Genomic DNA, 212,500 nt, shown 5'->3' with positions numbered 1-212,500 from the left:
GAAAGGAGAGGGGAGAGAGAAACATCAATGATGAGAGGGACTCCTTGATTGGCTGCCCCCTGCACACCCTCTACTACGGATTGAGCCCGCAACCCTGCATATGTCCTGACCAGGAAATGAACTCTGACTTCTTGGTTCATAGGTAAATACTGAGCCATACCAGCTGGGTGGTTCCATGTGTGTTTTTTTTTTTTTTTGTTTTTTGTTTTTGTTTTGTTTTGTTTTTAATTTCTTTGAGATTTCCACTTTGATCCTGGATTGTTTAGAAGTGTGTTCTTCAGTTTCCAAATGTTGAGAGATTTTTATGTTACCTTCCTGTTATTTATTTCTGGTTTGATCCCTGTGGTCAGAGATCACACTCCGTAAGATTTCAGTTCTTTTAGAATCATTGAGATTTGCTTTCTGGCTCAGGAGATGGCCTCTTTGGGTAGACGGTCTGTGCGCACTTGAAAATAATATGTATTCTGCTGTTGTTGAGTACAGCCTGCTATGAATGTTGATTTCATCTTGTCGAGTAGCTGGAGAGGAGGGCAGGTTTTGCCTGTGGATTATCTGGCTTGCTAAGCTTCTTTCCCGCACTTGGCTGGAGAGAGCAGGCTTCTGAGGGGATTTTTTTCTTCTTTTTTTTTGTTTATGTCTAGTGGTGTTTTTGTGTTGCCAGCAGTTTTAGCTCTAAGACTGGCATCCTTAAGACAAAGAGACACCCCAGGGAACTCACCACTAGGTTGCTCCCCAGTTCCAAGCTCCCTATTTCGCCGGCCTTCTTCCCCCCACCCTTCAGAATCTTACGTTTTACTTTGTGTCTCATATCTAGGATTCTGGTTGTATTTAGCAGGAGGAATAGGAAAAAGCACATATACTCTGTCTTCCTGGATAAGGAAGTTCTGAGATGATGCTGTTAAGTGCACAAATGAAAACACATTTACAGAGGACACTGGTTATACATATATATATTTTTAAAAATATATATTTTATTGATTTTTTACAGAGAAGAAGGGAGAGAGATAGAGAGCTAGAAACGTCCATGAGAGAGAAACATCGACCAGCTGCCTCTTGCACATCCCCCACTGGGGATGTGCCCACAACCAATGTACATGCCCTTGACCGGAATTGAACCTGGGACCTTTCAGTCTGCAGTCCGACGCTCTACCACTGAGCCAAACCAGTTTCGGCGACACTGGTTATATTAAAACGTAGTTGCCAGATATTAAAAACCCACATGTGGGATACATCAGCATGTACATTTCTCTATGAATGCTTTAAAATACCCCATGGTAGGTTGATGGCCACCGTAGTAATGCTGAGGTAGCCATTTGTATGAGCCGTATTTTGAGAACCTGACACTGTGGTGATGTAATGTCAGGTGACCCTCGATTTCCCCTGGTGACAGTATCTCTCACCCGACTCTGTGCCTTTCTGCCTGCGTTCACACTTGAAGGAAATGCCAAATTTTATTGTAGGCGAGTCACCAATAAAAGTCAGTGACTTCGGATCCCACGCAAAAGACTCACTGAATTTTCAACCCTGTTGAACAGCCCCTGCTTCCAAGGACAAAACTGAGTACATTCTGAACCCTCAGCCCAGAACAACAACAGTAAAGCCTGCAGAGACCAAATAATAATAATGACGATCATTTGAGACCGGAAGGCCACAGTGGTCCATGAGTAAGAGGGCCAGGCCCAGGCAGCCAGGAGCACAGCTGGGTATGATTAGGGGACGGCAAGAAGCCGAGGTTCTGGGCCAGAGATCCTTCCTGCCCTGAGCCACGGCACCCCACCATGGATGCCTCTGGGCTCAGCGAAGCCTGGTCATTGCTGGTCACCAGGGAGACACCGTCTGAGAAGAGGGGGAGCCTGGCAGCTGGACTGGGCAGAGTTTAGAAAGAGGAGGCCTGCCCCGCCCTCTGCCAGCCGGCCAATTTCCCGCTCGGTGCCCGTCCCCGCCGCACAGAAGTGATTTTTCTCCGGGGACATTGTGTTCTAAGCTGGGGCACTCGGGCCCGGCTCCCACACAATGGCCCGCAGCCCGGAGGGGCGTGCGTGCACTCCGCGTGTCCATCACAGGCAGGCCTGCTTTGTGCAGCCTCGAGGGGCACGGGAGCTGCGTCTCCAGGAAATTGAAATAAGCACCCCACTTTTCAAGCTGCCAATTTGATCCCCTTTGTCCGGGGCAGGCCTGATGCTGTGGGAAGGGCGGTTGAGTTTCTCTGGCTTCCCTTTTGGCTTTTCATTAAAGTTACAAGTGACTGAGCCTCGCCTGTTAATGAGAGGGAGCGGTGTGAACAGCCAGCGGCGCCGGGAGGAGATCTGGAGCAATGGCGCAGTTGCTAAGGAGCGGGGCTGGGCCAGCTGATTTTGTGGACATAACATGGTCTGGCTCTCTCATCTCCCGGAGCGTTTGTTTCCTCTGTCACGAGCCGCTAATTGCAACACCGAGGTGGAGAGCAGACCTTTGCAAACCTTGTGGAAGTTTCCCCGGTCAGAGTGGGGCCGAGAGCTTTGCTTTTACTGTTGGAGAGAAACGTCTTCTGCTGCGGGGAGAAAGCTGGCCAGGCCTCCCCCTCAGCTTCTGCCAGACCAGTGGTCGGCAAACTCCTTAGTCCACGGAGCCAAATATCAACAGCATGATGATTGACGTTTCTTCTGAGAGCCAAATTTTTTAAGCTTAAACTTCTTCTAACGCCATTTCTTCAAAATAGATTCGCCCAGGCCGTGGTATTTTGTGGAGGAGCCACACTCAAGGGGCCAAAGAGCCGCATGTGGCTCTCGAGCCGCAGTTTGGTCTCGAGCCAGACCAAACTCTTGCACATGCCGGCCCTGGCTCTGTCACCCGGGTGCCTTTTAATAAAGACCAGCGTCTGGGCCCCGTCGCCGAGGGCTCTGATGTAAGTGGTCTGCGTAGGGCCAGGCATGAGATGTTTAAAAAAAGCTTCTTCCAAGTGATTCAAATGGGCTGCCCAGGCTAGAGCTACCTTTCTGCCACTGTGCCTCACACTCAAAGCCTGAGAGCTTCCTGGATTATTTTTTATAATCTCCTAATCACTTTCCCCCATCCATATAAAAGAACTATCATAACGAGCTTTAAATGAGCACTCTTTGTTTTACCTGCACGATCTCTTGGATTCCTTGCAACCATCTGGTGAAGTCTATATTTTTGTCGGCCCACTTTTACAGATCAGAGAGGCTAAGTGCCCCGCTGGCAAGTGACAGATCTGCATTTGGACGTGGGTCTTGCTGCAAAGCTCAGCTCCTCCTGCCCGTGGTTTCTGTCCCCACCCGAGGACATGGGCCCCCAGTTACAGGCTCCGCTTCCGCTTAGGACCGCTCTAGCCCCAGTCGGGGGTCGTAAGAGCCCGAATCGGGATGGAGGGTCAGGTGACTCAATAGCTGGTCAGCCACATTCCTTAGCTTGGATCTAGGGGCTCAGCCCTGAGGAGACACATGTGGGCTTCAGGCCTGGATTCAAATCCTCCTCATCAGCCAATGTCTTCGTTTCCTTAAGACCCAGTGTCCCCACCTGTTGGTGAAGGTGACGAATGTACCTATAGCATAGAATTGTGGGATCAATAATATCGCGTGAAGCAGTTAGAATAGGGTGCAGCACGCGTTACTCACGGAAGGTTGGTTTCTTCCCTGCAGCTTTATTGAGATAGAATTGACATATAATACTGTGTGAAGTTAAGGTGTGTAGTGTGCTGCTGATTTTTATACACTGCAAAATGATTGCCACCATAGCTTACCTCCATCACGGCACACAATTACTATCTGTTGCTTTTTTTGTGTGTGTGGTGAGAACATTTAAGATCTACTCTCAGCTGAAACCGGTTTGGCTCAGTGGATAGAGTGTCGGCCTGTGGACTGAAAGGTCCCAGGTTCGATTCTGGTCAAGGGCATGTACGTTGGTTGCGGGCACATCCCCAGCTGATCGATGTCTCTAACTCTATCCCCCTCTCTTCCTCTCTGTAAAAAAATCAATAAAATACATTTAAAAAAAGATCTACTCTCAGTAACTTTCCAGTATCTAATACAGTCACCATGCTGTGCATTAGAGTGCCAGACTTACTCACCTAGAACTGGAAGTTGGTATCCTTGGACCACCATCCCTCCATTGCCCCTAGCCCCAGTCCCTGGGGCCATTGTTCTGTTTCTGTGTGTCCAGCTTTTGACGATTCCCATATAAGAGATCCTATTACATTGGTCTCTGTCCGGCTGACTGACTTCGCTTAGCATACACGATACCCTCCAGGTTGCTCCCTGTTGTTGAAAATGGCAGGATTTTGTTCTTTCTCATGGCTGAATAGTATTCGTGTGTGTTTGTCTCTCTCAGTGATTCTCATCCTTTCCCATGCAGGTGACTGCTGCCGTAGAGCCTAAGACCATTGGAAAACACAGTTATGAAGTAGCAACGAAAATAATTTTATGGTTGGGGGTCACCACAACATGAGGAGCTGTATTGAAGGGTCGCGGCGTTATAAAGGTTGAGAACCACTGGCCTAGATATTTTCTTTATCCACTCATTCGCTGACGGTCACGTGGGCTGTTTCCATGTCTTGGCTAGAGTGAGTAGTGCTGCAGTGAACATGGGTGTGCAGCTAACTCTTCCACCTCATTTTTGTCTGAAAGGTTAGATGTTATCATCATAGTCATTACCACGGACGTAGCACTCAGAGGCTGCCTTACTCCCCATCTCTGGTCCAGAGACGGCCAGCGCCCAGCACAGTGTCTGGGTTCCAGGGGCTGGCCGCTTTGAGTCTGTGTCTGGGCTCCCTGGTTCAAGCACAAACAGCTGACCCCGGAGACCAAACGCCTCCCTCTGCCTTCGGTCTGTTAAACCTTCTCAGGGAATGAGGACCTTTTCCTAAATGTATTGGTTTGAACTCCTACCTAGTCACGCTGGCTTTTCCCTGAAAAGGAATGTATTGGCTGACGGTGGTGGATGCACCTGAAAAGCTCAGGCCCAGCTTTGTGTGTGTGGTGAGAACATTTAAGATCTACTCTCAGCTGAAACTGGTTTGGCTCAGTGGATAGAGTGTCGGCCTGTGGACTGAAAGGTCCCGGGTTCGATTCTGGTCAAGGGCATGTATGTTGGTTGCGGGCACATCCCCAGCTGATCGATGTCTCTAACTCTATCCCCCTCTCTTCCTCTCTGTAAAAAAATCAATAAAATACATTTTAAAAAATGTATTTTTTTTGGGTCCGGGGGCTCGGAGGGGGTCCCCAGGCTTCTGTGTGTCTCTCTGCAGCTCTGAGCACCCCTTCCTCGGGGCCGTCTTCAAGCACAGGCGGGTCGTCGGAAGTCCAGGCTTACCATTTTGCAGCTAGCAGTCCCCCTGTACAGGGACTGCTTACCCCCATTAATTCCAGTAAAAGTCACGCTCAGACCCACTTGTTTTCCGCTGGCAAGGCCACAGTGTTGAGTCAGAATGGAGGAATCAGCAGATCAACTGCACACTTCATAGCCGGCTGGAAAGTGAGCTCAGCCTGGTGCCCAGACACCTCAGAAGTCCATCTGATGGCTTGTTTACACAAACGAGAGTCTGGGTCAGAAGAAAAAATTAATATGCTAGCCTGATATTTTAAAAAAAAGAAAAGAAAAAAAAAAAAAAAGATTGGAGGTATTTGATGATTTCTAAGAGCACTGAGGTCTGTGTCCAAAACTGTGTTGAACCTAGAGCGCCATCTTGTGATCCATAGTGGTATTTTCTTAGGATGAACTTTTCTCCTAGGCCAGTGGTACAACGATAGAAATTTCTTAGGAGAGCCACATTTTTTAAGTGTAAACTTCTTCTAACGCCACTTCTTCAAAATAGACTCGCTCAGGCCGTGGTATTTTGTGGAAGAGCCACACTCAAGGGGCCAAAGAACCGCATGTGGCTCGCGAGCCGTAGTTTGCCGACTCCTGGACTAAGTGGATGTAGGATGGTTGCCGCAGCCCCAAGCTCCCCCATTTCCCCCAAAGAGCCGCATGTGGCTTGCAAGCTGCAGTTTGCCAACCACTGTCCCAGGCTAAGCTTCAGGCACCTCCCATCCTCAGAGAGCACCGAGCCGTGCGGGCTCTATGCTGGGGACACAGAAACGACAGTCCCCACCATGAGAAGCCCAGCCCAGTTAATAAATACCACGTGGAAGTATCCTACGGGGTCCTGGAGGGGGAGGATTCATCTCCCCCCAGACACCCGAGGGCCCGTCTGGAGCCGCACATCAGACATGCCTGAGGGGCGAACAGGTAGCAGTTCCTCTCAGGTTCCCCATCACTGCTGTGTGTGTGTGTGTGTGTGTGTGTGTGTGTGTGTGTGTTTTCTTTTAAAATATTTTTAATTGATTTTTTTACAGAGAGGAAGGGACAGGGATAGAGAGTTAGAAACATCGATGAGAGAGAAACATCGATCAGCTGCCTCCTGGGGATGTGCCCGCAGCCAAGGTACATGCCCTTGACGGGAATCAAACCTGGGACCCTTCAGTCCACAGGTCAACGCTCTATCCACCGAGCCAAACCGGTTTCAGCTGCTCTGTTTTTCTTATGGACACAATCCCAGGGCCAACAGTCTCTGGCATAGAGTCCGTTTTCTCAATACAGACCTTTCTCTCAGGGCTGGCCTACCATCTCTCTCCTTATCCAGGATTTTAGGATCGATAGTCCCCTTGGCGTCCGACCCTCAGTCAATGAGAGGATCATTATAGATCTAAGTCTCTGCAGAGCCTGAAGGCAGAGGAGGCACAGCTAAAAACAGCACACCCTGCACCGCAATCTGTGCCTCATCTTCTGTGCACACAGCTCGAGGGCGCCGTGGGCCCGGCGGAGCCAGGGTATGGAGAGCCCGGGAAAGTGCACAGACCCAGAGAAGGTCCTGGCATCTCTTCCTACAGAGCGTATCCCAAGTTTATCCCCCCCACCCGTCACCTCTGCTCCTGATGAGGTCCCAGCTTCCTTATGGCTCTCCTGGGCCAGGGCCCTAACTCTTCCACTCGCCACCGCCTCCTCCCTCTGGCCCTCTCCTGTCATTGACCAAAGCGATCCCTTTAAAATACTGCCATTTGCAACAACGTGGATGGACTTTGAGGGTGTTCTGTTAAGTCAGACGAGGAAGACAAATGCCGTATGATCTCACTTATATGTGGGATCTAAAGATCAAAATAAATGCACCAACAAAGCAGAAACAGGTCTGGCCAGGTGGCTTAATTGTTTGGAGCTGTGTACCATACACCAAAGGGTTGTGGGTTTGATTCCTGGTCAGGGCACATACCTAGATTGTGAGTTTGAGCCCCAGTTGGGGCGCATAAGAAGGGCAACTGATTCGTGTTTCTCACATTGATGTTTCTTTCTCTCTCTCAAATCAATAAACATATCCTTGGGTGAGGATTAAAAAAAAGATATTTATAAAAAGCAAGTCAGATCAAGTATTGAACCATCCTTGTATTATAAGTCATACCTGCATACAGTATTATTATTATTATTATTATTATTATTATATGAAAATTTGCCTATTTGATTTGCAATTTAAATTTATATCTACTTCATAAGAGAGTTTCATTTATTGTCTTTTTAATGGTATGTTATCAAGGTTATGCTAAACGGAATGAACTGAATTGGTAAGCTTACAGTTTTCATAGACTTATAGAACTACTCATATAAGATGGAAGTGATAGGCCCTTGAAAATTAAAGGTAAATGAATAGCCTATAAAACCATTTGGGCCTCGGATCCTTCTAAACTACTTTTTCAGTTCTTAGCCTATTCGTCTAAATTTTTGCAGGGCTAATCACCTGCTTAAATCCCTTATGTGTTTCATAAGATAGTTTTGAAAATTTAAATGTTCTTAGAAAACTTTAATTTTTATCAAGTTTTTAAAATTCAGTATCAGAATTATGACCTGCTTCCCCATGATTTAAAATATCTTCTACATCTTTATTTGTATCTCTTTACTTATTTTGAATTCTCAACATGGTTTCTCTCCCTTTTTTTAATTACGCTATCTAGAGATTGTTTATTTTACAATATTCTCTTTTCCCCCCTTGTTTTCTGATCAGTGTCCCCCTTTTATATTTATTAATAAGATTCTGCTGTTCTTAGGTTTGCTGTTTTGCAAGGAACGTTTTCCCCTTCTGTTATAAGGCCGAAGTCAGAAAACCAATCTTTTTTCCCTAGAAAAATTCCATGACATCTTATTAACAAGATTCTCAACACCCAGGAGCTCCCATGATCCTCTGTCAATTAATTCATTTACACAATCAGGAAAGCAAATTTATATTTTCAAAAGGGTGTGCCCCTGAATGCTTACCTTAAACATCTTCAGAGATGACTGGGTAGTTCTAGAAGATCCGTTCATAATTCTTATAAAGCGTGGGAGGTAGTAGGCTCAGCTCCCTGTCACCATCTGAACTGTACACACACACACACACACACACACGTGTAGGAACTGTCTTCACGTACCTCCCTGAGCGGTGAAAAGCTCTGTTTAGCTCAATGCTTCCCGTAAGATCTCGTGTCTCACTGCACTCGTTCAGAATAACGACAGCTCAGGGTGTAGGGCCGCGGAGGCCCAGTTTTACATGGAAATGTCACCAATAGGGAAAAGGCCCGCAGAACAACCAGCGTCTACTCAGCAGCCACGTGCCCAGCCCTCGGCGGGAGCTGTGCCCTCGAGGGCGGACAGCTTCCTGCGCGCGGAGCTCACGTTTGTCCCCCGCACACGGGGGCGCGCAGCCGCTGTGCCCGTGCGTGGGGATGGCCCTTAGAGCAGCGTCTCACCAGGGAGAAGCACGAGACGTCTTACTGTCTCCATGTTGCCAACAAGCTGCCTTGCGTGGGGAAAGTTAACCCACTTACCTCTGGATGCACACCCAGGCAGCCGTCGGGTGGGTGTTGAGCCCAGGTCTTGGTGGAGAAGGACGTGCCCTCCCTTAGAGGGCGGGGAGCATGAGGCACCTGAGCGCCGGTAGGGTGAGGAGGGGGGCCCGGCAGGGGGTGTCAGAGCCCGGCAGGGTGAGGGTGGCGCCCATGCAGAGAGAGCCCGGTGGTGTCAGAGCCCCGTGGATTGAGGGGTGTGCACAGGCAGGGGCAGCATTCGGGCTCCTTTCAGCTGCTGAGGGTCCCGGGACCAGCCCTCCTTCTGCTCGCCTCGTGTTTGCCTTGCTGGTTCAGTCCCCTTGGACCTGGGCGCCACCCCAGTGTCTTCCCAGTACCCCTCCTCCCACCCTTGGCCACTGGAGCGGGTTGGAGTTGGGCAGGAGCCTCTCATGGCCAGAGGGCACAGAGACCACACACGCTCTAAGAGCAGCTAAGGCAGGCCCGCCTGGACCCGGGCAGGAGAGCCGGGCGGCGTGTCCTGGCGCGGTGGCACCGGGTGCCGTGGGGCCAGGGCGGTCGCCGAGCTTGGTTTCACCCGAGGGGATGGGAAGCAGCAGGAAGTCACACTCAGACTTCTAGATGCTTCTGCCGGGTGTACCCGCCATCTGCTCCTCCGTGTATAATTACATGTGTTATTAATGAGTTCGTGGTGGCGGCTGTGAGGAAGCACATTAGGTAGTCAGACTGCCTTTGATGGGATAGTTCATGCTAACGTGAGGATGATGTGCGAACATTTAAATATGTGACACTCATTATCAAAGGCTGACCGCACACCAGTGTTGTGTGTTTTTCCCCCCACATTCTTTCATGTTCTTTGTCTCTGTGTGTTCTTACTCGTTCTAGGGGCTGGCACGTGTCTAGTCCATCCTTTCATGAAGGACCCGGTTGGCATTCTGCTAGCTGGGGACAGCCAGTCGTCCTCCGTACTGTCCTAGAGTCCCTGGGACCAAAGCCGCCTTTCTAGGAAAGGAAAGAAAAGGAAAGGAAAGAAAAGGAAAGGAAAGGAAAGGAAAGGAAAGGAAAGGAAAGGAAAGGAAAGGAAACTTTAGGTTTCAATGAAGATTTTCATCTCCCACCAGCTCCCTCTCCCCCTCACATGGCAGAATTTGAGGACTCCCTCTCCCTCCCTGGCCCCTCTACAAGCCGGAACTGGTCTTTTGCATCTGAAATCACCCACATCAAGTCCTTCCCAGGTTTGCTAGGCAGTGTCTCACCCTCTTCCGCTTAGAAACCCTGACCTCCAGGGGGCGGCAGACATGTCCTGTGCGTGGAAACTGTCTTTCAAGTCTGCTGTGTTGTCTTTAAAAATGGTAAGAGTTTTGCATGCTCCTAGAGAATACATGTGCATTTGTTTTAATTTAAAATTATTTTAAAACTCTTACAAAATTTTCTCTGTTCCTTTGAGTGGAATAGACCCCCCAGAAAATGTGCTGTGTTTCTCTGGGGGCTTCAGAGCCCTAGCTCTCCGCTGGGCACACTTTGGGGCACACCGGCCGACTGGTGTCCAAATTGTTGGTTTGTCACTCAAGGCCTTTCTCAGATGGCCTTGATCTACGTTTCCAACCTTTTCCCCAGGGGACCCCAGTTGGTACGTTCCCTCATTTTCCAGACAGCCCGGGAGGAAGGGAGCTTGTCCACTGTCCACCTCCAGAGTCTACACAGCACTTTGTACAGAGTTAGGTATCCCCTGGACGGTCTGACCTCCGGGGTACCATACTCGGAGTGGCCAGCAGATGGCACCAAGATTTCTGCCAGAGCGGCCTGGCTGGTTTGTCGTTTGGCTCGGGTTTGGTGAAGGAGGAAGAATGCAGTTTCCCCCAGGAGTCTCCTGGGGTCACACCCACCGCCCACACTCTCAGCCCGGCCCCTCCAGGCTGCCATCCAGCCTTCAGGGAGGAGGCCGGGGGAGTGAAGAAAGCCAGGTGGGGATAATCTTTTCATGATTTGGATGCTGGCTGGTTCAAATTTCCAGAAAAACCTCCGGATTCCCTTTCTGTCTCAGAGAGGCTCCAGGGAGTGAAGAGAAGCTGATTCAGCATCAGGCAACGGGACAACTTTTTCTGTTGAGCAATAGGGTGTTTATCAGAGGAAAATGGCCCTGAGGTTAAGAAATGACACTATATTGAAATACTATCATCATGGCCACCACTACCACCATCAGCAGCACCACTACCAGCTATATCACCATTACCTCCCCTACTACTAGGACAATCACACTATCCTTCACCACTGTCATCACTGCCATTGTCACTATCACCACCATCATCACCATCATCATCATCATCACCACCATCACTGCTATCATCATCATCATTATCTCCCCTACTACTAGCACTACCATATCATCCTTATCCCTACTGTCATCACTGCCGCCATCAGCACCACCATCATCATCATCATCATCATCATCACCATCACCACAATTAATTCTACCACTATCACAATTACCTTGTGTCTTGAGCTGTGCAGATTTAAAAAAAATATATATTTTATTGATTTTTTACAGAGAGGAAGGAAGAGGGATAGAGAACTAGAAACATCGATGAGAGAGAAACATCGGTCAGCTGCCTCCTCCACACCCCCTACTGGGGATGTGCTCGCAACCAATGTACATACCCTTGACTGGAATCGAACCTGGGATCCTTCAGTCCGCAGACCGATGCTCTATCCACTGGGCCAAACCGGTTTCAGCAGAGCTTTGCAGATTTAAGTATACTTTACATGTGTTACATACTTCTTACCACTTGATCCTTGCCAGAGATGCTTCACAGCGTGTGGTAACTAACATCCAGGAGCTTGAAGAGTGACGATAGTTTGGTAGGAGACCTGGTTTCTGTCTACACAGCACGCTTATCCCTGTGAGTGGCTTATGGTTTCTTTGGGGGATCCCCAGCAAAGCAGAAAAGAGTGACAGTGTGGGTGCCCCGCTGTGAGGGAAAAGCCATCACTGTGCTTTAGAAGGAGCAGGGAGAGCAGCTGCACAGGGGAGAGAGACCACACCTGCCCCGGAGGGCTCCGTATGGGCGGCAGCAGGTGACTTGAGCTTAAAGAACGAATGGCTTTCCTCCCTCTGGATGCCGTGTGCGTGAGTGACCACTGGCAGGAGCTGGGACGTGTGCTCACCGGTTCTGTATTGGATGTTTATGGCAGGATCATGGGCCCATACGAAGCCCTAAAACACAGGGCCCCTCAGATGCTCAGGGTGGTAGCAAAGGGCACTGAAGAGGGTCATTATAGATTCTCCCAGGACAACAAGCCAGGCCTGGTGCAGCCAGGCTTCCAAGAGAATCCCAGGCAAGGAAGGTTTGATCAGAACACTGGTAGGAAATGAATGCCAAGGCTCAAGAGACTCGAACAGGCCGCGCCTGCCCTCAGGCCTCTGAACATTCCAATGGGGGAGCGGCCCAGGTCCCAGGCTCAGCAGGGACGTTCTGCATTCTTTGTTGGTAAGGGCATGGCTCTCTGGGGAAACTTGGGGAAAGGAGAGCTTTTTTCACACCTCCTGCTGGTGTGGCTGGATAGAGGCCAGTCTTTATTTGCTGTCATGTATGTATGTCAATGTGAGCACAGCTAGCCTAGGGATGGATTCATTAGGATGCCGCCGTGAATGTGCCCACAGGAGAGGAACGTTCGAGAAGGAAGAAAGATAATATATGTTTATCAGTCCAGTTTTAGGTGTCTAACATCACAGGCAAATATAAACGCCTGGAGAGGATCAAGCCAAAGGATGAGCTCACTGGGAGAAGGATTTGCACAGACGGCCTGTGAATCAGTAACCAGCTCTTCCTTGGGCACACAGCACAGGCTCATGTGTGTTTGTGTTGCTTTTTAAATCATCTTGTCGAAGAAAATTTATTGCCCAACAACTGCTCGATGGCAGTTTTTAAGACGCACTGTGATATTTTCAGGAACCACATGCTTGATTTTATGTTAGCTTCATGCCACTGAACAGGAAGACGCTGGTCTTCCCGATGATGGAATGACACGGATCGTGCAGTGAAAGGAGACGGCATGTGCGCCGTTGGAAGTGGCAGCCGTTTCCCATAAGTGTGTCGGAGCCTGGCTCCCTTGGATAATTAAGGAAGACATCACTCCCTCCAGCCCAGGCCAGGGCACGATCCACTTTCCCTGCTCCCCTGCAGCCTAGAACTTCCTTTCTGGGTCTAAAAGAAGGCTTCCCCCACCCTAGCCGGTTTGGCTCAGTGGATAGAGTGTCGGCCTATGGACTGATGGGTCCCCAGTTCGATTCTGGTCAAGAGCACAATTCTCAGGTTGCAGGTTCGATCCCTATTGGGGGGGGGGGGGGCGTGTAGGCAGCAGCCAATAAATGATTCTCTCTCATCATTGATGTTTTTTTTTTCTCTCTCTCTCTCTCTCCTTTCCTGTCTGAAATCAATAAAAATATATTAAAAAAAATGAATAAATAAGAGAAGGCTTCCCCGGAACCAGAGCCTCATGCTAGGGTGTGTTCCCCAGCTGTGCTGGCTTGGCTGCCGTGGTGGGAACAGCTTGCAAAGGAAGGAAAAGGAAAACGTTAACCCAAAATCAATGGGTTGCACATGGTGCCCGTTGGAAAGAATAAACAGGCAGAAGATGAAGGGCTGAGCTTGCACATGCGGACCTGTCTGTGCCCTGGCATCCGGAGGGGGGGGGGGGCGTGGCTGCTCTCTCTTCCTGTGGCCACGTCTCAGCCCGCGCCCGTGTGAGCGTCTGGGGTGTCAGGAGGTGGGGGAGGGGGGAAGGGGACAAGAAGGGAGCCTTGACGGTTTACATGGCCTAGTCCTCATCGTCTCTGCAGGCCCTCGAAATAGGAGACTGCCTTGGCCAGGATACTGCCCATCAGGGAAGAGGGAACCTACGTCTTCATGACATCTGCAAAGACCCTGTCTCCAAAATAGGTCACGTTCATTGGTATCAGGGCGAGACACAGACATATCGTTCTGGGAGACACCATTCAACCCACAACCCTCAAATATACTCAGGTTCCCCTCCTCCCACCCCCCTCAGGGTTCAAGTTCCATTGTATGCACAGAATTACTTAACATTTTATTGTTTCAGAATAACCAGCTGAAGAAAGCCAACCCAACATGATTGGTTTGCTGTGTTTCTTCTCTCTACGCATCCAGGATAAGTGTACTCATTGACATGTTGGCGATCTTTGAAACCATTCCCTCCAACACGGTCCCTCCCGCCTTCCTGGTGGATTCGAAGAAGGAGCTTGGGCCTGAGGACTGCAAAGAGCGTTCCTCACCACAAGGGGGCAGATGGCAGACAGGGCTGTGAGCATGTTTTCCAGCATCTGATTTGGGTCATGGGGCTTGCAGCTCCTTTCTGGGCCAGGCCAAGGAAACCCCTGCTGCTGTTTTTATCTGGGAAACGTGTGCAGAGGAGAGTCGAGGGCTTTTCCCCTCCACTGCGTGAATCTGTCTCGGAGAGAGCAGCAGGGCTGTAGGTCTGAACTACAAAATGTATCTCACAACCATTGACTTCTCCGGATCGCACTGGCCCTGAGGGCCACACCCAGCGATATGACTCTTCCCCCAACAGCCAGAGGATCTCTCAGAAGCCTCGGTCACCTTATGTCTCTTCTTGTTTAAACTTTGTGTGGCTCTCTGCCCCTCTCCTTGCGTTTAGAATGAAATCCGTGAGGCCTGGTCTGCACTCCTCTTTTCTGCAGCTGCCTGGACTTGTTGGCATTGAGTTGATTCTTTGGCCTGGCTTGGGTGACAGGCCTATCCCTAAGTCAACCCACTGAGCACTGGGTGTGTGGGAGCAGAAGATACATGGGTTGGCATTCCGTTTCCTGCTCCCAGATTCTTTCTCCACCCCTCCTTGCTCGCTCTGTGCCCCGAAGGGGTGTCCTTTCCAGGTGGCATCACCGGGGCACCCTTCCTGGCTGCCTTCCCTTAGGGCCTGGCCAATGGGATGTTCCAGCAGGAAACCGGGAGGGAAGTGGAAGGGGTTGAGGGTTGACCTCCTCTGCTTTGGGGCCCTGTCTCTAGGAATGGCAGGCCAGACCTCAGCAGCAAGCTAATCTACAGGTCAGAGCCCCACCACCCTCATGGCAGACAGTGGACAAGCAGAGGGAGTGTGAGCCCTGGGTGGTGAGGTTTGGGTTCTAGTCCTGACCTGCCACTTGCTGAGGGGCTGGATGATCAATAACATGTTTGGGTGTTGGTGTCATCTCTACAGAAGGAAGGACCAAGTGACATTGTGTCAATCCCACTGTGTGGCCCTTAGTAGCCCTTAGTAAATGAGGGTTCTTTTTACGGATGCATATATTCTTTCCTGGTTACCGTATTTACTGTATATACTGTGTCCATCTGGAACCCCACAGAAAACTCATCCGCCTATAGGATGGGGCCAGCCAAGAACTGGATTCTCAGTGAGCAGTCACTTCCAAAGGGCCATGTTGATACCACGTCACCTCCTCCAGGACAGCCAGCTGGAGGTGCTAATGGACGGGCTAATAGATCATCTTTCTCATCGCCAAACTCGCGGCCTCCCCAGGCCTTTTTAAGTTTCCCAAAATGCTCGTTGAAACGAAAAATCCACTTTCCCAATGGCCCTTACCTTGCATTCGTTTGGCGGCAGTGTAACGGAATTGCCACCATCCCGTTCAGAGATGGACCCCACGGTCCTGCAGCAGACGGAAGCTGACAGCTCCATGCTCCCCGGAAGGGGCAGGTGCTCCCGGCGGCACCGCCTGTGAGATTAATATCACATGCATCTGTCGGGAGGTCACCTGCAGTTTGTAGGTCAGCAAGTGACGCCTGCCTGCCCAGAAGCCATGTGAGCTCTCTGGAGGGGGGTGGTGGGCCCTGGTCTGGGCACGTGCTGGGGCAGGAGAGGGACACAGGCATTCCCAGGTCCTTGTGAGGTTATCCTGGAGCCAGGAATCAGGGGGTGCCCCATGGAGGGCTTCGCTTTATTTTCACTTTTATGAAAATGGTGGCACTCTGTCCTGGTCAGGGGACATGCTCTTTCCATTGTGCCGACAAGGTTCTCAGAGGCTGCCAGGCTTCCGCTGTCCGGTAGAGACGCAGCGCAAGGCACGTTCAGCGATCTGTGGTCTTGGCCCCTGGACTCGGTTTAATCAGGTGTCAAATGTTGAACTTGGGAACAGGAGCACGACCTCCGCCTATTGGAGCAGAGAGCGCTTCACACATCCCGGGAGCTTGGTAGCGGAGTGGGGGCTGCTGCGTTTTGTTGTTGTTGTTGTTGTTGCTGTTGTTTTCAATGGCACACGGCTAAGAAGCGTCAGAAGTAAGAAGCACATTCCTTCCGACAGACAGTACATCCTGTGTCTCTATTCCCATTTCCAGCTCTGCAGTTTATGTCGGTGTACTTGGCCGTGGCGCGCGCTGGTGGACTGTGCACACACAGAGAGGGAGTTAGGTGACCTTCCAGAGCTCCCTCTCCGACAGAGGGAGGCTGACAAGGAGGTCAGTCCTTTGGCTCCAAGGCACACACACATCCAAACAGCAGGATAATCCATTCTCCCTCCTCTCCCCCCAGACGCCCCTCCAGGGGATATACAGTAGTCAGCATTACCCTTGGAGCTTCTTCTTAGTCAACAAAAGTCAATTGTTCTCTCCAGCCAGGCCCGGAGCCCCCCTGCGGATCTGATGAAGGTCTCCTCCTGCTATTTAAATGCCCGGGCAGAGATGCAGCATTTACCAAAAATAAATGTTGCGGGGAAGACTTGACATTTATTTTTAAAATGAGAGGCCATCTTCCCATCACAGCCTCCGGATTGTTAGATATCCTTTTCATTACACCAAATGATTCATGTTAGCAAATAAATCAGCGTGGTCGGCCAGCAGGCTGGCCCCGTCTCTGCTCGCTAGGGTTTTGTTGAGCAGGTGGGTTCTGGTGTTTCAGGGCAGATGCAGGCTTGCTCAGTGATGGACTGTCAGAATACAGCAAGGCCGCAGCCTGGTAGACCTGATGCATAGAATCCCCCAAATCTGTTTTCAGCCTTAGCCTGTACAACTCGAGGTAGGATGATACCCAAGGAAGGCAGCAGGAAGTGGAAGGGAGCACTTTGGTGATGGACTCAAATCCAGGTCATGACTGGAAGCTCCTTCCCCCAAATAGCTCATCACAGTTCGCTGGTGGAGTTGTAGAAACCAGGTGGGTTAGTATGAGGCCAGACCAGGGCTTTGTCTGGCGAGTTTAGCAACTGAGCGGCATTCTGGTTCTGTTTTTATTAAAAAAAAAAAAAAAAATTAAAAAAATTGATTTTTAGAGGAAGGAAGAGGGATAGAGAGATAGAAACGTCAATGAAATAGAAACATTGATTGGCTCTCCCCTGCATATCCCCTACCAAGGGTCGAGCCCACAATGCAGGCATGCACCCCGACTGCGAATTGAATTAATGGGCCAGTGTTCAACCACTGAGCAACACTGGCCAGGCCTGGTTCTGCTTTTATTTTTATTTTTTAAAATATATTTTATTGATTTTTTACAGAGAGAAAGAGAGGGATAGAGAGCTAGAAGCATCGATGAGAGAGAAACATCGATCAGCTGCCTCTTGCACACCCCCTACTGGGGATGTGCCTGCAACCAAGGTACATGCCCTTGCCCGGAATCGAACCTGGGACCCTTCAGTCCGAGGCCGACGCTCTATCCACTGAGCCAAATCGGTTTCGGCTGGTTCTGCTTTTAATGGCTGTGCTTCTGCTAGACCATTTCTTTGTGGTTTCACAAGGCCAAAATGAGACATTTTTGGGAAGCTAGCAATCTGAATCTGTGCCAGTAACCTAATGCACATTCTTGTTAGTCTATAGTCTAGTCACTGCCCCTTTAGTAATCTGGTCCTGCAAGACCCGTTTACCTAAGTACTACCCCCATTTTAGAGAGGTCGTAAACCATGAACAACCTCCAGACAGAGTTAGCAGCGCTGGCGCCAGGCCAGGTCTCACAGCCCCCACCCCAACACACGGGGCTTTTTGCAAAGCCCGTGAAAGGTCTGGAAGTCCCATCCTATATTTGGGGGACAAAGAAACTAAAGGGTGTAACGGGAAAGCTTGCTCAGCATTTGGAGAGAAACAGTCTCCCCTGAGGCCTGTACTAGTCCATGGGAAACATCTGAAAATAAGTGGGTTTTTCCTGTGCCTTCTGTGTATGTTTGGGTCGCCTGGTAAATTCTGTAACGTAAGCATCTAGCTTCTCACCTCTCCTAGCAGCGTTTGGTCTACTTACCCCTTTTCTCCTTTACTTCCACTTAATGGAACAGATGGGGCATGACCAGGATCAAGGGTCCAGGGCCACTCCGGCAGAGGTTAACTGTTGAGCCATCAACCTCAAGGAATACCTTTGGGGCAAGATTGGCTACATATTTTGTGGGGTCAAGTGAAAGATGACAATTCAGAGCCTTAATTAAAAAATCATTGAGGCTTTAAAGATGGTCCCAGCAGGATCCAGCACAGGGCCCTTCTGGACACAGGGCACAGGCTGCATGCTCATGAAACTGGCCTTGCCATTGGGGTAGCGGGGATGGGATCAGGGTGGAAGAAGTCATGGCAGTTTCAGTTTTGACTTCTCTTCATGAGAAATGAGAGGGGAGCACCTCTCAGAGTTGGAGGTGAGCCTCCCATCCTCCCTGCCATGGGAAGGGAAGGGACACGGCTCTGCTGGAGTGGACATGTGCTCCAGAAAGGGGCATCTCACCAGAGGGTGGCCCATTGAGCTTCTAGAGAGCACCAGGTTTAGAAAGTGGTCCCTGTGTGTGGTTACAACAGACTGTTCAGGGACAAAGAGGAAAGTCACTCAAGGACAAAGTTCTCTGCTGGGACTGCACCAGCCCTGAGCTCCTGCCTGCTCCATTATCCTCTTTTAATGCTCACAGATGATGAAAGCTGAAATGTTCCACGAACCAGCATCAGCTGTCTACCTGCGACAATTCTAATACTACTCAGGGAACCAGTGTGGAGAACCCAGGAATATATATCACCCCACCCCTGCTTGTTTGAGACAAATCATAGGCTTGAGGAGAACTGCCTCAAAACAGGAAACCACAAGGGATTCATAAAAAGCTTCTGTGTCATAAGAGGTGATGCGTGGCAGTCAAAGGATAATGAATATATATTTGAAGAAATAAATTTTGGATATGTAATCCTGATAAGACTAGGAAAAGTACTAATGTGCAATCTTGAAAAACAAAAATGACAATTAGTAGAAAAACCATTAATGGAAACAATGGCCAAATAGAACTTAAAATGATATTCTGATCACTTAAGAGCGTACTTGACACTGTTGAAAATTCATATCACATGTGGAAATCAGGCTTGGGAAAACTCTCACAGAATGCCAAGGAAAAGGGCAAAGTGGAGAACTTAATCAGAAAGATAATAATGGTTACATAGCTCTATGTGTCTAAGTGGGGTTGCTGAAGAAAAGAAAAATATTCAAAGATATAATAGAAGAAAACATTCTGAACTGAAGAAAGAGCTGAATTCATAAATTGAAAGAAGGCTGCATGTATAGGTAAAATGAACTAAAAATTGCCAAACCCTAGACAAACATCCGTATCTTGACTCTTTGAATTTTAAAAGCATTTCTGGTTACCTAGAATGGGGTGTGTGTGTGTGTGTGTGGAAAGTCAGGTTGGCTACGGAATTTTCTGCAGTGTTAGATTCCATGAGACAACGGAACGACATCATGAAGGTTTGTGAGTAAAAAGGGCTTCCATGTAAGAGTTCTGTGGTCAGCTGTAGCACATGCTTTTTTTTTTTTTTTTTTTTTTTTGCAGCTGGCATCATGCTTTCTCCAGCCACGGGTGATTTCAGCTGCCTCTGGTAGCAGTTCCCAGACATCTTTCCCAATTCACACTATTTGGGCACTCTTCCAAAGCTGCAGAAGCCAGGAGTAATAGAGAACTTTGGCCAATCAGAGACAGAAGTTTGTGGATGAATGCCCCAGCTTCTTTGTGGAACAACTTTGAGACCCATTCTACACGGTTTCCCCGGGGCCCCCTGTTGCATCGGGCCCTAGTTGCTCACAGCGGTAATCAGCTCAAGCATATACCCATTATTGGTTTTTCCATCTTTTCTGTCTCCCCCTATTCCCTTACTGCTGCTACCTGGGAACAGCTCCAAGATCCTCATCTCAGGCTGTTTTGGGCAGAACCTAAACTAAGACTCCTACCCATTTCTTATTTTTGTATGAAAGTAACAGAAAGGAATTCTCACATATTTAAGGACTCAGAAAATATTCACCTATCCAATTTTTGTGATGAAATTACACGAACATATACAATAGCCACATGAGAGATGAGCAAAGTTAAGACCTCATGAATGAGGAAAAATGTGTGATGAAAAATTTTAAAAGGACCCACAGTGAGCATAGAAACCAATTAAGCATGGAATTATCTTAATGACTGTGGTAAATGTGGTGTTAAAGCAACATACATATTATAACCCTTGAAATGGCCGTGAGAAACAACAACATAATAAACACAAAGATATATTATTTCTTGATGTTGATTAGTTGAGGTGCATAGCATAAAATATAAATTTTAATGTCTAACAGCTACATCACCAAGATGAAAAGCAGGCTTCTCCCTTCTACCCCTGATCCCGAGTCATCTAGTTCCCTTCCCTATAGACAACCACCTTTGCATGTATTTTGCATCTTGCTTAAATATTCAGTGCATATTCTAGCAATTCCATATATACCTCTCCCCCCTTTTTGGTACAAATAACATGGGAAAGAAGCTTGCTGTTTTTACTGAGTGAATGTTGCAATAACAGCTTTGGAAATCATTCCTTCTTTTCTACAGCTGTGGAATATTCCTTCGTAAGGGTGGACCCCAACTTATTTTGCCAATCCCCCACGATGGGCTTCCAGGTTGTTGCTAATTTATTGCAATCACAACAGGGATTCAATGAATAACCTTAGCACGAGTATCAGATTACTTGTCTCTTTTCCCCTGGAAACTCTTTCCGCCCTTGAGTTTCAGGACACTGTGCTTTCCTAGTTGTCCAGAGACTTCTCTGGCTGGATCTGCTTAGTCTCCTTTGCTAGTGCCTCTTCTTCCACCTTGTTCTCGGAATGTCAGACACTTGAGGATTGCTCCTGGGTTCTCTCTCCTCTCTCGGTACTTCCTCCCTGGATATTCTCATTCATTCTAGGCCTTCACAACCATCTCAATGCTAACGATTACCCACATTTTATATCCAACAAACCTCACTTCTAAACTCCAGAGCCTTCGTGATAGTCTCACTCATATATCCCATAGACACTGCAGTCTTAACATACCCCCAAACAGGAAATCTTGAGACTTCCCTTCTCTATGCTTCATTTCCCATTCTTCCTTAAATCGGGTAACAATAGTATCATTTCTCTCATGATTCAAGCAAATCTTGAACACAATTGTTCCTCTAAAATATAGCTCAATCCTTCTACCTTTTTTTTTTCTTCCTTTTTTCCCTTCTCTCCAGTGCTACCACCATTATATAAACCACCATTATCTTCCTCAAGGACCATGGTAATGCCTTGGGTGGTCTCTCTGTCTCCACTCTTGTCTCCAACCATCTACTCTCCACTCAGCAGACAGAAGGACGTTGTAAATCAGGCTTTTGCTTCTGTGTCAGGGCAGTTATGATGCTGTAATATAAGGACTTGCTTTTCCATTTGACCCCCTGCAGAATTGGGGGGTCTCCTTGAGATATGACTTGTCACTGACTTTCCAGCTCCTAGAAGACTGCGTGCACCTACTGAAGAAGGAAGTTGACATGAAACTGAGCTTCCAAATTACAAATGAGATCAAGAGGACAACTAGGTCAAGTTAAGAAGATATTTTCTAAATCATATTAAAATTTTGGGGTCCATTAAAGCAAACGTTGAATATCCTGATCCATCTCTGGGCTCAATGTTCTTTCCTCTTCTGTCGTTCTTTGACCTTTAGATCAGCAGTCGCCAACCTTTTGGACCTCACAGACCACCACGGTCCATGGACCACTGCATCTTTCCTTTGTGCACGTGGACCATGGACCACTGGTTGGCGACCTCGGCTTTAGGTGACTTGAAAGAGGGCTTTGTGAGAAGTAGAGATCTCCGTGGGCCACCATATCTGAATCTTTGGGACGATTCTTTGTGCAGGGACCTCTAACAAGAAATGATAGTGCTAATAAACTTTCAAGATTCCTTGTTGTTATTCTATTTGCGAACAATAATGATTATTATGATCTTTTCCTCTGTATAGACATTTTAAAGACTGGTTAAAGCAGCTCAGAATTAATTTATTGGTAATGAACACTTTTAGCTTCATTAGACACTCAGAAGCCTACTACATTATCATTATCTGGATGCTAAATTTTAATTGCATGCAGCCTGGTCCCTCAATAATTAACACATTGCATATCCCACCTAATTCACAAACTAATTGTCATTTCTTAGATCTTAATATTACTTGCTAATTTTGCCAAGGATAAAAAAAAAATTTTGACTGTCAAAACTCCAGAGAAAATGACATTATGCAGGCACAATAGTGACAAAACAAGTTAATTTATTGCAAAGTCACCCAGAGAAGGAGTTTTTAATTGCATATTTGTTACCTTCATAAAAGACGTAAATGGCTTTTAGTTACATATTTGCTTATTTCTTACATATTAAAAAAAAGTGTTAACAAGCCCAATTAAAATTAATTGCAAGGTTCCAAGATCCAAGTGGAGAACCGAGCGTTAGCAAACTCCTAATTGAAGCTGAAAGAGGAAGAACAAAAGGCGATGCTGGTGGAATGGGAACCAGAACAGATGTTTGACCGTGGAGATGGAAAATGGTTGAACGACCCAATATGAAGAAGAGAATCTGAAGAGAAAATCAAGCTTGATAATAAATGGGGAGAATTTTATCCTAATCACATGAACAGTTGCCTAACTGTGATCTACTTCCAGAGGCTCAAGATGGAACAATCACGAAGGCTCATAGACAACGTTCAATGCAGCACACTGCTGGTGTAGTATAGAAAGTTATACTAATGAAATTGCCTCTCATGGCACAAAATCCCTGGGTAACTTTCCAGGTCAGTGTTGATGCCCTCTGTATGTGGCAAGCCCTACATGCGCTTCTTTCTGTGGGTGACTCTTGGCATCTTCAATGAGCCGGGGCTGCCGTACCATTGAGAGGGACTGGCAGATGGGAAATCCTTTAACCCGCTGTTTTCATGATGGGCTGATTCTGACAAGAAAGAATTCCACTTCCTGATAGGACCTTACCCTAGCACTGCCAGCGTCCACGTGGCCTTCAGCCTAGCGGGTATGTGCCCAAAGGGAAGATGCCTTTGTATACTCCATTAAAAGTCTCCAAAAATGGGAAGTAGTTTTCCTAATCACAAACAACAGAACATGCCGTCTAACACAGGGCTTTCCCAGGGAAGGGATGTTACATCGGGAGGAAAAGGGCCACTTGTAAATCTCCAAAAGAAGAAGTAGAAAATGCCCATAGATCTCACCAATCACCTAAATCATTTATGTTCAGTGTGTTTTCATGGCAGATTGGAGCCAACATGTTTCAGCAACAAATGAAAGGAGGACCCATTCCATTTATTATGCTGTGTTTCTACCAGGCTATCCATGGATTGGAAATCTTACCTGATAAATTAAAACTGATGATCAGCCAGTTAACTGAAAAAAGTTGGTTAAAGCAGAGAATTACAAAAGGTGACATATGAGAATTTTGTTCAAAATAGTTTGTTTTTACCCATTCTTGGCATTTGGGAAATCTGCCTTCGCGGAGGGAAGTGTAGGACCCATCCCACTTCCTTTAACCCCAGAGAGAGAACGTGTAGTTTGTAGATGAACTGGGCAGCATTTCTGCAGCATCACATTTTGGAATAAAAGATTAGGGGAACTCCTGGCTATTTGGAAGTCCCTGTTTTGGTTGGGAAATGTCATTAGACCGGTGTGCATCTGAGCATCCCCTCAGAATCTCTCCTAGGGTTGGGAAGTGCTGGGAAAAAGGTGCTCTCATGGACTTCTGGGAAATTGTGAACTGATAACCTTTTCTGGAATAAAGGTTGGTCACGTGTTTCAAAAGCTCTAAAATGTTTACTTGTTTGGACTCCATAATTCAACTCTAGTTATTCCCACAAGTGATATCAACAAGATAGACCCTATGAAAATAATCAGGAGGGGATGGAAAGACTTAAGTACATGAATGTTTACTGCAGAGCTATGTACATCAATGGAAAATGGGGGGTAGGCTAGTGGCCAACCACAGAGGGTTCAGTTAAGTAAGTGATACATCCACAAATGAACGCTATTCACTTATTAGTAATTAAGCTTCAGGAGAACACTTAATAACACGGGAGAAGCTCAGAATATAATCAGCTATAAAATATGCAATGACCCAAGTTTGGAAAAGGAAAAAAGTATGTAAGTCTATAGAAAAAGGTTGGAGGTATACCCCAATGTTAATAGTCTAACTTTTGATGTGATTATGAATAATTTCTTAAAGATAAGTCAAGTTAACCTAAAAAAATAACATTTTAACCTAATAAAAGGTTAACATTCCTGCCTCTCCTTCCCACTCGCCAACTGTCAGCTCCCTTCCCCAGATGCAACCGTTACCAGTTTGCGCTTCCTTCTGGAGACATTCTGTACAAAATAGGTGGATTTTCATTTCCTTCATAATACGTTTCTGTATTTTCTAAATGAAAAATAAAATATTTCAAAAGTATGTTCCACTTTACCTGTTGAAAATCTCCATCACTAGTTTCCACTAGGTCTTGAATTATCATTGTATCACATAAATGAAAAGATAGCACGGAAGTTATTCAGCTTTTCACTCAATTTCCATTTATATTGTGGAATGAAAAAACAGCTCCTTGTAATTGTACTTGAATAACCAATTTTGATACTGTTTTTATTAGTCTTCTCATGGCATGAAGGCCCAGAAATCAAATTGTTCCACTTCTTTATCCATAATTAGGTGCAATTAAAATGGCTACAGACCCTAAACTTTTCTTCCAAGCTCCAGACCTTTCAACTGTCATTCTTTATTATCTTGAAGCCCAACACTTCTTAGTAACACTTTGTGTATACCCCGTTAAGTGAAAGAGGAAGTATTGTATTTAACTGATATGGCTGTTCTTTAATTAATCTGCATTAGCTTTTTTGATATGGGTACTAATTGTTTTCTTTGAAAAAGAAATCACCATGGATGTGTGATTCTTCTATGCCTGTTGCTCTTCAAGAAAAGAGTTAATTGCAGAAAACAGGAATGTTACCTCTTTGAAAGTAAATCACCAGTTTCCCATGTCGCTCCTAATCCAACTTTCTGACTTTCATTCACAGGAAACGTGAAAGTGTTGGTGATCAGCAGAGATTCCTCGGAGTTTTGGCATTCTCTTTCCATTTATTCATAAGGTAGGAGGAATAATTACAACATGAGGTTGGAATAATAATAAGGGGTTCTTTTGTTTATTTTTAACAACTTCTAACCGCTATGCATTGAGATATTGAAACCTCTCAAGGAGGGATCAAGGTAGGAAATAAATCCCCACCTGGAACTATAGTCACCCCTAAAGGAAATGATCATTTCCCCTCCTCCCAAGATGACTTGATTCAGTTTATTATAAAAATGTAAATAGCTTATACGAAATAGATGGATTTAACTACAATTACCGCACTCCACCCTCATTAAGACACGCTTTCCGATACCTCAGTGTTTGGAGCGTTTATAAAGAAGTGTTACCCTAACAAGAGCGATAATGAGTTAAGTGTATGAATGAGGGTGTCCAGATGAAGCAGAATAACTGAACTTGAAAGAGATCATTAAGCCAATATCCTCCTTTTTAAAATGGATTCACAGTATTTTTAGACCATGTTTTCATGAATGTAGAACCTAATGCCGAATTCTGCCAAAAGAAACAATGATTGAAACTCGGTAATGTGTCCCACTCTCTGTTTACGTGGTATTTTTTCCATTAGGAAACAGGATGACATCCTTGTGCCGCGTCAGTGGTGGCACGTGCCAGTGTATGAGCTGAATAGTTTTCATCCAAGTGAGCCGGGCTCTGGGTAGAACAAACAGCCATATGGGACCCCGGTGAATTATGCATGCTTTTCCCTAAACAGCTCATGTGTTTTCCTCGTTAGAGCCCAAAATAGTGCCTTGTGCTTGACTTCATCGCTCTGGACTCTGGCTTGTGCCTCTCCCGCAGGCTCCGGAGTTGCTAGTTCACACATGGCGAGCAGAGGCAAAGCGCTCTGGGAGCGAAATGGCCCTGAGCGGAAGTGATAGAAGCTTGCCGTAAGCCATTCCCACTAGAAACGCAGAAATGTTTTTCCAAACACTCAGGGTAGGAGCACATGAACGTTAGCCCTAACTCTTTGAGCATCGCTGGCCTGTTTCCTCACCCGCGGAACCGAATCTTTGAGTCCCACCGATGAGGCCTGCAGGACTCGTAGCCCAGGGTTGGAGGGATGACTGACAGACGCTGAGCTGGAGCAGCTCAGGCTCTGTCTTGGGCTGTGAGCCACGCCAGCCAGATGCCACTGGGAGTAGCCACGGGGGAGCAGAGGTTGGCCAAAGCATCAGTGGAAGCTGCAGAGGTGACCTGAACGGAGCCGTGGAGCGTGGAGAGGCCTCTAAGGGTGGGCAGGAGCAGGAAGGGCCCCGAAGGCGAGGGATCAGCAAGGAATGTCTAGGAATGGGGTACCAGCTGGACCCCACAGCCACTGTTCCAGATGTGGAGATTGTGGGGATGTCATTACCAAAGGCTGGTGGAAGCTAGGTCTTTGGGGTTGATTTTATTTTATTAAAAAAATTATACATATTATATTGATTTTTTATTTTATTTTTATATTTATTATTTATTTATTTATTTATTTATTTATTTATTTATATTTAACAGAGAGGAAGGGAGAGGGATAGAGAGTTAGAAACATCGAGGAGAGAGAAACATTGATCAGCTGCTTCCTGCACACCCCCTACTGGGATATGCCAGCAACCAAGGTATATTCCCTTGACCGGAATCGAACCTGGGATCTTTCAGTCTGTAGGTCTGAGCCAAACCAGTTAGGGCCTTTGGTGTTTATTTTATTTTATTTATTTTATTATTAAAATAAATTTTATTTTTTTTATTGTTTGAAGCATTACAAATAGTAGTACATATGTCTCCTTTTCCCCCCCCTTGACCTCCCCCCAGCCTCTCCTACTCCCTAGTACATGACTTCACCTGCGCCCCCCCCCTCACGCCCCCCCCCCTGTTTTGTATCCATTGGTTATGCTTATATGCATGCATACAAGTCCTTCGGTTGATCTCTTACAGCCCCCCCCGCCCCAACCTCCCCTGCCTTCCCGCCGTAGTTTGACAGTCTGTTCAATGGTTCTCTATTTCTATAACTATTTTTTCCTTCGGGGCTGATTTTAAATAGAGCTGGTGGACTTGGCCTGTCAGCTCACGGTCTGTTCACTGAGCGCTAGGTGGGGCCAAGCACTGTGTGGGCACCAGCCTTGGGGTGGCACAGCGCTCTCATTGTAACCTCGGGGGAGAAAGAGGGGAGGCTCAGAGAGGGGAAGCAACTTGGTCAGGGTCACCCAGTGAGAAAGGGCCTGGACTGAGGTCTTTTTTGTTTCAATCTCACCCCCACCACCGGGCCAGGTAGGCATCCGATTGAGACAGACCCTCGGGAACGGGCGTGCTAATGATTTGAACAGAGAACTCCATCGGAGCTTTAAAAACCGCTTCTGCATTTTTCACGTCTCATTGTAAGCGGCGAGAACACAGCCCACATCCTAAAAGACCCGCACAGCATTGGTAAAAACGTGTTCATTTGTCGTTCATGGCTGGTTTTATTTTTAGATTAATGAAGATCCAAATTAAACCATTGGAGTGCAATCATCCCGATAGTTCTTATCACATTTTGCTCATTATCACTTCATTTATATTTATGATGAGGAACAGATGGTACCGATGTCATATTTCCATGTGTAGCGGATCCAGCGAGGAGGAAACATCTCATATTAGCTGCACTTATCAAAATATTTGTACTTAGCCACCACGGAAATCTGAGCTTATGTACTATCTTGTCACCATGTCATAGCTACCACTTAGAAGAGACCATTTAAATTAGATATGTGAGGGGGGAATGCATCATTCATTATTCCTGAATGAATGCACTGAACTCTGAACAGTAATTATGGGTGGGCGGTAAGGAGAGAGTCATTAGGCTCGGATGAAAAACAGCAATTAGAGTCTGTTGTCTTGGTGGCACGCTCAGAATTTTTTTTTTTCTTTCTTTCAAGCTGTTTGCAGAGAACACAGAGAGGCAAAGGGAACAGTTGGTGACAGTGGCACCAGAGGAGCTGGTGACAGACAGACAGACAGTGGGCGTGGTCACCAGACTCATGAGCCCGCCTCCTCTCCTGAGTGGTAGCTGGAAGGAGAAGGCCGAGGAAAACCGGCTCTCAGATTTTAAATTCTGAGATTATAAATTCTTTTTTAAAGAAAACCAATGTATTTGTATTGATTCCAGAGAGGAAGGGAGAGGGAGAGAGAGAAACTTCAATAATGAGAGAGAATCATGGATCGGCTGCCTCCTACACACCCCCTTTCGAATTTCTGCAAGGTGAAGCGTGCAACAGCATGTTATTTTAAAAGGCTTTATAATTCACCTGGCCGGTGTGGCTCGGTGGTTGAGCATTGACCTATGAGCCAGGAGGTCACAGTTCGATTCCCGTCAGGGCACATGCCCTCTGTTGCACGATTCATGCTGCAGAAACTCGAAAGGGGCAAAGAAATGGCAGAGTCCTGTGTTCCCCCAGGTAACAGGACCATGTTTGTTTGTGATCCCTTTCTTCAAACACGTGGTCAACCCACAGGTATTGAGCATCTGTTCCTCCCAGGCACGTGAGAGATACAGAGGCCTATAACATGCTTCTTGACCTTGACACGTGTACAATCTCATCTGCAAGCCAGACGTGATAGAAAAGGACTCCGGGACCAAAGAAAGGGAAGTGTGTGCACTTCAGTCATTGGAGCTTTGCCCGAGGGGAAGAGGGTCTTGGAAGCGGGAGCCCGCTGAGCCCCTTGAAGAAGGGGAGCTTGGGGGAGCCATGGGCCTGGCATTGAGCCCCAAGGAGCCACAGCCAAGTGGCCCTCGAATCCCAGTCATGTCTGGGCTCCTTGTTGAATGACAAGTGTCCCCCAAAGGGACTGAGGGTGGGTGGACAAGCTCTGCCTGTAGAACCAGCAAGAACTTTGCAGAAATATGGTTTGAGAAACTGTATTTAATGTGAGAGACAAACTGGACACAAAGATGCAGGAGAAAGGGTGGCCGTGACCTGGTCTTCGGTTGGGGTGCTGTGACGGGAGCCGGCGTGCGGGTGGCTGTCACGTGCTGTGACAGGGAGGCAGCAGTGCCATCCCGGAGTGAACGGCAGGGTGCTGTCTCGGGCTGGCTCCGCTCATGGCCGTTTGGTGAACGAGCTCTCTCTTCTTTGCTTTGCTCCTTTCCTGAGCCCTCTGCCTGAACTCAGCACGAGTTTCTGGGGGTTTGGAGGGGGGAGGAGGAAGGAGGGAGAGGGGAGCGGAGGGCCCATGTCTCAGGGCTGTGCTCAGACTTCCCTCCCCTCCTGGCCACGCTGTGCGCACTCTCTGTCCCTCAGGGCGAGGCCTTTCCCAGTAAACCCGGGCCTGTCTGCTCACAGGCCTGACGCGATGCAGGGACATGCCCGCGTCCCACAGAGAGCCGGCTCAGGCCTCCCAGGCGGGGCTCCCACTCCCCGGTGGCCCCGAACGCTCCAGAAATAATAACCTGACACGGTGGGGGGCATGTGCAGAGCGCAGAGGTGGTGAAGCCTCAGAGACTCCTGTGCCAAGCATGCCACTGCAGGCTCCCAGCCAGCGGATGCTTTCTGCAGGCTTTTAACGTCGCTTGCGGCCTTGCAGCCACAAGGGGCCAGCAGCTCAGCCACGCCCGGGACCAAATAGGTTGTCAGCTCAAATGTCCCCTGTGGAGGCCTAGGCACCTCAGCTGCACACTCAGGTGAGCCAACTCTGTTCAAGGACAGCCTCTGACCGTGGTCCATCCAGGCCAAGGGGTCCTGAGCGAGGTCATGACCTCAGGCCCTGGGGTCAGACCAAGGGGTGTGGACACTCATTTGATGACTTAGTTGTGTGAGCGGGGGCAATGTACTTACCTCTGTCTCAGGGTTCAGGTGTGGGGGAGGGATGAGACAATAGGACTTTTCAGGGTTTCCTGGATGATGGTGTGAGACGCTGAGGGCAAAGGGCCTGGCCCGAGGTCTCCACGGGGAGGCCCCGGGGACCTGAGCTGTGGCTGTGGCTGGACGACTGGGGAGAAGAGGCTGCGCTCGGCTCTGCACCCGCCGGCAGGCGGAGGTGGGGGGACCGGCTGGGGGAGAGGCAAAGGGAGGAAGAGCATTTCTGATGAGGGACCAGCAACGCAAAGGCGCGGACAGATCTGAAGCGTGGGGGGCGAGGTAGATGGTGTTCAGGGAATGTTCTGGATCCCAGGCAGGGTCCAGCGTCTGAACAGCCCCTGGTGGGACCCAGGCCCAGCTGGACGGGCAAGAGCCAGGCCGACTGGAGACGGGGAGCCTCGTGCCTTGCCTGCAGGGCCACTCGGCTGCCTACCTCATGCCATCACTGTGGTGTCACTGGTCCCGCGCTGAGTTTGATCTCTGCGTATTCTTTTCCTGGCAGATCCCCAGCCATGCTGAAAAGTCATGCCAGGCTGAAATGCAACTCGGGTCACATTAGCAAGGATTTATTTAGCATCTACTACGTGCTTAGGGGACCGTGCCTTAGACAACAGTGGGTAGACAGTTAATCCGAGCCTCAGTGTACACACCTATTAAATCAAGCTTGGACTCAATGGCAGCTGAGGGTTTCCCCTCCCCCCAGTTCTGAGCTTAGAGGAAATCCTAAAAGAGCTTTGAGTTTTGCTGGGAGGATAGTTTTCCTTTCACTGCGAGAAGATTGTGTAAAACAAAGTATAGCCAAGTGCACACAATCAGCTTCATTCTGAGTTCCACAGAACAGCCACTAAGCATAGGTCAGCAAGTCTGGTCATGGTCCATGCCTGAGTACCTAGCATGGCCCCTCGGGTTTGGGCAGAGAGAAGGCAGCCCCGGATGGGATCACACTCAGCTGGAGTCCTGAGCTGCCGCTGGGGGGATGAGGGGGGAAGAGGGAGGCGCAGATGCCTGGCGCCCCCCGAGAGGCTGTGAGTCCGGCATTGACGCTGAGCGACCCGAGAGCTGAGAGGCGAGGTGTGTCTCAGGTCTGGTGGGAAGGCTCTATGTTTGGTGACTGTGATCGCAGATGGGTTGAGACGGCCCGCTCCCATTCGCTGCTTACGAACAAGCACAATTAGAAGCTGACGGCAAACACGCCTCACGAAAATTATCACATTTAGTGTGATTCCCATAATAAAAGCAGAGGCCAGCACAGGAGTCTTTTCAATTTACACAGAGAGCCCTGGGGTCTCTCCACAGTCGCCGCCGAGCCAATGTTTCTGAGTAAACTTTATTAAGAAAGCAGATTGAAAACTCCCGAGGCTCCATTCCATCTTGGTTTACTCTCTCTCTCTCTCTGTAACACACACACACACACACACACACACACACACACACACACACATATACACACACACACACACCCCTTATTATTTTTTTTCTTTAGCCAAAGTGTTCATATAAATGCTACACAGTTATTAAAGGACAGAAGAGGCATGGTGGTCCTATTGCCACCACATTCTCCGTGCCCAGCGAGAGCCAAGTCTCCGAGGGGCTGCCTAGACCTAGGCTTCCAATTCCATTGTTATCGGCAACACCCATTTGTGTCCTATTGACTTTAAGAGGCCTTTTTCCTGAGAGATACAGATGAAATGTTTGTTTTTTCATATGTTGGTTTAGGGAAAACAGATGTTCGGAGGGGAGAAATGAACTTATTCAGAATCGCTCTGCTATTCAGTGCTGGGGCACGCTCTGACTCTGGGGTGAACCTTCCCTCAGTTTCCTGCCCTTGTCTCTGTAGGCCCCAGCGAGGCAAGAACTGGACATGCAAAGGACTGGTTCATTCTAAAAGTGTTTATTTATTAGTATTATTTAAAATAAATTTTATTGATTTTTTACAGAGAGGAAGGGAGAGGGATAGAGAGTTAGAAACATCGATGAGAGAGAAACATCGATCAGCTGCCTCCTGCACACCTCCTACTGGGGATGTGCCCGCAACCAAGGTACATGCCCTTGACTGGAATCGAACCTGGGACCCTTCAGTCCACAGGCTGATGCTCTATCCACTGAGTCAAACTGGCTAGGGCCAAAACTCATGCTCTTTAGTTTCGAGGGTATGTTGCCAGCAAAGAGGGGAGCCACGTTCCGGATGGGAGGTGCAATCCAGAACTGTTCCATAAGAGGAACAAAAGGGGGCATCTTGGGGGAGGGGGTACTGGGGCTTACGTCAAGGCTGTTAATATCTTAGTGTCTGGCTGTTGACACAAAACATTTGTCGACTCCTGGCACATGCCTGGCACTGGGACCCAGAGGGCACAGGCCCCGCTCCCGCCCACAGCTCTCCGCCCTCGCCATCTGGAGATAACGCAGACAATTGAACACACGTGCGGCCCTGGGCTGACTGTACGTCTCACTTCCCATTGCTCCTTACGCAGCCCTGCCCTCCCCGTCTCCCTCCTCTTCATCACGCCTTATTTCTCATTTCTTACGTCTGATTCCTCTACCGACTGGAGCTAAGTTGGAAATGGAGCCTTTAGTGGCGGACAATTAGACAGTAAATCCCCTCGGCTTACGTGCCACCCGATCCATCACCTGCCCTGCTGCTTTCCGTGAGTTACTACGTGTGAACTACATATGAGCTGGACGTGCAAATCCGGCCCCATCAAATGCAGGCCTTCCCCGGCTCCCGCCCCTCGCCCCTTCCCTCCACGGCTCTTATCCATGGCCGGTCCTCCCCGCGCCCCGCGCCCCGCGCCCCGCCCCCCGCCGGGTCCGACAAGAGCAGATCCTTCAAAAGCGTCCTTCGGGGACTGTCCATTTCATTTCGAACTTGACACGGAATTACTGCTTTTGACAGTTGAACTTTTCAGCATGCTTGATACAAATATTTCAATATCCTGTTACCTGAGCTGAGGGGAAGATAAAGTTCTACACCAGACACCTACAGCGGCCGGGGAATAGGTTTCCTGGTGACTGATTTAAAGGTACAGTAATAGCCAGCTGGTTAATGAGCTAACCAGGCTTTGGGAGGGCAAAGGTCAGCAGGGAAAGTAAACCCAGTAACTCAGCCAGCGCGAGGGGGGACCCACACGGGGGTTGAAATGCTGCCTGTCAGGCGGTGCCACAGTTCCACTCCCAAGTTCATTCCCAAGGGGACAGAAGGAGGAAAAAAAATCAGTGAACATCTAGAATGTCTTCCGACGTACCCCAAGGGAGGGAGGGCAGGTGGGGAGGAGTAGACTCGGTGACAAGACAGGGAGCCTCGTGAGTGCTGGTGTGCCGGACATGACGGGAGGGTGACTGACCCTGAGGAAGTGTTGTGTGGTAGGTCATGGGGTAGAAGAATAGATGTCAAAATAATGGACATGCTAGTATTTCAAGTGCACATGCCCCCCAGCCGGGAAGAAGCTGGAGGGTCAGGTGTGGGAAGGCAGAAACTCTCAGAAATTAGAACGGACCCACGGAGCCCCAGGAACTCTGGGGCAACACTGGCCAATAGAACTTTCCGGAATGATGGAGATGCTCTCTTCTACACTCATTTCGTGGCTTTTAGCCACCCATGCTTGCTGAGCACTTGGAATGTGATATTTCTGAGAAACTGAGTTTCAAATTTAATTTGGTTAATTTAATCGCCACACGTGGTAGTGGTTGCCATATTGGCAGCTACCCATCCCTCATGGAACGTGGCTCCCCACGTCTCACCCCTTTCTCTCTGCCAGCTGCTGCCTGTGCTCTCTGTGCTTCGAGGGCCTTTTCTGCTGACGCCTGGTTTCTGCCTCCCTGTGATTCTGACGAGGGTGGATCATCTTCTTTCTCTAGCAACAGTATTCATTCCCCATTGCTGCATAACAATAGCACCAAAAGTCGTAATGGCTTAAAATAACCCACATTGGTCATCTTGTGACTTCCATGGGTCAGAGGTCCCCGTGTCTCTGCTTCAGGGCCTCACAGAGCTGCCGCCGAGGTGCCCGCCGTGGCTGCTGTCTCGTCCCCGGTGCGCCTGGGGAAAGGTCTGCTCTCAAACCTCTGTGCGCTGGAGGGCGTTCGTTCCTGGCGGGTTATCGGGCTGAGAACCTGTCTTTCTGGCTGTTGGCTAGAGTTTGCCTTAGGCTCTGGGCCACCTGGGCCTCCTCGAAGCCAGCAAGTGCCCAGCTGGTGTAGCTCAGCGGTGGAGCATCTACCCAGGAATCAAGAGGTCATCGGTTTGATTCCCAGTCAGGGCACATGCCTGGGTTGTGAGCTCGATCCCAGTAGGGGGCGTGCAGGAGGCAGCCGATCAGTGATTCTCTCTCATCATTGATGTTTCTACCTCTCTCCCCCTCTCCCTTCCTCTCTGAAATCAATAAAAATAGAATAAAAACAAATAAACAAAAAAGCCAGCAAGAGAGACGTCCCTTCCCAAGGTGGACAGCACACATGCCATCATGGAACCCCGTTCACACAATCACACACATCCTGCCGTCTCTGCTGTGCTCTATGGATTAGAAGCAAGTCACAGGTGTCACCCATCCTCCAGAGGGGGGCTACCCCCGGGCCTGAACACCAGGAGGTGGGTCACGGGGCCACCCTACAGTCAGTCCTCTACACCGACGTTTCCAGCCGAATCTCTCACTGCATCTGGCCCACCCATGTCCTCGGCATTTCTGTTGTTCAAGTTCCAGAGAACGGAATTAATCAGCCCAGCCTTTGCACCTGGCTGTATGCACCCAGCCTCGAGTTGGGCGGCCAGGGGTGAGGTCACAAGGTCAGTCAGCCTCGTCCAGGTCCTGGGTCAGCAATGACTGGGTCCCTTGTACCCAGAGTCCACTGGGGCCACGCCCAGCAACCTGGGTCTGCGGTCAGGTCCCGGCCTGCCCACCTAACAGGCATAGGAAATTCGACTCCCAGAGCCTGGAAGAGGCAGCGTGGTTTTTATTCTCCTCCTGTGGCTCTCGGCCTTTATTTGAGGTGCAGAGAGGAGAGGAGGGCCGGAGGCAAGGAACTCTTTGAAACTGGATCCAGTTACACGTTAGACAAATTAAAGGAAATGTTACTTTACAGAGTAGAAAGTAACCCCGCGGAATTCGCTTCGTTCCAAAAGCAGAGAGGGCTGGGAATATAAATGGATTAAAAAATATAAGTGACACAGCCATAAATTATGTCGATGAAAATAATCCAAATGATTAGCAATATGGGAACGGTTAAACAAATTACGGTAAATGAACATTGTGGAATGTTAGGCAGCTCTTAAGAATAATGATATGAAAACAAAAACAGTGTATTTTAGAAAAGCATCTCCGATCCAAAGCCGTAAGAAGAAACTCAGAAGACCAGAATTTAAATCTGAAAAGGTTACAGCGTCGGAAAATTCTATACGCATGGAAGGCAGCACGGAAAGTGTTTGACTAGAAGAGTCTGAGTGATTTTTCCATCAAATATCTCTTATTGTTATCATAAATCTTATTATGCAAAAAAAAAAAAGTTTGGAAATAGATGACGAAGAATAATAGCTAATGTTCTTTGACCTGACCCTGTGCTAAATACTTTCCATGCCTTCTGCAGGGTGGTCGCGGCTGTTATCCTTAATTTGCAAACGAGGAAACTGAGGCTCTCAGAGGTCAATTAACCTGCTCACCCAGATAGAGGGACTTGAACCCAGGCTGTTGGGCTGTAGGCTCTCTGGGCAAAGCACCCCAAACCTGTAAGCTCTTCAAAGACTTGCGGCAAATTTGAAACGTGAAACAAAACAGTGCGTTCAGTCCAAATTCAAGCTCACACTTGATAAATGTAGGATGACATGCCCATGGAATGTGACATTATGTTCACTTTATTGGAAAGTTTAGGATTCACAGCAATGAGAGCTTCTCAGTTTGCAGGAATTCCCGATGACCCGTGGTGATTGTTACCAAATTACAGGCAATTATAGTTGCGTTGCTTTTGGCCAAATGATTTCACCAATAACACTGGAAAAACCATTCAAAAACATCTTTGCAGTTAGCATAGGCGGTGGGTGCAATTCAAAATATTTGATATGGCCCTAGTTGGTTTGACTCAGTAGATAGAGCGTCGGATATCGGACTGAAGAGTTTTGGGTTTGATTCTGGTCAAGGGCACCTATCTCCATTGCAGGCTACATCCCTGGCCCTGGTCAGGGCTGGTGCAGGAGACAGCCAGTCAGTGTGTCTCTCTCACATTGATGTCTGTCTGTCTGTCTGTCTCTCTCTCTCTCTCCCTCTCTCCTTCACTCCCTCTCTGTCTCCCTCTCTCCCTCTCTCTGTGTCTCCCCCTCCCTTGCACTCTTTCTAAATATCAATGGAAAAATATGCTCTGGTGAGGATTAACAACAACAAATATTTGACATGGTGTGGCATCTAAAGCCTATCACTAGCCCGGTCCGGAGCCCCAGCTTAGAACAGCCCGTCGACTGGAGAACAGCTGTGGTCTGTTCTCTCTTGCCTACGGATCGAGGTCGTGCGGTACCTCAGCAGGCCCAGACCTTAGGGGTAATGGGGAGAAGGAACACAACGGAGCAGAGGGGTGGGAGGAGTCATGGGTAGGGGAGGAGGGGCAGCTTCTAGCCACTGACAGTGGGCTCCATGCATCCCAGGGTTGAGGCTGTATGATGTTAATAACTGGACTCTTATTCTAAAAATATTTGTATTAATTTCAGAGAGGGAGGGAGAGATAGAAACATCAATGATGAGAGAGAATCATGGATCGGCTGCCTCTGCATACCCCACCCTGGGGATCGAGCCTGCAACCCAGGCATGTTCCCTGACCTGGCATCAAACTGTGACCTCCTGGTTCATAGGTCGACACTTAACCACTGAGCCATGCCAGCAGGGCCCGAGGTCTTATTCTTATGCTCTCATAAGGGTGCCCACTGTGTGTGTGTATGTGTGTGTATGCATATAAGTGGGTTGTCTGGGGGGCATGTCATGGTCGTAACACTCAACACTCCAAGTAGGGTGCCTCTGCTTTTCTTTGCAATTACAACTTTATGGGTCCACATTTCCCCAACAGGCTGCCAACGCAAACTATAGCAATCCCCAGAACCAACCGCATGCTTTGGGAAACGAGCTGTGGACAGACTTTCAATAACGAGGTGGCAGTTGTTAGTCACCCCACTCAGCTGTCCGAGAGCGAGTGCCTGACAAGCTCCCGGCGTTGGCTTTATCGTTTGCAGCTTATCCCACTCCTGCATAAGCAAGTTTATCCCAGAATTTGCTGTCTATGGAGGTCACCTGCAGGGGGTTTTAAGGGCCCATCCCACCAGCACCTTCAGTTTTGAAGGCATCACCCAGGCAACGATGCTCTTTCCGGAAGCGATGAGCCAGCATGCTTTGAATGTGGAGTTGCTGGAGATTTCATTCATAGGTCTTCCCTCCTCTCCCTCCATCATGCCCCTGAGCCCGCTTCCCTACCAAAATACCTTTCTCCACTGACAGGTGGCTTTTACATGTAACTTTTCATTAAGTTACCGGAGGGGGCCTCTGTGCACCCCCTGGGAGGCACTTATGAGACAGGGGGCGAGATAGCATCTCGGGCCCGGGCCTCTTGTGTTTCTAGCCTTGCACACTCATTTTTGATGACACCCTCTAAATAACGTTCATGGCCATTTTCCCCCCCTTCTCATTCCGACCATGCACTGGGATCTCATTGTGGTAAGTCCGGCCGCATGTCACTTGATCGGGGTAATGCAGAATAATTATGGCCCATTGCACTTCATTACACCGCGGTAATGGGTGGCGGCCCGGGCTTCAGCTACAGCTGCTCGGAAAACTGAGCTGACATGGATACTGTGGCAGGAACGACGGGACGGGGCCCCCATGCAAATGGCAGGCATTAGCATCCTGGGGTTCTGAAATGCAATCTGCACTCAGCTCAGGACACCTGCTTTGGGTCTCTCGTTTTTTTCTCCTGGACACAATATGATGATCCTGGAATAAATGAATCCATCAACTCGTGTTCGGCCTCATGAAAGGTCATTGAAATGCCAGAGAAATGCTAAATGCCACGGACACGTGAGGAGAGTGATATTCCATAATGCATGGTTTAATTGTTTCTAATGGTTCGCTTTACTGGCACCGTGGACACCCTGCTGCAGGCTGAACCCAGTCTGTGGATGCCTGTTTAGCACCGGCCAATTACAAAACAATGAAAAATGGTGCAACGCTGTAATAGGGCTGTAGGGTGACCCTATACTATAATCTTCTGGAATAGGACACTTCAGATAGTAAAATGAGTCAATATTAATCGTTACCCTGGGACAAGGGACAGAAACCGGGACCATTCCAAGAAAAACAAGGCATAGGAAGCCGCTATGATCTTTGTTCTCTATCCTTACCCTTACAGCCAAAGCTAGCTTCATCCGGAGAGGACAAAGGTCATGAATTTGGCCCTCCTTCCCCTAGCAATGGCCTTTTTAGTCCAGCAAGGAGATGCTAACGTAGACTGGGAGCATCTGAGAGAAATCGAGGTTAAATGTAGAGATCAGGGAGTCATCTCTGCTTGGGTATACATGTATACATTTATGGGAAAGCCCCAGGTTGGGAAATACCATTATGGAAGCAATGGACAGAAGAGGAGAGGGTAGTTGGGAGAAGGAAGAGCTTAGAGAAAGGAGGAGGACCAAGAGCCGCAGCATCGTGGGAAGTGAGAGAAGCATTGGCAGATAATCATTGGGTCTGACAATCAGGAAGGTCTGACAGCCAGCCCACAGAGGTCCTGCCTCCAGGTGTTCGTGTCCTGTGTGGTCACGCTCACATCCATCAGGATGTCCCGTGTATCTCCGGAGGGGATTGCTGAAAGGATAGAGTGTGGCTTTTGAATCGAAGGTATAAGGTACACTGTGGCTTCCACAATGCTCCCCCTTTGAGTGATCAAAGGGAAGACAGCAGCCATGTCATGAAGGTGCTCAAACGGTCCCGAGGAGAGGGCCTCCCGCCAAGAACTGTGAGTGAGCCGTCTTGGAAATAGTTTAGTTACAAAGAATACATGCTTTTTTTTAGGCTTCCCACAAGCAATGCTCACTAGCTCCTTTTCAAGGCAAAGGATCCTATAAGATTTGATGAAAAATATGATTCAAGACACTGTGAGCAAAAATCTGCCTTATTACTTATTATTTTCCAGGGGGAAAGTTGGTTGTCTTTTAACTTCTCGTCCCCCTGCACTTCCCTGTAGATAAAGTTTTATGGCCAGGATCACCCACATAAATGGGTCCATCATCATCATCCTAAGTGGGTCAACTTAGAGCACAGGCCACCTGGGATTACCGGATGATGTCCAAATGGCATCGGCATTTATTTTCTGAAGGACAACGGCAGTGTCAGTGTGTGATCCGAATCTGTTTGAAATAAAAGAAGACGATGGTGGCGTGGCCACAGGGCCCTGTTGGGGTTTACTGACATCCACGTCCTTTGTAAATGCGACCGGGATGTGGCATTTGCAGGGAGAGCTGAGTTTTCTCTATTAACTTCCTCCGGACCCAGACCCTCCCTTTGCCCTGCGTCTCCTTAGCTAAATCACATCCCCAATCCACTCTGAGTCATGAATTAGTAAAGAACCATGAGATGCCCTATCTGGACCAGCCTGTTTAATCTTTCATGGCGGGCTCCGGGAAGGATGCCCTTTGAATGGCCATTTCTTTCCTTTTTTCCCCAGACCCCGCAAGAGTTGGCCAAAACAAATGCTGCCTTGTGTCCTCCATGCTCCCTCCAGGAATTTTTTATTTTTATTTTTATAAATGGCTCAGAATGAGAAAGGAAGGAAGGAAAGCTGGCACCCAGGGTGCTGAGTGCAGCTGCACTCTTCAAGGTGTGCAGCAGAGTGGAGTGCTGCTGAAAGCCGGGGCACACTGCCCCTGGCCACTTGTGGAGGTCCCCCGACGGCCATGCCCACTGAGGGGAGGGGTGGGGCAGAGGTCCCGTCCCCGCAAACACTGATCCCACCAACCTTGTTCTTTCCTCCTCCTCCTCCTCCTCTTTGTCTTCTCTTCTCTCTCACCTCATCCAAAAACCTACATGAAGTCCCCTGTAATTTGTTTTTCTCCCCAAGGAAAGGTTAGTTCTTGTAGCTGTAATTCATTCACAGGAAATTAGACACAGGAGCAGGTGGATGCCTGAGGTCATCTGAAAAGCATGTCGAAGCGCTTTTCCTCAGGTTTGTCCAAGGCCCTCTCCCCGTCCTGAATTCCTGACGGGCCTCAAGCATCGCCCAAGGGGGCTGGCTCCTGGTGGCCACACTGGAATCTAAGGAGGTGGGATGTGTGGGGCTGACCAGACTGGAGCGGCGTTAGACCTGACTGTGATTCTTTCTAGAATCCCCTGCTCTTCTTGTGCTCAGACATTTCCTTCTGGGGATTTTCATCAAGTTTTTAAGTGTTTGGTGTCAGTCCAACATGGTAGGTCTTGGTTGATATCCATACAAACTCTCTACTTCCGGTTTACCTGTCATTAACAGGGCCAGCAGACTGATGAAGGAACGTTTTCATCTTCTCCTTCTGAGCTTTGAGCCAGAGCAGGCACAGGCCTGGAAATGGCAGATTTGAGTTTTATCCTGGCTCCTGTCCGACTTCCGGCATGGCTGGCTCCAGGCACTTATTTAGAAAGGTTGCTGTATTTTATGGTCTTCATGACACTGTCTTTTCTTCTGTTAAGGACAACATCATTACCCTGCCTGCGTGGCTCAGTGGTTGAGCATTGACCTATGAACCAGGAGGTCATGGTTTGATTCCTGGTCAGGGCACATGCCCGGGCTACAGGCTCGATCCTCGGGGGGGGGGGGGGGGGATAGGTGGGGGGAGAGGGTGCGTGTGCAGGAGTCAGCCAATCAATGATTCTCATTTCTATCTTTCCCTCTCCCTCTCTGGGGGAAAAAAAAAAAAAAAAAAAAAAAGACAGCATTATGTAGAATGGTCTGGAGTTAACTCCTTATTCTAATTTTCCCAGTGGGCTTGGCTATGACCGGGCGCTGGGAAGAGGCAGTGTCAGAATGGGAACCCGGCTCTGCCTCACTCCTAAGCTTAACTCCATCTCCCCGGTCCATCACCGAGCAGAAATGCAAACCCTAGACCCAGTGCGATGTTGCTGTATTCCATCGGTCTAGCCAGCACCCTTCTCCTCCCCCAGTTTCTCTGTTGTGACCAGAGCTACTCTGAGCACGGGAATTACCTTCATGAAATACGTATTGTCTTGTACAACGTGGTGTAATAGCAATGATGGATTACTCTAGTCCATAAAGTTGATCGTATCTAAGGTTATGCTGGCTTCCAACATGCCTTGTGGGTTAGCCCTCTTAGTGATCATCTCTTTTCTAAACTGGCCGGTGGGGAAAGAACTCTGAAAAGTGCTCACGGGTGTGCAGAGAATGGAATAGTTTTCAGTGCTAAAAACGTGTAAGCTACCAAGCCATGAAGATAGCACAACAGTATGACATTCTGGAAAAAAGCAAAACAATGGAGACAATGAAAAGATCAGTGGTTGTCAGGGGTGATATGGGAGGGAGGGGGGAGGAATGAATAGGCAGAGTGCAGAGGATTTCGTATGACGTCGTAAGGATGGATATATGTGATTATACTTTGTCCAAACCCATAGAAGGTACAATACCAAGAGTGAACTTGAGGTAAACTATGGACTTTGGGTGATCATGATGTGTTGACATAGGTTCATGCGTGGTAATAATAAGGCACCACTCTGGTGGGGAGGTTGATATTGGGGAGACTATGCATGTGTGGGCCAGGGGGTATATAAGAAATCTCAGTGCCTTCCTCTCAATGTTATTGTAAACCTAAAAGTGCTAAAATAAATTTCATAAAAAAATGTGTTCAAAGGACTATAGCGAAGGGACATCTACACTATGACTCGGCAGGGCACACAGGCTGTGTGACAACAGGAACGAGTGCTCATGTTCATTAAAAGACATGTCTAAGCCCTGGCTGGTTTGGCTCAGTGGACAGGGCATCAGCCTGTGGACGGAAGGGTCCCGGGTTCGATTCCGGTCAAGGGCACATGCCTGGGTTGTAGGCTCAAATCCCAGTAGGGGGCATGCAGGAAGCAGCTGATTAATGATTCTCTCATCATTGATGTTTCTATCTCTCTCTCCCTCTCCTTTTCTCTCTGATCTCTATCTATCTATCTATCTATCTATCTATCTATCGACACATCCAAGAGTGTTTGCCAGAAGCTTTAGTGATAAGAGCCCAAAGCTGGAGACAACCCAGAAGACCACTGGCAATGCTAAATTGCGCTCGAGTTATAAAATGCAGCCCCGGACGGCATGTAGTGAGAGTGAGCGCATGGGAGCTGCGTGCATCAATGCGGAAGTGCCTCGCAGAGAGACTGCTGAGCAAAGAAAAACAGACACTAAAGAGTATGTGCCCTATGGGTCCCCTTACAGAACTGAGGTGCGATGTATGGGGGTTGTCAACTTGGAAGAGGAACAAGGAAACTCATCGGGCACTGGGGATATTCTGCATACTGACCCGGTGGGGGTTACATGAGTGTGCACATACGTACAAACCTGCCCCTTAAGATGTACGCACTTCACATGTACCTCCACGTTTAAAATGAAATTGAAAACACTCAAGAACACAGAGCTGTTGGGAGTTGGTGTTGGCTCCTGCCAGTTGACCCACGGTCTCTAAGGTTACCCCTTGCAAAACCTCCCGCTCTGTTGTTCTGAGGTCACGTCTGGCCCAGTGGGCAGCCTGGATCGGGCAGGAATGCCTGGCATCAGTCCCTCCGGGCGTCCAGTGTGTGGGTGCCTGTGGCTCATCCTTGGCATCTTCGTGCCCAGTGACTCCTCACCATGCTGCTCACGCCATGTTTTCTCAGGGGCAGGCTCCCAGTGGCTGGTAGCTTTGCCTTGAACCCACTGCTTGGGGCACCGATGCCACACCTTTCTCTTACCAGCATCTCCCCCCACCACCTCCTACAGTCATGGGGTATCGAATGGACTGATCTTGAACCATGTCATGTGACCTGCGTTTGAGGACCCCCACTTTCTGGAGCCTCTTGTCATGCCCACTGCCTGGTGGACCCTCCTGATTGCTGACGGGCCTCTCTGATCACATACAGGACCTCTGGACCTCTGAGGAGCAGTCCTAAGGTGAGTCCCTTCACCTACCCCTTGGGCCCAGCTTCCTGTCACAGCCCAGCTTCCTGTCACTGTCCAACCACGCGGCACTCCCCCCCCCCCCACCCCTTCAGCTGCTGGGCATCTGATACGCCCATATCAGACAGAATACTAAAGAAAACAAACGTTTCTTTAAATGCCAGGAGACCTAGAGCGTGCAGTGAGACACACATTAACGCTTCCTTTTGAGCTCTGGCTGTGGCATTTCTTCGGAGAGGTAAAGCTCTATTGCAGCTGCCCATCAGCTGCTCATGTCTGAGGCACAGCGGGAAGAAGGAGAAAGGGGAAAGATAAAGGGATAATGCCCGGGAGACAGTCAACCCAAAAGGCTCAGCACCACGTGAATGGTTTTGAGCGCGTACGATCTGTTTCTATCATTGTGTTATTCACAAGCCACAAAGGCAGGGAGAGAGCAAAGTAAACACGGCCACTTAGGAGATGGACGGAACACAAAGAGAGACTAAGCCACAAACGACGGCAAAGGAGCAGAGCATTAGAGGCGGGAAAATTACATCTGGATTATTCTACTTACAGAGCAGGAAGAGACATCACACCGAGGGCCGCACCGCAATGTGCAGTGGTGTGATAATGAGCAGATCACCCCGGGCTGCCCTCTCTCCTCCTCCCGCGGGCGCCGGCAAGGTCCCCGTTCTCCTGTTCAGGCCTGCCCAGTCCTGCCCAGCCAGCCCCACCCATGAGGTCTTGCCCCGCACTGAACTTTCTACGCCGTCACCAACCCTGTTCTGCCCTTGCCACGGTCTTCCTACTCCTCCACTGGCTATCTTGGAATGTGCCTTTGTCTTAGCTTCTGATGCCTTGGAAGGCCCTGGTCTCTGTCCCTTTCTTTGGTGTCTTAGGCCCATGGTCGGCAACCTGTGGCTCATGAGTCACATGCAGCTCTTTGGCCCCTTGAGTGTGGCTCTTCCACAGAATACCACGTGCGGGCGCGCGCGTACGTTGTGATTGAAACTTCGTAGCCCATGTGCAGAAGTCGGTTTTGGGCTCTCAAAAGAAATTTCAATCGTTGTACTGTTGCTATTTGGCTCTGTTGACGAATGAGTTTGCAGACCACGATAATCTGTATAATGGTTAGCCTTATTTTAATGACTGACACGTGGCACGCACTACGTAAGTTAGAAATAAAAGTAAGGACATTTAATTCTTACAGCAGAGCTTTGTGATTGGTGCTTTCCAAAGCCTTTCTACCCCAAATAGTTAAATTCTAGTTGATTCATTTGTCTTCCGTCCTTAGATTTGCAAACAGTGGATGTCACCACGCAATTTTATGACCCTCGGTTGCAGTTATTTGTACAGCCTAGCAGTCTCAACTTTGTTTTGAATAAACAAACATAATTATATCTGGGAGAGGCAAAGCTCTTTCGCAACTGCCCCTTAGCAAGTTCCCTAACGAACATGTTCCCAGCACCGAGAGTGGAAAGGTACACTGCCATCCTCTGTGGAACCGACCGAGTCAGCTTCACACTTGGCAAAGGGGAAGCTTACCAGACCGGGACAATGCCTTAAAATATTAGTTATGTATTGCTGAGTTTCATAAATCTTTCAAATTTTCTGAAAGGTGCTAATAACAAGAACATGCAATGACTCAAGGGAAACAATGACACATTTGCATTTTATTATTAAAATCAGCGCAGTAATACGCCAGTTATCTGTCATCTGATTGTCACTGAAATAGGCTCTTTTGTGTAATGGAATAGCAATGGAATCTTTATCCTTCGGTTGCAAAAACTGGTCATTTTAACTTAAAAAAATAATGCAGACATATAATCGCCCACCTTTTGTTATTCAGGCCATACCAGAAAATACAGTGTTTAGTTAGCAATGCTGACGTGGTAAGGCTTAGTCGTTGCTCTGGGATGCTTGGCCAGTGTATCTTCTCGTGTCATACAGTTGTCTGTGGTTTTTCCCAGGACTTACAACTGATCATGCTAATTCAGGAGCCACAGACGTTTCTGGTGACCCCCTATGGAGTGTCCTGTGCCCTGTACTGACTGCAGCCATCTCTTTGGGAGAAACATACGTATAGGGAAGTTGATATTAACACTCATTTTTATTGGTATTGTGACTCTTATGATGATTATGCTTTCTTTTCATATTTGGTCTAATAACTTCCCCAAAGCCCTCCGTAAGCAATAATCTCTCAGCTTGGGCTGGAATCAGCCCAACTCTCCCATCCCTTCAAGGACAAGAAGGCAGGATATTATCATAAGAGAAGATTTTGCTAAATCTATTCCAGGCATTTGCTTCTGCGACCATATCAGAGCTTCATGACAGAGAAACTTTGCCAGGTATTGAAACCCAATCAACTCTTATAATAATGCTAATAGCTAACATGTGTGAGCATCTGTGTGGTAGCGGGCACTGCCCTGAGAGGTGGCTGTGCATGAATTCATTGCATTCTCCCACAATCCCTAGCGTGGGACTCAGGGCCAGCCAGCAGCTTGCTGGGGGCCACCGAGCGAGTGGTGGCAGGGCCTTGGGCCTCTGGCTGTGAGGTGATTCTGTCTCTTCATCTTGTCTGTTAGGAGGTGACTTGGTGTAAATTGTATTTTTTTCTTAAGTGGCTAATCCCTAGATTCTTTATTAACAGTCCTAGCTTTCTTGCTTGATCTGAAATTCTACCCTTATTATATATAAAAATTTTTTTTTATGCTTGGGTCCGCTTCTGAATTTTCCAGCATATTTAATTACTATGTCTCTTTTGGAGTCAGTTTTGATGATCAGAATTTTAATATATTGTAATAATTGGAAAGGCAATTCTCACACCACAGCCTACAAATAAACTTGAGTCAAGTTTGAAAAGAAGTATTAGAATTTTGACTTGCATTACATTAAGTTCGTAGCGTTGACTGTCAGTATCAATATCTTGAAATAGCACATCTTTCCATTGTGAAACATGGCATGTTTTCTACAATTATTCAGACAGACTTTCGTAGCCCTGAGTAGAGTTTTATGATTCTTCTTATGTAGATTTTAGTCACTTTTTAAAATAAGTTCATCTCTAGGCATTCCATTTTCACGGCTGTTAGGAAACACATTTCCTAAGTGGTTACAGACCCATTATTGATTTCTGTAAACTAACTTTATAGCTCATCGCAGCCTCTTCTTAGTTCTGCTCTTTCCTCTGGGTTTCCAGGTGGACAGCGATGACGATTCTTGTCTGCACCTTCCGGCGGTTGTTCCTGTTGTTTCATGTTATTTTTCTGTTGTAGTAGTGGACACTTCTAGAACAGGGGTGGGGAAGGTCCAGCCCTCAGGCCGGAAAAGCTCCTCAAAATCATTTGGTCTGGCCCTGCCAAGGCAACCATAGGTGGAACTCAAAATTCAATAAATCTAGGAGATTTCTTCATAGCAACATAAATTTATATTAAGTGAATTATGTTATGTTATGTTATGTTATGCTATATTATGTTATGTTATGTTATCTTATATTATGTTACGCTATGTTATATTTAAGTGAATGATGTTAGAAATATCCAAGTGGTCCTTGGGAGGTTCCTCACCCCTGTTCTAGAACAATGCTAAGCGGTCAGAATGAGTGGGAGTTTTGTTTTGTTCCTGTCTTTTAATGGCAGTGTCTTCCATTGCACAGTTAGTCATGATGCTGGATCTTAGTTTGAAAAGACATATTATACACACATACACACACACAAATATATACATATATACACATCTATTTATCCATCATGTATTTTAATAGCTTACACTGTTGGTTTACTAGGAGTGCTTTTTTGTTTTGTTTTGTTTTGTTTTAACCAAGACATTACATTTTATCAGATGTCCTTTCAGGCTCTCTAGCAATGATAACATGGTTTTCTTTCATGGCCCTAGTGAACAATTACTTTTCATTCAACATTTGTTGAATATCTGCTATGTTACTACCCACTTTACTGAAAAAACAAAACAAAACAAAACACAAAACCACACAAAAAATAGAGACAAAACCAAACTGGAATAGCCATGTTATTTGATTTCCCAGCTTTTAGCAAATTAGCAGCCACCACAGAGAGAGAGGATGGCTGGACAGAGGCAGGGGCCGTCATTCAGCTGTGGCCAGGAAAATCCAAAGGACTCACACAGACACGTGTCTCTGTGGTTCACATTGCCACTCACTGGGATCACTCAAAGAATCTCTTACAAAACAAAATAAACAAAGAAAACTATGTGGGCGCCTATTAGAGCGTGTGTGTGTGTGTGTGTGTGTGTTTGTGTTGGGGTTTGTGGGGGAATGGAAGTCAGGCCTCTAGGTTGATGAGCATGGGGCGGAAATGATGGTGCAATTGAACTAACCAATGTCCTCTGCTTTTCCTGCAGTCATGTTGTTAGCTGGTTATTTTACAAAAGTGGGGTGGCTAAGTTTGCTATTATATTACAACTAGAGGCCCAGTACACGACATTTGTGCACTTGGCCTGGGTGGGTGTGGGGGTCCCTCAGCCTGACGTGCACCCTCTCGCAGGTCAGGAGCCTTGGGGGATATCCTACTGATGGCTGTCGGACATCCTTAGCATTACTGTGGAGGCAGGAGAGGCTCCTGCCACCACTGCTGCTGCTCTCGCCAGTCCTGAGCCCGGTTTCTGGATGAGGTGCACTCCCACTGTGGGAACGCACTGACCACCAGCGACAGCTCCTGCATTGAGTGTCTGCCCCTGGTGATCAGTGAACGTTATAGCAATGGATATTTTGCCATTTGGTTAATTTGCATATTAGCCTTTTATTATATAAGACTAGTGGCCCAGTGCATGGAGTCATGCACATTGAAAGGAAATTAATTAGAAGAAATATTTTAATATCGCTTTTCACCCCTTCTCTGTAATAGAAGTGTCAGAGATGAAGTGTCAGAGATATGTTGTGCCCATAGTTGGTCTTCAGACATATTCTGCTGCTGCTGCTTTCTTTCAGCTTTAGAATGTCAAGAAAAACAACCAAATTCACGATAGACAATGATAGATCGAAACACACACATGCGATTGGCACCAGTGAGCGCTTTATACATATTGCTTATGCACGAATCAATGTTTATTTTTAAATTGTCAGTGTGTGTCATATGTACTGGTCAGATGGTCAGATGTAAGTACAGTGGGTCACTTAGCCTGTTATATATATAGATTATTATATTGGTTGGGTTGATTCACATGAAATTGCCATTTTTGTAGGTCAAATATGGTCAAATATCAGCAATGTCATATGATCCAACTCAACATTAGTAATAATGACCATTTCTCATCTATTCTATCCCAGCAGCTGTGTTGGTGTTTCCTGCAGGTCATATAATTTTATTGCCACGATAACTCCATGAAGTGGGAACCCTCCTTCCAGTCCACAGATGAGAAAACCAGCTCAGAGAAGTCACTTAAAGTCACACAGCGAATACGTGGTAGAACCAGGAGGCAGATTCAGGTTCGTCTGATTCCAAATCGTAGGCTTTTTCTTGACAACAGGACAGTCTTGGGTCCCGTGGTCAAGAAAATAGGACTGACTATATTGGACACGGGGTGTGGAGCCATCTCTGTGTTAAGAAGCCCTCCTGAGGGGTTCGCCTTTGACAGCCAGGTCCTCAGCCAAATAAGGGTGATGACCGCCCACTAGTGCCCACACTCACTCTGCACCAGATCGGAACCTTTCCCCCGGGGGCCGTACAGGCCGGCGTGGATAATCCTCTTAATTCAGATTCGCACAGAGCACTGCTGGAACCTGAAGGAGGGGGTATGGATTGCCTGAGGCTCATCAGGGAGCTGACAGCAGAGTCTGGGTTTGAACCCGGCTCTGGAGCTGAGGGCCCTAGACACCGGGCTGGTCTGTCCTCCCCTCTGCATGTGGAGATCCTTGGTGTCTATTCTCTATGAGTGCCTCCCCCGAGGGAGGGATGGGGAGAAGATGCTGATGTGAGTGCCTCCCCGGAGGGAGGGATGGGAGGAGATGATGCTGATGTGAGTGCCTCCCCGGAGGGAGGGATGGGAGGAGATGATGCTGATGTGAGTGCCTCCCCGGAGGGAGGGATGGGAGGAGAGGATGCTGAACCAGGTCCAGGGCTTAGGGGAGATGGAGCTCATCCCCACGGATGGAGGAGACAGGGAGGCCCGGGTTTGGTCCTAAGGTGACCAGACGTCCCGCTTTTGGCGGGACAGTCCCGATTTTTAACAATTTGTCCCGCGTTGGGACACTTTTAAAACGCCTCGGGACGTGGGACAAATTGTTAAAGATCGGGACATTTGGTCACCTTAGGAAGTTCCTGTAGAGAAGCCGGCCCGTTCCGGATAAGACGCCTTGTTCTCTGCCCCACGGCCAGAGGCCTTCTCCAGGCCCTCCGCACCCCCTCTGCAGGGCGCCCGTGTGTGCGGGGCTCTGTGCGCCCAGGGGCTGCCCGGGGATTGCCGGGCGGCGGGAAGAACGGGGACATTGTTGGCAGGGCCTCGCGGGGAGAAGCAGGCCCGGGCGGAGGATTTATTTTTCCGCCGTGAGGCTGACGGGGGGCCCTTCCCAAGTTCATGGCCGCGGCGCTTGGTCTCCGCGTGGAAACACTCCCGGATGACACGGGCAGGTTCCCAGCTCATGCCGTGCCCGCCCCTCTCTCGCCCGGCATCCAATTCCCAGGGAGCTCTGCAATACGGCGGCGGTAATGGAAAGCAAAATGATCTCTAAATAATGGTTTGAGATGGCTCCTTGATAGAGGGCACCGCAATAATTATGATCAATGGAGCATGGATTCAATATATATTGCCCATTTAGATGCACCAGATTAGCTTAACAGCTTTCTTTAATGTTCTGAGTATTTTGCGTGTGTGTGTGTGTGTGTGTGTGTGTGTGTATAGAGAGAGAGAGAGGGAGAGAGAGAGAGAGGGAGGAAGGAGAGGGAGAAGAGAGGAGCAGCGCGGGAGAGCAGGGCAGCCTGCAAGCTGCTCCGAGCACCGCTGGCCTCACGTTGATCAATGGGGCCGAGGTGACAGGGGCCGGGGAGAGGAAATTGAGACGCGGGCTCCGTGTGATCCATTACCGAGGCAGAGCGCTCACGTGTCCCCCGTTTCAGACGGGGCCTTTGTGGAGGGCGGTGGGAGCAGGGGCCGGGGAGGAGGCGAGAGAGACCTGATATGAGTTTAGTCATTTCGCAGAGGGCACCTTCTGGACGGCGATGGGGGGCAATCACGGAATTAGGCGTGCGGGCAGCCGGCCAGAGTTATCCTCCGTGGCCCCGGCGCCCGCCTCGGGCTAAGTGGGCCGGACAGGCCTCGTTTGGGAAAGCTGGGCCGGCAGAGAAATGTGTGTTTTCCCGGACGGGGCGGGCAGCGGGATGATTTACTTGACATTGGTCCTAATCCCCCCCCAGGAAGGAAATTTTCCGTGACAGCCCGTCTGGAAATCTGGGTCCGTTCCCTACCTTTTATGTTCCCGGGCTGATCCCAGGTAACACACAGGGCCTGTGATCAGCGTGTAATGATGAGGGCGGCGTGCCATATGGGCTGGAATTCCTGGGGATAATGAGGATAAAATGATTGCAGTCTTCGTCCCGACTCGCTTTGATTTGTCAGTTAAAATAAAGGGCCCGTCTCCACCCTCTCATGAAAGGACATCAGCAGGAAGTGTCACTGCTCTCGGGAGGAGGAGCCGGGGCCAGGGCCCGGGCGTCCCCGCTGATTGGAGTGGGGGGGGGGGGGGGCTCCCTGACCCGGGGGCTGTTCGGCCCCGCGCGGCAGCTGGAGTTCAGATGACACGGAGGGCAGCCAGCGTTCAGTGAGGATTTACTATGTGCCGGGCGCCGTGGAGCAGGGCCTTCCACACTTTGATGTGTGTGTGCTCGGGGCACCGGGGCTGGGGAGGCGGGCTCTGACCCCAGGGGCCTGAGTGGGGGGCCCTGAGGGTCCTCACAACCAGGAGGACCCCGGGGGTGCCAACGCGACTGGCCAGCAGACCACACTTTGAGGGGCCACGGTCCTGGGCCGAACTTCACTTTGTTCTCACGTGGATCCTATGAGGCGGGTGCCCGATCACCCCCACTTCACAGGAAGAGACAGGAGCGGCCCCTACAAGAGGCCCAGGTCCTGCAGGTGGCTTCCCAGCGGTCGGAGGACAGATCCGGAAGGAGGCGCTCCGTCCTTCCGCCCTCCTGCCCCCTCAGCAGCAGCCACGGGGAGAGGTGGCGGGGGCGTGGCAGAGTGGGGACCCGGGAGCCGCCGGGGGGACCCTGAGTGACGGGAGGAGGGTCGCCTTGCAGAGCCATTCAATGCCAAGGGCGCGAGCGGAAAGGCACTCAGGTTCATAAAGCCCCTGCGGTCCCGGGACTGTGGGGGCCCCCCCCCCCGGGTTTGGTGTCCTGACCAGCGCCAGGATAGACTCTTAGGCGCTCCCTGCGCTCTTCGCAATCCCCACGTGCCTCTGGTCACCAGGCATCCAGATTCGTCTGGACCAGGGGTCAGCCGGCTGCGGCTCTAGAGCCATTTGGGGCTCGTGAGCTGCGGTTTGCCGCTCTGTTGACTAGTGAGTTTGCCGACCACTGGACTAGACTAAATGCTCCCGTGTCGTTGGAAGCGGTGAGGATGAGGCAGTTGTGGCATATTGTGTGCAAAGAGGTAAAGGGCAGTATATGACGGTGGTCGGCAAACTCTTTCGTCAACAGAGAGGCAAACCGTGGATCACGAGCCACATGTGGCTCTCGAGCTGTGGTTTGCTGACCATTGGTCTGGACCATCACGTTGTCCAGAGGGGGCGAGGGACAAAGAGGATGGAAGGGAGGCCTCCCCTGAGGGGTGGGGTGGGAGGGGGAAGTGGGGAGGGGGAGGGGGGGAAAGCAGGGGATGCCCTGAGACTTGGGAGCCTTCGGGAGTGGGAGCGCCAGGCCTTGGGGTGTCACTCAGCGCTCATCAACACCTCGGGCCGATTTTAAAAACGCTCCAGGCCTGATGAAGCCCCCGCCCGTGTGCCAAGGGCGCCCTCCGCACCTTAATTGTTTAGATTGTGCAGAATCTGAGTGAAATGCAACCCAGATGTTCCTGATCCGCCTAAATCACCAGGAAAGGCTCGTAGGCTGCCATTTGATGTGGAAGAGGGTTTTCAGGCATTTCCCCCTTCGTAACAGGAGAGGTCACATGTGGGGAGGGGGAAAGGCAGTCCCGGGCACCTCGAGGCTTCATCTGATTTTGATGTGAAAACCCGTTTTTGTGTGAAATCTGAGTCAGGACTCAGGTTTACGTTGACCTCGTTGTCCAATCCAGGAGCATCTCGAAGAGTGACTGGCATGCAGTTGGCATCAGAGATTCACGTTTGTAAAAATACCTTCAGACCTGGCCTTCTGCAGCCTCCTGACCTGACAGGAGCCGGCGATCGGCCACGCCCCCTTCGACCACAGGGGCCGCCATCTGGGCCAGGGGAGCGTGAGGGCTTCCCTCGATTTTGCTGCCCCGGCCCTTGCGAAGCTGAAGTCAGTCAGCCCAGCCCCACGTGTCCGGGAGCTGATAAATGAGCTGGAAGGTGAGGGATGCGCAGCCTCAGGCAGCATCGGCGGCACCTGGGAACCTGCTGGAAATGGGGCTCTAGTGGAACCCCAAAGCGGGGGTCGGGCGGTGCTCGGATGCACCCTGACATGGGAGCATCGTGTCTAGGCCCTCAGCTAGGACTTGCTGTCTTCCTCAGAGGAAGGACCTTGGATCCATGAGTAACACTGTCACATGACTCAACACCCATGTGACCTTTTTCATGGAGTTGGAGCCAAGTATTTTGCCTGCTTTCTTGTTTGTTTGCACAGTGCCTTTGTGGGATGGTGGTTTAGGGGGCAGTGTTGATACAGCCAAATACTTGTGTTTTTTTTCTTCTTTTTAACAGCAGCGCCATGGAGTGAACATTCTAGGAGCCATGGACAGTTTCTGGAGCTGGAAATGCAGTCCCTCCAGGCCCCGGCTTTTCTGATGTGCCCTGAGGGGCGTCCCTGCAGTTGGCGGGTTATTACGAGGGACCCTCTCCCCTCCCTGAGCTCATTCCTCCAGCCGGGCGTTTGCCAGTCCTTAACGAAGCTCCTGCTTCAGGCGGGGGCTGTCCTGGTGGTGGGGGGGCCCCCTCGGGGATGCCCTCCAGAGACCAAGCTCTTAACCACTGCGCTGCACTGAGATGCTCCCGGGCTAGAGGCCAGAGTAGGTGAACAAATGGTTAGCGAAATCTCCTTCTACGTGGAGCATTTCCCAGCAGTGCGCCGGGAGGGAGCCCTCGGCGGGGGGAGGGCTCTGGGTGAGGGCTTCCCGGAGCAGGTGCTGCTGGGTCGTGGGTAAAGATGTCCTGGTCGGTTGGCGTGGCCCATGGAGGGGCCTGGAGCCAGGAGTGAGGACTCGGAGTGCCTGCGGCTCAGGCAGCCTGGGGGCAGAGATGATGCCGGAGACGGTGGGGCCAGTTGGCAAAGTGTCTGCTTGGGATCAGAAACCCGTCGTTCAAAGAGCATTCCGTGGTGCCTGGGCCCCTGTCAGTCATTCCCCTGCAGCCCGCCCAGCCCTGCTGGTTGGTGGACAGGCAGTGAGGGGTGCTAGGACGTGCCTGGTTCCTCTCCCAGCCTGAGGGGCGGGCCCTTCACGCAGACGCCAATGCAGGTGCAGGCCCGAGGGAGCTAAGGAGCACGTGGGCGGCCCCTGAGGGCGGTGCGCCTGCGGCAGCCTTAGCAGGAGGGACACACACGCTCACAGGTGGAATGGACACAATCCCGGGGCCGCAGTGACGTACTAACCGGGGGCTGGCCGGACTTCATTTTGCATGGCAGAGAGGGGTGTGTTGAAAGTGTAGGCATAGCTGAAACCGGTTTGGCTCAGTGGATAGAGCGTCGGTCTGCAGACTGAGAGGTCCTGGGTTCGATTTCGGTCAAAGGGCATGTACCTTGGTTGCGGGCACATCCCCGGTTGGGGGTGTGCAGGAGGCAGCTGATTGATGTTTCTTTCTCAACGATGTTTCTAACTCTCTATCCCTTTCTCTCCCTTCTTCTCTGAAAAAAAATCAATAAAAAATATATTTAAAAAAAAGTATAGGTATATACATGGTGTCCCTCCAAATTATTCCAGTGTGTGTGTACGTTTTGGGGGCACAGCCTATGTTTCCCGAACATAAAGCTGGTCCAGGGACTCCTTGCTTAAAAACTTGAATTCTCCAGCCTGGCCCAGTGGTTGAGCATCGACCTATGAACCAAGAGGTCACAGTTCGATTCCTGGTCAGGACCCACATCCGGGTTGTGGGCTCCTTCCCCAGTGTGGGCATGCAGGAAGTAGCCAATCAGTGATTCTCTCTGATGTTCTCTCTCTCTCTCTCATTCTCTCGCTCTCACTTCTCTCTCTCTCTCTCTCTCTCTCTCGCTCTCGCTCTCGCTCTCGCTCTCTCGCTCTCTCGCTCTCTCGCTCTCACTTCTCTGAAATCAAGAAAAATTTATTAAAAAAACACACAAAACAACAAAGACCTTGAATGCTCCACATTCCTCCCGGATAAAGTGTACACTCCCTCTTGTGGCTTCCAGCCCAGGCCTGTCCACCTTCTGACTCCCCTTGGCCCTTGTGGTCCAGGCTCCTGCCTCACTCCAGGGCTCCTGGGGCCTCAAAAGGACGTCTTCTCTCCACCCTGCACCTTCAGCAAGACCCTACCCTCTGGCCTCAGCTGCCGGCTGTCGGGGTGCAGGCGTTGAGCATCCCCGGGGCCTGCCGTCGGAGTCCGGTGCCCTCTGACGTGGTCCTGGACGCGCCCACGTCCTCTCCCTCTGATTGCACCTGCCCTTGTTTCCCCAGGATGGCCTGCTCGCCGGGAGAGCGGCCATTTCTAATTCCTGACGTATAACCTGGAGGCTCTCGATTTTTGGTGCCACACATGAGCAAACGGATGAATTCTGTGCCAGGAAGGCAGAGAGGGGGCAGAGGGTCACAGGCCAGAGCAGCATCGTTAGGCACCGCTCGTCAGCCAGGCAGTTCCTGCTGAGACCTCAGGGGCTTGGGGGGCTCCAGGGCTGGGAGCCCCATTTGAACTGGAGACAGAAACATCTTTCACCGAGGGGGCCCTCAAAGCCTCTTCAATGACACATGATGATGCCTCTATGGTAAGGGGACCAGACATCCCGCTTTTGGCGGGACAGTCCCGATTTTTAACAATTTGTCCCGCATCCCGCGGCATTTTAAAAATATCACAGTACTATTTTTGCGTTCTATGAAAATTTTTGTTGCTCCATATAGACCAAATTTTTAATCAAGAACACCCCCCACCCCCTCGGTCAATGGTGTCCCACTTTACCAATGTTAAAGTCTGGTCACCTCACTCTACGGACAGATCCTAGTATTCTTGCTCCTGAAAGCCCGTGGGACAGTGTCACCTCCCACAGCGCGGGGGGATGTGTGTGCTGCGGTGAAACTTCCGCCGTTTGCCAGGACGGAGTTGTGTTGCCGGCTGCATGCTCCCCAGCCGGCTCCGGGGTCCCTGGAGCCCACAGAGCGGCCCCGACGGAACTGAGGAAGCAATGCTGAAGGGGCAACAAAGCATCCCACGCTTAGGGCCTGCACGGGAAGGTGAAGAACTGCAGTAAAGAAGGAGGGTCACAGTCATTATTATTATTATTATTATTATTATTATTATTATTTTAAATATATTTTTATTGATTTCAGAGAGGAAGGGAGAGTGAGGGAGAGAGAGAGAGAGAATCATTGACCGGCTGCCTCGTACATGGCCCACACTGAGGATGGCACCCACCACGTGGGCATATGTCCTGACCGGGAATTAAAATACAACCTCCTGGTTTGTAGGTCGATGTTCAACTACTGGACCAAGCCAGCCCGGTGCCATGATCGCTATTTCTCCCCAAGTGGCTCTACACTGTCCTGGCCACATGGCCTCCGAATGCTCAACGCCACCGAAAGAGAGGGATTTCCCTCGTTGTGAATGTTTGCGAAAGCACCTGGAGACAAAAATCCCATGGAATTTGCTTCCCAATCACCTGCCGGACCAGTTGTTTTGAGATGATAGAGCGGGTGATGGACACATACCTTGGGTGACACAGAACCAGTTCACTGGTTCGGTAGGCGACAAAACTCTTATTTGCCTGAAAGAGCAATAAAACCAACTAGAGGAGCCGAAACCGGTTTGGCTCAGTGGATAGAGCGTGGGCCTGCGGACTGAAAGGTCCCAGGTTTGATTCCGGTCAAGGGCATGTACCTTGGTTGCGGGCACATCTGTAGTAGGGGGTGTGCAAGAGGCAGCTGATCAATGCTTCTCTCTCATCGATGTTTCTAACTCTCTATCCTTCTCTCTTACTCTCTGTAAAAAAAAAAAAAAATCAATAAAATATATTAAAAAAACAAACACCAAAACAAACAAACTAGAGGAAGAACCGCCCCTCGGAAGCTGCTTTCATTCATGGTGTTGCCGCGCCCCGGCCTCTGTCCGCTGGAGCCACGGCGCCGACTCTGTGTCCACATAATTACTCAAGTCTTATCCCTCCAGTGTTTGCACATCATTTCCGTTTTTTTGGGATAGTTAAACTCCATTTTACTTTTTAATAACATTTTAGAAATCATTGTGATGCAGGTAAACAGAATGTGATTGCTTTGATGGATTGAAAATGGTTAGCTCAGCCCGAGCTTATTTGATTTGTTCCTTCAGGGATTACAAAGAATGGGATTTTATCTGCCAGCTGACAAAAGAGACCGACTCTGCAGTTTTGCCTCCGCTCCTCCGCGGGGCCAGTGCCTTCGGATTCTCGTTTGCGGTCGGGGTTTTCCTTCCCTCGGTCCGTCCTACGCCGGCGCACTTTGTTCCGGTTACACGGAGCAAGCATTTTGGTGAGAGCAAACCTGGGTCGTGGTGTAGCACGGAACACCACAGACCCCGGGAGATGATCTGGCAAAGCCACGCCCGTTTTTCTTGGTCATTGTCACCGTAGGCACCAGCCCATCTGCTCATGGAAGAGGTTTCAAGAGGCCACGTGCTGATTTTCTTTCTTTTTAAAAAAAATACATTTTATTGATTTTTACAGAGAGCAAGGGAGAGGGATAGAGAGTTAGAAACATCGATCAGCTGCCTCCTGCACACCCCCTACTGGGAATGTGCCCGCAACCATGGTGCATGCCCTTGACCGGAATCGAACCTGGGACCCTTCAGTCCGCAGGCCAATGCTCTATCCACTGAGCCAAACCGGTTTCGGCATGTGTATGCTGATTTTCTTACCAGGGTTCCCCCTGGAGACGTCCCTGTCGCTTCCTGAAAGCTCTGATCCCAGACCCAGGTGATTCTGATGCCACTCGCTCTAAGTCTGCCCCAGCACAGCCTTATGTTTGCACGGATCGGCGAGCAATGCAGAGAGAAGACACACGTGCTGCAGACGCCCTGTCTCAACACAGCCCTCTGCTTCCTGGCTCTTCAGGAGAGCACCGTCCTCGTTCTCTCCCAAAGCCTTTAGACCCCTCCAAACCCCGAATGGGCAGGAACACGGAGGGAGGGAAAGGAGGAGGGCTTAGAGTAAGGTCACCAGATGGCCCGCTTTTGGCGGGACAGTCCCAATTTTTAACAGTTTGTCCCTCGTCTTTCCAGAAATTGGGACTTTTTTTTTTTTAATAACGCTGCAGGATGCGGGACAAATTGTTAAAAATCGGGACTGTCCCGCCAAAAGCGGGACGTCTGGTCACCTTAGTTTAGTGAGAGCACCTGAACCAGATTTCTGCCTGGTCCCATCACCTGTGTGCCCTCGGACAAAAGCCTGAACCTCGCTCAGCTCACCTCTGTCCCCGGAGCAGCGGGGCATCCGTCCACACGATGTGAAATGAACATTCCCAGGCGCCCAAGGAGGGCGTGGGCACAGGCCTGACGTGCTTATCGGGGGCGAGAAGGCCGTACACAGACGAAGGACAAGCATTGGACACACAGCGGCACCTTTCTGTCCTTAAGGGTTCTGACGGGGGGGTCTCGTTTTAACAGAAGCCAGATAGGATTACAGGAAACCTTGTTACATCCTGATGGGGTCTTTTGATTGGGACTGAAACCCACCGATTTCACAGAGGGTCTCTGCGGGGAGCAGTGGCAGGGCCTCCGCACACAGCCACATGCGAACAGCCGGCGGGTCAGGTCTCATTACCGCCAGGCCCGCTTCCGAAACGCGAAGCACCGCCCCCTCACGCGTCCCGGACGGCGCGAACACGTCCCCTCGCCTCTCGGCCGGTTTAATTGATTTATGATAAGAAAGGCACCGATGCAATAGACATAATCGCCGGGGCGATGCTTTGAAACGTTAGACAACGCCATTTGGTTTCAATCTGAACCCAGCACCGGGAATGCGCAGAGTAGACGCATAATCAGAATTAGGAGATCTAATCAGGCAGAGGTGATTTTTTAAATTTTTTTTAATTTTTTTTTCAGACGAGGAGGGAAAATGGGGCTAGGAACATTGTCTCTGCATAAAGGCTGGCCAGGGGTAAAGGGAATGGACTCCAAGAGATGGAGTGAGCCGAAGCAGGTTTGGCTCAGTGGATAGAGCCTCGGCCTGCGGACTGAAAGGTCCCGGGTTCGATTCCGGTCAAGGGCATGCACATTGGTTGCGGGCACATCCCCAGTAGCGGTTGTGCAGGAGGCACCTGGTCAATGTTTCTCTCTCATAGATGTTTTTAGCTCTCTATCCCTCTCCTTTCCTCTCTGCAAAAAAAATCAAGAAAATATATTGAGAGAGAGAGAGAGAGAGAGAGAGAGAGAGAGAGAGAGAGAGAGAGAGAGAGAGATGGGAATGAGGTGCTGGGCTGAGAAATGAGCACAATGTTGGAGGCAGAGCAAGATTTACTGAGGACTCCAGGCACTCCGATGAGTTTTTGGGGCTTGAAAAGCTCCAGAGAGACCACAGGCCCCTGGACTCTCCCGGATAAAATGGTTTCTTTCAGCGTCACTTGCGAGGAGTTGAAACTGTCGGGCAGCTGTTGGCACCTAGAACCCGATTCTCTTGCTCTCACGTTTGAGCCCAGGGGTTGCAGCCACGCATGGGGGTGAATCCAGGTTGGCATGGAAGCAGTGAGACCCTCTTCCGGTCCCCTTTCTTCCCTGGGAGAGCTTCGGGAATCCCAGCAAGCCACTGGACCCGTGGTGCAGGCAGGACTGCTCAGGGCTGAGGGTCCAGGCGGGGTTGGGGGGTGAGAGTCGGGGTGGGGATGGACCGACCACAGAGCTTCCCGGATCCTTGGCCACAAGGGTGTTCCAGGTGACAGTCTGTGCCTCTGCACCCGCAGTCAAGAGCGTCTGTGGACACAGACCAGAGACAGGCTGAGCCCTGGCAGGCAGCGTGGTGAGGGCCAGGCCAGAGGGGTCCGCAGTGCAGATGGCCCCTGTAACAGACACGGAGACATGGCACCAGGCCCTGGGAAGGACGACTTGCAGCTGCCCAGCTGGGGGAGTGGGCCAGCAGACAGCGCCAATGGGGAGCTCCTCCAGGGCCCCCCAGCCTGGGCAGCCACCTTGCCCAAGGCCATGCCTTTCCCTGGGGAAGCCCGCAGCTAGCGACTGCATCGTCCAGGCAGGGTCCAGGCAGGAGGCCAAAGGCAGAGACCTTTAACCTAAGGTGACCAGACTTCCCGCTTTCGGCAGGACAGCCCTGATTTTTAACAATTTGTCCCGCGTTGGGACTTTTTAAAAACGCCTCAGGACAAGTTGTTGCTGAAACCGGTTTGGCTCAGTGGTAGAGCGTCGGTCTGCGGACTGAAAGGTCCCAGGTTTGATTTCGGTCAAGGGCATGTACATTGGTTGCGGGCACAACCCCAGTAGGGGGTGTGCAAGAGGCAGCTGGTCGATGTTTCTCTCTCATCGACGTTTCTAGCTCTCTATCTCTCTCCCTTCCTCTCTGTAAAAAATCAATAAAATATATTAAAATAAATAAATAAATAAATAAAAACGCCTCAGGACAAATTGTTAAAAATCGGGACTGTCCCGCCAAAAGCGGGACGTCTGGTCACCTTACTTTAACCTCAACTCAGGACAGCTCTCCCAGGCAACCTCCCTCCTGAGCCCCGGGGCGTTTGTCAGGCCTGAGTGACGGACTCTCTGCCCGATGCCCACTCCTCCCCCGTCCTTGATCCCCCGCAAACATCTTGCAGCCCAAACGCTGTTACACCTCGGCCTGGAAAACCCAACCCCCAGCGGTGGGGACGGACTGGGAGGGAACATGCCAAGGACAGCAAGAGGGCTTTGCTGACAACAGGTGCTCACGGTTTTGTACATCAGCATTAAGGAGCCCACAGGCAGCTGCTGGGCGGGCAGAATTCTGGGGAGCCAGGAAGACAGGAGCGGGCACGTAACCACACGGGTGAATAGCCTGATGCCACGCACAGTAGGTGCTCTTTATGTGTGCTCTGGGGCAGGATGCCATGTCCAGGTGTGGGCAGCCTGGAGCCAGCAGGAGCCAGAGCAGGGGAGTCATGTCACGTGGCTAGGAAGAGGACGAGCGGAGAGAGGGACGTGCTGGAGGTAAGTCCTGGTGATGCTTTGAGACTCTCCTTCCTTCTTAAGCCCAAGCATCTCCTGGCAGATGCGTCCCTGTGTTTGCATGTAGTAGGCGCTTAGTGAACGACGGACGTATGAAGACGTGAACACACCGGTGTGGAAGGGCGCCGCAGCCTGACCAGGGAGCCGTGGAGGTTGGCACAGCCCAGCTCTCAGAGGCTGGCGGGCACGCTGGTTGTTGTCGGGGAGTGAATTTGTTTGGCTGCGCCCAGTCTTGTCTACGGCTCCGACTGCCTTTCGGCGTTCAGCGTCTGGTGCAGAAGTGATGGCAGACCGGCACGTGTCTAGCCAGGTTACACACATGTGCGATGATCTGACCAGATGCTGGCTTCTTTGCTTGTGAAACAGCCCCCTGGTGCAGTTGGCGGGCCCTGTGAAATCCCTCGTCAATCTACGCCTCCGGCGGCCCCGCAGGTGCGGTTCAGAGACGAGGACCGGAATACAAAAGGGTGTCTTCCTTCCAGGGAGATCCCTGTCTGAATCTTCCTGGGACGGAAAATATAAAGGATGTCTCAATGACGTCCCCCTCAAGGCCAACGCGATGGCATTTATAGGTCTTAGCGCCCAAGGCGGCCTCAGCAGGGGGTCAACGCCCCCAGGGAAGCTAAACGTAGAGCTGTTTTACTCCACGTTCCGTTTCTGATTTCCTTACGCATTCGTGCACTGTAACGGGATCGTGAGCGTTCGGGAGACCTGGGGAAGGTGTCTCATGTAAACTATCATTAGGGTTGATTTATGCCCTAGAGCAGTGTTTCCCAAACTTTTGACACATGTGTACCCTTCTATAATTTTTGTAACACTGAGTGCCCCTCGTTCTCATGAGAACGTAGAATTAGGCGCAGCTAAGCACGGTGCAGGGCATATCCCCACCAAACTCCGGTGCAACACCTACCCCCACCAAACTCTTCCCGTACCCCTGGGGGTGCGTGTGCCACACTTTGGGAAACACTGTCCTAGATGAAACGTTTCCAGTTAAGGAAAGTTTAATTTGCAACTATATTGGTGACTTCTGGAGAGAAATTCTTTATAGAGTGTATAGTTCACTATCCTATTTCTATGTGGCTCTCAAATTTTGAGAGGCCTTTGAGCTCTGACCTTTGAGAGAAAAGGCGTTTTGCTCTGTTTTCGATACAGATCAGGCGAACTGATTCCCGGAGAGCCTCAGCTCCCAGGAAGGGACCTAGAGAGGTGTGGGTGCTGGGCCCCAGCTTCTCATCTGGGGAGTCTGGGCAGCTGGGACGCCTCATGTTCCATGATGAACAGTCCTTTCTGGCTTCAGTCTGATTCCTTTTCCTCTTGCCTGGGGTCCTGCAGACCCAGTCCTGGGGGAATGCCAGACCTTCCTCCGAGTCTTTCCTTTGAGCAGAACAAGGATTGAGCCTTGGTGTGTGTACCTTATTGACGATCAGAAACCAGGCCCGCCAATGAGTGAGGAGGTACCGTGTCTCCTGGGCTCCAGGGCCAGTGGGAGGGGCCATAGTGGCTCCAGGAGGATGAGCTCGTGGGGTTGATGAGATTCTTTGGTTTGTAATCTACTAGGTCCGAGGTCAGCAAACTGCGGCTCACGAGCCACATGCATCTCTTCGACCCCATTGAGTGTGGTTCTTCCACAAAATACCACGGCCCGGGCAAGTCTATGTTGAAGAAGTGGCATTAGAAGAAGCTTAAGTTTAAAAAATTTGGCTTTCAAAAGAAATGACAACCGTTGTACTGTTGATATTTGGTTCTGTGGACTAATGAGTTTGCCGACCACTGTAACTAGGTGGTAAAGTTGTTCATGAAGCCCTGGCTGTTTTCCTACTGGAACATTCTGACTGCTGCTCTTACTGTCCTAAGAATATATTATTATTCAGTGGTCTTTCTTGATATCTACCTTCCTAGTCATAAAAGATAGTTCCTCTTTAGTCATCAATGATTATTAATCCCCGGAGCAGTTAATCATAATGATCATGAAAATAATACTAGCCATTTATTGAGCAGCAGCTGTATTCCAGGCTCTGTGCAAAAATACTTTATAGACCTGTCATTTAATTTGCCCAATAATGGAAGGATAAGACATTGCTGTGCCCACTGACAAATGAGGAAACGGAGGCCTGGAGAGATTATGAAGTTGCCAGAGGTCACCCAGCTACAAAGTGTAAGAACCCCGGTTCTGCGGTACCCAAAGCCCATGCTGAACTCTCACAGAAGGTGACAGTAGCTCTGGATGTTGATTGGATAACAATGTCCCATCCGTCTCATCTCTGCCACCTCCATGTGTGCAGAAAACCAAAACCAAAACCAAAACCAAAACGAGCTTCTAGACCCAGAACGTGTGTCATGAGCTTGATTAGGTATTACTGAGGTGTTTGACGTATGTTCATTATACATTTATTAGATATTCACCAATTATTAGTTTTAAATGCCAATTAGATATTAATTGGTTCTCTATAGTTTTAGTTACTTATTAAATATTGTGCCAATTTAAAATTCCACCAGTAATGTCAAGAATTTCCACTTTCTGAATTTCTTTATCTACACCTGAATTTGGTTTTGTCAGTTTTATTTTTTGTGGATAGTGCGATGGGAGCTGAATTCCATCTTGCCAATGTTTTGATATACATTTCTTTCATTGCTTAGAGAGCCAGTAAAGTTCCCTCTTCTGTGAATTGCCTATTCATGTGTGTGTGTGTGTGTGTGTGTGTGTGTGTGTATATATTTTTTTTTTCTTCTTTTTTTTTTTTCTACTGGGTTATTTGCCTGTAAAAAGCTGATTTATAGGAATTGTTTGTGTAGCCTGGACACGGAGATTTCATTGGCCATGTGCGGCAAATGGTTTCTTCTAATCTTCTTTGTTAACTTCAAGATGACTTTTGCACAAGTTTTATGCCATATAATTGCATACATTTACTTTTGCTTTTTCTGGCTAGGTATTTTTTGCATTTTATTTATAGATAGTTTCCTATATTTTATTATAAACTTTTAGGTTTTAGTTTTTACACGTAGGCATATAGTACATATGAAATATATTGTTTTTCCATCGTTGGAGGTGTGATCTACATTTATTTTTGCACAAAAGAATAACCAATTCTCCCTGTAGCATTTCTTATGAGTGTGTCCTTCCTAGTCTGACTTATAATCTTCATTCTCTCCTGCATTAAGTTCCCATATATTTGTGTGTTTGTTTCTGAACTTTGTCTCTTCTTGTGGCAGTACTGACTTAATGTATCTTTACAATAAGCAAGTCATGCTTTTTTAAAAAAATTCTTCTTCACTTGGCCATACGGATTTTAGCCTTCTCATGCCAGTAATTACTAAATAACGTGTTGTCTGATAAATGAAACACGCTGACCTTTGAAATGCCCAAGGGCTGATAATAGACTGTACTGGGTTTCACCTGCCAGATGAATCCACTCATTAAAAGAATTCACCTGCCACTCAGCTGAACTAGCTTACACCTGACTGTTGAAACACATTTTTAAACACGCTTCCTGTGTTTAATGAAATAAAAGTCAAGATTTCAGTCAATTTTACTAGAAACGGAATCTGAGGTTTACTGGGCAGAAGACTGCAGCTTTGGGGCGCTGTAACTGTAGATAAGAATTACATGGAATCATAAGAATCATAGGAAAAAAAAGCAGGTCCGTCCGGCTTACCATGTGGTCTTCCAGGTGCACTTTCCAAAACTAGCCACCAGAGGGCAGGCCGAGCATGAGCATCCCACTGGCTTCTTGAGGCAAAGGAGGAAATCGGTCCTGGTTTCCTCCCACTGCAGCTGTTCCTTGTGCAGGGTGTCCAGCAGGTTCAAAGGATTGGGGGGGGGGGGGGGGGGGGGAGAATGGGAGATGGAGGGCGGGGGGAGGGAGCTGTTTTTCAGCTGCTATTTAAGATGGTGTTTCCTGCTGGCCTTATCTCAGTCGAAGTATTCCCTCCCCTCCCCAGCGCCGTGAAAGAGAAGCTTACTTCCTAGTTCCTGAGATCAAACCTTTGACTTGTGCCACAAGGAAATGCTACTTAATGAAATTGGAGGGAAAAAGCCCACTCCAGCCACTTATCGGAATCTCAGACACCCTGGTGAGAGTCAGGTGACCCTCCGAGGGGAGCAGGGTCCCGTTTCCTCCCGGGCTGCTCTCTCGCCGGCCACACTGTTCTGTTCCCGCTGATAAAGGACCTGTTTCTTTAATTGAAAGTCGACGGGTGTACATTTCATGGCCTGAGCCTTGTTTGGAGGCAACCCGCACACCTTTGCTTGTATTTGCCAACACAGACAGCATGCTCTCCTGGGGAACTCGGTTGTCATGAGCAGAGAGAGAGGGACGCGTTGTAGAATTCTCTTTGCCAAAGGAAGCAAGCCAAGAGGCCGATGTCGTTTTCGTTCAGGCTGCGGAGAGCGGAGGTGGCGCGCCTTCCGGGATGGGGGGGAGGGGGGACAAGAGGGAGGGAGGAGAGAGGGTGTACCTGCCACTGGGCACATTGGCCGGTGGTTCTGCACGGAGGGAGGCTTTTGGGGGCCGCTGTCTGGGCTTGAATGAACTGAATCTCATCTGGGAGCCATGTCTCCCAGTGGAGGAAGCCATTCAGACTGGAAGCTGAGATCATTGAAACGACAGGAACTTGAACTTGACACAGTCTACAGTAGCGATGTGTATTAGATAGGATGATTCTTGGGTTAGAAACTTCTTTTTTAAATTTATGTAATTATTTTTGTTGAGTTCAGAGAGGAAGGGAGAGGGAGAAACATCAGCGATGAGAGAGAATCACCCATCAGCTGCCTCCCCCACATCCCCCACTGGGGAGGGAGCCTACAACCCAGGCATCTATGCCCTGACCGGGACTCGAACTGTGACCTCCTGGGTCACAGGTCGATGCTCAACCCTGAGCCACGCCGGCAGCGGGGCAGGAACTTCTTCAGAGAGGCCTCCTTGGGTTCCCCATGAGATTCCTCCGCATGTGTCCTCAGGGCAAACACCAGCTGGGCCCTCAGCTCACACGTCCCCTCCTCCGGGATGCTTCTGAGATTTCCCTGGCCCTCACCCGGGGGTGGCCGCGCCGGTTTGCATGGTCACCCTGTTGGACCCGAGGCCGTGGAGAGCAGAGACCGCGGGTTGCTGCCCATCGTTGGGTCCCTGCACCAGCCCGGAGTTGGCACCCAGAAAAACTCAGCCAGGATTCACCGAGTGAGGGGCAGGCCAATGCTCCCTCCTCGGCCTCCGCACCAGATCTTTGGAAGCGCCTCCAAGCGCCCAGGTACCCATCCCGGCGACACCCATTGGGCGCTGCTGCCGGAGTGCCAGCCTGTGGCTGCGCTCGGGGCCGGCCTTCGGGGTGTGCGTGTCCCCCAGCGCCTACGACACATCAATGCGGGTTTACAGAGGCTGAAACCCTGGCCTTCGGACACTGCACAAAGCTGAATGTTTCTCACTCTGTGTACCGAGGGGTTTTCCGGGGCCCAGGAGCTGAAGGCTATGTCCCGGGAGGGTAGGGAAGGGTCCAGAAAAGAACAGGCCTTCTGCGTCCATCACAGACCCTCACACGCTTGCTGCCCGGGGGAAGCAAGACACGGCCCGCCAACTGACGGTCTGAGATGGACTGAGCCGGTGCCGCTCTCCGTGCCTGCTCTGTGCTGGTGCGGGGACCCAACGATGGGCAGCAACCCGCGGTCTCTGCTCTCCACGGCCTCGGGTCCAACAGGGTGACCATGCAAACCGGCGCGGCCACCCCCGGGTGAGGGCCAGGGAAATCTCAGAAGCATCCCGGAGGAGGGGACGTGTGAGCTGAGGGCCCAGCTGGTGTTCACCCTGAGGACACACGTGGAGGAATCTCATGGGGAACCCAAGGAGGCCTCTCTGAAGAAGTTCCTGCCCCGCCGCCGGCGTGGCTCAGGGGTTGAGCATCCACCTGTGACCCAGGAGGTCACAGTTCGAGTCCCGGTCAGGGCATAGATGCCTGGGTTGTAGGCTCCCTCCCCAGTGGGGGATGTGCAGGAGGCAGCTGATGGGTGATTCTCTCGGCCGATGTGCCGAGTGGCAGGTACCCCCTCTCTCCTCTCTGCTCTACGCTCAGTGACCGGGCTTTCAAGTGTTACCCCATTTCCTCTTCCCAACTCTGAGGCCAGCGCTCCGTCAGCTCCATCTCACAGATCAGAGGCTGGAGCTCAGAGAGGGTAGGTAGGTGTCCCGATGCCACCCAGCTCGGAAGCGTCTGAGCCAGTATTAGAACCCTGGCCTTTGGCTCCGGAGCCTGGGCTTCTCACGTCTGGACAGAGAGCAGAGTTCCCGACGCCCGGACCACGTCGATGAACAACTCCTGAGCCGGCTGTACCGGGTCCCAAAGCCTTTAAAAAGAACTCTCACCAGCGTTCAAACATGTTCTGTACATTTTCCTTCCACTCCTGGCCCTCCTGCGCTTTCCCCAGCCAGGAAATGTCTGGGAAGTGCTGCACTAGGTGAAGGCAGGACTAGGTGAACACCTGACGAATTACTGAATTACTGAAATTCTGTGGCTCACCAAAAATCATACAAAAAACAGCTATCATTTGGATTCATTACACAGGAAGGATATTGGTGTGTTGGCCTACATTTTTATATTTATTTTTAATTTATTATTTTTTATATAATCTCAGGGAAAAGAGGTTGGTGCCCCTGACTAAATGGTCAGGTATTACATGTTTTAGAAATTCTTACGACCAGCCAAAAACCGCTGCACTAAGGCAACGGGCCCCCCGAAGCTGCAGAGACACCCCCTTTATTTCCCCCCCCTCCGCCCCCCCGCTCCCTCCCTCCATCCCGAGCAAACGGGCCTTCCTGGAGAGGGCGCTGCAGTCACCGCAGGCCTGCCCTCGCTCCCCTCCCACCCTCAGACCCGCTGTTAGCTTCCCGGGTGGGAACCAGGCCTCCGAGGGCGTCCTGGAGGATGGGCCCGCAGCCAGAGCTCGCCCTCCGCAGGCTGGCCCGAGCGATAGAGGCATCTCTGGCCCGGAGAAGTGTAAGACAGAGAAAATCCTAATTGCTACAGCTCAGTAATTAGGAGAGCCAGCCCGTAAGTCAGAGAGCACAACCCCTTTAATTACGGGCACAATTAACGAGGCGACCCGGGCGCCTCCTTCCGGGGCGCGCTGATTCGACATCCTGCGATGGCAACAGGTTTCCAGCCGGGTTGTCGCTATGCTGTTTGGCCAGACGCTTTTGCTGCATGTCGATGTGGTTTGTGGTTCCATGTTTGCCGTGAACAAACAGCATGCTTCCAGGTAGTGCGCCGCCCGCCGATGTGTTTACCGTGCTGAGGCCCGGAAGGCAAACACCGTTATGTGCTGGTTTCTAAGGGCGGCACTAACATCCTAAGCAGCCTCCTCAGAGCCCGTCTCCGCTGCCGCTGCCTCCTCACACGCAGGGAGATATCTGAAAGAGGACCCGTTTCCTCTCGTCTCCTGGGAGAGGCAGTTTGACAGGAAGCGCCATTAACTGCTCCATCAGAAGCATGGGTGGACTCAATTTCAGTTATCCAGTGATAACCCTGCTCAGCAGGGCCCAAGAACATATCAGGGATGCAAGTACTTGGAGTGGCAGGACATATAATTGACGTGTAGCTGCCATGTAGCTGACATGGAACTGCCATGTAGCTGACATGGAACTGACATGTAGCGGACATGGAACTGCCATGTAGCGGACATGGAACTGCCATGCAGCTGACATGGAACTGCCATGTAGCTGACATGTAACTGACATGGAACTGACATGGGTCACAGTGGTCGCAGTGATAATACAGCGGGTGCTTTCCACACGCACCGAGGCTTAAGCGCAGGTCAGGGAGGGACAGGCTGCAGCGCTGGGTCAGGGAGCCCTGCTCAGTCCCAGCTCCGCCTCTCCCTAGCCGTGCGGCCCAGTGCGAGTTGGTGACCTTCAGTGGAGCTACGTCCCAGCAAAGGGAGACTCCCCTGCTCGGCAGTGCTGCTGGGAGGATCGGGGCGGCCTCCGAGGCCCCAGCACAGAGGCGGGGGCTCAGGGGTATTCAGCTGTGCCTGCAGCTGCGACCCGGACCCATCCGGGCTCTCCGGTTCACAGGTGCTTCCCTTTCTCCTTACCTGAGGCTGGAGGTGCTGTGTGCGCAGCTGCCTCTGATCTGCATTCATTCATCCGTCCATGAACGATTTCCTTTGTTGTTGTTCCACTTATTTATGCATTTATTGGCTGCTTATTGTATGTGCCCTGGCCAGGGATCGAACCTGCAACCTTGGCCTATAGGATGCTGCTCCAGCCAAGGGAGCTGCCGGCCAGGGCTGCCACTTGTGTTTCTCGATGGGGCTGGGAAGGAAAGCAGAGGGGTGACTGCAGAAGGCTGACTTTGGAAATTTCGGCTCTCGAATGTGGCTTTCCCCCTCAGCGCGAGTTTTGGGGCCACGGTCGCTCCTTTCTCCTCGCTCCGGTTCCGAGGGCCCGGTCCGTCCGGGGTGTGGACTCTGAGGGAGGAGAACAGCATCCGGGCATTGCTCAGCGCTTTGATGTTTAACGCACTTCACAACGAAAGCTCTGGGAGACATTCAAAACCGTGCGAGGCCCCAAATCATTCAAGGAACGCGGCGCGGGACTTAAAAAATGATAACTGAATGCATTCGACAGTAAAGCGGCCGCGTGTCAGTGGCCTGTCCGCTGGAGGCGCTCTCAGAGAAAACTGAGCTCGATTAATGTAAATAACCAAATAAAAGCACAGGGTGGAGCTTCCCGGACAAGAGATTGTCATCAGACAAAGGAAAGGCGGATCGATGTGGGTCACGATGAAGATCCATATAAATCAGCTATAAGCCAAGATGCCAGATGACCAGCCAGCATCAGACCGGACACTGTTACGGGGGTCGGACAGGCCTGTCACTTACCTGTCAGGGCCCCTGTTTAAGTTCAGGATTACAGGATTTTTTACTTAAAACTTTTGTCTTCCATTTGTATCTCCATTTTCTTGGGCCAGGAACACCGAGTCCTCCATCCTCAGGGCAATGCCTCTCCTGCCGTTCTGATCGCATGAAGCTTGCTCTCTAGTAGACTGCTCAGGAAGGACTCATGAGAAAATTATTTTGGGTTCTTTCGTGTTTATAACAGCTTATCTACGTTCATAGCCATTCGATTGGATAAAACTGTAAAATCATATTTTCTTTCCTTCATGATGCTAATGATGCCACTCCATTTCCTCCTGGCATAAAGCATTGCTGCTGAGCAGCCTGCTGCTGATCTTAGCTTCTTTCCAAGAGACTTGGACTTTTTCGGATGCTCAGAGGATTTTCTGTTTCTCTCCCTTAAAGTCTAGTCATTTTTCAAGGCTGCATTTCACTGTTGTTCTTCTGTTTTGTTTTTTAAAATTTTTTTTTTCTTTTTTTTTCTTTTCTGTTTTTCAGGTTCAGGGTATGTCCTTCCCATATGTAGTTTCAAGTGACTTCATTTCAAGACTCTTCTCTTGAATTTTCAGTATTTAATCTGGTTCACTCCTTTGGTTTCCTTCTTTGTTGAGGATGGAGACCTATGGTACATATGTCACTTAAAAATTTTTTTTTTTTTTTTGCCTACCTCTTATATATGCCATTTTCTTTTGAATCCTTTTATCTCTTTATTTCTTCCAAATGAAGAAAAAGTTTGCCTTTTTACCTTTATATCTCATATGTCATTATATGTTGTATTTGCTCATTTATTTTTTTTACAACGTGGTTCTCATTTAGGAAATGATTTATTATTTTACTTCTGAATTTTTCCTGAGTTCTATAACCTCATGTCTGAATTTCTATGATTCTGACTTCTTATTTTCTTTCATAATTCTCCATATTTTGGTGTCATCATCTTTATTTCTTTCAGCTCACTTTAAAATATTGGCTGCATTTCTATGTACTCTGTGGGCATGTCTTTCTGACCTGCGAGTCTCTTATTCTCTTAAAAAAATAATAACTTGGTATATGACTTGACCACAATCATATTTTGTTGGTAATTATCATGTAGAGTGGAGTTTTCCTTTACTTTTAGGTAGCAGGTAGGGGGTGTTAAACCTTTTTTTCTACCTTCATATCTCTAGTACACTCTCTTCTGCTTTTTTCCATAGAGAACTACCCTCTATGTTGCCTACCCACAGTTTAATCTGGATCTTTTTTTTTTTCTTTGCTGTCCCTGCCCTACTCTGGATTCCACTCTGAGAGGAGCTGTATTCTGAAGAAAAAAAAAAATTTTTTTTTTGAATGTTTATGGGGCCCAGACTACTGCAACCCCTTCGGACATTTTCATAACCCTTTGCACACACCCTGAGACTCTGACTGTGCAAAAACCCCTCTCAATTTCTATTTTCATGTTGACCCGCCACTTCTCCAGTATGTACCTATTGGGGATTCTACTGATCTTTGATGCCTATCGCTATATTTTCCGCCCTCTAACACAGCTGCCGCAGAGATCTTGTAGCTGTGAAGTATTTGGTTGCTTTCTGACGATTCTGGGGATACCTGCCACTCCGTCTTCTTGGTGGAGGCTGTTCCTGGGCTCTGACTCTGCTGCCCGCGTAGCCCTGCCGGTAATTATGGAGGCTGGAGAGATTAATAGAACGACACTGCGTCTGCTCTGTCTTCCCTCCCAGGGCAATTCCTTGTGGCATCCCCTTTCCTCTCAGCAGTAAATTTGGGACAATAAATTACTGGGTTACTGTACTTACCCTTAACCAGAAACCCACGTGACTCTGAAAATGGAAAGATTTTCCAACTCATTTGGGGCCAATTCAAACCCGGTCTGAACTCATTTGATAGCAAGTGCTGCCCTGGCCTGACCTGGAGCTGCTGACAATCTTCACTTGTCCCACTGATATGAAAATGTGCATATGTTCCACAGAAACATTCGTGCCTTTGACTTTAGCATGTGGCCTCGGACTCAGGGATGAGTAGGAACATACCGTGTGGGAACCACATCGTCATTTTACAGTATGAAGAGCTGTCAACTCTGAAGCTCGTTCGGACCCACGCATTTCAGATAAGCAACTGCAGACCTGCGAGACTTCACCTCCACCGCCCACGGCCATTTCCACAGGGCGGGTTTCTGCCCTGAGCAGGCCCATCGGGTCTTCTCTCCCCGGTGGGAGGAATGGGGGTCTCTGGGCTGCTGGTGGGGGGAGGGAAGGGGACGGGGCTTGGATGGTATTTGACCCGAGAGGACACTGCGGCTGGGGCAGCAATGTCTGATCCACACGCACGAAGACACAGAAGAGGCGAAACGCTAAATGCATGGAACAGGGACAGAACAGCCAGCTGTGAAGAGAGGCCAGGGGTCGAGAGAGTACACACGCCTATGCCAGCTTATGAAATCTCTCGTTCATGATTTCAGTCCCTCGCGAGTCCTCCTTTGAGCCAACCCCGTGTCCTTCCAATAAAAGCCACTTTGTTGCTCGAGCCAGCTGGAATGGATTGCTGCTCGCAACCAGGGGCCTCCGGTCAGACACACAGATGGGCGTTAGTCCTCTCCCCTGAGCCGTCTTGACAAAGGGGTTCTGTTGGGTCTCAGCACAGCATGGTGCAGAGCCAGGGGCTAACCGCTCGCCCACCCGTTCACGTGCGTCTTCATCAGAGAGGCTGCTCGCGAGCCCCAAGGCTGTCTCAGGCGGAATGCGAAGGACGGGGCTGTGAGAGCAGAAGGCAGAGTGCCCGGCTGTGAGGATTAGCTCAGGGGCGTCTCTGTGGGCTCCCCACACCCCTGTCAGATGTGAGCCTCTAGAAACAGTCCAAGGGGCAGGACGAGAGGGTCCAACAGGGAGAATCTTGTGGGAAGTGCAAAGGCCCTTGTGTTAGGAAGAACGAACATGTCTGGCGCTGATCTAGGCAGTTGGTGGTGGCGGCTGTGCGTGTGCGTGCGTGTGTGTGTGTGTGTGTGTGTGTGTGTGTGTAGCAGTGAGCAGAACAGAACAATGGGCCGAGGGGGCATTTCAGGAAGCAGAACATAAAGGAGAAGCAGCAGGTCATCGGAATAAGACTGCAGAGGACAGTTCGCTGGGAAAGGGGCAGGGGCTATGGAGGCGAGGGCTGCCGTTTTAAATGAAGTGCTCGGGGAAGGTGTCGCTGAGAAAAGACCCAGCGGAGAGGAAGCAGCAGCCACACAAACACAGCGTCGAGGGGGAGCGCGGGGACAGGGCACACCCTGGAGGGTCACCTGCTCACCCTGGAGGGTCACCGTGAGGCCACCCAGAGGGGGAAGGAGGGGAGGACGGGGTGGGACAGGTAAGGCTCAGGTAGAGACCACTGCCAGGATTTTTTTAAAAATATATTTTATTGATTTTTTTTTTTTTTTTTTTTTTTTTTTTTTTTTTTTTTTTTTTTTTTTTTTTTACAGAGAGGAAGAGAGAGGGATAGAGAGTTAGAAACATCATTGAGAGAGAAACATCGACCAGCTGCCTCCTGCACACCCCCTACCGGGGATGTGCCCGCAACCAATGTACATGCCTTTGACCGGAATCGATCCCGGGACCTTTCAGTCCGCAGACTGATGCTCTATCCACTGAGCCAAACTGGCTTCGGCTGGGATTTGGGCTTTTAATCCAAGTGAAACAAGGGTGTCATGGGAGAGTTGGGGGCAGAGAGGACCCGTGAGCCCTCTGGCTGCTGTGTAGAGAACTGACCTAGGAGGGTAGGATTCGGATTCCAAGTCGCGCGCGCGTGTGTGTGTGTGTGTGTGTGTGTGTGTGTGTGTGGGTGGGGTGGGGGGGATAGCGGGGTGATTGAGGGGGAACTTCACACCACGTCATTCTCCGACACCAGCTGAGTGCCCTGCCGTTCAGCTCCATTCTGACATCACCCACCCGGACGGCGTCCGGTTCCACAGGGGAAGGTTAGTCCCACAGGACTCTCCTGTGCCCACCCTCTCCCACCATGTCTGCCCCAGCGGCTGTCCATCCCAGGCTCCCATAACCCCCTCCTTGGGCTCGGTTCACGTGCTAGATCAGCTCACACACTCCGAGAAACATTTTGCTCAGGAGACCAATGGATGGAGTTTCCTTAGAAATAGACACTCGTGTCCCTCAGTGAGAGCCAGGTAGAACAGGCGCGCAGGGCAGGGTGTGGGGGAGGGCTCGGAGCTGCCATGCCCCCGCCGCCCGCCAGGCTGCCCCCTTGCAGCCTCCGTGTGTCCACCAACCAGAAGCCTGAGAAGTCCCTCCTTTCGGTTTCCGGTGGAGGCTTCATTGGACAGGCACGATGGGTCCCATCAGTGGCTGGTGGCTACCGACTCAACCTGGAGTCAGTCCTCTGTCCTCCTGGAGGCCAAGGGGGTGGGACGGGAAGTTCCAGCCTCTCATCACCAGGCTGCTTCCGCTGACCCCCTCAGGAGCATAACAAACCCCTCTGCTGCCATCATGGCTGAGGGAATTCCAAGGGTTTTCCATGGGGACAGAGACCAGCTGTATCTATAGTAATAAAAGCATAATATGCTAATTAGACCAGATGTCCTTCTGGATGTCCTTACGGACAACCTTCTGGATGAAGCCAGGGCTGAGAGGGAAGCCGGTGCCTACTCTTGCAGGAATTTCGTGCACCGGGCCTCTAGTATTTGTTATAAACCACTGCATCGCAGAGCGGTCAGAAAGAAATCGGAGGGCAGGCGGCCATGGCCAGGTCCCGGGAGGCGGATGGGATGGGAGGAGGGTCCTTTGCCCCGGACCACGCGTGTGCCTCCTCCCCCGTCAAACACACGGGCCCAGCTCTCCGGAGATTAACAGCGTGCTATTTTTACGATAATTACCTGTTGCAGGTTTATGGGCGTCCTGCGTTTGATGTAGCAATTTATGAAACAATGACACCATTCCGCGCCTTTCATCTTAAGGGTTTTGAAGAGGATGACACACGTTTTCTGCGCTGAGAAAGCCAATTCATTAATCCGACCCCACCTTTTCCACGGAATGGCGGCCACGCCCAGCACAGAGCCGTGGGCTGAGGCTGGGCCGCCCCGGGCCCCCTCAGCGCTCACGTCTGTGTGTCTCAGGAGCAGAGTTTTGATTTCCGAGGATCCTCACCCACACGTTTGACCTTTCAGAACCTGCACGTAGGCGGGAACTGGAATTATTCCGGACACTTCTGGAATCTTCATGGCGGGGGGGAAAAGGGCAGGAATTCTAAGCTGAGCTCCCTCCTGACTGTAATTTGGGAATGAAGACTAGGTTCCCAACCATGGGTCAAGCCAGCTCTGGGCTTGGAAAAGGCAGGAGAGAGGAGGCCAGGCAGGAGGGTGCTGCCCGGGAAACTGAGGCACGGCTGTGTTTGCCCGCTCCGGCCGTTCCGTGCGCCACACCACGCGTGGACATCTGCCCAACGACAGCGTCCTCAGAAGGTGCACCCCACCTTCGAGCTTCGAAGCCTCAGCTTAAAAAGAGCATTTTCTGGTCCTCGATGCTCGCCAGCGCCTTCCCCGGGCGCTCACACGGAGGAACGGCGTTCGTTCCGGGCTGGAGGAGAGAGGCCCGTGCTGACCGCACGGATAAGCCCACGTGCCCTCCTCGGAGGCTGGCACCGGCTGGCACGGACCTGCTTAGGATGGAGGCCCTGACCTCTGTGACCCCTCCTGTGCCTCCCTCTCTGCGGGGGAGTCTGAGGCTGAGGGCCAGGAGCCTTTGGGGGGCCCCCGGGGGGGGGGGCAGGGGGCTCTCCAGCAGAGGGCGAGCCATAGTTTGCAGCTGGAACGGATGCTCACGCACCCGGGTTTGCCAAGAGGCGGGCGGGCGGGGAGTTTACCTCGGCGTTTCTCTCCCGGAGCCCTGCTCCTGGGCCACCCCCTGGGCGGATCCCACCGTGTGGGGACTTAGGAGCTCGGGGGAGACCAGAGGTCCTTGGATTCAGGGCCTCCAGGTCTCCCGGAGCATCCGCCCTTAGGAAGAGCGAGGCACTGCTCCCGGGCCCTGTCTGGTCCTCTGTGGGCCTCGGTGGAGGAGGGAGCGAGGCAGGACTGCCGCAGATGCATGTGTGTGTCTCCCGATTGGTCTTGGCTTTCAGCAACGTGCCAGCTGGCTGTGCGGGGGGGATACAGAGCCTGCACGGGCCTGGGCCGGACGGCTCTGCCAAGGACTTAGAGGGGCAGCCTGTGCCTCCAAGGCTGTCACGGGCACTCAGGCTCTTGGATAACAAGGTCAAGGGCAAAAGCTGGGTTTTCTCGTGCCAAGAGGAGGAAGCGCATCGGAGCCAAGAAGATCAAACCCGCGCCGCCGAGCGTGGGTGATGGTACCCATTAACCCTGTCAGTGCGGAGCCCCGCAGAGGGCGCGGGGCCAGACATCAGCCCCGGGTGGAGAGCAGGGCTTGGCTGGCTCCCCATTCCCGTGGATGGAGGCGGGAGGCTCCGGGGAGGGAGGGATGCTACGCTGTTCCCTCCCTCAGCCCCCAGGATGCGCCCAGGGCGGGCACCGGGCATTGGCTGAGCGGGTGGGGTGCAGGGCCACGCCGTGGCCCTCGGAGGAGGAAGTGGACGGAGGGGCTTCCTGCTTGCCGTGGTCTTGCTCCTGGCAGGCGGCCCCCTCAGATGCGGGGCGTGCATCTCATCAGCGGCCAGAGCTGGCCCGGGCGGAGGGCCTGTCTTCTGAGAACTGCTTCCACGTTTCCTGCTCCGGGCGTGTGTGTGTGTGTGTGTGTGTGTGTGTGTGTGTGTGTGTGTGTGTAGGGGGGGCGTTTGCAGTGTTCTGTGAGGCTCAGGTCCCTTGGCTCTGCTCTTCCCCCTGGAGAGGAAAAACTCGCCACGCGTTCGACAGCGGACACCCTGAAACTAGGATTCCGTGTGCTTCCCGGGAGAGAAGTTGGAGGTACTGGTCCCCATTGGGAAGCCCCCAAGTAAATACCGGAAAACCGCTCTGGGGCGATGTCTCCCCACTCTCTGATAGGGTCACAGCCCGGCCCAGCAAAACCACCTCCCTTGCCGCCCCCACAGCGAGGACAACTGGGTGAATACATGTGGGTGTTTGCCACAGGCACCACATAGCTGCACTGAGTTTGTGGAGCAGCTGTTCACCAAAGCCATGGATTCTGAGACGAAGAGCCGCAGGCTCAGCCCGGAGCTCGAAGGAGCACCTCGCTGGGCAGTTCCCTCGTTGTCTGGACAACTTGCATTTGGGTAGCATCGTGGCTTCCGATCTCTCCTGCGTTTTGTATCGGTTCGGTTTTCTTTTTCCGGTCCATGTGAGCTTCTCTCGTCACTGATGTTAAGGGAAGTCCAGCAGCTTGTTGGAGGAGGCGAGCTTGTTTCTGTGAAATGCAGCGAGTCTGCAGAATCCTGGGTTGCACAGGGAGCGGGAAGAGCAGCTTATTGTCCAAAGTCTTCATTGAAGGAAATCCAATGAGTCATTTTTGAGCAAACGTCATCTAGATCAGTGCTTTTAAAACTGTAAGTTATGCCTGGCCAGCGTGGCTCAGTGGCTTAGCGTTGACCTATGAACTTGGAGGTTAATGGTTCGATTCCCAGTCAGGGCACATGCCAGGATTTTGAGCTCTATCCCCATCAGGGGACGTGCAGGAGGCAGCCTATCAATGATTCTCTCTTATCACCAATGTTTCTATCTCTCCATCACCCTTCCTCTCTGAAATTAATAATTTTTTTTTTAAATCCTGTAAGTTATAACCGGAAGTAGTTCATGACCAGAGTTAAAAAAAAAAGGTGAAATAGAGCAGAACAGACTGGGTCAGAGCATATCACACACAATGCGGGTAAGAACCCATGTTTGAAATTGTGCTTCGGTTGCCTGGATGTGCATAGGACTGGGTGACAGCGGGAAGGGCATTGCCTGTGGCAGTTCATGGTCGAGATGGCTTGAACGTCACTGTTCGCATATATGAGTCAGGAGTCTGGGTTCTGGTCCCAGGTCTGCTGTTGCCTCTCTGACCTGGGGCAAGGCATTGTAGCTTATGGGTGTCAGTTTCTCATCTGAATAACATGAAGGAATTGTCTCTCACGTCTCCTCAGACCTGAAGTCCAACGATTAAGGATAATTCCCCAGAGGATCCAATCTCAGCACTCAGTAATTATCAGTAAAAAAAAACAAAACCCTTCTTCCACATTCTGGAAAGAAGTGATTTCCCAGGTAGCTGTGCGGTGGGCGGAGCATCCAGAGGAGCGCAGCCCCGGAGGATGGACGTGACCTCACTAAGCCCACTTGGCTGAGGGACCATCTCTTTAGTGTTTCCAACAGAAGTTTCAGACCAGATGTCTCTGGTAATGCTACCCTTATATTTTGGTTATATTAGAAAATATATACAAATCCCCCTTTGGGTGGCGGGGGGAGGGTGGTTGAGGAAGGGCAACCAATGGCTCAGGAAATGCTGAACTTGGTTAATTTGGAAACCACTCCCAGCTAACGTTGAGACTTGGGCCACTCACAGTTCCTGCTTTGTATTATGACTAATGGAACGTCAAAGAAACATTGATCTAATAAAAGCAACCTAGGAGACCCAGAGTAAGCCAGGCCCCTGGGGTGGGGTGTGTGTGTGTGTGTGTGTGTGTGTGTGTGTGTGTGTGTTGGAGAGCTTCTTATTTCTGGGCCAAGCTTCTTCCAAAACAGTCTTTTCAACGATTTAGTCCTTCATTCATAAGAGCAGAATTTGGAAGGCATCTCACACGGTTACCTGGATCTCATTATATTTGTTGGGTATCATCTTCCGAATTAAACATCTCCCTAAATTCACACAGAGGAAAGCCAGAGCATCTCGGGCACAACCAGAAGTCAGCTGTGTTTTGGGACTTCAAAACATGTAACTTGCCCTCGCTGGTTTGGCTCAGTGAATAGAGTGTCGGCCTGCAGACTGGAGGGTCCTGGGTTCGATTCTGATCAAGGGCACATGCCTGGGTTTCGGGCTCAGTTCAACGTGCAGAAGTCAGCCAATCAATGATTCCCTCTCATCATTGATGTTTCTATCTCTCCCTTTCTCTCTGAAATCAATAAAAATATATTCAAAACACACACACACCACACACACAAAAACATATATAACTTCAGGAATGGGTTCTATGATCGAGCTGGTGTAATGGTTCCAGGAACAAAAGACACCTCCAGCTTCTTCAGTCTGAGGTCCGAACCTCCATTTGTTTGCAACAAGGAAGTGGCACAGGTTCTTTACCATTACCCGTGGTCCTTGAGCGTTTCATTCCGCCCCTGAATTCTGTAGCCTGAGCAGAGGGTATGAATGGGAGGAAAGACTGCACACCATCTCGCCCAATGCCCTTATTTTCAGAAGAAGAAAATAAGGCATGTGCTGCTGGCTCCCTTTTCCCTGTGAGGATTCATTAAATGCTTCTGTCTCTTTGCATAACTGTTAAGGAGATATTACTTCACTCTTGAAGGGTGACTATCAGTAACCAATTGGCTCGCTGTGGCTGTAGCCTTGCCTCACGCTGACTTTTGTGATACCGAATTTCAGTGTTGATAAACACAATGCCCACCCTCACCACACAGACACCCGACATCCTCTCTCCATGCCTCGGTCCTCGCACAACTCAAAGCCTGGGGTGCCTTGACATGTTCAAGAAAAGTCGAGGAGGCTTTTGTGAGCTTTGATTTTTGACCCCGTTCTCATAAATTATGCAAAATGTGTCACTTATAGGAACAGCCCAGGAGAGCAGTTGCCAGTTGCAATATAAAAAATGATACCACGGAAACTGAGACCTGGTTGTGGCAGATACCCTGTCAAAGGAATGATTTATCATCTGGAAATACAAGCAGCACGAGAGGCCCACCAGCTCGGGCTGTATCATCTGAAGCAATCAAATCCCGCAAATATAAAGCAATTTTGTATTACCATTTCCAAGTGCTCCCCACAATAAGGGCTCTTGTATGCCCAAGTTTAATATTCAGAGCAGAAACCACAAACTCGAGCAGCCGCTCCTGGTCAAGATAGTTAATAACAGTTCCCAGGCAAAGGCACGCTATAATAGCATCGCTGCGAGCAGCTGGGGATTTGCTTGGATGTCAGCCTCTCTCTCTGAGAACTAGAAAACCATGGTAGGTCAGACATCCATTTGCTTTATATATTGATATAATTTCATCAGAATTTATGATGTGGGAATTATTGCACAGGCAAGAAATGTAATCTAACCTTCATCTCACACCGTGCAGAAAAGCTTATTTTGTTTTTTTTTTGAGAAAAATATACTGACTTGTTGAATCAGATTATGCGCATGCAATCCTAATGGATTTCAATATTTCCTTGGACAAGTCATTGCTATTTGCCTTGTGTGTATTAAATTGGCTTGTATGGAAGACGCTTTTACCAATAACAAGGGATTAGAATGCCTTTTCTTCTTTCATTTTCTCAAGTCCCGGCATGTGAGTTCATTACTGGTAAATTTCAAACATCTGTGTGTGTGTAATAGCTTATCCTAATTTCTCTAGCTCATGTTTAGACTTTTAATATCCAAACACTGCAAGAACATATAGGATCCTCTTTCATCCTTATGAAGAGTTCATTGAACTTCAATTGTCAAATTGAGTCAATGCCGATAGGCTTTGAGAACCATTTTATAGACGATCATCACGTTGAGCCCACGTGTCCTATTGTTTGGCCTTTGAAACCATTTTGATCATCTTGAGTTCTATAGGGTTATTCCAATGGGGACTCAGAAATAAAATATGTTTTAAAATGAAGGGCTTTCAAGATGGCACTTAACTTGTCTCATGAAAGAATAAACATCCTTCAAATAAAAAATTCTTCTCACGTATCTTAAGAAAGAAACAACAACTTATAAATAGCAGAGCAGTGCCTCAAACCTGTATGTCTACGGAAGTGCCTTTTTGTAATACTCACATTTCCTGATAATGACCTGAGGATGTAGATGAATGACTGTGATGGTTCCAGACAACCAGAGTCACTTTTTAAAAATAATTCTTTATTGTTGAAAGTATTACATATGTCCCCTTTTATCGCCCATGGACCCCCTTCAGCCTCCCCTCCACCACCCCAGGCCTTCAGCAGCACCCTATTGTCTGTGTCCATGGGTTATGCATGTATGCATACAAGGTCCCACCTACCCACCCTTCCCCACCTTCCCTCTGAGATGCCACACTCTGCTCCATGCTTCCAGTCTCTGGATCCACTCCGTTCATCAGTTTGTTTTGTTCCTTAGATTCCACATATGTGTGCGATCATGTGATACTTATCTTTGATTGTAGAGTCACTTTCTAAATTGTTTGATAGTGGTTCTGTTGAATTGCAAAAGCACTGTAGAGTTAAGATGTACACAATATGGAACTTCATTTTTGTTAAATATGTACCTGATTGAAGGTGTGTTTTATCCACATTAAAAAAACACACACACCCTAATGTTTAATTGGCTGGTGTCTCCAAATAATAATAGCCACTCTTCATTTTGTACCTACTGCCACGTGCTATACCAGGTCCATTGTGGCCCATCTCCACTTCCTGTTGACTTTGAGGTCAGCATTCTTACCCTCATTCTTCAGAAGGATTTCGTGCCTTGCTCAAGGATGAATGAGCAGTGAAAGGTAGAGCTTGCATGTGAACCAGGGTTTGTTGCATTTCAGAGCCTGGATTCTTTTTGGGGCTTCATGGGGCTGTTCCCAGGAGCCTGGCCAGGTGAGGGCTCCTTTCAATTGTTTTGTGCCCACCCGGAAGCCCCCCATTTTCTTCTTTCCACTTATCTCCCACCAGAGAGAAAAATCTTTTCTGAGATAGAACCCAGAGTCTGCTTAGCTGGGCAGGGTTTAGGAAGCCACTGGTTAATCTTTAAGAAAGGAAGAGGAGGCTCAGCAGGAATTGAGTGGCTCTAGCCTCTTCACCTTCTTCCTGCCTTGGACGGAAGTGTGGTGGTAGCCCTAGCTGCTTTGGCTCAGTGGCTAGAGCGACAGCCTGCAGACTGAAGGGTCCTGGGTTTGATTCCAGTCAAGGGCACGTGCCCGGGGTTACAGGCTTGTTCTCCAGGAGGGGGCGTGCAGGAGGCAGCCAATCATTGATTCTCTCTCATTATTGATGCTTCTGTCTGTCTCTCCCTCTCATTCCTTCTCTGAAATCAATAAAAACCTATTAAAAAGAAAAGAAAAAAGAAATGTGGTGGGTGGTGCTGCTGCAACCATCTTGCAACCAGGAGGCAGAAGCAGAGCCTCTCAGGCACGTGGTCTAGATTTTGCTAAGCAGCTAACCCAGCTTCCTACCTCCAAATGTCTTGTTTCGTAAGAAAAACAAACTTCTGCTTAAGATGCTTTCAGAAGGGGTCTTACGGCCCAATGTCCCCATGACTCCCCTCAGGAAAATCCATTTCGTTTCTTGTTTCTCACAGGAGAGCAGAGGCAAGGTTTCCTTTCCCGGAGCCTCTGGGGGGTCATACCTGTCCGAGGGCTACTCTGCTCCTGGACAGAGGCCACCTGTGGGATGTTTGTAGGTCCCAGTGCCCCTGGGCACAGGTGGGAAAGTCTCATGAGGGGAAAAGGAAACCCTACCACCTTTCTGTTGCTTGAGAATCACTCTATTATCTTAGTCACTAAATCCATTCTTGTCTTTGGAGAGAGAGAGAGAGAGTAAGGAAGGGAGAGGGAGAGAGAGAGAAACATTAGTGATAAGAGAGAATTATTGATTGGCTGCTTCCTGTGCACCCCAGCTGGAGATGGAGCCCTGACTGGGAGTTGAACCCGTGACCTCTTGGTTCATGAGTTGACACTCAATACTGAGCCACACAGACCGGGTTAGAGAGACTTCTTAATCACCCAATAATAACGTTTGAATAAAATCGCCAAGTGAAGCCTCATGGGATTTAACTTTCCATAATCTCATTCTGAAACTGGACCTGCCCACCCTTATTCCCATCCTGGTGGTTCCATTAAGATGGAGTTACCAAATTTAGCAAATAAAAATGCCAGATGCCTAGTCAAGTTAGAATTCCAGACAGACAATGAATATTTTCTTTAGTGTAAGTGTGTCCCAAGAGTGTTTGGTATAAGATGCTCCGTGGAATATTTGGGATATATGTAATGTGACTTTCAGGCTTTCTCCTCTGCCCGAAGAGTTTGTACCAGGCCCCCTCATGAAGCCCTTTGTAATTTATGGACTCAACCGCCCCAAGCCATCTGCTTGCTTTACCTGATTTTCCATCTTCATCATCCTTGTTGTTGTTCTTTAACCCCCATATTTGCTCAGCCTCTCCAATTGCAATGCCTGACTGATGACTTCTATCTTTCAACCTTTGGCTCTTTCCTGAGGGCAAGATTCACTAGAAACTCCCCTTCTGTGCATATATGTGCATGTATGCGTCCACGCTCACACACACACACACACACACACACACACACACACACACCTTCCAAGCTCCTTTTCATCAGGCATTGCCTGCCCAGACCATTTCCTGTACCCACTGGCCTGAGAGAAGGAAACCAGTCTTTGCTCTGTTAGTGGACATGGCAGATTTACTCCCACTTTGAAGATAAAATGTTCATTCTTTTATTTATTGACCATATCGTGATTGAGCACGTGGTATATACTAGGTGCCACGGGAAAAGTGAGTAAGACATGGCGCCTGACTTCGAAGATCCCATATGAGCTGCAGAGCTGATCTAGGAGTAAACGGTTTATAATCAGTGCTGTTGATGCTCGGGGGCAAATGGGCAACACTGGGGACCAGAGAGGAAGAGGCCCCCTGCACTACCAGGGGCACAAATGGCGCGCCCCTCCAATAGCTGTTCTTCTCCCCACCCCCTGGAGGGCAGGCACAGGGCCATTCACACCACCGGCCTCAGCATCTCTGTAACAATGAAGGTCCTCAAGAATGTCTGCAGATATGCACTGTTAACACATGGGGGGTGTGAGAGGATGGCGTGGCTTCCCTTGGCTACAGCACAAGTCCGTTGCTGGGCAACCGTAAGAGGTCACAGCTTTGGAAGGCATGGCTGGTTGTGGAGTTGGTAGAGTCAGGTGAAGGTGATATACATTATGATTCCCGATTCCATCTAATGTAGGATATCTGGGGCCTTTCCTTTTAGAGACCCCAAAGTGGATCCGATGTATTGCTTTTAAGCATTTCTACACAGCGTTTCTGTAATTCACTGCACCGCGGAAAGCCTTCTTCTCTGCTGATGTGTCATCACACAGCTCCAAGGGACCCTGCCGGGACCCTCTGTGCTGGCCAGGCCTCTGCACACTATATGCATTTAGAGAATCACTTCTGACTGCTGTGTGGGTCTGTTTTTACTTACAAGCACGCCAGAAGGGGGATGTAGCTGCTAAATTAATCTGGCCTTGGTGAAATATGTCGCTTCACTGGTAAGATCCCTGAAATTTACATTTTCGTCACTCCTCGGCGCAGGCAAGCCGTTCACTGTGCCTCCCAAGATCTTCTCAGAACGCATCTCCAGAGACCCGCTGCTCCAAATAATGATGTCAGTGATGTTGGGACAGCGTGCAAGGCGGAGTGAACTCTATTACTGTAGTTTACTTTGGACAATTGTACAGGGGTGAGGGGTGAAGGCTGCGTTTACAATGGACCGGGGCCGCAAAGTGTGGCTGCCTCCCCCTCCCGCAGCCAAGACCCTCATCAGAGTGTCATGTTGAGACGTGCTGCCTGCTGACAGGGCCACTTGCCCCGAGAGCTGATGAAAAGGCAGCACCTGGAGGTTTTCTTTGGGGAAACGGGCTCTCTTTATTTGTTCTCAGAAACAATCGTCATTACCGCCCTGGAGAAGTGATAGCTGTTCGTCAGCATTTTGGATGTGTTCAGTGTCGAATGGGTTACATGACGGAATGACCCCTTTGCCTCAGATTGTGTGTGATTGGATGAAGTCAATTAGAACATATCGCTGGCCAGCTTTCTCCCCCTCCCCCATTCCACTGTTACCCTGCTCTCAGCTCATCGCTACAGAATGGTTTACTGTGTAGAGCCTCCTAACTGTTCAGCTGCCTCTAGTTACTCCTCCTTATCTGTCCTATGTACTGATTCCTCACCAATCCTTTAAACATAATCTCCTTTAGAAGGACACAAAAAACAATAAATCATATAACTGTGTAATTCTAGTCCCAAACAAAATGAAGACAGAAGAAATGGGACAGAAAGGCATAAATATAGATAGGACATTTTTGAAATAAAGTGCAATAAGAATAATTCAGCAAAACTTTAAATAGATAACAGTTCATAGCCAGTAGCTTTATCCCTGGAATGCAAGGAAAGTTCACACTAAGAATATAAATTACTGAAAAAGAAGCAATGGAATAATTCACGCTTGTGGGTTAAATAAGAAAAAAAAAAAAGCTCATAATTCTTAAATATGACAAAAACAGAATTTGACAAAATTTATCATCTATTTCTAACTTAAAAGGACTTAAATGGAATAGAATCTTTTCTTAATATGGTGAAGAGATTCCATTTAAAAGACCCACAGGTTGAGAACCGCTGCTGTAGAGCCTAAGACCATCAGAAAACACAGATATTTACATTATGATTCATTACAGTAGCAAAATTACAGTTATGAAGTAGCAACAAAAATAATGTTATGGGCCAAACCGGTTTGGCTCAGTGGATAGAGCGTCGGACTGAAGGGTCCCAGGTTCGATTCCAGTCAAGGGCATGTACGTTGGTTGCGGGCACAGTAGGGGGTGTGCAAGAGGCAGCTGATCGATGATTCTCTCTCATCAATGTTTCTAATTCTCTATCCCTCTCTCTTCCTCTCTGTAAAAAAATCAATAAAATATATATTTTTAAAAAAATGTTATGGTTGGGGGTCACCACAACATGAGGAACTGTATTAAAGGGCCGCGGCATTAGGAAGGTTGAGAACCACTGCTCTAAACCATACCTGCCTGAATGGAAGGCTGCCCCCTCTCGTCGAATTGTTCGATCAGTGAACAGATTCTGTGGCTCAGACAGTTCCCCCAAAAGCAGACATTTCCCTTCCCTCTCGAATGAACAAAACCCACTTTCAGCTGGGCTCATGGCTGCCAGTGGAAGGATTCCATCCTTCGGGCCCCATTGCAGCACCTAGAGGTGCTCACGTGCAGGGAAACCTATAGGAAGTCTCATTACAATGCGGGAGGCTGCCCGGCTGGTGTGGCTCAGTGGTTGAGCATCGACCTAGGAACCAGGAGGTCACGGTTTGATTCCTGGTCAAGGCTCAGGCCCGAGGTAGTGGGCTCGATCCCCAGTGGGGGCCGTGCAGGAGGCAGCTGGTCAATGATTCTCTCTCATCATTGATGTTTCTCTCTCTCCCTCTCCCTTCCTCTCTGAAATAAAAAATATATATATTTTTAAAGGTGGGGGGAGGTTCACCTTTCTACTTCCTGTGCTGCGGCTTGGAACGCGGCTATGATGGCTGGCGCTCCAGGGGCCTTGGAGCCTGAGATGCCAGCATTTACCTTGTAGCTCGGGGTGCAAAGCTCTTCCATCAAGGACTCAGCCCGAGGAAACGGGGCCCTCAGCACTGCGATGCTGTGAGACTAACCTACTTTAACTGCTTTTCTGGGTCTCTGTTACTCACACCTGGATCATATCCAAAGTGATAACATTCTCAGGAGTAATGCTGAGTTGACTGTAATACACAGGTAAATAAGTGATCTAGGTCCTAACATCCATGACCATCAGCATTTTAGCTTAGTTAATTTTTAAAGGAATAGGAACTTAATGTCCACATTGGTTAATTGAAAACGAGTCCTCTATATGCCTTCCAGAAAAGCTATTCAGATAACTAAGTGAGATAACTTGCTGAGGGGGACTTTCGGCTATGAAGTTAAAGGTGAGGAATGTCCATTAAGACGAAGGCTGAAGTTTAGGTTTTGTAATCGTTAACTACAGTCCTTCTAGTTGAATTATCTATAATGTTTGCTAAGTACAAATGAAGCACACAAAACAAATCATATTATTTTATGCCAACAAAAATAGTCATTAAAAGTTACACGAGGATCTTTTTGACGATAACATTCAATATATAAAAACTTAAGAAATAGCGTAATAAAAGGTCTCAGTGACTTACAGAAAAAGTCTTTATTGGGAAATATAGGAAGCTAGAATAAATGATCTAGAAAAGCTTAGAATAAGTGAGGTATACAATAATGTTGATTTATCCTACATTCACAATAGGTTAAAGCAATCTTAGTTGAAATTCTAGGTTATTTTAGAAAAAGACAAAGGTAACTCATGACTTCATTTATTTGGGAAATTAAATGAGTATGGTTCTCAAAATTTTTTTAAAGTCAGTCCTATTCAAATATAAAACAATGCTATAAAACAATAGCAGTAAAAAAGAAAGATTAGAATATGAAGGAATAGCTCAGTGAAACAGGATAGAAGCTCATAAATGAGATAGAAAAAATTAGTATGTAATAAAGTATCATAAGCAATAAGGAAACGAAGAGTTATTTAATAAATATTTAGAGTGAGGAGATTTGCTTTATTGGTTCCTTCCTGTAGACCAAAAATAAACTCCATGTGAAAAAAAGATTAAGTGAAAAGTCCAGTCCGTGAAAATCAGCCCAAAATAAAATAGAATCTCAGGTGTTTGGAAGGACGAAAACTTTCTAGCAATTGAAACAACTGAAGGAAATACAAATAGACTGTAAAGAAATTTCAAAATGCCTCTGTACTGAAAATATAGAAACTGAAGTTAAAGCAGCCTGTTATAAAATATATTTATATTGAAAATGACAAATTGTAGTACTATCTATAGTATATAAAAATCTCAATCAACTTTGTCAGAATAATAACACTCCAATAAGTAAATGGACCAGTGTCTTGTTTTAATAATTTAAATATGAGGAAGTACATATAACTTGTTTGAAAAATTAGTAACAAAAATGCAAATGAGAAACATGCTTTATTAAGTAAGATTCAATGATCTCATAGTGATTATCATGAGATTTTTAGTAAAATTGGGTAATAATAATAATTATTGGAATTAGTAGAAGTTAGTACAATCCACTTGAAAAACAATTTGGCAGTACAATTTAGGACCGACACCATATACTCTTTGACATAGTATAACCACTCTTAGGAATAAGTACAAAGGAAATAATTAGCAAAATATTATATGTGGAGAACCATGTCTACTGAAGTATCATTTATAACAGCAAGCATCATAAGACTAAAAAAGCCAACAAAGGAAAAAAGGAGCTAAACAACCATCATTACAAATTATGATTATAGATATTATACAACAGAGAGAAGTTTTACTTGATAGCTCTGAGTAGAAAACTCAGATCATAAAATTGTTTAATAGCCATAGTTACGACGATATAAAATAAGGACGGTGGCCCTCCCCAGAGTAAGAAAGCAAAGAGTGGCATCAGGTGAAATGATGGGCCATTTTTCCTTATTAAAGCGTTACTGAATTTTGTTGGGAAAACTGTTTTGATGGGTTGTGAGTGTGGCGTGTGTGGAGGCTTACAGTGCCGTGGCTAGTAATTAGGTGACCTCGGATAGGCCACGGGAGACCCTGCAGCTTCAGTTTGCCCGTTTGTAAAGAGGAGATAATAATAGGATCCGCTTCATAGAGTTGTTACGAGAGCTGAGTGAGGTCATGCATGTGAAACATGAAGTGCTCGCATTCCTGGCTCCGAGGGACAGCTCCTTACTGTCACGGAAGGTGAGAGTGGCTTTGCAAACGACGAGGTTGGGGGTGATGTCGCTGTATCCCTGTTGGTGTATTTTCAGTGCTTCTCCACTATTCACAGAGAACTGTTCCAACGTCTAATCTTGGTAATGAAAGACCGCCGTCATTTTGCCCATCCTATCTATCTCATTCCATCTTTCACTCCCTAAGATGTTTCCTGCTTTAGCTGAGATTTTTTTTTTTTTTTTTTATGCATGGTTAGGTAAACATTCAGCCACTCAACAAAAACACTGGCTGAGAAACACAGTCATGCTTGGGCACTAATTCAGGCGCTGCGGGTGCATTTATGTTCTAGAGGAGGGAGACGGACAATAGACAGGTGGACAGACAGAAGGACAAGAACGTTAGAACACTCTCCAGCCAGGCTGATATCCGCTGCTGCTGTAGCGTTGTTACTGGCAGGCGGTGCTCACTCAGATGGGTCATTGCTTGTGCCTATACCTGTTGTTAAATATTTCAGACATTACACAGGGAAAGTGGCACATGGCCACACTTTTGCTTGGTTATTATTATTGTTAAAAACATTTTCTCAGCCCTGGTTAGGTGGCTCAGTTGGTTGGAGTGTCTTTTTGTACACCAGGAGGTTGTGGGTTTTTTCCCAGTTGGGGTACATACTTATGTTGTGGGTTCAATCCCTGGTCGGGCACATACCTAGGTTGTGGGCTCAGTCCCTGGTTGGGGTATGTACAGGATGCTACTGATGATGTTTCTCTTTCTCTCTCTCTAAAAACAAAACAAAACAACGAAACAAAACAAAAATATGTCCTCAGGTAAGGATTGAATAAAAATAAACAAAAAATACTTCCTCAATTCTCTTCCTCAACCCACTCCCTTATCATCAGGCGTCAAAGCTCAATCCAGACTCAGCCTTCTGCAAGACACCTCCTGCCTGCATTTTATCCTACTCACTTCTTCCTCTGAACACTGCTACCTGTCCGATTCATACTTCTCCAACTTGATAGGACAATCCCTAGAGCAGAAAGCATGTTATTGTCATTGGTTGGTTTTAATTTATATATATATATAATTGATTTTTTACAGAGAGGAGAAAGGGATAGAGAGCTAGAAACGTCGATGAGAGAGAAACATCGACCAGCTGCCTCTTGCACACGCTTTACCGGGGATGTGCCCCCAACCAATGTACATGCCCTTGACCGGAATCGAACCTGGGACCCTTCAGTCCGAAGACCAATGCTCTACCACTGAGCCAAACTGGTTCGGCTGGTTTTAATTTTTTTACTTTGAAGAATTTCTCACCATTTCTGTCACAATGATGAACGTGAGATATGCACCCTGTAAAAATGTACATGAGCCCTAACCAGTTAGGCTCAGTGGATAGAGTATTGGCCTGTGGACTGAAGGGTCCCAGGTTCGATCCCCATCAAGGCATGTACCTTGGTTGCAAGCTCATCCCTGGTAGGGGGTATGCAAGAGGCAACTGATGGATGTTTCTCTCTCATCGATGTTTCTAACTCTCTATCCCTTTCCCTTCCTCTCTGTAAAAAATCAATAAAATATATATTTTTAAAATGTACATGAATCAATGGAACATTTTAACGAAGAAAAGACTATTATTTGTCATAATCCCGGGTCCCTTCAAGAGGAGGTTTCCCAATGATCCTATCTAATCACTCCCGAAAATGAATTTCTGAAATTATTGTTCCTGGACCTGCTTGTATAAGTGACCAGTTCCAAGAACGAACTGGTCTTGATTTATGCCCTGGCCAGGAACAGGACAAATGTGTAGTGATGGAACACGAGGTCTTTTCTTTTCTTTTCTTTTCTTTTCTTTTCTTTTCTTTTCTTTTCTTTTCCTTTCCCTTCCTCCCTCCTTCCCTCCCTCCCTCCCTCCCTCCCTTCCTTTCTTTCTTTCCTGACAAGATCACTTAAAAATAACCAGTATGTGAGCAATAGCTAAGATCTTGAAGCTGCCTTGCCTAAGGGACGTGCCTTCTCTCTAAGATGGTAGGAACCCTGTGGCCAACACCTCCACATGCAGCCCGGGAGGAAACACAAGACGCAACGGTGATAGCTCGGCACTCAGTTTGGGGAGAGGGTTCCATGTAGAGAAAAGGCTGCGTCCCCATGTAGAAAGCGCCCTGTTATAAAGAAATCAGCCAGCTCGGGGCTGGCAGGGCCCCAGCTCTGTATTACCTGTCCAGATTAATGTCAGGTCACAGCCCGGGAATTATTCATGAAGCCCCTCTGCACAATATAATTGCAGATTTTGGCATCCAGAGTGAAGTCTCATTGTTTTATAGATTAGCTCCTCTTCCTGTGCTGCGGAAGAGACAATGATCTGAAACAGCCCGGTCTAGGGGGAAAAGGAGTCCGTGTATTTCACATGAAAAAGCATTTGTCAAGTGAGAGATCCCGGGTCTCACTTACACCCGCCTTAAGAGCGAGAGCTGCAGCCACGCTGAGGAGATGGCTGATGTCTGCACCAGGCCCATGAATGGCCACTTTCATCGCGGATCTTTCCCCGGTGAATGGAACGGCTCTTTATCTGCGCTTAAGAATTAGTCTGACCGAACCGTAGCGCTGCTAATCTCTATTCCAACATCGCCAAGTGTAATTTATGCATGTGGACGGAGGAGCCTGCGTTCCCGGGGAGGGCACCAATCAGCGGGCCGCCTCTCGGCAGGGACTCATTAGAGGGCTTTCCATGCAATCAAAATATTAATACACCTCAAGAGAGGTTTAATGTTTTAGGCAAATGTCAAGCTACCCTAGGAACCAGCACACCTTCGTTGTGAGACTTCAGACTCGCGTTACCTTTCAGATTGTGGCTTTTAAAGGCAAGAGAAGGCAGCTCGTTGGTCTGGCTTACGTGGAGTTTGCTTATTTTACTATCTTTACATCAAAGGGAATGGTCTTGAACCATTTTCCGTGGGCCCATTGGGTCCATGAGATTCTCGCTTTCTATGGGATACATGTATGCGTGTGTTCATGCATATATACCTAGGCATATCTATATGTGTGTGTGTTTATAATATATAAGTATAGCAGGGGTGGGGAACCTTTTTATTTTTTGCCAAGGGCCAGTTGGATATTTATAACATCATTCTCAGACCATACAAAATGATTAACTTAAAACATTAGCCTGCACTCAGTTTGGGAAGAGGATCCCACGTAGAGAAAAGGCTGCGGTCAAACATTTGGTCAAACATTTAATTAACTTGCCCTTCATGGCTTGGTGGGGACAGACCAAATAATTTTGAGGGCCTTATATGGCCCATGGGCTGGGCATTCCCACCCCTGGTATAGATAATAACTTTTATATAAAAATAAATACCTTCCTTTGGGTTTAATTAAAACCTCTCCTGGAAAAATTTAACAAAACATTTCCCCAAATGGGTGATGTACTAACATCACAAGAATTTATATATATATTTTCTCATTAAATTATATTAAAGCCACCAACCCATATGTCCTAGGTTCTCAGTCAGTGTTAGCAGGTTAACTGTTTTACCTGCGATTTTTTTTCTTCTTTTTTTCTGGAAGAATAAGTCTGTGAAATACATTTTCTTTGAATTTGAATCAACTTTCTCCCTCTGGTCTCTGCACACAAAGTATCATGCCAAACATGTTTACATTTGGCTGTTTGTCTAAGATTACAAACACACACACACACACACACACACACACACACTCACACACATATATATGCGCTCAGAGTATCGGGGAAATCATGTGGCTCACTTAATCCAATCATTTAGATGCTTGAACAATAATATTCTCCTATGTATCTCGTCTTTACTTGACTGTATGTTTATAGCTTTGACCTGAAAATGATGAGTTATGGAGGAAGGAGATTAAGGGAGTGAGAAAAATCAGCAAGAGCAGAAGGTGGGTTACTAGAAATAGGGTTTTCACACACACTGATGAAAATGGGCTGTCATCGTGGGTTTGTTCTGTGACACAAGATTGTTAACTACAAGTTATTTCTTTCCACGGAACTTCATTAAATAAAGAAAAACAACCACATAGATAGCAGAGTCTAATAACTTAGCGAGGTTTCATACAGCTATGGTCAGTGTTGGCCTGATGAACCATTGGCCATTATTTCCCTGGTATTGCTCAGTTACTTGGAAAATTTGATAAGAGGGACTCACTGTATAGAGTAGACATTGCATACATTTGTATCTCATACCTGCAGGTGCTCCACTGCTTAATAGAGAGGGAACAAAATACCTCCTGGCAGATCTGCAATATCCCCAGTTACTCTTCAGCAACCCTTAAGAGTGTTTGAGTTAGCACCTGCATGCACCCAGCAGCCCACTCTAATTCTGAGAACTCTTCAGGAATATTCCACACCGCAGTGGCATGCAGTTTCATCAAGCGCTGAAAATGCGATCCTACTTCATGCAGATGGAACTTGGAGCACAAGGATGCAATGTTTTGCTCTGGTGTATTCCTGAGCTGGTGTCGCAAATCTCGTGTGACTTTCTCATGGGAAAATACGTCCTTTCCACTGGTTGGTTTTCCTAAATACACAGTGTCCCATGCCCTCCCCCTCCCCACACCCTGACCCTGGATAACGAGGGCTTTATAAGTCTTCTGTCACTTTCGAAGAACATTATGACATTCCCCACATAGGGATCTCTCCATGCAAAGGAATCTCTTGTAAAATTGGAAAGGGGGATCTCCAGATGAGGTGCTGTATTCCATGGCTCCCGGTCCTTCTCCTAGGAGACCATTCTTCACATTTAACCACTTGTTTACTGTCTGTATTTCCCATCAGTCTGTAAGCTCCATATTGCCAGGTCTGTGTCTGTTGTCTCTACATCTGTGTCTTCTCTACTTAGCCCAGGACCTGTAGGGCACACGGTAGGCACCCAATAGATATTCATTGAACAAGAAAATGGATGCATGGTTCCTCCCTTCATGCATGCTTAAGATGTAAAAGGCGTTTCAACTTTTAGCCTTCCTTTACAAAGTCCTGCAGAGAAGAGATCAACAATTCCTGAGACACCATCCCTTTGCCCAAGAATTAATATAAAGCGTATTGTCAGTTGCATACTTCAGTATCCTGCTGGCAGAGAAGGCAAAGAAAAGTCACTTCTCTGAGTAAGGATCCACTCATAGTTTCATTCCTTTTCTTGAAGATGCATCTATTTTCAATTTAGAGGCTTTAACACTCGTTCCCCTCAAGTAAATACAAAAAATCCTTAAAGCAGAGATCTGGAAAATCGCCACTCCTGTCTACTATGCTCTTGTGACTTGGAACTGCGTGCCTGCCACGCTCACAATTCTATCCAACGTTTACATAGTATTCTCTGCGTGCCAAGGACTGGCCTTATATTGTACATATGTTAACTCTTTTTAAGTCCTCACCCGGGGATATTTTCCCATTGGTTTTAGAGAGAGGCGAAGAGAGAGGGAAACACAGGGAGATATACTGGTGTGAAAGAAACACATCAGTTGGTTACCTCCTACAGGAGCCATGACCAGGGCCTAGGCTGGGGAGGAGCCTGTAATCAAAGCATGTGCCCTTGACCAGAATCCAACTGGGGACCCTTCGGTTTGAAGGCCAATGCTCCATCCACTGAGCCAAACCGACTAGGGCTATATATGTTAATTCTTTACAATAACAATGCGAGGCAAACTAACTTCATACTAGGGAGGAGGAAATGGAGAGCTTATCTAACCTGCTCAATGCCACCCAGTTAATGAGCATCCGGGGAGAATTTGTAGTCTGTCCCATGACCTTTTTAAAAAGATTGAGGTTGATTAAACTGGTGTACCAGTACAACTAGACAGAGAAAAGTGCATTTCTAAGAAGCTCTGGCAGAAAAGACAGTGTTATTTCTTAAAAGACCGGAATGCTTCCCTGTGGCTTAGGATCAACCCCACCAGCTTTTAGACAAAAACTTCCTGCTGGTTCCAGCTCCCTTGTGAGCAGCTGGCGATCCGTCCAGCAGGGGGCAGTCGACGTAACAAAAGTCTCCAGGTTTCCCATCCGGCTGCCTGGGTTTGGGGCGATGCTGGTGCCTCAGAGCCATGGTCTGTGGGTGCTGTCCGTGTAAGATGGTTGTTGCCAAGCCCTTAGTACAGGAATGAAAAATTCCTGGGTGTACAGGAATAGAAAATGAAAAACCCTTGGAAGAAGGACTTTCAAGGCATGTCCCTAGCATAGTGTGGACGTGGTGTATGCGAGAAAAGTGGTTAATTTCTGCATCAGAACAGTTCCCACCAGGACACTCTGATTCTGTTTTTATTAAGGAAAATGAGAACGAGAGGAGGGAGGAAGAAGAGGGGAAGGGGGAAGGCCTTTAGAGGTAACATCCAGCCCAGACACTGTGGCTCAGTGGTTTAGCATCAAACTATGAACCAGGAGGTCAATTCCTGGTCAGGGCACATAGGGGCAGCTGATCAATGAGTCTCTCATCACTGAGGTTTCTATCTCTCTCTCCCTCTCCCTTCCTCTCTGAAATCAATCAATAATAATAATAATAATAATAATAATAACAATAATAAAGTAAAATCCAGAGCAGGATGGAGATGTGATGCCACACATTTGTGGCCTCTCCCCTTACGTATATTATTTTTGACCTGGAACAACGTGGGATGGCAAAGGGCTGTCACTTTCTCCTTTTGACAACAATGTGGCAATCTCAATAAAAAATAATAAGTAACATACGCCGGTGGCTAGAAATTAGTGAACTTAAGTTCAGAGCAGCACCAGCGTCCAGGGGCGGGTTGCCAGCACTGCGGACAGTATTTATGATGGAATTTCCAGCAGTTTCCTCAGCACCCGGGGCTGCCTGGGCCTTCTGTCCTCACAAAACTGGAGGAGTTGGGAGATGACCATTGAGCGTCTCTGCGGTCCCTGACATCATCATCACCTGTGCCTTCTTCCTCCCGGGCACGTGAACTCTGACCTCCCGGGGTGGCCGCGCCCAGGGGCCCGGCTGTCCCTCCACGGGCTCGGCTCCTCTCTCTGCGGAGAGACCCAGGCAGCAGCCAGGAACTTCAATCAGCGCCTTCGGATTCCAAAACCCTGACACCGGCACACTGGTGTCATTAAAGCTAACTAACCATATTAAACGAATATTAAAATATGGGCTCCTTTGCATAACGTAATGAGCAAAACCGCTTTTAAGTTCCTCCGTGTGCTTTGAGGTGAGGCGGCATTTACATTCCCCAAACTTTGAAGTCGGAACACGGTGTCCAGGTAGAGGGGGCCAGATCAAATAATCATCAACTTCAAAAAGCATTTTGGCCGTCGGATGTCCCAGGGCTAATTTCCCCCTGGACATCTGAAATGTAAATGTCTAAACTCATTTAAAAATTGTAAATTGGTCCAGGTTCAATCAAAAAGCATCCTTACCGCGGAGCGGGGGAGAAGAGACCAGGCTAATTGTCATTTGTTTGTCAAATGAATTCCATTTGGAAAGCAATGAAACCTCCGAGCGAATTCTTTTAAGGTGAGCCGGTGGTTGTATTATCAGTTAAACGCAGTAAAATGCATAATCACAGGACGATAATGAAAACCGAGCCGGTGCGGGCACTGGGCGCTGCGGCCGCAGGGCACGGAGCGGTGGGACTTAAGTGCTGTAGCGCCGACCGGGCCACAATGGTGCGAGGCCGGTCTTTAGCCTCGCGGACACTTCCTTTGCATTTTAAAAAACTTTATCAAAGCACCGTGGCGATGCGGGGAAATGTCAAAGTGAAATGCACTGTAGGCAAATTGAGATTTCATTAAGTTTAAATTTATTGCTTTTGACTGGTGTATCACCATGCTTGTTAAGAGCCGGTAATTTGGAATATCTGTGTGCCCGGTAAAATGGCTTTGTCTCCTGGCCCATTACTTTGTGTCGACTCTGAAAGGCCACAGTCCTGCTGCGCCCGGCGTGGGGCTGTTTTTCTGTCCCGTTTGGGAGATGGCGAGGCAGGTGGCTGGGGCTCTGACACACGTTTGCCCACTTCCCGGACGTCCTGTCCAGGTCTTGGAGGCTTGTTGCACAACTGGATGGCTGAGTTTTGCCAAATGGTATGACGTGTGCCAAAGAGGGGAATTGCAACCTCTCCTGTGCTCAGGCTGTTTCTTTTTTGTGCCGATGAAGCGATGAAGCGGGTGACTCCAGGGAAGTAGCGGTGGGAACGCACTAGGGTCGGCAAGCAGAGGAGCAGATGGGCAGGGTTTCAGGGAAGGAAGGAGCTGGGTGTGTAAAAGCCGGATGTTGGACAAACAAGGATGGGGAGCTGCAGAGGTCACACAGCTGGTGGGGGCGGAAGAGGCCTTCAGGTCTCAGCTCCAACTTCCGCTCCTCCGCTTGAGCCACCACCGCCCCCCTCCCCCACACCCCCATCACTACTTGGTTGCTCTCTAACACACTGGTTGGCAGATGTTTTCAAAGCTTTATTCTGGTGTAATTCATACACAAAAGTGAAAATATTTAACGTGACACCACAACCACAATCAAGGTAGCAGATATACCTCATCTCCAAAATTTCCTTGGGTCCCGGTGTGCGTGCGTGCGTGTGTGTGTGTGTGTGTGTGTGTGTGTGTGTGTGTGTCGATGTTTTGGTAAGAACATTTAATGTGACAACTATCCTCTTATCCTCCCGACATATTTTAAAGTGTGCAATACCACATTGCTAACCATACACATATGTGCTATGTTGTACAGCAGCTCTTTGGAACTTGCTCATCTGGCATGACTAAGACCTTAGACCCATTGAGTAACAGCTCCCCACTTCCCTCTCCCCTATCTCTTGGTGACTGTGTGAGGAACCTCACGTGTGTGGAAACATGCAGTATTTGTTTTGCTGTGGTTTAGTGCTGCTCAACGACCTGCCCAGAGCTAGAGAGCCAGAAAGGACATGGCTACACACGGATCCGTCTGGCTTACATTCTGTGTGGGTACACTGAAATGCTCAGGTGCTCTTTGTGGTTCTAGGGTGGCATATTTATGACTCCCTGTCCAGGTGGCACAGAACACAATGAAGATCTGCTCAGCAGTCTGGCCAATCTGATTTCTGAGGGCAGAAAATGAGTTTTTAAGGGCAGATTTATCTGAGCTGGCATGAACTGGATCAAGTTAACGGAGGAACAAACAAAAACAAACAAACAAGCAGCCCTTCACTTGACCCTAAACGATGGTTTTTAAAAGGTGGTCCCCAGCTGGAAGGCATCAGCATCCCCTGAGAATCTTAAAAATGCAAATTCTTGCCCTGGCCAGGTGCTCAGTGGTTAGCGTCAGCCCACAGACCAGAGGTTTGATTCCCAGTCAGGGGCACATACCTTGGTTGCAGGCTCCATCTCTGGCCCCAGGAGAGGTACATTCAGGAGGCAACCAATCAATGTGTCTCTCTCACATGGATGTTTTTCTCTCTCTCCTCCCCTTCCCCCTTTCCTTCCTTCCACTCTCCCTAAAAAATCAATGGAAAAATCTCAGGTGAGGATTAAAAAATGCAAGTTCTTGGACCTCACCCTAAACTTACTAAGTCCGGACCCCTAAGGGTGAGCCGGCACTCTGTCTCCACAGGTCCTATTACTCTGTTGCTTGAGAACCTCTGCTCTAGGTGCAACCCTGCACCTACTGTATCCATGATCTTGTGTCTCTAGCACTTTAGTTTGATTTTTTTCACGTTCTGTGCTCCAATTTTATTGGAATAAACAGGTGACAATAATAAGCTAACATCTCTGATTTGTTTGAAAGGCCATCCTTGTCTGGTATAGCCTAATAAATTCAATGTGTTCAGCTCAGCCTCATACGTTTTCCACAACTATAGGATACGGAAGTTAATGGATAAGTTCAGCTTTAACTGGGCAGTACCGCACATTTCTGAATTTTTAGGGGCATTTTATTCTGGATAGTTTTGGAATTTGATGTCATTTACGAAGGTTCTTTAAAAAATTGGTATTCCACATTTGATATACAGGATAACAGGATAACGCTTAATATGGAATAGTTAACGATTTCCAAATCATTCCGAGCAAACAGGAGGTTGCTCTTCACTTTGTTTTCACTCTTTCTAGAAAACAAAACGCCCGCTTTGCATGGCCCTTATAAAAAGGAATTCCTATTTCAGAGACACAGCTCCCGTAGTCAAGAAATCACAGGGCCCTGAGAGGCTCGTGAGGAAATTATGATTGCTCCTGTTTTTGAGAGAGAGTCTTCATTTTATCCTTTGCTTCCCTCCTGCGACGCCTCTTGGGAACTGTCCCAGGTCGAGAGGGTGGTGAAGTAAACCTGACGCTCTGCTCAGCAGGCGACTGTCACTCACCCCCACCCGCAGGGACTTAACCACTTGCCTTGACAGTGTTTGCCAAGGATCGTACTTATTAACTTGATTCTTGTGGACGTGTAAGACCCAACATGCAAATTCCCCTATGCCAGTGGTCGGCAAACTCATTAGTCAACAGAGCCAAATATCAACAGTACAGTGATTGAAATTTCTTTTGAGAGCCACATTTTTTAAACTTAAACTTCTTCTAACGCCACTTCTTCAAAATAGACTCGCCCAGGCCGTGGTATTTTGTGGAAGACACACTCAAGGGGCCAAAGAGCAACATGTGGCTCGCGAGCCGCAGTTCGCCGACCATGGCCCTATGCCAATACCGTCATTCATGGAAATGTGGATTTTTTGGTGAGAACAAGTGGAGATTGGACAATCATTCTAAGTGATCTATCCACCATCCTACCCACTGGACCCACTGAGGTGATCTTAATTGAGGTTTAAAAAAACACTATTTAAAAGGGGAAATTATTTAAGTTCCAATAAGAACATGTACAGTTGTACAAAATAAAAATGTGTTTACTGGAATAGCTATTCCTGTCGCTACAGGAAGGAGGCAGGAAAAACGGGTCATCTTGAATAAGTTATACCGGTGGTCGGCAAACTCATTGGTCCGCAGAGCCAAATATCAACAGGACAACGATTGAAATTTCTTTTGAGAGCCACATTTTTTATACTTAAACTACATAGGTAGGTCCATTGTTATTAACTTCATTAGGGTCCTCCTAAGCTGGCCTTTGCTAAAAACTCAAGGGGCCAAAGAGCCACACGTGGCTCGCGAGCCACAGTTTGCTGACCACTGAGTGACACCTTTTTCAGGTTACCTCCTAACGTGTTACCGAGTACACAAGTGGTTTGCGGAGGGCCCTGTTTGTCTCAGCTCTGGGAATAAGAACAGCGACTCCGAAGGAGGAAAATGAGAGCGGTTTCAAACCACTAGCTGTGGCCAGCGGCCCTGCCCGGATCCATGGGAAAGCAGGAGGCTCTACTAATCGCTTCTCTTGGCACCCAGACACCCTGCATGAGGACGCTTGTGCTGGACAAAGAGTTGGAAGTGGGGTGACACAGGAGAAGAAGACAGAGGCCACTGCTCCCCTTCCCCCCCTCCCCCCCCTCCCCCCCATGCAGACCAGTTCAACCCTCCAGTCCTCCACCACTGGCCCCCATTGGCTCAGGGTCGCTAAGTCCAGTTACACGGGTCCGTCTGAAGGCTGTGAAGTGTCTGCAGGACAGCGCCCCGCGGAGCCCTAAGGAACAGCGTGTTGGGGACAAAGCCCTTGGAGCCCTTTGCTCAGCGGCCTTGGCCTTGGGAGTGCGACGTGGCTCCTGGTGGAGGCAGACATGCGGGAGCAGATAACGCCCGCCAAGAAAGCCTCTTTCTGGCTCCAGAGATGAATGTCGATGCAGACCCATTAGTTCTGTTTTAGGGAGACTCTTCTCCGTTACAGATAACCGGGCCCGGGCCGATCGGGTTACCTAATAATGGGCCGCTTTAGTATTGCCATCATCGCTTATCAGGTACATTAGTTTAAAACCTGCAATTTCCAGCTTAGCGCGCTGGAGCCCTCCGAAGATTGGGTTACCCAACTTTTGTTGGTGAGTGTCTCCGTGAAATTTCCTGAAAGGGATAGTCTCCTCCTTTGTGCGCAAGGGAAGCCAAATCACATACTTTATTGATATTTATAGACATCCAAATGATAGTGCTAATGTACTTTAATGTCTGCCTGCCTGACTGGGAAGGCTGCGGGCTGGGCCTGGCGGCTTTTGTTTTTTCTCCAGATAATGTGGGGCACTGTAGTCTCTTTGTGAGCGTAATCAGAATGGGTAGCTTCCCCCCCCCCTCTTTCTTTCTTTCTTTCTTCTTCTTGTTTTTCCCCCAAGCCTTATTTCAGAAGAAGGCTCACACCTAACGTCTTTTTGTTTTTCTTCAGAAAAGACTCCGCTTTGCCCCTGATGGAGGGGGAGTCTGTACAGAGGTCTAGCACCAAAAATCTATCTCCACGTCTGTCTGTCTCCTCAATAGCTTCGGTGGAAAATGCCGGGACATCGATGCTCTAACAAAGGCGAGTCAATTTGAACAGCCCGTGCTAGAAAATGCCTCCACTAAGGGGGAGAGTCTTAATCTCCAAGCCATGAAGATTGGATGTTTTCAGAGTAATTTTACAGACATTCTGCCCGTCAATGCCGGTAGGGTTTAGCGTTCTGGAGCCACCTCAGGCTGAACAAGCAGCCAGGCGTGAACCCACTGGGTAATTTTGAGCAGGAGTAATAAATGCTGATCCGTGGTGACTGAGCAGAATGAGAGAGAATTTACCCGCCCCCCTCTTGAGGGAGTTTGCATACACCTTCTGCTCATCACAGGTGAATTATGTGCCAACATCTGGCAAAGACAGGAATGGAACCAGGCTACCCTGGCCAGAGTGACTGAGAAAATCTTGGACATTTCTCTTGGAAAGGGATGAATATGTAAGGATAATGGTAAGTGAATCTACACATATTGTTAAGATGGGAGAAAGAGGGAGGGTTTGTTAAAACCAAAATAAAAATGTAGTGCATATCAAAGCTCATGTCTGGTCTGTTCATTCTGAACCAAGTGCAGCGTTCTGACAGTCATCGTTAAAGCTGATTTTTTGGTCACTAATGTGTCTGACAGTCATGGTTAAAATGTATTTATTTTTCACCTGTACAGCCTATAGGGCTTGGTAATATATTGATTTAAAAAATGAACTGTTGCTTTATATTGAAATATTTATATTGCTGCAAAAATGGCAAAGTTCAAGCTTTTTTCATGTCATTAGTATAATCACTAGAGGCCCAATGCATGAAATTCATGCATAGGAGGGGTCCCTAGGCCTGGCTGGTGATCAGGGCTGATCAGATTCCCGCCCTCCCCACCTCCCTACTTCCCCCTCCCCTTTCCCTTAACACCCGAATCCACAACCACCCACCCTTGGTTTCCTGTCCCAGCCCAAGGCCTAGCCAGGGGGAGGGACCGGGAGGTTGGCAGGCAGGCCCCAATCACGTGATCAGGGCCTGCAGCCTGGGGACAGCTCCTGCAATGAGTATCTGCCCCCTGGTGGTCAGTGCATATCATAGTGACTGGTTGTTCCGGTCGTTCAGGGTAATGGTCACTTAGGCTTTTATGTATATAGATAAGTATTTGACCACCTATGTAAATGGTATTTTCCACTAAGTAACACAAAGAAATCTATCTTAATATGTCAGAACACTCTGCCCTATTCCTTATCATTCCTGCGGTCATCCCATTTAAATCAGAAGGTATTTTTAGTGGTGAGTTGCTTTCAATAATGAATCTAAAAGCAATCTCATACTACCCCGCTGGTAGTAGAACATTCCAACCTCTTGGTTGTTGGTTCTGGGTCCTAGATTTGGACGTAGCAGGAGTCTTTCCAGGGGACCTTGTTTTCCTGGCCTGAATTAGAACCCAGAGGGGGTAACGTATTTCCCCCTGGCCTTATGGACACCCCCAACTTCTGTTTCCCCCTGGTAGATGCCAGGGCATTTATTCCACATGCCCAGGTGTGGGAATGGGTACACATGTCATTCTCCCCAGTCTTACACACATGACTCGGGGTCTGCCCAAAATCTCTACAGGGGCTCTGGCCTCCAATGAAGCTTTAAGTAAGTAGGTTATTTTTTATTTAAATATCAGGAGACCATCTCCTCGGGCTTTTTCCCACTAGCTCTTTAAACCACATATGAGTTAAGATAGCGAGAAGAATGGCGTTTTTCTCTCTCCACAAGATACACCGCTTTCACTGGCAGGATAAAGGCAGGAGTTAGATTTTGCCTGGAGGCCGATTTCTCGCAGCACAAAGGGGTGGCGGGGGACCAATGAGCGTGGGGTGCGCTAATGGAACACAGAGTCCCACAGCTCCTTCTCGGAGAGGCGACTCCAGAGAGGCAAAGAAAGGAGAAGCCAGGAGTGAGAGGTCACCCTGATAAGTACAAAGAAGTTACTTCCAATGCTCTCTCCCATTGTGCCCGTTACACTTATTGGTGTGAATAATGTTGTTTTGTTTTCAGAAAGGGAGTCATGAGCAAGAAAAAGCACGGGGAGCGATAAGCCGCGCTCAGGAAATTGGAGAAGGACACGTCGGTGATAATATATGTTAATTTAGTTGGATGCATGTGAATATTTTCATAAAGAACAAAGGCAGAGACGGGCGAGAGCCGAGATTCATTCGCTTCGACTTTTATACAGGCATCACCCGTGTTCAAAAGGCACACATCTCTTGGAAACAGAGTTTTGTTTTGTTGTGTTGTGTTGTTTTTTTTTAAAAAAAATACATTTTGTTGTGGTGGCTCGCTTATTTGAAATTACCATATTTTTCTTGCTTTGGAGATAAAAACTCTAGTGGAGCCAGACTTCAAATAGATGATGTTCTGAGCACATCAAAACAAAGACAGTGTTTCTGAAACCAAATAAAAGCATTTTTTGAATGACTCCCTCCTCCATTCAAGTCCCTTTCAGCTCCGCGGCACTGGCTCCGATAAAGACCTGAACACCTCACAGCCTATTCAAAAGTATCAGATTCTCCCGAAGGTGAAGAAAATGGGCTATCTGCAATATTCATGAGCTGGGAACGTCCCAAGTTTGGCCATTGTCTGAATGACTTTACAACTGCTTGGGGTGTGTATTACATAACAGATAGTCGCAGGCACCCAGTGTTCCTATCAAGCCAAACCTTGTAAGTGAGTCCAAAGAACCCCCCCCTCCCCAACACACACACCCATTCTTTCCTAATTCAGGTACCAAGAAAATCTGCCCAGGCTTTGAAGTATGCTATCATGCTCCTTGGTTTACCAGACTGAACCAAGGCCCTTGATAACACTTCTCCCAGTGAACTAATTGGGCCAAAATGTTTTGGTTTTATAACGTTTGGGGTGTTTTGTTTTGTTTTCTAATTATAGCAAACCCAAACTAAACTGAAATAAGATGTTTATTGTATTGGGACAAGAAGAGACTTCAGCAAGAGAGTGTTAAGCAATTTGAATCACCCTGGAAGGAAGGAAGGAAGGAAGGAAGGAAGAAGGAAGGAAGGAAGGAAGGAAGGAAAGAAGAAAGAAAGAAAGATGGAAAGAAAGAAAGAGAGAGAGAGAAAGGAAGGAAGAAAGAAAGGAAGAAAGAAAGGAAGAAAGAAAGGAAGAAAGAAAGGAAGAAAGAAAGGAAGAAAGAAAGAAAAGGGGAGAGAGGAAAGGAGGGAGGGAGGAAGTCTGGTTATGTTGTACTCACCAGGAGTGGATTTTTCAACCTCCTGCTACTGCATAAGGAGTTGCAAGGTGAATGATAGCTACTTTTATCATTTCTTCCTCAGAGCAACTGCTATCTAATACCTAATAATACCCACCTATAACCAAGGTCAAACATAGTCCCCCATCTAATACCAATACCCAACCTGTAACCAAGGTGAAACAGAAGTCATTGGACAAGCAACTGGATTTTACTGGCCAGTCTTTGCATCTAAATAATGAGGATGTTGTCTCATCTCTAAAATGTAATTTTGGTATCTCCACTGTTCCCCTTCTGCCCACAACAACATCCTAGCTAGAGATGGCACGTCAACCATGACATCTGGCTACCCTCCACTCCCACCCGCTTTGCCCCAAACCTGGCGGATAACATTGAGAACAAAGGCCTTGAGAATACCAAGGAAGCTAACCAAGCATCTGTAGGAAACTGAATTATGTCTCCTCAAAAGTTATGTCCAGCCGAAATCGGTTTGGCTCAGTGGATAGAGCGTCGGCTTGCGGACTGAAAGGTCCCGGGTTCGATTCTGGTCAAGGGCATGTACCTTGGTTGTGGGCACATCCCCAGTAGGGGGTGTGCAAGAGGCAGCTGATCGATGATTCTCTCTCATCGATGTATCTAACTCTCTATCCTTCTCTCTTCCTCTCTGTAAAAACTCAATAAAGTATATTAAAAAAAAAAAATATGTCCGAGCTCCTAGAACCCATGACTCTGACCTCATTTAGAAAAAGGGACTTTGCAGCAAGGGGAAAGTTCTTGAGAGGAAATCACCCTGGATTGTCTAGGTGGGTCCTCTATCCAATGGCAAATGCCCTTCTAAGAGACAGAAAAGGAGGAGGCGCACTCACCACGGAGAAGGCAGGACGAAGACAGAGGTGGAGATGGAGTGATGCCACCACCAGCCAACGAGCATGTGAAGCCACCAGACTCTGGCAGACACAAAGAGAAGTTGCACCCTGGAACTGGGACAAGCTGAGACCTGAGATAGAAAGTACTAAGATAGAAAGTACTAAGTAGACACCTGGCCCTTGGACTTCCGGCCTCCAGACTGTGAGAGAATCACTTTCCATCATTGAGGGTTGGGGGATTGTGACAGCAGTCCTAGGAAACGAGTACAGTGCCAGGGTGACTGCCCCAGGAGGGCACGGGCACAGACTGCCTGCAGGCTACACAGGGCCATGCCGGCATAGACTACCACGCCTCTTCTCTTTGGATACCAGCTTTGACTCCAGAAAGAGCAACCGTGAGACATCTAGGAAAGTCACAGTGCTACTAGGCATGTCTGAGCTGCTGCTTGAGGGGAAAGATGTACACCTCTCCTCCTTTTTCTTTTTAAATATATTTTATTGACTTTTTTACAGAGAGGAAGGGAGAGGGAGAGAGTAAGAAACATTGATGAGAGAGAAGCATTGATCAGCTGCCTCCTGCACACCTCCTACTGGGGATGTGCCCACAACCAAGGTACATGCCCTTGACCGGAATCGAACCTGGGACCTTTCAGTCCGCAGGCCGATGCTTTGTTTACTGAACCAAACCAGTTATGGCTCTCCTCCCTTTTCATGGGAGCATGGCACCTCCATGCATTTGACTCACACCCCGTTGGGGAAGGTTTAGGCCTCAGGAGGTGAAGTTTTCCAGGCAGGGGTTACTAGGAGTCGTTGGCTCACCTCTGAGGATGGAGAAAGGGATGCGTCTTCTGCTCTCGGTACCTGCATCTTCTTGGCCACCTCGTCAGGTGGGAAAGTGTAAAGATGTCACAGGGTGGCCAGCGGGCCAGACTGGGAGGAGAGAATTTCGACTGGTGACCCAACCTTCAGAGAGGTCTTTCTTCGTCGCTGCCACACAGTTCCACCTTGTCTCCCAGCTAGATCCCTCCTGCATGCACCCTGATTAGGGATCTGAACCCACAACCTGGGCATATGCTGGTGACCTTTCAGTGCATGGGACAATGCTTAGCCAACTGAGCCAAACTGGCCAGGGCATGTATCTCATCTTTAATTTTACTCTGTTTTTCTACAACTGGCTTTTTCCCTTTAACACCATGTCTTGGAGATCTTTTCACATCAGGACCTAGTGATCTGCATAATTTCATAGTAACCCACTCACCCGTGGATGGACAGCCAGGCCGTTTCAGCGTTCTGAGTCAGGCAGCAGGGCCCTCTCATTCCTGCATACCGGGCACACATGGAAGCACTTCTTTCGGAAGGCTGTGCTTGCTCAGTTGAATGTTCAACTATCCGTTTCCGTAGGAGCGCTTCCTCTCCCGGAATCGATTCAATCCCAGAGGCACTTCCCTCCTTTTTGAGTTCTAGTTCAGCTAGACCTTAAGTTTATTTCTCCTTTGATTTGATCCCTTCTTTCTGTCTTCCATTAATTCCTCAAAAACCCTGGTCAGTACCTCTTAGTTTCCAGCACTGCTATGAACACACACACACACACACACACACACCTTCTGATGACATGTGAAATTTGGGGTGCGGGGACAGGACGTGGGGTAGACCTCCGTACTGAGCCTGCTCTCTTGGGCAAGGGGGTAACGACCACACCAAGTGTCATGCCCGTTTCTTGACAAATGCTATGCAGGGCGAAGTCCGAAGCGTTGAGAGAACAGACAGAGTTTTGCTTTAGGCAGGTATCAACATTGGATCAAAGATGGTGTCTTTTGATAGGGCCGGATCTGGCACTGGTTTCTGTGGGGGTGAGTCACCCTGCCGTTAACCACTCAGGGCCATAGGGTATTGTGCAGCAGACCACCTAGGTGGGGGTCATAAGGGAGATGGGTCAGAGGAGCGTATTTGCATCCATAATTCCCATGAACATTGAGCATAAAAGACGATGCTGCGTGTTCACAATGGCCTCGAGACCGCCCACCAGACAGCAACAAGTACCTTGAACGGCACTTGACTTGATGCCTTGTGTCTGATACAAGGATGTGCTGGCATACATGTCAGGCACTCAGCTGCTTTTGCATTTTCCTCCAGAGCCGTGATACCACAGACATTTAAAGGGATACGTGCCCGTCAGTGCGGCGGCGGCATCAGAGGATGCTTCAAGACGAGCACCTGCCCAGATACTTGGCTTCAGGTTTGCCAAGTTCCCCTGGAGTCTCACGGAAACGCTCAGGCAACCTGGCTGGTGTTTGGTGAGCGCAGCCGGGCCCTCTGCAGCGCGCTCCTGGCTCGCCGGGCTGCCAGGTGCTGCAGCTGTGAGCCTGCCGGGCCCTCCTCGGCAGCCATCTGTCAGCGCGGCCTTCGCTCCTCCAGGCAACAGGCGTGTTGATAAGAATATACACTTTCTGCAGTCGACAGACTTCGCTATTCAAAACACTGTAAAAAAAAAAAATGGCTACGGGAATTTAATTAGCAGCTTCCATTAGGAGATTAGATGGGGAAGAACAAAGAGAAGCCAAGGGAAAGGCTTCTTAATAAAACGGGAGAAGCTGCAGAATATTCATAGCATAACAAAGGAAACGGAGAATCTGTTCCCGTGAGCTGTGAGAGGTGACGGATGCGGTCTGGTGTTTTCTCGCAGCAGCCCAGTTGGTCGATGACTGATGAGGCGTGGGGTGAGGGGCAGAGCGCTGTAGGGCACCTGCCCTGGCTCCAGCAGGTGCCAGGTGTGGGAGCTAGCAGGACTGTGATGAGCACAAACTGTGCACCTGCCCATGTCGCTGCGTGGCCCCTGGAGTCTGGAGCTAGATGACATGGTGGCAGGACTCAAAGGCTGAGTCTAAATGGGTCAACTGGCGCCATGGCCTCCGGCTGCCTTCATGGGTTGATCACCGCGCTCACAGTGTGTGCTGGGTCAATGGAGCTGAAAGAGTATACATAGAGAAAAAATCCATGCCCTCTACGAAGCAAACAGATTGCCAGGAGGTATTCGGCAGTGTTGTTGTGTACGTGCCGTAGGAAGGTAATCATTTTGTTTCCACCCCTTAGATTGGCTAATAAAACAAATGGTCAACTCAAGACTCATGATAAAGACCCAAGCAAGAGTCCCTGGGATTCCTTAAAGAATGCATAGTAAGGGAGCCAGGGTCAAAACAGGCCCAGTAGGACTGCATTCCAGAAGGCACGCTTTGGCACAGCCATTCCTTGCCAGTAGTTACTTCTTTCAGCATCAACTGTTTCCCACCCCTAGACAGGAGAATGGTCCGTTACAAGAGTATACTCCGATTTTAATCTGGAGGGCGGAAGGGCCGGTAAATAGATGCAGGATGGCATACCCGGGTCATAGCAACAGTATCAATGAGAACCACTAACTCATCATTCTCATTTTTAATTGGCATAAACTCAGATGCAGTAAAATCACCTGCACACTTTCTAGAGGAAGTCCTGATATCCACAGGAAATCTGAAAATATAAAGATTGGGTTTAAACTTGGGTTTGCACCAAAACGGATTCAAAACTGACTAATTCTGTCAAATAAATATGCATGTGAGCGTGCGCGCACACACACACACACACACACACACATCTGTCCAGTAAAGTTAAAATGAAATTCATATGAGATTAACCATTCTTAGCTCCAAAGTGAGAATTAGGTAAAAAAAAAAAAAAAAATACATTAATTAATAACTGAGTCATAGCCTACATACTGTGACTACAAGATAGCTCTGTAATGGGTTCTAGTTACTAAAAGGTTAATTAATTTTTCTTTATTTCCAAGGAAAAGTAAGGCTAATTCAAGATAATGAGATAGACGGCGGGTGTGAGGGGGAGAGGGAGCTGGGAAATTGCTGACGAGTTGGCAAAAGACCCAAAGGAAATTATCGTCATTGTCTTTTGTTCTCGGGACCTCAAAGCGGTTTCTTGCCGTCGCTCGTGTAAAACGAGCTAAATTAGAGAACGTGTGATTTCCGTGGTGGCCCTTTTGTGTGGGTCCTGAGTCCAGCTCTCAGACACAGGATGGCCCCGCCCCTTCTCTGGATTGGCATCTCTGTTGGGCTTTCTAGAGCCACGGCTCCCCCCTGCTGTCCTTCCTTTCTTCGTCCACTCGGAATAGAGTCCCCTGTGACTCATGACTTACGATTAGACAGTTTTTCCAACTAATATGGAGAATTGCTGATCTGTCTTGAAATGGCTGGTAAGGAGAAACCCCCCTCAACCCCCATGTCTTGGTGTCCTCTTCCCAGATGTGTTCTTGCAGGAGGTTGTAAACACACCTTTCTCTGGATCTTCAGAGCTGAACAAATTCCCATCGTTCTTTCACGCGCACGTGGGAAGCAAAGCAGGGCTTTCTTGGATACGTCTGGGGTTCTGGAATGTCCCTGCTGCCCTTGGGATTTCTCCTCCAGCCAGGTTAGCCCCTTGAGCTTTGTGCTACAAAACTACGAAGCCCTTCCAGGCGCCGAACAAGGATGCATTCACGTTTCAGATTTTTCTTGAGCGCCTACCACATGCCAGGCTCTGTTCCAGGCGCTGAGGGTCGAGCAGGAAAAACAAATGGAAACAGGAAACAGAAGGATAGCGCTCACTTCAGAGTGGGGAGAGACAGGCAATAAGCAGGCCAAGAATGGTGTCACGTGTCATGGAGTTTTCATTAACGGAGAGAAGCAAGATCGAGAATTCCTTTTGCTGTAGTAACCTCCCTGGCGAGAGGGGGGTTGATGCCTGGATCACCCAATAGGCATTAGAGATAACATCCCCAACCCTACAGGGGAGGGGACTCTCTGGCTTATGCACTTCAAGGATCTGTCCAGTGAGAAGAATGGGTATCAAACACATCCAATAGCTCCCTTTTAGGGGGTGCTGTGTGTGTGTGCGTGTGTGTGTGTGTGTGTGTGTGTGTGTGTGTTTTCTGCAACAAAGAGAAACACAGAGTTAAGATAAGACAAACCTATAGTCATTTCAAGAAGTGTGGTCATGAAAATTAAATACCTCCTTCATTTTTTTTTGGCTCTTGATCTTCGGAAGTCAGAGGTGGCCGAAGCTATTGTAGTTAGGGATGGAGAGGGCTATCTGATCTTCCAGGAACGGCCAGCCGGCTTTCCCCAAGATTAGCCTGTGGGGACAGCGCTGTCCCTTCCGCCCACAGTCTCACTTTTAAACTCACGTTTAAGTAGCTAGACTTCAACGATAAGGCGCCAGCCTTTCACCTGCAGGACCCTAACTGGATTCAAACCCGAGTCTTCAGGGAAATGATTTAGGCCGTCGGAGCTGAGCTCCGTAGACAAAAGTCCTTATCTCCTAACTCCACGCACGACTCAGCCCTGCGTGGCAGGACTGGAAGTCCGCTCTTGGGGAGAGAAAGGAACGAGCTGGGGTTGAAAGGAAGCCATTGAACTAGTTGAATCAATCCTGAATTCAAATCCCAACCATTGACGTTCAGAGCAGCTCTCTGTCCCGGCCACAAGCCCGCTGTTCAGCAGCGGCCTTTCTCGTTGTGCTCCGAGGCGGGGAGGAGCCACTTAGAGCAGCGAAGCCTCGAAAAATGAGGTCAGAGCTGCAAAGAGGCGGGAGCCTGAGCACCTTAATAAATTTAAATGTTCTCTGAATGGCTCCCTTATCTGCCCCAGAAGAATACTTCGAGTCTCTCCCTCCATATATGCTGCAAGCGGCGACCCGGCCTTTTCTCTTTCACGCAGTGAGGGTGTCTAAACATGTCAGGGCACTATCCTGGGCAAAGACTGTGTGTTCTACAGCCAATCCGTCGAGTTTAGAATAACACAACCGGTGTTGTCCCCAAACACTCCGAAAATACAAATAGAATCGCGCCAAAGAGGGACCCCGGGGGTCCCCATCTCCGGGCTCCTTGGCTTGAGATTCTGGAAGACATAATTATGGGCCAGGGGCTTTGGATGGGAAATAGACTATCGAGGGATACGCTGCCTGCTTTGAACGGGTTGCTTTCCAGGTATTCAGACTCGGGCATTCTTCCCCCACCCCTGGCCTGCTCCCTCCCCTCCGTGCGCGCGTTGCATTTATCAAGTTAGCATTTTGCTCACAATAAAATGGATGACAGTTTCATTACAGAATGGCATCACTTGTCAAACCCTGAATTACTGATCATAAAAATATCTGTTATGCTTTGAAGGATTGTTGGAGGACTTCCATTTTATTTATATATGTATTTATCAGTGGGGACTGTTTAGTGCCACATGCAGAAAGAGAGAGAGCAGCAGGGGCCGGAGTGGGGGGGGGGGGGGGTTAGAGGGAGGACGAAGAAACCAAACCGGGCTGAGGAGCCCAGAGCTGGCTGTCTCCTCCCCATACAAACAAGCCTCTATCACAGCCCTAGACAGCAGAAATAAAAGGGAGCTTTTTGGCTCACAGCTATAAAAAAAATTATCATAGTGATGAAGTTCCTCAGCCATCAACAGAGCTGTGATAACGCTGTTTGATGATGATTTCCCCATGAATGTTAAACAGCCGCCGCGGCCCAGGGAAAGGAGCTTATCGGCACCTAATACTGATCTCTAATTCCTCTCTTCTTGAACCATCCATTTCCTAACAGCATTAACCGGCAAATTTACATCCCATCTTAATGCCGCTAAAGAGGACGGAGATGAAGAGCAAATGACAGCAGTGTAATGAGGGTGGCTTTTTTCTCCTTTCTCTTTAATGGCTGAAGATTTACACAATTGTCTGTAAGCTTATATAGAGAGCTTACCTGAACCTTCTCCCCGCATGGATTCAACTTACAGGAGCTTTTGTTAAATAAACACACATCCACATTTTTAAAGGAGGTTTAAGAGTGCGACTTCAAAAGAAAGCCAAAAGATGGAAAAGGGGGGGGGGGGGGCGAAGAAAACACCCACACATTAAATGGCATAAATAATACCAATACCTTTAAGGGCGAGTGATTTCCGGACACACACAGTGGTAAAAAAAAAAAGAAGGTTTTTGTGGGTGTCCACAGAGCTAAAAAGATTTTGAATATTAAGGAATCATTCATTAAAACAAGGGTTCAGAGGCAGCTGCGTTCTGCACGCCACCGAGACCTGGGAGGGATTTCTCTGACTGTGTGACATCCATCGAGATCCTACCTGTTTGCTAACAGGGTGTGAAGAGATAGCAGGTAATTTCAATGGTAAGTCTGAATGTACGGAGCTCGATGTGGGAAAATCCCATTTGTGCATCCCGACGATAAAAGTAAACCAAATAAAAATCACCATGGACGAGCCATTTAACATCACAGGCTGCAAACCTTGAAGTTGTCTTTGCCTCTTCCCTCCCTTTCATCCTCTTTATCCAATCCATTACCAATCCCGCGCTCCCTGCCTTTGAAATGTGTTTCTGAATTCACTCCCTTTTCTCTCCCACTCCTCTAGCCCGTGTCTCAGTGCCTCTCATCTTAAATAGTGTGGATTCCTCTTGTTTTTCTTGCTCGTAGTGTTTGTGGGTCCTTCCACAGTATTATTAAAATAACAAGTTAGTATTTTCCCCATGCAACCGGACTCATTTAAAAAAATAAAAAGCTATCAATTAGTGGCTCCTGTCCCTGGTGACTTACAGCAATAGCTCTTAAAGGGTAGTCATAGGCATACAGTTAGTGAAAAATATGGAAGATTTTATTTATTTATTTTTTATTTATTTTTTTAATTTAGGTAAGTAATTTATTATTATTATTTTTTAAATATGGAAGATTTTAATGTATGCATTAAAATTTGTGCATCTTTTTACCACTGGATGCACAAATGGGATGAACTACAAAACATTTCAAAGGGAATCTAAAGAGGGAAATAAATGGAGAGTTGTGCCATATTCAATGTTTAGAACAGAGGCCGACAAACATTTCCTTTAAGAGCTAGCTAGTAGATATTGGTGGCTTTTCAGGCCACATGGGTCTCTGTGGAATATTCTTCTCTGTGGGCTTTTTCTTTTCAACAACTCTTCAAAAATGTAAAAACCGCCCTAGCTGGTTTGGCTCACTGGATAGAGCGTTGGCCTGGGGACTGAAGGGTCCCAGGTTCAATTCTGGTCAAGGGCATGTACCTTGGTTGCAGGCACATTCCCAGTAGGAGATGTGCAGGAAACAGCTGATTGATGCTTCTCTCTCATCCATGTTTCTAACTCTCTATCCCTCTCCCTCCTCTCTGTAAAAAAATCAATAAAATATATTTAAAAAAAATGTAAAAACCATTCTTAGTTCAAGGGGATATAAGAACAGACTAGGTTCTGTGTGCAGACCATAATTACTGACCCTTGCATTGGAAGATTCAATATCATTAGAATGGCAGTCCTCTCCAGATTGACCTATAGATTCCATGCTATCCCAACCAAAATCCTAACAGGCTTTTTTTAAGAAGTCAATAAGTTCATTTTAAAATTTATATGGAAAAGCAGAGGACCTAAAGTAGCCAAAACCATTTAGAAAAAGAAGACCAGAATGGGAGAACTCATACTACCTGGCTTCGTGACTTACCATAAAGCTGTAATAATTAAGATGAAGAACTGATTTGAAAATAGATCCAGGAAGAGACTAGATCCACAGTTACATGGTCAATTGATTCTCATCAAACAAAAAGGAAATTCAATGGGGAAAATATAGTCTTTTCAAAATAATGCTGGAACAACTGGGTATCTGTATGAAAACAATAACAACAAAAACCTCAACCATTGTCTCAGACCATACACAAAAATGAACTCAGAATTGGTCATAGATCTAAATATAAGAGCTAAAATGATGAAACTTCTAGAAAAAATAGAGGATAAAATCTTTGTGATTTTGAAGTAAGCCAAACTTTCTTAAACTAGACATCAAAAACACATATTATAAAAGAAAAACTTGTTAAGATGGGTTTCAACAAGTCTTAAAAATGTCTGCTCTTTGGAAGATGTAATGAAGAAAACAAAAGGGAAAGTCACAGACTGAGAAAAAGATTCACAAATATACATCCTACAATGCTTTGTATCCAGAATATCTATAAAACTCTTACAGCTCAATAATAAATAACCTAATTTTAAAAATGGACAAAGGATGAAATAGAAACGTCACAAAGGGAGATAGTCAATTGCACATGTAAACATGTTCAACATCACTAGTCATAAAAGAAATGCCAATTAAAACCACAATGAGAAACCACTCTAAAACCTACTTGAATAGGTGAAGTAATAAAGATTGACAATGCCAGGTAAGGATACGGAGCAACTGGAGTTCTCGTGCATCGTGGGTTGGAATGCTATTGTAAATGGTTCAGTCACTTTGGAAAACAAAATGTCAGTACCTTATAAAGTTCAACATGATCCAGCAATTTCACTCATGTATTTATCTAGGAGAAGTGAAAACATACATCCACATAAAAGTGCATGTGTGAATATTCATGTTCATAGCAGCACTGGTATTTATAGCGGCTCAAATATTTAACAATTGGTGACTATTCTAATAAAAACCTAGGTGGTCCTCATGCAATGCCCTCATGTCATCACAAGATGGCCACCACAAGATGGCCAGCAGGAGAGGGAAATTGGGGGCGACCAGGCCTATACGGGAGGGCAGTTGGGGGGACTAGTCCTGTAGGCGAGGGTAGTTAGGGGTTACCAGACCAGCAGGGGAGGCAGTTGGGAATGATTGGCCCAGCAGGGGGGCAGTTAGGCGTCAATCAGGCTGTCAAGGGAGTGGATAGGGGGTGATCAGGCTGGCAGGCAAGCGAATGAGGGAATGAGGCAGGCCATCAGTCCCAGATTGTGAGAGGAGTGTCTGACTGCTGGTTTAGGCCCTATCCCTGCACTAGGACATCCCCCGAGGGGTCCAAGATTGGAGAGGGTGGAGGCTGGGCTGAAGGTCACCCGCCCTCAGGACATGAATTTCATGCACTGAGCCTCTAGTATAAACAAATAGTGGTATATCCATCAATGAACTGGTACTTAGCAATAAAAAGAACAAAGTAATAATATTTGCATCAGGGATGAAATCTAAAAATATTATGCTAAATGAAAGCATATGAATTATTCCATATATATGAAATTCTAGAGAGGACAAAACTGTAGTGACAGAAAGCATATCATTGGTTGCCTGAGATTAGGGGCTGGGAGACAGTGCAAAGGGATATGAAGGAATTTTTTAGGGAGAGGTGCTCTATAGTATGTTGACACCAGTACTTTGATAGCAGCTTTAGTAAATTAGGTGTTCTATAGTATTTTGATACGGGTACTAAATTTCATGGTGTTGTATGTGCAAAACTGATGCTTCCTCATATATAAATAATGCCTTAACACACATACAAGAGGAAAAAATACTACAAAATGTTGAGGTTTTTTTTTTTTAAAAAAAAAATATTTAACACTTAACAAGGCTGTTCTCTCAAATAAGCATTTGGAGAAATAGCAAAACTTTGGCTTTCTAGGACGTGTGACAATGACACTCTCTATTGACCTTGTTAAATATGTTCTCATTTAAGATTTGCCTTGTCAAGTTTCTGCCCATGCTGTTCTCAGGAGGGAGAGGATTAATCCATTAAAATCCTAAATGAACAAGACTTCACTTGCATTTTTAAGAGTATTTTTACAGCATTATTATAACTACTGTATTCTGTACAGAATTTTCTTCAGGCATGGTGGTCATTAAATTTTAGCCAAAATTCTCACTTTTTTTTTCCAATGTGGGGCATAAGAAACCCTGAGTAAAATAATTTCAGAAGTTGTGATTATACCAAAACACAATGCTGTAGGAATCATACTGAATTGTTCACAATGATCCTATACACAACAGAGAAAGAAAATGCACTGAAGGGACATTCATTGAGTGAGCATCAGCCGTGTACCTAGCACTGGACATATGGTATGGTGGGATCAATTCTAGTAGCAGGAGACAGGAAAGTGACAATTGAATAGATGGGATAATTTTAGGATAATTTTAGATAGTGATAAATACAATGACAGCAATAAAAGAGGTAATAAGATAGCAAATGACTGGGGATGTCATTTTGATAGAATGAGCAGACATTGCAACTAGTCATTTCAGAGATACTCAGAATATGTCTCTTGAAAAATGCTGAGGGTTATTTCTGCGAGGGGTGATTGTATTCTCTTTTATGCTTTTCTGTGTTTTCCTAAATTTTTACATGAAGAGTAATACTTTCATAATCAAAGAAAAATTACGTATATAAAACTTTATCCTGAGAGCAATTAAATTCAGATTGTGTTGACTTGTGAATAAAGATAAAGAGATCTAAAATTCCAAGTAGAAATTATTATATGAAATTTTTAATATTCATGTTAAATAACTAAAGTACTTAGAAGAGTGCTTAGCACCTAGTTAGTGCTATGCATTTGCTAAATTAATAAATTTGAATGTGTTGAAATGATCTTGAATTCAGTTTAGCAAACAACTTGGGAGAAAACTACCATGTACAATCTGTGTTCTAAGCATGTGGAGTCTAAAATAATGAGTATGACATGGTATCCTGTATCCTATCTTCCATATCTCTCCCCTCCCCTCCCCTCCTTTCCCTTCCCCTCCCCTCTTTTCCTCTTTCCTCTCCTCCCCTCACTTCCCCTCCTCTCCTCATGCCCTCTCACACCTGACCAGGGAGATCCAGCAGTCTTCCCTTCAAGAAATTTAGAAATCTTCTAAGATAGAAAACCATGCACACAGCTATCAATCTATGATTCCAATGTTCCTTTTTTTTTTTTTTTTTTTTTTTCCAGCAAAAATGAACTGAACTATAGATTCTGGTCAAGAAATGAAAAGTTGATTTTTTAGGTTCCATCAAATTCAGAGGGGGAATTACACACTTTCCCTTTGTTGCTGAACTGCTTCCTCTTATTGGTAAGAAGGCTCCATGTTGATCCTGTCAAGGATGTTCATTGCAGACGGGACACAGGCTCCGTAATAAACCCGCGGGCATTTGGGTGGGTGAAGTGTGGTCCATTATCATGACGTAACCCAAGACGAGATGCTTTCCGCCCAGTCGCAGTGGATTGTTTGCAAACGCGATGAGGTCCTTGTATTTTTCTGGAAACGCTCCTTCACGCACTCACACTTGCTTCACTTTGTCACGTAGAAACAACCACCACACACACCAGCTGGTGACATGAAACAGAATGCATACATGCGGCCCCTTCTTTTGGGAAGGTATTTCCCGAATGAGAGCCTGAAATTCATGGACATCCATCCACGGATGCAGCAACTGTCCACAGCCGTGAGTCGTCGGAAGGATTTTTGAGGACCATCTCAGGATCCCTTGCATGAAGATCTCATCTGTTTAGTTATATTACTTATGCTGTCTTCTCCCCACTTCCTATCAAACTGCATATTCATCCTTACAACTGCCCTGTGCTAGGTACTGGGGGGAAGCAATGGTATCAAAGTACTTTACAGTAGAATGTGAATGATTGAAAATGTCACACATTTCAGTAAATTATTTGCATGTGGGTTGCATTTGTTTCCTGTGCTCCTGCTAGGCTGGCTCCAGCTCAGGAGCAGTTCCGGCCGTGGCTCCCAGCATGCCCTGGGCTAGGGCTTCTCATCACCCTGGAGCAGCGGCTCCTGCCAGACGCCTGCCTGAGCTCTCCTGCAGCCAACACCTCTGTTAATAACGTGGTCACATCTCAGAGTCCATTTGCTGAGAGGAACAATATTTTCACAGCACTTTGAGCTTGGCAGAACACTATCTACTTTGATATGCATTAAACCCTGTGACATAGGTAGGTCCAATATTATGTCAGTTTACAGATGAGAGAGCTAAGGCTCCGAGATATTTGCTCTTGGAAATTCAGCCATGAAGTTCCTTGGCTGAGATAACGTAAGTGGGTCTGTGAAGAGGTAGTTGCAGGCGCTCTTTCACTAATTCACGCTGCCAACCGTGGTGATGTAGGGCACACGGAAAGTCAGGTCTGATTCCTGGCTGGCTTATGATCTTGATCAAAAAGCTGGGTGCACCTGGTCGGTGTGGCTCAGTGGTTGAGCGTTGACCTTTGAACCAGGAGGTTGTGGCTCAATCCCCAGTGTGGGGCCTGCAGGAGGCAGTGGATCGATGATTCTCTCTCATTGATGTTTCTATCTCTCTCTCCCTCTCCCTTCCTCTCTGAAATCGATAAAAATATAATTTAAAAAAGGAGCTGGGCGTAGTACTCATTCATTCATTCATTCATTCATTCAACAACTCTTTATTGAGTGCCCACTATGTACCGAGCGCTCTCCCAGATGCTTAGGACACACACGTCAACAAAAGGGCCCAAAGCCTTCATGCTCACGGCACTCGCCCTTGGTGCCCTATTTCCTAGGCTGATTGTTAGGCCTGAGTTCAGACCTGACACCGCCCCTCCCTTAGCCTCTCCAAACGCAGAAAACTGTCAGGGACCACAGGCCACGCCCAGCTTTGGCTTTGCCATTCTCTGGCTCCCTCCTCCCCTCAAACCCCTTTCCACCGGGAGCTGGCGGTCAGCATGTGAGCCCCTGACTTGTTCCCCACAGCGAACCTGGGCAATACTGCAGAAAACCACCTCCGAGAGGGATCAAGGAGGAAAAGAACGCGGTTCCTTCCTGGTCAGAGGTTAGGGAGAGCTGGTGAGGCAGCACCCAGGGCATCTCTTAATGTCCATTTCTCAAGTGAGGCTGAAGGGTGGCCTCGGACACAGGAACAGCTCTGTGATGTGGCTTGATTTCCAGCTTATTTTACAAAAACCATTCCACCAAAGAACATCCCTTTAGAGGGAACACGTGAAACCCATACCGGGGCCTTTTTGGGGTGCATGCTGAGCTTCCGCACGGAAAATAACACATAGCTGGTCTGAGGCATGACATAAGCCTCAAAGATCTGCTGCGTGCGACCATCGCGCTGCAATTTTGTAGGCGGGGAGCAGGAAACTCCGTTCTGTGCTGTCAGCGATGTTTTCCCTCATTCCGTTCGCTGCTTTCTAATCTCCCTGAGAGTGCGGGTGTGAATTAAACTCCCGAGGAGGAAGCCGGCGAGCCTCCTCCAGAACGCAGCTATGAAAGGCAGGGCAGAGTCGTCATCGCTCCCATCTGGGGCGCCAGATGTTTGCTGGCGGGTGCGGGAGCCGCAGCCGTGCTGACCCCCAACCCCGGACCAGGCCCAACGTGTTTGCAACGTCCTCTCCGAACGCGCCAGTGTAATTGAGTCGGAGCAAAAACAAAAATAAGGCCCGTAATCTGCTAAGAAGGCATGAAAAGTCACTTCAAAGTGAAGTGGCTTAATTGGGCTCCGGGGGTCCTCATTGTTATCGCACTGGAGGGGGGCAGGGCAGAGTCTGTGCCAGGCAGGATCTTCCTCCTTTTAATAAAACGGCACCGGCCTGGCAGCTGCCAGCGCGGGAAGTTCAGCACAGCGAGTGTCCTAGAAACTTTGATCTTGAAATGTCAGAAATCATGTACATTTCCTTTACCCGAGTATCCACAGGGTCAAGAATAGACAGTATAACAAAACTGGAAACACTCTTAATCAGTTGTAGTATTTCTTTGTCTTTTGTTTGAAGGCCAGATGGTCCTCCTATATATCATCTTTAAAAAAAAAAAAAAAAATATATATATATATATATATATATATATATATATATATATATATATATTATTGATTTTCTACAGAGAAAAAAGGAGAGGGACAGAGAGTTAGAAGCACTGATGAGAGAGAAACATCATACTGGGGATTTGCCCGCAACCAAGGCACATGCCCCTGACCGGAATCAAACCCGGGACCCTCCAGGCCTTAGGCCAATGCCCTATCCACTGAGCCAAACCGGCTAGGGCCCATTTATCATCTTAACTCAGAACCTCAGAGTCTGGGCTGAGTCCTGAGCCCATTCCTTAGTCCGCCCCTAATCGCTGGAGGGTTGCTGGTGAGAAACGGGAGGGAAATGAAATGGCTAGCAGAGCACCGAACTTATGCTAGCAACCTCTGCACTTCCAGAACTTTCTTCTAAGCACAAAACATGTGAGAGATGCCCCTGGCACTATACGTGCAATATGATAGGCCTATATCATGGGGAGTTCTTCAGAGTTCAGAAAAAAACCACATTGTAATTGTCTTGACCCACGATGGCAGGAAACAGTTCTCGTGACAGTTTGATGACAAGGATACGAGACAAGAGTTTCTGTGCAGGGAAGATCATGCATCTGCTGACCTCCGTTGACAGTAAAATACAGACTTCAGTTTATGCTGAAACTCTTTGTTGAAGCTGAAGTTTTATCTCTTTCTTTTCAAAAGACCAGACAAGATTGCAGGTATAACTCGCTGAGCCAACACCTTGAAAAAAAAAAAAAAATCAACTAGCCAAAACTGGTTTGGCTCAATGGATAGAGCATTCGCCTGTGGACTGAAAGGTCCTGGGTTCGATTCCAGTCAAGGGCATGTACCTTGGTTGTGGGTTCATCCCCAGTAGGGGGTGTGCAGGAGGCAGCTGATTGATGTTTCTCTCTCATCACTGTTTCTAGCTCTCTATCTCTCTCTCTTCCTCTCTGTAAAAAATCAATAAAATATATATTAAAAAAGATTAAACTAATTGCACTTTAAGGAAACATAAATAAGTTAGAAGAGAGTTTGCATCGTATCAGGGTTAATGAATTTTTTGGTGGTTGCATTTATAACCAGGCGCTAGTAAACTTCCCTTCTCATTTCAGTCATATGGAGCTTACATATAATTTTTTGATGCAAATGATTTGTATATATACTGGATAGATTGTTATAGGAATGAGCCCTGGAATAATTAATTTTGTTAGAGCATTTTTTTTCCATTGTAAAGAATTATCCCGCCATGGCCAGTTTTGCTCAGTGGATAGAGCGTCGGCCTGCGGACCTAAGGCTCCTGGGTTTGATTCTGATCAAAGACATGTACTGCGGTTGCAGGCTCCTCCCCAGCCCCAGCCCTGGTCAGGACGCATGCGGGAGGCAACCATTCAATGTGTTTCTCTCACATCAGTGTTTCTCTATCTTGTACTCTCTAAAAATCAATGGAAAAATATCCTTGGGTGAGGATATAAAAATAAAAAAAGAATTGTCCCATAATGTCCCTGTTTGGGAAGTTTGGACTTTCATCTTTTCCTAGAATTATGCAAACATATCACAGAGCTCCAGTATCCCATCCCTGGTACTTAGTCGTTCAACTAGGACTCAAGAAAGGGCGAAGGTGCCCTTGTTTTCTTGCCGAACTGTGCAGAGATAAACCACAGGTCAATCCAGATCCCTTCGAACCCAAAGGCTTTATATTAAAGTGTAATTAAAAGCCAATGTTTATTAAGACTTTTAAAATATTAATTCTCCTAAGCGACAATAAGGTTTTCATCTTGCGTAGATGGTGTTTTTCTGAAATCTTCGTATGCTGTATATGCAGCCGCTCTCCACCTTGGTATTCTCATCTACAACGTGAAGAATTTAAAATTTTGCACCTAATCACTCTAAAATCGGACCATTATAAATCATTCCCAGCTGGGGGGAAACATGATTAAAAGAAAATTTGTGTGTAGGCACTTTACAACGGGCTTTGAGCCTCAGAATTGAAATCTCTCCCTCGTAAGAACCGTCTGTATATGGACAGGATGTCAACGTACAGAGCACTAATGGGCACTGAATTATTTATAATCCCGGGGGCTTATTATCGTAGCCTCTCCCGGGCTCTGCCCAACACACTGCTATTTTCATCTCACATTTACGACAGAGGGGCCTGCTCCTCACTTCCCCTGCGGAGAGAGCCAGGAATGAAAATATGACATCCAAGCGCCCAACTACCAAATCTGAAACACATTTGGTGGGCTGTCCTCAGCAGATGTCTTCGTGAGAGCTTCTAAGTGGAGCCAGGGAGGGGCAGAGAGCTAAGTCACACCGCTGGGAGACAAGTGAAGAGGAAAATCCTCGCCCAAGAGTCAGTGCAGAACGTAAGGCCAGGCCCCGGGGATTTATGGCTGGAGTGTGGGGTCTAGTTCTGTTCTGGGAGACGAGGAAGCGAGTGCTCCCTCCGGCTTTGCCCTGGAGGCGGACTCTGCAGAGGGGCCGTGTGACCTCTGGAGTCACCTGGTCCGTTTCCTGCCCCACCGCTAGAACCAGCTGTTTCTCTAAGGGGCTTGGCTCCTTCCACTGGAGACTGAAACCAAAATCTGGGCGCTAGGTGCGCTCACCGCGATTGGAGTGTCATTGCTTCCAGCACCTCTCAGCCGTTCCGTGTATAGACTAAACCGTGTGTAAACATATACCTAGAAGCATTTCCATGTGTAATCATCTGCATCTACGGGGTGTCCCCATATGCACTTTGAATAATTATAAAGGCAGGACTTATTAAGATACATTTCATTTTCAAAATGTAAAAGAAATCAGCTGTTAAAGCGTGTATACAGTTTTTGGGGACACCCTGTGTAGTAAGCTAAACACGAGTTTATACGTGTCTCCGAGCCTTGGGGTTCCTGAGATCAAGAACTTCTAGAAGGGCAACCCCAGCAGAGCTCACTGGCTTACTCTTCAATTCCAGCAAAGGAAGGGCTCCCATTCCTATGAATTCTCTTTTCTACTCTGTATCCGGCACATCCAGGCGTTCCACGGGGGCTGTTCCCAGGTTGCTTATTCATTCCCCCATTGTGCCAGAACCACCTTGCTCTCTGCACTCACCCCTACACTGGTTTTGGCCTGATCCCCACAGGCCAGGCTGAGGGACCCCACCGGTGCACAAATATGTGCACCGGGACTCTAGTCCTAATAAGAGAGGAATATGTTAATTATCCATTAGGCCCGGATAAGAGATTTGCAGGTGGGTGGGGCAGCAAAGTACAAGCGGGAGGCGGAGAGCTACAGGAGGGGGCAGGGCAGCAAGCTTTGGTGGTGGGGGGGGGGAGCTACACTGGGGGGAGCAGCAGGTGGAGAGCTACAGGTGGGCGGAAGCGACCTACTGGCTCACGGATTCGTGCACAGGCCTACTAGTATACATATAAAAAAAGCTAATCACCTTTCCCCTTTTGTAACTTAAATTCACTCTCTAACCACCTAACCTCCGGATATTCTCTGCCTAACTATTAAAAGCTGACGATAAATCACACTCAGAAGGAACTCCTATTGCTTCTGGGTTCTCACCATTACTGCAAATCCGTAAATTGCCCAGAACTGGCACTTGGAAGGCTGTTAGCTTCCAAGATTTCTATTATGAATTTGCACTTAATCTTTGGTCCTGACATATCTTTTAGGCTCCTCATTTAATTATTTGCTAAATACGCTTTTTTAAAGCCCGACGCACCAGCCTTCCCATGGCTGCTGTCCTCTGCTCACAACTCCCCACCCCTGTGTAGGCACCCTGTCTCCCAGGGGTCCACGCTGCACCCACATGTCGGTGATCCAGGGGAGCCTCCTAATGGACTTGTCAAGGGACTTCTCTTGGTCTGGAACTCGGTTTCTGACATTCTGACTGACACCGAGCATGACAATCACATTACCCTGGTTGTAAAAGACCTCCACCGGCTACCTGCAAAGCACGGGATTATGTGGAAAGTCCTCGTGATTAACTTACAAGGCCTTAGATCGACTTGGCTTTGAATACCTCAGAGACATTCTGGAACCATCCATTCCCCGGCCGTCTTCTTTGTTCTCGGTCAATTGGATTAGTTCTTTTTGGCTGAAGACATTGAGCTGGGGGGCATTTTCAATGTTTGCTCTCTCCTTATGGAATTTATTAACCATGGAGGTCAGGCTGTCTTCCTCTCTGTCAAGCTTTCAGTTGAAATTGCAGAGGTATCTTTTCCAGATTGCTGATTTGGCTAAGTGAGCCCTAAGCCGAGCCCCTGTTGTTTGGTTTTTGAATCATTGCTCGTCTTTCGTGTTTTTATGAACCTGCTCCAAGGGTATGTTTGACATGTCACAGTTAAATTTTACATTACTCCACTTAATACCTTTTCCCCCCACATCCTGACTTGAATCGCTGTCAAAGTGAGTTTACTAATTAAATGCTTTGCATGACATATTACCTTTCCCGTATGCTTCAGGAGGATGTCACAGGACAATATGTCATATAAGAAAGTACTCGGATTGTGAAATATCAGGTATTGTATTCCATTGTGTACATATATTTCATCATATTTGGGTTATTTTTCAATTACTTTACTGTTACGGAACTGAACAACTAATTGTTAGCCCAGCCAGTGTTGCTCAATGACCTACGAACCAGGAGGTCCTAGTTCGATTCCGGTTCAGGGCATGTGCCTGGGTTGCGGGCACAATCCCCAGTAGGGGGCATGCAGGAGGCAGCCAATCAGTGATTCTCTCTCATTGATGTTTCTGTCTCTCCCTGGGCTTTAGAGGGCCTTGCATGAAGTATCCAAAGTCAGGGATGGCTTCATGTGCAAGGAAAGTGCTGCGTAATGGCCACCCTGTAGAAATCTCCTCCTGAGCTCAGGCAGAGCTGAAGGGATGTGTGGAAGGTGGGCACTGGCTGGGGAACAGGCAGGGGCAGACAATGCCCTCTCTCGCGTGGCTGGTTCTACCCCTAGGTGCCTGCAGGTGTGGATCTGAGCCATGGCTCGAAAGTTAAAAAGATGCTACACATGCCAAGGGAAAATGCCCACCTTCCTGTTTCTGTCATATAGGTCCATGCTTGTCCGGTTTGCATCAGGCAGAGTGGTTCATTATGGCGTGGGGAGCAGACAGACATTTTAATGGAACTGGCAAAACCCTAGCCACAGTGCCCAACTGAGTGGGCTGGGGGCAAACAGCTATGGCCTGACTTTCATGTGAAAAGGGTTTCTCACGCCTGGGATTGATAGAGAGTGCTTAAACAGATATGGTGGTCTTTTATAAAGATCACAATCTCTTCCTCCCTCCCTCCCTCTCTCCTTCCCTTTCTCCCTTTCTCCCTCTCTCCCTTCCTTTCCTTCCTTCTTACCTTCCTTTCTTCCCCCTCCCTCCTTTTCTTCCCTCCCTCCTTTATCTCCGCCTTCCTCCCCCTCCCTCCCTTCCCTCCCTCTCCCCCTCCTTCCCTCCCTTCCTTCCTTCCTTCCTCCCATTCTCCCTTCCCTTGCCCCCTCCCTCTACTCTTTCCCTCCCTCCCTTCCTTTTCTCCCCCTTCCTTCCCCCCTTCCCTCCCTCCCTTTCTCCTTTCTCTACGCTTTTAAAAATAATGTGGCTTCCGTGCCAATCAAAACCAGCTAAAGCTTGCCAAGGCCAAGATGTAATTGAAGATGGCATTTGCGCCTTTGTGTCTCCTCTGTCTCCAGAGATATCATCATAAAATAAAAGCCTTCATCAGGTAATGTTTTCTTCATTATTCAACATCACAATTCTGAAGTGAAAAAAGATAATTAGACACACGGTGCTGTCGACACATAGTTTGTGAGGCGCTCATAGTTAATTAGCTACGGTAAAAGGTTTTTATAGTCATAATTACTTTCTATTTCAGAGGGAAAGGAGGCAAACATCCACGCATTTCCCTTTACCTGGTGACAAGTTCATCAGAGCGATGCTGGTGTTGTGATGACCCTTCTGCACTTTCCTCAGACTTCCCCGCTCCTATGCAAAGTGTCAGGAGGGGGGTTAACAGCCCAGCTCTCGTTAACTTTAATAGGAGCCACGCATCTGAGGTCCTCACACCTCACCTCGCTGGACTCTGTGAGAACACATCTCCTTGGTGTCCTGGATTTCCTTTGTCACCAATGGAGTGTTCACCTCTACAATCATCCAGGAAGTGGTTGCCATGATTTTCTTTAAAATGTGAGCTGAGACACTTCCATGAGAAGCCTTTTTCTATTCTCATTTTGGGGGTGGGCCGCTGATGCAAAAATAATATGCTAGGAAGTGTGGCATGCTACAACCTACTTGTTTAAAATAACGTATAAAAGCTCTCTCTCTTTTTCTTTGCCCTGGAGTATTTCTGCCGCTGTGGTTAGATAGATCGCAACCTAACTGAGAAGTGAAAAGAACTTAAAAATAAGAGGGATGCTCTTGGTTTTGTGTCTCTACCGGTTCCAATGATATCTGAGCTGAGGGGAGAATGAGAACCCCTCTATCATATCCTGCACCCCTGGGTGCACTGGAGCACCGGTTGTCCAATCTCTGTGATGCCTAAGAGAAAATAGTCAGGTTGCCACAAGCCCTGATTGTCGATCTCCCAGGATGTCACATGGCAAATGTCCACCTCCGTGTACAATCCAGGTGTACTCAACCACAGGCTAGCACACACATTTCCTCAGTCTCAGTCCAGAGCTGCATTTACTGGAACAGAAGCTGGGAACCTGAGATCCATGCTAAAGGGGGAAATGGACCGATTCTCCCCAGCCTGGTACACAGTGCAGTGTCACCTTATCCACACCTGGGGATGCCAGCCATCCATACCCCAGCAGGTTCCTGCTTCCCTCTACTCCTGCCATAGTGTGTGACGTCACAATGCTGTTAGGTAGGTACTTGGGTGTGATAATCATTGTCATTTCTGGAGTGTTTTGTAATGCTTGTGTCCTGTGTCAGATACTACATGGATTCCCCCCCCCCCAACACTTGATCAAGGCCTTGTCTTTTCATAGATGAATGTCTTTGGGCAAGGCCATTCATCTTACTGAGCTTTAGTTTCCTCATCTACAAAATGAAAGTAATATTAAGACAGATAACTGAGGTGGATTGTGGACAGAATAGAGGAACCACCTATTTAGATGCATGTTATGTCCCGCTGGCAGTTGAGCGTCAACCTATGAAACAAGAGGTCACGGTTCGACTCCTGGTCATGGCACATGCCAGTGTGGGGTGTGCAGGTGGCAGCTGATCAATGATTTTCTCTCATCATTGATGTTTCTCTCTCACCCTCTCCCTTCTTCTCTGAAATCAACAAAAATTAAAAACAGATGCATGTTATTGTCAAAGTTCTATTTTTAGTTTTGGGTAGTGGATTCATGGGTGCCTACTGCATTATTAAAAAAACGATAATTAAATAAAAGCAGAGATACCTGGACCATTGATTCAGTCATACGGGTGTGTCAAGACAAAAAGATAACAAATGGCAGGAGATGGGCGCAGTGTCAGACACAGTAATGCTCAGTAAATATTAGCCCTTACTATTTTTATTCTGAGGACAGCTCTGTGAGCTGGGTACTATTATCACCTCTCATTTCACAGGTGGTAACACTAAAATTTAAGAAGGTTAAGTCACATCGCTGATATGTGGTAAAGCCAGGATCTAAACCTGGGTCCCAAACCCAAGCAGTGACCTCATCAGAGACGACGATGACAGCCCTGAACTGTCATCTTCTCACTTGACTTTCCCTCCATCATCCATGGTGGTGGACGTGCGGGGAAATGAGACCTGGGCTTCTGGCTCCTGGGCCTGGGCACTTGGCTGACTTTGTGTAGATGTGGAGGATCCAGGGGGCGGGGCTGGCTACCCTGACATCACTTGCTTGAACTCACTCAGCTTTCGGTGCCTTCCAATTTATCGCTGATGTAAAGGATGGACAGGGGAGGAGGAGGCCCAGCTAGAACTTCCCCACATCCTTGTTCTCCTGGCCCTCCTGCCAGGTCCTCCTTGGTTAGCGACGGCTGTCACTGCTCCGGGTTTTTGCTCTGTGGTCTTCCCTGTAGGCTTTCTGTTTCCAGCATTTTTCAGGATGCCCATATATTTCTCTTGAATAAATCAGGAAGTGGCCTCCTCTTTCTCCCAGCCAGAAAAAAAAAATCAGTCTTAGCATTCAGCACCTCTAGTATCCCTCCTCCACAATTTCAAATGGACCAAAAAAAGGGAACCCATAGCGTAGGTTTCAAGATGGCTAAATGCAGTTCTTGAGAGTGCTGATACAGTAGCTATGGGGCTTTCTCTTTAGATAGGAATCATGGTAAGAAACTATGGTTTTCAGCCAAAACCAGTTTGGCTCAGTGGTTAGAGCATCAGCCTGCGGACTGAAGGGTCCCAGGTTTGATTCCTGTCAAGGGCATATTCCTTGGTTGTGGGCACGTCCCCAGTGTGTGTGTGGGGGGGTGTGGTGGTGCAAGTGGCAGCTGATCGATGTTTCTCTCTCATAGATGTTTCTAACTCTCTCTCTCCCTTCCTCTCTGTAAAGAATCAATAGAATATATTAAAAAAGAAAGAAAGAAAGAAAGAAAGAAAGAAAGAAAGAAAGAAAGGAAGGAAGGAAGGAAGGAAGGAAGAAAGAAAGGAAGGAAGAAACTATGGTTTTCATAGCCAAACTGAAAAAAGTCTACTTAGAGTGACTAAATGAGTTACATTTGATTTGGATACATAGAGAGCCTGAATAAAAGAGATCAAATAGTCTACAGCATTGTCATAGTGTGAGTCATAGCCTGCACTCCCTTTTCCTCCCTAAATCTAAACATAAGTATTGCCCCAGACATGGAATTTTGACACAGGTATGCCCTAGTAAAGAAGAGCTGTCTTTAATCTCATTTCCTTGAGATAATTAAGACAATATTTACTATTTCTGTGTATTTTTAATGGGGATAGTTTTAGCTATGAATCTAATCACTAATAATTAACCTGTAATCTACGAAAGAAATATAAATGTAGCATGACAAAATAATGCTTAGGAATAATCTCCTTTTGTCTCTTCTTAAAGGACTAAAAGACAAAAGTTTTAATCTCTCCAAGGTGAATGATTTCTAAAATATTTGGTATTTCAGGTACAATCAACATCTTTAGATGATTTATGTAGAACACTATAATATTCTAATTTCCCGAATAAATAATTCTCAATTAAGTGTGTTAATTATTCTCAATTAATTATGCTAATTCACACTCATTACTAATCTAATTACAAAATTAAAGATTAACCTGGAAATTTGGAAGAGCAATGTTTCTGTTAACTAAACAGGAATAAATTACATGGGCAGGGAGGGGCAGGGTTCTTTTTATTTTGTTTGGCTCGCTCGATGCCTACAAAGTACAATATAATCTGGAAATATCTGACTTCAGCGTCTAATCCACTTGCAAAACTGTGGGATCAACCCTATCCTCCATTTCACTCCCACATGTATCCTTTGCTGTCAACATTCCTAACATTTCAAAAGCTGTTCTTAACAATGAAAAGATCATTTCTAGCCGCAAAGGAAAAAAATAAGAGTAGGGCCTTCTAGAACATTTTGTCAGTGTCTGCCAAGGCCGTTGGAAAGCCACAGCATTGCTAGTTCTCAACTATTTAGGGGGACTACCAAAGTAGCTGTAATCTTTGCCTGCTGGACCCAAACTCAAGATTCTACAGGGCATGCTCACTGGGACTGTGGCTTGAATTTTGGGGACTACTATCTTGTTGATACGGGAAAACTGGGGTGGATTCCAAAGTAATAGCAAGAGCTAGCTGTTTGAGACAGTGAGGAATATATAATTTCTTAACTATTAATGAGGCCCTAACTGGTTTGGCTCAGTGGATAGAGCATCAGGTTCGATTACAGTCAAGGGCATGTACCTTGGTTGCGGGCACATCCCCAGTAGGTGGTGTGCAAGAGGCGGCTGACCGATCTTTCTTTCTCATCTGATGTTTCTTTCTCATCAATGTTTCTAACTCTCTATCCCTCTTCCTTCCTCTCTATAAAAAATCAATAAAATATATATTTAAAAAATATTAATGAGAAACAAGGGCAATAAGCCCTGATTTTATGTATTTGTACTTGCCTACTAAATGTTATTTACAGGGTTTAAGGGGGTATAGTTCTCTATGACTTACTGATGTTCATTCATTTGACCAATTAGTTGGTGACCAGTGTGTGTGAGTGTGTGTGTGTGTGTGTGTGTGTGTGTGTGTGAGCACTCCCCTGTTCCTGGTTCTAGATCTTGAGTATACAGAGAGGAAAAGGCAAAACCCCTGCCTTTAAGAAGCTCTCACCCAAGCAGAAGTGATGACCCATAGTTGTCTCAGTAGAAAACTAGAGCTTAGAGAACACAAGTTATTAGCGAGGGGGCAGGGGGAACAAGTTATATTCACTTTGAGAATATGGCTCATTGAGCAGCCATTCCCAACTCACAGTTCACATGCTGACCCACCATGGACAGAAGTCTGCTGAGGGTTGACATGTGGTAGAATAATCCACCTCATCCCGAAGCTGCAAGGAAGGACGCATCCTTGCTTCCTGACCCCTAGGCTCAAGGAGCAGAAACCCACTTTTATCTCCTAACGAAACACATCGACTTCTTCTGGGGGAAAGCACACATGGCTCTGGGATGCCGTGAGGAATACCAACCAAATGCTGCCAAAGTACTTTTCAACGTCCACAATGGCACTCCCCACACATGAAAGCGAAGGATTGTTACGAAGGACAGGAATTGCCAACATGCTAAGAACAAAGCAGAGCGCCAAGCACTTACCGTTCATTCATCTTCTGCTTCTTAATCCATGGTGCTTTTCTTTAATAGCGAAGCCTATCTTGTTATACATTATTAGCTGTAAATTACTTGTTTAAAATCTCATGATTGTTCATTTAAGTAAACCACCAGGGCATATTTTTGCTGCAGTTTAGAAGGCTACCCAGTGAACTATAATTCATTTACTGGTAACATCCAAATAGGAGCTATAAACCACAAGAAGAAAATGAGTCATGGTTGCATCATGAGCATTCACTTCAGAGAAATATTAAAGAACTAAATGTTATTGTCAGTACATTGGGATTAACTATTATTTGCAATGCAACCACTCTATTTATGAGAGAAAGCAAAAAAGCACATGATTAATCCTGACCTGGTGTCTATTAACATTACTCTAGATTAGTGTCGACCTTCATTTGTTTCACTCCAGGGCATTTCAGACTCCCCCAAGAGATGTTATGAAATTCTTCCAAATTCCCTAAACAAAATCAATTTTCATTCACATTCATATTAAAAATAAACGTATGCCATATGGCAGATGAGAGGAAGGAAAATACTTCCACATCAAACTAATAACTTAGAAAAAGAATCCAACTCATTAGGCCACCTACGTGGTATTTAAGATAACACTTTTTTTTTTCTTTAAGTCACAAATTCTCAGTAAATAGGAACATAGTTCTGGAAACCAAGAAAACTATTACTGAGATGTGAGTCCTCAAATTGCATATAGAGGTCTCGCGGTGAAATAGTTTTCCTTACCATGAGCTAATTCTAATGTCAAAGACATTGAAAGACCTGCTCACTCTCTTGAAGTTTAGGTTAGGAAAATGTTCTACTCCTTCATGGTGTAAACACTTCCACATACAGCATCTCAGCTGGTCACTGATGCTGGAGGCTCCTCTGGCCACAGAGAAAGAGAAAAGAAAAAGGCGATTTCAGTGAGAGACCTTCACCAGACTAAACCTCAGGTGGAGTTAGTATTCATGCCACCCCCTGAAAGCTTCATATTCACCTGGGGCACCTCGGGGGAGATGGGAAGAGTGAGGGCTGCTACTTGGCTGTTACTTCTAGCTCCAGCACCGCATGCCGAAGCTAAATGATACATGAACTTGGCCTTCCTTTGTCTCACTCCCAAATAAAGCCAAGGGAGGGACAGTCAGGACTGAGTGGTGGGGGTGGGGGGGTAAAAGAAAATGGTTCAACATAATGGGATTTAAAGGAAGTGGTCTGGGTGGTAGTGGTCGCACCGGATGGGTAGTGAAGACTGGTGAGCAGGCAGACAGACCACATGGGTAGAGACTGGAGAGTTCAGATTGGAGCCCTTTGAAATAACACCTACGGGTAAGGCATCTTTTGAGACCCAAAAGGAAAAGCAGAAAGACGCTCACTCGTTCTTGAAAAAAGACCAGTTCTCACACACAAATTAAAAACAGAGATGCTGTGCCTGTTGCGACACTCAGGGTACTAAAGAGTATTTTTTTAAACCAAAAGTTCATTCCCATTTGTGATAATATGAACCTATCTCACATTCTGATTTTAATACGTATTCAGAGGAAGGTAATTAAAATAATGTTTGGACCATTTGAATGTTTTAATCAAGAATATAATTTTTAGCCGAAACTGGTTTGGCTCAGGGGATAGAGCGTCAGCCTGCGGACTGAAGGGTCCTGGGTTCGATTCCGATCAAGGGCATGTACGTTGGTTGTGGGCACATCCCCAGTAGGGGGTGTGCAAGAGGCAACTGATCGATGACTCTCTCATCGATGTTTCTAACTCTCTGTCCCTCTCTCTTCCTCTCTGTAAAAAATCAATAACATATATATATATATATATATATATATATATATATATATAATATAATTTTTAGAATACCTAGTACTTTTTTTAGTTTTTTTTTATTTCAAGAAAAAAGATTTCAAATATAATGTTACATGAAATAAACCTTAATATTTCAAGTAAAGCTATCTTAAATATAATAATGTTACATGCAATAAACATTAATATCTCAAGAAAAACAATTTTAAGCATAATATTACATGCAATAAACACCAATTATTCAAGAAAAATGAGCTTATATATAATAATACATGCTATAAACATTAATATTTCAAGAAAAGGATTTATAGAATACCTAACAGTGAATGAATTTATTGAGAGCATCATTCTAAGAAGCAAAACGCTAAGAAAGCTATCAATCGCATGGGAATTCTAGTCCAATCACATAGGAAATGTTAAATCTACTGGGGAACTATACCAAACATATGTTTAACTCATAGACTCTAACGTTTAGTAAAACACAGAGCGGGATGGTGTGATTTTTCATGCCATTAGGTTACCCTCTGAATCTCTTCCTGCAGGTGGCAGACACACAGATATACACAGACCTATAAACCAGGGCTTCTGGCCCTTGTGTGATGGCCAAGAATCACATTAAGTGAATTTTCTCTATTTTGTTCCTTAACGCTTGTTCATTCACCAACATTTTGAAAAACTCTTAGCATTTTATGAACCTGGCCTTCAAGAAGTGACTTGATGGGATAAAGAGATATACAAACAAATCATGTGACACAGCACAGTAAGGCCTGCTGAAGAGGCCCTCACACAGCATCCTAGAAGCTCATAGAAGGGCGTGGGAATCTCTTTCTAGGAAGCAGAGGAAAGCCACCTCACATGGTGGCGTTTGGTCTCCCAGATGAGGAGCAGGAGGCACCATGTATAAGAGAAGGGCATTCAGGTCCGAGGGAAGAGCAAATGCAAGGCTCAAAGGTATAAAAAGGCAAAGGTGTCGTCCAGGAGAGAGAGAGGGGGGTAGGGGCCTGGGCCTGGAGTGGGTAGTGGGCAAGTATAGGCTAGAATAGTGATGTACAAGATGGCAGGAGGCTGGATGTGAAACGGTAAACATCCGGGGGGGGGGGGGGGGGGGGGACGGTAAAGCACTCAGCAATGCAAAAACTTCCGGGAAAACAGACTTGGACTTGGCAGTCATTTTAGCCTTGTACTTATCCCCAATTCTGAATCTTCTAGTAGGTAGTTTATTCAAGAGAACACTAAGCTGCCGGCTGGCATGGCTCAGTGGTTGAGTGTTGACTTATGAACCAAGAGGTCACGATTTGATTTCCAGTCAGGGCACATGATCTGGTTGCGAGCTCGATCCACAGTGTGGGATGTGCAGGAGGCAGCAGATCAATTATTCTCTCTCATCATTTATGTGTCTGTCTCTCTCTCCCTCTCCCTTCCACTCTGAAATCAGTAAAAACATATTAAAAACACACACACAAAAACACCAAGCTAATGATAGAAATTAACAAGCTAACATATAAAAATATGCTTTAGTTTGTTTGCTGGAACACACTTATTTTATATTGAATGCATGGTTGTTGTTTCAATATTTGAAAATATTACCAAAAAATTTCTAAAAAGTATTTTTGCTTTGATTAAGAATTGCCAGATTTCTACAATTTTTTTGAAAATTAAAAGACTTCATGTATAGTACAAACTTAATGAAACCCACTGTCCATATTTACAATTGAATTTACAACTGAACTTACAAATGATACCAAATTTTCACCTCCTGTGTATCCTCTGGGTGTAATCTTCCCAGCTATACTAAGAAGCTGCTGGGAAGTATGCCTATCATGAAAATTGCTCAATTTTCAAAATGATCTATGAACCATTTTGGTAGTTAAGTGTCTACAATAACATAAAAATGCATCCCAGCCCTTAAACAGGTGGTAGAAAGAAATAAAAAATGACTCTGACTGTGGTCTTTTCCCCCCAAACATTTAAGTCCCAGTACATCAGTGTTAGAAGAAATTATAAGAAGATAGAGTATGGCTATAAGATATATAAGGTTATAGTATGATAACATGATAAGAGAGAGAGGCCTAGTGCAGTGAAATCAGACTGCCTGGGTTAAAATCCTGGTTTAAAATCTCTTACCAAACGTGCAATCTTGGACAAGTTATCTAACCTCTCTGCATAGCTTGCTATAAATTTCATGCCCCGATAGTAACTACGAAATAGGGCTACTAAGGAGTGTACTGCGTATTTTCTCTTTGCTCCTCCAGATCCTCCTCCACCCTGGGAGCCTGGTCCACAAGAGGGGCACCAGTGAGCTCTTTGCCCTCTGGCTTTCTGTCCTGTCGGGCTAATGGGAGGCACCTGTCAGGAGAGTGAGGGTGGGGCAGGAAGAGAGTGAGGTTGGGGTGTTTATACCTCTTGTTCCCTACCCGCTAGGTTGCCATGGTTGTCTGCAGCCCTCTGCTCTCTGGGTACCTCTGGCCACTCCCTGGGGCCCCCGCAGGCAGGCCTGGGGTGGATAGGCTGCCAGCTGCTGTTAGCCAGGATGTTGCACAACCCTTATTGCATTTCTAAACCCCACTCACACCATCGTAAATATTCCCCTTCATCAATTCACCTCCGTTTATCCGGTTGGAGTGTGCCATCTGTTTTCTGCCAGAGTCCTGACTAATGGGATGAGTTCCTCTTTGGAAAGCACTTAGAATGATAGCTGGCATGTGTAAGTACTACACAAGTAGTTGATAGATACGTACAATAAATGAGATTTAGAAACTTTCTATAGTCAGTGGAAACATATCTTTTGCATCCTGCCATGGAAAGCAAAAATCATCAGAAACATTTCCCAAATAAACCCGGTCTCTTCAGTATATTTTATGTTTATGAAAAACAAAAACAAAAACAAAAACAAACCCACATCATCGTTTTTTATTTCTAATCACGTTTGTAGCACTTTGGTTTTAAAGAGTGTAAGGAAAATATTATTAACATTGTTTTTAATTCAATATGAGCTTCTGGGGAATTTATATAGCTATATTCACTATTATTGTCACATGGCATTAATTCCCCTTTTTGACACCTTATTGTTGTCCCTTCTCTATATACCTTTTATCACGTGTACAATATTGTCTCTTTGGATGCTTTAAAATAATTTGGAATGGAAACACCTATATTTTTATTCAACTGGTCAAATATAACAGAATTTCATAGCTTCTAAAAGGATAAATATCTGATCAAAACAATAGGCTCATTACTTCTTTGCAAGAAAGACAAAATTTTTCATATTGGATTCCACCTTCAATTATAAATCTAAGGTTCTAAGACCCCTATTTTATTCTAAAGTATTTATTTTGGGTACTATTTTTTTAATCACTTAAGGCAGATACTTTTTTTGAGCTCTTATCTAATTATTTGTGTATTGACAAGTGGTTACCCCAGATTCATCTTTACAGTAGCATCTTCATACGATGTTTTAAAATTCTAATTTATTTTCTAATATTCTAGAGTATGGCCTCTTGTCAATCTGAGATTATCATTTCTTCTGCTTTTGCAAATGTAAGCCAAAGACAATTAATACCTCACTTGACTAAGTGATTCATGCACCGTTGGGGTCCCTCGGCCTGGCCCGTGGGGATCAGGTTAAAACCGGCTCTCTGACACCACCCCGAGGCATTCCAGATTGTGAAAGGGAAGTTCTTGGGTGATGCACCCCGAAATTGGGCTCCCTCCTCTCTGGTTCCGGGTGTGTCATCCAAGAACCTCAACTGCCAAGTCACTGCAGCTCAGTAGCTCCTGCATTGAGCATCTGCTCCCTGGTGGTCAGTGCACGTCATAGCTATTGGTCTGACAGCGGTTAAGCTTTTATATCTATATATAGATGCTAAAGAAGACCTAAATAAATGGACAGGTAAACTATACTCATGAATTGGAAGACTCTACTATGATGTGGTCACTTCTCCTCAGAATCTATACATTCAATGCAATTGGGAAAATTAGTTATCCATATAGAACAACAAAAAAAAAAATCTCTCTCAAAGTACACAAAATATGTTTTTCTTAACAATAAGTGAACATATATTAAAAAGTCAAGGTACTGATAAAACTCAATATAGTGGTTACTATTGGGAGTGTATATAAACATATTTAAAGAAGAGCATATGGTGCAGGCTAAGAATATTTGGCAAGGCTTGTTTCTTAAATTAGGTGAAGAGTATGGAAATGTTTGTCATATTATTTCTAAGCTTTTCTTGATAGATGAAATATTTCAAAGTAAATTAAAAATAATAATTAAATTACATTTTAAAAGGAACTTAACTTTCTCTTTGAGCGTAGTTATAATAGCTGATTTAAAATCTTTGCTGCCCCACTGGCATGGCTCAGTTATTGAGCATCGACCTATGAACCAGAAGGTCATAGTTTGATTCCCAGTCAAGGGCACATGCCTGGGTTGTGGGCTTGATCCCCTGTGGTGGGCATGTGGGAGGCAGCCAATCAATGATTCTCTCTCATCATTGATGTTTCTATCTCTTTCTCCTTTTTCCTTCCTCTCTGAAATCAATGGAAAATATTTTTTAAAAATAAAATCTTTGTCTGCTAATTCAAACCACAGAGTTATTTCAGTGTCAGTCTCCATTAATTGTCTTTGGCTCACATTTTCTTCCTTTCTGTGCTTAGTATTTTGGGCGGCATCCAAGAAATTGTGAACAATGTGTTAGAAAGCCTCTGGATTCTGTTGTATTCCTGTGAAGAATACTGTTTTTTTGAAAGCTTGTAGCTAACTTAACTGACCTCAAACTCCACACTGCTCCCTTGCAGTGAGAATCAACAGAAAGTGTTGTCCGGTTCTGTTAGCCTTTTCAGGGGTGCTTGCATACACACATGGCGGGGTGTCAGCAGTGATGTGTGCAGAGTTTATACACAGTAACACCTTGCAGCCCCTCTTCAGTTCTCTTCTTTCCAAGATCCCCTCTTACTTCCCAGTTTCTGCAATCCACTTGAACTCTATCCCCTGGCTCTTTCTGCCAGTAAGCCTTCAGATTTTCTATACAAGTTTTAGTCTTTATTATTTGGCACGAACTGGGTCCTGCTTTACAGCAAAAAGCAGTAATAATGGGCACCTTGCCCATTGCCATTCTCTTCTTCCAAATGCAGCCTCCACTCCTGTATCTGCCTGTGTAGTTGCTCTCCAGTACCTTTGGACAGCTGCCTTTTATGTTATGTTCAGAATGTATAGCTTTTATGTGCAGGAGGATTACCAGAAACCAGTAGCCCATTTCATTTCTTTTTTGAGCTTGTTTGTATGTTTTTTTCTTCATACTTATCACTCCCTCCACCTCTCTCACCCTGAGCCTCAGGGTAGCTCTTCTGGTGCCCAGTGTCTTACAGTCCCAACAGGCCTCATCTTTCTATTCACAGAAGCTCAAATCAAGTCCAAGCCGCCAGATGGGATGAGCCTATTAATGGCCTTGTCTTAGACCACACTTCAGTATTTCTTCAAAGCAGCATAATCTATAGACCTGAGGACCATTTATTCAACTCGGCAAATGTTTACAGAGTGTCTGCAAGGCTTTAGTTTGGGCCTTTCGGAAACACTAATAAGCAAACCGTCAAATATCCCTGCCTTTGGGAAAGGGTGTTATGAAGAGGGACTCAGGCCATGAACAACAGACTGCAAAGAAGCCTGGTAGCAAGTTAGAAGGTGGTAATTGGCCCCCTTCGTTCTCATTCCCAACGCAGTTCTGGCTCTTTGGAGTCATAGTCATTGCTATCCTCCTTTTCCTTAGCTTTACTGACTGGTTTGAGTTGTACCAAGGCGCTTTGGGTTATTTAATGCTCAAACACCCCTACAAAGTAAATAGTATTATTGTTCCAGTGAAATAGGGAAGGAAACCGAGGTTTAGAGAGGCTAACTTGCCTGAGCTGGAACTAGGATTTAAAGTGAGTTTTGATGGACAAAGCCATTATTTTGAACTTTTCCTGTAGAGGGTCAACTGGTAAATATTTTAGGCTCTGCAGGCCACATGGTCTCTGTTGCATCTATTCTACTCTGCTGCTGCAGCAAGATACATATAACAGATAAATGAAGGAGCACAGCTCTTTTCCAGTAAGACTAAAATCAGCTGGTGGGCAGGATGCCGTCCATGGGCCATAGTTCGTCTATCCCTACTCTCAGCTACTAGGCTCCACTGCCTTCGTGATGGCAAATATTCAGATTAGATCAGAAAACTCTTCCTCTTTCCCATTCATAAAAATGTTCATCAAAGGCACTTCTTTTAAAAATATATTTTTATTGGTTTCAGAGAGAAAGGGAGAGGGAGAGAGAGAGAGAAGCATCAATGATGAGAGAGAATCATTGATTAGCTGTCTTCTTCACACTCCTTCCCTCCTTCATTGGGGATTGAGCCAGCAACCCGGGCATGTGCCCTGACTGGGAATTGAACCTGGTTCATAGGTTGATGCTCAACCACTGAGCCACGTTGGCTGGGCAAAGGCCCTTCTTTAGTACTTGACTCCTCTGGGCCTTGATCCCTTAGTTCCTTGTGGCAACAGAAATACTTGACTTCATTGCAGCTCTGAAATCTATAATTCTGGGTTTGCAAGAACTGGGCTCAGCCACAAGGAGTTGCAGACAGTCATGGAACAGGAAGGAATGAGTCAGTGCCCATTGGAGCGGCTGAATCTAACGGACATTCAGATGAAAATCATGAATGAGACTTCACCTGCTTCTTTACTCCCAAAACAGTCTCTAAATGGCATGCTATATCGGAGCCCATGGGTAGAAAGTCACAAATTCTGATGTTAGGGAAAGAGCATGCTTACTGAATGTCAGTGTGTGCGGGGTGACGCTAGGCAGAACCCCTATAGTGGATAGCTGTGGTATTTGGGGGAGAAGGGGAAGAACAGATACAGTCCAATGCCCAGAGGCCTGCTGGGCCTCTCAGGACATTACCTGTTTGGGAACCTGGCAGGTCCAGAAAGGAGATATCATTAGCATGTCCAGTGATGACAAATTCAACTGCTCAATTAATGCTCTGATGCTGATCTTATTTATTTGGGAGCATTCTCATCTCCTGGGGGAGGGAAGTTAGTTCAGCAAGCATTTCTTGGTCACCCAACATGTGCTCACACCTTGGGAATAAAGATAAGGAAGAGGACATGGCCTCTGAGTGAAGCAACTTTGAGACTGGCCATTGCACTCCTCTGAGGGATCTTAGGGGTGCTGCATGGAAATGTATTAGGGCCATTCAATTGGGTTGCACCCCAATACAGACCCACCTATTGGAAGGCGCTCATCTAAAGTCTACCTGTGGGATAGAAAGGACACTACATTCAAGACCATTAGCCTTGCTCTGCCCCAGCTCCTTCTGAGAACTTGGATAATAATAATAATAACAGCTCATATCTGCGGAACACTTACAGTGTACTTGGTACTGTGCTACACATATGACCTCACAGACTAAATCTGAATTCCTGAGTGTGAATCTAGGCCTCTAGTGATTCAGCCTCCACAGAAAGTTCTAGTTCTTTCTTTCCTATGTACACTCTAATCGGCAGCCACATTGCACAGTACATCACATATTACACGACTTTTTCTTCCAGCTTCAGCGTACACAATCTCTTCCACCTGGAATGCCTTCTCCAACTCAATCGATCACAATGCTGGCCATCGTTCCAGGCCCCGCTCACACGCTGTTCCTTCCTAGAAAACCTTTCTTGGCGAAGATCTCTCTCATGGATGCCCATAAAAACTTTGCACCTCATTCAAGAGCTTTCAAAAAGCATTCGTCTTAATGCTCTCAGTTCTGATTACAAAAGTAAAACATTGCTTATTGTAAATAACTCAAACAATAATGGGAAAATGTTTGCAAGCACAGCACACTCCTCTCATGATTATAAGTTCCCTAGGGATAAGGATCGTGTTTTATTCATTTTTATACCCCCCCCCCCCCCCGATTCTGCCCGCTCTAGTCCCAGAATGTTTCCCCAGGCTTGGTTCATAGTGAGAACTAAGTTATTTATTTGAATGCATTATGCTTAAGACTTTTATAGCTCAACATACAGCTGATTTTCAAAACTTAGATGCGATTTATAACCAGCGATGTTATTAACATGTCTTTATTCCCCATATGATAACACTTCTTTAACATTTTACTAATAAAATGGTCTTGGGCTAGAGCTAGACTAATGAATGCTGTGCATTCTTGGCATGTGGGCCAAAGCAATCTCTGATCAGCTGTTATTGCTCGAAATCCCATGGCTTCTATCTTCAGACCACTTCGGGGATGAATTATTCAATTCGTACTGAGAACATTTCAGTGCTCCGAGTTGTTCACCTTTCACAGTTCCTCAGGTATCTGTGAGAATTTGTGAGTTAAAATATTCCTGGGTTATAGGTCTTCATTTCATTGAAAATTGACTGCACATTTTTATCATTAAATCATGAGCATCACAGATGACTTTCACATTGCTGCTGGAGGCATGTTTCTGATTAGGCTAAAGCTTTTCAGGCTGTACAATTAATGGTTCATAGCACACTGGGGAACATTTATTAATTTTCATTTTACTTCTTTTTTGAAGGTTATGAGGGTTAAGGGTTCCAAGTTGGAGTTATTGAAATTTTAAAAGGTGTAAATAGGTAAATATTATGGTTCCTGGAAAAGTGAGACATTTTTCCCTTTAAGCATGTGATTAATATTACTAATAAAAATGTCATCGGCCATCCCTGCTAGGGGTCTGCAGTTAGGAAGACATTTGGTGTGTGTGTGTGTGTGTGTGTGTGTGTGTGTGTGTGGTTTGCTTTCCATATCTAATAGGACATTGGAGAGAATGCTTCATATGAGGAAATTGGTTTTTTAAAATGATTTTTGGTGATTTACTAGTCTTACACAATAATTCTAAATGAAAAACTATATCTCCCTGTGTGTTTACTAAAGATTTTTCTCAACTTCATTTGGTGGCTTGTATCAGTGTTGGAGATGCAGGGATCTTTTTTCTCTTGTCAGATCACGTGACACAAATACCACTCTTGTTGAGGCTGAATTTCTGAAAGGCAGGCCTCCTTCCCATACTTTTGTGGATAGATTACTTATTTTCTATTATTATTTCAATTTAGTTTCCTTCATAAGCTAGTTTCCTGAGTAGTTATTTCCTTTTGGTACTATTCATAGCTCATGATGTTGGTTCTATATAGTAAAATATTTAATTCTGGCATAGATCAAGCAATGCTTTTTAAACAGCTGCACTGAGGTATACCTCACATACCACACAGGTCACCCCTGTGAAGGGCACAATTCAATGGTTTTTAGTCTATTCACAGAATTGTATAACCATCACCACAATCTAATTTTAAAACATTTTTGTCACCCCCAAAAGAAATCCCATGCCTATTAGCAGTCACCCCCCCCCCCCATTCATTCCACCTCATCCCAGCCCTAGGCAACCACCAATCTACTTTTTGTCTCCATAGATTATGTAGTATTTTTAGAACTAATTTTAGTCATCTAAAAATGTTGGTGATTTATGACATCATGAAAGCTAATGCATACAATACAATACCCAGGTAATGGCATTTTTCTTTATTATTTTTATCTTTAAAAATAAAGCATTTGCTTTACAATCATTTCAAATCCATTGGTAGATTGCAGTGGCATTACTTCACCTGTGCTGCCCTGCTACTTGGTTGGTACTGTAAGAGTTCTGTGTCTATATCGACCCACATGCAGAAACATTCGCTTAGCAAAATGGTGACGGCTTAAATGATTAGCATGAAGCACTCTCAGAGCAGAGTATCTTAAGCAAGTGTATTGTTTCTCCTTTTCAGTCTCCAGTTATTTCCCTCTCTCTCTCTCTCTCTCTCTCTCTCTCTCTCTCTCTCTCTCTCACACACACACACACACACACACACACACACACACACAGTAGCCATAGTCACATTGGTGGAAGATGCTAGAGAGCAGACTTTAGGCAGTGACAATCAGAAGTAGCAGTCCATGTCCAGTACTGATATTATTCTTATGCACACAATACAAATGACATGTTGTGTATTTTGATTGCATATATATATATAGTTTATTCTAAATCATAGTGGGAGTCACAGAACCTTCTCTAGAGATTGGAAGTGCTAAAGCAGAAATGTGTGAAATAGTACTCTAGGCCAGGGCTATTTCTCCTGATTCTGTTTGTGGCTTATCAGAAAACCTGGAGGTCATTCATCTTTACACTCATTCATGCAGCAGCTATTTATTGAGGAAAGACGATGTAAACAGCACAAATGACGAACACCTAAAATGCAACTTCCTTGTGAATTGTTGTCCAAACGGCACATAAAACGGTAGGCTGCCTTTTCAGAGAAGAAAGAGCTTGATGAATCATGCACCTTTGCCTTTTCCTGGAAGAACTGCAGCCTGTATTTTGCAGGAAATTCAGCATAATTGGCATATACCCATCTTTTTAGGCGAATTAGGCCTTAACTGACAGATAAGCCATTTTGTTCTAAAATTCAACAAACTCTTGGAAAATCTTATTCCATACAATCTTTTGAATATGTCATTTGCCATTTATATTTGATGGCCTTAAGCAAAAAGAAATCTTATAAAAAGGTATTAATGCAAGTAGATAATAAAGCTGCATTCTATAAACCTATAGCAGCTTACAGTAATCATGAAAGCATGCAAAAGTCTTTCATCTATTCAAAATTATGCAGTGCACAGGATGTCTGCTGAGGTGCATGACAAGTCAGAGTTAAATATATATTAATAAATGAATTAGCTTCATAAATAATAGCCATAATGACATTTTAGGAGACAATAAGTCTGAGGATTGTCAGAAAACGGTTGATGTATGAGCTTCACGTCTCAGTGATTCTTCAAAATGAATAGGCTTTGCGAGATAGTTCAGACCCGCGACCAGCCTATTTCCTTGAATAATTTACTTGTTGTCAATTTGTACAGCCACATTACACATGCAAATTGCGCTGCCTGTGCAAACATCCACTTGGAGATGATAAAAACAAATTTACGAAGGCTATAGAAGAAGGATTTATTTCACTTTCTCACCCAGGTCAAGCAATACATGTATCTGACGATTGTGTGTACCCAATTTTGTTGTAATTATATCAGCAAATTATTCCTTATAATCTTATTATTTTTAGCAGTCTCCTTGTGCTTGGGATAATTAGCTTTCTTCACTCAGTGTAAAAACAATTCAACTTGCCAGCCAGGCAGGGCATAGCTCCATTATCTGTTTTGGGTTTAAATTTATTCCCTATATTCTTGGACACTTTGTGTAAATTAAAAATTTCATAGTCCCTAATACTGTACACGCTGTTCATTCAGTGATGAATTAAGGCCCCTAAACCTCTCCGTTTGCTATTAGATATCTCACCCACTTTATATGTTAATCTGTGCTAATGAATTCCACAACCCCTAGCCACAGCGAGATGACTAAAATTATTACCACTTACAGAGATATGCTTTTTTCATTTAAAGTTCAATTCAAATTGCTCCCATAAACAGTCTGCCACACAAAGATACCTCCTATAAAGGAGAGTTACTTACCTCTAAGTAGAGTTCTCTGAAAGTAGTATTATCTTGGGATGCACATTCCTAGGTCATGTGCCCTCAGGTCTCTGGCATGAGGGAGAGAATGCCTAGCTGGTAGGCAAGACTCGCTTTCCTTGGGGCCCTTGGTTAGCTCTGTGGCCTGTATCCCTAAGGGTTACTTGTGCCACACCCCTTCACACAACCAGTCCCTTCTTAGCAGAACGGGCCAGGGCATCGACCCCGTGAGAGTCCAAGGACTGGTTACCATAAGCAATCAGTGATGATCAAGAAGCACATTTTACAATGGTAAGATATGTACATATATAATAATTTAATAATTAAAAAAGAAGCACATTTTCCATCCTAAAAAAAGTTACCTGGAAAACAATGTCCCTAGCAACTGAAAAAAATAATTGGGTTCTCTTTTTTACATATAATGCAAAATTTAAAATCTATATGTACTGTTTATAGAAAACATTTTTATTGCGAAAATAATACATTCTCCTTATGGAAGAATCAGAAAGTCTAGATAGACAAAAGAAAGAAAAATCACACATATTCTCACCAATAGTCCTACCACTCAGTCATAGCCTTGGCTAGTGTCTAGTACCTCTTTCCATAAACTAGTTTTCTGCTTACATCCCCTCTTTAACCCATTCCCACCAGGGGCTCTAGGAAAGGGTGCCTGCCTCATTTACCCTTAAGTCATCCACTTAACCCGTTTTAGGAATGTTATTTGCTGTCTTCCCCTAAAGTCGATGACACCTAGAGTTTCAGGCGCTGAGCCCTTTGCTCCTTCCACCCCTCTTCCCTCAGGAGAACATTCGAGCAAGTTCTCATCCAGCTTTCGCTCTCGTGGACTCTGTACCTACCACCTTCCAGAATAACCTTTCGTTCAGCAGCACAGCGAGGTGCAAGCGTGCCAGGTGCAGTCTGAAGGCTGGGTCCTTGTGCCAGGCTCCACCGTCCCTTCTCTGCGAGAGTGGCACCTTCCCTGCGCGAGTGTCCCAGTGATGATGCTGCTTCACTTTCATCCATTGCTGCCTTTGCCCTTGATCTTCAGTCACCATGAAAGCAGGCAGAGCAGGTGCTCTTACTCCTGTTTCACAGAGGAGAACAGCTAAGATCTGGGAGGCTGAGTAACCTGCCTGGGAAGAGAACATTAGCACCTAGCGTAAGCCTCTGTGACTCCTAGAACAAAGCACTCTTCATTTTAATTCTTGCCCTTTACTCATCACTTATGACTTGGTTGTGCTTTCAGTGTTTGCCCTTAAAGACAGATAATTTCCCAAGATAAATCTTTGGAAACCTTTTTGGGTAGAAATTCAGAGCTACAGACATTATTTTATTTTGAGGTCCCTTAATTACTTATTACTTAAGAAGGCTGTTTACATTTTGCTTCAGGAGAGTTTATAATAGTCTACTTTTTTTTTCATTCAGTGTATATATTTCAGTTTTTTCTGTAGACTCACAGAATAAGTAAAAATAAGTTTTAATTCTAAAAGAAAACACATCTTAACTATAGCATCTTCTGATTAAAAGTCAAAACTATTTCTTGGCAATAAGGTTTTTCAGTTTATCAGTAAGAAAGTACCCACATATTAACTTAAAATTTTTATTTTTTATTGATTTCAGAGAGAAAGGGAGAGATAGAAACATCAATGATGAGAGAGAATCATTGATTGGCTGCCTCCTGCAAGCCCCCCAGTAGAGACCGAGCCTGTAACCAGGGCATGTACCCTGACTAGAATTGAACCCGGGACCCTTTAGTCCACAGGCTGATGCTCTGTTCACTGAGCCAAACAAGCTAGGGCTCCACATATTAACTTAATTCAGTATTACATGTGGACATGGTGTGCCTAAGACCCAACCTGAGACCTTCCCCACTCTGTGCTTCTCTCTTAGCCACAAGGTACTCTCGGCATTACACACCCAGGCAGTTAGGATGCCATATAGTATTGGAGGAACAGCAACCCAGAGGAACAATTTAATACATCATTTGAAATCTGAAACCATCACCTGCAGTTAACCTGAGTTAATATTTGGCAGAGCCCGATGTACAGCTCTTAACATCTAATCTCACACAAAGTACAGTGTGTTCTTTAGTGAGTAAAAACCAAATATACTTTAATGTCAGCATCTACTCTGGCCACACAGTGTATTCACCGAATTCTCTCATCTACATTATGGTTCTCAAATGCAGGTTTGGTTCTAGCAAGACCAAGACCACAGAACTGTGAAGCTGGTTTTCTGTGCCTCAACCTCCCCTCCTCCCAGCCTGGCCCCGCCCCTTCCTCCTGGGTGTCCTGTGGCCTCCTCCTCTTCCTTCCCTGTGAAGCTCTCTGCCTGGCAATCTCAGCCTGTCTTTTACTCACAATGCAGTGAGCTGGCTAACAGAACTTCCTTTGTTTTCACTCCCAGGGTTATCTTCACGCTGACTGGACATTCTGTGGCAAAAATATTCCCAGTGACCATTAAATGCTGCGACTTAGATCCAAGTGTTTGGTGGTTAGGAATATTTTAGTTGTAGAATTATTGAATGCCATAGGGAAGATCTGGTTCCTTTCCTTGTTTTTATTCTCTCTCTCATATACAAAATGAGGTTAAAAAACTTCTGTATATCAACTATGCCCTAATGTCTGGATGACCCGTGAACAGTGAAGAACAGATAGCAAGCAGCCCAGCTAATGCTAAAATAACTAAACTTTAAGATTTGTGTTGCCCCCATCACAGGGAGACAGAGCTTACAATTTGGGCTCGGCCAATTAACTGCCTGCTTTAAAATGGAGTGAATGTTCATTGGAGAAATATAATAGAATCTTGAGTTTTTATAATATATTATTCACAATTTCCAGGATGAAATCCAAAATTTCTTGTCATAGAAAGTAACAGGAAAACATGAATCCTTTCAAGAGGAAAAAAAAAAATCATTGGAGACTAAACCTGAGATAACCTCAATGTTGAAGTCAAAGATAAGGATTTAAAAATATTGGGTCGGCAGCTAAGTAATTGCGGATTTTTTAAAGAAAATCAAAGACAATTTTTTCATGGAACTAAATAACTTTATTCTGTAATGTATTGCCCATTTTGATCAATGACCTTTTGCCATCTTTCAGGCAGCATCATAATCCCACGTTCAAAAAACTTCTGGTTTTTATTAGCAAAAAACTGAATTAGGTATGATTTGACATCATCATCATTATTGAAATTTTTACCATTCAAGGAGTTTTGTAAAGATCAAAACAAAAAGTAATCAGATGGTGCAAGGTCAGGACTATATGGTGGATGTGGCAAAACATCCCAACCAAGCTCCATTAATTTTGCCAAGTGACCAAAGATGTGTGTGGCCTTGCATTGTCATGATGGAATACAACACCTTTTCGATTTGTCAATTCGGGCCGCTTTTCTTCAACTGCATTGTTTAATTTCGTTAGTTGTTCAATGTAGACATCAGAATTGATCGTTCGGTTGGGTGGTAAGAGTTCAAAGTAGACAATTCCTTTGTAATCCCACCAAACTGATAACAAAACCTTCTTTTGATGAATATCAGCTTTTGATGTTGTTTGAGTTGGTTCACCTGGCCTGCTCCACGATCTTTTCCGCTTGATATTGTTGTAAACAACCCATTTTTCATCGCCAGTTATCAGTCGTTTTAAAAATGGATCATTTTCATTACGTTTCTTTAGCAAATTGCAGCTGCTAATGTGTTGCGTTAACTGTGATTCTTTCAGTTCGTGAGGAACCCATGTATCGAGTTTTTGAACATAGCTAAGTTGTTTTAAGTGATTTTCAATGCATGTATGTGATACATGAAGCTTCTCTGCAATCTCACGTGTTGTACTGTGACAGTCTGAATTGATTATTGCTTTGATTAGGGCGTCATCAACTTCAACTGGATGACCAGAGCGTTTTTCATCTTTGAGTGAAAAATCACCAGAACGAAATTTGGCAAACCAATTTTGACACTGCCGTTCTTTTAAGGCTTCGTCACCATAAACAGCACATAACTTTTTATGAGCTTGCGATGCGTTTTTCCCTTTGCGGAAATAAAAAAGCAAAATATGACGAAAATGTTCCTTTTGATTTTCCATTTTTCAACGAACGCCAAACAAAAACTACAAAACAGATCAAAAAACTTTTTTTACTGATTAACAGCTGAATAGCCAACTATCAAATAACAAAATGTGTTTTACATTTGTACTACGTCTGCAAACCTAAAAATTCAACTGAAGCCATATATGTGTGAAACCCGCAATTACTTAGTTGCCGACCCAATAGTTATGTTTAAGGATTAAAATGAAAATATCATGAAAACATAGGAAACTTCAGACAAGAGACATAAACTATAAAATGGAACTCAATAGAAATTATAGAACTGAAAAACAAAATGCATAACATAAAAAATTTACGGCATGCCTCAACAATAGCATGGATATGGCAAAAAGGAGTGAGAGAACCTAAAGATGACATCATCTGAAGAACAGAGAAAGAAACTTGAAATAAATGAACAGAGCCCCATGGTCCTGTGTCAACTGACACGAAAGCATAGAGAAGAACTTCATCAATCAGGAAAGGTTTAGCTCGGGAGGTAAGACTTGATCTAGATTTTGAAGGATGAAACCAAGTTCCTAGGTATAAAAGAGAAAGTTAGTCCAGGCAAAGGAAATAGCTCATGCTGACTGCCATCTAGCTCGCTTTTCATTCTTAGGATCCATACTTGTGCTTTCATCATGGTCCTCACAACATTAGTACTTACAGTATAAAATGTGCCATTTGCAACCAATTACAAATCTCAGAGTACAAAGCTCTTGGTAGGCCCGTTCATAAACCTCCTGTGTATTCTCCTGAAAGCTTAGAGGAGTGCTGAGCACTGGGCACATGGTAAGGACCACAAAGTTATTGACACATTAATCTGATAACCTATCAACATTTATGTACTCCTCAGTGTTTTTTGTTTGTTTGTTTGTATTTTTTTTTCCTGTATGCTCCAATAGAACTTTATTTATGGATACTGCATTTTGTGTTTCACATAATTTTCCCATGAAATGAATTGTTTTTATGATTTTTAAAAAGACTTTATTTTTAGAGCAGTTTTAGATTCACAGCAAAATGGAGATGGTAGAGATTTTCCATACATTTACTGTCCCCACACATCGCTCTCTCTCGCCAGAGTGGTACACTTGTTATAATTTATGAACCCACATTGACCATCATAATCACCCAAAGTCCATTGTTTACCTCTGGGTTTACTTTTGGTGTTGTATATTCTTTGAGCTTGGGAAAAAAAAAACAACCCATGTTGATATGAATCTATCATTACGGTTACTATGGAAATACTAACCGTATTATTTTCCCTGCCCCCCAAAATCCTCTGTGCTCTGCATGTTCAATTTCTTTTCCCCAACACACACACACATACACACACCCCTTAGTTTTTATGTATAAGGAAACTAATATTTATTGACCTTTAGTCAATAAGTGCCAGGCTCTATGTTAAAAGCTTTACACGTCTTCCTTTATTGAGAGAGATGAATCAGGCTCTGGGCTGTGTGGAAGGCCAGATAAAGGGAGACCAACATAGATTTCAATGTATCAGAGCAGGAATGACTGAAGAGGTTCCTCTGATAGGATTGGATCACTCACCAGGTACTGAGGGTGGAGAGGGAGGGCACATTTTGCTCTGAGGCTGCTCTTTTCCTGAGCTCCCACTTGGGTACACATCCCACTGGGTAATCTTTTTTTAAAACATTATTTTAAAAATATATTATTATTATTATTATTATTATTATTATTATTATTATTTTATAGAGAGGAAAGGAGAGGGGAGAGAGTTAGAAAACATCGATCAGCTGCCTCCTGCACAGCCCCTACTTGGGATGTGCCCACAACCAAGGTACATGCCCTTGACCGGAATCGAACCTGGGACCCTTCAGTCCGCAGGCCAACGCTCTATCTACTGAGCCAAACCAGTGAGGCCCCACTGGGTGATCTTGATGTTCATACTTTACTGACTATACTGTGCTGGGAACTTGATCTTAAAAAGTACGGCAGTGGGCGACAGTGGAAAGAGCGTGAGGTGGAGAGTCTGGTCCTGCGTGTGACTTAGCTGTGTGACCTTGGGCAAGTTTCCCCCTTGAACTCTTGAAGCCTTAATTTCCTATATGTAAAATAGACACAACAGTAATTACTGCATACGATTTTATATTAGATGCAAAATACCCAAGTATTTTGTACTTACACCCATTGGACCACAAGATTTTGAAAGCACTGGACATGACCAACTAAAAAAATGCTCTTCTTTGGCAACATATAGGAATGTCGTTTCTTCAAATGTTAACACTCTTCGATGTCAGTGTTAGTTGTTGAACACATTCCTCTAAGACAAACATTGCTTATAGAGGCTGCGCTTTGCAAATTTAAGAAATAGACCCAGAAGAGACATTGTCACACCGTTCCTGAAATCCAGAACCCCCTTTTTTCTGTTCTTTTATGTAAGTCACTACTACACTGTGTTTTCTTCAATGCAGAGAATAAGGTGTTTTTGTACAGACGGAAATTAATTCATTCTCTTTCTCAGTTTCAGCAAGAAACACATTTATTATATATTCAACAAGGTCGTATTCACTTTTTCCAACTGAGGGATAGTTAAGGGATTTCATTATGCTTGGCAAAATTCTCATCAATCAGAGATTTTAGCAGCCACCAGAAAAGACCTCGACAATTAATCTTTTATAACATGAGTGTGACTTGTAATCTCCACACTAAGAAATATAAGGAAAAACTATTCAGAAGCTATAATATTTCTTGGCAAAGAAAAACTGCTTTATGATTTTTAAGGTATGTTTGATAATTTAAATGAAACGAACATGTTTGAAATCAGTGCCAGATGCAACACAATTCAAGTTCAATTCACTAGCAGCGTCGTATTCAGTATGATTTAGTAAAAAGGTATTCAATAATTCTATGTTTCGTGGAAATCTCACCAAATACAAGTATTTCATTCACAAAAATGCACGGCTTGGCAGATTTCCAGGGCAGGAATTTGCTGGAGGGAAGGTAAATTTATTGATTAAAATAAATCAAATGACTGACAGTTCCCTCAGAAAACTGGCAAAATGATAATGCTCTGAGCCAGAAGGAAAGTCTGAACTATTTACATTTATTACAGGAATCCAATAATGCCACAGAATAAGCAACCAGATATTTGAAAATTCTCAAATTAATAGAGAAAAATTTAAAACACCTATTTTGGAGTAGGACTGGGACCTTGATGTGAAATCCGGAGTTTGTAGGGGTTTGGAGGGCTTATATCCCCTCCCCACCTCTACTTTGCACATTTATATGTACTAAAAAAACCTATTATACTTGGATGGAATTTATGTGGAAACATTCTAGATGGTTCTTAAACAGGCCAACATTACTTTTTTCCTACTCCATGTCTTCTTCCCTCTGCTCTTTCTCCATTCCGGCCACTCTTCCCCCGTTGGCATTTTATGGGCAGAATGTTTGTGTAACAATAAAGTTTGTATGTGGAAACCCTAACCTCCCAGTGTGGCTGTATTTGGAGTTGGAGAATCATACATTAAGGTAATGTGAGGCCATAAGGGTGGGGCCCTGATAGGATTAGTGTCCTTACCAGAAGGTATGGTGGTAGAGATAGCCCTGGAGTTCCTTTCCTTTCCCCCCCTTCCCTCCCCTCCCCTCCCCTCCTCCATTTTCCCTTCCCTCCCCCTTCTCTCTTCCCCTCCTCCTTTCTCTCTCCCCTCCTCCCATTTCCCTCCCTCCCCTCTTCCCTATCCCTTTTCTCTCCCCCTTCCTTTCTCTTCTTTCCCTTGTCTTTCCCTCTCCTCCTACCTCCCCTCCCTTTTTTCTCTCTTTCCAAACATGTATGAACAAGAGATCATGTGAGCACACAGCAAGTCCTGTCTCCTGCTCCACAAGCCAGGAGACAGGACTCGGAAGGAAACCCACTTTGCAGGCATCTTGACCTTGGACTTCCCAACCTTCAGAACTGAGAGAAATAAATGTCTGCTGCTTAAGTCGCCCAGTCTGTGCCCCAGCTGACTACCAAGCAAGAGGCCCAATACCAGAACCACCTCAGAGCTTTCACACACATCTTTAACTCTGGAAGGTTTTGGATTCAGGGAAAACACGGAGAAGCTGGACACCATTAGCCAGGGTAGTCTCATACAGATCTGTAAATAGCTTCTATTCCAGAATCAGAGGATGGGAGCACGGTGCACGGACCTTAGCCACCCAAGCTTGTCAATCCAGGCTCCACTGATTCCGGGGTTATAGAAGGTGACTCCACAGACCCGGCACATCTTCTGGAAGACACCGGGGGTGAGCCAGTGGATGGATAGTTAGGTAGTAACTTTAAAGATCTATTCATACTGAATCGTGGTATATTATTGAGTGCCAGGCAACGTTCTCATACAGTTTTACAACGTTCCAAAGAAAGGCATGACTGGTGACGGCTAAGACAGAATTACTGTGGGCCAGGCAGTAGGTTAAGGTCTTTGTGTGCATTTTCTTACACGAACGTGACAACACTCAGAAAATCGGGAATATTCTTAGTCTTCTTATCACTATTACCGAACAGATTCAGAAAAGGGAAGCCCTTCTAAAGTGGCCCCATGCCCATCACGATCCATTACTGTTTTCTCTTCTTCGTGGCGCGTTTTTTTTTCTTTTCTTTTTTTTCTTTTTTCTTGATTATTTCCTAGCCCCTCCAGCCCCTCCCCGGGCCCCTCAGCAGTGGCTGCCGAGGACAAGTTCCAGAAGCTTTGGGCCAAGACCACGCAGGAGGCTGGGGAAGCAGCCTGGGCGGTGGAGCACCAGACGGTAAGCTCCCCGAGAGCAGGAGGCGGGAAGGAAGCCTGCGCAACCAGTTCGTGCAGATAGAAGTGTATGTATTTCTTGGATCGCATGACCTCACGCATCTAGGGGAAATAATGAACAACATAAACTGAAGAACAAAAACAGCCCCGGTGACCGGGAAGCATCGATCAGACCATCAAACCTCAGAGGGAAGGCAGGGGAGGGTAGGAGAGAGGGGGAGAGATCAACCAAAGGACTTGTGTGCATGCACATGAGCCTAACCAGTGGTCACGGACAACGGGGGTGGGGGGCATACGTGGGGAGGGGTTTGGGGTGAGAATGGGGGGCTGAGGACAATTATGTGATACCATAATCAATAAAGATTTTTTTTTTTAAAAGTTCGTGCAGGGAGGGGGGAAAAAAGGAAGAGGGAGGGAAAGGGGGAACTAATAGAAACGTCCCCAGAAGGGCCTAGAGAGCGCCTGCAGCGATTCTCTCTCCTTGGGAACGAACCCGGGTCAAAGCCTAAGCCGGCCCCGGCGTGCGGCCGGGGATGGCGAAACAACAAAGCCTGGAGATGGACCAGAAGCGGGAACACGGCGGAGAGAAAAGTGGAAAGAAACCAACAAGCCACTCGCTCCATTCGGGGGGTGTAACCGCGGAGCGGAGCGCGGCCGGTTGCCACGGCGACGGCCAGGCCAGGACGGCCGCCGCCCATTGGCTGAGCGGCCAGAGCCAATGAGGAGGCGCGATGTTGCGAGGTCTTAAGATGGCTGCCGGGCGGCTGGCTCCGGACCGGTGAGTGGAGCCGCCGGCGGGGCTGATTCCCGGGCTGCTCGGGCTCCGGCGGGAGGCGGGGAGGAGCGCCGGGCCCGGGGAGTGAGGGGGCCGTGGAAGGGCCTCACAGCCTTTCGCCCGAGCCGCCCCTCCCGCGGGCCTGGCCTCCGAGGTGCCGGCAGGGGAGTCGCAGCGCCTTCTCCTTCCCTGCCCGGCCCAGGTGATGGGGAGAGGCTTTCGGTTAGGCCGGGAACCAGGCTTCCACGGACGATTGCTGTGTCCCGGGAAGGAGATGCAGTGAATGGGGGTGTCCGCCGGCTAGACCGCCGGTGCCGGAACCTTCGGCGCCTGGTGCTGTGCCGGGCGCCCCGGGGGGACCGGAGTGACCTGCCCCCAGGGCGCCCGCCAGTTCCGGGCCGGGCGGCGCAGCAGGAAGAGGGTCCCTTGCAGGAGCCACCCTCTTGCAGTCAGTCCTGAATGTAAGTGTTTTCTCAGCCTCTCCTCGGTGTGTGGCTGGTTCACTGCGCGTTTTCTCGGGTTTCAGGAAGTGTGTGTTCCACGGCCGAGCTAAACAGACACCCTCTTGAATGAAAACATACGGATGCCTGCAGAATCCTGCCGAACACATCCATCGTGTGTGTGTATTGGGGGTTGGGGTTGGTACTTACATCCGAAGGCAGGCCCGTGATGCACTTGTACTTCCTGCCTTTTTGAGAAGAGGGAACACGTTTATTTTATGAAAGTAAACATGATGTTTACATGAATGTGGATGATACATTTTTAAAGTTCTTTATTGTTTATAGTATTGAGGACACATGTTTAAGGTATTTTAGTTAAGTAACGTATTCCGAGCCTGATTATTATTTAAATTATTTAACACTCTCTTCAGATTGGGGTGTGTGTGTGTGGGAGGGGTGGGGGGTGACTATACAGTAAGGTTAAATTTATATCAGACAAGGTTGAGATTCCTGTGGTTCTTTCTAATTGAATACAAAATGTGGTAAATAAAACTATTATTTGGTGAAAAAGGCATTGGAATTCTGGAATCCAGAACAGGAGCTAGGAGACATTTACTCCTTAAACTGCTTGGATCGTATCTTTTGGGTTTTGGTTATAGGCAGCCGCCTGGTCGGCCACAAATGTGACGGTATTACCAGAATGTGACTTTTGATATATGCAGTTTAGTGTAGCATCTTACATAGTTTTCTGTATTTAACAGTGGGGGCGGGGATTTCTTAATCAAATTTTAGCAAGTCTAGGATTAATGGCTCGACTCATTCTTCCAAACTTTTGTCCTCTAAAAGTTTATAATTTGAAGTCATGAGTTCCATTTTTGTAAAATAAGTGGATAATGGTGCATTACACAAGTCAGTTATCGTATTTGTAAAACGTAGTAATTCCTCATGGGAGGGCGGTTGTGAGATTAGTGGTAAATCAGTACTTGTCACATCGTTTGTATAATAAATAGCAATGACCTGCTCTGTTTCCTTGTCCTGGTTCTGTTTCTTCTGTCATAATGTGTTTTCTTCTCTTTGATGCCCTGTGTGAAGTGCAACTAACTGAAAACTCAGTGTTGGCTGTGACAGCTAGGGCGAGGAGAGGGCGGTCTCTCCTAGGGCAGAGGGGCCTCATCGCTATTGCATCTCCCTGGAAGAGGATGGAGTATTGCAGCAAAGAGGGAGGTGACCGAGGATTTGGGCTCATACAATATTAAGACCCATAAGGAAACATTTGAAAGTTGCAAGACATCTCAGGGGTCATCGGATCACACTTTCATTTTATAGCTTTAAAATGGAGACCAGGCAAAGTGCAGTGTCTTGCCCACAATTATGTTCCTTAGAACTAGGAACCTGGCTTCAACATTCAGAACCAAGTCTTTTCCTCCCGTACCAGCTGTTCCCCATCCTTTCACAACCCCAAATGCCTTTTATTATAATTTGCTATCTCTCTGGGTGCCATGTTTTGAAAGATTGTGTCTATTAACGTGTATTCATTAGTGTGTGTGTGTGTGTGTGTGTGTGTGTGTGTTTATGAAAATCAGGTCTGTAGCTACCAATCAGACCCTCTGATCAATGAATATGGTAAATAATGCTTCATTGATTTTAAGTCACCTCATGTAGATGTGGCTGATATTTGAGGGGGAAAATGTTGGGCTTTGAATATTGAAATTAGCTTAGAGACCTCCATTACTATCTTCATAAAACTTTATAAAAACCTTAGATTAGGAATTGCTGAACTGTGTCATGTTCTTGATGCGTTGCAATCTGCCCACTGTGCTAAATAAATAGTGACTGTGGTTTTCAAGGGCAAAAGAAAACCCAACCATTCAGTCTAGAATGACACATAAATATTTTCATAGTAAATTGTGTCAGCCCAGGACTAAAGCTGTGTTCTGTGTAGTATACACAGAATTTTTTTAAAAGAATAATTGTGGGAAGGAAAAGAATCTTAACTTCAGAAGTAGAGAGTGTATGAGATGGTGAAGGTGATATTTAAAATCATAGAGTAAATTTGGCTTCTGAATCATTTGCATCTTTTGTGGGGCAAAAAATGGTTGAATTAAAATTGTTTTAATTACAGACTTAAATAGGTTTTGTATTAATACAGGGATTGTTGTATAGATCTGGCTAAAATGTGCACTATAAACCCTTAAGTTTCCAGTTTTCTGGTTTGCCACGTCTCCTGGGAATGGCTGAGTAGTTTCACATTTAAAGGGTAATTTGGAGTGATCTGCTTCAAAATAAAGGAATATGCACTGGTAAGTGTGGCAGGAGAGACGCTCCAGAGAAACAGAGAATCAGAATAGCCAAAACAGAAATAACTGGAGGCCTAACGTAGTATCATTGGGAATGTGTGGAAGACACGTCTCTGCTATGAATAGAAAACGGTGTTTTCGAACATGAGCCCAAAGCGTGTCAATAGCTGCCATTCCATGTCGGGCTGATTTACAGTAGAGCTTCTGGCCATGGGGCTGCTCCGCTTTGCAGGCTCCTATGTAGAATTTGGGCTCCATGAAGTTAGGCATTTTTGCCTGTTTGGAACACTGCTGTCCCAAATCTTGAGCGCCTGGCACTCAGTGGGCATGCACAAGATCCTGTGGATAGGGGAAAGAAATGGTGGTTGCAAGCATAGAAGACGCCCAGTTATGCTAAAGCTATATTTGAGATTTGTTACTACACTTAAATCCTGAAATGGAAAAGGAGCCTACAGGTGTATCATATGCCAGTATCACAGTCATGATGGAACTTACTATTGCTCCTCTCTCCCTGCTTTTCAGAAGAATAGAAATATTTTTATTAATAACATGACAACTGTTTTTTAATATTGGCATAATTTACATGATGCCCTTTGTGCTTATAGAGCTTCTCAAGATGATCTCCATTCCAACTTTCCAAATCCTCAGGCTGGTGTAGGGATGCCTTCACGTTTTATGGGGCCTGGAGCCTGTATAATTTTGGGTCTCTAAAAAGAAGGAATACATATTCTGAATATAAAACTAGGTGTAGTGTTTTGTGCAAATGAGCCTTGAAGCTTAAGCCCCATTACCTTCATGCTGATTTGTTTCTGGGTTTATTGCTCTATTTAGAAAACCAGACACCAACGTTTTTTATAGAAACTTTATGTCAGCTCCTGGAAATCAGGGAAGTCAATGATTTGCATCAATTGTTAAGCAAATGCACTTCAAACATGAGAAACTTCCAAACTACCTTAGGAATGAATGCTGTCAAAATGAACATAGCCACAGGAATAATAATAGCAGAAAAGAACTGAGCATTGATTGAGCCCCTAGGACCTCCTAAATACTGCTGAGTGTTTTCATGGCTTATCTCATTTAATCCTCAGAACAAGCCTGGATGCATTATAATTACAGATGAAAAAACAGAGGTGTTAAAAATGATTTTCATATAGTCCTAGTATATGGTAGACACAGGATTACAATTGGAGCAGTTAGATGTCAGATCCTTCCTCTTATAAAGTCAAGAGAATATTTTGGTGAGGATGTTTCTGAGAGCTAACAGCTGATGAGTCTGGACCAATATAGCAGAAAGTAAGATCTGATTTTTGGACCTGGGAGGAGGTCCTTAAAGTTATTAGGGATCATGGAATAGCCCATGATGTCTTTGTCTCAGAGGTTAATGGTGGTGGTTTTGTTACTAGGTTAATTAATCACAATATGGGATAGAAGACTTAGCAGAAAAGATTTCTATTCATTTTATTCCTTCAGGTTGATAGTAATCATGAGCAGTACAACCAGCTTCTCTGTTTAGGGCATCTTTTAAATAAAATGGATTTGGCTCAATATTCTAAAATAAACGGTGCCATTATAGTGAAAATGTACTCAGTTATCTTAATTTGAACAAATTGACTACAACTCCAGTTTTTAAAAATAATTTTTATTAAACTTAACACTAGCTAATGGTTCCTTTTACAAATGGACAGTATAGCTATTGCTAAATATTATTTTGAACTTTAATATTAGTTTACCAAATATAGTATGTTTTTGTTAAAATGTTAGGATTATACTCCATTTAATATTAGTTTAGCAAATAGTATAACATTTTAATCTAGGGTATCCTTTTCACCATCACACTTTCCTCATACTACTTGTACAACTTAAAAAACGTGTTGTTTTTTTTTTAATAATTTTTTTCCTGCTCCTTAGTAAGTCCTCTGTTTTATACATCCAAATACAGGTGAAACATTCAATTTTGTTTTCTCCCATTATAGATTTTTAAAAAGTTTAGCTGGACTGTTCCCAAACTATAGGTATAATTATTAGACTCTGGGATGTCATTTAATGGTTTTAAAATTCCTTGCACGCCTATTTAAATAGGTCTAACTTTACCCCTTTCCCTTTAGAAGAAACGATGTGGAGTGGGCTGCTACCTCCTGGCCTAAATGAAAGTGATGTTGAGTTGAATTCTGAAGATGAAGACACAATAGAGAACTCTGGACCTAACTTACAGGAACATGAAGAAGATGGGACCATTACAGAAACAGAGGGCACCGATTTCCCTGCCGATGGACCAGACACTGAAGCAGAGGCGAATGTAAATGCATATGAAGAGTGTCCTTCTGGAGTTCCCGTACATATATGGAATGTAGGTTTTCTCTGATGTGCCTATTATAGCCTATGTTTGCACATGCCTGTGTATCTCTGCCATGGCCAGGGTGTACATGTTCTTGGGAGGTAATAGGTAGGAAAAATTCACCTAGAATTCTTTTATTACCAGGTGGGTCTGTGGTCATTCCATTGGCCAGTCAGATATTTGCTTTCATTTTTGTTTTGTTTTTCATTTAGTAAGATTAGCTACTTTGCCTAATGTGATACAGGAGGCATTTCTATCTTAATTTTGTCTTTTTGTTATCTATAAGCCATTGAATTTTACTCTCAGATCATCAGTTTGACTTATATAGAAATATCTAGAAATAAAGCATGAAAACTCAGGTTGTGACAGAGCCTTGGAGAATATAGTATCTCAAGAAGAACTTAAATACATGTTTATAAATACTAGAATATAATAGTTTTATTGTTATTTTTTGATGCATGTGTTGCTTCAGAATATATTTGCTTGTTTTTACTTTTATGTAGAAATTTCAAGAATTGCATAAAAAACATTCTGAACAGAAAATCTCATCTTCAAGATTCAGAAGGAAAAAAAGAAAACGCTCCAGAAAAGGTATTTTGTTTTAATTCAGGTTAATTGTCAATAGTGCTAATGTTAAACTGTGACTAACAGAGCTCATTAATTTTTAATAACTGTAATTTTGAAATAACAACTAAATACTTAGCTATTAACACTGTGAATTCTTTTCAGGTAAATTGAAGAATGAAGAAGAATCTCCAAGGTAGGTGGAATTGAAAATATTTGTCTATTGTAGTTAGTATTTGTAGAGTTTGTACAAATAGTTAAACTAATTACCTCTGAAACATAACAAAGAACTAGTTGTTGTAATATAATAGTAGTGACCAATTAAAAACAGTAAAAGTGAAAATGAGTACATGTAGTGCAAAACATATTGTTTATCTTTTTATAGTGAACAGTCCCCAAGTGAAACCCGGTTGAAGGAACTTACTCAGTATTTTGGAGTCAATGACAGGTTTGACCCCCCTGTTAAAAAGAAGAAAGTTGAGAAGGTAAAGTATTTTTGATTTTTTTTATTGCATCTTATATTACTCAGTAGGAAATGTTTGTAATTAACCTTGCCAAAGGTAGTTCTCATTAAGTGACTGTTAACATGCCTACTACGTGCCAAACAAGGTGCTAGATAAAGAATATATAGTTACAAATCATTAACAAAAACTGTTAAGAAATAAATGAATGGGGTATTGTGAAGAAATTCAAATGGAGGCCACACTTCAGCTTGTTGTGATCAGGGGAGAACATTTAGATGGGCCTCCAGAGTTCATTGCGGGGTGTGGGCAATATCAGTGAGCAGGAATAGAATAGACTTGGTAAAATGAGGCAGGAGCTTGGAGGAGAGTCTGAGCTTTAGAAACACATTTGGGAATTGTTGGTCCATATATAGATGATATTAATACTGAGTAGAGGCTTGAATGCAGGCTTGAGTAACTTACATATTCACATACAGGAATGATGGACAGATTCCAGCAGCATAAAAACAGACCGCTGAGTGGTAGGACTAGAGCACAGGGTCCTGCCTGGTGAAGCCCAAGTATATTGTACCCTGTGTGTGCAGACAAATGCCTCCTTCGTGAGTCATTGCTATAGATGACTGTGTGCATAGAGATCATTACCATTCCCTGATTAATCAGTGTTTCTCATGAAAAACCTGATTTTCACCCATCGCTGGGTGGTGTTGCATCATTGAGGGCATATGCATTAAGGAACTCACACAACAGAATTTTACCTGTGAACTTGTGATTCCAGCTTTGTCGAGTAGAGGAGCTGGACTATGACCTTACCAGCCATGCTATTTGTAAAGTGCTGTTAGCTTATGGTGTTAGGCGATGGAAATGTTTACCTACGGATGATGCTGTACTAATGTAAGCATTTGGAATGTTAATATCCACTAAAAGAGCTAAAAAAAAAAAAAAAGTTGAACATATAAGTGGGATTCCAAGATTTTATTTCTAGGAGAGGGTTTTGGTCATCCAAGCCAATAACTGGTTTTCTTTAAGGAAACAGACACTTAAGAATTAAGTACCTCATTTACCCAGAGCTGTGACCACATTTCCTGACTCCTGACCCTGTGTTTTTTCTACTATGTTATGCCTTCTCCCTTAGACGCCACTCCAAATGGCTGGGTGATGGAGGTTGGTTGATGGTGAAGAGATACATTTGTAACTTTAGATGATTTATTTTCAGCAGTTCATACAGTTTCTAAAGAGGGGAGTGTTCTTTGTGACAGTAACTTGTAAGCTGTGGCCCACTCCTGGCAGCCAAAGGGAAGTAGCAAGTTGACTGAATAAACAGGCCACTGGCCTTGGGCAGTGGTGGTAGAATAGGTTGGATTCCTCTCTGCTCGCTGACCTGCGTTCTACCTCTGGAGTAAGGGAATGTGGCACCCAGGTGATCCCCATCTCAGGAAGCCTGCCTAATGGGAGGGACACAGCAGAGCCGCCATGTGGGATAGCAGGACAGACTCAAGAACGGATGCTGTGAGACCAGGTTGCTGAGGTGAAAGACTGGAGAGCAGGTGTGAGTTGAGGTGTCAGGCTACCCCGGAATTTGTGGCACAGGGAAAATTAAAGTTTGGTATTAATGCTTTGTTTTCACATATCTCGGTGGCATTTGAGGACATACCTAAAGTTCTATGTAGGAAGGAGAGGCCATTGTTTTAGTATTTTTTAAATGAAAATAGTTTATTTTGACTATAAAAAGAAATATTAATAAAAATGTTCCAGGTGCAGGTACTGAGAGCCTATTATGAAGGGAATTGGGTGCTATTCAAAAGGAGTAAGAAAGTGGTTTTGTTTTAAGCTGATAATGACATGGTATCTGCTTAAGAAAAATAGAAGACCAATTTGGAGATGGTTATAATCTTTCAAACGAGATTATGACGCCCGAAGAAGCACCGAAAGGAGAAACGAGAGACACTACAAAAACAGTTAAATTAAGAGCACTGGATTGGAGGCATTGAAGCCGACTGAGGATTTTATCAGGGATGACTAATGGGGAGTCAGCTCTAAAGGAGAACCAGGCACAAGTGAGGAACTTGTTTTTAGATATAATTAAAAAGGAAGGACACTACCTTCAATATGAAGATAACTAGGAAAAAGCTGGAGCTGTAGATCTTGATAAGGTGAAAGGTCAGATGCTTTAAATTATATAGAGATCCAAAGCAGCTTATAAGAATTAATTGAAGGCCTAGGATTGAATTACTGTGTGAAATAAGAGTAAGAAGAAGAAGGGTCAATCACAGAAATCGCAGGAGTACTGTCATTAAGGGGCAACCAGAGAGAAGGGGCTTCAAAGGAGGTTGAAGATAGATATTTGGGGGGATAGAATGAGGATGTAGTTAACATAAAAGATGGTCAGGTGAACGGACAACAGTTGGTGTCTCCTGTGACTATAGAGGATTAAGGTTGGAATTAGATGACATCAGGGCAACCGATAAGAGTGTTTTAGAAGAGAGAGAAGTGGTACTCACATAAGAAGAAATCAATTTGAGGAAAGAGGCGGAGTCATCCCATCTGGTCCCTGGTCCAGAATGGGGGTAAGGGGAGGACAAGCTTGTCTGCGGGATGAAAGAAAGATGAAGAAAAGAGAGAGGGGGTAGAAAATTTAAAGAGCAAGGTTCTAGAGAGCATGAAAGCCGATGGGCTTATGGTGAGCACAGGAGGTGGGATTCGTCTTGCAAGAGAGACAGTTCTTTCCTGGAGGCAGTAAGGAATGAAGAACAGAGTACCTGAGGATAACTCTTTTTTGAGGTGGATGAAGGGAGGTTGTAGAAAGGACATACATATCCTTGGTTCTTCCCCTTCCCCCGCCATGGGCTCCCATAAACGGGGGGTAGAGTTCCAGTCTGAAAAGGAAGGAGGTAGGGTTGAGGGTGTTTGGAGTAATGGAAAAGACATGTAACAGTGTTGGGGAGGAATGTGGAGTCTTTCAAGGGAGAATTGAGAGCCCACCCAGCTGAACTTGATAAATGGCTTTTAGGGAAGCCAGTGAATTGAGTTATTTGATTTTCTCTGACATTGCTGAAACACCTAGATGTGAAAGTAGTAGAAAGAAATGGTTGGGAAAGCCTAGACAAGATAAGATGTTGGAGGAAATTGGAGGCATTGCTTAGGTCAGTGGTTCTCAAACTGGAGCCTGCTACACAGTCTTTGCTAGCAAATGCTTGTTTGCCTTTCTTTTCTGCCTTTAAGTTTCAGGTTTTGTGTCTTTCTAGTCGGGCCTTGAAAAGAGCATAGACCAGGCTGTGGACGAGTGGAATATTGAGAAGGCCGAGGAGCTCAGCAACCAGCTAGCTACCCGAGAGGTAAGTCCGACCTTTCTTATTTCCAAATTTTCTAAAATGAATGGACATTTTTAATGATCATAAGAAAGTTCAGTATTCAGGTATTTCACCTATGATTTTCCTTCCAGTCTATTTTCTTTCCTCTTGTTCTGCCATTTATTTACAAATATTTTTGTTTAAGTCTAAAACTTATGGTGGAAATATAAGTTCAGAGACCTTTTTGCCCCTTATGATGAAAAGGCTAGTGGCTAGCTTTCTTTTTCTGTTTGCATTATTTACTCCAGGTTAACTCTCCAGGAGGAGAGTTACATGTAACTCTGTGTGTTATAATACTACGTCTCTCAATGTTATTCTAAGCCTTGCTCCCCAGAATGCATTCTTATTTTATATTCTGCACATTTCCCTCAGCCATAAAGAATTTTCAGTCTTTTAAAAAAAGATATAGTTTATAGCATAAAACTAGTAGATACATTGAATATTCTTTTTGCACCTTCTGGGGGGAATCACTGCTAGGTGTTGCTAGGCAAGGGCACACGTAGAATAAAGAGCTCATATTGGCATATGTTTTATTGTTGCTATTGTTTTGAACATTTTTTGTCCTTGCTACTATAGCTTTCACTTTTAGCATCTCTTCCCCTTTCTTCATTTTATTCTTAAGCTGTAACTGCTCCATGGGGTTTGAGTATGTGGGCAGCATCATCAGTCATCTGTGTAAACAGTTGACTGTGTATACTGTTTTCTTACTCACCTGCAGGTGAGCATCTTCTAACAGACTAGTGATGAAATTACTATTTTAATAAATTTTCCTTTGGAACTACTATTTCACTCTCACATCATTAGATGTCAAAATTCTATTGATGGCTGTTTGTTTGATTTCTCTTTTTGGCTGCCAGCTAAGTATTTTGTGAGGTTTGTATTTCTATGCAGGTAAAAAACCAGTCCAGTTTCTTTCCTGAAGCTTCAGTGACGCCCTGGGAGGGGACAGGCCACCTGTGGCTGCGTGTCAGGCAGCGGCTGCTTGTTCACTCCCCCTGTCTGCCTCTCCCGTGCTCCTCGTGAGCGTTCCTTCCTCTGCCCGCGGAGCTGCTCCTGGCTGCACAGCTTGCTCCTCAGAGGCTTCAGAAACAAGTGTGTGTTTCCTTGGAGGATATTCGGTTTCTGGTTCTGCTTTGTCAGACTGCTGTTTTGGAAGTGGGAATTGTATTATACAGACTAGGTGTTTTCCATTTTAAGGGCTGTTATCTTCTGTCACACTTATGACAAATGCGATTGCTATAGGAATACTTGGTATTTTCAGTATTTGTAAGGATAGTAAACATATTTCTCAAGTGCTCTCTTTACTTTCATACAAAGATAATCCTTTGTTCTACTACAATAAATTAAATTTATTTAGTGTGGGGTTAGAGGATTCTGATTAAAGAAGACAACAATTTGAGTCCTATTCCTGTCTTTGTGTAAGTGGAAAAACAGCTGGAAGGTGTTTGCTGTTTAGACGTAGACATTGGAAAGATACTGATGCTGTGTTAATTAAGTGCCCGTGAAGAATAAAGTAATCAAGATGGAATTTCTGAATAAATAGTTTAGTTTGAGATTTAATGTTTTATATTTATCCCTTGGCTGTCGAACACGGCGGCGATGAGAGATGGGATTTGAGAAGGTGGTAATTGTGGGTTGGGACAGAAACCCTTTGTAATTAAGTGCACACTGCGCGGTGAGAACCCTTTTGGAAATCAGGTACGATGGTTTTTAATCAGGAGCATTTTCTTTTTTCAAGAAGCGGTGACTGGGGCCAGCTGATAAAGCCTTTGCTCAGAGGCACAGGTCCCAGAGTTCTTTAAGCCTTTTCTAACCATAATAAGTGAAACTAATTTTTGATGTTTAACATTTATCAGCCTGTGAAACCAATAAGGCAGGACCAGTGCTGAGAAAAACGAAGCCAGAAGTAGAGCCATGTTTGGGGATGGGCCTTGAATACAGTTCCTCAGAAACATGCCAAAATAAGGCTGTCAGTGCTTGTGGTTGTGACACAGCCAGCACACATTTTTCCAGAATCGCCTTTCCTTCGGTTAATGGTAACCTAAGGATGTCGGTGATCTGAATTTGTATGGAAACACGTTCAGTGTAAAGCCTAGATTGCGCTATTACCTTTGGTTTTGCCCTGTGGTAATGCTGCTTTGGGACCCCATAGAATTATGGAGGAGAGAGGAAGCAAAAAATATACTTGGGTTTGCATCATACTGATGAAACTGTTTAAAAAGTTGTTTTTTAAAAAAATACTATTTGTGTACACACACACACACACACACACGTATTTGAGCACATTTGTGGCTTGTTAACCTCAAGCCTGAATTGGAAGTGCATTCCATTCATTATTGTTAGTGATCCTTTGAAAGTGCCATCCTCTGGTACTAATATGCAAGTATTGATATTCACATCTTTGTTAAGGCCTGAAACCTTCCATTTGGGGTAATGATGCAGTGCAGGCCAAAGGCAGTGACTTCCACCATTAGTGCTGTTGGACATTGTATTTTTTTAGAACCTAATCAAAGTCTCACAGTATAAATGATAAAAATATCCCATTTTAATAGATAAAAATACTACATTGGCAGTATGAATTAAACTAAGAATTTTATTTTTTATTAATTTTTTTAAAATAGACTACTTAAACGTTTGGATTCTAAAACATAGGTAAAATTAATATTGAAATAATAGTTTGTTAATATTTAAAATAACAAAGGTAGAAATGGCCTTTTAAAAAATGTTTGAATTGATTGAGTTATGTTTTTTCCTAGCTAAACAAATTAAGTGCTATCTTAAATTTAGGCAAGTTGTTGATTTAGAGCATAAAACTCTGTTTTTAGAGCAGTTCCCTAGAATATCTGAAGGCATTCTCATTGAAGAGGGGTACATATACATTGAAGGATAGTTTCTGCCTGTTGTATGAACAGCTAAGAAGTGGTCCTTCATCAGAAATGCTTCGGATGCCAGAGGGCTTATTCTAGCTTTCAGAATTTTCCCAGGACAGTTCACTGTTAGGCTCAGTTTCCCTACGAGGATTCTGGCTACAGTTCACTCTTTTTATTCTGGTTTAGTCTTATGGTGATATACATGCCATGCTGTCTTGATGGAATAAGAGCTTGAATTACTGCTCCCTCTTTCAGACTCCCCTCTCCCCCAACAAAACAAAAACAAAATAGGTTTAGCTATCAAAGTACATGAAGCATTATCATATCTAGAGTTCATAATTGAAACATCTGTTTACATTTTTGGAACCGAAATGCTGCCAAACTTGGTAAGTTTAAAGTCACTTCCCATCAGTGCTACTTTCAGAGCTCTAACGTTTTAGGAAAGGTGTTCACATCACGTGGAAGAAGATGAACTGAAAGACGTACTACAATGAAGGAAATTTTGTGTTCGAAATCCTTTATTCTGTAATCTAGAATTCTTCCTATTTTTGTGAATGGGTAGAAATATCTTAACAACCATCTTTCCAATATAAAATAATTCAGATATGAAGCTGAACATATATTCCAGTTAGCTACTGTAAGAACCTGTGACTTTATGAAGAATGGTAGGTACTTTCCATTTTCTTAATTATTGTGATTTCTAGCCACTGAAGATTGTGTAAGCAAAGTAAAAGTGTATTAAATATTGCTCATTTGTATATATTAAGGATTTAAAGTTAAATATCTCCATTTCATTATTTTTGTAGAAACAGCATCATTCTGTTAATCTAGTACCATGGGTTTATATGAAGAATGCATTATTTCATTATAAAGCCATCTAATGCCTGCTATATATATTTTATGGCCTTCTTTGAAATTTTACTACTCTGCCTTCTGTCGTGTTTTTTTTCTCTTTGCATTTAGACAGTAGAGTTTAGGCCATTTTCTTTGTGGTACATGTCACGGATGAGCAGTGGGAGAGAATACAGGACTCGGGAGAGAAAAGCTCGCACTCGTTCAGTAGGTTCTTTCTGCCCCCTCAGGGGTATGTGTCTGTTAAGGATCATCTAGAACCCTCTCACTTTCACTAACTTTGGTTGTCTTAGTGGCTTTTAATTCGTCTGTGTATCGTTTTGTAGTCTGCTCATAGAATGGGGGCCTTTTAAATGGTGACTTTAATACCTTTGAAGCCTTGTTCTTAGATTTTAGGAGTAATTCCGTTATCTCATCTAGATGAACAATTAGCACACTGTATGAAAAATAAACTATTCCTGTGCAGGCAAGGGAAGACTTCATTGAGTTCCTTTACATTGAAGTTCAACATATGTTCATGCTCACTGAAACGTTGTGTGTAGCCTTGGAGTTGGAGCATTTTAACACGGCAAGACAAACATGGCGCCGAGTGCTGGGTTTTCCTCGCAGGGTTTTGGGTGAGCTGGCTCAGATCCATTGCATTGAGGATGTCTTCTTTTAACCTTTGGGGTTTGAGTGGATGATCACCTAGGATGGTGTTCCTTATGCTCCCTTTTCATTATGTTTATCTGTGCTTTTAAAAAACCTTAAGAAAAGATTTCAGATGTTACAAGTCTAATTAAAGAGACAGACAAAGCACAGTTTATACTGTAGATTTTTTCTGCAGTTCAATTAATCAGCATGTTTTCTCTTTTAATTAAAACCATTTTAGTAAATTAAAGCCCACAGCAAAACACATATATAATTTGTTTGTAATTAGCTCTTAATTGGTGGTAGTTGAAGCTTAGCACCCTCGGTTTCTTTCTTCATGATTGCCATTTTATTAGCAGCCAGTCATTAATTAATCTTTTTCTAATTAGCTTATAAAACTGTTGATGGCACATTATTGTAAATGTGATTTTAAGTTCAAAGCTTGTTAATAAGCTTTCTTACTTAGAAGAACAGAGATAAAGAAATTGCTGAAAACAGCACTACAGTTCTTTTTTAAAAAAACTGTCTTTTTTATGGGGAATGTGTAAAGCATCTAACAGCTTATGGTTAATTTTTTAATGCTTTTCCCCCCTTATGAATGGATAAGTTGCTTGAATATAAATGTCTATATCCAGAAGTAATTTCAATAGTATAACATCTTTTCTCCCTCCTTTGGAGTACTGTAATCTACTTATAATTTAAAGCCTTAATAATCATCATTAAAACAGGTGTTATATAAACTCTTGTACTATGAAATTGAAGTTGATTATATGAATCAAAGTATATCTTCTCACACGAGCCAAATCACGGGCCAAATCCATTTTTTAACTATTGCAAGGTGAATCATACACACACAGATATACACACAATATACAGTATATGGTATTTGTGTATAATAGATCTTTATGATGTGTTTTAAAAACAGGATTTGTTGGGTTATACTTAGAAATAAAAACCATTTGGGTTTAATTGATATGAAGGTGTAGGTATTAAATAATAGGTATTTGTGCAGTTGCACATGCACATAGAGGTGGTATACAAACTTGCAAAGCTGTGCATGCACAGTTTTAGATGACAATGCAATGAGGCTATTTCTGTAATAGAGAGGAAATGATTTGATGTAAAGTCTGAGTGTAAATGACTCGCTATGGCGGAGCTTGTGTGCTATCACCAGAGCTCCAGCATCCCAGGTCTGACCCTGGAGAGGATGGTACGGTTCCCGATGCAGACATCCGGAATTTACCAAAGCACTCACCATATTTAATTAGCCACGCCGTCGTCTTTACTGAAATAAACTACCAGTTTTATAAAACTCTTTAACTGCGTGGCATTCTGAGCTGTTTATCAATATTAGTGCAAAGTTTTGAAAGCTATATAAAAAAATACAGCGTTATAAATCATTGGAAGTGCTTTCCCCCCTTATTTGCTTTTTGAACTTTGCATGTTATTTCAACTTTGGCGGTTTCTTTGCTTGTTTATAAGGCGGCATTTTAGGGTGTCATGGAAGAGACTAGAAAGGGATAGCTGACAAGGAAAAAATTAAAAATTGGATAAAAAGTAAATGAATAATGTCATATTACCAAAAAGATGAGAGGCTAATTTGTGCCGACTTTTTGCTAATTTTGTTCAAGCCTCAAAATGAGGAGCTGTCACCCGCTCTGTGTCGCGCTGATGACAGTGCCAATGATCCATGAAATAAGCTGCCGCTGGCTTTGTTCTGATAAGAATGAACAAATCTGCACAGTGTTCGGCTCCCAGAATCTCATTTTCATACTTGCATGCAGGCTAAAAGAAATAAGCTGTTTGCAGACTTGATTAATCAGACATTGGAGGGGTTTTTGTCTCTTTGATCTCTTTCGTCTCCTAGGTAACTTGCTTGACATTAATGTTGAGCTTGAGTAAAGACAATCAGGAATTGTCGACCAAACTGATATAAAAATTAAAGACCTTGACACTTTAAGTACTCCAGTAATGGTTCCGCTTTACTTCAGAAAACATCTGTTTTCATTTAATTAAAGAACAAAAGAGAACGGCATAAATATTTTTCATAGAGACCTATTATTTCATAAAAAGTTAAAGTATGATAATTGGTATTTTTAAATAAGTGCCTTGCAAGTACTCAAAAGGGAGGAAAACTTTATAAATCTGTTACAGGCTAGTAATTTTGAGATGAGGAAAATATTTTATGGAACGGATAAGAAGTTTTTACAGTTGGGTTAGATTAAGCTGTTTGAATCAGATGCTTCAAATGATTATCAGCAAACTCCAGAATGGCAAGGTTTAGCAAGAAAAACTAACCCGATTTTGAAAGTTTGTCTTTTAAAAATCCCTACTATGTTACAAGATGTGCCATTATATCTGTTTTACAACCCAGTATGATTTACACATGCTAAACCTGTAAAATTGAAAGGAATTAAAAAAATGTCGCGGAGCATTTGCTTGAGGTTATGCAGACGCTTTTACAAATCTTCCAAGTGGCTGTAAAGATGAATGCCTCAAGGGTCCAGCCAGGGCCCTGCTTTTCCAACCAGCTAAAGCCCTTATCTTAAATCCAAGCAAAGTACCATTAATCTTTTTGAAAGACCTTTTATGGCTTTTAATATATCCCAAATTAGAACATTTTACACCCTTGGTTCCTGAAATATGGTGATAAAAAGCCTTTAGAGCTTAATTTTCCTTACCGCTTGCTCTGACCAATTTGCAGTTCTTTGTGATAATGTTTAGACACCTTAATTAAAATGCAGCAAAATATTGGATGTTCTATATGGAAAATGCTGATACTTCGGCTACACATACAAGAAATTCTGTATATATTTTTATTCATTAAAAGAATTTTTCTTCCCACATTGTGTTGCTATAGTTATCTGATGCGCCGAAGCAGCTTTTTAATATAAAAACTATTGACCAGGCTTTTGTGATGTTTACTTGGGTATGAAGATGCATTTTCCCTTTTTCAGGCGTGAAGGGGGATTCTGGTTGGCCTGTATCATTTGTTTGTAATACTGAAACATAGCACAATCTTCTCTTCTCTCGAGCCCGGGGTAGTCACCTTGCCTGGGAAACATGGTGCTCTCAACGCTCTTCCACAGAAGATTTTTTTATTCTTCCGCATGTCCAAATAGTCCCCCTCATACTCTCCACAGGAATAAGTGAAACGTTTATTGTAAGCACATGGATGACAGAAAATTGATACAAGTTTTAGAAAATAACTTGGCCACACGGTTAAAAGTACATGGCAAATATGTTTTGGGTCATTTTTATTTCATACTCAAAAAGTATAAGCTCAGCTTCAATACAAGGTGAACTAGCTGAGTGGTGCTTTGGTTGGGGAGTTTACTTGGCAGAATTTGTGTTTGATATATAATGCATAGGAATATAGGTAAGTAGACAGATACGGAGTTCTGGGTTTTGCCCTTTGGAAGTGGGGACAGGGAAGAGACTGAACCCTCACGGGGATTGCCCAGAGTGCGTCTCGGTCACAGGCGGCAAGCTGCTTTGACGGCGGCGGCCGTTACTGATGCCCTCCTGCCCTCCCAGCCACCTTGCGTAGGTGGAACCGTATGCGCACTCTGACCAGAGGCCTGGAAGCAGAAATGACGTGGGTCACTTCTGGACGTAAGCTGTGGGGTGAGACCCTGTGGCCGGCTCTTCCTCTGCCACCGTGAACTCGGCTCGGAAGCCACATGCCGAGTCGCTGGCACCACCCGGGAGAGGAGAGCCCTGCTCGTCTGCTGACTTGAGTGAAACGAGAAAGCAGAGTGCAGCCGGTGAGCGGGGGTTCGTTTGGTACTGCAGCGGTGACTAGCCTACCTGATGGGTGCGAGCCTGGTTCTCACTGTGATAAACGGGCAGTTTCTCAGCGGCCAGGAAATCCTGCTGGGTATCCCACAGCATCTTCCATAGCTTCCCTTCCTCTTCGGGATTCTTAGCCTTCGCCAGTTGGCTTAGATGAACTTTTCTCTGATAAAGAACTGAAAGTGAAAAGAGGATCGCGAGAACAGGCCCAGTCCTGAAGCAGTGTCCCTGGCAACCCCTCTCCCAGCCCCCAGTTTGGAATGAGCCCTTTGCCCAGGGCTGCAGTCCTGTGCCTAGAACAGTGCCCGGCAGAATAATGCAAATGTGCCCTTAAAATTGTCAGATGCATGCCAACCTTGTGCGACGGGGCGGTGGCAGGCTTGGTGCTGCTAGTGTTGGCTTGAATTTTGAGAAGAAACTGGCCTGCCTGCTCCTCGGGCTCTCAAGTCTCACTCCATCTTCTTTCCTCCGCGGACCTTCCTGCTGGTGTGACCACTCCCACACCTGCCAGGTTGCTTCTATTGGTTCCTGTGGACTTTCCTCAGCTAAAAGATCAGCTCTGGTTTGGCTCTGATTTAGAAACCCCAGGCAGGCTTGATTCCTCCTCCTTCGTTTCATCCAAAGAAACTTTCCAGGATCAGCTGGAAGGATCGCAGTGCTAGCCGGCCTCTCCTTGCACATGCGCTCGCAGCCACCTCCTGAGGCTCATTGTTGGCAAACAGGTCACTAACACGTGGGCTTCACTAACTGACCTTAAGCGGCGGCCAGTCCTTTCTGCTCTTGCTTACGTCTGCTGCTGCCCACTAACGGGCACAGGTCGTGGAGTACAGGGATGGGAAAGGAAGAAACAGCAGAGGTCTGGATTTGCTGTTTAGCCAGGTTCTTATGGACGCTTTGGAGGCGTCCACATAGACAGGCGCTGTTAGCTCCCAGCACCCAGACTGGATCCCATGCTCGTCCTGAGACACTCCTGACAGCCCTGCCGCCGGGCTGGCAAAGCGGTGTGGTGCCCATAGAAGCCAAGGAGCTGGAGCGGCAGAAACAAAGGCTGGTGCCGAGTTAGAGAAGACCAAGTGGGAGAGGAGGTTTTTTATTTTTTTAATACATTTTATTGATTTTTTTACAGAGAGGAAGAGAGAGGGATAGATAGAAACATCAATGAGAGAGAATCATCAATCAGCTGCCTCTTGCACACCACCCACTGGGGATGTGCTTGCAACCAAGGTACATCCCCTTCACCGGAATCGAACCCGGGACCTTTCAGTCCGCAGGCTGACGCTCTATCTATTGAGCCAAACCGGTTTTGGCAGGTTTCTTTTTTAATAAATGTATATTTTGTTATTGATTTCCGAGAGGAAGGGTGAGGGAGAGAGAGAGAGGAACTTCAACGATGAGAGAGAATTGTTGATCGACTGCCTCCTGAAGGACCCTACTGTGAATCGAGCCTACAACCCAGGCATGTGCCCTGACCGGGAATCCAACAGTGACCTCTGGTTCATAGGTGGAGGCTCAGTGACTGAGCCATGCCAGCCAGGCAGGAGATTTCATTTTGGTTAGACCTCATAGGTCTGGCAGATGGGTGTGAGGAGGAGTATGAATTGAGGGACCAGCAGTGGGAGGATCATAGCACCTGTGGTCCTGGTGCTCAGCCTTCTCACCTGTCTGTGAATTAAAAGCTGTTGCCCCTCATACCCGTGGGTCATTAGCGTCCCCAGGTTTTATTAATGACATCTGTGACTGCCAGTCAGAGCAGCTGATCAGCATGAGATACCTGGTGTGACCACACCGCGTGGCTGTAATTCTGGCCCTTAGCGAAGAAGCGTGGTGTCTGTCAGTTTGCAGTCTCATCGGAATAACTGTTTGGCCTCCTTTTTGCTGAGATCGCTGCGGATTCTCACCACGACTTCTGTGGGCCCTGGAGGGGCCTCCGTTTGGGAAGCATTTCCACCCAATGAGGGGTCTGAGGGAGGTAGAGGGCCACATCGGTGTAGCCCTACAGTTTGGTTGTTCAAGGAGTCCAGAGCATATGAATTTCTCATTTCTGGGCATAGCTTTCTTACCCTCGAGTCAAGTATTTGTAGTCTTGTATTAGCTGGAATATTTGTTTTCACTTTGCATTTTCTTTTTCTTCTAATTCTTAGCTTGGTGTGAAAATTGCCAAAGCGATTGCCTGCGATAACTTTGTAAAAGCCAAAAAGGAAGTTGAAAATTCACAGGCTGCTCGCAAGAAGAAGAAACTTGCGTGGGGGTAAGTTTACGGCTTTTAGTGGTGATGCTGCTGGCTTCCTAGAAGCGAACACATCCTGGGACGCGCTTTATGGGCCCAGCGTGTGTGTCATTGCTGCCCACTGTGTTCTGTGTACGTGTGCTGGATGTTTGTCAGGTTGTAAACGAAGAGGCGCTTCATCCTGTTCGATGTGCGTTTTGTAATCAGTGGAGTACGTGGGCATTTAAGTTTGTTTTACTCTGGCACTTAGTGAGCATGTTACTTTAGTGAAATATTTTAGAAAGAAATTGAGATGTTTGTGTTCTTCATTTTAGATTTGAAGCAAAGAAGAGATGGGAAACCAAAAGCAACATGGGCTACATGTAACTTCCCAGAGTTCATGACAGCGTGCCTTTTCCTGAGTTTTCATTGCTCACAAGACTGATATCCCTGCTTCTGTTAAACATGTCAGGAAGTTGACGGAAGAAGGAAGAAAACAAGTGTAGTATTTGGAGGGTGATCATCAATCCTTTTCCAAAGAGTTCAACCCATTGAGGCGAATGGAATGGAGGAGTCTGAGCCCACGTAGAGGGGAAGAGTGGCTTTATTTATTTATAGAGACCTGCAGGGTAATCGATTTCACTTTTCATCCATTTGGTATAGCACAGCCGTTAAGCTCCTTGTACTTTCTTACCTGTTCTCAGTGGAACTGGACTCATTCTGGAATTGTCATTTCAAGATTGGCATTTTTGTTTATGATGGATTCATCGTAAGTGTAAGAAAATGTCCATTGATAGTCTTGACAAATGACTTCATCTTCCTGTTTTAAAGAGTAATGATTGGTTCTTTATTGGGTGCAGTGGAGTTGATACTTGACAGTCACATAATAAAAGCAATTGGTTGGTTTTAGTGGACCTTCAGATACAATGTCTCAATAAAAAAAGACAGCACGTGGTGTTTGGAGGATGACTGAAATTCAGCACTTGCTGGAAATGTCTTCCTAAATCTCTCTCAGCCCAGCCATGTCATTCCTTAAATTATGAGATGATTCTTAGAAGCGAAGTGGTATAATTATATTAGTATGTTATAACTCAAGACAATATAACTTTGAACCCTCTAAGAACATGGTTTGATTGTTTTTACTCCGCTCCCCCATTTTCCTTAAAAGATGGTGCATTAATGAGCTGACAGAGAATAGTTGATGGGAAGTAGACTTTATCATGTGTGGGTCAGAGTCCTTGTTAGAAGGGCCTTTGAGAAACCATATGACCAGCTGTTGACACGACCACAGCTGGAGGCTGGGAGTCTGGCAGGCCTCTGGTGGTGTGGGCCTCCCTCCTCGGGCTCGGTGGAGATAGATACAGAGCTGCAAGCGTCCTCTTCTTGATAGTATAAATTTAGGAACATAATTCTATTAACGTTATTTTTAGATTTATTGTAGTAACAGAATTTCACTAATTTATTGGTGTCATATTCAATGTTTTACCTCTATTCTGGAATAAGTTGCAATTTTAGAGAACAAAAATCCTATCTTGCTTCCACTTAGGTGAGAAAAGCCTGTGTAGAGAAAGCAAGATTTAGGATATTGTTTATCTATTTATAGAATTCATCATGAAAGGTGTGCAAGACCAAATATTGGAAAATGTCACATTTTGTGATTTAATATTCCCTGTTGCACTTTGTAGATACAATCTTATACTGCTTACCTATAGCATCTCATTTTAAAGTCCTAATTGGCGAATATAAGCTTAGAGCACAGGAACCTTTCCTTTAAGAAAAAATCGGCCACACAGGCCCGTGGTTTTGCCTGGAACGTTAAAGTGCTCTTGAGCAGGGCTGGTGTATAGACTTCTCTCACCCGGGCTCCAAGGCGGGCATGTCCCCGCCTCTGCCTCTGCCTCTGCCTCTGCCTCTGCCTCTGCCTCTGCCTCTGCCGCCTCCTCCTTGTTCTCTCCCTACCCCTCCCTGCTGCACCCACTCCCTGCAGCGACCCCTGCAGCGTGTCTCCCTGTCTGCTCATGCGGAGGCCTTGCCAGACGGCCTGCTTTGGGGTGTCTGATTGGGAGCCGTCCTCAGCCTGTCCCAGTGCCAGCGCCTGTCACCCCGCCCCACTGTCTAACGTGGTGGGGCATCCGAATTGAATTGGAGGCATATGGCGAAGTCAGACACAGGGATGGAGGCATGAAGTGAGGGGAGCCACAGGCCATCCATGCCCACTCTCTGGGGGCCTGGGATTTGAAAAGCTCCAAAACATGGTATAGCAGAAGGGGGTGGCGTGGCGTGGGGGTGGGAGAGAAGGGCTTAAGGAGAAGGAAGGGACCTGTTGTCTTGGGTTCGCCCTGCTGGCACGTCATTTGGATCCAGATTTACTTTATTATCTTTAATTTGAATTAGACATTTTGCTCATTAAAGCGATAAAATGGGAACATAGAGGACACATGTTGCCTAAAAAGGGAGGGCATTTGTCCTCTTCATCTGGTCACAGGAAAATAAGGGTTCTCTCTGGATCAGTAACATCACTTCCTGGGCTCGGACCCGTGCATTTCCTACCCCTGGAATGCCCGAGCCAGGTTAGCAATGTAACTGTCAGTCGTTAACTGAGATGAATACTTTCAGGCCATCAGGATGGCAGTAACGTAGCTGATTTATTAAGTACTCGGGGCTAAATAGCTCACGGAAGAGCAGTAATTTTGAGCTTTGCGGCCGGGCTGGCTCTGCCGGGGTAGCTGGAGTGCGTGCCTGTGTGGGAGCCCGGGGATGTGCTGAACAGTCTCCTCCTTTCACCAGCCGGAGCGTTGGATGTGTAATCTCAGGTTTGCTATAATTAGTTCTGATGACAGAGCTAACTGCCCTGGCCAGGACTATAAATCAGCAGTTAAACAGGTTTCTGCAACTGATCATAAATCGCAGGCTCCATATTTTAAACCCACTTTTTTTTTTTTTTTTTTTTTTTTTTTTTAAGAGCTCAGGGAGGGGCAGGCCAAGGACAGGATTAAAATGTTATTTGAACTTGGAGCCACAGCGTGGAACCTCCCGTTTCAAATCTTACTGATCTCTCTGATTCCTTTTGTCTAGAATGTTATCTTTCAAATATTTCAACAACTGAAGTTGATATTTAAATGAGATTCCAATTGTACATTTTTTTTTAAAGAAGTTTAGGAAGCCATGTATGCTTGTTGGACTCTATTTTGGAAAAATAACTGCTTGAAGCCTAGTGATCCAGCTCAGAACCAACTGAAACAAGTCAAGCTTTCCCGTGTGGGCAGAAGCCGCTTTTATTTTTAGGATCTGGCAGAGCAGTAAATGCTTTTCATGACAGTTGAATAGTTTTTCAAGCCAACTGTTTATTCATTGGCTTAAAATTTACACTCTGCTAAAGTCTTCGCTCTGACTTTCCTGAGGCAAATAGTAATATTTGGACAAAATACGTACTCGAAAATCTTTTTCCAAAACCCAATGTAGATTGCTATGTGTGGCGTTGGTGCCTTCTAACGAGGTAACGGATCTTAAGTGCTTTGAAAAGCCCGAGGCATTAAAAAACCAGGGCACTGCATTTCAAGGACCTAATCTTTATTATGAAGTAGTCAGAACATCTCTCCAGGTTTTCAGATTTAAATTAGTGAGAAATTTTCTGCTAGAAAGCAGAATCTACGTTTGAGGAAATGTCAGTGAACTATGAAAAGATTATCTTAGGAATGTGTATCTATTACTGACCTCTGTAGCTCACTGAGACAGTAAGCCATGACCCATTTTCCATGGCTGAGGCCGGGGCACTGTAGATTTTGATAAAATGAGCAGAGCTGCATTCTCCAGTCTTTATTATTTTATCCTCCCTCCGCACGCCTCCCCTTGGAAGAAAAACAAGCCCCACACATGGGCAGTGATGCAGCTGCAACCAGCGCGGAGGCTTCTGGGGGCGGGATTCCTGCCTCCCGCCCAGCACCTGGCAGGCAGCAAATAGGTCAAGTTTGCCACGAAGAGCCTCAGGAAGGAGCCAAACCATTGTGCTCTCGTGTTAGGAACATTTGGCGCCTCCAACAAATCCCGGTGAGGATTCGGGAGGTATGTGTTCATGTTGCTAGAATTCCTTCAAGTCCCCGGGCACCGTCAGGAGCTTCCTCCAGCTTTTGCGACCTTGTCCCTGGACGTAACTGCAGGCTTTGGAGGGGAACGCCCGTTATTGGCCATGCTGCATGCTGTGTTTTCAGATGTGCTTACAAAATGACGATAGTTACCTTAGAGTAGGGGTGTCGAACTCAATCAGAGAAGGGGCCAGAATCTAAAATCCAGCCTAAATCTCGGGCCGAATGGTTTACTGAACAGTCATAAACTGACAATGTCATAAACTGACAGCGGAGTGCAGTGATGACAGCGCGGTGCGGGCCACATTGCAAGGCCTGGCGGGCTGGATTTGGCCCGCGGGCCTTGTGTTTGACACATGTGCCTTAGAGTATTAGCAACCCCTTTTTAGACTTAAAGAGAGCAAGCATACCCTTTTTAAATAAGATACAGGTGCCTTTTATGTCTAGACCAGGTTTCTTAAGGAGGCACAGCAGAGGAATGAGGGGAAGGGAGGCTCGTACCCAAGAGGAGCCTCAGCCCTTGGGTGCTCCTGGGCCAGGTCTCCCCCCCCATGCCCCCCTCACTGGCATTGCCCTGGAAGGCCGGTGCCCCCCTGCTGCGCCATGGCTGGCCGCCTCTTGCTGACTTGCTGCAGGGGCCCCGTCGGTGACAGGTATGAAATGAGGTAATCTTTTCCCACCTCTAATTTCTGAAGGGTGTGTCTGTCCAGTTATTACTTGTTCATTGAACTTGGAGGGTTAGACACCAGCAGCTCCAGTGCAAGCTGTAATTATCAATGTCTGTTTCATATTCCTCTGTCAGTCCTGGCACCCGATCAAGAAGCTAATGTATCACTTCATCTTTAGGCTGAATGGGCCTCGACTCATGAGGTTTTATTTGATGAGACGGCATACAGGTATGACTGCCCAGAATAAAAACTGCTCTCATTTGTCACGTGATGCTAGAAGTCATCACGAATGTCACAGGAAGAGTGAGACAATGGAGCCGCACTTTGTTTTATTCCTGTCTACACGATACCTGAGCAACGTGCTAAGCACCTACTGTGTGTCAGACACCAGGCACACGCTTGCAGGGGCCGGAATGAATAAGCACAGCCTGCTGGGAAATTGATGTAAACCCCGTTGGGACAACTTGATATTTTTAGGGGGGCTTTTAGGAAATCGGCGACTTTTTCTTTGCCAAGTACAAAGAAATAATCGACTTGTAGCTAAGTAGTGCAGATATTTTGGTTACACACGTTCACGGTGTGTCCAGGATGCAGTTTCTTGGCTGGGCGGCTAGCTGCCGTCACTCACCAGCTTAGTGACCGATCCCATGTGCCCCTCACAGCGAGGGGATTGGCACCTGCTCCTTAGGCTCAGAGATGAGGGTCACAGAGGAATGAGGGCACCTGTTATTGCACAATACTTACTGTTTTATGGTAACTTATTGATGTTTTTTAGAGGAAGGTCAGGAGAGAGATACATCGGTGTGAGAGGAGAACATTGGTCCATTGCTTCCCATATGTGCCCGGCCCGGGATTAGACCCACAACCTTACCTGGTGTACTGGATGGCGCTCCAGCTACCTGAGCCACTGGCCTCGGTAGTGCTCGGCCATTTGAGTGTCAAGCTTTCCTTAGACTGAGAGCGTGTCCTTTTGTTGGAATGGCTGTGTCAGTCTGCAGTGGCCGGGTGGTGTGAACTGAAGGACATACCTATACTGACCGAGGAGGAGGTTCCTGCCAATGGGGCTGTGTTCCACGCAGTCATTCTGAGACCCAGGCGGACAGGACTCTTCCCACCTTCTTCCCCGCATCCTGGGTGTCACCAGCTCAGTCGCCTGGAGGGAGAAGAGCGTGGAAGAGCACCCTGGGCAGTCGGCCTGGCCTGGGATGGGGACAGTCCTGCTCCCTTTGCTCTGGCCAGAATTGGTGACCATCACACCCACCTGCACAGAGGCTGCAAAACGGAGCTGGGCTGTTCCCCCGGAAGAGAGAGTAAATGTTAGTGACCAGCTGGCAGCATCTGCTGCATTGCCTCAGTCACACGTGACCTGCCCTAAGGAGACACCTCAGTCCTAATTAACATCGCAGAAAAGCCCACAGGGTGAAAGATAACCTGTCCTCCCTGCACTTCCCATCCAGTGCTCTGGGAAGCATTCTTCCCAGGAAGCCAGTGTGCGTTTCACTTGTGTTGTCGACGAGGAAGCAGATGTTGGGAGGTTTAAGAGAGACCTCTAAGGCTATGCCTTCAGCGTAAAAGGCCAGGATTTGGCACAGGCCAGGCCTTTGCTCTTTCTCTCTATTCCTGGGCTTCGCCAAGCGTGATCCATACATCCATACTACCTGCAGGCAGAAGAATCACTTGTTAAAAATGAAAACTCCAGGCTCCCTCTCTGGGCGGGGCCGGGGACTCTGCAGTTTAATAAGCTTTGATGGCTGCACCTAATGGTAAAGAATCATTGTCTTGGAGTAGCATCTCCTTCCTCCATGGGATGCTGGGATGGGAAAGAGAAAAAGAATGCATGTTCTATCACAAGCTGTAGGGAAGGAGGTATATCATGTATAAATGCTGAATCTAATTCCATTAACATAAATGCTCATATCCCGGAACAGGCTGGCTGTATGCAGCCAACCACTTGCATTTTTCAAAAACAAAGAGAAGAAAGTTTCCATGTCAAAGAACTCCATTGGAACCCTGGCTTGTACTTGCTTCCTTGCCAGCAGTGCTCAAAAATAAAAATAAAATAAAAAAGGAACAGAAAATCCAGGCCACGTGCATACCAGTTGCATTCCCCGTGGCAGAGGGCTTAATTAAGTCCTCAGATGTTTCTCTGCACCTTGGGAGGCACATTTATGAAGTAATATATTATCAGAAGTGGCCCTAGCTCTCCAAACGCTTTGTAAATAGCCCGCTTCGTCAGGAGCCAGCTGCCTTCAGGATTCGGTGTTCTGGGTCTTCTACCTGCAGGACGGCTCAAGGTTGGCCCTAGAGCCTTCTCCAGAGTTCTGGGCAGGGAACAGGATCTGGAAGCAATGGGTTTCCCTCATTCTGTGTCGCCATTTTTGCGATGAGTATGTGCTGAAGACTTGTTATGGGGCAGGCACTCGTGTGAGCACTGAGAATACAGCGCTGAATGGAACAAATCCTCACAGCCCCACCAGAAGGTACTGTTGGCACCTCTGTTTTCCAGAAGGAGACCAAGATGCAGAGAGGTGAAGGAACCTGCCTGAGGTGCCACCATTCATAGGGTCAGAGAGAGAGAATACAATGGTTTGAAGTTCATATGGTTGGCTCTGGAGTTGTCATTCATGTGCATAAAGCTCCTCAGCACATAATATGTATAATACATAATTCTCCATCTTCAGAGACATTTCTAATGTATCCTTTAGTGTGTTTTTCTGAAACCAAAAGATTTTTGATAAAGCTCCTTATTTCTTTACCTTCCTCTCTGCCACTGGCTTCTAACCTTCTGAAAGCTGTAGACAGACCCCCTCTCTGAAATGACACGCATGTGAACATACACACTTTGACATGATTCTGGGGGAGCTCCTAACCCCTCCCCATCTAGAGGACCTGCTAAAACACATTCTACAGTGCCCAGCCCACTAAGGCGGGAAGGCCCGGAAACTTACCCCATCTCTCAGTCCCAAGTTAGGAAGCTGTCACGGACAGTCTACAGCACAGTGGCTATGTCATCCCTCTGGCCAAGGCCACCCCTAACTATTCCCAGGCTACCTGTGACTTAGGGACAGCAAGGGTGAAAGCAGTTTAGGCATTTTGGGTTTCCTGCGACAGACTTGCAGTTTCTGAGGTAAGCTAATGGAAATATTATTCGTAAAAACAGGTTCCTTCTCACCTGTTTATAATCTTGACATCACTTAACATTCTTTTTATTATATTTCTCCGCCCCCTCTGTCCACTAGTGGTGAGAAAACTCCCAGGTGGAAGGTGACCGGGTTTTCCTGGGCCCCAGGGAACGGAACAGTCATGTCAAGACCCTTTTGGAAGGAGAAAGGATAAGACGAGAGATTTTCTAAATCATGTCAAATGTTTTGCTTGACCTCAAAAAATATTTAGCCAGGGATAGTAATTGATTGACAGGGGAACTCGAAAGAGGACACTGGGGATGCATGAAAACGCTTGATAGAACTGCCCAAAGGAAGAACCTGGAAAGTTCAGCTATGGATTTTCTGAGAAGATGAAAGGATGTATTCACATTACATTAGCGTATTCAAGAATTAGGCACGGAGTCTTCCCCATTTGGAAGCTTAAAAAAGGATGATGTGCTGCCCAAGACAAAGGAGAAAATGATGTGGGCCCAGGGGGAGCTGTCACTCACACCGAGCCCTGTCCAGGGGGCTATAGGAGGATTAGAGCCGCCATTTTGGCTTCTCTAGAGTGAAGCAGCAAAACAATGTCTAGTGGTTGCTAGGCAACCATTAGCCCATCGCTGCCCTTTTCCATTAAACATTATCTGCCTTCTTAGATTGTTCTAATTTATTTTTTTAAACAGGGAAGGTAATACAACAAAGACTTATCAGTGCGACCTAACAATGAAAATACATTTGAGGTGAAGGCTTTTGCAAAGGTGGGGTGACTCTTGGGTGGGATGTTAAGGAGAGTGACGGGACTGAAACCTCTTCCCCGAAATATTTCATCACTTGACCCCATGTCTCCTGATGCCCAAAAGAATGGCCCCGGAGACAATGAGAATCTCTGGACATGGTGAAACTTCAGGCCAACACTGTAATGTGGATCCAGTGTGAGTAATTTTCTTTTTAAAATTGATTTTTTTTTCACAGAGAGGAAGGAAGAAAGAGGGATAGAAAGATAGAAATATCAATGAGAAGCTTCAAACAGCTGTGTCCTGCTCCCCCCACCCGCACTGGGAATGTGCCTGCAACCAAGGTACATGCCCTTGACCTGAATTGAACCTGGGACCCTTCAGTCCGCAGGCCGACGTTCTATCCACTGAGCCCGCTCTGACCTACTCCAAGACAGACCTTGGCCTAAAGCGGGTTTCTCTGTCAGCAAAGTGTGGGTGGCAGAGGTTGCAAAGTGGAGTCTGGCTGTGCTCCTTAGGTAGCTGAGAGCTTGTTCGCAGTACCGGGCGTTGGCACACGGAAATAACACCAGTGTATGTAAGGAACACTTTCTGGGGCATAAAAAGTATTTGGAAGGAAGAAATAGGAATCTTTATTCAGAACCCATTTCCATTCAAGTATTAGAAATCCGTTTATGACTTTTACAACACTCACTTGTTGACAGATTGTCTATGGAGCTGGGCTGAGGTAGGCCAGTTGAAGATAGAGACACAGTTGAGATTCGGCAGGAAGCCACCTGCAAGGTCAGGCCCCTGCCTCCTGGGGCCCCAGGCATGGTTTAGGGCCTCAGAGGGTGCTGCATGGCCAACCTTGAGGGAAGACCAACGAGCTCCATCACAAAGAAAGGTCACGGGTGACGTGGAGCCCAGTGCCAGACACAGAGGGGACTGTGCCTGGGTGCTCCCGCTTCTGCTGCTCTTTCTTCATGATCCTCCTTTTCTTTCTCTCTTCTTGGCTCAAATTCTGAGCCTCAGGAGAGGATTGAACATGTGGCTCGCAGCTGACTCCTGCAGGATTTCAGTAAATGATGGGAAGACAGAGAACACCTGGGCCCTTACACCATTCTGTATGGAGGACGGTGCCAGTGGAATCTCCTCCACCCGCTTTATTTATTGAAGGTTTCACTTGCTCTCTAACAGAAAGGGATGGGGAGAGAGAAAGAGAGAGAAAGAGAGAGGGATTGTGTGGTCAGGGACAGGAAACAGTGTATATGAGCAAGCGGACTCTGGTAGCCATTGAGCATGGGCATGGTTATAGGAGCACACCTGGCTCCTGGTCCACCACGGGCTCCTTGAAGGCCGTAGTGACAGGACACACAGAGCATTTACACGGAGCCGGCACTCTCCTAAGTGCGACATGGAGCCATCTTTTGGGGTCGGTGCACTATTCTTCCCATCATACCGATGAGGAAGGCGAGGCACCGGGAGATGAAGGACCCTGCCCGCGTGTATCCGAGTGTCATTAGCAGAGCCAGGACTGCAAACCCACGTTAGAACCACCATCCTCTCTCGCTTCTCAGAGCAGGAGGATCCTCGAAGCCTCAGCTTTTCCGAACTCCCTCCCTCCCTCCTGAACCCCCTCCACGATCTCTGACACCGTGTCTCACCTCTAATGCTGTTTACTTAACATCTTTCTCTTTTTTATCTTTGTTGTTGAAAGTATTACATGTTCCCCCTTTTTCCCTCCATTGACTCCCCTGTTTTTCTCTTAATTCACTATGTTTAATTAAGCACATTTATTTTAAGAGGAAATTTAATATTCCTACTAAAGGCAAAAAAATCAGCAGCATTTGCCATAAATAGAGGAAAACGTAAAAAAAAAAAAAAAAAAAATCAGCAAAAACAATGTGAGTAGATTTTAGCTGGTTCTGCTGCCCCCCCTCCCCCCCAAAGTCTGGGAGCCTGAGCCGAGGGGTGCGAAGAGGGAGCCACCGCCACAGGACTTGACTCCGTGGTGTGTCTGTCGCGTTCTGGCAGGGACCCTGAAATCACCTTGCTGGCCCCACACTGTGTGAGGGGGGTTTCAGACACTCCTCTCTTCTCCCCAATGAGGTGACTGAGGCTCAGAGAGGGACATGCTGTGTCCAAGAGAGGAGCCAGCCCAGCCCAGGCCCCTGACTCGTGAGCCCTGGGGCCCTCCACCCCCATTTCCAGACACGTTTCCTCCCTGGCCGCCGCCATTAGCTTCCTTCCTCAGTTAATCCTTACCATTCACCCCTGACGCTGGCTCTGCCTCCTAAACGTGTCCTTCAGGCCCCGTGCTTCTAGAATAATTCCAAGCCTCTGCTGTTCCAGCCGTCACCGCCCACCTGGACACACGTGAACGCGGAGTCAGAACCCCCGGAGCCCGCGGTCTGCCTGCCACTTCTCCCATCTGCCCCCTGCCTCTGCGGGAGGCCATCGCACTTTCTCCGTGTGCTCCAGAGGGTTGTGGTTAGGGTCCGACTGAGGTAATGGGCTTGAACGTGCTCTGGGGGAAACGCTGCTCTCGGCGTGCACTCACTTCTCTGGCATCCACACGTGGTGAGAACCACGGGGGAGGGGAACAGGCATTGGGATAGACAGATCAGAGCCCTCAACGCTGACGCCTGCAGGTGTGGGGCATCTACGTACACTGCCATGCAATGTGCCAGTGCTTCCCAGGGACCGGAGGGCACAGATAGTACAGCATGGGGTCCCCCACCCGAAGAGACCCACAGTGTCAAAGACGGATAAACACACAGTGCATTAAGGGGAGGGCGTTCTTCCTGCTGCACCCTCACCCAGGGTGTCGTCGGTCTTTTTTAAAAAAAATATATTTTATTGATTTTTTACAGAGAGGAAGGTAGAGGGATAGAAAGCCAGAAATATCGATGAGAGAGAAACATCGACCAGCTGCCTCCTGCACACCCCCTACCGGGGATGTGCCTGCAACCAACGCACATGCTCCTGACCGGAATGGAACCCGGGACCCCCCAGTCCGCAGACCGATGCTCTATCCACTGAGCCAAACCGGTTTCGGCTGCCGTCGGTCTTCTTCAGACCCACGTCTAACAGGGTTGGCCATCTGCTGTCCTGAGTCGCGAGATTTCAGAACTAAGAGATGAGAAGGAGGCAGGGGCTGTGTCTGGACCAGGCAGAATGGACTCCACGAAGAAGAGGGGCTGACTTAGAAAGGAGAGAAGGAAACAGAGTTGGGGATGTGGCCCTGCAGCCGGAGGTCCCTTGGCAGAGGAGCGCAAAGCCTCCAGACTGCATAGACCCCGAGACCTGCTGATGGTAGGACGCAGGGGTGAATAACAAGGATTCCTGATGGCCTCCTGAATCAGGCTTGTGTTTCCGTTCCCTCTGCCCAGAATGCTCCTCCCCAGACCTCTGCTGGCCTAACGCCTCACCTGCTTATGGTGTCTACTCACATGTTCCCGACCTCAGACAGGAGGCTGGGGTGGGTGTCCTATTGTCAATTATATCCCCCCTTGGCTCTTGAAACTTTTCTTCTATTTTTTTCTACAGTACTTATCGCCTTTGGGTATACTATTTGTCATCTATCCATCTATATATCTCTATCTATCTAGTCTTTCATCTATCAATCATCTATCATTTATTATGGCTTTTGCCTGACTCTTATTTCTGGAACTTAAGTCCCATGAGTATAAGTGTAGGTTTTTCCCTTGATAAAGCCAGTGGCCTGAGGATGTAGTAGGCACTCAATAAATCCTTGATGACTGACCTCCAACTCCAAGCCATTCAGAAAGGGTCAAACTGTAGTGAATATTTTTTGAAAACAGAGCGGTTGATAGGTGCTTTCACACTCACCATCCACCCCCTGATGGCCTGTCAGTGTGCTCATCACTCCCATCCGGGACACTGGTCCCGATCGCTCCCGTCTTTGCGTCCAGCACCCAGCTAGGGTCCACAGGCCTTCTCCTGCCCGGCCCTCCCATGGACTTCCCAGGAGGGCTTTCCGTGAGAGAACTTCTACCGGGAGGTAGGTTTATTTTATTTATTTGTTGCCATTTGCCCAATTTTCTTCACAATTTCTGTTTTGCTTAGTATTCTTTGAAACGTTATTTAGAAGTCATCAGGATCCCTATAATATGACTGACTTAGAGGGAAAATAAAATACAGTTAAGTCTTGCAATTTACTCATCCAAGCTCATACACTTAAAACAAAACAAAACACAACCCCAAAACTCAAAGGCAAATTTTCAAATTAGTAACCAAAAATGCCCTGCTTCACTTAGTTAGGTGCCTTGTGGGCGCACCGTTGCTATAGCAACTGGACGTCGCTCATGATGGTCATAGCGCCCAAGTCTATTGAAGCTAAAAGTGACCTTCCCCTGAAGCAAGTGCTTGGCCAGCACAGCAAAGACGGTTACAGAAAATTAAAACGTTTTTAACCAGTGAAATTACTTTTCCTGAAGCGAAAGGATCCTCTCAAACCTAAGTGTTTTTCTTCTTAAAAAAAAAAGTATAATTTGTCGGACATTAAAATAACAAAAGGGCTTTGAGGAAGGATTACGGGTTTCTGATGTTTCGCCACCAGAACTCATTCACTTTCTCGCCCACTGATGTAATCTGCACGCTGAGGTAATGCTGGAGCGCCTTCTCTTCCCATAAATAAAGATTTCGGTGATAGCGCTCCAGGCCTTCCTCCTCGGTTCTCCCTCTCAGACGTGTAACCGGTTCACCAGGGCGGCGGGCCAGTGGGATGCAGACGGTTCCATCGCTGCAGCTCGCGGTGGGAAGGGTTGGATGTCGGAGGAGTTTGAATGGAGATGCTGAGCATCAGCGGTGCTTTCTCACCTCGAGGAGGAGAAACTCTGCTTTTTGAGTCGGAGAGTTCGATGTTCGCTCTCTTCTTCAACCAAAAGGCGCCAGGCCCTGGGACCCCTCTGAGAGCGGGGCTGTGCATCATAGTCACCGGGTTACGGTATTCGCATTTCAGAAAGCTAGTCCCCAGGGACAGCCCAGGCCAGCCCACCTGCTAATCCATGCCTCTCCCCCTGCCTTGGAACCTACAACTCACTCTCTTCGGGCACCATGGACTTAATTAGGGTGAGATCTCTTTAAAAATTCGCATGTATATCCCTCTCCATGTAAAGCAACCGCAGGAACTACCCAGGCTTTGAATGTCTTTTGAAACCCAAACAACTGTGTGTAAATAAAGGGCTGTTATTTACCAACAAGGGGACAAAGGCCCGGCACCCCCTCTGCTGGGGGCTATGAAAGACATCTCTCCGGGCAGTCCCATACTGATTAGCCTGGTTGCCAGCTTTGGGTTGTTATTCAGGAGCTCACCCGGGCCGGGCCTTTGAATGCGGAGAAAATGGTGTTTATGTGCCAGGGTTCCGTTTTATTCTCATGACTCAAGGAGAGGGAGAAGCATGCTCTGTTTCAGCAGAACCCCGGGGATGAAGCCCATGTTGAAATCACCTTAAGAAGTGGGCAGGGCCGAAACCAGTTTGGCTCAGTGGATAGGGCATCAGCCTGCGGACTGAAGGGTCCCAGGTTCGATTCAGGTCAAGGGTATGTACCTTGGTTGTGGGCACATCCCCAGTCGGGGGTGGGGGGGTGCAGGAGACAGCTGTTTGGTTTCTCATCCATGTTTCTATCCCTCTTCCTTCCTCCCTGTGAAAAATCAATAAAATATTTATTTTAAAAAAAGAAAAAGAAGAAGTGGGCAGGGAGATGGCTTCTGGAGCTCCTGGCCCTGGGGAAGGTGGGGACACCGGGATGTCCCGTCCTGTCTGCACCCGGCCTTCCCGGTATCTGCTCCGGGGGGACTAACGGGGGCACCTGTCCCTCTGCAGAGGCGGCTGCACCCCACTCACAGGCATGGTGCTCTGCAGGCGGTGGCACTAAATGGGTAGAACTTTGATCTTTTGAACAATGAAACTCGACGGACATATCCAAGGGTCTTAAAGGAAAATCAATAGATTTGAGCAACACGAAGGGACAGGGAACAAACGTAAACTTGACTCAAAAACATTCCATTGCAACGTCCTCAGACGATAGACACGGATCTGAGACCAAGTGGCCTTCAGATGAAGATCCTGATCGGGACGAATCCATCAGGCAATGATCGAAAGGACAAGCAGTGTTTGCCGCCTGACCTGCACAGTCATCTCAAATATCTGGTTTGGGTGCTGGCTCCCGTGGAGTCCCCTTTTTTTCTTCTGTGATCACTAAACACAACAAAATAAAACAGAAAACAAGTCAACGCAGTCTCTGTTTTACTCTCAAGAGCACTCACCGCTGGAGTGAGGCTTAAAGGAAAGAGCTCTACCAAACGGGACTCGGAGCTTCTCTGTCACATGAACGTGGGTGTCTGCGTGCCCTCCAGAGGGTGGAGGGAGGGAGGCACTGAGCTTCTCTGGGGTTGGCTGTGCGGTGGGCCCTGGTCTCCGTGCTCCCCTCCGAGTCCTCCCTCCTGAGAGGGGCGGCAGGTCCGTGTCGCCTAATTTCTCCGATACCAATCGTGTGCTGTGTTCCTGCTACTCCTAATTAATGTGAGGAGAGAGAATCAAAGAGGGTGTCCCTCCACGGTGGTGTTTTTGAAGAGTGACAAATTAATCCCCTGGGATATGCCTGGAGGCAGGCAAGATAGCTTTTGTTTTGTTTTGCAAAAAAATCTGCAATTAGATGTGCAAAAGTTCCATTTTTAGTAAAGATTTTTTTTTGAACAAATTTCATCCACTTCAGAACACACACACACACACACACACACACACACACACACCACACACACACACGTGTACACACATAATTTCCAGGCAGTGATTCTGAAGAGGACATGTTTTTGGGCAATTGAAAAACTCCCGTGTCAAGTTCTGCTTTTTGCCACCCTCCTTCCTAGGCCCCTCGCCCTCGGCGGCATCTGAAAGGGTGCCCTGGCCTCCAAAGTGGGGGGTGGGCCCAGCAACTCCTCCCTCATTTCAGCCCTAAAATAACTCTGCAAGTTGCTATTGCTGCCCCATTTTACAGACAAAGAAACCGAGGTTCAGGGCAGTCACGTGATTTACTCAGGTCACACAGAGAGTCTGTTTTGGAGCCAAGATTCAACTCCAGCTGTTTTTACTCCAAATCGTAACCTGTCCTCCGGGTCCTCCCGACTTCCTGCAGATTTCATGGGAAAAAGAATGGAAGTTGGACGTGTCCTAGAACTCCCAGCCCAATGGTAACCCCAGTGAGATCAAGTCCGTGTCTCTCTTGTCACCTCAAGATAGATAAGTGGCCTGGGAGACAATTCCAGGTAAGATTTCCAGGTACATGGTTAGTGTTTGCGGAGTGCCCACAGAGTCCGGACACCAGTTTCTCACATATCAAAGCCCTTCAATCAATGGCGCTGAGACACATAAAGCCGGGACACGAGCTGTGACCCCACAGGCCAGCCACACCAGTCGCGAGGTCCCTTCCCCTGGGCAAGGAGGGTGACCTTGACATGTCCATGGAACCTGCCCTTTCTTCCCACTCCACCTTGTCCCAACGCCCCCTCCCTCGGCGGCTAGTTAGAGCTCCTGGCACTCAGTTTGCTTTTCCTGTTGTTTGTTTTTGGGGTCAGTTGTTTAAATCACTTGGCCAGCCTGCATAACAGGACACCAGAAGGCACCTTCTCCTTTTGCACCTCAAGGGGAAGGAGGGGAACGGACAGGCTGTGAGCTCCCGCCCCGCCCCGCACTGCCTGCCAGGTTATGGCCCTGGGTCCCCCCAGCAGCACTGGGTCTTCCAGGCCGAGCTGGGGTTCAGAGCCACCGTGATTTCCGTTTCTGAGTGCACACGTGATTTCCGTTTCCTGGGTGAACACATTAGGTCTCTGGGAAGTTGAGATGTGAATGTCGGAGCCAGTGAGCAGAGGCCTGCTGCGCCCTCCGGCTTCCCTGAGAGCCAATCCAGAGACTCACACCTTGAGGTTCTGGGACCCAAGACCGCCCTGGCATGACCGCCCGGGAGACCCCGTGGTGAGTCCGCCCTCCTCCTCAGGCTCCTGGTGCAGCCCGGCCTCTGCAGGAAGGTAAATGGTTTATCCAAGGACTGGCTACGTTAGATAGAGCGTCGACCTGCAAAATGAAGGGTCCCAGGTTCTATCCCGGTCAAGGGCATGTACCTTTGGTTGCGGGCACATCCCCAGTAGGGAACGTGCAGGAGGCAGCTGGTCACTCTTTCTCTGTCATCGATGTTTCTGACTCTCTATCCCTCTCCCTTCCTCTCTGTACAAAATCAATAAAATACATTAAAAACACACACAAAACAGCCAGATGATGGCAGCTGGAGAAGAGGGCTGTCTTGCCTCTGAACCCAGAACCAGCACAGGAAGGGGAAGATGTCTGCAGAACAGCTCATGCCAAACACGTTCACCTCGGATGGACCAGGCACCACGTCCTCTCTCCCCTGGGGTCCTCATGAACAGGGGCTGAGTCCCCACCCAGGCACAGCCCCTCAGACCCCCACAACTGTTGGGATTTTATGTATTTAAGTCACATAATTGGGCCAAATTCTCTGGCCTTCAGGTGTTTAGTGTTCGTGTTTGGGCAGCTAACAGAATAGTTAGCCCAGACAGAATCCGTTTCCAAGATAATTCAGCCAATTCTGGGCCTGGGGGGGGCGGGGGGGCGGGGGAGAGGGGAGGTGGTGGTGATGGGGTGGCGGGGGGGGGGTGGTGGGGGTTGGGGCTAGGAGCTTTTAGATGTCTGGTGGCTGCTTAATTCAAAGAGAGACAGTCAAGTGCAGGGATGGGGGCAGGGATCTGGCTCACCAGGGACCATGTCTGGGGGCCTTGGTGCCATAGCTAGGCGCTCAGCGGGTTGTTGGTGCCAGGGAGCTTGAAGGAGTGTCAGGTGGTCCACGAGAAGGGAGAGTTAGATCGTTTGGAACGTCTCTGTTTGACGCCACCCTTTGTGAGCCTTCCCAAGGCTCACGGGGGTCCCCGCGCCTGGCTGCCTCGTCTCCCTCCAGCTCCCCGTGGCTGATCCTCCCGGGCTGGGCAAGTAAAGGCCAAACGTGAGGACTCAAAGCAGGAGCCCTGGGATCGGACTGGCCAGGGATTGGTTCCTAACTCCAGGATTGCTGTGTGCCTTTGGCCAAGGTACTCAACCTTCCTGAATGTTGGCTTTGCCATCCGTAAAATGGAGATGGTAATACAGCTTATCTGCTGAGGATTCTGTGAGATCGTGTACAAAAGGACCCAGTGCCTGGCACCCAGTAAGTGCTCAGTAAATGGGAGGTTAACACTTTCATTAGCAGTGCATTTTGAATATACATCTAAGAAATACTAGGCTTAACATAGTGTAAAGACACATACTACAACACGGAGGAACCCTGAAGACATCGTGCTGAGTGAAAGAAGCCAGACACAAAAGGCCACATAGCATATGATTTTTTTTTTTACTATGAAATGTTCAGAATAGGCAAATCCATTGAGGCAGAAAGTAGACGAAATTTTCCAGGAACCGGGGGGGAGAGGTGACTGGGGGGCGGTTGCTTAATGGGTACAGGGTTCCTTTTTGGGGCGATGAAAATACTCTAGAACCAGACAGTTATCAAAAGCAAAAGCCTTCACATTTTGAGGAGTGCTTTCGAATGTACCCATATTAAACCACACTCCTCCCCATCCGGTGAGGTAGGCAGCAAGGAACATTGCCCCCATGTTATGGATGAGAAGCTTGAGGATCAGTGAAGGCAGGTCGGCTGTGGTTGTTACATTTGCTGCTTCATCATTTGGCGTCGATGTTATTTCCTGATTCCACGAAGCCAATGGGCGTCGGGCGTTGGATTCAAATCTTTTGCTCCTGGCTCAGCATTTTCTAACTTCTTCCGTGTTTCCATTGCACGTATTTCTTGACCGTACATGTTCCGGTGGGCACGTTGCTCTGCTGTTAGGTCATTCCTTCCTGAATGGCATCGGATTGGTGCTCATTCCTGGCTGACTCATCAGGAAGGCAGGCAGGTTGAGTCTTGGTGGACAGTTCGCACTTGGACCGGTGGCTCGCTGGCGTGAACTGAAAATTACTGCCTTCACTAGGGGCCATTAGCACCTCCAAATGACTGTTCTTAGAGCCAGGGAGGAGGCCCATTGTGCTTGCAGGTATGCCCTGGTCCCCAAAGACTAATTGCTGGTTTGTGTTTTTATTTATTTATTTATTTATTTATATTAGATTCCATTCTTTTTTTTTTTTTACAATTTTAATTAATTAATTAATTAATTAATTAATTAATTAATTAATTTGATTGTGGTATCACATAATTGTCCTCATCCCCCCCATTCCCACCCCAAACCCCTCCCTACATATGCCCCCCACTCCCCTGTTGCCCATGGGCACTGGATAGGCTTATATGCATGCACACAACGTCCTTTGGCTGATCTCTTCCCCTCACTCCCACCCTCCCCTACTTTCCTTCTGAAGTTTGAGAGTCTGATCGCTGCTTCTCTTTCTCTGGGTCTGTTTTTGTTTATCGGTTTACGTTGTTCATTATTTCCTCTAGATGCGTGAGATCATGTGATCCAAGAAATACCCTTGTAAGAACCTAAACTTCGACAAGCCATAATGGTGATGCTGAGAGGCCAATGAATGGTGTGTGTTTTTAAATACCCTTTCAGGAGGTCAGAGTCCCTAACGAGTAAAAGGAACACGCTGTCAGGATGAAGAGTGGTGGTGTGATATGGGCACAGGGCCCAGTGACAGGGCTGGACACCAGGATGAGACTGTGTACCCAATGCCACCAGCCCCTCCATTTCTGACGCTAAGGGACACTCAATGTAGTATGTCCTCTGCATTGTTATCTCACCCCTGGCCAGTCCTCGGACATGGGAATAAAACTGCCTCATTGCAGGTGGGGGCACTGAGGACCAGAGGAGTGAGTGTGAGCCGGTTCAGCGCTAGGAAGGAGCACTCAGATGTGTGATGGCCCAGCTGGCCTCCTTGATTTGGTGGCTGTGGCATCATTGCCTGTCCTCATGGTTCTGCCCAGATGTTCCCGACTCCTCACACCCTGTCAAGCCGGGGCCAGAGAGGGTCAGTGAGAACGAGTTAGAAGAAGCTTCAGGTCACCAGCATGACTCAAGCCAACCACAGGCAGCCCTTGTATTTTAGGGCACCAGCAACCACTCAAAGCTCAAGGGCCTCCACCTGCAGGAGGCGGGTTTCTGTTGCGTTTAGCATCTGGCCCTGCCCGACATTTCATAGCTGAAATCCAGTTCCCAGGTTTAAGCTGAGTGTCACCAGCTGCTATTCCGAGCAGGGCACCGCTGATGGTGGCTGCTTGGTGCTGGGGGAATTTGGCTGCTTCCTAACATGCCACAATCACCATTACCTCTCATTACTTCACGAATGGAGAAGCACAGGGCCGTGCCATTTCGAAAGAGCCTCCTGAGAGCGGGGCTGGAGGTCTCCACGTGGCACGCAGGATCAGCTGGGAGAGGGCAGGCACGCAGGTCTTCTAATCCGTCCGCAGGAGAAATGGCACGTGTCCTGCAGCGCCAGTGCTAGTCCTTCCTGCCGTTCCCTGCTCGCTCACTCTGCTTCTTTCCTTGCCCAGAGAGAACTAGTCAACAAGGCAGCCAGTGCATCGGGTCCCTTTTGTTATTAGCTCCGGTGGCAGATGGGCTGGCTGCTTTGCTCTCAAACCCACCCACCTCTTGGTCAGAGACCAAGTATCAGTTTGGCAAAAATGAAAAAAAAATTAAGAAGGAAAAAAAAATCAATAAATGAAGTAGTGGGTGGAAGGAAGGGAGAGTTATATTGTTTGGTATTTACAGGTAAACAAAAAAACTGGCCCCGTCAGCGTGGCTCCATGGTTGAATCTCGACCTATGAACCAGGAGGTCACGGTTCCACTCCCGGGTCAGGGCACATGCCAGGGTTACAGACTCCATCCCCAGTAAGGGGCGTGCAGGAGGCAGCTGATCAATGCTTCTCTCGCATCATTGATGTTTCTCTTCTCTCCCCCTCTCCCTTCTTCTCTGAAATCAATGAAAATATATTAAAAAAAACAAAACACAAACAAACAGAACTGGATTATAAGACATCTCATTTTTTCCATTAGAAATATGGCGGCTACTTTCTGTTTTGGGTTTGCCAAACAGCAAGCATGACTAAAATTCTATGAAAAAGATGTGAGTCAAACATGGCCCGTGTTCTTGAGAAATACACTCTTTCTCCAGGCGATTTTTAGCATTTTAAACAAGCCCTGTTTCCCACGAGAAAGTAGGAGAAAAAAAAGGCTTTTGGTCTTATACCCAAGCGTTGATTTAGGTTGAAGGTAGGATTGCAACTGTGAAAAGAGCTTTGCTTTTTCTGGCGACGTAGCTAAACATCCTTAACGTGCATTGGGATAACATGTCAGGGGTCTGTCCTCCCTGAAACTTTTGATTTCCTTTGGATCGGCATCGCTGAAAACCCAGAGTGGAAGGCACACTTCTCTCTCATTTATGGGACTGAAGACTGCAGGGACTCTGCTTGAGGGCTTGGTGTGGGCCTTTATCCCGACTGAACAGCCACGCACTTCTTGTGGGATCGAGGGCTAACGAAGGGAAGAGGACTGAAGAGATTACCCTTTCAGAACCCCAAGTTCCACTGAGCCAAAGGTAAGCTCTTTGTAACTATTGGCCAGGAAATAAGTTCTCTCTATTATTCCAAAGATGCAGGAGACCTCTTCTCTCTCTCCTGTTCTTCAGCTCCTCCTGCAAGTATGCAGTCTATCCTGACCTGGCATCTCTTCTCCCGGACCTGCCACGTGGGAACTTTTCTGACCTGAATTTCTGAAAATTTCTTCCCCTCCTAGAGACAGGAAGTGAAAATACCCCCACTGGCAAATATTAAGCTTATCTGTAAAAAAAAAAAAAAAAAAAAAAAAAAAAAAGTCACCCAGTAAGAAAAACACCGATGAATTGCAATCTTGGTCTTGGTCAGGTCATTGCAGTCTCTAATGTCACATTCAGCATCTTAAAACGATGCTTTTGGAATATATTCAAGGACTAATGTAAGCACGTCAGATTTTTCTATTAAAAATGAGAGATTCTGACTTTTGCTGGATTCTAAACACTTTCTGAGGAGATAGAATTTTTTCTCTTAGTGCTCCACACAGAGACGCACAACTGGGCCCAGCTCACAAGTCTTTGCCGATGATTGTCAGTGATCAGCCGCCTCTGCAGAGGTGGTGGTGGGGGTGGTGCTGATTAGCCCGGCGATGTTTATGTTATTTATGCAGAAAATCCATATGCCTTTGGTAATTGGAGGTTAAGTGACAATTTTCCTCTACAACCACTCTTGTCATGTACGCTGTGAACTGAAAACTGGATTAACCTTTAATTACCCCCAATGATCTCTTAACCCCGAGACGGTACCACTCCCACCAGCAGCATTTGCATGTACCCTTTAATGAGAGAAGCATCTGTTTGCATATTTGGTATCATTGCTGTTATGCAGATGAAGAGATAGTAACAATGGGATAGGCATTTCTTCATTTCTAGTCTTTCTCCCTCCACCTATGGATTCCGGATTCCGCTGGACTTGTATTAATTAGAATTAAGGGCTGTCTGGTGCTGAGCGCACAAACGAAATGTGATCTGAATGCCTGCAAAGCCACAGCTTATTCAACTGGGGATCACACTGCCTGGTCCTACAGAAGGCATACCGCATAGGCCTGTGTGTGTGTGTGGGTGTGGGTGTGGGCGTGCTTGAAACAAAACTATGCTTCCCCCTCTTTAATCCATATTAAAGAAACCCCCTTTGTATGTCTATTTTTGGAAACACTGCTTCCACACATAGACAGCTCTCCTCTCTGATGGCTTTATCAAATGTTTCCTACAAGGAGTTTGGCCATTTTAGCCATGACAGAGCCCTCGGAGGCCGAGCCAAAAATAAAAAAAACTTTATTTTTCTAGCCAGGCTAAGAGACGCCTGCAGTCACCTTAGCGGATGGTTGTAGAGCTAGGTCTGGGGAGGGGCGGGGCGGGCAGGCAGGTTTGACATTGGCTGCCAAGCCTTGTGCTTTTTCAACCGAATTGTGCTGCCCTTCTATTGTACATAAGTAAAGTTTTAAGACAACAGTCAGTAAACCCCATTTTGCCCAGTTTCCTGGGAATTCTATGTGGTTACCCATTGAAGCCCTTTAAAAAGTACATGCATATACCTTTATGCATATAAAACCCATGCATCATTATGGACAGGCATGTGCAGGTACATGTCTGGTTCCTGCACATCCGAAGCTTCTATTCTTGTGTTGACCCAAAGACAATGAAAGATCCCTTAAGTATTTTCAGAGCTCTCATTTCACAGTACAGTTCTCCATACTTGCACATCTTTCAATAGGAAAACAAAATGCTGATTCTCTACGCTTTTTAAAGTGAAACAACCCTCTCTGTTCTGACTTTCCGCCCCTTCTGGTCATAAGCCCTGAGCCAGGCACCATCACCTCGTCCTCCTCTCTTCCCAGCATGTGCCATGGAAATGATTTCATAGAGCTACTTCCCATGACCGCATTGTCTCTCGGCATGAAGAGCATTCTTGGCTTTCATTAGTGAATCCATCCTCATTAATTCAAACTAAATGGTGGAAGTGGTGAAGGGGCAGCCAGGTTAACTAGTGAATGCTTTGAACCATAGAACTTTTTATGGGACTCTACTATTCTTATTTCCACGGACGTTCTGTGATTAAAGCTGGGCTGTGCCCTAAAGGCCTGTTGGATACATGATTAAATAAACGGATCCGTGATTTCATATTCATTATTTGCAGATGAAGGTACATTGTGAAACCATTGGAAGCAATTTGTCTTCTAAGCATTTCAACATTCTTTCTCTACTCTAGCTCCTTAGTTAGATGCCATTCATTTACACTATTTATAACCTCAAAAAGCATTTCTTAAGAGGAAAGAAAAGGGAGAGCTGGTTCAGAGAGAATCTGGGTTATTATCATCTCCAAATAAATAAGATTTTTTGCCATATTCTCCAGGTAGACATGGACATTTTGTGACACTTGGATTTAAAAAAGACATTTTGAACACCTGGCATGGAAAGAGCACAGATCAGGAATTAGGTTTATATCTAAGGAACAGTCATCCTGCACAATCATTTTAGATGCCCTATCTCCTCTGCTGTCTGGCAAGTAACATTTAAATATCAGGTGAAAATCTACGCCTTCCAATCATACTGTGTGTGAATGCATGACACACTGTAGCTATTCAATAACAATAAACATTTGTTGGATGGATGGATGGATGGATGATTGGATGGATGAATAGGTGGGTAGAGAGATGGATGGATGGATTGATTTTGTTGATTTTGACAGTGTGAGAAACCCTGACTCTGTCAGTCACTTCTAGACCCTTAAGGAGCACACTATTTTTAGTGACCTAAATAAAAACTCTAGTCCCAGAGCAAAGTTTTGCAGATGGAAGTGTCACTAAAGTTTTTGGCTTCTAGTAGTAGCTGCTCTATCTTGCAGGCATCTAATATAGGCCCCCAAAACTCCAGAATTGGTTGAGTTATAATTAAATTAAGATATGTTCGTGTGTATTGGGGGAATTCATAAGGAATCTATAGAAAACTGCACTTACTAGCCAATTGGAAAGTACAAGCTAGCCTCCAGCTCCAAAGTGACCTACATATTTTTTAATTATGCTACAACTATTCATTTTTTTTTTAATTTAGACTTGACCTGTGGGTGCCCTTATTATAATTTTGGCTGCATTCTAGACTCTGGAATTTTTAGTACATGCTCTTGGGGGTGCTGATGTGCTCTAGGAGAGACAAGAAGTCAGGAGGTGCAGGACCAGGTTTCCCTGTGGGATGTTAAGGGTGCACCTGCTGATTCAGGGGGGGACTTCTTTGGCTCCTGCTGTACTTGCACTTCACCTGTTTCTGACCGAACTAGGTCAGAACTCTTAGCAAGCGACCAAGCTTCAGGTTGCAATAGGAAGTGGAAGCATGCATGCCTTACTATGATGGACAGGAAGCATCTGGGGCAGACCTTGGGTTTCCAGGGGCCCATCAACTTAGGAGCATGTATAATAATAAAAGTGTAATATGCTAATAAGATCGGACAGCTGAACAACCTTCTGACGTCATTCCAGATGTCCTTCAGGATGAAGCCACTGCAACAAGGATTGAGGCAGAGTGGTTAGGGTGATCAGGCAGGCAGGCAGGGGAGTGGTTAGGAGCCAGTGGTTCTGGATTTGGAGATAGATTCCTACTGCTGGTTTAGGCCCGATCCTGCAGGGGTCCTGGATTGTGAGAGGGTGCAGGCTGGGTGAGGGACCCCCTTACCCCTGTGCAGGAATTTCATGCACCAGGCCTCTAGTTTGATAATATCAACAATCTATTGGGCCAAGGAAAGAAAAATTAGAACTTCTGTTAACATGCTTTCATAAAAGAAGATAAGAAATAAAATAAGCATTACTAGTACTTATTATAACAGATTGGAATCGGTACATGGACATAATTTAATCACAGCTATACATATACTGTGCATGATCAAGTCTTCTTTCAGGAATGCGGAAACATGAACAAAAACGTTTGGAGACCTTGAATCTGTGGGAAGATGTACCACATTTTCCAGACCCGTTCCCTCCTCTCTAGTTTTGTCTTTCACTCCTTCCCATTCATTTTCCTGTAGCTCTGGACAGTCAGGAGCCCACACCCAACCTCAGGCCTCTGAATATGCTAAGCTGTTGTGTCCCTGAGGGCCCTTGACATACTACTTTTTCAACTCCAGACTGTCTTTTTCTCTACTTCACGAATCCTTTTCTATTTTTTAAAATAGTTTATTGATTTTTTAAAGAGAAAAGAAGGGTGGGGGGGGGAGAGAAAAGAGAAAGAGAAAGAGAAATAGAGAAACATCCATTTAAAAACATAATATTGATCAATTGGGTGCCTCCTGTACACCCCCTTTCAGGGATCAAGCCTGAAAACCAGGTATGTGTCCTGAAGGGGAATCAAACCGACAACCTTTCGGTGCAGGGGATGATGTCCAACCAGCTGAGCCACACTGGCCAGGGCTGCTTTGTGAACTTCTATTTTATTTTTCCAGACAGTTTCCTGTTTCTTGGACAACGTGGATCTCTCTTCCCATGAGCCCTACCACCCCCACTCATATCTCTGTTCATTTCCCCTATTGTCCTCTGAGCAGCTGGAGGGCAGGGATTGTTCCTTATACACTTGTGTATGGATGCTGGACTGTCCAGAAGGAGAGAATAACGTGAAAGTTGTCTTCACTGACAATGACAGACAGCTGCACTGGGGGAGGAGGGGAGAGGGGGGACCCTGTGAGTTGTCCAGGTCACCAGGAGGGGTCGCTATTGGCACTTCTGTAATGGGGAGAGCCTCGCTGGTTTATCTTTTCTGAGCACTGGGTTTCCTCCAGATATGGCCGAGTCTACTTTCAGTTACCCCCTCGTCCTAGTCCTTTTCTCACCCCCTTGGGAACGGGATAGAGACCAAGCCATAAGGCAAAGCAGGGCCGCCAACGTGATGACCCAGTTTTGCGTGAGCCCAGGGACCCTGGAACATGTAGGCTGGGAGCCCCTGCCCTGGGAGCTGCCCTGCCGGATGCACTCGGAGATGCTGCTGGAGAGATCGTCCATGCTGCCTCGCTTCCTCTAGACCAGAGAGGCCCTGCTGGACCAAGCGATGGCATCTGTCTCAGTTTCGGTTCTTATACTTGTATCACATGATCTCACGCATCTAGAGGAAATAATGAACAACATAAACTGATGAACAAAAACAGACCCGGTGACCGGGAAGCATCGATCAGACCATCAAACCTCAGAGGGAAGGTAGGGGAGGGTGGGGGGAAGGAGGAGAGATCAACCAAAGGACTTGTGTGCATGCACATGAGCCTAACCAGTGGTCACGGAGGGTGGGGACATGCATGGGGAGGGGTTTGATTTGGGAATGGGGGGGGGGGGTTGAGGACAATTATGTGATACCATAATCAATAAAGAAATTAAAAAAAATAAAAGGGGCTTTCGAACATGTCCCTGACTGAGGCGTGGCAGCCAAGCACAGGAGCAGGTTCTGGGAGGCAGAAAGCTTGGGAATTGCCGCAGGGCCGGGGTGCATTCGGCTTCTCCGGGTGGAGAAAGGCCCAGACGCGGAGGCCTCTGCTCCCCACAGGCCGGGGACGCACTGCCATGCGCCCTGGCAGCCTGTGCTCTTCCAGAGAAGAGGATTACGCAGGCGTTCGTGCCAGTAAAACCGGGACAGCATGTCTCAGTCCTACCCTTTAAAACGCCTGTTCCTTTTTTAATGTGTGTGTGTGTGTGTGTGTGTGTGTGTGTGTGTGTTTTAATTCGAGGACATTTTTATACCTTAGTAATAAATTAACATTTCAAAAGCACTCTTACCTGCTGGGATGGTTCATTCCAGTACCATGGGTAACGCCGCGGACTCAGATAATTAGTGTAAATTGCCTTTGAAAAACGCAGAGCTGGGAACCACCCTAACGGGCTGGGGCTTAGCCCCCCGGCCTGCGGGATGAGGACTCCTTAATGGGGCCTGGAAAAACATCTAATACCCACAAATCAAAGGAGAAAAGCCGTTTTTGATGCATTTGTCTGTGAGTGTGAGTTTTAAACTAAATTGTTAACACTTCCTCCCCGCTGAGGGTCACGGATTAGCGGGGCTGGGAGATCCTTTGAGAATCTTTCACACTGACCAGGGGAGGCAGGGAGTTCCCAATACAAGTGTTTTCTTAACCCTAATCCCCCACCTCCCTGCCCAGGACCGCTCGGTGCTCCCCTCTAATTAGGGGAGGCGCGGGGAGGTGGGCAAAGGCGCTGGGAGATGAGGATAAAGTGATTAGTCCGCTCCCGACCATGATAGCGATTTCTGGGAGCTCCTTCGCTCCTTTCAAGATAATAACTTCTCTCTTTTTTAATAAGAGACGCATTCAGGCGAACCTCACACATGTATTTATAAGCAACGATCATTATCTCCGGGCAAGAGTGGGGCTGCGCAGTGACTGTTTTTACTTCTCTTTGCCTTTGTGAAGTTTTCATAAGATTTTTATTTTTTTTCTTATCCCGTGAAGCACATCTAGTTCCCAGTCTGACCCAGGTATTTTACAATTATAGGTGCAATCTGAGGGAAAATCTAATAAGGAAAAACACATGTTCCCACATGTAAATGACCCTTGCAGGGGAAGGGGGACGAGGACATATTGCTTAGGAGCTCCCGGAGATGGAAGCCATTGGACACTTCCTGTGCCCATGCAGAGATACTACGGTGGCTGCCTTTTTCCAAAACTGATGTTGTAGACGCTCTGCACTGAAGTGTGGCTTTAGTGTATATTTTAAAAAATATATTTTATTGATTTTTTACAGAGAGGAAGAGAGAGGGATAGAGAGTTAGAAACATCGATGAGAGAGAATCATGGATCAGCTGCCTCTTGCACACCCCCCACTGGGGATGTGCCCGCAACCAAGGTACGTGCCCTTGACCGGAATCGAACCTGGGACCTTTCAGTCCGCAGGCTGACGCTCTATCCACTGAGCCAAACCGGTTTTGGCTGAAGTGTGGCTTTAAACCTCGGGCCGATGAAAGCAGTGACAGAATAGCTGCACACTTCGGTGACATTAGCAACCTTTCCCCGTGACCAATCCTCACTCCCAGGCCCGCCTGGACCGCTAAGTCCGCTTCTGCACACAGGAAACCAGACCGTAGAGGACACGGCGTGTCACCCTCGGATGGTCCGTTCTGGAACTGCACGCACCAGGTTCTCTCCTCTGGGCCTGCTGGCTCAGCTCACCTGTCCACGGAACACGCTGTCCTTCGTCTTACGAGTCCATGCCCTCTGGGCGGTACACGGGCAACGACAGTGACCGCAGGAAAAAGAAAAGTGATCCCAGGCAAATGGCAAACAGAACGTTGTTCCCCCTCCATTCCGAGGGCGTTGGAAGGTCCACGGTGTGATCCCCTAACCTTGCAGGACGAGCCCTCCTGTCTCATTTCCCCGAGGACTGGAGTGAGCCAGAGCAAAACAGCGGGGAAAGGGACACTCTAGACCAGTGTTTTTCAACCTTTTTTGGGCAAAGGCACACTTGTTTCATGAAAAAAATCACGAGGCACACCACCATTAGAAAATGTTAAAAAATTTAACTCTGTGCCTATATTGACTATATATAAAGTAATTCTCTTGAATAGGAATCAAATAAACACAAAGAAAGTATTTTATAATTACTTTATTATGAAATATTAAGTAAACAAAATAGTGAAAAATTATAAAATTCTTGCCTTGTCTGCACCTACGGCACACCAGGCAACATCTCGCGGAACACAACAGCGGTTGAAAAACGCTGCTCTAGACCTGTGGTTCTCAGCCTTCCTATTGCCGCGGCCCTTTAATACAGCTCCTCATGTGGTGGTGACCCCCAACCATAACATTATTTTCGTTGCTACTTCATAACTAATTTTGCTACTGTTAGTGAATCGTAATGTAAGTATCTGTGTTTTCCGATGGTCTTAGGCTCTACGGCAGCGGTTCTCAACCTGTGGGTCGGTTGAGAACCGCTAGCAGAGTTGCCTAAGGCCATCGGAAAACACAGATATTGACATTACGGTTCATTAACAGTAGCAAAATTACAGTTATGCCGAAACCGGTTTGGCTCAGTGGTAGAGCATCGGTCTGTGGACTGAGGGGTCTCAGGTTCAATTCCGGTCAAGGGCATGTACATGGGTTGCGGGCACATCCCCGGTAGGGGGTGTGCAAGAGGCAGCTGGTCGATGTTTCTCTCTCATCGACGTTTCTAGCTCTCTATTCTTCTCTCCTCTCTGTAAAAAAAATCAATAAAATATATTTTTTAAAAATTACAGTTATGAGGTAGCAACGAAAGTAATGTTATGGTTGGGGGTCACCACAGCATGAGGAGCTGGATTAAAGGGTCGCGGCATTAGGAAGGTTGAGAACCATTGCTGGAGGGGGTGCTGGGCCTCCAGGCTGAATTTCTGAGTTGGTCCCAGCTGATCAGGAGGAGACATGGCCACGGATTCTGGAAGGCCCATCACGTTATCATCCAACAAACACACCCCAAACCACCACCACCGCCACAAACCCAGCTCCTTTGAAGATGCAGCGAGGTTTTCCTTCCCCTCCCGCCGGTGGAAGGAAGGGCTGGTGCGGGCAGAGCGCCGATGACGGTGCACAAGACGGATAGCACCGCATTAGCCAGGATTACGTTGCCTCTTGATCTTATCAGCTTTGTTTCCTGAACTACAAAAAGGCCTGACAGCGGGCTGCTGAGCAGTTTGCCTTAGACCATCTCCCCCGTCATCCATCACTGTCTCCGGGAGCGGAGGCACCAGGCACCCGGCGAGGAGAGGGGCTGCTGCGCCGACACGCTCTTCCCGCGCCGGCTCTCCGGGTCCCTTCGAACCAGCCCTCCGGGCGCGGCCTTCCTCCTGCTTTTCTCTGTGGACACACACCTCTCTCTGCCTGCTGCCTCCCGACAGCTCAGGGTGTGTGCCACACCCCTCGGTGGTCTGTGTGTTCGCCTGTGTGAAGGTGGGGGCGATCCTCTTTGCCATCCCCTAACGGCGGCCGGCGGCGCCAGGCCTCGGTGCGGGCACGGCCAGAGGAGGGCATATTCGATGCCTCTTTCAAACCAACTCCGGGAAGTTAATCTCATTGAACTTCCTTTTGTTCCACCAAAGAGTTGGGTGCTTCCAAGTCTAATGTGACGATCGTGTTCGTTAAATGGACTCCTTTACACCTTTAAATGGATTAGCGGCACATCTTCACAGTCTAATTATTCTACGTGCCATTCAGAAAAATTTCACAGATCGAATTCAGGAGACGATCAAGGCCCCCCTTTTCTTTTTTTTTTTTTTTTGTAACCACGATGGGAAAGACACTGAGGCAAATGGATGTGATCCTTATCTGCGCCTTTTGCGGGAGGGCCCTGTGGCTCGGGGAGGCGGGAGTGGAGGCCGCGCTGGGTGTGTGGAGCATGCTGCCCCAGTCATCTCCGTTGAGAGATTTAGGAGCTGACCGGGCCCCTGCTTGCCCCTTCGGGGCTGGCTGTGCCAGGCACCGTAGGGGACGCCCGCCCAGGCCTGCCCAGCTAATGGTTTCAGCCTGTCTTAGCCAGATAAGTGGTAAGCAGCGGGCCGCCCCCTTCCAATCTCAGGCCTTGGGGCTTCTCCGAGTTCCTCTCACCAGACCTTCCTGGAAAGGGACAGGGACTCGCCCCGTGTCCCAAGAACCAGCATTCTTCCCCCCCCGTACATTCGACACCAACTGTCTTTGGGCCTGTACTCACCTCCTTTCTGGCGGGGAGAGCTTTGACGCTGGCTTGTCCTGGCAGCTCCCTGGTGTCCTAAGAAAGTCACGGGTTTGCCTCATGGGGACACAGAAAGCTCCAGAAGCCATCGGAGAGCTGCAAGGACATTTCTCTCCTTGGGGACGAGGAGCCTAGAGAAGGGAGAGCCCCGGAACGCCCCCTGGAACCGTCCCAGGCTTTCTCCCTTCAGAGAAGGTGCGGATTCATCCTCATTCATTCATTCGCTCCCCAGTAGTTACTGGGCCCTCACAGCAGGTCGGGTCCTCGGCGTGGCAGGTGCAGCGCCAAGTTGAGCAGACACAGTCCCAGCTCTCAGGGCGCATGCGGGCTAAGAGACGTGAGCATTTAAGTCTGTGAATCCCAGGGGGCCGCACAGTGTCCGCACGGGAAGGGCTCGAGTTGGCCATCTGGAAGGTGCCTGGAGGTCTGGCTCTGGGGTGGTGCTTGCTTAGCCGGCTCACACTGCGTTCATCTACCTCGTGCCCTGGTGGTGGTGGATGGAGGCCTGGGGGAGCAAAGGAGTCACCCAGCCCCGCCCTTGGGGCCCCCTCGGGCACCTTCCTTGGAGCCTGTCCACGGCCTTCCCACCACCGGGCCTGGCTCCTCCAAGGGAGGCCAGGAGGGAGACCCCAGCGAGATCACAGGTGGGAACGTGAGGTGTGTATTTGGCGCATCCTCCTGGCAGCCTGGGAGAAGCATGCACCATGCCAGGGAATGCCAGGTGGGCACACCAGCACTGCCTTGTCCCCAAATGTGACGGACAAGCACTCACTCTTTAAGCCTCAGCCGCTCAAAGCCTACCTTATGCTAAGGGAGTTGCCTTTAAGAAGGAAAATCCTAAAGCATTCAAAACCCCAAGGAGCAGTGGCATGATGGCCCGTGGGGCTGGTGTTGGGACAGACGGACCCTCTTGGGAATGGGCAAGCACAGAACCACGTGGCTGTAGACTCTCGCAGCCCAAGTCTCCCTGGCCTCACTCTTAGCCTGGACCTGAAACTCCGTCCCGGGCCTGCCCAGGGTCTGACTGAAGCTCTGGGTTAAGCGAAGGTGGCTCAGCCAGGACTTAGCATGGGCTGTCCCCACGCTGAGCGCCCCGGACACAGAGCTCAGACCCACGCTCCTGCTTCCCATCCGGTCCGCCTCCTGGGCTCCTTCGTATCTGACCGTCCACAGGCTGTGGCAGCAATGGGCAAGGATACAGCCGCCCAAAACACGTTCATAAATCACTTGAGATCCGTATTGAACCAGCATCAGGGATCAGAACGAATTGCGCCCTAAGACGTAAGGAGTGGTGCTACACAGAGTGGACGTGAGCTGGGGTCCGCATGCCTCTTCCCTGTCCCGCAGGAGCCCGAGGCAGACACCTCAGAGGGCAAACACCGTCCTCGGTGCGTGCTGGGTACTGGGTCCCCGTTCCCAAGCGAATGAATACTGAGTGAGTGTGTAACTTCACTTTCTCTCTGCATCATAAGGAGTCAGTCATATTTGGCCAACTGACTTCAGGGAATACCAGTGAACATGTTTCAAATAGTGCTTTCTCTACGCCTCACGCTGCTCCTGGAAAAAGCCCACAGGTCAGTCGAGGTGGGAGGAAGTGGAACGGGACCCCAGTTTTCTATGAGGGGATCCTCAAAATTGAGATGGTCCGCCAGCAAGAGGGACATCGGCAGCGGGAAGCTCAGTGTTCGCTCACTCATTCATTCACTCACTCCCGTGTCTTCTCATTCATTCCAAATGGGGCTAGGGACCCTGTGGCCACCATGGGATATTAAGTGACAGAAATGACCCTCACCCAAATGAATACACTTCGTAAGTGACAAGAAGCCAGAAAAAAAAATTAATGACAAAATCTGACTTTAGGATATTTACTAGGAAGCATAGAATTTAATATTTTATAATAAATGTACACAGTAAATATAATTCACAGAGCATAAATGTATGATTTTATAGATATGTATATAATAGGCATGTTATATATGAGATGATGTTAGTGCCAAAGGTCTGTATTCATTAGCCAGAAAACTCAGATTATTACTTCAAGATTTTTCTCTACCAGGGCATTCTGCAATTATCTTATTTCCATCTGATTTCTAATATTTGAGCTGTGCCATAGGAAGGGTTAAACAAGCTAGTTATATTGTTAACTTTGTCCTAGGCTTGTCGGAAACGGCTTTGATATGTCCTTATTCAGAGGCCTGGCACCAGCTCTGGAGGCTTGGGAGGGGAAAGGATCTTGGTTTGGGAAGGTACCTTCAGACACTTGACATGTGGAAGCCATAGCGAACAGTATGTGGAAATCAGTGCGCGTTGCATTTCCCAAGGGCGGGGACTCATTCTTCTTTCACGCCGAGCCTGTGACAACGCTGCTGACGGAATAAGTGGGACCATGCTCCAGTCTCCGAGGAGTTCCCGGGGATGCAGCTTTGCAAATTTCCCCCCCCTCGGGCCACCTGTCCCCCTTCAGTCTGCGGATAGAATGGCATTTTGTTTCTGAAGACCCCGGCCCGGGGTTTAGCTCTTCCAAATGTTAGGGACCACGGCCTGACTCCCCCTGTCTTGCTATGATGAATAGATACACTTTCAGCTGGTTCCCCACCCTCCGCCCTACCCATGATGCTGTGTGTCCAAAGTGCCCGTGGCAGGTGGGCGAGGCCATAGCGAAGCCAGGTGTTCGGCCATCGTTGTCTGTGCTCTGCAGACTTGATTGCTGAGACATCGTGGGGGGAGGGGGATCTCCTCACCCAGCCACTCCCAGGCCCTCGCTCCCGAAGCCTGCGCCAGCTGCTCGCCTGCTGCAGAGACCGGGGCTGGCGGGGACTCTGTGGGGCTTGCTGTCGGGTGACCTGGGTTTTGGGGGCTTTGCTCGCGGCCCCAGCCAAATGCCAGCTCCGAGTATCCTCTGCTGGCAGGCGGCCGGGGTGCTCAGGGCTTCACTCTGAGATTTGTCAACCACGGTCCTAGTTCCTTGGTCGATGCTTGAAGGTTGTCTCTGTGGTGGCAGCCCCGGTGCCATCATGGCCTTGCTTGTCCTGTGCGACAGGAAGGGTTAAACAGCCGCACGGTATTTGATGTTAACTTGGTCCTACGCTTTGATCTGTAGTCACCCAGAGGCCTGACACCGGCTTTGAAAGCTTGGGAGGAAAAAGGATTTTTGTCCGGAAGTTACTCATGGACAATTAACTAACCAGACAGTATCCTATATAATAAAAGCCTAATATGCTAAGTGTCTGACCATTTGTTGGATCGTTCAACCAGTTGCTGTGATGTGCACTGGCCACCAGGAGGCAGATGCTCCAACTGGTAGGCGAGCTTGCTGCTGGGGTCCAGCTGTTCAGGACTGGGCAAGATGGGCCGGACACGCCCTGGAGCCCTCCCACAGACCCTCCCGCCCCGGTCGTGCACCGATGCAAGGGACCCCCACGGGTGCATGAATCCGGGCACCAGGCCTCTAGTGTGACTATCAGTTCAGGTTGCATTTCCAAAGGGCAGAGGCTCATCCCTTCCCACAGAGCGGGAAATCGGCGTCGTTGGGTTCGGTGACGGCGTGCGTGGCAGACATGCTCCCTGAGTGTAGGACCCTTGGAGGGGCAGGCCAGCCATGTTGCCATTGCTGGGTCTCCTGTCCCAGGCAGAGGTGTGTGGGCGGAGGTCCAGGCCCCCAGGAGGCTGTGCCATGTGTTTAGTTTTCTAAGTCAAAGGGAGGGGGGGTGGGGGGAGGAGGGAATCATTGAAAGTCTTTTTCATTTGAGTGAAAGTGCTTTTTTAGGATTGGGATCGAATATGGGAAATGGCATTTGAGTCCACATCCATGCAATCGCCCAGACGATCCCAATTCTGCCCTCACCTGGGGAATTCCTCTGCTATAGGCCACGGGCAGCAAGCCATACATTGTGGGGAAATGGGATTGCATGCTAATTAGGACTTCTCAACTCACTTCCCTAAGGGCTCAGGTTCACATCAGTGAGGCAAGTTTTTTTATTATTATTATATATATATTTTTTATTGATTTCAGAGAGGAAGGGAGAGAGAGAGAAACATCAATGATGAGAGAGAATCGTTGATCGGCTGCCTCCTGTACGCCCCTCATTTTCGATCGAGCCTGAAAACCGGGCATGTGCCCTGACCAGGAATAGGACTGTGAGACCTCCTGGTTCATAGGTTGACACTCAACCACTGAGCCACACCAGCTGGGCCAGTGAGGCAAGTTTTTTTTTTTTTTTTTTTTTTAAATTTAATTTAATTTTATTTTATTTTTGTGAGGCAAGTTTTACTGGGCAATCAGCAGTGTTGACTCCGAAGGCAGGACGGATCCTCAGGACGCTCTGAGATCATCCGTAAACCCTGCTCCACGCCGGGCCCAGCAGTGGTGCGGGCAGCCGGGCAGTTTCCCCTGGTTAAGGCTGAAGTTCTCTCACAGGTGATGGCGTTTCGGAAACCTCTCCAGCTCCCGGGAGCCGCCCTGAGCGCCGCTCCGTCGGACAGGCTGTGCGGTTCTGGCCACAGCCCCCGCGGACACCTGTTGAAACGATATTGGAACCACACTGGTGACTGATGGCTGCCAAGACGTCAGCCCCATCAGCCTGACAATGGGACGGCCGGGAGCCGCCTCTCACGCCCCGGCTGCTGCTCCCAGTCGTGCCCGGGCTTGTGGCCTATTATGGGACAAGCCCAGGACGAAATCAACACTAAACGTAAGTAATTTAATTAACTCCTCCCATCCCAGCAGACAGGTCCCGGCACCCCGGGCGCCCCGGGCCTTCCAGCGAGCTGGGGAGAGTTGCACCCCCAGAGAATAAACACCTAGATCGAGCTTTCCTTATTGTAAGAGGGCGATTCGCAAGGATTTCCATGAAAACTCCTTTGAGCACTGAAGTCAAAGCATAGTTGTTGTTTTTTTTAAAATCATCCTTAAGGGTAAAGTAATAAATCGTGTGAAAGTCACAGGACAACATACCTTGTAAGAGTCAGGATTCTTCAAGGAATATGTATGCTTCCGGGAGGGAGGGTGGGGAAGATGAATGGGGTGGGGGACAGGGGTGGGGGGAGGGAGAGAGAGAGAGAGAGGAGACACTGGTTTAAAAGGAACAACAAGAAGATAGTGTGAAAGGCCAACAAAATAAATAATGAACATAAAAAAGCAATAATAAATATAAGAAAAAAACAGTTTGTGAAACAAGTTTTATTATAAAGAGCTTCCTTAAGCTGATATGTTTATTTATTTTTAAAATCTATTTTATTGATTTTTTACAGAGAGGAAGGAAGAGGGATAGAGAGCTAGAAACATCGATGAGAGAGAAACATCCACCAGCTGCCTCCTGCACACCCCTGACTGGGGATGTGCCCAAAACCAAGGTACATGCCCTTGACCGGAGTTGAACCCGGGACCCTTCAGTCCGCAGGCAGACGCTCTATCCACTGAGCCAAACCGGTTTCGGCTAAGCTGATATTTTTAAAGGGCACAAAGGCTTCTTTTATTTCCAAATTTCAACCAACGTTAGTCTGCCCAATGAGCCTCCCCTGGTCCTGCTCTCCAGCCCTAACCAGCGCAGAGGGCTCAGCGGCAGGCTGGGAGCTGATGGTGCGAGGCTCCGCTCTGCGGCCTGTGAACATGGAGAGGACAAAAGAGGCGGCTCGGGCTGCACATGTTGTCGAGCTGAGCCCTTAGCTTCTCCCAGGCCCGGAGGCCAGGCGGGCAGGGGGCCTGTCCCGGAGTCGGAGCGGTGGGAGTGTGTGCTGAACGCAAGGCCACCTTCTCACCGGGCTGACGGCTGGCCGGGGCTCAGCCTGTGTGGCTCTAGGTTCCCTCCTGGTGACGCTGATCAGGCGGCACAGCCACAGGGAGGCGGCAGCACCTCTTCCAGAGGAGACGGAATGAGGGATGGGTCAGTGAATATCAGGTCAGTAAAAGCCCACAGACTTGTGGAAAGGCGGATGGCCACCCCCGGTCAGGCCTCCTCCTGCCACCCTGTATTGGACCCCCTTTACCCTCTCCTACAAAATTCGATGCACAGATGACGCGTTATAGAATTGTACACTGGAAACTCACCTTCGGAGCCAGGGTCACCCCCATAAACTGGATAAAATTGAAAGAAAGACACTAATAATAGTGATGGTAATAATGATACTAAAAATACCAGCAATAGCCCTAACCGGTTTGGCTCAGTGGATAGAGTGTCGGCCTGTGGACTGAAGGGTCCCAGGTTCGATTCCGGTCAAGGGCATGTACCTTGGTTACAGGCACATCCCCAGTAGGGGTTGTGTAGGAAGTAACTGATTGATGCTTCTTTCTCATTGATGTTTCTAACTCTCCCTCTCTGGAAAAAAATAAAAATAAAATAAAATATAATAAAAAAAATAAAAAAAATATCAAAACAATAATAACAGCCGCTGGCACCTGCCTTGCCTGGCCTGGGGCCTATAAGCTGGGGGCAGCTGCTACATTGAGCGCCTGCCCCCTGCTGGTCAGTGTGCGTCATAATGACTGGTTGTTCCACCAGTCATTCTGCTGTTTGGTTGATTTGCGTACTAGGCTTTTATTATATAAGATACGAGACAGAGAGGCATACGTGGATCATGTCATGTGTGTTGGTTTGCTGGGGCTGCCATAACAAAATTCCATATAGAAATTGGTTTCCTCGCAGTTCTAGAAACTAGGCTCAGGCATCAGCAGGTTTAATCTCCTCCGAGGCCTCTCTCCTGGGCTTGCAGACGCCCGCCTTCTCAGGGTGTCCTCACAGGCTCACCCCTTTGCCTGTTATCAGTGTCCTGATCTTCTCTAAAGCACACCAGCCATGCTGGATCAGGGCCCACCCCGCTGGCCCCATTTTAACTTAATCACCTCTGTCTCCAGACACAATCACATCTGTCCTAAGTACTGGGGAGCGAGGGATTCCACGTAGGAATAGGGGGCAGAGCGACACGATTGAGCCCACAGCACCACGTGATGACGTGGACAGAGATTGGAGCGACGTGTCTTCAAGTGAAGGCCCTCTGCGTGTGGCTGGCAACCGCCAGGAGCTGGAAGAGGCAGGAAGGGCCCTGTGCTGGAGCCTTCCGAGGGAGCAGGCCCTGTCCACACCTCCCTTCCAGACATCCACCCTCTGAGAGGGCAAGCTTCTGGTTCAGGCCACCTGCTTGTGAGAAGCTGCTGCAGCAGCCCCAGAAAACTCGTACAGTACGTCCTCCATGAACGTAACGTCGTCCATAGGTTCTGGGAACCACAGCAAAACACTGGATAAGGAACTGAGTTTCACCTTGGACTGATGGACAGGAACAGGCGTGAAGTTCCCATGGCATCTCGTCGCTGTTGTACTGAGACTTTGCATGAAGTGTTGCTTGAGGCCCGCTGTACAGTGTGTCTTGTGGCTTTTCCTCTGAGTGTCTACAACGTGACAGAAATGTCCAGACACAGTGCGAGCTCACACACCTGAGCGGAGCTTGGCTGTCCCTGCAGGCGATGGTGCAGGCCCCAGGCCAGCCCAGGAGTGGGCTTCTCACCTGTTGCCACTATTGCTGTCCCTGCCACACCAAGCACACTTCCCGGAGGGGAGCGGGGACGGCCAGGCCGGCGAGGGGAGAGCAGGGCTGGATGGGGCAAAGGAGAGGAGAGGCACCGCCTCTGGCTCCCCACTTTCTCCTGGGGCGCCGTCCTCTGCACACAGCTCTGGCCGCAGATCCCCCGCCCCCCCCCCCCCCCCCCGAAGCTCTGCACGGGCTCTGCCCTCGCCGTGGGCCCAGGTGATTTTAACAAGGACCGATGGCTTATTCGTGGCTCTCAGCATCCAGCCCAACCAAAGCTTCTTGGGAAGTCGTGATGGCTGGGGTGGTGGCCCGCGTGGGGTCAGCATGCTCGGCGGGCAGCGGCACCCGTGCACCTGCCCACAGCGTTCAGCATGGCAGCTCCCCAAAGGAAATCCATGTGCTCCCCCCAGACCCCACCCCCCTAGAGAGTCCAGCTGGCCTCGGACAGCACAGCCAGGCCTGGCTCTGGTCATGGGAGACCCAGCGGAGGGGAGGCGGGCCCTCCGAGGCCTCAGGGGGGGTGAATGCCTGGGGCTCCGGCAGCAACAGCGCCTTCCAACCCCAGGCGGCTGCGTCTCCTGTCTCCTCGGTGGCTCATTCGAGAAGCCGAGGGCTGGGATCCTGGCCCCTGGCCCTCAGACACACATCTCCCTCCACGGCTCCAGGACCTGCCTGCCAAGGGGAAGGTGCCCAAGGTACCTGTGGAAGGAAGGTAGGGAGGGAGGGGAGAGGAAGGAATGGAGAGGGAGAGAGGGAGGGGAGGCTTAAAAAGGGAAGTGAAGGCAGGAAAGCAGCTCCTCGGGCATCGTGTGCACAGGAAGTCAGCGCCGGGTCCTGCTCGGGGCTGTGCCCCCACACTGTCACCTCCCTCTGGGCCTCAGTCCGGGGAGGGACTTAGGAGGCAGGACCCCCAACACGCTGTGGCCACTTTTCTTTACAATCAGTGCCAGCAGCAGGAGCTGGCGAGACCCCCTTTTCTCTTCCTTGCTTTTGACCCTGACCTTGCAAATCAACGAACCCAGGCGGGTGAACTGGGCTCTGAAGCCTCTTGGAAAGGAAGGGGGTCCGGGGGGGCCAGGCAGGCTCTGCGCCCCTCCTCGGGGTGTCTGCCAGAGGAGCGCACAGGAGGGGGTACAGCGCCAGGGCCTGTCTGAGAGCTGCTTCCAGGGCTGGGCTTAGGGCTGGTTGTAAAGACAGGAATAAGGGAGAGAAGGGACAGAGCCGAGGGGGGGACCCCAAAGCCAAGAGCTGCACCATGAGCTGGACTAACCGCAGGCAGCCTTCCCCCTGGCCGGAAGCACCCGGCAAGGCAAGCGATGAGTGACAGGAAGCCCCTGAGAGGTACCGGCTCTTCCAAAGGCTTCTTGTAATTTGTAAACAATCTTAACAAGCTATAAACAGCCGGCCCTGACCGCTAGCAGATTCACTGATGCCTG

General features: G+C 46.9%; 1 protein-coding gene across 6 annotated transcripts; it reads left to right on the top strand.

Moving 5' to 3' along the window:
- Positions 1-55,595: 55,595 nt before the first annotated feature.
- On the top strand, positions 55,596-173,538 carry FAM204A (family with sequence similarity 204 member A). Of its 6 annotated transcripts, none has more exons than XM_084904619.1 (8): positions 55,596-55,601; positions 157,667-157,908; positions 158,400-158,487; positions 158,626-158,656; positions 158,846-158,945; positions 162,167-162,256; positions 172,560-172,666; positions 172,960-173,538. In XM_084904619.1, exons 2-8 carry the CDS (start codon positions 157,675-157,677, stop codon positions 173,009-173,011), a joined length of 702 nt encoding a protein of 233 aa, XP_084760745.1. In that variant the 5' UTR covers positions 55,596-55,601; positions 157,667-157,674; the 3' UTR covers positions 173,012-173,538. The 6 variants fall into 6 exon arrangements, with proteins under 6 accessions (XP_084760745.1, XP_084760743.1, XP_084760744.1 ...); XM_084904617.1 differs by lacking the exon at positions 55,596-55,601 and adding an exon at positions 152,775-152,827 and having other exon boundaries at positions 157,670-157,908; XM_084904618.1 differs by lacking the exon at positions 55,596-55,601 and adding an exon at positions 152,780-153,026.
- The last annotated feature ends 38,962 nt before the right edge of the window (positions 173,539-212,500 follow it).

This window comes from Pipistrellus hanaki, assembly GCF_964339955.1.
Source record: "Pipistrellus hanaki genome assembly, chromosome: 14".
NCBI lineage: Eukaryota > Metazoa > Chordata > Mammalia > Chiroptera > Vespertilionidae > Pipistrellus > Pipistrellus hanaki.
This window is presented reverse-complemented; position numbering and strand designations above follow the sequence as displayed.

Excerpts from the sequence above, each read along its gene's own strand:
- FAM204A (XM_084904619.1), top strand. The coding sequence starts at position 157,675 with ATGTGGAGTGGGCTGCTACCTCCTGGCCTAAATGAAAGTGATGTTGAG. Across the intron at positions 157,909-158,399 it reads TTCCCGTACATATATGGAAT|AAATTTCAAGAATTGCATAA; the intron begins GTAGGTTTTCTC and ends ACTTTTATGTAG. Across the intron at positions 162,257-172,559 it reads ACCAGCTAGCTACCCGAGAG|CTTGGTGTGAAAATTGCCAA; the intron begins GTAAGTCCGACC and ends TCTAATTCTTAG.